Source organism: Columba livia, chromosome 1 (assembly GCF_036013475.1).
Source record: "Columba livia isolate bColLiv1 breed racing homer chromosome 1, bColLiv1.pat.W.v2, whole genome shotgun sequence".
In the NCBI taxonomy this organism is placed as follows: domain Eukaryota; kingdom Metazoa; phylum Chordata; class Aves; order Columbiformes; family Columbidae; genus Columba; species Columba livia.
The window spans coordinates 110,266,416-110,510,208 of NC_088602.1; the positions used below are offsets into that span (position 1 = coordinate 110,266,416).

Genomic DNA, 243,793 nt, shown 5'->3' on the forward strand with positions numbered 1-243,793 from the left:
ATGCCATTTATGCCTTGTGAGCTAGATAACTCCATAGCAGCACAGATTAGCCTGCTCCTTTGTCATCTTTCATACTGTAAAAAATAATATCCTTCAAAAATAACAAATGCAGTTCCTTGATTTGCAATACTGTCAGAGATTCGTTGTGAATCTCAGTAAACAAACAGGCCTTCATCCACATGTAGGACAACAGATATCTGCAAACAACAAGTCACAAGGGGTAAAAAAAATACAAAGAAGAAATTATGGCATTTCGTACAATGTAGCTAATAAACAGAAGTCAAAAGTTTGGGCTTAAAAACTTGCATTTCTATGCCATTATCTGAAATCAAATGACTGTTGCTTGTATATGCCTCTGTTTTCAGATTATGAGTCTGCCTTTTGGGCTGTCATGGTAGAAGACATTGAACCAATTACTTATCTGTGCAAACCATGAAAGACAATGAATTCCCAGTATTTAGAATACTGTGGTGAACAGGACTCCAGTCTAGGAACCAGGGATCCATGGGGCAAATGGTTAGAGGCAGCAAATCACTAGAGCTCCATCAGCTGCAATAATCTGCAAGTGTCCATCTCCTAGAGACAGTTCCTGCCTCTTTCTTTGATCTGGGACAAGGGATGCCACATCTCAAGGCTCATTTCAGTCCTTTCCTTCTTTATTGCCAAGAGGGCAAACAGCATTCCAGGTACATCAAATACAGCATCACCAGCCAGTCAAAAGAGGTGATTGTCCCACTGTATTTAGCGTTGGTGTGGTCTCACCTTGAACATTATGTGAAGTTCTGGGCACCACCATTTAGGAAGGATGTGAAGGTGCTTGAATGCATTTAGAGGAGGGCAACAAAGCTGGTGAAAGGGCTGGAAGGAATGTCCTGTGAGGAGCAGCTGAGGACTTTGGGCTTCTCTACTTTGGAGAAAAGGAGGCTGAGGGGCAACCTCATGGTTCTCTACAGCTTCCTGAGGAGGGGAAGTGGAGAGGGAGGTGCTGAGTTCTTCTCCCTGGGATCCAGTGACGGGTCACATGGGAATGTTTCCAAGCTGCACCAGGCGAGGTTTAGACTGGGAATTAGGAAGCATTTATTTACCAAGAGGGTGGTCAGACACTGGAATAGGCTTCCTAGAGAGGTGGTTGATGCCCCAAGCCTGTCAGTGTTTAAGAAGTATTTGGAAAATGCCTTAATAACACTCTTTAACTTTTGTTCAGCCCTGAATTGCTCAGGCACTTGGACTAGACTATCATTGTAGGTGCACTCCAACTGAAATAGGCTATGCTATCCTACCCTACTCTACCCTACCCTATCCTATCCTATCCTATCCTATCCTATCCTATCCTATCCTATCCTATCCTATTCTGTTGACAGGTGAATTATCTGAGTCAGGGTCTTTTACCAAACAGTTGGCAGCATCATTCACAGTAAGGTTCCCCTGTTATGTGTAAAGATACTTGATAAAAGAGAGCAGAGCTGATGTTAATTGTCTTTAGTATGCTTTTTACTGTGGTGCAAGTAAGTCAGTAATCCTAGCTTTTATTTCCTGTCATATTTTACTCAGTGTTTGAAGACTGCATTATTGCTACACTACACAGTTTTGCAAAGTTCCTACAGTTTGAAGTTTTGAATTTATTTTCATCTTAAAGATTTTAGAATACCATAAAAATACTTTACACAACTATCATTCTCACTTATTTCAAGGTTATATAAACTTAGTGCCACTTTATCACCCACCAGAGTTATCCACACATTGTTCATGCTAACAGGACAGTGGACAAGACTGGCATCATCAGAAAAGGTTGGGAGATTGACTGCACTTATTCACTGAAAATGGAGTTCAGCTTTAAACTACACTCCTGCTTCAAGTTTCTGAATCTAAATATCACCAATGACTGTAAAATGCCTGAGTATGATAGTTTGTAGAGCAGAGCCCACAGCCAATCTTTCTTCCTGGAGAAGTCATGGGAAGGGCTCCCCACAGTGCTTTTACCATCAAGCTGCTGGCAAAGACCTTGGAGATATTTCTCTGTTTTTCTGCTACAGAGCTAGATACTCTTGTCAAGACAAGTGAACTCTCTGGTGTCCCATGAATTTGGGGGCCCTCCTCTGTAGATCTCAACAACTTGAAACAAATATTCTTCTGGTCATATTGACTGACTAGACTAAATGCTCACAATTTCTCATGAGGAAGACCTGACTTCACGGTCTTTTACAAATGTGTTTCCTAAAAGACAGGAATTCTTACCAAGTTTCAATTGATTAAAGTTTTGCACTTTTCAAAAGGTTTCAAAAAAGTCTAGTGACAAAGGTGAGATCCGGGAAAGGTGGGAGCTGGAACACAGAGATGAAATAGCCTCAGCGAGGTCTCACAAGGAGACACAGTAATAGTTGCAAAGGTTCTGGATGTGCAGCCCTCTGGTCTGATCTCTTGATATTGCTTTCATCTTTCTTGACCCAATGTCATTTGCAAAGAGCCTTATAAGTTTCTTCTCTTCTAAAACCAAAAACTGTCATATCCTGCACAAATCAATTGAAATTAAGATAGGAAAACAAGGCAAAGCCTTACTGATCCCCAGTGTCCATTCTTTTTCATAATAGCACTACTGCCCGATGCCCAACGAGGTTTTTGTCAGTTATCCCTGGTTAGTTTTAAAAATGGTGTGTAAAACTATTGTAAGTATTTGTCTGAGTAGCATTGCCCCAACAAATAATGCTGTCTGGGCAAGTAATGTCAACTGCATGTTTTTATTGGCAGTTGAGATCTTTTATCAGTGGCAAATAAGAATCTCGTAAACCTTTTCTTTCCTTATCTTTCTCTATTTCTGCACATAATTATGCATGCATAAAATGTTTAGTAATTTTCTATATTTCTACACAGGTAGTGTATAGGATACCTGCACTACTCTTTTCCCCCACTTTTCATGACCAGAAAGGGTTATACACAGTTCCATGTGATAAGTTTATTCTATAGCCCACTTTCCCTTGTTGGCACCCCTTTTTGTCATATTAATTCATCTCTGATTTTGTATTTGTTACCTGATAACTTGCATCAAAACCAGTACTTTTAAAAGCCTGTGAGATGCCGGAGATATTATATGGAATCTTCCACAATTTTATCCAAAAAACTAAGAAAATGTAAATTATTACATGATTTACATCACTTTATACCTTTTGAAGTCCTCTTTTAGGAAGGTGTTAATTCCTTTAGCCACTATGTTGTTAATAGACCCAGCTATCTGTGATTTCTGCCTGATCAAAATGTGGACACAGAAGCAATATACTATCAGACTTAGCTGTGTAAATACAAGTCACAGGCTGTCATCCAGCCAGTACAAATACCGAAGGATCATTGAAATGATCATTGAAAATATTACAAAGAAGCACAAGTAGGCACTACAATTGCTCCCCTATGTTAAAATGCAGGTTTAAAATATTCTTCTTATTCAATAGATACTTCCCATGCCTTTTTTATGAACTTAATTCTTGTGTCAGTGACAAATATTTCTGAATAGAAAATTAAATAGGTTTTGCTTTCATTCGTCAACATCAAATTCTGCCACATCATGAATATCAGCAAGTGAATGACTGTCCTTGTCCCCACTGCATTTGACACACACCATTCTGCAGTGCTTCCCCACACACACATATCTTTTATATTTCTTTTCCTTTCTTCTTTCCATGCCAACTCTGAGCTGCTTTTAGCAGTGCTTTTAATGGCTCCTTTGAAGCCTGACACTTCTATTATAAGAGCTAAATTGGGAGCCATTTAACACCCCCTATTTCATTTTCACTATAAAAAATCGAGTGTTAAATGCAGAGAAGAGTCAGTGAAAGCTGCATCCAGACCCACAGGGGACTGATTTTACTGATGGCAGCTCTGTGAGGTGTCAGTTCAGTGCCTCATCTCCCTCCCAACCCAGCTGGGTATGCAGGAGGCGGCTCTGGCCACATCCATTGCCTTCCTGCACCTTCTGCTGCCCTAGCTGCTCTACTGTGTTTTGTCTGCATTAATAGTAAAACTAAACCTTTTTCATCCCAGGTGGCCTAGCACATGGCTTGTCACTCCTTCCCTGTCTCAGATCACTTCTCACAGCACCCTTCTGTCTGCAGCAAGATCTCCTCCTCCAAGCTGGAGTCAAACCTGAGGAGAGACTGCTGCGGTCCAGTACTGCACGGAAAACAGCTCTTCAATTGACAGGCTTTCTGTGTTCAGTTTAAATATTTGATGCTCAGTGTTTCCCAGTAAGCCCTCACTTTAGGGGGTGAAACTAATGACTACAGTGATAATCCTGCAAGTGCTTTATCCAGAGAACAATAATGGAATATGTAAATGGAAAATAAAAGCAATGCAAAATATAAATTGAGTGGTCACTAATTTCACCAAAAAGTGCTATAAGACTGAGCTTTTGTTATTACAGCAAGCAAGAGGAAAATCCTCATTGAAGAGTCATAAAGGTTTTTAAAACACCAATAAGTAGCTGGATATCTCTCAGTAGGAGCAAGATCTTCTGAAGCCTAGCTCAAAAGGAGGTCTGTCTATCAAAGATTTAAGATTGCCAGATAGCAGCATAGATGACAAGGATCATTTCCTAAAGAAAATCAACCTTATGTTCCTGAACTTCCAAGTGATAAAGATTCCACTAGAACAGTAATGTGAAATAACTTCCAAGTATCAGTATAAAAGACTCTGCTGTTTATTTTCCCATCCTTTGCCAGGCTTAGACAGGGTCATTATGCTGTTATAAACACTTCTGTGTAGGAAGCAGCCTTGAACACAACCTTTAAGGGAAAAAAATAACAGAAGGAGGTAGAGGCAATCATAGCTTAGATTCAGTTTGGTTTTAGCTGGATACTCTTCTCAAAGTATGATTCTTGCTAACCAAGGGAAAAACATCACAGGACAATCAGAACAAGAAAGGTTGTGAGCCTGTATAGGCTACAGAAGCAAGACAGACTCAATCATACCATGTCTTTCTAAATCATGTTTGGTTAATATACAAATTGCTGCCGTTGAAAGATGCATTTAGGCAAAAACGCCTCATGAGAATATTCTCTAGAGAGTACAGCAACCTGCTTGATTAAGTTCCAGACTGGAAAAAGTAATGGATTTTATATTGCAAAAACCACCAGCAAGTGCAGCTAAAATGCAGCATGCGTCATGTATACATACCTCAAAACATATGGAATCACAGAAGAAAAAAAAAAAAATACATGTTCCCCAGCAGAATAAAAATAAGTTACACATGGCGTGACCTCCAGCTTCTTTTAAAAGGGAGAACTACTATTGCACTTTTTCTGAGTTTCTGCTGATGTCAGAGCAACTTTTATGAGATCTGGGTTTTCCAGCGGCGAGACCATTGCCAACTCCTGTCGAATGAAGGTCATCTCTTTGCTAGGGAGGCAGCACATGTGATCTGTTCTGCCCTCGTGGCTGTGGGTCTGGGAGTCAGCACTTGAAATCCTTCCCAAAGATGTCTTAAGCTGTTGTAGGAAAATAGGAAATTAGGATTTTAGGCCTATATCAGGCCCCCCACCTATGGGGGGTTCTTTCCCTGTTACAAACCCTGCTGTTACCAACCCTACGAATGACGCAATGCAATTAACCTGTTTTTGGTGTGGTAATTTAGGACACATGCAACGTGAATGCCCGTTGCGACCCCAATATCAACCAGGAGCTACTCTACCTGCACCTGCTGCCACTGCTGATAGTCAACTTGGTGGTATTACTGACGCCCCTTCTGCTCCGCCGCCTCCATATCGTCGTAGCTACTCTCAGTAAGCATTGCATAATGACCTTAGAAATTTCCTCTACAGGCCATGTCTTAGCTGATGTTAATGGAAAATCAGTCTCTTTCTTAGTAGATACTGGGGCTACACTCTCGCTTCTCAACTTTGATGTGCCACAAATATCGCAGGAAATGATTGCTATCAAGGGTGTTACAGGCTCTGTGCTTAACCATGCTCTCTCTAAACCACTCCCTGTTACTTTAGGCGATAAAGTTACATGGGCTCGCTTTATTGTTGCACCGGGGGCACCGACTTCTTTGCTGGGACGAGATCTCTTACAAGAGTTTGGTACTCAATTGACCTATGGTAAAGGTAAAGCTAAATTGATTTTTATTGGAAGTGTTTTCACTCTAGATCATACTCCGAAGAAAGAAGTGGCCATTCCGTGGGAATTGCGGAATGTCCCCTCTGGACTATGGAGTCGTACAACTAAAGATATTGGTCTTTTGAAGTCTGCGCTGCCGGTTGTCATTAAAACTAAAGGTGGTCCCCCTCCTGCTATTAAGCAATATCCAATACCAGCTGTTGCATTACCGAGTTTGCGAAAACAAATTCAAACCTTTCTCGATGAAGGGATTCTAAAACCTGTTATGAGTCCATTTAATACCCCAATTCTTCCAGTTAGTAAAAATCGACTAGATGAGGATGGAGATCCTGAGTACCGTTTTGTACAAGATTTACGGGCTATCAACAATTATGTTGAAGCTCCGCACCCAGTTGTACCAGATCCAAGTTTAATTTTAACTGAGATTCCATCTTGGGGTCACTGGTACACTGTTTTAGATCTGACAGGAGCTTTCTTTAGCATACCTGTAGCAGAAGAAAGCCAACCTTTTTTTGCCTTCACTTGGGAAGGTCGCCAATTGACTTGGACTCGGCTCCCTCAAGGCTTTACTGCTTCCCCTACCTTGTTTTCACAAATTCTCAAATATGATCTCCAAGATATTGAATTGCCAAACAAATCTGTACTGATTCAATATGTTGATGATTTGCTTGTTGCTAGCCAAACTCGGGAGGCCTGTGCAATTGATACAGAGCACCTTTGCATTCGAGTATATCATAAGGGTCATCGTGCCTCATTAGCTAAGTTACAATTCTGTGAACCAGAGGTAAAATATTTGGGCTTTGTTTTAGCAGGAGGAGTTCGAAAGATTGATCCCAACAGAATCAACGCTATTCTTCAAATTATACCACCTGTTACTAAAAAACAAATGAGAGCTTTCCTTGGCCAAGCTGGGTTCTGTCGACCATGGATTTTAGGGTTTAGCGAACTAGCTAGACCACTTATTGAAACTACAAAGGACAAAGCTCCAGAGCCAATTGTCCGGAACCCAGAATTGTCCAATGCCTTTGCATCTTTGAAGCAAGCCTAAGTCACAGCCCCAGCTTTAGGCCTGCCAAATTACTCTAAACCTTTCACTTTGTATGCTACCGAGAAGGGTGGAATAGCAAAGGGGGTCCTAGTACAACCTCATGGACCCTATGAAAGACCTGTGGGTTATTATTCAGTTGCTCTTGACCCAGTTATCAAAGGGTCGCCACATTGCCTTAGATCAGTAGCAGCAGCTGCGGAATTAGTGGAAAAAGTTCGCCCACTTGTTCTGGGTCACAAATTGATTGTTGCCATACCTCATGAAGTTGAACTTTTACTAACCCGATATGCTACCAAGTCTCTCTCACCGCAGCGCACACATCGATACGAAGCCATCCTGTTACTGACTGATAATATCTCTTTAAAACGGTCAAAACCCTTAAACCCATCTACCCTTCTACCTGAGGTGCACCTTTCCAATGACCCACACGACTGTGTGCACTTTGTCACCACTTATTCTAAAACCAGAGAAGATTTGCAAGATGTTCCTCTCGCCCACCCTGACCTTAACCTGTTCACAGACGGATCAAGTTATTATCTGCATGGTAAGCGTTTTACTGGTTTTGTTGTTGCCACTGAAAATCACGTACTTTTTGCTGAACCTCTCTCTCCAGCACTTGGAGCACAAGCCGCAGAACTAATTGCCTTGACTCGTGCTGCAACTTTTGCTAAAGGTCTCCGAGTTAATATCTATACAGACTCTAAGTACGCTTTTGGCATTTGTCATTCTGTTGGCGCACTTTGGAAGGAACGCAGTTTTTTGACCTCCGCCGGTCGTACTATTGCTCATGGACAATTAATTCATGATTTGCTGCTCGCTATCCAGGAACCACGAGAAATTGCTGTTATTTACATTCCTGCTCATACTAAACGCCTTGATTCTTTCGCTCATGGCAACGCCTTGGCCGACTCCGCGGCGAGAGCGGCAGCAGTCCACGATGCATCTCCTGCTACGACTGTGGTTGCTACCCTTCTTCCTTTTCCTGTTGGTCCTGCCCTTTATGATGAACTGGATGAAGAAGAGCTCAACAAATGGAAACGCTGGGAAGCAACGCAACAGGACGGCATCTGGAAACTAGGTGATAAACCCTTATTGCCTATGAGGTATGTCCTTCCTCTAACTCGCTGGATTCACGATCGTAGTCATGGGGGGCCTGAAGCTGTAGCTTCTAAAATCCAACAGTTGTGGGCAGCACCTGGAGTTTACAGTGCTGCAAAACGCCTGACTGACTCTTGTACTCTTTGCAAGAAATATGGGGTCACAAAGGTCACAACAGTTCCTGGCAAGCGGCCGCCTGCTTACTTTCCTTTCCAGAAAATGCAAATTGATTTCGCAGAACTCCCCCCTTCTATGGGATATAAGTACATTCTTGTTATTGTTGATCAACTTTCGCACTGGGTGGAAGCCTTTCCTACTCGCAAGAACGATTCGAAAATTGTGGTTAAGACCCTGCTTCGTGATATCATTCCGAGGTACGGTATCCCTGAAATTATTGATTCTGATAGGGGACCGCACTTTACTGCTGCTGTTCTAATGCAAGTTTATGTTGCTCTTGATATACAGGCTGCCTTTCACATGCCCTACCATCCACAATCTTCTGGACAGGTAGAGCGGATGAATCGCACTATTAAAGATCGTTTGGCAAAAGTCACTGCAGACACAGGTCTCAAATGGCCTGAAGCATTACCGCTTGTTTTATGGGATCTTCGTACAACTCCTCATGCTAGTACTAAACTCAGCCCTGCTGAAGTTTTGTTTGGGCGAGTTTTGGCAGTACCGTTTACCTTTATGTCTGCCAAAACTGCCCTCCTGGAAGGGGACGAGGCAGTAACGCAGTACTTGCTCTATCTGCAAAACAGTTTTGCTTGGATCAGAAATCAAGGGGTGACACCAGAAATTCAAGAATTGCGTAACCTATCTCAGACTGTTTTACAGAATCGAATGGCTTTAGACATCCTGTTAGCTTCGCAAGGAGGTGTCTGTACCATGCTAAACTCCAGTTGCTGTATGTATATCGATCAGAGTAAGCAATTGATAACTGAAGTGGATAAAATCTGGAAAGTTAGTCATGTTACGCAGCAAATTCAACGAGATGACGCTAACTGGGGTGTCGCAGACCTGTGGCAATGGATGACTTCCTGGTTTCCTGATCTCGGAACGTTAGTGAAGAAGATTTTGATGATTGTCATTGTCATTGTAATTGTCTTTGTGATCATTTCTGTTTTGATTCAATGTATGTCAATGTTTTGTAATTGTTGCTGTAATCTCTTGAATCAACAGAAGCTTTATTATCGTTATCAGTAAATTGGGAAATTTTAAAGAGAAAATGGGGGACTGTTGTAGGAAAATAGGAAATTAGGATTTTAGGCCTACATCAGTGTTATAAGCTGTGCTGCTAAGGCTGAAAGTCTTAGCTTGTCCCCTGTATAGTCCTTACCCAGAACCACGAGCGTGGTTACCTTATGCTTGCTTTGTACCCTTAGTTAAGACATTGATAAATGCTATTCTTAGGGTTGCTGATTTCTATGCTAGACTGGTGAACTATGGATAACAAATGAAACAGGTGGAACTTCAAAAGAAGCTAGCCCTGCGACCCTGTCGTTCGGTACCTGCCAAGAAAGAAGAAGTGGAACCCGCAGACCACTGGAACGGAAGGAACCTGAGGATATCGACAGTGATAGATATCGACAGTGATAGACAGTGATAGATTTTGTTTAGTTGCATAATACCTGTTAGAACCCTATATAACAACTAGTTATACTGCTGTATGATTGTCACTCTCTGAGGAGGTGACCCAACGCTGCTGTTCCTGTGAATCTTCTACAATAAATACTGCTCAGAGTAACCCACAAGAGTTCGAGTCTCTATCCAGCGCCTACCGACGACCTTTTTTTCATAAGCTTTCTTCCTTTTCTGAAACAATGGAGAAAAGCTCACATATATTTTTTCTACACGTATGTCTTACATTCCACATTCTCTAGTAGTTTCTCCTGGTGGCAATGCCAGGATTTAAATCCAGAAAGAGGAAGCAGTGCTGTAGTAGTGACGTTACCAAGGGTGAAGCGTTGCTGCTCAGTGAAAGCGGCCAGTTCTAATATCTGATGTTGGTATCCTAGACTAAAGAACTTGCAGAGAGATTTAGAAGAGGCTGCTCACATGTCTCCAGTACATTTCCAAAACACAAAGTCTTCTTACTTCTGTACTGGAAATGGCGAGGTGAGAAGGAGGAATAAAGACCTAAAACACCTCACCTCTCACTTCTGCTGGAGGAGGAAAGAGGTTTTTTTATGCTCTCACAGCTTTGTCTCTGCACATCTTTTAAGGCTTTTGAAAGCTGTGTGTCTCAGCGCTACACACAGTGCAGGGAAGGCCTCTTGATTTGACTTAATGGTGTAAGATGAGAATGAGTTGAATTCTTACTAGAAAGCTGCTTGCATCGCAGCAAACAGCAATATGAAGACCATGTTCTTGAAATCTCACAAGTTTGCTGGGACTCTGAGATCAAAATGCTCTTCAAGCCTACAGGAAAGCCACTAGTGAAGTCATGTTAGTGAAAGCACCTTCTTGTTGCTTTAGTACCATTAATATTGCCAGATACTTACTCTTACCACTTAATATAGCATTCTGAAAAAGTCTTTGATGCTCTAGCTTGAGCAATAATTTTACTCTTTCTTTTTAGAAGTATAATACTTATTTTTTAAGAAACTTGCCAAGAGTATTTTCATGGAATAATGAATGCCTCATGAAAGGTATAAGCTCAATAATGTTATCTCAGGTTTAAAACTTTGATCAGAGAAATGGAGTATGTTCAATGCTGCACAGAGAAGAGAAAGGGAAGGTATGGGACGTCTTCTTCCATATTGTATGAACCCATGGAGGGGAAGGTAATTACCTTTGGCATGAAGAGGGCAAGAAGGACTCCTGTAAGAACCTTGGGAGCTGTGCTAGGGAAAATCCAGGAGGCTACATGAATATCGCACTCAGAGGCACACCGCAGCGACTGGTGTAAATTCCCCCTACCTGCTCTGTACTTCTCTGAATCAATGGGGTGGGTGATGTACCACAGTTGGGTGCTGCTATCTCCTACGGTCAACTATTCAGAGTTCTTCCAAGGGATGCTCACAGATTTACTCAAAAAGGCTGACCGATCTCTCCCTGGCAGCAGGGCCTTGGGAAAAAGCATAGCAATACTCAGAAGTCCTCTACAGTAGCCCAGGATTCAACTAATCCCATGCCTTGCCTGCCTTCTGGCAACTTTCATAGATCTCTTCAGTTCCTCTCATGCTTTTGACTACTGTCAGTCATGATCACTAATACTCTAAATGCATTCCTACAACTCTATCTGTATTCAAGGTCTAAAATAAAATAACAAATTCACTGGTTTACATTTTGGCAGGTAATACTGGCTGTGTTAAGCTCTGACAGGACTTGTCCTTCACTTTTCAGATTTATTATTTCACTCTTAATTGCTTAGCTCACTAAAAGCTTAGGCTCAGATGTAGAGAACACACTAACAAACACTATTTTAACTTGTGTATCTGGGTACTCATAGAGGATTTGATATGAATAACTGTCTTCAGAAACTGGCTCTGTAGCCTATGTGTAAAGTTGCTGGCTGGCTGTCCTGTGCCTTCCACATTTTGCAAAACACTATAGAAAGAGAAGTGGTCTTTCCAGTAAACAATGGGCACTACTTTCTTTCCAACCGATTAACCGTCTTATTTTGAGTCTCTCATGTAAACTTAATATGAAAATACTAAGCAAACATAGAATAAGGAAGTCAATATATAAATGTGTGAGATTTTAAAATTTATTTTTAATAATATACTGCATGTGTCATTACTCCTGAGCTATAGATTATGGGAAAACCAGGCTGGTTTTCTTTGCTTGGTTGACTGTTTTTATACATATTTGCAGTTACTGCTTGGAGTCACTTATGTCTGATTAGGACTGTCAAGTAACCATGGCACCCAAATACATTCAGATAATAGGATGTGCATGGCTTTGTAAATAAAGATATCAAGATGTCAGAGAAGAGATCATAACCCTTAGAACCATAATATTGCCCCCGCTCAATGCTTTGATTTTTATTTTGCCTCTACACTGTTATTAAATTCGTATGAACTTGAATGATATTTCAGTTTGATGAAAACTTAAATTATAAATGAATCCATGCAGCTGGAGAGAAATCACCTCATACAAGTGTTATGTTCGAGGTATCAAAATAAGGGAATTTGAACCCCCTCTTAAACGAGACAAAATTATCGAGAGATGTTTTGCAGTATTTGTAATATACGCTAATGTGAGAGACTCTCTGTGATTCAGGCCTTCCTATGGTGTTTAAACTGGCTGTATTCTCCTTCCTTGGATTTAATGCAACTGTTTTTGGGTCCTGTGGAAAGAAAACCCCACACATGCACGCATACTTACATATCAGACTGATAGATTAACCTAAATGAGCTTTCTATTTAAAAATGAGAATTTATCAGTCTCTTTTCCACTGCTGGCTAATTCTTGGTTCCCATCTCGTAGCCTTCTGTGTTCTCAGCACGGGCTTGGCTCCTGCCTGCTCTGCAGAGGAGCAGATTATGCACTGGGCAGCAAGCTGCTCATGGTGAGGCAGCAAAGCCTGCAGCAGTGTGAAGAAACTCACTGATTTTTTTACATATATACAAGAGAGCAGAGGAACGGCATGAAGGCACAGGATGAGAGCTGGAGTTTCAGTGCAGTCCTGATTACAATGCGTACAGTCCATTGGTCACAAATGTTGTATTGTGCATCATGTACACTATCTGTAACAGTGGAAGTGGGCAGCTTTGCTGCCCTCCAGTCTCACAGTCCCTGTGTCCAAAAGAGACTCACCATCAGCTGCTACCTGGGCTGGAGTCCTTGGTTACTGCTCTTGCCACAGTTCCCTCTCCCTACCCTGTCCACCATCTCATCCTTTGAAAAGAAAGTATTTTCACCTTCACTTAAACCCCTGCAATACCTTTGAACTTGTCTCACTGCTAAAGCCATTGTGCTTAATGGTATTTCTCTCCCTTGTGCTCAGATGGTTCTTGCTGCCTCTTGAAACACCTGGTCATGCAATATAGGGCTTCAACTGCAGGAGCAAGCATGTTAGGAGTGGAGAATCATGACTGTCTCCAGAGGCCCTGGCATCACTCGACCCCCTGACATTGCTGCAACCCTGGTACTGTTTGTGGCAAATGCACTTCGCCCCACCCCGAAAGCAACAGGAACTTTTAGGCTGATGGACCACCATGGTCATGCACATGCCCCTTGGGCAATAGACAGGGCCATTGGCCAACGCAATGCTTTGGCTGAGAGAAGTTTCTGGACCACTTCCATAAATGAACACAGCTCAGATTCAACTAGGCTACAAATGGAGCCCACCAGAAAGCCCCATTAAGTTGGTCTTCCTTGGAGTAGCAGGTATGCAGTTGAAGACTCCCCTTTTTCAACTGGCCATCTGAAGAAAATTCCCCACGGACTGAGACACCTTACCAACCTGGTAAGTGAATTCCTGGGTACTCTTGAGAATCCTCAGTTTATAAGAGCGGGAAGATGCACGTTTTGAATCATCACTCTAGAGTTTTGGGATCTGATCCCTTGAGTTTGAATCAGCTATGCAGTAACTGAACTCCTGACCAGTATCCAAACCTGTGTGTTGTAGGACAGCTGAAAAATTTTTAATAAACCCCATTTCTGGTTGGTTTTCTGCTAAACAGTTCTGGTTAGAATAAAGGCTGTTTGGAGCTTATTGCCTGCCTAAATTGACTTTTGGGGCACCTCTGTGTCACTGTTAAAATGCTGAAGGGACCTGTTCCCACCAGCCTCAGCCTGAACTCCCAGGGAAAACATTGAGCACAGACGCAGCAGAAACTCGCTGAAGCTGGTAACACACATTTCTGAGCTGGTGTACAAAGCTCTCCAGCTGCTTAGGGAGAGGCTGGTTTACATCTGACAAGTGCCAGAAAAGGTCATGTTTTGTGTCTGGTGCACTCTGCATATTTCTGCACCTCTTAGACAGCAGCAAGCCAACGTGAGTCTCAATTATGAGTCTCTTGAAAAGAGATTTGAATGCTTTTCTTATCTAATAACAGCAGAGATAGAAAGTGGTGTCATGGGAAAAGCATATGCAGAGAGACTGCCATTTTCCAATTTTTCTTTCTCTGCTGAAAAACAATGCCAGAAATCACTGACATTTATGCTTCAGAGTCTGGTAAAATGTGCAAAAATAAAGTACTTATGCAAGTAGAAGTGTATAGATAATAGATAGAAAGATAGATAGATAGACAGGTAAACAGACGGATGTAAGCATATGTGCATGTATAATAATGAACAGCATGTATGCAACAGCCCAGATGTTACTCTTGGTTTGTGTAAAACTGTGAGCTGATATGAGAACAGCAGAGGTTTTTTTTCAGGGTTGAGGGGCAAGCAGATTCCCCGGGTGATAAATATGAGACAGGATAAGCAGGATTACTCAGAGGTGCTGAGCACCCCCAGCTGCAGTAACAACAAAGCATGCTAAGATACATCAGCCTCCATTCTGGGCCTGAAGACCTCCACGCACTGCTCTGTCCTGGCAGAGGCACCGGCAGTGCTGCTCACAGGTGGTGCCATGTGCAGGAGAAAAGGGAGCTCCCTCTTGCCTTCTGTCTCTGCTGGGAGCACAGGGAAGGACTGACACGGGAAGAGGTGTGGTGACTTCCTATGAGTTTGGGGAAGGATGCACACGTGGTACCTGGCCATCAGGAACACCTCCAACAGCACATGCAGGCACGATGGGAACAACGCTGCATGTTGGTGTTGGTGACTGAGCAGCGCAGCCTCATCTGAGAGCTGTGTCCCTCCATTGCTGCTGCTCCCTCTCCTCAGCGAGCCTCCCCTGGAGCAGCTGGCAGGAGCCAAGGCTTCTCCTGCCCTTCAGAGGCACTGTGAGAGGAGCACAGCCTTGGGCTTGTGCTTAGTGAGGGTTGTACAAGGCAACAGTCTAATACCACATCTGGTGCATCCATAGCATGGTGTATCCAGCTCTGCCCATGCAGATAAGTCTCCTAAAGAGAAAGAAAACCATGTGCTGTCTTACAATAATTCAGTTTTAGTTTCCAATCAACTGCAGCAAGTTATTATTTTTTTTTAAACAACTGAAGTGTGTAGATGATACGGAACTGCATTCACTTGAGTAAACTCAAACTCTCCAGCAGCAAAACTCCAGGTAATACTGTCATAGGCCTTGTCACTGTGTGCAGAGATGCAACATTATGGCTAAGAGTGGTGCAAGTAAATATGGCAAAGAAAATAAATGATGTTATTTCTATCCCTTTTAAAATATGGAAATTAACCAGCTGTGCAAAGCTATCTTGCACAGGCTACATTTTACCCTCAGCTGCTCCTTTCTGAATCTTAAAGGTCTGTCTTCTCTTAGAAAGGTTTGTTTATTTAGAAAGGTTTCTTTTTATGGATATTGTCAAGGTTTTGATTGCGGGGTGACAATAAACTGTGGCAGATGTATTGTTAGCTCCTTCTCCTCCCCTTCTCCTCTTTTAGCCACTCCTTCTCCCCCCTTCCACTAAGGACAGGCAATTAGGAGGGCAAGTAGGACCGAGAGAAGAGAGTTGGAAAAATTAAAAATGTTTTACTAATGCTACTAATAAAAATAGAGAAAATAATACAAAATATAAAAAACCAATCTCGAAAGTCCCAGCAACTGCTCCAGCAGATGTAGGGCCAGCACCTGAAGTCCTGCACTGCACTCTGCAGCCAACTGGAACTGGATTCAGTCTGTCACTAGGTCTCAGTTCACAGGTACAACTCGCAAGGTCCTCTCCTAATGTCGGCCATAAGAAAAAGGGGCAAGATCCTTGTGATCTGCCACTTTCATATGAAGTATCACGTGAATGGGATTAAATACTTAGTTGGTCACTTTCAGTTCACTACTTCTCGTTGCCCCTCTCGCGGGATGTACATCTATCCTTATCATCCAGCGACCTTGCATACCATTGCTATGTCTACCAAAATGCGTATCTAGCTTTTCAAAAAAACCTGCAGTTTGTAAGAAGACTTTAGTTGACAGGGAAATTCACTAAAAGAGAAACTTGTTTTTAACAAAACCAGGACAGATATGTAAGTCAGGTATAAAACCTATATGAATGTGTACACCATGAAAAGAGAAAGCAGTAAGTTAAATTGGGCAGTTACTTCAGAAATCCTAAAGATCTTCTCTCAGGAAGAAGAAAGGAAGCCTATGGGTGAGAGCATGCTGCATTTCAAAAAGCTGAAATAGCACATGAACACCCAGAAGATGCTTTCCCTGTACCAGACCCCACGGCACAGAGGACAAAAGCCATCACAGAATGCACAGTACCAGGAGGGCAGGGGGATCCCCTTTACTCCTGCGCTCCCTGTGCTGCTGCTCTGGAGCTGATGGGAAGGGATGGCCACTCTTCTGCCACCTGGAACATGGTCCTGTATGACCCCATGGCAGAAGGGCCGGCAGGGCCCATGCTGTGCCTGAATGCAGACTCCACATAGGGCATTTATTCTTTCTACCTTATTTGCAGCCAGATTTCCTAACCTCAGCATCCCCATGGAGGCATACATAAGCCCTTTACCTCAGCCCATGAGTGGCTTGGTCCTTGGTTATTAAGCGTTCCAGCTCCTGCAATAGGGAATTACTACTCTTCCCTGCAAGCGGATGCATAGAAGGGTAGGGGGAACTGCAGGCCCCCTGGAGTGGAGCATGGACTTTAATCTGGCCTCTGTAGACCAAAGCCCAGGGCTTTTGCTGGTAGGCCAGCTTTCCATGCAGTAAAACCTGCATGTACTCACTCCTGACACTGTAACCCAAGCTCTAAGGATAGCCATGCCAGATCAGATGGGTAGTCACTCCATCCTGGCACCCTATATTTGTCAGCATCAGTGTCTGAGACAGTGAACAGAAACTGTTCTTGCCTGCCTCAAAATATTCAGGCTTGGATCTACAGAAATTTAAGAGAGAATAAATTTAATTTCCTAGAGTTTATGCCTCATATCATTATCTGTTGTAAAAAGAGAAAGTGGTTTATATTGCTATGTGGAAGTCTGCATGTTCTTCGTGAGAGAATATAGTACCTGATGCAGCACAACAAAGGGCGGTCTTTCCTCTGGAAACCCATACTGAGCTCACAAAGAAATAAACAAATTTTCTGTGAGGAAAGCCAGCTTGCTTAGCCACTCTTCATCTTCAAGCAGCTTGCAGCTTTCAGCACATTCTCTCTCCATCAGAAACTTTAGCACTATTTTTCTTAGTTTCTAGACTTTCTAAGGGCTTTTTTCTTTGACAGTCAACAAGATTTGTAAAGGAGCACTCTCTTTACCAGCTTGTCATTTTTACAAATCTCTCTGAAATTAAATGCCTTCACACAGACTTTGTTGATACAGCAAAGAGCAGTATTGAAAACATCCATGAAATTCACTTGGCACAAGGAGTTTCCTGGTGGATATTGCAAGATTACTGCTCAGTTTTGCATTTAAAATATTTCCATTAAAGCAACTTAGTAATTTTTGCCAATGATGCTGGTATCCCATATGTGCAAATCCCAACTGCCTAATTTAGATCAAAGAAGTTAAAAACTATCACTGGCTGTCATGCCTTCAAGAGATTTTCCCAGTTCTTCAAACATGTTGGAGCCCATGGTCGGAGTGCTGAGCAATGGGGCACCCAACAGTTCATCATAGCAAAGTTTTCAGTCTCACACTGAAGAATAAGCAGGTCTGAACTCAGTAGCATCACAATTGTTATAAATTATGAATAGTGCTTGTCCACAACCAAGGCATCTCTGATTTGTGCTGACAGAGCACTGAACATCATTTTACTACTGGTGTACTTGCAAGTGAGGCCCCAGTCATGTACCAGGTTTGTGGGATGAGGAGCTAAAACCAGGAGGTTCTACTTCACTGCTTGAAAACTTCATCACCTGCAAAAAATGTTTTCTCTTTTGTGGTAGTAAACATGCGTATTATGTGCAGTATCTACATACAGTGTTTTTAGATATGATATTGGTAGAGCTCTATCCAGTCTTCTTTGTTTTATTTATTGAAACTTCAGTCTTTTTGCTGTTGTTGTTTTTCCTATATACAATCAGGTTGCACAGCAGATCTGACAGGACAGTTCAGATTTGTCTCAGCATGGATTTGGGAAAATTGCTGCTTTTCAATAAAGCGGCAACGTTAGGTATGATGTAATGGTCTGGAACTGCTCCCTTCTTCTCACAGGTACCAGCTCACCAGGGCAGGGTAAATCACTTCCTTGTAATGTCAGCCTTATACTTTTAAGCTGATACGTTTGATCACCCTCAGTGTTTGAAGATTATCATAATTAGCAATTATAGTACAACTTACATAAGTCTGACTCAGAGCTATTAAAAAAATAGACTGCAGGCAAACCTGGTTTTCTGCTGGGCTCCTTGTTCTACGCTGCCTTCTGCCTCCTGAGATACAGACATGGCCAGCAAAGATGCAGCTGGTGCCATTCTTCCCTGTCCTCTGTGACAGCCTGCAACGTAGGTGCCAGCACTTCGCTTCAGCATCACCAAGTGTCCCTTGAGTGAGAGCCAAGTAATAGAGGTGCTTATTATTTTTGTTTCAGTGTCTAGACACTTTAAGTCCTTTACATGCAATAACCTAAAATTATTTGCCGCCCCTCCAGAACTCCTGGAGTACCAGCTTTACCTAGGGCCCTTCAGATCTAAATTCTAGCAACATCCTGACTTATACCAATCAAATATTTTCTCTAACTCAATAATATTTTCACTCCATTATCCTCCAGCACTGCACAGCAAACTATATTGGGAATTGTCTATCACATTCTCCCACAGCTTCTGGCAGTGTGCTATGAGATTTCTGATGTGTTCTGGAAGGAAAACCTATCATAAGTAATAGCACAATATCTCTCTAGCCTCAAAGAAGATATAGATGCCTACCCCAAAGAGGTAGGTCTCTAGATAGTGAGTTTGCAACTCATTTTCATGTTGCAGAACTCTGTACATTTTCTGGAGGAGAAATACAATGCTTTAGAAATTTTATTCAACAAATTTTAACTAAACCATATTTAATCTAATGTTTTAATATAGAATAAAATCCTTTAAATATTATTTGCCTACAGTTTTGGTTATTGGTTCAAAGAAAACTGTTGAGATTATTTTTTGGTACCAAGTAAGCTAGGAAGAGCATCAGTTTCAGGCATATATCTCTTTTTAACAAGTGAAACATTTTTGTAGTTTATTTTCATTTTTATTAGAATTGAAAACTCCAGTTCGTATCAGTAGCTGGATGTAAAAAGCATCAGGATAGGCACAAACAGCTCTGGTAGTTACTACTCTTTTCTTTTTATCTGAGATAGGTAGAAGGCTGCTGCACAAATCAGATTTGCAATACTTACAGTTTTTGTGTGACCTGTTTTTCCTCATCTGATACATTGCAAACAAAACTGTAGTCCTGAAGGAACAGGTTTTGTATCTGGTCAGTCTCTTTGCTGATGTCAAGAAAATATTGACAAAACTGTCAGTTTTATCACTGAATATACCTCTATTTCTCCTTTTACTTCTCTTGAGGACCAATTCACTATTCAACCTAAAAAATGGCCTAGGTTATTAATGTATGAAGGCCATTTTTGCTGGCATGGTAGAGTTGTATTTGAAGCATCATCGCAGTTCCAGACTGAAATTTGTTCGGGAGGCTCTAGGGGAGCAGCTATCCCTCTGGTAAACTGGGCTGTGTTTTCAGAGGAGTGCAAGCTAGGTCTCCTATTCGCTTGTCCAGACAGGTTTGTAAGAATGATGCTTGCATTTATGAACATGGCTGAAAACCCCTAACATATTAATATTATTCTTTGAGAGCCATCCAATTTATCTGCGAGGACATTCACATTTACACTTGCCCATCATTACAGAGAAGTGACGTACAGGTGGCTTTTGCTAGTCAAGACAACATTTTCACAGCATGGTTCAAAGCAATTTTCATTTTGGCTACCAAAGCAATTTCCACATTCCTGGAGGGTGTTTTATTTGTTCCAGGAGGACAGCAAAGCTACTTTGTGCTTGCACAGAGCAAACATTCGAAGGCACCTGCCACCACTGTGCTCCACTTGTGAGAGTCTGGAGGCCCAGGCCTCAGTCCTGCATGAGGCCATCAAACACGTGGTGAATACTCCCTGTGCAAGGTCCTTGATAAGCAGGGGCCAGACTAGCACATCTGCTAATGGGCGTCTTCCAAACTGAAGTTTCACACATGCAGGCAAAACAATACTTAAAAAAATACCTGTAGAAGAAGAAGGAAAGTAGGATTTCTCCCTTGCACTGTTCTAATTTATCTCCCATGTCATAAATACGAAATGACCCGAAGCTTTGACACAAATCTATGGATGTCTTCTCCATATGGTCATTACATTAAGAAACACTGCTTTCAGGATTTTCAGTCCCTATTGGTTTAGTATAACAACAATAGAAGACGAGGAGTTTCTAGGTGAGAGAGATGAAAACAAAAGCTTCATCAATGACTGCCTTCCCTGAGTCACTGACTTGTAGGGCAGGTCCTTTCTTTCAAAGCTTCATTACATGTGTTTTGGGCCTCCTTTTCTCCCAAGGTCTGGAAGACATCTGTTCAAATATTTTATTATTATTATTATTTTTAATAGGAGAAGAAACCATTTTTCGACTCAGCACTTGCCCATCAGTCATTGCTACTATATGAGAAACTTTTTTCTTCATTTCACAGTTGTTTAGATTTACATTTCGCAGTTTAGTCCCAGGCCACAGATCCACTGTCAAAGTCCAATGCACAAAAGAGCAACAGTCAACTGGAGTAGTGCTGGTAAAACTAGAAGTAGAACTGATGGACTTAGAATAACTATACAAAATACAAGACAGCCAACACAACATTGGTTTGCAGAAAAATTTCCTACGCTGCCAGACTGCCTCTGGTACCAGTCCATAAAGCACCCACCTTTGCTGTGTTTGGTTTTGTGAGTGCATGGAATTCAGCTGTCTCTGTGTTCTGGTCTGGGGAAAAATACTGTGTGCAGGTGAAGCAGCCACTATCTCAAGCTGAGAAGTAGCTGCAGCAACAAAAAAATGAAGCAGTGATCAGAGTGAATGAGACTGGAAGACTTGCAAGAATGTAATCAGAGAACTTAGAAATGCAAGCATCTAGAATGGCCACTGTGCTGCTGGAAGTGATAACAAGTAGGAAATGGAATCCTGTTTCATTTGAGATAACTGTGTGATTTCACTTAGTGCTTCCTTGTAGGAAACAGAGTTTCCGGTACTGTCATGGTGAAGGTATTCAAATCAGAGTGCCCTGACATTCTCCTCTTTCACCTTTTTGAAGTGTGCTGAGCAAAGCAAGGATGGAAAGGTTCCACTCCTCCAGACAGACAACCGCAGTCTGTCCTCAGAAAGGAGGGTGCACCTGTCCTAAATAGTCGGGTATTACAAATTGACTTAGCATTTTATTTGCTTCAGAGGCTTATTTGTGTGTCTCTTCTGATGATTCATAAGCAGTAACCTAATGCAAAAGACATGAATGCGTCATTAGCAGAAGACTGCATAATTCAGATCTAGAAAACTCTACCAAAGAAACAGATGCTTTGGTAAGAAGGTATACAGCTCCCTGAATTTTGGTAGTGGGAGCACTTCAAAAAGGCACTCTGGAAACCAATTTCCTTCTGGTAGAGTAGATTGTAACCTAGCCATAAGATTTTCACCCAAGAGATAGCATCTGATCCAGCTAGAAGATGACCACATTTTTCCTTTATTTACAAGCTCAGGTGCACTTGAAAAGGGAAGGTAAGAGGACCTGGACCACAACATTGGGTACTACCATGTGTGGAAAAGAAACCTGACCGCCATTCAAACAGCAGTGGTGAAGTTGGGAATCTTGAGTCACCAGCACACAGAAGACCATTTGGCCTGATATTCTTAATTCTGTTTGCAAAACTCAAAATTGTGTCAGTCTGCAATACTTCATAGAGTGATGGGGAGATGAGGACTCGGAATGGATTTTCTGAGAAATGGTACATGACTGACTAGCAATAGCCAGAGTACAAGGCTTCACTTCAGCCAGCTTTTTTTTGAAATGCCCAGGTATGCTGACAAACCAGAAAATCGCACAGTACAATGCTACAGTCCTGATGCAAACCTTGCTTGTTTCTTCTGCACTGATGGGCCAGTATATGACTAGGTACAACCTGGATGTTGAGCTTTGAAAGTCAGACTCATAAAATAAAGTGGGGATGATCAAGCCTAAATGGAAGGGCCAAAAAACCCAACCAAACAAACTTGTTCGTACTCCCAGCTAACTCACTGCTGTCTTTCTCTGCTCCAGCTTGCTTGGAAGAGTTTTGATTACATGACTTTCCAACTCCACATTTCTACTGATAAATTACATACAGCCCAGAAAATAGATGTTGCAAGGTCCTCCTTTCCCCAGTAGTATGAGCTGTAAGGCAAGAATCCTTGCACACTGTCAGAGCCACTAGCACAGTGCTATGTCAAAGCAATGAGAGCATGTGAAGATGATGCAAATTGCACTATATTTATGCAATCCAGTTAAAAACAACAGCAGCCAACCTTGAAAAAAATTCTCTTTCCCTTGCCCTTCTTCTAGAGAAGAGCCTACAGGGTCCCAAGGATTCTGATTCTTATAGGGCCCTTAGAGCTAGAATTGGTCCTTTGTTTATGTTAATCCCTATGTTAATTCCTTCTATTTTTTTTTTTCATCCCACTTACTTTTCAAAATAGATGCTAGAAGGTGCATTCTTGCAGCAAAGTTGCTGATAAGTGTATTGACATCTTAAAGCCTCTCTTTCTTTTGTAACTGAAAGAGTTCTCAAAATCCTAACACCTTAATTAACTGTATTTATTAGCCCTCTACAGCAGCCATCCTTATTGCAGTGTTAGCAGGAACTATTTAATTCCTTTGAAAAAGTTTTCCGGTGTTAATATTCCTTTGTGACATCGATGCAAAATTCAACCTTTTAAAGGATTTTTGAAGAAACGGAACTCTATTTCTTAAATTATTTAAAAAATTCCATACAAGATACAGACAAATATTATAGTATGTATTACAATACAATCAAACTGCAAAGTCATCTGGAAAGTTCTTTAAGTAGAGCATGTCACAAAACAATAAAGTGCTTTTAAATTGTCTGCAACTCCCTACTTCTCCCGTCATCTAAGCAATACATACAAGATGTTCCTTGTTCCGACACCATGAGAAATGATCATTGAAAGTTTTTCTTTTCATTCATACAAAAAAGTAAACCACCCCAACATATAGTAAAACACGTGAAGATCACCTGAAATGCCATCTCTTTCATGCCACCTACTGTAGTTTCTCAGCTCTGTGAAGCAGTAACTCACTTTGGTAGAGCACAGAAGCACATGAGAAGACACCACATCATGTGGTGCACAGCATCAGCTCTTCTTAGCCTCTCTGACTCATCCAAAATGCTGTTCAAGGAGAGAAACTACTTCTGAGTTACAAAGGTTCTTTGTTTTTATCACAGAGAGGAAAGCTTCTATCTTCTCTACCAATTTGTCCCAGCTCTGTTTTGATCCGTGAGTAGATTAAAATAAGTAAATCTGCCTGGTCTAAAAGTTGGCAAACCTTTGGATCCATAACTTCATGTTATTTTTTTGGTTTCTTTTAGTCTTAAACAAACCAGTTATTATATCTGGAGTCGCAAATGAGATCATTTTGGACCTTAATTTTCCCTGTGTTTAACAGCAATAGGACCAAACTATTTCATAGGACTTCTTTTATGATAAATATACAAAAAGACAGTGAAGTGCTCAAATACTACAAGGATAGTACTGGAGACAAACAGTTACAAATAGATGTTACAGAAAGAACAAGCTCATTTTGGTCACTGGAACTGGCTTCCCAGAGAAGTGGTCGTGGCCCCAAGCCCATCAGAGTTCAAGGCACATCTGAACAGTGCTCTTAGTCATATGGTTTAGTTTTAGGTAGTCCTGTGAGGAGCAGGACTTAATGACCCTTATGCATCCCTTCCAACTCAAGGTGTTCTGTGATTCTTCTCTGTGAATCTCTACAAACATGGGGTGGCTTTTCCACTTGTTGTTGGGTTTTCCAACGACTAACAAAACCAACATTGTATTTTCAATTGCAGTGCATACTTCCAAAGGTAATTCTAAAAAGGAAACATATTCCTGTGTTTCAATGTTCCATATCTGCAAACATTATGATCCATTGAGCCAGACTTCTGTAAGATGGCATCTATGTGACTGAAGGACTTCAGATATATTTCCAGAGTGATATGGTTAGTGTAAGGTAAATGTCATTGAAAACGGACGGAGCACAAAATCTCCTTGTCTCCCTTGTTTTTCCAATGTGCAGTTTAAAGCAGACAAAACCAAGATACAGTTCCTTCCTTGAGTACCTCACCTTTTATTTGTCATCTAATACTTCTCAAGGTTTCAAGCAAATGCACATGCCCAAAGGAATAAAAATAATCAAATACTCTTCCTCTGATGCTTTTGCAATTTATCCACAGTTTGGAAATTTGCTGAACTAGATGGATGCTCTCTCTGAAGACTCCCAGAACAGAGTAGCTGTACTGGTTGCCCATATTCCCCCTCCATATACCAGCACAGGACAGCCATCATAGGAATACTGGAGTATACTTTCAGTATGGGCTAAAAATGACTTAATACCTACTCCAAATTCTAACACACTTCCAATGTGATGGGTAGGAAGAAGCATCATGTCAATGACAATGTCCAATAGAACAGCAATATCTGGAATTGCATATATGTCAACACATATTTGTTCAGGATCATATTTAAAGCTTGCAATGGACTAGCATGAATGACCATTGCTTTTCTGTGGTTTCCCATCAAATTTCAGACTGGACTGTGAATCCATATTTATACATAATTTTTGCGGAACAAAGCACACCAAATGAAAAATACTGCTTTCCTTTAAAATGCACTACAAAATGTTTTTGTGAGTCATCAGTGTCAGCTGCAAGTTTAAATTCTGAATATAAAAAATATAAGAAAAAGGGAAATGTGGTAAATGCTACTTGTGTACAGGAAAATGCAGGAAGGGCTTGGAGATTATAGTAATTCAGATGCCAGTAGGTTAAGCATCAATCTGTAAGCGTTAGTCGTACCAGATTAATGAAGCATCTGTGGTGTTTGCCCAGATTCGCTTTTCCTTTCAGCAATTTATCAATTCTAGCATTCTTGAACATAAAAGATTAGCAAATCCTGTTTACATGCCTTTTTCACACTACTGTTGTCATCTATATTTATTTAAATGATGTTCCTCATTTTTGACATTTTCTCTGGGGCTTGAAGAGCAGGTGTTCAGATATAACTCCAAGTTGTCAAAAATGAAACTGGCAATGATTTTAACAGATACAGCACCGAGGAAATAAAAGAAAGTTGTAATTTTGAATAATTAAACACCACACATGATTTGTTAGACTACATCATCGTTACCCAAATGATATCTTAATTCGGATTTCGTCATAAACACAGAATGGGATGGTGGTCACGGTGGGAATGACACTAGAGATTTGGATGTAACTTCTTGTGTCCGAAGCATTTATTTGCAAATCTAAGAAAATCACATTGGCTCTGAACCAAAATCTATCGAGATCGCTTTTGTTTCCCCTTCTAGGCCCCAAATTAGTGGAATGCTTGCTTTAGAGAGACCACTTAGATCAGGGGTGTCAGACTCATTTTCATTAGGGGCCACATCAGCCTCACGGTTGCCTTCAAAGGGCTGAATGTAATTTTAGGACTGTGCAAATGTAACTGCTCCTACATTTATGCAGCTGATGTGGCCCCCCGTGAAAATGAGTTTGACAGCCCTGACTTAGATAGCCTGCTCTGGGAAGGATACATCATTATGCAGACCCACCATTGTGTAGCGTACTCCACCTTGCACTCTTTACTGTCTGGGTAAAACTGATATGTGGAATGAATTTGTATCACTTACCATCTCATCAAGCAGCAACACTACCTTGTTGTGTGGTTACTTCACAGTACCCACATATGTAAGGGAACAACATGAGTAGATGTAACCCGTTATTTGTAGTTTGGCATGTAACAGAAAGTACATATTCAACTATGTGTTCCTTCTGGCAAATTCCAATAGGCCAAGTCTTTTGCTCCTCAGTCAAGTAAGTTTTGTAGATATATTTATTTTGGAAGCAAGTTTTGATCAAGACTAAAGGAAAGAGGCACAGTGACTTAATGTTTTTGAAAAATTTAAAAAAAAAATCCTTGAATACTTTCAAGGAAATCACTGTTTCTTGCCAGCTGAATCACCATCAAGTGTTGGCATATCTCAAAGACTAATCAAGATGAATGAAACACATAATTTACCATCCTTCTAACAGGATATTTTTAACAGGAAGCAAAACCTCCAAAAATATTTTTGTGAAAAACCCCAAGTGACAGTAAAATAGTGAATACTTTCTACTGCTGATCAAAGAGAAGGAAAGATAAACAGAAATTATGGACATTATTTCATATTCAAGTTTACCTGTATTTCAACCAACTCCAATACAGTACTAATGCAGCACAAGTGATACCAAGAAAATTAAAATATAACAGAGGGGGTATTAACAGATCAAGATACCCTGAAGGAAGAATGTTGCAGCCCTTTTGGTTGAGCTACTGCTACACTTTGGACTATGAAGACTACAGTGACTAGCAACTGATAAATAGATTGTGGGGTTTTGTTGGTTCTTGTTTGTTTGTTCTGTTTTTTCTCCACCAAAAGGGATTTGTATTTAGGTTTCACTATTAACTCCAGTAATAGCATCAGAATTAATTGCCTACCGCAGTCTAAAATGTGCTATTAGCTGCAATCATACAGCAACAATTGAGCACTCTTCAGCTCTTAGCCCAGGGCTCCTTTCAGTGTTTAGGAAAACAGAAGTGACTTAGAGCATGCCAAGTAGGTGGGTTGATGCACAAGTCTTGTGAATGAAGTAAACTAGGAGCTGAGATACCTACAGGTAAAAAATCTGGCCAAGCTGCTGAGCCTTTGCTCATACTACTTGGGAATTTCAGCACTTCTGCTCAGAAGTAGCAAAGTCATTGTGCAGATCTACCAGGAAACTACCTAAATCAGTCTCGGCCAAGACCAGCATGTGGAACTTTACCCACCTTCTCTACAAAGAGGGAAAACTCACAGCACTGCCACGCTTCCAGTGAGGTGGATTTTTGGCATTTTTCATGTTGGGTCTATGCGTACTACTGTGGGCATTTACTATAAAAGTGGCAAAAGCAAGAGTAGTGAGGTCCAAATTGAAAAGTGAAACTGAAATGACTGACAAAACTGAAAATGGGAGGTTACGCTTCTCACCAGCTGCAGGAAACACCAAGTCAGGAGCGGCTGGTGCTGAAGTGTGTCCAAGAAATAGGCATACTGAAAAGTATTGTTAATTTAAATCAACAGCTTCTAATCATTTACCTCTGATAACACATATGTAATGGAAATGAAGCAAGCGCCATAATATCAAGGCAATAATTCGTCCATGAGGCATCTTCCAGGGAATAAGAAGTCATGCATTTCAGACTCTGACTTAAAATGTCTGCTTTAAGCTCAGAAAAGAGCACTCAGGCTGCTCTTCCTGGCTAGTTAGAACCAATTGGTTCTTCCTAAACTAATACACAAAGAGTAAATACAGACATCTTTGTGTTTCAGACACAATACCCTATGGAACAACTACAAGATAGAGAACAGTGAATTCTTACAGCCATTTGTGATGTTTTGCAGAACAGCGTTCTTGGTCAGCTTTCAAATTTCTTCTATTATTCCAGCTGAATGTCCACTTTCACAATAAAGCCATAGAAAGAATTAACACTGGCCTTTACTAACAGAACAGCATTTGCACCCTTATACCGCCAGTTCAACTACACAGAAAGTACAAGGATCCCCAAGACAACACAGTGACTTAAAATGCTCTACCAAACCCCATACAGTCAAAAACTGCCATATAAACTAACATCTGGAAGCAGGGACACATGTTTGAAAGAACTTGGATGAAGACATTAGAGACAAATGACTTATGGTAGGGAATCACTGATGAAATAAAAAGGCAATTAAAAACCCTGGTCCTGGCCCTGCTGCCCCTGCACCCCATTTTTATTTTTTTTTTTTTTTTACAAAGTGTCTGAAATATATTATGCCTTTCTGTGCCTATTTTTTTCTAAAGAAGGGGTAGTAATACTGGATATGTTAAAAATTATAATCAAGATTTTTTTTTTCCAAATCAGCCTACTCCACTGTGTTTTTACCTTAACATACTTGAGTTTTGCATTTCATTAAAAAACTTCAATATGACTGTGTCCTTATGCCAAAATTCCGGCTTTCACTATTAAAAAAAGTCCACTCCCTGTGTGAAATAAACTTTTCATTCTCTTTCAACGCTCCTTTGAGCATTCAAATACAGTAATATTAAACCATTGTAAGTAACATCAGTGCCAATGTGGATGGTGTCACTGGAACAGCACCTGTTCCTACAGGTTAGAGCTACCCCACAGTAAGAGGCTGGAACAGAGAAGAGATGATGAACAAAGCACTATCTGTGAAGTCTTTAATGTTTTACTTTACAAAGTGAAAAACTGAACCTAAAAAAAGGTTGCTTGCTAGGAAAAGAGTAAGTGCTCTTCTGGAACACAAATTACTAATTTTTAGGATTACAGTCATTGCCATCACTTAATTGTCTGTGAAAGCCAAGATTAACTGCTAATCTACAATGAGGGCAAGGAAAAATAAATATTGTATCTTGATAATTAATGTAATCAAATCCTAGTTCATGAATTGTCTAAGTTCTGAAATGCCCCAGCTTTATAAACAATTTTATATATTGTGAAAACAAAACAAAACATGAGAACACTGTTTTGTCTATTCTCTCAGTTGTGGGTATCATGCCAAATCATGTTACTGCTGTTCACTCTGTAACTTCAGTGTGTGTTTGACACAAAACCTTCCGAAATGGACTGTCTGATATCTGCCTAGGCAACCAGAACTTGAGACTAACAATCACGACGGGGAAAATACTCTTTGGTCACGATGTTTTTATGACTATAGAAATAATGAAGTTCTCATAAGACGGAAAATACAAAGTAGATACTGTCAATCTCCATTTAAGAAAAAGTGCGGATAATTTGCCTTTTTTTCTTGTTTGTATTTTATCATTTAATGTGTTATGTTTAAATAACAGTTTTACCTATATATATATATACATAGATATTTGTATTGTGTGGATTTGAATAATTTGTGCCATGGTAGTGTTTACATGTCAGTATCATGTGCTACCTTATTAAGTTAAGCACTCTGCCTAAGAATTCATGCTTATCTATTTTACATTTGTCCGACAAGTATCATGACAACTTCTATTATATGACAGGCTATGGCTCATTACCACACTGACCCCTCCTTCATATTAAGTACCAAAAAACTAACAAGAGAACCAAAAGCTCAGGAGATGTAGCTATTTTTAAAAGACTAAACATTCACAACTACATATTTCCTCATATTTATTTTGTAACAGTATTTTTCTAAAACATATTAAAATAGAAAAGATGTTCATCTGTTTCATCATACAAAGAACATACCAACATAGTAATAAAATACTGAAAATATATGAAAGCACCAAAACATTAAAATATTCATATTGGCAAAGATTCTAAGAATATATTTCTTGCAATTTTATAGTAAAGTGCTATTCAATCACTCAAATTAAGGAATTGGCATTTTAATAGCATGGTTATTATTATCTTCAGGTTACAAGTTACTTCGTTACCTTTCTCAACAAGACAACAACCCACTTGGTTGGAAGCAAAGCATTTGCATGCACATGAAAACAACAAACAACAGCTTCACAGTAAGCAGTGAACAACTGAAGTTGCCAACTCATTAAGAAATCAAAATACCAAGAAGCAAACTGAACAGAAATTGGATCAGTGAAAAATTAAGAAATTGTAGATTTGGTAAAACATTGTATAAATTAAGAAGGGGGAGAAGACTGTGCACCAAACAGTTCTTTAGACTTGCCTTTTACATGGTCATTTTTTAGTAATCATATTGCTGCTTTATTAGTTCATCAGTTGAGTAATGAATTCTTTTTAAACCGCCCTTGTCTTGTTCCTAGAAATGATAGTACCTCTACAAAACACTGATGAGATACTGTAAGGAAAAACACAGAAGCAGAATATGACCTTTGTTTTTCCTCAATAATCTCTTATCATCTATTGAAGTCAGCAGACAAAACTAACTGATCTGTTACAAAGCCAATTTGTAGCAAAAATTAATTCTCATAAAGAAAGTATTTCAGATTTTTAGACCTCATCAAGAGTTAACATTTTAAATGTATGAAAGATACAACCAGTCTCTTTTTAAGTGTTTATCATTTTAATATACATATTTACAGCAATGAGTACAAAGAATTCTGTTTAGCATAAATTCTCACTGGCTTCATACACCATTTCCACAACAGTTTCTGAGAAATGGCAGATGCAACACATTTATGTTGCCTTCAACATCATTTAATCTTCCTGACTTGACTTTTTTCATAAATTCATCTGTAATTTAAGCATATTGCACATCTCAGAATAAGTTCTTACACTGACTATTCATTAACCTTTTTATGAACCAATAATAGGTCATCAACAGTCAACTCACACTCCTTCTGCAATTTGGCATAGAGTTGCTTTCAAAAAAAAAAATAAAGAACAAGAATAGTGTCTCATCATTATTATTTCATTAGTATCTTTGGAATCAAACAAGGGTTATATTCCTGGTCAATATAGCTGTGTATGTGTTATTTAAAATAACATTTCATTCAGAAAAAGCACAGAAATAAGGAATTTAACCAATTAAAGCAATGAGCCAGAATGACTAAAATAATGACTAACAACAAATATCTTCCTTAACATGTGCATGTACATAGACTGTATAAAAAAATTGGCTATACTACATAATTTCTGTAAATTTTCCTGAATGAACAGGTTAACCTTTAGACTACACTAAGCTGACTGCTTGCACCTTCTATGAGAGTAATTCAGGATGTAAGAATGAACATGATGAAAAGAAATGAAATATTGTATTTAAAGTAGATGAATAGAGGCAAAAAACCTAGACAGCTTTAAATTATATTGTATTTGGTTTCTTTCTTCTAGTTCAGTAGTATTTATTGAGTTGCACAGGGAAAACAGCTCTAACATCTTCCTCATGCCCTGTTTCAAGTTCCAACTTTCAGTAATTTCCTTTGCTGGTCATTCTTTTCCTCTTCCTTTGTTGGTCATTCTCTCTTTCTTTTTTCCCCCCAACAAGTTGTATCGTTTACTGCTGCGGACTCACAAACCTCATTTTGGCAGTTCTAGAATCTGAGAAGAGCACGGCAATCCCTTCCATGCCAACCAGCCACACAACAGGCAGCACGTCCAGCGCGCAGGAGTTCTTTTTAGCTTCTCTGGGTATACGTCAGGTAGAAGCAGAAGGCAACCACAGTAACTGACAGTAACGATAAAACAACTGACAACTGCTGGAACCAGAGGCAGCGATCGATCTGCTCTTGAAGTCTTTTATTAATTTGCAGTAAATGAGTTAGCTGAAAACAGAAACAGTTTCATTAAATTAGAATTACTGCACCTGAAAGTACTTGTTAACTCAGAGCTATTTAGCCAACGAGCACAGTAAAGACTTCTCTTAATGATCTCTCAGTGATATTTTTTCGATCACTACACACACTTCAGGAATCTCTTCCACTAAAGGAGCTTCACATCTTAAGAATTATGGATAGCTCCTGTTGCCTGTATCAAGCAGGTGACATCTTTACATTAGGAAGCACAAGATACTGCTGAGGCTGATATCCCAGATCTGTAATATACACAAGAGGAATGGGCAAACAGCACTGAAATTAGTATTTTATGCAGCCATTACGATTTGACAAAATAATTGAATCACTGTCACTGACTTAGTTACTTTCAACTGCTAAGCTTTTCAAGTACTGTAATTTACAAAGTACCAAAGAGGTTTAGTACAAATTCTTTTTATTTCTATCATATTTTACAATTTTGTTCAATATTCAGCACAGGGTAATACACTATTACCTGTATATGTAAATCTTCATTGGTTTTTGCTGGAGTATTAAATGCATTCTCTTTTAAAGTCAGAGAAGAAGGCTTACTACTTTCTACAACATGACACCTGAGCCTGTAAAAGGGGAAAAAAATGCACCAAAAATCATAAATTCAGTGTAACGTTGTGTAATTAACAGTAAACAGTCCATCTAACAGCTATTATATGCGCTTTATCATCTGTTCTAGTTGATTAATTTTCTAAATTACTATTGCAAAGATAGTCTGAAAAGGCATCCTCAGTGCAACGATTACATTTTGACAGCTTTTCATATAGAAAGCAAAGTCAAAATTACCTGCATGTTTAGCTAAAATATATCTTCATCATTTTAAATTCATAGCACAGGATGCACTGGATTATTCAGTCAAATACTTAAAACGAGAGACGCAACACTGTATTGAACAGCAAACAAAATCTAAAGGTTTCCTTTCCATTTTAACCCTTAGCAACAACATTTTTTCATGTACTCCACCTCTTCCACAGTTGAAAAAGCAGGAATAGAATTTCAAAGCATGACTGAAGGTAATGGAATCCTATGCAATTTATAAAATACCATAGAAGCTTCTCTGGTAACGTGCAAGTCAATTAGCATGGGAATGAATATATTTGTTAAAGAAATGTTTCAATTGAGGCCGAGCAATTTTCTGTTTTAAAAGACAAAGCAAAAAAAGGGACAAATACGTGTAATAAAATTTAAGTAGAATCCTCAGATGATGTACTGGTGCATATACTACAAACAATAATTACATTCTTCACTCCTTTCAATCTAGGTTTACTAAAAAGTAAAGGTCAGTTTTGTTTTCATCAGTAATGTATGCACATGGCAGACTTTATAGGTGATAAACTTAATGTAATCAAATAATCTCTCCCTATTGCTTCAGAGTCTATCCGAAAAAAAATTGCAACATTTATGCAAGGAAGCTTAAGGTCACTCATAAGATGTAGATTTTGCTTAACAGGAAAGAAAGGGATAAGCATTTGAAGCAAAGATGGAGCAAGACTTAGGCATCAAGTCTCAAAAATACTTTTTCCATGTCAATTTTGGCCATGGGGAGGTAAAGGCAGCTGAAAAAAAAGACCCCAAAACCCAGGAACAATCTAAAGTAAAAATAGAGTCAAATTATTTTCTTTTAAAAGGTGAAACAGCATCTTGATATCACAAGACTGAGACTTCTGAATGAAAGAGAACTACAATGAATTTTTCCTAGAAACGTACAGTGATACAACCAGACGTGAACAGATGAGGGAGGAGAGCAACAAGTATATTTAAGAGAGTATATGGGGAAACATATCTTCCCAATGCTATTTTATTCACTATTGAATATTGAAAACACACATATGAACAGGCAATAGGTTTACAAAAATTTTCTAAAAAATGATGACTTTTCCGTAGCAGAAAGGGAATATTTTTTGTCTAGAAAAGAGTTTTGCATTTGATATATCTTCTTCCCTTGCTGCTATTTTTTTTTTTGAGAGAGCTCAAGTGGCACATTCCTATTAAAAAAAATCTACTAGCCACGTGTATTGTCACATTCATTCACATTTTTTCTACTCAACTCTTAACCAGCACAATAACAACAAAAAGAAGAGCACATACAGAATACCATGACATTTTATGCATTAAAACCACCTCTGATCAGTTAAAACACAGCAGAAGCCTCACCAATATCCATACAACTGGGTTTGGAGAATCCTTCACTGATTATGATATGCAAGTGCTAAAAATCTGCTTGATGATAACGGCTAAAAAAAATCCCATGTTAACAAAAAACTGTATGCTCACCTATGTTCCATCACTTTGGTCCTAGGGACTTCTTTCCAAAACTGAGTCAGTTCTGGTACACCTGCTCCAGAAGGCTGGTCCATTTCTGCTGCCATTATAAGGAAACGATCCTGCAGAGAAGCTGCAAAACCTGCCAAAGCGTATAGAAGCATTTTTGAACAAAAGTGTTTTAAAATGAGAGCTTGTTTATTGCAGGACATAGGACATTGACTACAAATAAAACTAATGAAATAATTATCTAAAGCTCAATAATTTTGATTACAGTCTTTCCAGTGTTCTACAGTTTCATTTTAAAAGAACTAGTTTCATCTGAACGATTCAGGACAACTCAGAATGTTGAAAAGAACGTATTCTCCAGCACATTCACCTGTCCTTGCAACAATTTAGGAAACTGTCTTATCACAGATTAACTGCCACTGTAGTAAATCAGTACAAGCAGTTTCAAATGCTGTCTGACATCCATGCTTTTTTACAAATAGTAACACTCTCATACAACAGTCAAGTAGTCATGCATGAGTCAGTCTTACAGCCCAGCAAGCGCATACAAAAGTTATTATCTAGGACAGTCAGCCTGTAAAACTTTTCCAGACTTCTTAAAAATTCTATTCAAGATTTCACTTACCACCATGAAGAGAGACTATTATATCCAATGACATGCCAGGTTCACAGCTGCTGTTACTGGGTTTAACTCTGTATTTTTCAGGAGCAGTTGTTCTCACCTATAAACAAACAACAACAAGCACGCATATAGCAAATCCATTCACAAACTATGATTGTTTCATAACCATCCTCATTCATTAATAACTAAAATTCCCAAAAGCTTAAATATAAAGACATGATAATACACACAATCTTTAAAAATACTTTATTTTGTAGGAGTAATCAGACTCCGGTATTTTACTTTTTCCTCTCTTTCAACTATTTCTTTCTTTTCTACTATATGCTATTCTTTTCTCTTATATACGTACTTGAAAAGAGCCAAGAACATCAAACTAACTATCTGTTAAAATTCTTAATACAAAAGTATAGAAACTTCAGTTTTTTGCGTGTACTGAGAACACCAAAGATGTGGTAGAAATTCAAATCAACACACAAGTCAATTCAGTATTTCTGAAGAAAACATAACTGCATTCATTCCTTTGATGGGGACATTTGCAGATGGAGCTGCAGCATTTTAGAGCATTACAAACTTGTTCCCAGCCAAGATTTAAAAACGAGGAAAATTCCAAAAAGATCACTTTGCAATGTTCAAACCGTTCTTTTTTGGAAAATATTAGACTCTCACTAAACTAACCCTCACCATAGCTTTTTTTCAGTCAGTGCTCCAAAGATTGGTATTACTAATTATCCCCTTTGGGGTGGTACATAATAGGTATAAATTCAGCCAGAAGATTTCTTTGATCTGCTTGAAACATCACAACATAATTAAAAAAATTTAGACTGAAAAGTGTGTTTATTAGTATTTTTCCTCCTTACTTAAGACAAAAAAAGTTACACATTTAGTAAAGTAAACCAGGCCACACATAAAATACTTACCTTAAAAGCCACTATGTTTTTAGTGACATTTGTGAGAACTATCAAACATTTTTTCTCTCCAGTTTCTTTGGATCCAAAATATAGTTCTTCTGCTGGGCTAATAAGAAATTTAACAAGAATTAATTTCCTCATATTATCTTTACAACATATCATAGAAAAAAAAAACTGACTACACCTAGAAGAAAACAAAATACTTTCAAGCCTGCAGCTACAGTCACTATAAACAATTTCTCATCAAAAAAGCTGGGAAAACAAAATGCAGAAACTTTGTAGTGAAGCTCAGGGCTGACTCATGACCACAAGTGGATCTCGCTAATTCAACTGTTAGTGCCCTAGACTTCTTCCATCTGGAAGAGCGTGATCATCTGCAACAGCAGGAATAGCAAATATGTATATACAGTCCCTTCACCCACTGCATCTTGGAGCAGTATGTTATGGGAAAAGCATAACTCATTTTAATTTATGGTAATATTAAAGAGTATAAGGTGTCACAGACGGAGAGTAATTTCCATCTTGTACATCTATCCTTGTAATGTGTGTAGTACCCACAGAAGAGGAGCAGGCAGATATCTGCAAGTGGCAATCGTTTCAACCACCACAGCCAAATTCACTTGTACTTATGAGTCAGACTTCACATACTTCTGGGGACACATGCACAAATAAAGTTATTGCTTGTTTTTAATATTATTTTGCAATTAGGAGAGTCATGCATGAAATCTTTTAAACCATATCTAACTAACACAACTCATGAACACTACTAGGCCAAAAGCAGGACATGCTCCTATACTATCAGTTGAAAGGAAACTCAAGTAGCAAGGGAAAAACTGCTACATCAGGAGTACACAAAGAACTGCCATACTACACAGTATCACAGAATCACATATTGCTTTAACAGAAAGCCTTTTTCAAAAAAACCCTGTTACTTCTTTTCCCATTCTCCCCTTTTAAGAATGCAGATTTCATGTTAGTTGGATCTCATTTCATTATACCAATCCTCCTTTCTCCTCTCACTTAAACCAGTGTACTAGCTGAGAAGAAAAATCCTTGGTGCTGTAAGGCAAGTCTAGAAGAGTCATCGAGTGGTGACAGTGGGGTGGGGGCATGCCTGTGTTTTGCAATGCATTAGGCAGCTCACACGACAATCATTTTTTCCTGCTTTCTGGTGGGGAAGAGGGACGTGTACTGAGGCAGAAAGCAAGAAACTGATGGGTTTAAAAAAAAAGATTAGAGTAACTGCATCCCCTTCTCCCTGGTTTTCTTTCATTCCCAAATTCTCCACTTAAGTAACCAACAACAGCAGCGAATGGAAGGATTGTAGTGACAAAATATTTTGGTTATCTTAATGCTGTACTATTGCCCCTGGGTGTTGCAGTAATTGCAAGATGAACCACAAATGAGACAGGAAGGCATTAACTAGCATTAAAACAAGCCACAAAAACAGCTCAAGGAAAGGACAGTTCCATCAGAATCTGATCTTTCCTGTTCCACCACCATGTCTATTTACAAAACAAGAAATGGGGCTTCGGGTTCACTGCTGTATGACTGTTGTCTGCCAAATCAACCAGTCCCATGGTGCATAGTGCTGGAAGTGGGTGGTGGGTAGTTGTTGGGAGGGTGGGGTGTTTTAGTTTAAATGAACACCTACGCTTTTTAATTTTAATCTTTACTCTGATGCATGGTGGGCAACTGTTTCAGCTTCCACTAGAAATCCTCATCTGAAAATACACAACACAAGCTAGTCTTCTGCCTGAAAGTTCAAGTAAACTGCTCCTTTTTGTCTGACCAAACCAATTTCATTTATTGAGGAGGAAGGTCAATAAAGACCAGGCTTTCACAGCAAGGTATGCAAGGCAAATGCAATAGTGGTCTACACCAGCGAGACAGATATCTAGGTGAGTATGACTACAAATGCAAGAAACAGAGAGGCACAAGCAGAATCACAGAATAGCTTAGGTTGGAAGGGACCTTCAAAGGTCATCTAGTCCAACCACCTGCACTGAGCAGGGACATCTTCAACTAGATCAGGTTCCTCAGGGCCCTGTCCAGCCTGGCCTGGAACGTCTCCAGGGATGGGGCATCTACCACCTCTCTGGGCAACCTGGGCCAGTGTTTCACCACCCTCATTGTGAAAAATTTCTTTCTCCTGTCTGGCCTAAATCTCCCCTCTTCTAGTTTAAAACCATTACCCCTTGTCCTGTTGCAAGGGGTACCCCAGCTTGGGTCATACACCAGAGCCAACAAGTACTCATCAGTGCACGGGTCCAAGGAGGCACAGTGAGAGGCACAGAAATGCTGCTGGTTCTTGGCGATTTCATGATGTCAGAGCTGCTGCGCTCCAGCCTCCCAATCAGGCTACAGGCTGTTCCTTCATGGGGCAATGCTGCCACCAGCAAGGATAAATGGTAATTATACTGGCAGAGCTTATAGTTTCTCAGAGAGGCTGCTGCAAATAGTTATACATGGGACTATATATTATCAATTCTAAAACTTCAGTATCCTAAGAAATATTCCAGGGAAATAAAAACTAGTTCTAGGTTCTGCAGAGTTAGAATATTATTAAAATGCAACAACTGTGCATACTCTCAAGAGTTTACTAAAAAAAAAAAGATAAAAAATAAAACAAACACCAAACAGCAAGGACGATGGAAACATCAGTGTTTTATTTTTGCATGACAACAAGACTACAAGTATTAGCACCTCTATGCTTGATTAAGTTTACTCTTTCATGTAATTTGCATGAACTCCAACACCTCTATTCCAATGGTAGAATTTGGAATGTTTTATTAGAAAAAAGGTTGAGGAGGCAGGGGGGCTGGGTGGTGGTTTTCTTTGCTTGGGTTATTTGTTGTTTTGGTTTTGTTTCTCTGGGGTGTTTTGTTGTGTTTTAAGTGGATAGAAGAACACAGCAGATTTTGTTTAAAGTTTTTCTGTCGCTGTGACATTCTTTTAAAAATTAATCACAATTCTGCAATCTATGCCTTTGTCCTGCCATATGAGAAGCTAAGTCTAAACAGAGGAGGGTTTTTGCACAAAGTACTATAAAGATAATTTTCATTTCAAAACTGGACACAAAAATATTTTTGATGCTAATGAGTATGTCATTATCTAAATTCATTGCAAAACTAATCCAGGATAGAACTTACAAAATTATCTAAGGAATTACCTATAAATTAGATATTTTCTTCATTCATCTAATAGCAAACTGAAAGTGAAAATAAAAGTTAGCATCTAAATCAATTTCTAAACAAGCACCTTAACCTGAAAGGCAGTGAAAACAAAAAGCGATATTGGCTAATTAATTTTTTTTTTCCTATTTTAATGATAAAAAGCAGATTAACTGCAGGATGTAAGCATCTTGGATGACAAAAAAATCTTCTGAGCACATATGCCATTTATACAGAGCACTTCCCACACAAAATAAATTGGACCCATTCGGTAAAGTTTAACTGGTACAAACTACTAGTGTAGACATTTCCATCACCTTAAAGGAATTCAAGCAAGATTTAACAGCAAAAGTTGTCTTAGTAAACACATTGTTTTTTTCTTAAGCCAATGCAATCAGTGTCAAAACACTGCTCTCATTATACAGAGGCACAGGTTTAATTAAATCGAATGACGGTTTCTCAATACAGATGAAACCATAAATGCTTCTACAAGTCTATGAAATGCACACCTACTACATGGTACAAAAAACATGCCAATGAAGACACCAGGGATTCCCTAAAGAAAAATTCCGAACTTTGTAAAAATAATTCTTAAAAGGATGTTTGTAATTGTTTTCCTCTAATAGTCTGCAAAAAAAAAAAAAAATAATGTATTTTGCAAACCAACTAGTTCAGTACTCAAATGTCCAAGGCACATTGTAAAAAAAAAAAAAAAATAAATATATATATATATATACATATATATATAAAATTGTTACCTGATATGTAATAAAGGTCCTTTAAAAGTGGTTAATGCTTTCTTTGCATTTTTTGGTTTGCTCTCTGTTTTTTCAGTTTCCTCTGATTTGGAAATTTGTTCTACAGAATTCATCTGAGTAAAAAGGACAGTTATAATGATTAACTAGAAACCTGGGTTACACAAGTTACAGACTTATGCAGGTATTCTGAAGAATACGAGGAGGCTTATTTCAACAATTTATATCTTGCAGACCAGGCTTAATATGTATTCATTCCCTGAAGCTGCTTGAATTTCACTGAATAAAATTATTTGTTATAGAAGTTACATAATGTATTAAACATGCGTGAAACAAAACTTGTGCTTTTTTCCATGTATTTTACCTGATTTTTGAACACTCCAGACAGATTAAGTTATTGTTCTTGCAATATCTAAGATTATAAAGCACTGATGCTATTCTGCCACTGCAAAACTTTTCAATTAAAACAGATATCCCAATACAATCACTGAACACTGAATAGTAAACACAATAACAATCCCACACTTTATTGTATTGCAGAGTTGCTAAACAGATCTCCACTGCTTTTAGATGGAACTCTGAAGTACTGGAGAACTTGAAAGAAACAATGCTGATTGAACTGGTGCATCCAAAGCTGCAGATATCTTAGGTTCTGAGGGTCTTCCTCTATTACTTTAAGAAAATAGATGTCAACAGGCCGGGACATATTATAAAAAATGTAAAAGCTCTGGAATTAAGTGCAAAATGGGCCAGGAAGGGGAAATACAGAAGACTGAAATAATAAGTGATATCACGACTCAAGATCAGCTAGCTGAACAGTTTCTTTAGCCTTGTCTTTATTCTACTTTATTCTCTCTATGGAGAGAAGACATAAAGAGAATTAAGTTTATGTAAGTTTGAAGTACGGGAATGAGAGGAACACAAGACTTTTGAGAAAACCCGTTTTACAAAAAGAAACCACACAGCAACTTTATTTCCTTTTTTTAATAATTACAATTATAGTAAAAGGTTAGTGTGTAAATAGACTGTGCTAGTTACGTGTTGGGCTTTATACTACATAAGCCTAATTAAAATTACCAGAGAAAATATTACCATTGCACGTACTAAAGGTGGAAGCATCCACAGAAAAGGCACTTACTGAGTTTACCACTCAAGGCTCCCTCTACTTTGTGGAAAGAAACAGGCCCTTCTATAGGACAAGAAGAAGCATACATACAGAAAATAAATCAGATGAAATTTTAGTGATGACAAGAGCCTGCATATAAAGACTGGTAGTGTAGTAAATAATGAAGAAAACAATATCTTACACATCACTTGAAATCTGTTAGTTTGAAAGCTGGTCTTAATACTCTTTTTTTTTTTTTAGTAAGACACAGTCAAGTAAAAAAAAAAAAAAAAAAAAAAACAACTTAGAAACAGGAAATGCCAACCATCCTGAGAAAATAAGGGAGTATTTCTGAAAATCATTTTTGGAAAAGAACTTAACATTGAAGAAGCAAACAATGGTGTACTTGCTGTGGAAAGAGCAAGTATTATTCTTAAATATGTGACCAAAAGAATAGTGAGTTGAAGCAAAACAGTCTACTTCTTACAGAAATAGAACCAACAATGAGATATGGTCTGAAGTTTTAAAAGTGTGTTAAAGGTAAGGCCTTATATGTGCCTTAAGATGATTTGATACATGATGACCACAAATGTCAATCTTAGTTCATTGAAAGGACTGAGTAACAGCTTGATTACACTTGATTATAAGAGAAAATACCAAAAAACATTATTCTAAGAGTGAAAACACCAAAAAACACAAAAAACCCCCACTAAAACAAACAACAAAAAACACACCAAAAAAAACACACACACCAAAAAAAAAAACCCACACCCAAAAAACCCTCACAAACAAAACAAAACACCTTAAATAGGAAGCTGAAGTCAGCTAAGCAAATGAAAAACAAGCACTGACACTATAAAGGACCAAAGCCAACTCATGCACTGAACAGGAATTCTCTACTTTTCCATATCTGAGAATCAAAGTTTGGGAGCTGTGCTACAACCAAAAGAAGCTTCCAAGTCTAATGGTCAAGAAGTCACCAAGGTTACATAAAGCTTCCTTTTGACCTTAAGGTCACTGAAATGATTTTCTTTTGAATAGCTGGCCAAGTTGCAAAGAACAGCTGGACTACTTAAAGTAAGCTGTGTTTCAAATTACTCTGACAAAAACTTAGAACAGTAAATGAAACTGGAAGCACAATAAAGTATTCTGATTTTTCTACTAATTTCAAGAGTGATACTCCCACTGACTATCATTGCATATTCCCAAATATCACCTCATATGGACTTGTGTAAAACAGTAACTATATTTCTGGATAAACATCACTGCAGAAAGATTATATTGTAGAACAAGATCAATAGATTAGGGATACTATTTCTCCTGAGACTAAATGAACACTTTTATATGTTGAGATTTTATCAATAATTTAAGAAAACACATTCACATTCAGTAAAGTATAAATATTTAACTTAGTATTTTCTCATGTACATAATGACTCAAGCATCTGAGAAAACGAGATGTATTTTCAGATGTACACCACTAGATACCCCAAGATGAAAAATAAACCAACTAAAACAAACCAGAAACATTTTAAATTATACTGTACAATTCACTATATTCCAGAGATACATTAAATATTTGGCACACATGTAACTCATTCAGAAGCATAACCTGGTCTTCACAGACTGAGATGCAAGATTGAAACTGAAAGTATAATTTTCCTTTTTACTGGGTTCTTTTGTCAAACTGGAGGGTGGAAAAAAACCAAAAGCCAAACATGAAACAAAAGTTATATGCTTCCTGTCCCACTTTGTAACATTTAACTAGTCTTGCCTCAGCCTTCAGAGTTAAGATACCTTTTTCTGATTAAGGCTGTGTTCTTCATTCAGCTCCCCAGTCTCCTTGGTCTCTGCATCTATCTCTTCTTTACTTTCATGCTCATCTTCACTAGTAATGGGCCCATTTTCACATAGAGGAGTTTGAAAATCATCATCAACCAGTGGAGGATAACTGTACTTGAAAGAATCCTAAAACATAAGGAGATTTTTAAAGGACCGGTTATTTAGGAGGATGAGGAGTGCCTTCTCAAGTATTTTTAATGGAAATACTACCAATTTTTTGTTGTTGTTTCACATGACTTCAATGTTTCATTTATTCATTTTAAATTGGACTCCTGTGTACAAAGCTCACACTACCATTATTTTATATTTTATCATCGTTAATAAACAAATAAATACAGTCACCCAATGAAGCCGCTAAATTGTAACAACTGGTGCTATTTATAGTCACAGCAGAACTAGAATATCTGGTGTATCGAGGATCAGCATTCAGAGTCTCAATACTGAAGATTTTTTCTTAGTTCTACAAAATGTGGTTTAAAAACTCCGACAGCTATTTCTAAAGAATGCTCCAGAAGTGACAAAAAACTTCAGTTGTTCTTTGTATTTTATTTTCATAATAGCCATGGTTTGAAAACAAACAAACAAACAAACCCCAAACCAAACCAAAAAAAACACACAAAAAAACAACCACCAACAAAAAACAAGCGAACAAAACCCAAACCAAACACACACAGACAAACAAACCCCACACCATGAATCACAGAGTGTTAGGGATTGGAAGGGACCTCAAAAGATCATCTAGTCCAATCCTCCTGCTGGAGCAGGAACGCCTAAGTGAGGTCGCACAGGAAGGTGTCCAGGTGGGTTTTGAATGTCTCAGGGAACAACCCCAAACATTCCCTCAAGTTTAACCTTGTGTGTGGACCTTTAGCAACCCAGACCTCGCTCTCTGAAATGCCAAGTCAATTTAAAAACCAATATTCAAGACACCTGAGTAATATAGAAGCAGCATACTGAAGTTCTCAATGCTTCTGCAGTAAAGGTAGCTTTTCCATTGGAAGACAAATAAAAACAAAACAAAAACAACCCCAAACCACATAGTTTTTGCTATTTAGAAATTCTCTTAATATTCTCAGAATAGTTTTATGACACTAATGTTAGAAACAGTGTTTAAACAGGGATCTCTGTTCCTACTGCATTTTCAAACAGTTTTAAATCCCAGTGAAACTGAATTAGTCTGCCAGCTTTTCCAGAAGAGGAGGAAAATAACCCAGCTTTGCCTCCTGTGAAACAAACTCGGGCCATGCCCACAGTTCCCAAACTATGGTACCAGTAGGGAGTTAAATAAAGGTGTCTCAAGAGAGCTCTACCCATAAGCAAGTATGTTTTCTCAAGACAAAGAATAATTTTGAAGGAAAAACATCCTTTTTCTACAAGTTCTGTGGTGAAGATTATGCAAACAGATTCACTAGTTTTGTGAAAAATGAAATGTACAAGATGCTTGTGCTGTTTTGCTGTTTAGACTGTTCTAAAGTAGGATCCAGGTTCTATTAAAGTGATACCGAATTGCAGCACACTCTTTGGAGCCCTAACATGATCTTAAAAAAAAAGAATCTTCTAAAGCCACATCTTGAAATGCAGCCCTAGAGACAACAAAGGAAAAATAATTTAAATATGATGGTCTCTGTTGAATCATAGCTTTGGAGCAGGACGAAAACACTCAGGGGGCCACGAAACCCATTTTCTGTTCACAGAACGTGTTTCATAAAACAACATAATCTCTAATTCATCAGGTGGAAGAAAAAAAAAAAAAGAGTAGAAGAAAGAATGACACTTAAAATGGATTATTTTTTTTTAGAGGTCTAAAGTCTAAGTGGTTTCCAAAGACTTGAAAGAGGATGAACGATTCAGAAGAAAATACTTCTGTACTGAAGACTTCCAGATATCAAACTCTTATGAAGTTAACCTACATATTAATCAGATCTACAAATTATAATTGCAGAACAATTTCAAGAAATTTCACATCCATGAAGTCTGAACTTCCAACCCCACATATGTAATTTATATAAGTGTGTCTCAAACTATCACAAAAGGACCATGAATTGTTAATATACTTACAGTTCCACCCATGTGAGGTGGCAGATACTCTCCATTGATGTATTCCTGTACATCACTCTTGTTTGTGAACTTTAACATGCTTATTGCTTCTGGGCCGAGCCAACCCTTCACAATTTTAAATGCAGCTTTAAAAAAAAAAGTCTACGTAAGTTGTCAGCAAGGGGTTTTTTTGCAGTGTGTTGGTAGCCCTTATAGAACACAAGTTAGCTACATCCCATAAGATATGGCAGGGCCTACTCTGAAAGTATCTTTATAATGGGGATAAACAGTGCAAGAATATTACTTACAGAGAAAACATTTTATAGACATATTTTTCTATAGATGAATCTAGACAGACCAGAGACTTTCTTTAAAAGAGTATCTTTGATTTAACAATGACAACTATGCTGTCTTGGAGTTTCATTTGGGAAGCACTAAGGGGGCAAAATAAAATTTATTTTCAAATAAAAGAAAAAAGTGAAAAGCTATGAGATACGTATACACTCTTCCTAGTTGAAATGTTTTGCAGCTTTAAAGGACACCTGTATAGATCTACAAAGTATTTTCAAACACCAGAGTTATTTCAGTTATGGTAAAACATGAATATACAGAAAAAGTCAGCATAAAAATACATATTCATATGTGAAAAACACAAGAATACCATGTTTCGCCTGTACATTATAATTGAAGATAATTATTGAAGTATAAACATCAAAACATACATAACAATATCAGTGTTCAGTTCATCTACCTTAAGTTGTATATTCTAGCTTTTGTCTGGTACAAATGTCCATTATTTCTTGATTATAGTATTCCTAAGTCATTAGCAGATCTAGCTTTGAAAAGATTAGTTGGAAACATTCAAGGAATAGACTATTTATCACGGTACAAAATACAATGCTAGAAGAAAAACAAAAAACAAACTTACGCAACCTACAAATCAACAGATTTAAAGATACATGTTTAACACGTTCCATCACTCAGCTGTGTCTATGCAGAGCAAAAAAATGATTCCTATTTATGCTACTAATTTTAAAGAGTTATCACAACCTAAAAAAAACAAAACAAACAAAACAACCAAGCAACTCACCATTCATTATCCATGGCATTTCAAAGATCACTATCTTTGCTGAAAGGACAAAAAGAACGGGAAAAAAATCTGAATACCAAGTGTTGTGTATTTCTCTGTTTAAGAGGTGGCACAGTAATAATGGCCATGTAAACAATGAATACTCAGTTTTAAAAACCACCATGTTTACTTCCCTGTAGGAGCAATTTTGTATGGTTGTTTTTAACATGTATAAACCTATTTCTCTTACTATATAAAAACATGAGCTGTTTGCTTGGAAAACAGTTAATAAAATTCTAAGTTACAGACTGTTTATATACTTCTCTGGGAAGCTACTTTTCTGACACACTGTTACTAAGAAGTAATCTCCTCAAATAAAGCAAAGAAAAGTAAAATCTCAAACTGACCTAGAAAAGTAACTATTAATGGTAATGAAAGTTCAACAGGTATATTCAGCACCTCTTCTTCCCAAAGAAAAAAATAGCAAGTCTTTGTAAATCTACATTTTTTCCAACCTTTGTTTTAGCAGAGAAGTCTGAGAAGTTAGCATTTAGACTCAGAAATGTCCCTAAATTCTTCTCTCAAATGTCAAAATAACCCAAAACCATAACATTGCACTTTGCCTTTAGTTTGATATTTGATCAAAGTTATGAATTTTTGAACAGCAAGCTGAAATCTAATATTCAGAGTTTAAGCAGTCGCTATACAGAATTTCATTATTCACAGACACGTTAACTAAAAATTTATAACTCATTTAAGATTTACTAGCAAAAACTATTCAGTGATTTCCTGCCCATAAAAAAAAAAAAACAGCAGGCAAGCATACAGGTTTTTCCAAGTGTGTAAACAAATATGCCTTATTCCTGTTCAGAGTAAACCATTGCTCCCTAAAATTTTCTACAGCCATGCACTTTGTCCCCTGAAGACTCCTAAACTGTCACATAAGTTTGCAAAGCTTCTTCCCAAGTAACAATGAGCAAAGGGAAAAAAGGCCAATTCAGTTCTATTAGATGCTTATATAAATTTTTAATCTGTAAAAACATGTCTTAGATTATTATTTCATGAAAACCTAGTTGATTTTTGATGAATGTAGAGTTTATCTACAATACAGATTTGTGCTGACTTATGAGCACAAAAATATTCTGAATTTGTAATGTCCACACAGTTACCACATAAAGCACATGCAAAAAGAGTTGATCTTCCCCATCATCTGTAATATTACAAAATGCTCTTATTACACAAGTCTACAGTACTTTAGATTTAATATACAATACTTACTGAGGAAGTTTGGGTAATAATCTGTAAAACAGTTGACAATAAACCGAACAAAATCCAAGTCCTAAAATAAGAGCACAGAGCAAACACACTGTTAATCTAAACATTAAAAATATAGGCTTAGTCAAGCTAAGGCATTTATTGAATAGTACAAGATACTTATATTGTAATCATCTATATTCAAATTTTACACATACTACAAACATCCAAAGTCAATGCAATGCTTTTCACTTCCTTAAATTGCTGCAGGATTGTGTTCAAACTTAGCTCTAAGAAAGGTCTAAGAAAGAGGACAACAGATGTTATCAATGCAATAATTTAGGTATCTAAACCTCCGCAGAGTATCAACAGGATTTAAGCTCTACAGGAAAGATACAGAAAGAATAAATCTTTATCAATAGAGATGCTTGACAAGTTATTTTAAAGCTTTACAAGGGGGAGCACTCGACATACTTAAATTTGCCTTCAATAACTTCTCTTGCATATTGTTCAATATATTACAGCACTCAGAATCTTCCAGAGGAGATTAAAAAAAAAAAAAAAAAAAGGTTTTATTTAAAGAGAAATTTTGTTTTAGTATTAGCTTGAATATTAGCTTGTGACATGAAAAGAAATTCTGGGCAGAGGTAGGACTCCAAAGAGCTGGGGCCCCCAACGTAAGATGGACATGGACCTGTTGGACTGAGTCCACAGAAGGGCCACGAAGATGATCAGAATGCTGGGACACCTCTCCTGTGAGGACAGTCTGAGAGATGTGGGGCTGTTAAGCCTGGAGGAGAGCAGGCTCTGGGGAAACCTTATAGTAGCCTTCCAATACCTAAAGGGGATTTATAGGAAAGCTGGAGGGGGACTTTTTACAAGGGTATGTAGTGACAGGACAGGGGGTAATGTCTTTCAACTGAAAGAGGGTAGATTTAGGTTAGATATACGGAAGACATTCTTCACCATGAGGGCTATGAGGCACTGGAGCACATTGCCCAGCGAAGCTGTGGATGCATCATCCACAAAGTCAGGTTGGATGGGGCTTTGAGCAATCTGGTCTAGTGGAAGGTGTACCTGCCCATAGCAAGGGAGCTGGAGCTAGGTGATCTTTATGGTCTCTTCCAACACAAATTATGTGATTCTATCATTCTTGTACACCACTTATTTTCAGAGTGATTCCATCCAGTGAGCAGGCTCACAGAAACAGTACAGCCAAGTCTCTATTTCAAAATCCAGGTATGACAGAACTGACTACACAGTAAAGGGTAAAGTGGGCATTATATGAAACCGGTATTGATAACAGAATAAGAGATACCTAACCAAAGTACCTTATTGTGGTAAGGTGGGAAGTCTGCCATGAGTACTCATACTTTCCCAAGTCCTTCTAACAGAAGTGACCACTACTACTACTTTCAGAAATAGTACAAAATATATTGCTGATGGAGTACCCAAAGCCTGTCATAAAATAAAAACGCTACATGGAACAGGCTCCTAGCTTGATGTAAACACACTGTTACAAGATTTGTAGATAAAGAGAAAAAACCCAACACCCTGTATAAGAATGCACACAACCTGAAAGCTTTATTAGTAGCTTCAGCAACTAGAAACTAACTGAAACTTGGTATCTTCAGAGGCAGAAGATAGCCTTCAGTAGGAACATTATCTCACCTAGCTGTTGCTTGTACCAAATACAGTATCATTCATTTAAGAGCATAAAAACAGTGACAGATTTCCAAGTAATGATCAGAATCTCCTGTTCATTAACAAGGATGCTGCTTTTTATTCCACTGCCTATGCAAAAGCAGTACCATAAGATATTAGGAGGATGAATCCATTATTTTAATTAGATCTAGAACTAGAAGTACAGGCCATTCAATAACTACATGTATTCCAGTTACCTGAAGTGGTGCAACAAGGTATAAGCCATCAGTGGCATGGATGCATACCAGTGATAAAAGCAACATAGGAGATGTCCATAGTAATGGAACAAACAAGTGAAGCATGCTCTGGAAAAGAACTCCAAGTTCTTTTAGGATAAACTGTACTCACAATAAAAGATGGCTCAGCCTATTGCCTTCTGGATTCTTAAAACTAAATTCTACTACTGTCATTAATGATGACTGACAAACCCAGCTGGTGAGCAACTACTATATATATATATATTCACTGTGACTCAGTTGCCAAACTAAAAGCAAGTTTTCAGTGTGCTGTACAAGACTTAAAATGTAACAAAGATTTCAGAAAGCATGCATGCCACAAGAAGACATATCACTGATAGGAGCAATTGTTAAGTTCTCTAAGTGTCAAGGGCTGGATAGAGACTCCCCTTTTCCTGGGGACTTGGTTTAAATAATTCAGAAAGCAATTGGAAAAACATAATCAAAATACTTACTATATGACTGATTCCTGTTTCAGACATGTCAAATACCACTGTTAGGGGCTTTCCATGATCTCTCTTGGCATAATGTTCTAACCAAAACGCTACCAGTTTCTTTTTGTCAAGTTGCTGTTTAGGATCTTTTGTATGATGTTTCACTCTGAACCAAACTTGTGAGAAGAAAGAAAAACACAAAAATGAAATGACAGATCCAAATTAATGGAAAACATTATGCAAATAACTACAGAGGATGCACTATAATGTATCACTCCTGAGTTTGTATTCTACAGTTCTACTGATTTTGCAGCCACTGAACACCCAGTAAAACAACTGCATACCTTTCCACACATCCCCTTTCCTTGCTCACATTTCTATATATTGGAACTTTTTAAAAATTGAAAATACAAAGAATTACAGAAGAGTAAAGTGGAAAAATACTTCTAATGTACTTAAAGACCACATATCTACATCATTATTTCATAACTTCAAATTAAATCATGTGGACCTCAAATATGATATTATGTTCTGCATATATTCTAAGTATTGTTGTAGTTGTGAAATGTATGTTTCTTTTGCTTAATTTTATGTAGCATTGTAGTGGACATGTTTGAAAAACTATTTATGCATACATTATGAATTATATAAAAAACAACAGACCTTTCCAAAATAAAATAAATCCAGAAGATAAGTAATGAAAGTCCAATACAGACCCTTCTGGAATAAGAAATGAGTCATGCAGACACAAGTTTTTCCATGAAAAGTAGCATATTCCAAAGTACCAGAATTTATATAAAAGTCTAAAACCAAATTATCAATTATACAATGGAGTGACAAGAGAAGTACTCAGGGCAGCAATGTGAAGAGCAGTCTTCATGTTTGGTACCTCTACAATACCAAAATTAGAGAAGCCCTGAAAATAATTGCAGATATATTCCAATATTTTTCTCTCTGAAACTTGGAAAGTCTTACTAAAAAAGCCCCAATTTCTTCTCCATGTCTTTTATTCCCAAATGCAAATAAAAATATTTTATGGTTCATGTAAAGAAACACTATTCTTTTTAAACATAGCATATTAGCTAGATGCTGTAAGTTCAGAATTTCAAAAATATAGCCCTATTCAAACACAGAACTCTTGTGAAAGTAACCAGTAATTCTTGAAGAAGTTCTTTATACTTTAAAATGCCTGTTTGGCATAACAGAATGAGAATGGCGCACATGGCCCAAGAAATACATTTCTCAAATGTTGACTAAGCAGGAACTCTTAACTACAAAACAATCTGAATTTGTGTAAAACTCAGATATTCTGACCCAATTAACATTCACAGAAGAAACACTTCAAGTATGGAAAAAGAGGCATTAGTTACATTTCAGTGACCACAAAATCAGAAATCAATATTAAGCTGACTTACGCATCCTTGTCATGAAACGATTGCGTAATTTTCTCATTTCAAGCACTGATACAAGAAAATAAGTTTTTTTCCTACTTTCCCCCCACCATAATTTCACCAAATGGAACCACCCAGTATACTCATGTTGATCTTTCGAAATGCTTATAGCATTTTGAAATGCTATAGGTATCACTACCACTCATCCTTGAATACTTACCATGGAGGCTAAAAGAGAATCATGAAGCATAACAAAGCAGCAATTTTTTTTATACAGCACTAATATCTGACAAGAATAAGAAAAGAGACAGTTTGACAAAACACATCCATAGTATAAAAGCTGCATTTTCCTGGTCATGGTGTTTTTTTTTTTTGTTTTTTTTTTTTTTTTTTTGTGGGGAGGTTGTTTTTATTGTTGGTGGTTTTGATTTTTTTAACTAGTATATTAGAGTTTAAAAACCAGCTGTTTCTGTAAGAGATTGGACTGCTAGTGTATTTCTGGAAGCACAAACCAGACCTTGCAAACCAAGGAAAAACAGAATTTTGGATTTAACTGTTTTTTTTTCTCCCCTGAGGTTGGAGATAGTTGCTTGGAAAGCCTCATGAGTGATTCGTTTTAAAAGCCTCTTTTGCCTCACAGGATTTAAGCTTAATCAAAAGTAAGTATGCAAGATGTTACAACAGATTCATTTATAGAAAAATAATACTGCCCATCTATTATATGCTATTAAAAAAACCTCAGGAGTATTTCAGGCAATATTTGGCACTTCTTGATAAATCTTATTGTTTAAACTCTAAGTTAATCACACAACTTGAGAGTTCATTGTCCAACAATTCTCAGCTGTCCACGCTGCCACTGAACATTCCGACGACATTAGAAAAAAATGGAAATACAAGAAAACCATTGCAGACCTCCTGTGAACCACTGCAAGTATGCAAGAATGTGGGCTGCTAGAAGAGCAATGAAAATGCATTGTAATAACGAACATTTCTACTAGTCATATACACACTACGGTAGATACAGAAACAATCCACACCAATAGGAAAGTTAAAAACTGCATTATAGTTAGGATAAAGGTTTATTATTTTGAAAACTGCTAATAAAGTTTCCTTATACCACTTCTGTGATCCAAAGAGATACTCACAGTTATCAACCTCTCGTCATTTTTAGTAAAACAGTTGCCAATATGTACCTACTTATATTTTTAAAATGTTTGTTTTTAAAAATAGATGCTAAAATGCTGGAAACAAAACAATGATCAATGACTGAAAATATTATATTCTGCGTAACTTACATAATTTGTAGCCCTCTTTATCATACCCATGCAGAAAGAGAGCGCCAATTTCAAACAGCCATTTTGGAAGGACAGATTCTGTCAAGTCTGCAAAGCAAAATGAAAGATTATTTCAGTAATCATATTAATAACACATTGTGACTTAACAGAAGCTGCTAAAAATAGGGAAGTCTAGCAACAAAATACAAAAATGTCTTTATAAACCACTTTCCAAGGCCCTTCCTAAACTAATGCAAACACTGAGCTCATCTGAAAGCTTTACTATCTTCTTCCTCTCATGTTGTATGGTAGGGTCTGCTTAGGAAGAGATAATATTTTTTAAAAATTGCTATAAGAAAAAAAACACTGCAAATGTTGTTGTTTTTTTTTTTCTCAAATCTGCAACTCCTCTTGCTCTATCCTTTAATTCAGGTTGTGACATTCTGTAGATAAATATAATCTTCAAAACATTATGACAACACATCTATTCTGGGGTGTAAGATCAGCACTACTATGATGAAAACCAGAGCCCTGGTTTTGTAGGGTTTTCATTGTTGTTTGTTTAAGGACTCAATTCTAGCAAATGCACAAAGACAAAAGAAGATACAGTTGCCCTCCTCTTAAACAACCTTTCAAAAGACTTATGGGATCACAACAAAACAGCAAGACAGGTCAACATGAAAAGCAACAGTTCTATTTTTTAATTTTCTTTGTTAATCTGAGCAGAAAAGTCCTGGCTCACCTCTCTGTGGTATGTACAAAACCTTTAAAAGGTGCTTAATGAAACTACATACAGAAATCAGTGATAGTTCAATATGAAAACAACATATACCATTGAAATCATTATATAACATAGCTTACCATTAACGGTATATTCTTTCCTCCACTGAAAGCTTTCATCGATCATCTTTAATGTATCATCTATAACATCGTGACGCCAAATCAGATAGTTTTCAACCCATTTATCATCTTGCTGAAGTCTTTCCACATCTCTAGAATCGTATTTATCTGATTTATCTAGCAAATAAATAAATTCTTGTAAGAATATAGCATTTGCTATGAAAACATGAACAGATTTGCCAAGTATCACTATAAGCATCTACTAGGTACATAAGGTTTCTTTCAGTCTGAAGCAGACAAAGCATAGCATCAGAAATTGAAAACATCTACCTACTGTGACAATATTTAGGAACACTACAAGATAAGGGGCCCAGAAAATATTTTTCTAGTGAAAGTTATTCAAAGGAAAAACATTACAAAACAAGATGTGTACCGAGCAGATGTAATTTTTCTAAAAACATGTTTCTAGACTTAATGTAAATTAGTATATAGTCTAAGAATCTGTATATTGATGAATATATAATATTAAGCATCACTAGTTCAAGCTTGAGTTCTCAAACTTACAGGCATCAATCATCAGCACATCAGATCACAACATGTCAGAGAACAGATGTCAAAATGGCTATTTTTGGCCAGCCACAATACATCATTTTAAATAAAACAATTTTGTTTAATGCAAAGATCACACACTCCGCATTTATAAATTGTTACCTTACTGAGCACAAACTAGATGCAATTCTAGAGTTGTACAAAATCATCAAGTCTCAAGCTCTTGTTTCAGAATGGCAACAGGACAATAGATTAACAAGCTTTAGGAAGTACTTCAGATAAAACAAGAGTTGCTGCTGCTCCTTTTTTTTCTAAACCTTGACTTTTTTTTTGGTTGGTTAGATTTTTGTTGTTGTTTTTATTGTTATTATTTAAACAGGAAAGTTGCTTAAGTAGACCTATTGTTATTGTAGTTATGCTTAAACAAAGGCTTCGTTTTTAGATCAATGCTTGTCTTTGTCTGCGTCACTGGAATGTAAATCAAGTAAGAGCCTTCTAAAAGCAACAGACACTGACACACATCTCTTTGCTAACTACCAAAAAACATCAAACTCTTCAACTTTCCACTTAAATTAATTTGTGATTAGTATGAAAAAAAAAAAAAAGACTGGCTGTTGAAAAAATAGATGAGAATTTGAGAATTTCCATATACTGCAAAGGCTATTCCTTTGTCAGCAGCAATAAACTCTAAGTAACTACTTTCGGGGCCATGACAATTAAAATAAGTATTTAGAACTGTGATTGGAAGGTTTAGGGATGCATATTTCAATCAGACATCTTAACTCCAAGGAAGATGTTAAGAAAAATACACCATTAAATTCTGCTAATATTTTTAATTTTACTGGCCTACATTCAAAGACATGACTTACTTTACCTGTTCTTTAAGTTATACCTTGTTTCCTGTGACAAACTAGCCAATATAACTGTAAGATTATATCCATTTTAAATGCACCCATTCAATATTATAGTTGCACTTCTCCAATGCATCTCTTCACATCCAACAGCTTCTCACATAACATTATCTAGTCAGTTCCTTCTTCATTAGGTTTCAGATTTCTCCTTCCCATAATCCCATCCTACTCCCTTATGCTGTTCCTTAGCCAAACCATAGCCAAATCCCACTTTTGTCAGTCTAAGTCCCCTAATTGCTCCCCTCTGCCCACAAACCTCCAATCCACTAAAGACACTCTCAATTTTCAGCTCCTTCTCTCTTCATTGCCGTACTTGCACCAGACAGCTTATTTCCTATACTCTGACTAAACCCAGTAAAGCACTCAGCACATGACTGAAATGCTGTTTAACTTCTCCGTGGCTCTAGGTCAACCACAGAGGGAACAAGTTGTGAAGATCTGGGGTATTAAATTTTGTGAAGTCTCAACTGCTCATTTGAAATTTGATTATTACCCCAATGATTTATGATTTAGACACACTTGCCTGAGAAACACTAACAGTACCTAGTTTCACGTTAGCATCATAGAAGTATAACATTAGAGAGGATTTATGCAGGCCACTTCACTACTGACTCCTGCGCACAGCAAGGCTAACTGACTTCCCAGTTCAAACAGGTTGCTCAGTACCTTTTTCAGTCAAGTTTTCTACCCTCAAAATGGTAGAAAGGTTTCACAGCCTCTTTTCATATAACATAAGTTCCAACCCAAATCCCTTTCAAAGGTACTGCCATGTACAGTAACTAAGCTGGCACATCCACAATCAGCTAAAACAAGAAAAATACTGGCTTCTCTTAGCCAAGGCACACTGGCTATTCTATGCTATGGATTATTTCATAGAATAGTTTGGGTTGAAAGGGACCTTTTAAAGGTCATCTAGTCCAACCCCCTGCAATGAACAGAGACATCTTCAACTAGATCAGGTTGCTCAGAGCCCCATCCAGCCTGGCCTGGAATGTCTCCAGGGATGGGGCATCTACCACCTCTCTGGGCAACCTGGGTAAGTCCTCTTCTAGCATAAAACCATTACCCCTTGTCATGGTTTTAACAGTCCCTGATAAAAAGTCTGTTCCCATTTTTCTTAAGGGCTCTTTTTAAGTACGGTATATCAGCTATTCAAGCCATATATAGCTACTCGTAGCCACAGCAAACTAGGACTTTGCAAGAGCAAAGATTAACAACAGCATTACATATCTCTAGTCCCTTGCTCCAACTTGGTTTAATAATCTCTACCATGCACCAGCTTCCAGCTGAGAACAACTGCAGTGAATCAATCAGCCAAGTATTTGTCCAAGATCAGTCCCTTGTATATCCTATTTGTATAAGCGGTTTGAGTACTGTAAATTAAAGAGAGAAAAAAAAAAAAACACAACAAAAAACCCAGTAGGTAAAAACTAAGAGGATAACGTTTCACACTACTTTCTGAGGGTCTCTTTGCTTTTATTATCTATTTGAGAGCAGAACCATCAGAATGATTACAAGAGGCTCTATTCTGTCAAATATAAAAACATTAACTTGTCATTATGTGGAACACACATTTATGGGCCACTAGCAAGCTTCTCCAAACTCTGACCTTAGATATTATTTTAAAAAATGGAAATTTAACTTTACAAATATTTTGAAAAAATTAAAGTGAAAAAGGAATGGAGAAAACGTTTTATCTAAACTTTCAACATAAAAATGAAAAGCCAGCTGAATTCAGATCAGATAGTTAAAAAAAAAAAATCCTCTCTTTAGCAACTAATTCTCAGCAAGATAACACATGTAATCTGAATTTACATAGATACTACAACAGATGGTGACAGACTTTTTAGCAGGGGCTGTTATGACAGGACAAGGGGTGATGGTTTTAAACTAAAGGAGGGGAGATTCAGGCCAGACATGAGGAAGAAATCCTTTACAAGGAGGGTGGTGAAACACTGGCCCAGGTTGCCCAGAGAGGTGGTAGATGCCCCATCCCCGGAATCCATTTCCCATAATTCCGTAGACATCTGGAAACTTGTTTTTTTAAGTGTGCTGTAAAATAACGTGAATGTTTCTAATTTTAAATCACTCACAGAACACTTGCCTGCAGTTACTGGATTATTAGAAATTTCTGAAGTCAAAACATTATTAGTTGAAAGAAAATAGACCTTTGGAGTTCTCAACACATAATTGAAACACATCCTATACAAGTCAAAAGGAAACAGAAATTTAGGAGCACCCCAACAGAAATTCAGGTGAAACTATAAAGTGAAGTATTTTACCTCAGACAATCTCCAAGCTTAGTCACTTAGGATACCTGTAAACATACTTTGATGCTTTTCTCACTACAAAATTATGTGCTTGTTTCTTCATACCTGCAGAACTGCCACAGAGATGCTGAGATACCTTCTATTTAGGGAGATGGACATCTCTATAAGTCCATAACAGAATTTCATAAGGTGTTTGGAACACACCCCGCTTGCCCCAAAAGTAACACGTGAAACAGCACTCACAGATACTTCTGTTCAAAAAGAGCTAGTGAAAGCCACGTATGTAACTCCAGTGTCAGACTTTCATGAAACATTTCCTGGTTAAGACAACTGTCAAGCTTGGAAACTTGGTTCCCTGCTAACTCAAGAGATTCAAACCTTAGTGCATCCCTGAATAGTTCTACAGCCAGTGGAAGAGGCAAAACTGGGATGATGCAAGACTTTTATGTTGAACTAGTTGAACTAGTCTAGAACCTAATCAAGACTCACAGATCCAGAACAGCAAGAGAAAACATAACCTGCTTAGCAAATTTTACATTTGTCAGAGAACATTAAAATTAAATTCTAAGTTATAGACAAAGGAGTAACACTGACAACAGCAAGGAGAAGATGCCAAAATTATCAAGGCGTAATGGTTTCAAACTGAAGGAGGGGAGATTCAGGCTAGACATGAGGAAGGAATCTTTTACAATGAGGGTGGTGAAACACTGGCCCAGGTTGCCCAGAGAGGTGGTAGATGCCCCATCCCTGGAGACATTCCAGGCCAGGCTGGATGGGGCTCTGAGCAACCTGACCTAGCTGAATAGGTCCCTGCTCGTTGTAGGGGAGGTGGACTAGATGACCTTTGAAGTTCCCTTCCAACCCAAACTATTCTATGATTCTCTCTTAATTCCCTCAGCAAAAAGGCCTTCAGGAATTTGAATGAGCAAGAAGATTGACCAGGTCTCAGACAGAACTTTAAAAGTTTCAAAGTTCATAATTTTATTTAATCTTAGTTTAAAAATAGCTACCTAAAGTTACTTCCATTTCCTCATTGAACTTTTGCAGTCATGGGAGAAGACAGAAAAAGTTCTGTTTGAACTGCAGCTTCTTCCTGTCACTTGCCTTCCTTCTTCTTGCTTCAGAATGTGGTCATAGAAAGAACTCCTCACTGACCTGTTAGTAGTTGTCTTTATCAAGCTGAGAAACTTATAGTGAAACACTGACTTAATTACTGTCTTTCAAAATGTAGGACCCTGTATAACACAAGATAACAGCTCTAAACAGAACTCCAGAATCACGCAAAACTAAAGGAACACAAATTTCACTGCAGAACTTTCACTGGAAGAACTCACAAAACTCTTTGATACACAAATTGTAAAGTCTTTTCACATTTTTTCAGTGACATCCACATTACCAGGAGACCAATGCTGCACTGCTCTGTTTTCTTCTGGCATTCATGGTTTAGGAAAAATAATAGAAATTGGAGAACATTCAACTAAAATGTAGAAGACAACAGGACTGGAAAACAGGCAGCACAGCTAACACTAAAAGAATACAGAGAAGTTCAGAATCTACAACCTGTAAGAATGACTCCTTCCTTCAGGAAGAGCTCTTATCTAGAAAAAGACATGTTACAGAACAAGTCGTACACAAAACTAAGTAGGGATAGCAACTACATGCCTTTAAATAGAGAGAAAACAAAACAAAACCAACCAACCAAACAAAACCACACCACCAAAAACAAACACTTCATTGTACAAAAAAAAAAATCGGAAAACACAACTTAAAGTATGTCAAGTATTCCATTACACAAAGCCTCTCAATTTAACTACTGCCTTGAGCTATTTCAGCCAAGAAGTCTTTGGTCAGAAACAGTCATAATTATTCCTCTGACCTTGTCTAGAAAGGGGAAACTCATTTTAACTGCCTGCTGATGCCTAATATGTTAAGCTAAGGACTACAGCTGCTTAGGTATGTGCCTTCAATTGTTGGATGAGGAAATCTGCAAGACTGAAAACAATTTAAGAAGGTCAATAGCCATACAGGGACAAGGATGAAGAAAACAAAACTATTTCTGCCCAATAAGGAGTTATTTCGACAAAATCAAGCAGCAACAAATAAAATATCCACCTCCAGAAGGTAAACTTTTTGGCAAAACTGAGCACTCTCAACGACAATAAAAACTATTTTCAATAAAAGGCTCAAGCATCAATATCACATAGCTTTCTATAAAAACATAGCTTTTTATCCTATCCATGTTTCCTGTCTTATGCTTCCACCATTTCTCAGCCTAAAGCCAAGAATCGGGAGAAAATAGATTTTTTCAGAGCTTAAACAGACATAAGCAGGTATTCAAAACATTAGCTTAAAAGTTTTCTACAATAGTCAAATCACTATGGTTTTTTTGAGATACTCTATATACCTAAAATTGTATTTGCAACTGGTCAATATGATTAACAAAACACATTTTGCTACTGGCTTAAATTTCATCATGACTTTCTTTAATCTTTTAAACTAGAGTGTGAAACCTTTCTTGTAAAGTCTTTTTCTGAAAATTAAGTTTTGGGTAAAGGAGAAAGAGTGTGCGAATGTAGAGGGGTAGGGAATACAGGCAACAAGAAATGCTAAATATGTAAAAGAAAGTATGGAAAAGATTTGTTGAATGGAAAAAATCTACCAAGGTATGATTATAAATAATTTCTACAGTAACTTAAAAATGGAGAGTAATAGCCAAGACAAAGCTAATTTTGGAAATCCTCTAAGGAATGGAAATGAGCTGAGAAAAGAGACAAGACTGTTTTCTAGAAAGCATTGTTAGTACCAGTCAGTACTAGAAAATAGCCTTTTGTTTTCATTGTTCCTGTCACCACCCAAATAATTTACATCACCAACTCTCACAAAGAACCCAAATAGACAAAACAGAAATTAGGCCTCAAACTGCAAAGACAAAAAGTGCTGTCCTCCTACCACATTAGACACCATTCATTAGACTAGCGGACTACCAAGCACTTTTAAAAGGCCTGGTTCCCATACTGAAATGCAAGGGCTTTAATTACGAGGCATATACATTCCTCACAAAAGCTTAAGTTCTCTCTCAAATATATACAGAAAATTTACTGAAAAGAAACAAAACCACCACCACAAGACCTCAGTTGACATTAAACACTGCTTTGCAGATAAGATCTCACAGTGGTCCAGCTTTCCTTCAAGAACCTCTCAATGGCCACCTTTGCTCAACTTCAGCAAGAAAGTTCTCATGCAAACTTTGGGGAAATGAGCCAGCCTCTGACATGTTCCAAACTGTATCTGACTATTGAAACTATTATTTGATTTTTCATATAATTCAGAAAACAGATTTCTGGTCATTTCAATCACTACACAAAACTCTTCCCCATCATACCTTGAAAAAAATGTCAAGAATGTAGCACATTATTTGGTTGTAACTTTTGTGTGAAATATTCCAACATCTATTAGTTGTCCCAGTTCATACTATTTTTTATGAATCAGCTATATATTAATATATTTGTGTATTTTCTACTTTAATCTATAAAACTGTATCTGCCAATACATCATTTTAACCAAAAATCAGAATTCCAAAGGCCCTTTAATTTTTCATTGTACAACAAAGCAAAAATCACTGTAAGACCATCATAGCATTTGTGAGCATTAACTGCTATTGCTTTGGGGTGAAAGCATGTAACTGAGTTCCATAACATGGAAGAATCTCTTCATAACACAAAACAGAGTTTCAAGAATAATCAGGATCACTGTTTTCCTCAGAGGGAAAATAAAATAGTGGCAGCTGCATCCCCCAGAAACAAAACTGCCTGAAAATGTTACTCAAATTTTACCACTTGCAGCTCATCTCTAAATGCAATTAGGTTAATTCTGTAGAGGCCCACAATTCTATGGCCACACTAAACTTCACAGAAATTATCAGTTTCTGAGTGTGTCTTCACGGTACCCTTAGTTTTGACAGCACACTAAAATTGATGGATATGAAGCAATCATTTGTACCTTTACAACACAGAAAGTCACATACACCTCCATACCTCTTTTTAATTAAGAGAAACATAGAAGAATACATTTTAGAACATATAAAGACTGAAGGTCCACAATAAAAATAAAACCCTGTGTTTTTCACACTTGAAGTGGGCATGACAACATTAATTTGCTTGTGGCATTCCTAAATTTGAGGGAGGTACTTAAAAACGTAAACTCAAAAAAAAATCCTAATCCTATTTTCCCAAAAGGGCTAAGAGCCCTAAACCATGACCCAAAAATGGGCTTACTGAGCAAATGGGTTCAAAATACTGCAAACAGGATTACAGCTTGCCTTGTAACAGTATTCAGTTATTTTAATGGCTGTAACAACCAACAGGTTTCATTACAACTAGATAAACCTGTGCAATTCCAAGACCATAAGGAATAGTTCAAGGTAATACACCCTTTAAGCAGAAACTGTCCCAAACCAATTCTAGGCTTTTCGAAGTAGTTTTTTTATGACTGTGACTCCGGGATAACAGAATAAAGAGCAAGATGAATCACCTATTATAGCAAAATATACAAAAAACATTAACAGGCAAAATAATTTATAATTTAAGATCCTCCACTCTACTGAGCCTGAGCTTTAAGACTGCCAAAGGCATCTTTATTCACACAGGAATATCAAAGCAATATAAGCTCTCTCTTTTTCAAGACACTATTCCAATAATTTTGTGATCTTGCCAGAAATACATTTGCCTTGGTTAGAAATGACCTGTAACTTCCTGTATGCAAGTTAGCAGGGCAACCATATGAAACAAAGTTGCACCACCCTCAAGACCCTCCAGGTTTTCAATAAAAGTGCTGTAGCAAATGACAAGTCATAGAAGTGTGCAGCCCTTAAGTAGAAGCTATAACTAGGTAACCTCAGTAATTCTGATCAGGAACATCAAAGCAATGCATATGTTTTAAGGATTAAGATTTATATTAAAGGAGATGCATGCGTCTTCTACTACCGGACTCTTAGTGTATTTGCGTTAAAAATTGGATAAAAGCATGTTTTTAATAGAAGGCCTTCAGATAGTCATAATAAAACGCCCTGCTTACTGCAATTATTAGCAGACTCTAACTACTATATATTCTACCATAAACAACGCGAATAAACCTTGAAATTAAAGTAAAGCCCTCTAGGCTTTCCCTGGTATTCCCTTCCCTCTTGGCATCTCCAGCACCACCTGATCTTCATTTAAAAGTTTAAAAGCACCTGTACTTAAGAACTGAGTTGGACTCGAAGCAATTAAGGACAGCAAGAATTTAAACTGCAAGTTACTCTAGAAAAACAACTCTTTCCTTGACAAACTGGTTAAGGTCTGAATTATTATTTTTTTTTCTTTCTATGTTTTATGTCTGAAAAGCACCAAGCCCAGCAGTGACCCACACACCACAGCCAACCAAACACCACCAGGAGTCAAAAGGACCCAAACCTTTGTCCCAACACGTTTCATTACCCAAGAGAGGGACCCAGAAGAAAGCACCAAGAGCCAACACAGAAAAGCTCCTGCTTTGCACATCATCCCCACCCGGCAGCTTCAGCCATTTGAAGGAAGAAAAGGCAAGATCACCCACTGGCGCGGGAAAGCGGTGATACATGAAGCCCACGGGTGAAAAACGACACCGGGCAAGCCCCAGAGACCACATCCACAGAGCCGGGCCCCACCACCCGCTCACCTGGCAGGTACTCCGCCTCGAAACGCCGTCTCGTCTCGCTTATCAGCGCGGCCTTGTCCTGACGCTGCTGAAGGGAAACGAGAAACGGGAGAGGCGTGAAAGGAAGGGAAAGGCCGGGGCCCGACATAGCCCCAGCCCCTCCACTGTACGGCGGGGCCCACCACCCTCACCACCCGACCCCCAAGCCGCTACCGAGAGGCGGTTGGGGAAAGAGTGCCCAGCGAGCAGACAGGCAGCCAGGATGAAGGAGGACAGACGAGCAGAGACTCACCTCAGCCATGGTCCAGCGGAACCGCCCGCAACAACCGCACAGGGGGGAGAGAGAAGCGGGGATGGAGCCGTCGCGTGACCCCGGCAGGGGGCGGGGCGCAGGGCGAGGGGGCGGGGCCTGCCGGCAGCCCGCCGGCCCCAGTGGGAGCGGAGGCGCCGGCGCCGCCAACCACCCAGAAGCCCCGCCCCTCCTCACCCCTCCGGTCACGCCCCCCTCCCGGGGCTTCGTCCGTGACTCCGCCCCTGTGCCGGCGACGTTCGGGCTCCGTCCCTCGCTTCCCCTCCCGTCATGCTCCCTGCGGCGGGAGTTTCGGAGCTTCTTTCCCTCCCCCGCCTGTCCCGAAGCCTGAGTGAGGCGGCCTCGAGAGCCGGGTAAGGCCTTGCCTGTGCGGAGCTTACGGTCGCTGTTCCTTTCCGGGCTGGCCGTCTCCGCAGCAGCTTGCACGGGCCTGTGCCGCCCCTGCAGGGCCGGATGGGGAGGGCGTTAATGGCTGTCAACGGCTTTCATGGCGGGAAGCCGGGCCGGGGCCCGCTGCCGCCTTAGAGCTTCGGGGGCCGCGGCCGCCATGGAAGCCGCACGGCGTGGGGAAGGAGGCGGTGAGGTCCGGCCGAGCTGGCGGGTTTGCGTGGGTGCGGTGCTGCGGAGCCTCAGCTGCCCGGGCCTCCTCAGCCGGCCGGAGGAGGTTGCCAATCCGGGTGACTGAACCAGGCAAGGGGCCATCGTCTCGTACCCGAAAGTTGAGTGGAACTTGGTGAGGCGGTTGTGGTTCACTCTGGGTCCCCAGGGTCCTGTTTGGGGGAGGGAGGGAGTCTTCTTGGGGGCAAAATGATTTGACTCTTTTTCAGAGAGCTTTCTCCTTTAAGGCGCTTTATACTTTTAACCGAGAATGAATTATATTTATTAATGAAGCCTGCACCTCATTCATGTTTATACATACATAAAGGGTGAGTGTCACAAGGATGGAGCCAGGCTCTTCTCAGTGACAACCAATGATAGGACAAGAGGCAATGGGTATAAAATGGAACACAGGAGGTTCCATTTAAATTTGAGAAGAAACTTCTTCACAGTGGGGATGACAGAGCCCTGGAACAGGCTGCCCAGGGAGGTTGTGGAGTCTCCTACTCTGGAGACACTGAAAACCCACCTGGACACCTTCCTGTGTAACCTCATCTAGGTGTTCCTGCTCTGGCAGGGGGATTGGACTAGGCTATCATTCGAGGTCCCTTCCAATCCCTAACATTCTGTGACCTGAGTGAAGGTTCTTAAATTTGAGAATTCAAAGCACTGTTGCTTTCCAGTCCACTCAGTGTATTTGTGGAGCTAACACCTGCAATTCAGTCACATGAACAGTGTATGTGTGATTTGGTTTCTTTCAGTTTACATTATGCCGTGCGGCTGTTGATGATCAGGGAACTTATGCTTTTTTATATGAACTCTAAAATATGTTTCTGAAATGCTTCTGTTGCTTAAATCTCTCAGTACAATGTTGTTTAACTTCATGTTAATCTGTGAGATTAAAGCACATACTGGTCTCTTATTCTCAAATTAGTCTATGTCAATACCTTGCAATTTGTAGTTTTTCTTATTCTTAGCAATCAGTTCAGCTAGTCCCAAAATAATTTTTTTGTTGTTCACTTTTGTAGGTGGAAAGTGTCCACATAGGTTAAAATACCTGCAGAGAATTAATCCTTGCAAAAATGGAGACGCATACAGTTTTCTTGTAGAGGAATATACATAAAGATAAATAAAGATGCTTCTAGGTGAGCAAGAACAATTCTTGTCCTACAATGGTGAAGTCCTTATATTTCAGCTGTCAAAAACAAAACATGTGGAGGGAGCAGCTGATAAAACAATAAACTTATGTGTCAGAAGAATGGCGTTCAACAGACACACTAAGTTGTTTGCTCAAAAGTCTTCTGGAGTATTCAGCATTTGTGCCAGTCACTTCAAAACTGAAATAGTTTGTTGTAGCTGCATAACGGATTCCAGAACAGGGATTATACTTCCCTGCATTTTGATGAAAAAGAAAAAACGGAACAATATTGTCAAATATCTTTTATTGTTGCTTCACAGCTCAAATCAATTTGAGCAGTCCTTTCATTTTAAATTGGATTATGAGCTGAAAGAAGACATCAGGCTGTTTACTGGCCCTTCAGTCTTGTGGAGGCATGCCAACAAGCTGTTCTACATCTCTTCCACTACCTGCACAGTTTTAAGTGCTCCTGTTCAGCTTTCTTCTGTTGTGTGGACAGGTGAAATTGAAAATGAAGGCACTGTCGTCTTAGGGATAAGAACTGCTTGCCTGCCAGAGAGTGAAGATGAGGATAAGTTTTCCACTTCAGACAGAGCCATCTGGGGTAGTGAGTTCTTTGGATATGCAGTTGAAAAACAAAAAATTCTCAGTGGCACCTGCTTTATGCCTCATGCCTACAGCAGAGTGGTATCTTCTGTCTATGTGTGCAAGAATGAGATATTGAAAAAACAGCTCCGAATATCACTTGTTGCCGTAACTAACAAGAATCAGCTTATTTGGTTCCAAGATGGTCTCCCTAAAGGTGTTTGTGACCTTCCTTATGAGAAACCATGTTCAGTAATAACAGCTGTAACCAGTAGCAATGATTTGCTGTTTGTTGTGTCGTTTGCCTCCGGAAATACATGTGTTATACAGAGGAGAGACAGCTTACAGGTATTTGTGGCTTTAAACAGCTCTCTTTTATTACTCTTTTTTTGTATATGTTGTCTAATTGGAACCTCCTGCAACTTGAAAAGCTACATGTTCTAAGTTCTGTAGTGGTTTTCTTTGCTATTGTTGCTTCTGTCAGAATAACCTACCTAAAGTATGAGATTGTTTTGTTTTTGTTACCTGTTTATATATCTGAAAATAAACCCTGGATCCTGTTATTTAATAATACCTTTTATGAATTTTACACAAAGCTTCTGTTGCTAATTTAAAGCTTTCATGGTATGAGAACTTGGAAGTTGTAAGATAGTTAGGCGTGTGCCTACATAATTTATGTTGAAGTGAAATTGATATCATTACTGATATCATTGCAAAACATAAACTTCTCAATGGGATTTAAAAGCCTTTGAGTCTTACTTTCTAGTAACGAAAAGTATCATTTTAATGGAAATGACAAGAGGCATTGCTTTTGGTTCCTAAATTCAGGAGAGACAAAGTTAACTGCTAGAGTTTTGTAACATTCTGTCAAGAATACTTACATAATACAGGAAATGAAAGTTTGTCTTATTTAGTCATCAACATTATTGTACAGTTTGTCTTTACCTCTCAAACATATTTAAGTGTGCAATACAACAAAGATATTTCCAAATATCAAAGGTATCATGTCCTTAACTGATCTGCAAGTATTACTGGTTCTAAATAAATATTAAAGCGTTTACATTCATCTGTTTGAGTACACTTAAAAGTTGTCATCTTCTCTGCCACCTGTCTTCTGGAAAGGCGTCTTTAAAGAGAAATGGTAATTTTCCCCAGATTTATATAGTTTCTGAATGGTGGAGTGAGAGCTTGAAACTTTTTTAAATAGTGTATTCCTGCACCTGAATAGGCTGCCTCTTTACCGAAAGCTAGCTTCACGGAAGTGAAATCTCAAAACCAAGATTTACTCAAATATATATGTATATTTAAACCTCTTCTACTGTAGGTGGCTTCCAAATGGCAAAAAGTGAAGTCTGTTTTGGTGGATGATTTTATTGGCTCTGGAAGTGAGCAACTGCTCCTGCTTTTTAAGGATGACTCCAATACAGATGTGTTAAGTGCATTCAAAATAACAGATCTTGGAGGGGTTGACTATGCAGTAAGTTCAGTTTGTCTTTTCTTAGCTACTCAGTCTGTGCTTACTAAATTAAGAAACCCTCAAGAAATCATTAAATTATTGGTGCAAAGTGAAATTAGATGTGTTCTGTAAAATGCCCTGAAGTTTGAATACAACATTCCCTACTGTAGTCATAAGTTATCTGAAGAGATTATTCTGCTTACTTGATAGCATTGACATTCTTTTGGGAAATTAAAATAATGCAGTTGAAAATGCTTCGCATATGTAACAGATTTACTACAATGCTTACCTTTTGGCTAAGAACTCTTAATTAAGGACATAGTAGTTGTTAATTATCTTCTCATTATTGGGTCTTTCCATTAGGTACTATCAATGTCTAATTGCTTTCAGAAGATTTTTCTTTTAAAATGCTTACTGTGATTCTTCTGATTTCCTTTGTTTTCCCACAGATTTTTAAAATGCTACCTAATAGCTTGCACCTTACTTTCAGCCTGTTAATTAATTCAGGGTTTTGTTTTGGTCTGAATTTTTTTTAGAGTGGTATTAATTACAAACATGGTGTTCCTGCTGCAGAAGGATTGCAAGAGAATGGTTTACTTACTGTTCAAGCCCTTGAAACGAGATTACAGGTTTGTACCCAATAGTTCTGCCTCTGTATTTCCTCCAAATTACTTTTCTGTATCATTACATTATCTATAGGATGAGGTTAATGATACTGGTTTTATTGGAGAAGTGGTTCAGGGAGAAGACAATATTATTAAGTATCCATTCTTGAATCAGTGGAAGTCTGTGCTTCCGTTCTCTCAGTTGTTAGAATGCATTTGGGTAATTGGAAGGGTCTAATTCAATTTTCATTAAAATTTTGAGATAATGAGGAAGCCATTCCATCAAAGCTTCATAAGTCATTTTACTCATAGATATTTAAATACCCATTTAATAAAATTAGAATGTAGACTTCTAGTGCTCCACATTATATATTTTGAGATAGTATAATGCTAGGTTCCTAGTGAGTGATGATGAGTGGCAGTTAATCTTGAAAATAAAGGAGAGTGTTATGGTCTGTTTCATTTTCCATGGAGTTCAGTTAAGTTGGCTTTTACTTTTGCCCAAATTAGTGAACATGAACATTTCACCACCTGTTGATGTTTCTCCTCCTGTTACTAGCAGTTCTGTTACCATAATTTTGCAGAGTAGGTAAAGCTAAAATGTTTTCTTTTGATTAGCATTATTTATAAAACAAGCTGGGGGGGAACTTGTTGGAGTCCAAGTAATCAGTGGGAATATATAATTGCCTTTTTTTCTACCTTTTATCCTGTTAGTAAACTCCCAGCATACTACTTTCGGGGATGTTTGTTTGCAGTATTGAGTGTAGGCCCATACTAAATGGGTATCTCCTTCTATGACAAGGTGACCCACTTAGTGGATGAGCAAAAGGCTGTGAGTGTTGTGTACTTAGACTTCAGTAAGGCCTTTGACATCCTATCCCACAGCACTCTCCTGAAGAAGCTGGCAGTTCACGATCTGGATAGGTGTACTCTGCAGTGGATAAAGAACTGGCTGGAGGGCTGGGCCCAAAGAGCTGTGGTGAACGGAGCCAAATCCAGTTGGTGGCCAGTCACGAGTGGTGTTCCCCAGGGCTCAGTATTGGGGCCAGTTCTGTCTAATCTCTTTATCAATTATCTGGATGAGGGGATTGAGTGCACCCTTAGTAAGTTGGGTGGGAGTGTTTATCTGCTGAAGGATAGGAAGGCAATACAGAGGGATGTGGACCAGATGAATCGTTGGGCTGAAACCACTTGTATGAGGTTTAACAAGGCCAAGTGCCAGGTCCTGCACTTGGGTCACAACAACCCCAGGCAGTGTTACAGACTCGGGGAAGAGTGGCTGGAAAGCTGCCTGGCAGAGAGGGATCTGGGGGTGTTGATTGACAGCCGGCTGAACATGAGCCAGCAGTGTGCCCAGGTGGCCAAAAAGGCCAACAGCATCCTGGCTTGTGTCAGAAATAGTGTGACCAGCAGGACTAGGGATGTGATTGTCCCCCTGTACTCAGCACTGGTGAGGCTGCACCTTGAATCCTGTGCTCAGTTTTGGGCCACTCACTACAAGAAAGACATTGAGGTGCTGGAGAGAGTTGAGAGAAGGGCGATGAAGCTGGTGAGGGGTCTGGAGCATCTGCTCCTCATCCTCCTGATGAGGAGCAGATGAGGAAACTGGGGCTGTTTAGCCTGGAGAAAAGGAGGCTGTGGCCTTATCACTCTCTGCAACTACCTGAAAGGAGTTTGTAGCATGGAGGGTGTTGGTCTTTTCTCCCAAGTAGCAAGTGATAGGACAAGAGGAAATGGCCTCAGGTTGCACCAGGGGAGGTTTAGATTGGATATTAGGAAAAATTTCTTCACAGAAAGGGTTGTTGGTCATTGGAACAGGCTGCCCAGGGAACTGGTTGAGTCACCATTCCTGTAGGTGTTTCAAAGATGGCATATAGATGAGGTTCTTAGGGAGATGGTTTAGTGCCAGAGTTCAGTTATAATTGGACTCAATGATCCTGAGGGTCTCTTCCAATCAAAATGATTCTATGATTCTACAATTGACCAAATATGAAGTTTTTTGTTTGTTGGGGTGGGTTTTTTTTGTAATTGTGTTGTTGCTTGGTTAAAATGAGATTTAGGAGATAGCATGAATCTAAAGTTGGCTCAATGATATGAGGCTGTTGTTAATTTGCTAAGACTGCTTTACGTATAAGATAGGAAGTAATTATTCCCTTCATTTCAGAATTAGTAAAAACTTAACTAGTGTATTATGGCAGCCTTTAAAAGGCAGCCAATTAACTGGCAAAAGTTTAGTACTAAAATAAAAGACTATGACTCATTAGGAAAAGACTGAAAAAAAGAAAAAACTTTTCTGATTCTAATTACAAAAGAAATGTCTGAAGAGATATTATACATCTTCCAAAAGATAAAAACTGTGGTTTGGAGGAAACTGGACAATAGTTTTTCTTCCTTCCTGGAAGGAAAAAAAAAAAGTAGAAATTTGATTCATTCAGGGACCCCTTGAGGTCTCTTCCAAACTTAGATTTTTACAGTTCTTCAGTTTGCCTATTGGCTTTTATATGCAGAAGTGCAAGCTTCCTTCCAAATGCTTTTTCTTCTTTTTCTGGATTATTTGGAGTAGTCATATATTTTAAAACTGTTTTTCTTGCACATTTTACTGGTTCTGCTGGAAACAAGCTGGCTGGATATTTCATGTGTCATCTGCTGAAAAAGGTCTTCTTACAGACCCAGAATCCTTCATAAGACCTGTTTTTTAATTTATTAATTTATTTTAAGATCTTTTAGATCTCTTATTTTCAAAGCCACATGCCAGCACAAGCATTTTAAGCAAGTTGAAAATCTTCCTATGTTTTAATGCTGGAAAATCTTTGAAATTGTTATACTGATGAATTTGGAAGTAGGTGCAGATAGCTCTTTTTAACTTTACTGTTGCATCATTGTTGAGATCTCCATTATTCTACATTTGCCTGAACAGTGAAGTACTCTTGCTGGTTTTTGTCATCTGATGTATAATCAAATTTCAAGGGTGATTGTTTTGATGTAGTAGTGCATGGATCCTGCGTAGGTTAGGAATTTCCAGAGGTTAGTTAGCCTTGAAGTGGTCCCTCTTGGTATTTATATAATGCGGGAAACAATTATTTTGTAAATATAATAGGCCCAGGCAGGATCTCTCAGCAAAGCATATTTTAATAACGATTTTGCAAGACCAAGTGTTCTACCTAAAGGTAGGCACACCTAATAGGGCAAAAAGCCCCTCCTTATATCTCCCCAAAATCCTGGCTGCAGTTTCCCTCCCCTGTTCCCCATTGGTTGGGTACTTCACGGTTTACAGACTACCCCGATGCACATAATACCCTTCCCCTTATTAATCTATTTAAGATATGAATTCCTGGTACTCTGGCTACACTTCCCCCTAAGTTAACTTATCAATACAGGTATTGGTATGTATACAGGTGTCAGTACATATTCTGGGAAGAGACTGTGTATTACATTAAGAATTCATAGTCCAATGTCTCTTGGTCCTTCCCCCATGCTGGGGTCAGGTGCCAGGTCTTCAGTTATGTAAAAACAACAGTTCTTCATTAAATGTTCTTTACAATAAAAACTCAGGTCTTCTAGAAATTTGCCATCAAATCCTCTTTTGACAATCTCTGTGGGATCTTGTGTTTTAGGGCAAAATGAAATAGCAGGTGCAGCCCTTTTTCATACCTTTGTTGCTTACCTGTTATTCCTATACATCCAGCTGTTTTCTAGCAAAGTGACAGCTTTAGCAGGGCTGAATTATGGGCCACTGCACATAAGTAGGCTGCATTTAAGTTATATGCTGTAATACGTATAAGTTGCATTTTGCAGGTAGTGAAATTGAAAAATGTATCAGTCTGCATTTTTGGACTGTTCTATGTTTATATTCTGTACAATGCTTTGGGCCTGAATGCAGACTTTTCTCTGAAGATTTTTTTTTCTTTAGTGCTTGTTTTAGTATTTCCAGAAGAAGACCTCCCTTGGCACAGTACTGCAGTTACATGACAACAGCTGAGGTTACACATTTACTTACAGTTTTAGTTGGCTGTTATGACAAAAATACTATGAGTCCAAACTGTCTTTTTGTGTCCACTGGCCTCTTCTGCCTCCCCATTTAACAGTTTTGTAAGGATTATAATGCCAAATTCTTTTACCTACAATTAACTTGTTTCCTTTGACTTGATGTGCCTGGTTTGGGGCAGGTATTTTTTTAATCCTTCCTGCTGATTTGTTGAAATGCTGCAACATCTAATTGTTTTATTCTCATTGTGATTATGCTAATTTGGTGGTGGGTATAAGGCTATTTAAGAAAGGCTTTGTATATATGACTTTTATAACTATTTTGGTTTAAGATTTTTTTTTTTCTGTCTGTTGCTGTAGATTGGCCCATTTTCTTTTTGATGTTTTTTCATAAGGGATTTTAGTCCCTCGAAAAACATAGGACCGATTATTTATCATAAGAGCAGCTTCAGCCTACAGATCTCTGAATTATGTTTTCCTCTGGCTTTTTTGTCTACTTTTTCCATTTTATCTTTGCTTTTCCTAATATTTTTTAGTCTTATCGATTGAGAATCTTCCTCTCCATTTTTTTTTGCCTTTGTAAAAGTGCCGCAGTTCTTGGCTCAGCAGTTTCAGAACTATATGTATGGGTATTAATGTATTTATTTATGAATACTGCAACTTTAATTGCAATGTGCCAAGGCACTTGGCTGTTCTACTTACTTCTAAGCCTCTGCCTTAATTTGCTTTGCTTTTGACAGTGATTCATCTGTTCATGCTGGATTTACTCACAGCTCTATTGTATTTGGCTCTGGACTGCCTTGTTTTTATGCTGATGTTTAATTTCTGTTTTAAGGGGATCTAGTTTTATTTTCTTAGTTTCATGGTGCAAAGATTGTGACTTCTGCTGATGCTTGTTGCACAGCAAATTTTGGCACATGGCAGAAAGGATGTGCATGTCACTTGTTCCAGAGAGCTGACAGGGAGGCTCTACCCAGTCTTGGGTTTGCCATTTGGTACATTTCAGGTCTCTTTCTTGTGTTGCTCTTTTGAGGAAAAAGGGCTTGTAAAAGCCTGATCCCTGAGAACACATAGATCAGTGAGTCTTTGGCCATTTTGGCTGCTTCTCAGTCTGTGCTTCCCATTTGCTTTCTGTTTCTCAGTTGTTTATTCAGGAGTTGCTCACCAGTGGGAATATATAATAGTCTCATATTCTGATGACCTTGATTAGGAAGGTAGTGTAGAACCATCTTTGTTCTTAACTCTTTTTTTTATTCTCCTGACCCAAGTTTGGCACCAGATTATTGCTTGGAATCTGGTACTTATGATGCATGGTTTGATAGGTGGCAAAGAAAATTTTCTACAGAACTTATCATCATGAGCGCTGCTTGCTCAAAAAGCCTTTTGCCATTGCAGCTTGAGCATATGGCATCACTTTGCTTACATTAAGTGCTTATTATTCAGGCTTCCCTATTGGCTACGATTGATCCTGATCTGTTCTTTGGGTTTGTTTTTGTTTTTTTGTGTTTTTTTTTTTTGGTGGGGAGGGACGTTTGTTTCGTATTCCAGTGGTGAATTTTGTTCTCTCCTTGGCAGCATTGGACTTCTTTGGAACTTGCTTTCCAGAGAACAGCTTTTGAGGAGCTTTCTTAAAGCTGGTGCTGGCATGCTCCTTTTTTTTTTTTTTTAACTGAGATGTAGCATGTGTGTATGTCTGTTTGTAAAACTGTCAACTCTTCAATATATTTATGTGACCTATAATTAATACAAATATTGAGAAAAAATCAAAACTGATAGAAAAATGAAGTAGGAACAATAATGAAAGTGCTGAATATCTACATAATTTGATAAAATTTACCTTAGATGTTTATCTTAAAATCTAGGTTAAATATTGGGAGGCCAGGATTCTTACATTCATATTTTAGCAGCAAAGTATCTTGACTTAAACATTTTTTTTTTTTTTTTAGAAGCATTACCTGAGGAATACCAGCATCTTTACTTGTGATACTTGCATAAAAATGGAAACCTAAGCCAGTGTCTTGGTATCTTCAGTATCAGTTCTTATTTGCAGTAGACCTGAGCATAGTCTAATGATCATTTTTATCTTTTACAGGCTGGTTGGAAGTGCGTTAGAGAGCTACAGCAGCACTTACGACTTAAAAAGAGGGTTATTCTCAAATCTTGCCAAGCATTAATAGATCTTGTTGAAGGAAGAACCCATATTCTACCACCTGCAGAAAAGGTAAAATGCAGAAGAGAATAGAGATCACTGCTGAATTCTGCTGAGCCATTTGTAGAGGTTGCTTCCCTCAACCACTTGTTACTTTCACCATCAGGGTTTGCCACTATCAAAACTCATTTATCTGCTTTTTAAGTCTGATTCGTTACCTTAACCTGCCAATGTACATAGCTGAGACTAAATTTAGTTTTCTACTTGAAACTGAGTTGCACAATAGCTCCTGTCAACTGAGTTCTATGGAGGAGTAACCTCTAACAAAGATTTAGTAACAAACAGTAGGGGACTGTAATTGGCACAGTTGCCTAGATATTGAATATCTGTCTGTGATCTAACATGTTACAAAAAATGAGCTGTCATAGATCTGTGTAAGAAAAAATGATTTTATAATGGGGCAGAGTGAACTGTGGGCTGAAAAGGTGATGGAGGTTGGGAAAACGTTATCCTAATATGTTGCTCAAAATAAGCCTCCTAATTTACTTGGAGTTGATGTCCTTTTAAATTAATGTGGTTCCTTTCAAATCAACCAGGTTTAGACGACAAAATTTTGAGCAATTAATGCAGTAATATAAAACAAATTCTAGTACCTTAAATCTTCTTTGGACAATTAATTGCATGACAGTTCAAGATGTATACATGTGTTGTTTACCAGAAGAGAATGAGTTGTGTTTTTCCTGATATCGTATGTTTTAAGAAAATGCAATTCTATCTTATGAATCTATTACAGAGAATAAACTAATTTATATACATTTCATTTTATGTATCTTAAAAAAAAACTTCCAGCAATAATTTGTGGTAGAACATGAAGTAATGTAGTATAAAAAGAACTAATAACTCCATTTAATTTATCTAAAAACCATTTTTCTGTAAGGAAGGTCTTGTCTCTCTCTGGGATGATGTAGAAAATCCTCATTCTCTTAGTAAAGAAGCATCATTGGCATCCAATGTTCCAGAGCACTTCGTAGAGAAATTGTGGCAGCGTGTGGTGGGTGACAGCTTGGTAGTTGGAGTAAAACTAGTCAAATCATTTTACTTGTAAGTATATACATTTATCTAATAATTTCATTGGGTAGTTTTATAGAAACTGAATTTGCAGGTTAAGTTCTGTAGTAGCAAGAGCAGAGTTTTGAGCTTTCAACTGTCTAATTTTGAACATCTCTATATAAAGTGTTTCAAGTGTGTGTCTTGTCAGTCTTGTTGCTGCTGCTTGTCTCTCTCTAGCACTGTACAAAAAAACTACATTGTACAGCCAAAAATCAGTGGTGTCAGTATAACCACATCACTACTGGAGGTTTTTTACAATGGAGTTTTCTTTGACAAAGATTATGGTTCTTATTTTGTTTATAGTCTGTGTTGACATAGCTATTCTGACATCAGCATGTGGTGTAGATGAGGCTCTGTCTTAGGTATACAGTTTCTAATGCCTTACTCTTAATGTCTTGCCATTCCTAAAGAGTGATTTGCTTAAAGAAGTGTAGAAGAAAACATTTAAAATTCCCTGATCAGCTTAATGATTATTCAGCTTTTGAATTGAACTATAATATGGTCAGATATCCAGTCAAATAAGGTACTTACTAACCTTATGTATTGTGTAAATTATGTGGAACAATCAGCAATACAGTGCTTAAATCTTCAACATTATTTGCTTATTCTTATTGTCTTTAAAATGATTTGTTTATTCTGTTCGTTTGAATTGCTTAGTTTTAGTTGTAAGCACCACATATGTCATTTTGCCCTTACAGGGAGGGAGCTGCTTTGGAACACAGTTTAAAAATACAGGATTACATGGAACATAAATTCACCATGTGCATTGTGTAATGTAAACTTCAGTGGTGTCAGAAGTTACCTTTTGACCTATAGTCCCACAAGCAGTGTAGCAGAGACTGTGTTAGGGTAAGCTTAGACTACTGATGCCACTGAAAATCACTCAAGTGGCTGTGAGGGACCTGACCTGTTGTGCCCTTTGGCCGTTCTGTTGGAGCTGTGGATATACTATTTGTCAACTGCCAGATTGCTATAACTTTACAAGAAGGTTGACCTCATCTTCCTGACAGCCTCTGTTAAGAGCTACTGAGGCAAGAGATGTTTTTTGCCTTTTCTGTAATTATCCTTTTAACTTTGATGGTGATGACTTTATTTTTTAAATTAAATACCTAATTCCTGTATAGCTTCAGAAATTCTCAGAAGATTTGGAACAATTTTTTTAAAAAAACAAGCAGCAATATTGCATTCTCCCTCATTTTTACAGTAGAAAAAAAGATCTGTGAAAATGAAGTAATTTGTTAAATGTTAGCTGGTAGACTAATAGCAGAACCTAGGGCTTCTGTGCTCCAGTTCAGTACTATATACAATGACCTGTGCTTTGGGGGTAAAGGGCTTGCTTGCTCTTCACCCTCAACGCTGTAAGTCTTTATGATTATTTTTGTGCTTCCTACTAATGCAAGATTGCAGTGATAGTTTGGAATGCATTGTGAAGTGGTGATGCTTCCCTATAAAGAAAATTAGACATTCGTAAAACTTTCAGATATAGTGGCATCTTGAGACTGAATTGATTGACAGAATAAAATATTCCTTAAGAGAGGATCTGAAATACTAATACTAGGATTTCATTGAAAGAACTCTGTGTTGAATAAGTAAAGTACTTCATACATTTCAGGAAATTACTGCGTTTAAGGTAATAGTATTTTAAACCTTTTATTTTACTCTCGACATTCAATTTTGTTTGAATATATATAAAACAACATAGAACATCAGAAAGAGGACAGAATTGATAATTTCTGGATTGTTTTATTAAAATAAAGTCTTTAAAAGTAAATTATAAATGATATTGGAATCTGTGGTCTTCTAAATGTCTTTACACATCTGCAAAGTTTTGGTTATTTGTCAGAAGGCAAAATACAAACTGAGAGTACAGTCATCTTGTATGAATTTTCACAGGTCACTGAGTGATGTCAGCCTATCTTTAGTGCTAAATCAAGACTTCTCTTCGATTTCTCCAATTCTTGAGTGTCGGAATAAAATCATTAAGCTGAACAAAGCCTTCTCAGCATTGTCTGTCTCCTCATGTCAAATTGAGCCCCCTCCAAAAAAGATGAAATTGGACTTGCATAGCAAGAATGATCTGAAAAAAGAGTGCCCTAAGAGATGTTCAAGGGTTCAGCTGGATGGAGCAAAGACAGTCATTGCTGTTACCAGCCTTTCACCATTGTTGGCATTTCATCGTGTGTGTTGCACAGTTCTTCTACATGCGAAGAAACAAGAACATCAGAATGGTCATTTACAGGAGCGCAAAGAGATCACTGTACTCTGTGGGAAAGTTTGCTTAAGTCTGGAAGATATTTCAAATGGAAAATATTCAGTAAAGATGCTAAGGGATAATAGTTATTGTACAGGTAAATGGACTGATACAATTTAGATTAATAGACATATGGTTGATTCTCACATTTATTCTAGGTGATGCTGAGCTAAGTTTTCAAAGTGTAATCATACCTGTCTTTTTGAACATGAACTGCTTAGATCTATTGTGAAATAAAGATGGAACGTTTTTTAAAATGGAAAAAAATGTTAAGTTGTAGGTAAGGTTTTGTTAATTTTGAAGATAAGACTGAATACAGTATGCTGAATCCTACAATTTTTCTATAATATATTTACTGTTAATTAGATAATTTTTTTTTCTGACATAGTATTGCCTTTTAAATAATACCAAAGTAATTGAAGCGTCTATTAAGGTCATTTATTTTCCTTTCTTTTAATATTCTTGATTGAATTGATTTTCAAGTAGGCTTCTGCATATGTAGCAAAATGTCCCATTGATTAGTTTTAATCTATTTCTTCCTTTACTGCTAGTATCATTGGCTAAAGCCACCATGTCATCTTGCTATCACAGGAGACTAATAGTCTTCTTTTGGCAAGGTGATGTTTAGTGCTTTTGTTCTATAAGTGGGGCTCTGTTAATCAGCTATTTTGCTTGATACAAGTAGATATAAGAATTTTTTAGTTTTTACTTTTTTACTTTTTACCATATCTTCTTACAGGTTCCATGGAAGATATACTTTCTGTCCTTGTAGTATCCAACAGATTCTGCTTTCAGATTGTGTCTTCTGACTGCACATTGACTCCAGTAAATTCATGGTTACTGGGAGAAATGGAGTGCACACCATTTAAGGAATGCCATGACAATATATTCTGTCATAAAGCAGGAAATGTGTATGGTACAGTTTTTAACTGGACCCTGAAAAATCCATTTGAAGGAGTTCTGACATTATTTTGCAGGTAAATTTGCTCAATAATTGTGGAGTATATACATCTTGCTTACACATTTTTTTAATCTTTATGCTATTTCTTACTGGTACCATAAACGAGAGCAAAAATCACAACCACTATGATTCCAATACAATGATATGATAACCCCCAGCAATGGCAGAATTATTTTCAAATTAGAACTATGGCAGAAACTGAACTACATTGTTTAATTTTGTCTGTGCTAGAACATTGAGTTACAAATAAGTCTAGTCTCCATTAATATCTGCTTGGTACTATTTCTGTTATTCATTTCACTGCATTGTAATTTTATATTCATTTTTTCTACATTATTCCTAGTATAATATAGATTTTTTTTTTTTTTTTTTTCTTCAACATGTGTTAATTTAAAAAAAAAACGTATGTCCTTAAGGGGATGTTAGAAAAAAAGAGAGTGGGGGAAGAAAAAGTTGACTTGTTTAGGAAACCAATCAGAAAATTTTAAGCCTCAACACTTTCAGTTCCTTTTGAAAAGATTACTTCAGGCTATTCAATTTTTGGTCCAATTTTGCATTAATTGTGAGCTACATGTTTATGGTTGTATGATTGTTTATGATTGTATTTTCTGTATCTTTTTTCCCATCTTTGTATTGATATTTATCCAACTAGGATAGTTCTGTGACAGGTGGGAACTGCAGACCATTCTTTTTCTCAGCCTTTCATAATCAAAATAAGCTGTATGTGTTATAAGTAGTGGAATTTAAGGTAATTAAATTGAAAGAGAAGCACTTTAAGGAACATACCTTTCTGATCTGTGTGAGAAAATTAGCTACTTAAAGCTGCTTATGGGGTTTTTTGGATTGGCTTTTCTATGGTTTTGGTGTGAGGTTTTATTTTCCCTGAGTTGTTTGTTGGTTTTTTTTAAATCAGAAGACATCTTCTGAGGAGTTTATCTGGCAAAACACTAGAAATAAGATTTTAGACAAACTCTACATTCCTCTTGAGATGAAGATTGTGTCAGTGTGTCATATGTGCTACACTGGTGTCCAGGGGAGTAGGTTCCCTGATGATGACCAGCACTATTTTATCTTGATTTCTTAACAGTTTTGAATGTCTGGTTTTGTTGTTTTTTTTTGTTGATGTTGTTTGGTTGGTTGGTTGGTTATTGTTGTTTTTGGTTGGTTGGTTTTTTGTTGTTGTTTTGTTTGTTTATTTGTTTGTTTGTTTCTAGTGGAACTATGCCCCACCGGTGACCATTTAAAAAAGACAAGCTCTGGGGCACCTAATAGCCTGCTGTACATGCCTATTAATAGTGATGATGAATATAAGTGAATTTTTTTCAGCTCCTAAATGTAGACCTGAAAACACATTTCCATTGTGCTATTAAATCAAGACAATTAAATTAAACAGTATTCCCTGAAAACAAAACAAGCAGTTTCAGAACAAGTACAGTGTATTGCTTCTTAAAGAAGCAAGTGATGCACATGTAACCCTATTCACAGACATAGATTTTAACATAGAATATTTATATTGCTGAAGCTTGTGTAGTGTTAGTTCTTTGGAAGTACAGTGGCTGGTGTGCACATAATTAGAAAGCCCTTTCTTACTCTTCTATATACAGTATGTATAATAGTTAAAACCATAATCAGCATAATTTTTGCTTTGTTTTATTTTCCACTACAGAATTTTGAAGATAAAATGTAGCTTAAACAATAATAATCTTATTTTACAGAAATCTGACCGTCTTGTTCCAGTGCCTTCATAGCCTTACTAGAGTTCTCCCACCAAGCTGTGATGTAAAACTTCTGCGATCTGGAAGCAAAGGTGTGCTCACTGAACAGTTAGCACTGGCTTTGGAAAAAGAAATGCTCACCTTGAGGAGTTCTTTCTTCTCAGAAGAAAGTAAAGCTGAAAACAGTTTCACATGGAGGAATGAGCCTGGCAAGAAAATCAGTGATGCCCCTGTGGCTTCTCTACTGGACAGTGAGGAGGGAGTTCAGCAATTCAGAAAGAAGCTTCAGAAAGAACGGGAAGAGTGTGTGCTAAGTATGAATCAAATAATGAATGGTACCATTTACCAGCAAGTTGCTTTGAAAATAGCAGAAGCTCAGCTCAGTTCAGATATGATTGTGTGGAGACTGAGCAAGTCCTAGGGACTATTAACTAAATGTATGTTGAATAAATTTTTATTAAAATTATACTAGTAAATAATATTTATATTTTCATGGGTACTTATATTACTTTTTATTCTATAGCTCGGTTATTTCTGCAGATAAATACTGGTAGTTTGGTTGATGACTTGTAGCTGGTTTGGCAAGAAATTGATATTAAAGATATCTGAGTCATAGGTTTGTTATATTTTAAGTTATTTTTTTGTAAGTCCTCTTCCAAATTCATCATTATTGAATTACAAATGAACTATATCAGAAATAGTCCTATTAAACTTGAAAGGTGACTGTTTACACAGATAGAACTTCAGCTTTTTTGTGGAAATCTTAAGACAGCTATAGAAAGGATCTAAGTTAAGCAACCAATTTTAATTCATAACTTGAGTATAGCATTAGACAAATTCAAAGAAGAGATAGCTTATCTTCAAGATATATCAAGCCTTTTAAATAACTTCTAATGATACCACTTGAGAAAGGAAACTCTGATTGTACCTTGTAGCCTTATCTTCTAGAGCCCGCCCTTGGATCTGAGAGATTTTGGAGTATTTATTGGAGCTGGAGAACCAGATCAAGCCTCTTAGAAAATTTCAAGAACTCACATAAATTCTCTCTATAATAAAATGCCTTCAGGTCTGAGAGATCTGTTCCTACCCAGAATCTAGTGGCAGAGCTGATCTCATTGCTAAATCCTAGAGGAAACTGTCCTTCCTTGGATGTTAGCCTGGATTCAATGTCAGATTTGTTTGCTTGTTCCCTGCGTTCCCATAAGTGATTGTCTGCTGATACAAACTGCTCAGTGGTTTTGGCCTATCTCAAGTATTTTAAATGATGGGCAATTCTTTGCTTCTTATTCTTCCCTTCTCTGGTTTGAACAAGATACCACCTATGCATCCAAGAAGACAAGTGCCTGTGATCTTGCAGGTGCTACTTGCAGAGGCAGTAACTTTTTAATCATTTTTTCTACCAGTTTTGTGAATGGCAGAAAGCTTAGAAAATCCCAAATTGCAATATTTTGCTTCCTTTTGTCTCAGCTTTATGTAAGCAAAACATTCCTAGTGTTTCAATGTTGTCAAAATTTTGCTTTTCAGTTTTCCTGTAAACAAATTTTTAATAGTTAACATCTGCAGCGTGTACTCTGACAATAAAAGTTCAACAGGAAGAATGGAAAATATTTCTTGACTCAACACTGACATTTCAGAATAATTCTATATCTTTTTTTTTTTTTTCATCAGAAAGTTCAACTTCAGTATGTAAGTCCTCCAGAAGCATTAGTGGTGATGTTTTCAGTCCAAGGCATCTTCTCATAATGGCAACAGGACTAAACCAATGCACGTCTAAAGGCAAAACACTATCTAGAAAAACAGTAAATGAGAAAACCCTCTGCTTTAGAAGTTCAACCCAGTTTAGTGACCTAGTCTCACTTTTGAGATACTCAGAGTATCAAATGTCTGCTTTTTGGCTATGTAGAAGGAAATTTGGCATTAGGATGTCAAGAGTGCCTTATGAAATTGTCGTGGGTATTTGCAACTCAATATTTACTGGATGAGAAAGAATTGTTAAAAAAACCTTTATTTGTTAAGCTGCAGTTCTGTTCAGCCCATGGTCAAAGCTTAAGACCTCATTGTCAGGGTTGGGCAAGCTGTTATCACAGGAATTTCCAGAAGAAACTTCCTGATTATAATAAACACTTAAATGAAGCAAAAAATCTCAAAGTGCAATCCTGTGGCTTGCAGCGAAGGGCAAAACCTTGATAAACCAGCTGAGCAGAAACTTTCAGAGCAACAAAGCCACTATTCAGTTCAGGGCACTTGAAGGATTTTATGCAAAGCAGTGTAAGCAGTCCAGCAGTTGATTTTTATTAGCACTACTGTAGCAGCTTGATATCATCATGTAACTAACCATCATGTGTCTGTCTGTCTTTAAAGATAAACTTCCGCTTGTGTTCTCGTCCCTTTGTAGAACTATTAGAGTGGGACAAATGAAAAGAAGCTCCTGAGAATAAGTGAAAAGATACTACTGAGAACAGGAGTTGCCAGTTTCTAATTCCATAGAGTTGTTACTTGTTGCTTATAAGAAGCAAGCAATGAAATCACGGAAGTGTGAAAGTGAAGTTAATAGTATAGAATAATAACACATCCAACATGTTCCTACTAAGGTGTTTTTCCAGAGGCATGAATGCTTAGCTGGTGTATCATCAGGTGATCTCATTAAAAACTTTCCTAACAGCTCTAAGATTCCTGGGATAAGTTCTCGAACTGATGAGTAATGCATAATGACATGGCACAACCTTCAGTGGTTGTGATGCAATTGGTAGGTCTCTTGCATATGCATGGGACATACTTTAATGTGCCAAAATCTAAAGGTCTGCTGGAAGTACTTGAAAGCTTTCTGCTGATATGGGTTTTTTCTGCCCAGGAATCACGGAAAAATGGAGTGAGTTTGAGCAAAGGTTGAGACTTTCTGGAATCTTATCATGTGGCAGCAAGAGGAATTTTGCTTGGACGTATGTGCTTTCCTAAACTTGCCTTTCAAATGTATAAGCAACTAGAGGTGTTAACCTTCAGTTTATTTGGTCTGTCGTGATGATTAATCCCAGCACATGCTGGTGTTCAAATGGAGAGTCCAAATTGCACAGACTAGGAAAACTGGTTAGGTTGGTTCTCTGTGTTTCTGTTGTGAGCGGTTTGAGTCCCATTTTCTGGAATTTCAAGTGAGTCTCATAAGTAAGTTCTTGCATAGAGTTCTGCAAGTACTTTTTTTGGGCAAATCATTTGAGAAATGAAATTGATTAGTGGCAGCAGCAGTGCTAGTTACTGGGGATTGGTATTACCAGGAAATAACTCCTAAAATAGTTGGATGCTTGATTCCGTATATTCCTTTTTCCATGATAGCAGGTCAAGTTGCGAGACATACAGATCACAATGAACAGAAGGCTTTTTGTTAATAAAGCTGTTGATAATAGCAGATAACTATTCACACAACACGTTCACTTACTTGCATGCTCATAATAACCCCGAGGAGCAATAGTTGGGAGGCCAATCCCAACTCCTGAAACTTCTGGCTCCTAGATAGGTTGTTTAGAAAGTCCCTTGAAGAACCCTTTGATTTATCAGGTGTGTCTATGTAATTGTGTAGTTTGTGTATAATAACTGCTAACATGATCCAAGTTATGCAACCAGTGATTGATACTGCTGTAGGTAATGAGTTTGTGCACAATCAGCAGGCTCTTGGTGTCCTGTATTTATCAGTTCTGGTGGGCTTAATACCACAACGGGTCTCCTGGGAGACTTTCACATGCTGCTTCTCAGCATGTAATCTTCTTCTCAGCTTGTAATCTTCAGCTTCTCAGCCTGCTGATTGCTGATAACCATTCCCCCATACAGAGCCACAGAACCCATTCACACAAACTCACATAGAAGGTGTGCCAAGATAGTAAAACTATGTCCAGAGACAGCTTGTCTTGACCTGAAAGGGTCAAGAAAACATAGTCTTGATTTCTGAAAAACAGCAGATGTCAGTGGTTTAGGGCAATTATCTTTAAGAATGGTTCCAGTTCTCTCGGCAGGGCAGTGATCAGTGTGTGGATGTGCACCTTGCAATGGCTGTTGCCACATGTTTCAAAAGGGGAGTCTGGCAAAGGAAGGATGAGCTGTCAGGCCTAAATGCACTCTTGTGTCTGTCTTAGCACTTTTAAAGTCAGCATGATTTAAGGCCATAAGAGGGATTGTGTGTCAAAGAACTCTGGTTTTCCAGCCAAGTTGGTATAATAAATAAAATTACTTATTATAGTGATTTTCTCTGTCATTCTCAGTCAGGAGAAACGTGTCTGCTCTAGAGCAGTCTCTGTTTGATAGTAATATTTTCTTTTTAAGTTAGTGTGTGTGTATGTATATATTTTAGATCAACCAGCAGGCTGCTGCATTGTTTATGGTAACGAGAGTGAGGCTTCAGCTAATTTTTGTTTTCCCACAGCTTTTGACAATCTGGGAACTGTGACAGTCTTATGACTGCTCTCTTCTGAATCATGCTGACTCTGCTAAGATAAAATAATAGTGCCAGCATGTTTATCCATGACTGGGTTATTCATTAGAGACTATTAACAAAGATTATAGGGTCAGCAATCTAAATAGCGGTAGATTTTTTGCCTCCTTTCTCTGCTTCCCTGGGTGAGATGAAGTTCTAAACAACTGGAAGGTAAGTGTTGATGCAAGGATTAGGTGAATAGGTGTAATGATGTGAAAATTTTGTTGTTGTTTTTAGTTTCTTTTGTGTTTTGTTTTGTTTTTCTCCAGTACTTTCTTCTCTGAACTCTAGGCATGTCACTGGCTCGAAACAATGTGATCATCTTGATCAGTGTGTAGTCAGAGTTTCCAGCCAAGAGAAAAGCTGTACCAAATCCTCCCAGGGGAAAGGCAAAAGAGTGAGGAGGTTTATTACTGCTCTTTAGTCACATTAATTGTTGCTTTAAACAGGTGATACTACTTTGGTCTTTTCTGTGACCTCAGGTTTCTGATATGTGGCAATCTTACCCCTTCAATGCATCAAGAAACTCATAATTCATAGGTGCAAGTCAGCAGCTGCATGTTTATAAACCACTTGGTTACAGCAAAGACTGCCACAGCATCAGGTCTGTACCAGTCCAGTTCCTGCCTGAAGTCCTACATTCACAAAACCCTGTTGCTTAACTGGTATTTAGGTCAGATCCACAGGTCATTAAAGCAGTCTCAGGTTAACTAATCCTCCTTATTGTCTAAATGGAGAGGTGGTGAATCATTTTCCCGGCTGTGATCCTTACCTGCGCAGAGAGGTATAAAGGTGAGTGCTTTGTAATAAGCCCTTCCAAACAGCGTGTGCTGCCTCTGTGCCTGCCCCCTTGCCTCTCCACACAGCCCCAGTTTTATTTTGAAGTGAACATGTGATGTCTTCTTTTGTGATCCTGCCTTTGAAATGTTCTGGAGTGTGAGGGGAAAAGCAGAAGCTGCCAAAAACTTCCAAAATTCATGGTTGGTGAGAGTCTGTTTCAGTACAGTCTGTCCTATTCCCTCCACACAGGCTCTACCAACCTTGTATTTGGAGACCCTTCACGCTTCCCTTCCGCCTCCTGCCCCACTGAAGACCAAAAAGACAATCACTTTTGAAATGCAAAAAATAACTTTGTCTCACTTTATCATGTAGGAAACAGGTATATATTATCTTCTAAGAGATTTAACTGCTAAATCAGATAATCTGGATATAAAAGTCAGATTCCTGGTGCAAAGGGCACCTTGATGAAGCTTTCAAGTGCGTGAGGCACTCAAGCAAGCAATTATGCAACACAGAAAAAACATTTCCTCTCCGTACCCCTCACCCCTGCCCCAGCTGAGCACTCCATGCCTGTTTATGATTTGCTGTTGGATTTTTGTTTTGTGGGTTTTTTTTAAGATTTCTGCAATTAAGGCTCGTTCTTAATTCAACTCTACTTATTGGCAGTGGGGTTTTAATGCTGCCTACATTTTAAACCTTTAATTTTGCCTCTTCTCAACCTCATTTAACGAAAATTCAGCACTCATTGAATGTCTTAGTATACTACTACAATTTTTAATCTATATTTGGATGTGAAGTTTTAAAATATAAGGTTTTTAGAAATCCAGAGAGGTGTGAATCTCTTGAGGTTTTTGGCAAGGATATCTCCTTTGTTTTTTTTCCGCAAAAATAGTATGAGATTTCTTAATGGTTGAATCATCCAGGTGTCTCCAAATGTAGATAACAGGTATCACCTCAAATCAGTTGCACAAGAGACTTACATCAGAGAAATCAGAGAGAATCATGTAACATTGTAGGTGTGTATATTTTTCAACACAACTGTAAGAAGAAATGACACAAGACAGACCAGTTCAGCACTCTTCCCTGTTTGTCAGCTTTTTCTTGTTGCTATTTGTCAGCACAGTCTAAAATAGCCACTGGGAGCATCTCTTGGATTTGAAGGTCCCATAAACTTTCTTGGAACGTGCAGCATGGGTATGGATTAACAGATTACGAAGTCTTGCCCACGCAGGGCCATCAGTGTAGTGGTCATGTTGTATGCAAGAGTGGTATGTCTTTCACTGTCCCATCCAAAGGCTGTCTGTGAATTAATGACAGGAGGATTAATACAACCACCATCCTATGAATAACAATAATTGCCTCCTCAGCAGGAACAGAGCTGAAATTACAGGTTCCAGCAGGGGATAATCACCAATCACCTAATGCTGATTTCTTTCACTGGGGTTGTTTTTCCCTAATGATGTCCCTTACTTTCTCAAAGTACATGATTTACGTTTAGTTACTCAAACACAGCATTTTAGGGGTGATTATTTAACTAAAATCATCAAATTTATAATTTCAGTATTCTCCATGTGGTTACGAGTCACTGAAGCATTTTTTACCTGCCACTTGGTCAAAGGAGTGCCTGTGTAAATGCAGAAATGATATCTTAGTGTTTTCATCTCACTGCAAAATTAAATGAACTATTCCAATGCAAACTATCTCAGTAGTGCACACCACCTTCTCAATAAACTTGGGATTTTTTTTTTTTGTCTATAGTGCAGTTTTTAGTAAGCTTATGGAAACACCATAGCAGCTTTAATCTTTTCAAAGTAGCTTACTTTCAAAAATGTGCTTTGAATGCATATAATATTGCTTGATGACTGATACATTTCACCCAGGGTCTGTAAAAAAAAAATGATACTTTATTACTGGGGTGTTTTACTTCAGAAATAAATTGCTAATTTAAAAACTTTTCATTTTTTTTAGAATTGGACAATTCAATGGAATTGGCAGAAATAAAGATGATGAATAAATGATCCTTGCTCATTACATTTTACCCAAACATACTGCCTTCTGAACTTATAACTAGATAATCCACTGAAATAACATAAACTGAATAATATTGTCTGGGAAAAAAAATACTGAAAAGCCTTGGGGAAAGAATAAATTTCTACTCTATTTTCCCACCAAAGATATAGGAATTTGTGCAAATTTTCTTGATAAACTGATATGTTGTATAGCAATAAGAGCATGAAGAACAGAGGAGTCCTGTCATTTTTGAAGTGGAGTCCTTGTATGCTATGTACTCTTTCTTATTGGCTATTGAAAATTCTTGGTGTGAATTGCATTCTTTAAAAATCCACATTAACCTTTTCTAAATTAGTAGCATGTCTGAACAGTAGCATATTAATAGTATCGGTGATCCAGGATCTCAATGTTTTAAGTGACTGCAGGTATCCTGAGGTTATAGTAATGATTATTTTAACACCATCTGAAATGCATTATCTTTTTAAAAGTTACTGGAATTCATGGCATATTAGACTGTTCATACACAGGTAAATGGGTTTCACAGCCCCAGATTCACAGATAGTCTACCCTTTTGCCTGGGCTTTTATCAGAATTTGGTGTAATTTTTTAGTAGGTACAACTTGGCTGAATTTCTGAAGGTAAAGGCTGAGAAGTAATAGATTATAAATGTAGCAATAGATTTAGACTTGCATTTTTTTTGCAGCTAGTTGCTCTTTATTTGAGTCTCTGTTTTTCCTTATTTTTTATCTACACTGGCAATAGATGTGATGCTTCAGTTTTCTTTGAAGTGGTTTGCAATAAAGGTGGCCAATAATGTTGCCCATATCCAACAAGATAACAACACAGCTTGTTGGAGTTATTGATAATGATATTTCAGGTTGTAAATCTTAATGGCAAACTGCACATTTTTGAGGACTGAATGAACAAATACTAAAAGATGTGCTTTGAATACCAAAGGTGTGCTGGGAAAGAAAAACAGATTTCACTTGTGAACTTTAAGAAATCATTGAAGTTGCATATAATTTCAGGTCAAGGAAACACCATTCCTTTTTCAAGTTACAATAGAAATACTCTATGGAATTTTTTTTCCTTTTAGGTTCACCTTCTTTTAATACCATAGACAAGGAATAAAGATATGCTTAGGAGTTCATGTTTCCAACTTTTATCATTAAGTTTTAGAGACACAAAGAGTAACTCAAAAACTAAATAGTACTTAATGGTACTCTACTAAACATCTCCAGAAGGAACTATCAAATTATTTTGAGTGAGACAACCAAACCGTAAGGAGTTTTCTAGCTATTGCCCTCCTGCTCAAAAATCCTGCAGCTTTCCTGTGACAGCTACTACTAAGTGAAGAAATTATATTGGAATAATTAATTAATGTTAAGCTATTTATCTTATGAGTTTGAAAGATGCAGAACACAAGCATTAGGCCACCAGCGAGCTATCTGTAGGGTGTTCCATGCTGATCTGTGAGACTGCAATTCAGGTATCAGCTTGCCTGTTTTGAGGCATTCTCTGTATGCTTCTGTGGTATTGTCTAGATAGTGATGTTAGTACAGAACCTGTTATCTAGCTTAAGAAGCTTCTACAAGATAGCTGATCCTGATAAAAAGCATCAAAGACATCTGTGCTGAACAACATTGTTACCTTATGTAACCTTATGTAACCTTACCTTGGTGAAAAAAACAAGTATAAATTCCTTAGCTGTTTTCTTATATATTTAAATGGAGTGTATCATTTGCGTTATCAGTTTACAAGTATTATCTTTATTACAGGTGATGATCATTGATTGATCTCACCTTTGTGCTGGAATCTGTTATCAATCTATTCTTAATCAGTTTGTATTTTATCTGAGTAAACTGTGCTGAGCTTCTCCATTTGTAACATACTGCAGTTGAAAAAACATTTGGAAAATTGTGTTTTCTGAAGAAAAAAAGCAGAGTTTGATTTATATATTGTCTTAAAAACAAGACTATATCACTGAGGAAAAAATAGTGAAGTTCCTTTGATACCTGAAAATTGAAATATTATTTCCAAAAGAAAAAGTTATTTCAGTGTATTATTTGAAGTTGGCAAAGTATGCCCCTTCAAATACTCTTGGAAGAAATAGACCTTCCTGTGACATTTTCTTGATTTTTAGCCTTCAGCATGTCTACTGATTAATAATCAATGTGAGACTGAGACGCTGCTTGCTCAAAGTGTGCCTGTCTGCAGTTGGCCTTTGTAGATATATAAAATAGGAGATGGTGCCGTAGCTGAGGTTGTTTGTCTCTATGCACAGTGGATGTCTGTCTATAGTGGAGGTGGTCAGTGCTGGGCCAGGCTGGAGGAGTGCAGCCCCCAGGATCCACAGCTGTGGGGACAGTGCTCGCTCAGGATCGAGTGTGTGTCACTACTTCCCAGCACGGTTTTGACCAGCACCTGTGGTCCCAGGTAAGGGGGTGTGAGGGTCAATCCCAGGAGCAGTTCAGGTGCAGTTCTGCTGGTCTGGGTGGAAGAGGGCTTACTGGTGCGGAAGGGAGAGGGAGCAGACGTGGACTTGGTTTGGTTAGAGTTGATGTGTCCTATATTGTTAGAGGCGGTTTGGTCTTGTGTGGCATGACACCAAACACAAAAAGCACTTTCAGTAACTGGCAGACCTCAGGGTGACCTGTTGCTGTGGTTCCTGTTTGCTTTGCCCAGTAAGCGCTTTGCAAGCTGCCAGAGGAGCAGGCAGGATGGGTCAGAAAAAAATAATAAAAAATAAATTACAAGTGCAATGCTGGCCAGCTGAGATCTCTGCCCCAAGCGAGCGGTGTTTCAGGAGCGTCTCTCTGCCAGGCGTGAGCTGGAGGGTGCCACAGGGACAGGACTGATGACAGCTGAGCGCTCAGTCACTTCTCTGCACCGTTCCAACCCTGACCTAAAAGGTCAAGGAGAGAAAATTCATTACGGAGTGATAGCAGCAGAAATTGGGGCAGAGGGTTCTGCCTGGGGCTTGTTGAACTGGAGCTTTGTTAACCTAAGTCTTTTCGTGTCCTACCTTCCCTGGGAGAGGCTCCCTGTGATTTTGGACTCGGTGGCACTGGGGATGCTCTGCATCCCCTCAGCAGCTGCCATGGGCTGTGCTGGCCTCAAGTGCCCCAATGTCCCCATCCTGCAGGGAGGTGGCTCTTGCTGCAGCTGCAGCGTCACAGACAGCGATAACGCGCTGGGGGACGTGGTGGCAGGAATAGTGCTCCCGCATGTATAAATAGCTCTGTGTACTGCTAAAGTGACAGTGGCACAGTACTATACTGCTGGTTTATTTATATCTCTGGAAGCGCCGTGAGCTTGCTAACAGAGCATCAGGTTTGTGCTGTGAGTTATTTTGATTCTTTCTCCTCTTGACACAATCCGATTCATAAAAATCCTTGTTTTTCTACATCAGTCTCCGTTTCTTGCCTGCAGTGATAGCTACCAAAAAAGTTTGCCAAATTAACTATCAGATCCTAGTTTAGGAGTACTTTACTGGCAGCCCAGAGTGAAAGCTATGTATTCATCTATTTGCAGACACAGAACTGGGATGCACGTGCCTGGGCAGCCCTGGCATGGTCACATTTTTCAGCTGCCGCAGGACTGGGAATGCCCCAGCTCAGAGACTTTGTGATTCAAACCTGAAGCAAAATTTCATCTTATGAAGTGGGAGGTTAGATATCACTTTGCAATGCTGAAAAATAAACATCTCCATTTCCAGTTTGAATACAAAGTGCCACCACATGACTTTCTGTTCCCAGCACTAACTGATTGATCCATTTTTAAATACTCTCCTGGCAGTGTGTCAACACAGGCGGCAGACCAAAGAGCAAACATGGTGGGAAGGGGCTATTTCTGACGTTGTGGCGGGAGATGATTGGCAGTGTGTGTGCGATGATTAGGATGCAGGCGAGGAATCATTTGCGGTGAGTAGGTTAACCCATTAGTCTCACGCACCTGTCTCACCTTTAGATGGGCCTCATGTTGCAGTTCTTGCTTTTTGCCGGAGAAACAGAACGGTGTGAGGGAGGCAAAGCAGTAGGTAGCAAATCACTGCATTCTGCAGCTAACTCAACAATTCAGTGTTCATGGCTCTGACTGAATGTTTATGAGCCTTCGGGAAAGGGGTGCAACATTGAAGGGGGCAGAGGAAATAAATGGCTCAATAAAAGGCCTATGAACTGGACTCTTTCTGAGAAACGGCCTCCCCCTCAGGTATATAACATGCTCCTTTATAGCATGTGCATTATGGAAATAATATTTCTGATGGAAACCAACAGAGAGGCTGCTCTCTTATAGCATACTAATAAAGTCTAGTATTGTTCAGGTGAATAAATATGCTGCAACTTACTTCACTTATACCCAGTAGTTCATTTATTTGCTTCAGTTTTTTTTGCAAATATTAGGAAAAGGGACATCTCAGCAATCATATGTCTACAGATTACTGTATGGGGAAAAAACTGCTGTGAGCTATGTACTTTTATGTCTTTGCTAGTACTTTGCTGCTCAGCAAAAAATCAAGAGGATTCCATATTAGAGATGAAGGAGGGACTCAGTGCATTTGTGTGTAGGAAAAATGTTTATTTCCCTCATAGTATTTTATTTGCCCAATTTTTTTCTCTACTGTTTCACAATACTATTGTAAAATGTGCTTGTTTTTTTGTGGTAAGAACTGCCAGACCTACATTTAAAACACAAAAACTTCCCAGCCTCCAGCATGTGCCTGGGTAGTAAATGTCTAGAGGTCATTCTAGAAACAAAGTTAAGAAGACAGTTCATAATCAGTCTTTCTTCTTTCCAAAGAGCAGACAAAACATAGTTTTTCTTTCCAAAAGATTTTTTTTTCCTCCTTGATTTTTGTCCTTTAAATGACAAACAAAACATTGACCTCTTTCTAAATGGTCTTTTTTAATCCTTTATTGGAGCCGGAGGGCAGCGGCATTAACAGGAGGTTTGAAATACGTGTTCTCTTCAGCTGAGAGCAAAGCGGTGCCCAGGGCACCTCTTAACACAATGAACTCGTATGTCCATGCACCACGAGGACTCAGCAACACTCACAGCTCTGTCAGTAGGAAGCAGTGGTTTGTACAACAGAAGGTGGGGGGGGAAACTTGCTGCCTGGTTGCTTCCTAACTAGTGAGATCCGTTTCACTCTGGTCTTGCTGGGTCTGGTGGGACAACTTTCAGGCAGCCCTCTGAGCCCAGTGAGGAGTGACCCAGACAGGTGTGTGCACCCACCTGGAAGGAAGAAGATCGGCACAGGAGCAGCAGCCCAGACTGATGTGGCCTCTGCAGCTGCTGTCTGCATGTGACCGCCCTGGTGCACCCCGGGGTGCCCAAAGTCACCCCTGACAAGTCCTTTGTTTGCTTTTCCCTCTTACATGAGCCAAGGGCCAAGCTAAGTGAGGTATCTGGATCCCATCTAACCAACGTAGGCTGATGTCTGGGACACAGCCACAAGTCCAATAGTTGGCATTCTCTCACAAACAAGCTTAGCCAGAGTGTAGCCTTAACACTGCTCATCATCAAGCATCTTACAGTAATCTTAAAGTATTTTAATGACCTTTTTTGTATATTTATTCTGGGATTTTCGTGCATCTGTATCTAGCATCCATCCACATTCCCATTTTTGTCACTGAACTGTTTCTTATATTTCATTAGTCTGCGTAAAATGCCATACTCCATTTCGTTTGATGTCCGAAATTGAACTCTTCCAACACAGCCAAATGCCACCTACTGATTACATAAGGAATTGCACTTAACCGTCTCCACTGCTGTGTTGTGTGCAACAAACTCACTGCTAGAATAATTTTTAAAGACAGCTAATTTATCTTTGTGATTAGAGAAGCCTGTTATAAAATCCATGCTTACTGTGAGTAAATCAATTTGTTATCTCCTAATTAGAGCACTATACAGTTGAGAAGAATCATTTCATTGTGATGAGATGCATTTTCCCAAAGAAAATGTTTCCCACTCCCTTTTAACTATAATTTATATGCATAATTTATATATTGAGCATTTCCCAAGATACCTCTTGATTGATGCATTGCTGTAGAGACGATGGAGAGCCGTCTGGGTAGTGTGGGATGTCTGGTTTACCTCCTTCACAGAACTTTCTGTTCTGCCTTACTTATCATGACCTGATGCTCGTCCTGACCCAGCCTGGAATACAAATTTCACATGTGTACAGAGTGACTGCTGCAATGTCAGCAAATCCAGTGCCTCTCCAGGTATGAGACACCATCCCTGGTCCTGGCTTGGCATGAGAAGTGTTTTTGAGAACTCTATCTGATGGCATCTGACTCTTCGCTTGCTCAGTGTCTCTCAATGCACCACAGTTCCTGATGCAACTTCCTATTACTCTGCACTTGTTTCTCTTGTGTTGATCCACAAGAAGGTTTTAAGAAAGGGAATTGTTCATCCATCTTTGTATGGTATTAAGCTTTGAATGTTAAAGATTGTAAAGAAAACTAACAGCTTCTGAAAATAAACTGGTACTCAGAATGTGATAGAAGCCACAGAAGAAAACAGTGCCTGGCCTGAAAGGTGTGAACTCCTAAAATAAACAGCACAAAATTTAACAGACAAATACGTTAAATTTTCAAACTGATTTTTATATTTACATAATTATATTCACATAGAAAGGAGAGAAAAAAATAATTTCTACATTATTCTGGCCAAACTCCTCTGTGCAACTTCTCTGACATCTATGGAATTACAGGAGGAGAAGTTTTGGCCTTTCATCTTAATAGTGAGGATGTGCTAGAGCAGAAAAAAAGAATAATATCTGGGTAGTGCACTGTATATCTATTTGTCTGGTTTTTGGCAACTTTTTGTCATCTTTATTTTGTTTTTAGAGAAAATATCTTTTGCTATTTGACATGGTCATACACAACATTTTTGTCTCTAAACTGGAGAGACATGGATTCAACAGATGGACCCCTCAGTGGATAAGTAATCGGCTGGATGGTCACACTCAGAGAGTTGTAGTCAATGACTCAATGTCTGGGTGGAGACCAATTCTAAGTAGTGTTCCTCAGGCATCAGTATTGGAACTGGCACTGTTTAACATGTTTGTCAGGGACATGGACAGTGGGACTGACTGCACCCTCAGCAAGTTTGATGACAACACCAAGCTGAGTGGTGCAGTCAACATGTTGGAGGGAAGGGAAGGCATCCACAGAGACCTTGACAGGCTTGAGAGGTGGGTCTATGCAAACCTCATGAAGTTTAACAAGGCAAACTGCAAGGCCCTGCTTATAGGTCAGGGCAATCCCAAGCACAAATACAGGGTGGGCAGAGAATGGATTGAGAGCAGCCTTGAGGAGAAAGACTTGGGGGTGTTGGTTGATAAGAAGCTCAACATGACCCGGCAATAAGCGCTTGCAGCCCAGAAAGCCAACGATGTCCTGGGCTGTATCAAAAGAAACGTGACCAGCATGTCTAGGGAGGTGATTCTCCCTCTCTACTCTGCCCTTGTGAGACCTCACCTGCAGTAATGCATTCAGCTGTGGGGCCCCCAAACCATTCTATGATCTATATAGAAGACTGAAAGATTGTTGTGATTAAAGTTTCTGAATTGTTGGTTTACTTTCAAAAGGTGCAGTAAAAAAACCCAAGGGAAAAAGAAGATCTTTTTTATAGGAACCAATAGTCATTTGTAAGGGAGCCGATCTCACTCAACAGACTTTGAAGCTGATAATTACCCAGAAACAGGAAGGTTCATCATTTGGTAATGAGCTGCCTACAAACCCATCTGATGAATAAAGGCTGTCAAAATCTCTTGGCATGGTACATCCACCTGCAGGGCTTACTACAGATGGCAATGACAGTGTCTGACCATCTGATTCACTCAAGAGATGCCAATGAAAAAGTGGTGTGTGCTCCAGATAATGTTTTCTAATTCTTCAAATGCTGCAGGAACAAATGGTAGAATTTCTATATCCTCAACAGTGAATTTCAGGGTAGGGAGGGAAACCCATTTCCAGTCCAGTGTTAAAAGCAAAGCACAGCGTAAAACAACTAAATTACATATGCATTATTTAACACCATTACTGAAAAGGATGCAGTGGTGGGGAAAAAACTACTAGAAGAGCCTGAGACATAATCCCAGAACATTTATAATATCCATCTTCCCTGTGGCACAGACCAGCACACATGCAGCTAGTCGTTATTTGTTGCAAATTCGTACAATTCAAAGCTTTTTTTCACTCCCTTTTAAAAGGTCTACCCAGTATTCTTTACTCAAAGGAAAACTGTGAATGATAGTTACGGAAGGCTGGAGCTCCATTCATCTAATAATATAGAGCTGAGCTCTACGATGAAAATTGTCATTTCTTTAAGGCTGTGTTGCCGTGCTGTAGGAACTGCAGATGCTAAATCTTTATGGAGTTTATAGCGTGCTATGCATGCGCATAAAAGCCAACTGGATAGAAATATATGTTGATAAAGAGACATACCTTTCCTCTCTCCAAACCAAAACATGTTCGGGGCTTCATTCAACCACTGTACTCATGGTGAAGAGCCTCACGAGCCCTTAGCTCAAGATGAGCTGTTGAGAGCTAAGCCCAGGCAAGATGTAAAAATGAACATAATTTATCCACCATGTCCACATGCAGAAGCAGCTGGTGTGCAGCCGACCACATGGGTTTGCAGGAACAAACACAGCTGTGTGATTCCCAGAGCCAGTTTCTCTCCATGGGAAGGGATCAGTGAGGGACTTTCTTGGTGACCAGCCCAGAGCTCTCTGATCAGTCACAGTGACCAAAGCTCATGGGCTGCACCATTTAGAGGGGACAGGGAGGTTGCTCTGCAGAGGCTCCTATTGTGAAGGCTCAGCATAGCTCATGATGTATAAAATACCTGTGAGTACCCTCACATTTCTGTCAATACGAGGTGCTTCTCCTCATCAGCTGCCAAAGAGCAGGTAGCACAAGCAGACGTGTATCACGTGCTGCCATTACCACAGATAGTGTTGCCTGGATCATTTGGGCAAAGCAGGAGCCAGGTAAACAGCTGCACCAGCCACCTCTGTGCGTGCATTATACCTCATCTCAGGCAAGGAGTCTGCCAGGATCCTGGGACAGCCCAGAAGATGGGAATATTTATAACAGAAACATGTAGATTGATAGGAATAAAGTGCTAAGAGAAGTGAATCTGTGTGATTGAGCACCAGAAGAACTAGCAGAACAAAGGGTTAAATGCATAGATACTGCCTCCTGCACCCCAAGACACCTTTTCCAGCAGTAAAATGGAGGCAAGGGTTGTCACACTAACCCGAGAAGACCTATGAGAAGACTGCAGCCAATATTCCAGCAAACCCTGCATCCTAACAACAGGAGGGGGGGGCCAACTTAGCAGCATATCACGTGTAACATCGAACATGTTATTTTCTCACTAGCTCAGGAGGAAGATAATGTCTTTTTCAAACACATAAAAACAAGCAATGAGCAGCAACCTGGCCTAAGAATTAGAGACCTGAAGTCAACATGATGCTCAGACCAGAGATAGCTCCATAACAGCTGCTGATTCCTAATGGTTATAAGAGATCTGTCCAAAATGTCATTTTGTGTGGCCCCCAGGAGGAATCTCAGTGACAAATGCTGGACTTGATAGCTAGTGTCCCTTGTCCTTGGTGTCATGCACAAGTGATCCAACTAAAATCTGAGCACAGGCATCTTGGTGCTTGTGAGTATGCAATATGAGAGAATGAGTGAACAAATCTCAGGGAATGGCTGTGAACAGGTAAAACTGACTTTCTGGGAGATGTTTGTAAAGAAACATCACCTCCTTCTCCATCAGGTCTTGCACTGAGTTTTGTAATACTAATTTCTGTTCAAGTAGACACATCTGGCCAGGTTTAATAATTCTAGTTGCCCTTGAGGGTACGTTGTGCTTGTGACGCCTTGCCCAGTTGTAAAGACCATGTGTCAGCAGACCCTTGGCTGGCCTTATGTGTGGTGAGCTTGGGTTGGGCAGGTTGAGTCCAGGCTGTACACCAAGCTGAAGCAGTGTAGCTGTTTCCCAAGGAAGGCTTGGAAACAGCATAGTCATATTCATACCTAATAAACCTGGCTCTACATGAGCTGCCTCTGATGGAGGCAGCCTGGGCATCATTGGTGTCTAGGGATGGTTGATGTGGAAGAAGATAAAATGCCCTCCTGTAAGTTTTTCCAGTGGGCTGTTCAACTGATGAATGGAGGTACCTGGCCTGTGAAAGGCAGGGACAGTGTCTGGTGTTCCACATCCATGGGATTTCCTGGAGAATGCTATCAGCAACTTGTTGACCTGCTGTATCCCATAATGCTCTTTAAATATTGATTAATACCTTACAGAGTCATTTGTTGTGTTTCGTAAGCACAAACCAAGAATAGATTGACTTTTTTTTTTTTTTTTGGTAGATTCATTTCAAGGTAATTGAGATTAATACTGTAGTGAGTAGAAAAAGGATTTCCCATTCCCCCAGTGCCAGCACATACAAGACACATATGACTGCTGCAGTGACACCATCTGTCTTGAATGTAATTTAATTTGTGGACTTCCATACATGCATCAATAAACAATGTGCTGACTGTATTAGTTGGCTGAACTCACAAACCTTCACTTTAATTGTATTTTAAGATATTTTTTGACATTTGAGATAGTTTAATTATGAAGGTTAGGAGCAGATGTACAGGCAGCATTAAAATGAATTTTGTAGTCAAAAATTTTCATTTTCTTAGTATGTGCCCGTCTTGAATGACATCAATTGCATTTTCTAAGGCTTTACAAATTAAACATACTGATTAGAAATTAAAATTAGTACATATTAGTATGCCAGAGCACGTGAAAACCAATGTACGATTTTTTTCTGTGTGTGCCCTTTATCTCCCTAGCAAAAGCACACACTGTTATCTCTTGCCTTGTACATGGCAGTAACACTAGGAAGGAACTGCGTCTTCCCCTTCCCCCCGCTCCACTGAACTCAAAATTACTGTGTTTACTTGCAAAACACGAAGACTGTGAGCTACACAAACCCTGGTATATTACCTGGTCTCTGCAACACTGAACCAGAGCCCTGCTGGAGGAGCTATAAGGCATTTTGAGTGCCAACCTGCTATCTGACTGCACAGGATGGAGGTGTACCTCACACCTATGGAAGCATTATGCCAGTATTAATTTCCACATGAATGCCCTTTGCAAGGAGCAGTGGTTATTTGCAGCTGCTTTTCCTCATAAACAACCACCCCTCAGACACCAGAGACAGTTGGTCACTGTAGTTTGATAAAACAGCTCTGCAGAGGACATTCCCCCAGATGTCTGTCTGCCTCTGTGCTCAGCAGAGGTGAGGCCACACAACCCTAAGCAGGGACATTTCCAGGAGCACACCTCCGGGGCCAATTTTGGATCATGGTTAGAGAAAATCCTCTGTAAGGTCTGTGACCAGCCTCTGGTATGCAACAGAAAAGCTCACAAAACAAAAGGCTGGTGAGGGGAAGAGGGAAAGAGAGGAGAGAGATGATTAATCTCCTGTGGCTGCAACCACCAGGCAGCCAAATGTGCCAGACCAGACTCCCATGGGGATGCCACCTGAAGGTCACCCTGGGGCCTTTTGTGATCTCCAGAAGGCTGAGCAATTTATTCTAATGACACAAGGAATAAGAGGTTTCCTCTTCTTCTGAAAAAGAACAGGTATTTTTGTGGAAGAGAATTTCCAAATGCAGAAATAATAAGGTCTAAACCAAGTGTTGATCCAAACTTTTTTTTTTTTAAAATCACAAGATACTTCTATCTCCTCCAGAGAAGAAGAAAAATGGGAAGGAAAATTAGACTCTACTAGTATGGGATTTGTACAGGAGAAGCTGAGAAGCGGTACAGCTTAACAGAGATCCATTTGGCAGGAATAGTGTTATAAAGCTCCACCTGGTCATGAGTTGCTCCAGGAAACCAGGCAGCTGTCTTTCCAGGTAGACTTGCAGTTCCTGTTTCTTTAGCATTGATTTGAAATGCATGTTCTGGTTATTTATTTTTAATGTTTTCCCCTCAAGGTGTCACTGCAGGGTAGACTTAAGGCTATTTACCAGCGCCAACTGTGTATTTTCATTCCTAAAAGTGTTTGCCTTTCTTTGAAATGCAACCTTAACTGCAAACACCTTAGGTAAATAATGCATGATTTGAAGGTAAGACAACATCTCCATATAATGTCTGCCTCCCTTAAATTACTCTTCTTCACTTTTTCATCTTTTCACCATCTTTGTTTGGTTTCCTGTGCAAGTCTTGAATCCCAGGGGCTGTCAGCACTGCCTGACTCTCTACCTCAGGTGGTCAAAGACTTAGGGAGAATGACACAGGCTTATTTAAAGCACCTGCTTCTTTGTTGAAGAGGAGTTGAGATGGACTGCTTTTTTTTTTTTTTTAAACTCTCAAAGTGCTTCAATTAGTAGGAACCTTCAGTAGTCTGTGAGAGGAAAAATTCCACTGGCAGTAGGAGAAATAGAGCCTTATACTCCTAAGCCTTCTCTGCTTTACAGTAATCTCAGTTGCCTTTTCAAGCACCTGTGACACTGCCATGTGAGGGTAATATATACGCTAGTTTCCCAGTCAGCGGTTGTTAAAAGTATGTGTAACACCTGATATCTGCCTATCCTTCCATCAGGGAGATGAAGGTTTTTTTTTTTTTTTGGTATGTGTTTGTTTGTTTGTTTGTTTTTCCCTGAGATCCTGGTTTTCATATAAAAACATGTATATGTATATGTATATGTATATGTATTTTAAACATGTACCTTACCATCACATTTGGTTGCAGTTAGCCAGTGAGCTCAAAACTGATGGCTCATAAGCATTATTTTCTTAGGACACCAAACTGCTGGATGAAATATATGCAGTAGATGAGCTAGGGAAGTCTCTTCTACTGTGGCCCAGATCCTGCAAGATCACTCATCTGTTTGCTTATGTGCAGGTTGCAGAGATGAGGGAGAAGATGTAACTCCTCTATAAAGGAGTTAGTACTCTCTGCAGGTGTGGAAGTGAATGGGGAGTCTACTAGCACTTGGGTTGGTATATGCTCAGCTCTCTGGTTATTCTGTGTCTTATAAGTAAGGCACCCAGCTGCTAGTGACAAGTGTCCTCAGCACAAGTGATGCTTGCAGAAAATGTTCACCTCAGTGTCAGCAAATACTGTGATGGAGCTGGTAAGCCATAGAAATGGGCCCATCTTCTTAGCCTGGAGTGCTTCATCCACATCAAGTTCAAATGTGTCTTGGTGGGAGATGGTAGTTCTCACTGGTGGTCCTCATTCCACTTCTGTCTTCTAGATCTTTTGACTCCAGGCTTTCTTGGATTTTTGCCATGTCCCATCTGCTTAGCCAAGTACTTGGTCAAACACCTCTGGAGAGTAAAGTAAGCACACAACGAGAGTCAGTAAGAGAAATCTGGCTTCTACCTCTCCTCTTGCCTGAGGTGCATCTTGTCTCGTGCCCTTCACCTCTTTCTTGTGACAGTTTCCTGCTGTTAACAACAACGTATTAACATTGCTACTTATGATGTCAGTATCAAAACACAAGAGTTACCTCTCAGAAAACTGATTGGGTCAACAGTGAGTAGTATGAGGAGAATCTGAATTAGAGCACGTCTGGCTGACATGTAGAGAGATATCCAATTAGGGGCCATTAAATGGAGCGTCTCTACTTGTGATGCAGTTGTGATGATGTTTTAAGCCAGCTTCTGCAATCTAATTATGTTCACTAACTATATTAAGAGGGTGTTGTAGAGGTGATAATTCAATCGCTCAAAAGTTAGAAAATACCAGCATTTATGTTATCTCTGATCCACAGTGCATATTACACAACAGTCTCCAATTACTTTCTTTCAAATACATTTTTTAAAACCACCTCAGAACTGAAATCTAAACATAAGAGCAGGACTTGGGTGTTTAGTGTGGGCCAAAATCTTCCTTGTGGCTGCTATGCTAGCTGATAGGGTGTACATGGTTAGGGAGAATTTGCTCATGCCCCCTGGTTCACACCCCTGTCAGCTTTCAGATACTTCCAGCCACCTCTTTCCACATCCTCTTCTGCTTCTCTCTAAAATACCACTGCTCTTTTCCATCAGGACTGTGGTACACGGAGCCCAACAGACTCAACAGATATCAGCTGCTACAAGCAGATTTCTATCTTAGTTGACCTTATTTGGGATTTCTCCCACGTTTATGCATGCAGGCACCCTCTATGGCAGGTGGACCTCATAGCTATCATTTAACATGGGGCATTTGTGAGATTTGGTTACTGCCTAGTAAAAGGATAGAAATGAAGTGTGGAAATCCCATGATGTGCAAAGGTGGGGACCTGGGCTTGCCCAGAATGACAAGTCTAGAACGGTACCTACCACCAGACCGAGAAGAAGTCAATGTGCAAATCATTCAGAGGAAAAATCATCACAGATTACTACCCCTAAACCCACTGAGGTTATGTCTACATTGCAGCCACAGATGTAATTTCTGTATGTGCTGGCATATCCAAGCAGGCTTAACCTCACTAATTTGATAATAATAGCAAGTTCAAGCAATTCAATAACAGTACAAGCTCAATCACAGTAACAACAACACTGTAGATATAACAGCACAAACTTCATATCCATGCCATTTCCCAGGCAGCCAGGGTCTCAGATAATCTGGACAGTTTGAAGATATCAGGGCATAGGTTTCAGTGCACTCTTATTATCATACCTGTCAACTAAATTAAAGTTAGCTCATATGTGCACTGCAGCACATACCTCGGATTTTATCACAGGTGTAAGAAATAGGATGATTTAATACTGGCATGTACCATTTACCTGTCTCTGACTGTGATTATGACAAATCAAAAGTGAGCACCCTTAGTCAATTAGATAAGTTGTGATTTAATTTCTTCAGACACAGCTAAGTGCCAGATTTCAGTAAGATATAACTATGTGAAAAATTTGAGGAATCTGTGCCGCTATCAAGAACTGACTGCTATGAAATAACTCTCTCTGAATTAAAAAAAAAATCTTTTGGAAACTGGAAAAACTTCATAACCCGTGAAAATTCAATATTTCTCTGGAGGAAAAACTGTGTTGTATTTTTAAATAAAGTCCCTCAGAGCAGCCCAGACTTAGACAACAGGGATACAAAGTTAGGATGCTTTTTCGTTTCAGAAAATAAAGGCAGACCGCTGAGTTACCCAGACCTCTTCAGCTCTTCAGCATTCATTAAGCTGCAAATGTTGAGGTTCAGAGAATACAGCAGTCACCTTGTAGTCTAGGATGTATAATTGCTCTATCCAATTTTATTTGCCCTGCTTAATGTAGTATGTCAATTCATGACATATTGATTCAACTTACGGAAGTAATATTTTTTTCCAGTTCATTTTAATTATAGTTCAGGCTGAACATGCTTGGGGAAGATGTCTATAAATTATGTCAGCTTTCAGTAAGTCTACAATCAAAAATACAATTTAAATCAAAAGTGCTAACTAATTTTGTTTAATTATTGATTTAAGCCTACTCTGCTTCTGGAAAATGTAATTACCAAAGTTGAATTTGGCCAGATCCACAGAGGATTATAAGGATTCAAGTGATAAGGGAAAGAATTCAGTCTCCTAGATCAATGATGGCAATGTACTCTTTGATAGTGGCTCCAAAGAAGTCTAACAGCTATTCAAAGTGTCTGTTTGTCCTTCTAACCATTCCCCAGAGGACAGCAACTGTCAGTGAGTTTCTGGGTTCTTTCCAACATGGTTTCTCATCAAAATACTAACCAGAGTGATGCTGTTTGAATGAAAAGGAGGTCAGATCAGATATCAAGCTGAAATGAATGTCTGCGTATGAATGCCTTATGCACAAATTATACCTTCCTGACTGCATATTTATCAGCCCCAGAGGCTGTTCTACTTTTCCTGTACAGTCCAATATCAACTAAGGCAGAAGGGCAGGATGAGTCTTCTCAGGAGTCTCTCAGGGGAGAGTCACTCGTGGAAGCAACTCCACCAGCCTCCAACTTGTGAAGGACAAAGTCTCAGGCCCTGTTAGGAGACGAGGTCATAAGTGCGGGGTAGCAGTTTAAATTATGATTATTCAAATGATTCCTGTACACCTGGGAATCAACTGGATCCCTGGGAGGTGGGTTTTGAGCAAGTTGCTCCCATCCATTTGGTTTCCTATGGGAAGATTTTACCAGACCAGCAGGTTAAAAAAATTAAATCAAAAGTTTTTAATGTAGCATTTTTGATTAACAAAACATGAATTCAATTGTCTTTGATTAATGCCATAGTACTCTTGAAGGTTAGATTATTAGTCTTAAAAGATTTCAGTGCTGATCAAATAAAAACCTTTTGCTGATACATTCCTGAAGGATAATATTAGATTTGTACGAGGATTTGAAAGATTATGTGAGGGATTGTGAAACAATTTCAGGATAACCTCACATTTGTGTTCTTGAATGATGGCAGCCTCAGTGCAGAAATCGCAGCAGGATGCTTTCCTTTCATTAAGAATGTTCAGCTTGCTTTCTCTCAGGAAAACAGGAATCTCTGATGGGCTTCTCTTTCCCAAATAATTCAGGTATGCTCACAGTCCTCCCTCTGATAGACCTGTATGTTTTCCACTTGCTTACTCTGCTGAGAAAATAATGGGTTGATAAGTAAGTTGGGGCCAGCAAGGAACCCAGCTGCACTTGTTCTCCTCTGTCTGCTCAGCTTGCCCAAACTTCGCCAATCTCAGCAATCTTTTTTGGCAAGGCAGTGAGAAGATCAGGGATCTTTGGATAAGGTTTTGAAGGCTGGTGAGGAGAATTGGACTGGGAGTGAATGTCAGGCTGCAGAGATAATTTGCTGCTAAAGGAAGGCTTGCCTTTATTCAGGATTCACTTACAAACCCCATGTACCTTGCAAAGTCAGGAAGCTGGGATCTGTAAAGCCTTGCCTCAGGTAGTACCTACAGGAAACAGATAATAGAATCATAGAATAGTTTGGGTTGGAAGGGACCTTCAAAAGTCATCTAGTCCAACCCCCTGCAATGAGCAGGGACATGTGCAACTAGATCAGATTGCTTAGAGCCCCATCCAGCCTGGCCTGGAATGTCTCCAGGGATGGGGCATCTACCACCTCTCTGGGCAACCTGGGCCAGTGTTTCACCACCCTCATTGTAAAAAATTTCTTCCTTATGTCTGGCCTATCTCCCCTGCACTAGTTTATAACCATTACCCCTTATCTTATCATAACAGCCCCTACTAAAAAGTCTGTCCCCAGATTCCTGTGAGGAGCTGAGATAAAGTTGATACATTTCTGCCATGACTTCCCTGCAAACAAAAGCAGACACGTGCTATTGCCCAGCTTGGTCAGTGGCAGGAGAAGATGTCCCTGTTCACCAGGCAGCTGGGGTTATTTGCCTCTGAGCTCTTGGCCAAGAGGAAACAGCTTGCAGCCCATGTGGCACTTCAACGCAAGCAGTAAGCATCACATTAATGTTTGTAGGGACCCAATGACCTGTCACTGTGGGTTTGGCAGCGCTGCCTGAACTGCCCCGGCATCTGTGAGCTGTGCAGCCAAGTCAGCTGGGAACACTTACGGACATCTTGCCCCTGGGGCCTCCATGTGCTTCAGGAAGGGGAGCAGGGGGGGATGGTCCATGGCCAAGCCATCTCCACACCCACCTTGCGAAGGAAAGCCAAAACTGAAACAGGAAACAGCTCCCATGAGCTCAGACCTGACCTGGCCCAGGAAAACTTGGAGCAAAGAGGGAGGATGCTGGTGTTACCTTACATGTGCCCATGGACCGGGTCAGGGCGGGGAGCAGGGAGAGACCAGGCAGGTCCTGTGTAGCTGTGGGTTGGCAACCCCCTCCCCTGAAACACAGCAGAGACTAAAAGCCACTCCTGGCACTCCAGAGACTCAGTCTCTACAAGGCTGCCTCAGGGCTGTAACTTTGTAAAAATGCATGCTTCTGCCTTTTTTTTTCTTTTTTATTCATTGCTGCCATTCTTTCCTTAAAATAGGGACTCAACATCTTGCACCAACGCAAAGCTGCTCCAGAAAGCTGTTATGTTCCACCACAGCCAGGAGAAGGATAGCTGCAGGGAAGGACCCTGTTGCCTTGTTCCCCAAAAAGGTGCTGAGGAAACCTCAGTCATTTCACAAGTGTGGTGATGCTGTCAGGTTTCACTTTCCCCCCAGGGGGAAGCTCATACACCCACTGAGTAAAGGCCCACGACCTGCCCTACGCTGACACCAGTATGTGCAGTACGTACCAGAAAAAGCAGGGGCCTGAAACACTGGAAAAGTGCAGAAAATTGTGAATGTGGAGAATCACAGAATCATCAAATCATAGAATAATTTTGGTTGGAGAAGACTCTTAAGACCATCTAGTTCAACCATAACCTAACTCTGTCACTAAACCACGTGCCTAAGAACCTCTTCTATATGTATTTTAAACACCTCTAAAGATGGTGAAGAGACCAACACCCTCCATGTTACAACCTCCATTCAGATAGTCCTGCTAGAGGATACTGGAACTGATGTGACAAACACATACATATGCATAGCTTGAGCCAGAGGACATATCCTAGATCTACACCCCACTGTGTGAGAATTATTTTTCTGGATATTGGTAGTCTTCTGACAGTCTCTGTTGAAAATTATACAGGAACAATGGTGAACAGATGCATTGTCTGGGAGGATTTGAGTGTCCTTTTTTAATCTTCTGGCACTGAGGTACACAGATAACGTTAACATGATGGAACAACCTTCTGGACTTGCCATTCCACTAGGACACTCTTAGAAAAATGTCTGACAGGCATCTTTTCCAGTTTTTCTTTTTCCTGTTTAGTCAACTTCTACAGTCCTTTAAAATTTCTCCACTAGAGAGATGCAAGGTACAATCCATCGTGTTCCCAGGGGTTTTGGGCTCTGGAGAAAAGACCAGAGGTCTGCTCAGAAACTGCTCTTTGAGAGAAAAAAATCAAGGAGGCAGTTACAAATCAATGACCGGAAAAAGCTTCAGAAAAGGAAGTCATTTGACCATGATATTTAAGGCTGAGATTTCCAAAAGCACTTAATGATTTTGAGTGCCTCACTCTTTGGGTATTCCACCAGAGAAGAATTTGGAGGCCTTACTCTCAGAGAATAAGTGCTTGGCATTTCCTGAAATTATGTCTCCCTTAACATATTTCAAGTGGTGCATGAAGAAAGGGAGCTATTGAAAAATCACAAGGCCAAGATGTTCTTTAGTGACTTAAAATGGTCAGACAAAATATATTTCCATGCTGAGACACCGTTCTTCAAGGATTTTGAGCATTTTTTTCTTTCTCTGAAAGAGAGATTAAATAACAGTATATCTGAAATCTTACATTGCACTTGAGTTGTGCCATGAAAGATAGAATTCATATTTGATATTAATGGAGCAGGTGAAACGTGAAATGATATTTCTTTAATCTTTAATGAAATTTCTGGTTTTAGCATTTAGCTTGTCTGTTCAATGACACAGAAGAGCTAATAATATCACTGTTTTTGAAGGATTCATTCACTCCAGGCAGTCTGATTTTCTGAATCTGTAGGAGACTGTTTTGGTGCTCCAATGGTGCATGAAAATAATAATAATGAAAAAAATCCCATGTCCTTGAAGCCCAGTGAGCAGAATTGGAAAGGTATAATTAAAAAAGAAAAAAAAGATCTCCCAATAAGCCTCTACCCTGGAACAAGCACACAGTAGTTTACAAGATAACAGTTGTCTGGGAATTAGCAGGAGGGATGGGGTCTCAGGACGTCTTCAACTGAGCATGGTCTATAGCTCTGAAAAAGATCTGTACATTCAACACTGAAAACTTGAACGATGTTTTCTGTGGCAAACTGTTACTTTGCTGAATGACTTTGTTAATTTAAAATGTAATAATTGCTTTTTTAAAACCCCATGAAATGGGAAAAGTCACCAATGAAGGTGCAAATTTTGTGGGGAGAAAATGAACTTTTCTCATGAGGTTGTATACATGAGAAAATACTGTGTACGACAAAAGTTTTCTCTATTTGCCTGTTGATGCTTCCCTCTTAACTTCTCTCCAGATCCTATCTGTTTATCCTTCACCAGATGGCTGTCCCAGGGCACAGGGTCAGGAGGAGCCTCTTGACTGAAGAGTGAGACAGAATATAAGCAAGAGGAGGTCCTGAGGCCGGGGCCCAGGGGAAGCTCCTATGGCTACATGACCTGAGTGCTCACCATGGGCAGCAACCAGGCAACAGGGTAAAGACAAACACACAAACACACAACTTCTTACAGTTACCCAAATTCCATCCCACAGACCCCTTCCAGCCTCCAGACTCACAGATACATACCCTGTGTCCCCTCTCCACCCCAGCCTCTTTGGGGCCAAAATAGTGTGTGCAATCTCTTAAGGTAACTTCCACCTTGATATTCTCTTTTTTCAACCTGACCTTAACACAAAGCAACATTGGAATAGCATCCAATAGATACAGCTATACTTCCAAAAATCAGAGATGCTCTCCAGTACCCATTAAAGCTAGCTGATAATGGAGCTAATATAAACCTTGGCCATTCTCCCAGCTCACTGTCCTAATAATAGAAATGCCCTTCTGAGTGAGTAGCTGATACTGGGGGATCTGCCAGGTGATTTCCATTAAAAAGAGCAAATACCCTTGGTGGAGTCCTGTTTGTCTTCCTCAGGGCACTACCAGGATGAGCAAGAATAGGTCCTTTCTCCACTCATTTTCAGTTGTCCCTTTGTCTTTAGCACTTTCCTGAAGTGTCTGCTCTTTTTGAGGTCTCTGCAAAATCTGCTTCTCTTTGCTTTCCAGTTGCACTTTTTTTTCACACGTAACTCTGCAAAGTCACCCTCTCACCCTTGCACCAAGTCATAGGGAACCTCCTACATGGCCAAGCTGGGAGCAGCAATGTATATGGTTTGGTGTTGGCAAGTGGGTTTTTCCTCCATCTTATTTTACAGAGGACCTGGTTGACTTATTCCATCCAGCCTGAAGGGAGACTATGTAGTGAAGCCAGGAGGGCAGTTTATATACGCACCAGGTTGCAGTGCTGAGAGACGAGATGTGCAGGAGGCAGTCACAAAAGCCTGATGTGTAACCACACTGCCATTTAACCACAGCTTGAAAACACCAGTGTGAACATTAAGGCTTGGGCAATCTTGAAATGACAATTTGACCAAGATATGATGACAAAATTAAGCCACTTGTAAAGTAGCCTCAGCATGCACAGCCCCGAAGACCAACGTGGCATACAATTTAATCTAGATGCCTCCTGGCCTGTCGCTGCAAGGCAGGATCCCATGTGCCCTGTGGGAGGTTGAGGTTGCTTTCCCAGGCATCAATGCTGTGAGGACCCTCCCTAGCTGTAGGTGGGGCTTTTGAAGCCCTTCTACATTGCCGTGGCTCTTTCATCATCACCAGGAATAGGTTGAAGAGCTCTCCCCAGACCTCTTAGTTCATGTTTCCCTTCTGATTTATTAAGATCAGCTCAGATTTTAACTTGCAGAATATATGTACCTCAGTAGTACTCACACACATTTTCTACAAGACTCTTCAGAAGTGACCCAGGAACCTTATCAGAGAGCACCCGGCAGAGTGCCTGCGTAGCAAAATTCACCACAGGTACATCCAAGTGCTGCATTTGCAGGATGTCTAAGCCATGCCTCAGCTATTTCAGATGACACATATATATTTAATCCATGGCAGCATGTTAGCAGATCAGACTTAGATTAATCAGGCTGAAGATAACTTTTGGACATTTTCCATTACTAGGTCAGAGAAAAATAAGGTAGATATCGTTCTGTGCTACAACACCAGCAAGCACTGGGTATCAGGTGAAATTTTCAGGGACATCAGCCAAAGAAACACTGTAATAAGATTAAAGGAAGCAAATTGAAATGGATGTGTGTGTATCTGCATGTGTGCTCACAAATGCAATCCAAGCTTTTCAGTTTGCAAAAACCATTAATTTCCAGTGAAATTGTCTCTGCTGTTATAGAAGCAAATATACAGAAAGCTACAGCTAGAATAGCAATGCAGCTGTTCAAAACGAAGGAAAACTTCCCACATGTCAGGAATGGGCCTCACCTTTTGAGACTTGGTGATGCCTGGAATAAGTCAGCAAATGCCTGGGAATTAGTTCCTTTAAAAATAGCATAGGTCGCATTTAGGATGTCTAATGTAAAATGTGGCTGTGGGTATTAATAGGTTACTTCTTTCGTGCAAATTAAAAACTGAGCTAATGTTAATAAATCAAAGGCAACATTAAAATTCTTGTTAGCCTCTACCAGTGTCCCTTTGAAAAGGCCTCTGAAGGACTATTATACACACAGATTCTGATGAGAGGAAATTTTGATTGCAATTCCAGATGATGTTTAGCAAATTCTTAATTTTTTGCTCACTTACCGCATTTGCAACACCAGAAGGGTCAGTGATGAAACCTCTCATTACGGTAATTCAGGGAAACAGTCTCTGAGCTCCAAAGTGACAGACAAATGTGCCATAACAGCAGACGGCTGAGATGAAAGCTGAGATCTTGCCCATATTGAAGCTTTCACCGTCCACTTGTAATGGCCCAGATTACATCCAAGGTCAGCATAAAAGTTTCTCTTTGTATTTGAGATAAGAAAAAAAATCAAGGAAAGGGTGCTTTTTTTTTTTTCTTTGCTCTTTTCATGGGTTAGTAGAAGATTCTGATATTCTTCCAAGCAGAGAACATGCTTTCATGCTATTACAATTAATGTAATACACATGGAAGAGGAACCAAATTTTCCTGCAGCAGGCAGCTCTTTCAGCTCTTATTTTTTAAGCTAATGGGTCAGTAGCAGCCCTCCTCTTCACCTTTCCTCTGAAGAGCATCTTCAGCAACCCCTGTTAGGAGCTGCACTGATGATGTCCCACATCTCTCCCAGAGGACAGAGCTCATTAGCTTATTACAGGAAAAATGCGCTCACTCTCCTTTTCTAAAGGTTAATTAGCTCATCATAGACTGTGCTGTTCTTGCTGTTCTCCCAAAAAAGCAGCCATGCACATCTCCTCTTCACACTCCAAGCAATGGCTAAGGGGACATCTTTAATCACACAGTGGCACGCTTCTTCATTTCCAGACTCTCCTGCCTCTCCATAACATCTCTGCCTGACAACGCAGAGAGAGGAGGAGGTAGTGTGTCCAGTGTGAAATAAATGACAAGTGCTCTCATTTTCTCACTGGAAATCCCTCCTAAAGACTCTCTCCAGTTCCATATGTAATATTATGATTTCTTCCTGTTTGGAACACATGCCTTATTGAGTTTTTTTGCAGTAGGGTCTTCATTTTTATTAACAGGATTGAACCCAGTAGATGAGACTGAAGATATTCTGTAAATACGTATTTTAGACTTGACTCTTTGAAAAGAGTTCTCCTCCTTCATGTTAATCTGATCTGGGGTGAACTGTATTCTTGGCCCCAACATTGCCCTTCTCTGTGGCCATTACTGAGCCACTTCCCATCCCTGGGGGTTCCTTTTCCTCATTCTCCTTGGCTGGCCCTGCTCAGTGGCCCTGTGCTGAGAGCAATGGGCTCTCACCTCAGGCCAAACTTGCAGAGCAGCCCAAGATGTTGTCTGTGTTGGCTGGCTCATTCCCACATCTCCCCACTGTCAATGCTCTTGAGCTCCCTCTCTCCTTGCATCAGCACTGGTGCTCCTCAGATCCCTCACTGCAATTTTCTGGCACCTGGGTCATGAAAAACAGGCAATGCCCAGGCTGCTGTGGGGACACATCCTCACACAAGTGTCTTCAGCACTGCTGTGGATACCAATAATACACCGGGTTTACTTTATACTACTTGTATTGGCATAACTCTTTTCTCTTTTTGGAGTAAAGGGAAAACAAGGAAGATGTTTTCGGAGTGCTAGAGCATTTCTCAAACTATTTCTGCAGCCACAGCTGCAAAACAGTTGAACATCTTGGGGGTGGGATAGACTGAATGTACCAGTAAAGAGGTCTCTGAGCAGCACTGGAACTGGGTTCAGCACATGCAGCACAGTCATCTTCAGGATGCTCTACAAGCCTAACGTGTGAGCCCAAGAGGGCCTTCTGGAGAGTGCCACTGGTCTGGGCACTCGGGGGGCCAGAAGAGACACTCTTGCACATGCGGACCTTCTCTCACACCAAGCACTTGTGGTACATTGTCTCTTCTCAACTCTTATATCCCTGCTTGGAAGCCATGGAGTGCTGTGTAATGACCATAAAAGCTGATTTCCAAAGGCACATCTGGATTGCAGTGCTCTGGGGACCTCATTAAGCAGGCAAAGAGTGCTTGGAGCTGAGAGAAGGGAATTCTCTGGGACCCGGGGGATAAAGATGTGATTTCTAGGTATGCCCAGCCATAAGCCTGATCCTACTGCTTTGATATCAAGGGTAACATGCTGCATCACCTTAGGGAAAATGGATTCATGCCAGAGCAAAGGGAAGGTGGAAATATATGAATCCTTCAACCCACCTGTGTAAATGTATTTTCACTAAGCGCTTCTAAGGAATATATTCCCCCTGTGCACCCTCAGAGATCTTGTCATTTTTCTAGGGCAGTGGAAAGATGAGCAGTGCATCCCGCTGCCATCTCCATGACGTGCCACATGCCGTTGCGAGCCCCAGCAATAGCAACCCCCTCTGCTGAATGTGAGATTGAGGTCTTAAGCTGAAAAAGCTGGTTTTGAATCAGTTATAGAGCTGTTCAAATGACTAGAGAGCATTTTATATAATTTGTCCCAGTAAAATCACAGTTTTTAGCACAAGTGAAATGCTGTAAGGATCCCCAGAATTCATTGCCTTTTTATTAATATTGCCTCATAGGGCTTCTCTGTAGCAAATATATTAATTTAGCATGTTTGTTTCATGGGAACTTAAAGAACTAAGTGCATGCATTTCAGAAAGTCGGTTTTCCTAATTATTATCTGAGATGCTTATTTTATCTCAACTTTCTATTCCTCCTTAGAGGATATTGAAGAGAGCTAATCCACTCTGAATATTTTCCCTCCCAGATTATTTCTGCTACTTAGCATAGGAAACTTATCCTTCATTAGGGACTGATCTAGAAGCTATTGAACTCAATGAAACACTTTTTTTTTTTTTCCTTATGATTTCAGTGAGCACTGCATTGGAATGAGAAACAAATTGATTAGATAAGTTTGTCTGGAACTAGTGAAACTGCTCTTCTTCTGCAGCTTAGCCTTAAATGTGGTGACATTTCACATTTTCCATGCAAAAGTAGGAAAGGATCTTCAAATGGCATAAATATCTCCTTTTTCTCTTCCTGTCAAACCAGACAAGATTAATTTTTAAAGTAAAATCTGTAGGAGGCATTTATGGAGAAAGTATGACTTTGCTCAGATTATTCTCCAGGCAGGAGTTCCTCTAGGCAGCCTTGGTTTTGGTTTTCTAGTTTTCCAAGACATTGTAAGACATGAACTTCTAAGTCAAAAATCTTCAGAATAAATTACTTTGAAAGTCTGGCAGAAACTTATTTTGCATGGACACTATATTATAGATAATGAAAATGAATATTTTCATTAAAATTATTTTCATACTACATTGTGTAATGCAAATCTCATGCTACAGCTTTTGTTTCTTTGTTCCTTGTGATGTTCTAATTTTAAAGGAATAAGGATTAGAAAAGCGTGCATATAATCTTTTTGCCTACATATCAAATGTATTTGTTTCTGTATTTAGAAATATATTTCTAAATATAGAAATGACAATATTGTACTGGGTAAGATCTTTTGAATAAGTTTGTGAAATGTGACTTCCAGGTGATTCAGAAGCCCATTACTGAGCCCAAGACATCAGTTCAGCCCAGTGAGAGCCCTTTCCAGGAAATGCCCATGCCTGCTGTCTCGAAGATAAATTCTAGATTCCCCCACAATGTTTTCAGTAACTTTTGCTATGTGAGGCTGTAAGTTTTGGCTGGTCCCTCACCTTTGGTCAGCAGCTCCTGTATCACCAATGTCAGTGACAAGCTTGCAGAAAGATGAAGGGCTGCAGCAGTTCAGTCTGCAGTAGAAGAACATTATTTTTCCATCAGCTCTTTCCTGTTGCCTTCAGCATCTTGTGCTGGGGAAGGAGGGAAGCAGGGTGAAAAAGTTTCAATGCCTATGGATGAATGGGTTTGGCCCTTACTCCTCACCTCTGTAGGATAAGAAAAGATCAGACCCCAGAGGCATCATGTATCTTGGAGTTATCCTCCAGCAGATATGAATTGCCATCATCTCATAACAGAGACTCCAAAAGCCTCTATTGCTACACCACCTGTGACCTATGATTCAGTACATAACAAGTGATGGCTCTGCAGCTTGAAAAATGTAGAGAAAAAAGAAAGAGGAAAGAGGAACAAAAGGAGATCTTTCATCTCATATTGCACTTTTTTTTCACTTTCCTCCTTTTGCAATAGGAGCATCTGTTTTATTGATTAGACTTTATCATATCACATAGCAGCACCTATCTGGTGAGAGATGGTTAAGCTTTCTCCTCAAGTACTGAGCCACTTAGGTCCAGCCTGTAACAACAGAAGGCCAACAAGCTGACCAAGAGTCGAATCCTTCAAAGACATGCTTAAAGCTTTTTAAGTTTTCTTGATATGTTAGAAGTCATTATGATTGTTTTGTAGTTAAATGCAAGTAGTTTTAATGCCCTAGGGATTCATTTTATCTTACCAGCTAAAATTGTAACCTGCAGGTTTTCCGATATGCCTGGAAGGTCTTCAGAGTTAATGCCAGGTCTCTTTCCTTCCATTCTTGTGTGTCTCCTGCTTCATGAAGGCTATTTGTTTGGGACTTATTTTCTAAGCCTTGAAATAAAACTGCTCCACTATTTAATTCTGCTGCTTCTCTGAGTAAGAGGTTGCCCGTATTTGAGTCTTGTTTCTCTGATAACATCTACAGAGTATTTGTTCAGAAAAGTCATGTTCTCTGCCAAGTCCTGCTACCCTTGTTATTTGACTTTTTATCTGCAGGCAGTTTCTCAGCCAGTGTACATTCTGCTGGTACCAGCCATGTCCTCTGAGGAAAGGTTCTTTGATACCCATCTGGTATCAAATCATCTCTGTGTGAGACAGTTCACAGCCACTGACCAAGCATGCCAAGAACTCTTCTGTATCATGTGGCCATTCTTAATTCACACACTTGGTGGGCCTTGTCCTTTTGCGTCCATCATTTATGTCCAAAGTTTGATCAGATAATTACAAGATTCACAACTAATTGTCATGTAGATATAAATTGTCTGTCTTCAAAAAGAGAGAGACCTGCAATGATTTTCTGCGCAGATTATTCCCATGACTGGGCCTAGAGTTTATATACAAGGCAACAGCAGAGAACCTTGCATGCTTTCAGCAAACAGCAAATCTGATCAGCAGAGTATCTTTCAGCAGCTCTTTAGTCAATGCTAATAGCCAAGCACTGCAAAGCATGCATCCCTCAAAAAGGCATGTACAAACACCCATGAGCTGAGAATAGTTTTGCGTTCCTTTTACAGTGGTCTGCACTCATATGGGAGAGCTTTGAGAAATAGGTTCTGACCCTCATTAACAACATATTTGTGCTCTGAGGATTAACATTAATCCTGGAATTACACCTTTGTTTAAAACAGAGTTTCTGGAATGAAGGGCGGGTAAAAGTGAGATCTGAATGTTTATGTATCGATGAAGGCTTCTAACTTCGAACACATCTTACAGCTGCATATCCTCACCCTGTGGAAACTCATGCGGCTAGGATTGCACTGAGGTTATCCTCAACTACATTACCCATTAATCAAATACTGTTCCACTGTAAAAAGGAATGAAAGCAAATCTTACCCTATAAAAATTACAATACTATGATAGCTATAATCTGAGTCAAAAGCTTATTTTGCAAAGCAAAAGAGTTTAGATAGTTGCTTTGAGTTATCACTTTAACATCTGATTTTGCTTTCTGGGATTCTCATTCGCATCTGGATCCCCAGCCTCAAAAGATGAAGATGACTGTTGCCACTTCTGTCACAGGTGTAAGTGACAGGACAGTCTACAGAGCCGAGGAGGGTATGGGGAAACAAAAAGCACAGCTGGCTTTTTACCATTAATTTATGTAACAGTTTGGGAATCAGACTTGTCAATATCTCCAGATGTCCTCCCCAGTCCTGAGAGAGGAATAAAACCTGGTAGTTACAGGCAGCCACGTGAGGAGGGATGGGGATATGTGCGCGCACACACACACACACACACGCACACGCACATGCAGACAGACACACACAGACACACACACATACACACATACACACAGAGACACACAAATACAGGCTTGCCCAGGCTGTTGTGACAACCTTGAAGCACTGCCCCCACGCTTAGCAGAAGACCTTGTTATGCCTTAAACGTCTGGTTTTTGTTACTTTGGGAGGAAGAGATAGATGACACCTCATCTTATCTTTCCCGAAGTTTTATGGCCATGGAGGCAGACACCTTGGAAGATAAGGACAATTAACAATGTTGCTGTAAAAGGTCTCATGGCCTAATTGGGATGATAGAGATGAACCATCTGTTGGACAACCAGCTACCAGAAGAAACCACAAACCGCATGTAAATGAACTGGGTTATAAAACAACCTCACGTATGATACAGGTTGGTGGCGTGTAAATCTTCAACACGTCCCCCCCTCCAGAGGTCGTCACAGGACTGATGTACCTGTGGAGTGGTGAAATCTTACTCTCCCTCTCTGTCTCTCTCTCTCTCTCCCTTTTTCTTTCTAATATATTAGTTTTCCTCTTCTTTCTGTCTCCTCCTTTTTCTTAAACATATAAAGTAATACCATTGTAAGTTCTGCTGCTAAAATCTTGTTAAGTTTTATGTTACAGTTACTAATTGTTGCCAATCCATTGCTTTTAGAAGGGTTTTTGCTGTCAATGTATTGATAAGTTTTGTGGTACTATAACATACTTTCGCCAAGTCACTGTTTGCTGTAATATGTATACCACCATGTGCTTTTAGTAAATTCATAATTGGACCCCTGGAGTGGTTGTCTGTCATTCACTTCGCATTGCCGCGCAGAATTACCTGGAGTTAACTCACACCTGATCTCATCTGTTGAGTCAGGGCACATGACATGTTCAGAGTTAGCTCGTCCCTCATCCCATCTGTTGGGACGAAACAGCTGTGGTGCCTGTATCCACAACATTTCGGCAAAAGCTGGTCCAGGAGTCAAAGAGGAGAGGGGGAAAGGCTGCAGCTACAGTGTGTCTGTGTACCACATACCACTAGGGGAGAGGGAAAAAGACATCTACGCTGTGCAGCTATGGGGTGTATCTTTTGGGTTCTCAAGGGAAGGGCAGTGAACTGGATGCTGTTTAATTTGCTTTGAATTATCAGTCTTTGTGATGTCCACATGAGGCAACAGATGTAGGCCAAGCCAGCATGTCCTTCAGCTCATCAAAGTGGAGAAGCTGTGAGAAAGTGAGGAGAAAGTTTAGGATACCCCCAAGCCGGGCACAGCACATGTAAAGGTGAGGTTGTCATGCACAGATGCCGTGAGCGAGGAGCAGCATCCCTCCTCCCCCAGGCCTGGCTCTGGGCTGGCCAGGGCCATGTAGACAGTGTAATCCATCTGGGTTTGGTTCAGCCCAGATGGGTTTTTGGAACATGCCATATCCAAGCCACATTGCTGACACCGTCCTTGACATAGTCCCAGGGGCTGCAACATCCCCTTGGCTGCAGAACCAATAGCAAAATTTCACATGCTAGGCCAGGTCAGCAGAAGGTTGTTTTCCATGCTCTTTCTGCTGACAGAGTGGTAGAAAGGCTGGGCTCTGGTGCAAACAACTCTGCTGCAAATGAAGGAAAGAGTGAAGAAATATTAGTACCACATTTAGCTTTATTGAAATTGAACAAATACCTTTTTTTTTTTTTTTATTAAACTCTTTTACAGCAAGTGTAAAATTTTAATGTTTGATTCATCTTATGTTACAGGTTGTCTTCTTCTGTGTAAGCAAAAATACCATCTTTTTTTTTTTTTTCTTTTTAATTTTTCTACTTTAAAACATGTAACAGGGATTTGAATAACGCAGATCCGGCACCAAAAGGTAACAGGTTCTGAAAATCACAGTACAGTTTTAAAATTCTTAGGTTACTTAATGATATTTAAAATGATAGCCACTTTGAGTAAAGATATAAATTAGAGGTCTGTAAACAAGTTGTGTTTACCTATAGAGCTATTGATTGCAGCTACAATGAGAGCGGTAATAGAAACTCAATGCTAAACCGAGCTACACCTTTGAGGAAACAAGTTCTTACTAAGTAGTGTGATACAGGGTAGCACAATAGGTAAAATACAGTTTGGCACCTCAAGTTGCATGTAAAATCAGCAGAAATAAAATGAAGTAAGTGCACTGTCTTCCAACAAAAATAAACCGGGCAGTTTCACTGGTTTTGGAGTGTCAACTATCAAATAAACAACACAACACACAAGTTCAACTCCAAAATTACAATTCTAGTAAAGCAAGATAATATTAAAATGCACACCCACAAGGATATAGTAAAGTATAAACCCTTTTTCTTTCTTTTTTTCTTTCTTTTTTTTTTTTTTATTTTTTTAATTTTTTTTTTTCCTCTCCCCTGTCAGTAGAAATAATTTACAACCCACAAAAGGACTCCTTGGTGAAACCACTAACTACAGACATGGTCATGGAATGTAGCTCAGTAGACTTGTTTCAAATAGAAAGGCAACATTATCCTGAAAAAGTTTGGTCCTCTTATAACTCACTGTACTGTAGCCACCACAGTCTCTTGGTAGATGTTTTAGGAGAATTGCAGGGTTTTTTATTCTCTTTTGTTTTGAAATATAATATCTTGGTGATAAAGTTGGATACAATTTGGCCCCATTTACAGATGTCTGATTGATGCTGAATCTGGAAAAAACACACTGAGAGTACATAGGGGAAACCCTTATTGACTGATCTTACAGCATATTTTTTCATGCAATCACTTTTCCTTCTATATTTCTTGTCCTTTTTTGTTCATTTTTTCTTCAGTGTCCTTGGAGGGGGAAAGAAACCCTTAGTCCAAATGACAGAAAGACCTTTCACTGTTTATTTACATGTGGATCACTTTGGCTAAGAAGTCCTGGTGAATCAGAGTTGCCTATTTCTTGTGAATGTCCTCATGCCGTATAATTTTGTATGTGATCCAGTAAAAGATGTTGAAAATGAGGAAGGCGAGTGGGAATGCAGCACGGGATATTGTATCAATCCTTTTTGCACGGTCAACAAACTTCTTTTTGATGGAATCTGAATCCTTTGGTGGTGCTGGAGGTGGGTTGGGTGCAGTAGCCTTAACTGCTGAGCCATCTTTGACTTGCAGACAGTGACCCATGCCATAGCCACTGAAATTGAATCGACTGTCACGAGCAACTTCATCTTCCTGGGGGATAAAGAAGACCAACAAGTCATACAATCACCTGTCTCTCAAGCACCCCATATACTTCAGTAGTTAAGGTGCATTCCCTCCAAAGCACCTAAAGCAAATTAGCTGTTCAAGCTATGATACAAAGTCCAGGTTTCAAAGGCAAGCAAGCAATTAAAAACTACATAAAAAAGCATGGAAATTAGGTGATTGACAGTGTTTATGAATCAGAGCTTTAATTTCTCTAGCTATAACTAAATCAGTTGCTCTGCGCAGCAGAATGTATCCCAACCCCATAGAGAAAAGATCTGACTCCACAGGTTTCTCCTTGGGCTTGCTGTGGGGAGGAAACATGGTCATGTTGGTGGCAGAGAGTCTGCTCTAGCCAGTGTGAACTGAAAGACCCAGAGATCCAGGGGTCCAAGCTCATGGCAATGTGTACCCATGGCTCAATATAACTGCAGCCTTGCACCTCCATTGCAGATCTACAAAACAAGGATAGATCACGGTCCCTTCTTGCTCACAGGAGCACTTTGACAATCAATGCGTCAAAGTGCACTGGACACTTGGATTTAGTGGTAACTGTGAGTTAGATGCAATAGCACAAGCTAATATAAACCATCTTGCAGAAATCCATTCTCTCTCTTGTCTGAGTGGGTAAAACTTGCTTTTGTAGAAGCGAGTAACTTTACCATCATGATAACTATGTGATGAAAAGTTTGTGACTGTGCTGGTAAATTCTCACTGCCATTTCTTCTGTCTGATAGCACAATAATACACAAGTTAACAGTTACTGGCAGCCCTCCATGAAGAATTCAAAATCAACAAACAAGAAGCTCTACTATTTTTCATTTCAGCAGAGATCAATTGTAGGTCCAGCAGCTTGCCCTAGTTAAAGATCTTCTTGACTGACAAGTACTTCATTGTTGACTTAAAATCAGCCCTTATTGGGCTCCCAAGAAGCTCACTTACTCACAAGGGACATTCCGTCATATCTCACCCACAGCCTTCTGATCTTAACAGAGAATCGGAGGCTGCATGAAAAAACACTACAGCAGCAAGGTATTGAATAAGGTATACATTTGCTGAACTTGGGAACTGGAAGGGAGGATAATTTACACATATTCAGGATGTAAATCAGTGCTCCTTCACAGAAACACCTCTTTCAATAATTGCATTTTTCCCTCTCCCCTGCTGCAGCATTGGAATTGAATATATCACCAAACTTGTTCTCCTTACCTTGGAGCTGACATGCAAACATGAATAACCAGTACTGAGATCCAAGGCTGCTAAATGAGAAATAGTCACTCTGGCTATGTGTGACATTGAATGCTTATGGAAGGAGGATAGACAATAAACAGTGCATTGAAACATTTGTCAGTTCAGCTTGAGAACTATTCCGCAATGTACCTGTGAGCAGGTGGATAATTGCAATATTGCAGGTCTGTTTGAGCTCTTTTTCTGGGGTTTGTATCTGTTTCATATCAAAAGCTCACCATCATTAAGAAAAAGAAGCACAATCCTCTCCTTTTTCAATTTTATTTATGTACAGTTTTCAGTTCCTTTGTGAACACTCTGAAATTTGTCTTGTCCTAGTGATTATAAATATGTAAAGTATTTTAAAGATGAACCCACCGAGACCTAAGTTTTGGATAGTCTTATAGGCAAGGCTTCTCTTGCATGACTGAACACCACAAACTCCCCCAACAGTAAAAGAAGCTGCCTTCCTTGCAGCATTTGTCTTTTTACCGAGTCTGAAGGATGAAATGCATGCCCAGGCCACGAGAGGTGATTAAAAAGAGTAACAGATTTTCAGCAGCTGTGTTGCCATATGTACTTCATTCATTTTTAAAAAATTTAATTTCTGTTACTCATGAGGGGTTTATGGGAGGAAAGAAAATGTACTGAGCTCAATGCAGGACTTGGAGAGTCCCGACTTCCACTGTGCCCAGCTGGGAGGCAGCTTTGTCTTATGGGGCTGAGCAATGCATCTTCAATGCCACAGCCCCACTTTTGAGCTTACATTGTTGTCACTCACGTGGGAAGCCATCTGACGTAAGAGACAGGGGTAGTTAAATCATTCTTTCAGGTCTTCAACAGCCAGCCTTCAGCTGTAAGAAGCCACATGTTTCCCAAGAGGATTTAGAGCCTTTCTTTTCCCCCCACAGACAGTTGACTGTGCCACTTCTTTCTCACAAAACTCAGAGGGAAGTGTGCCCAGTTTGCATGCTATTTTTTTATGTGGGTCTGCAGTAGATGCTGATTTACGCTGGATACAAGAAGTACAGCATTCACCTGAGGTATGAGGAGCACATGCTCAGTTTCCTTCTCTGCTCGTGCAGATCTGAATCTCCTTCTCCCAGACAAATCTCTGGGTCAGTTTGTTACACGTTCTCAAATGGGGACCTGTTTGCTGTTTGCAAAACGGTGTGTGCTTATGTAGCTTTTTTTTTTAAACTTTATCAGAAAAACTTTTTTTCAAAGACAAAATAATTAATTAAGAGAACAGCATTGTGTTTCTACCCTTCCACTTGTTTCTATGTTTCATATTACACTCTTACACAAACTTAGCACTAGAGACACCTAAACTGCAACTGCTGTGATCATCTAAGTGTCGCTGGGCGCAAGGGAAGCCACAGTCCTTACAGCCCCACCTATAGCCCTGGAGGTGCTTCATAACCACCATGTGATTTTCAGCAGGAGCTGAACAGGCTTTGTATTAATAGTCTGGCACCTGCCTCTCCTCTGAGCACTGCCAGCATCTGCAGTCTCACAGGCAAGGCCTGACTCTACCAGAGCTCTCCAACCTGACCAGGTAACAACTGAAAGACCTCAAAGTGGTGAAGTCTTTGCCTTTACTGATGAATTTGGCCAGTAGTGTTGAAAATTAACAATGAAACACGGCAGAGATCAAGACTCACATGCTTGTGTTAGGAGGGTACTATTCCCATAAGACAGCAGAGTCAGGCATGTGTCCTATTGGCCTCACAGTACCACAGTAGGTTTGGGATTGGAAGGGACTTCAAAAGATCATCTAGTCCAATCCCCCTGCTGGCGCAGGAACGCCTAGGTGAGGTCGCACAGGAACATGTCCAGGTGGGTTTTGAATGTCTCCAGTGAAGGAGACTCCACAACCTCCCTGGGCAGCCTGTTCCAGTGCTCTGTCACCCTCACTGAGAAGAAGTTTCTTCTCAAATTTAAGTGGAACCTCTTGTCTTCCAGCTTGATCCCATTACCCCTTGTCCTATCATTGTTTGCCACCGAGAAGAACCTGGCTCCATCCTCGTGGCACTCACTCTTTATATATTTATAAACATTAACAAGGTCACCCCTCAGTCTCCTCTTCTCCAAACTAAAGAGACCCAGCTCCCTCAGCCTTTCTTCATAAGGGAGGTTCTCCACTCCCTTAATCATCTTTGTTGCCCTGAGCCCTTAAGTCAGTTTCACCCAAAATGAAACAGGGGGAACAGAAAAACTTCCTTCCTGATGCTGAACGAAAGGGAACAGGAAGGTCAACCCAAGTGCTGGAACTTCATTGTCCATACCGTTTGTGGTTTAGCTAACTCTGGTGTGGACCATGCCAACAAGCTTTCTCCCAGATGAACCTGCTGCACTGGGGACCAACACTGCACACTGCTGTCATGAGTCATGTAGTGGTAACTGTCCTCAGAAACAGCAAAATCTCCAATGTGCCTAACTTTAGCCATACGGATGTAGTTAGAAAAAAAGTCTCTAAAACACCATAATCTTATGTCAAAGCTATGATTTGACATTTCAGTTTATGTTCAAACATTCTGTAACATACGAAGGATTTTGGAGAATAGCCACAGAGAAAGAAAACCAAATTTATATCCTTTAACAAAGACGACTTTTTTTTTTTTTCATATTTCAAAATGAAAGATGAAGAACTGACCTCAACTGCCTTCCCTTAGCATAATGGAGATGTCTTTTCTTAACTTAGAGTATTGGTGAGCTACTGAGCAACCTACCTACATACAGTGCCTTCTGGTGGGGTTGCAGAATGCCTCTTCATTCTCAAGGTCGTATTCAGTTCGTACCCCCTGACATATGCTACCATGAAGATTCATCCAAAGACAGGCTTCTACCTGTGCTGTTCACCAGCTTGTTCACTGGTAAAACAGTCCAAATTACTTTGCAAACATCACTGTCATTATTTTAATCAGATTACACATAAAACTGATTCATTGTAAACCAGACAGGATCTCATTTGCTTGAATCCCAGGCTATTTATGTTTTTACAGATTTTAAAACCAAAATCAAAGAGCAGCTGGAAGCCACTAGACATCAACTGGAGTGGCAGGATCCACTGCTACTGAAGTAATTGACTTTATCCTTCTAAAGGGATGTGAAGTTAGTCTTGCATAATACATAGTCATAACTCAATCTGTCGTTGATAAAGACATAGGGAAAAGGGTCACAAGCTAGGATAAGAAACAGAAAAGAAATAAATAACAAGATGAAAATGTTCTTTTGCTGGTTTCCTCTCAGATGTTTGTACTCCTGAGTATTTTAGAAAAAGTGTGCTTTGAAAACTAATTACATTTCCTGAGATTTGGTCAAGTGCCGTATACAGATGCTTTTTCAACAACATACGTTTATGTGTACTATCTTATGGTGTCTTGATGAACATGTTTAAGTATTGGCTTTAAATAATTTTCATCAAACAAGAATTACACTTCTTTCTCATTTTTTAATTTCCCTTCATAAATTTAACCATTTTCTGTGCTTTACAAAGTAATGGCTTTAGATTCTCATGACTGCTTTATAGTAGATAACGTACATCAGAGGGGTGATATTTTTGACATGGTTTTCTTGTTTCATCTTCCATCTTCATAAAACTTTTATTTCTCCTCCATCAGATATAGGATGTAATTCATACTAACAGCTTCACCATGAAGCAATCAGGAATGGGAAAAACACTTAAGAAAATCTAGTCCATTCACCACCTTTGCATGCACTGTTTTCTGTACAATGCATTCTGAAATGCTTTGTTGTGACCACTTTTAAATGCTTATTGTCAGCATTGATTCAGTTTTAACAATGAGGAAAACGAGAGAGAAGCTGACTTCAAACAGTGTATCTAATTTAATCTCTGATGTGATTTATTAATTTAATTTTGCTACTCTTTTCCCAACATATGGTGGGCAAACGATTTAAAAGACTATCTGGTTTAATTAAATTTCAAGGACATAGGAGATTAATATTAGGTATAGGGTAGAGAACATCAAAGAAATTTTCCTTTTGGCATTCATAAGCACAAAGTTATTATAGAAACTCAATAAGTTCAGACTTGAATACAAAATGGAATCAATAGGAATTAGACACCAAAATAGCTCTGAAGACTTCATTCCTAAATCATCATTATGATTTTGAGACACTTCCCATCTTTCAATACTTTACATAATTCACAGTGTGGTTTTGCAAAGACAGTCATGCTCACATGGTTTTAGTTCTCAGGAATCGATGATTATGTGGATGAAGGTAGGTCACCTGAGAAACATGCTTGGACTTTGAAATTCTCTTTGGTTCCCCACAGAAGGCTCTTACAAAACTAAATTGTTAGGAGATGAGAAGGAAGGTCCTTTCATAGATTAACTGTTTAAAAGACAGTAATGGAGTTTAGAAGTAAAAGATCTGTTTCTGAAGGATTTGCTGGAGAGGATCCCAAATATCTGTTCAAGAATGAATAACGATGAGGAGATTTATAAATGAGCTGGTACAAAGGTTCCCAAGGGAAGGTACACCAGTGAAATAGGTTATTCAAAGTGGACATATCTAAGCCAGGCTTTCCAGAAGGATTTCTAAATGCTAAGGACTAAGTAACAAAATGGTAGCAAATGAAATACAGGGTTATCATGCGCAAGGTAACACACATTGCTAAAGATAACCCTAATTACATGTAGACAGTAAAAGGGGCTCAAAAATGGTTCTTTCCCAGGTGGGAGTTCGGGTTATTATCACATAGATGATTTTGGCAACATTAGTCCTCTGCTGAGCTGCCATCAGGCAATGAGCAACCGGAACACATGAGGACCTCTTCTGGTCACCCCAACTCAGTAAAGTGACAGCAGAATTAGGTAGAGAACAAAGGAGAGCAGCAAGGATGATAAATGACTTCTTCTGTCTGAGAAGAAATAAAGTAGGTGAGATCTCTTAAGCTTAGAAATGCTACATTTGGGGGTGGATATCACAGAGGTCATAAAATCATGGTGAATGTTAATAAATGTAAGAAAAAGGAGTAGGTTATGGAGTTTTTGTGTGTATATATATATATATATTTTTTTTCAAGGCAAGAAATAAGATGGAACACAATGCCATTATGAGGGCGAAAAGAAGAACTTTTTTAAAAAAATGAAGTTATCTTTCATTCAGCTGTGTAAATCATTGTGTGAGAACACTCAGAGGATGAAAATATCACAATGGCACAGATTCATAGGTCTGTGTGCAGGTATTAAAAGTGCAACCTAGTGCACCCTTGGTTGATTATTTTCAGAAGACAGAAATGTCCTTCTATGTTTGTATTGGAGCTTTTAAATACAATTTGTCTCAATATCCATACTAGACCACTGCTGGGAAAAAGGACCCCAAAACAGAAACCATTCCTTTTCACTGAATATGGCATGTCCTGTGGGAATTCAGGTCTTCCACCTCTTGATAATATGCCAGGAGCTGGAACTAATGTTGAAATGTCTTGCACTTCCACTAGTTTTCAATACTTTGAGTGTCATTTTTTTCTCTTCACATGGTCCTGCCTTGAGGTTAAATCCTGCTGATGCATAAAGAGATGACTCTTACATAGTGAACCTATGTGTTCTAGTTTCATAGACAGGGCAAAAAAGAAGCTGGAGCAAGTTCTGGTGGCATTTGGTAATATAGTGGTCACTAACAGACTCCTTTGATTTGTTCCAGCCTGAAGAGCCCTGAATCTCAGCTCACCTATGCCAGATGCTGTTCCCACTCCTCCTTAATCCAGGCTTCAGAGGAGCAGAAAGTGATGTAAATTGTCATTTTCTCACCTCAATCCTGTGAAAGCATTGATCAAACACATCCCAGAATTTTGCCTAAGTATTGTTTTTCTTAAATATTCACCAAAGTGTTTAATCAAAAACATAAGCGGCCTCTTTCCATGACGAGAACAATCAGCCATTGGAATGTTCTCTCCAAGGAAGTGGTGCATTCCCCAACATTGGACAATTTTAAGATTCAGCTGGACAGGGTGCTGGGCCAGCTTGTTTAGACTGTGCTTTTACCAAGAAAGGTTGGACCAGATGATCCTTGTGGTCCCTTCCAACCTGGTATTCTATGATTCTATATGCTGCTCCATCAGGACCAAACATTCTGTGTGTGATAGCTGCATTCACCCCTTTTCTACCTCTCTTAACATCTATTTTCCTGCTCAATGAGTTTTGGGTTTGATTTTTTTTTTTTTTTCTCCCATTTGGGCACTCATGCTTTATGAAATCTAAGTAAATCAGACTTTATGTCATAAATATTACCAACATTTTAATTAATGGAAGAGAAGTTGTTCATTTTTGTCTTTGGTAAGGGTGTCAAATGGACAAACACAGGTTTGTTTTAGAAATCTGTGTTTAGTAATACTTCCTATCTCCTATAAACAGCAGAAGAATCTCTGAAGCATGAGTGATTTACTTACTCATTCTGTAAGAACAGTAAGTGAACTGTTGTTAATATAATAATGAAATGGTAGTTAATGTGAGTTCACCCTCTTCAAGTAGGAATTGAATATTATCCAACCGAAAGAGTAACATAATTTAAACATGTTGTGGAGCAAAAATATTTTCCTGGCTTGAAATATCTTTAAGTGGAATATTAATTTTTCAAGCACTACTTTAATAATAAAGTCAGTAAGGATGATCATTTTGTTACCAAAAAAGAAAAAAGAAATCTTTTCTCTTTAGTAAAACAAGTCTTCTTTCTTTCAATTATGGAAACACAGTTAATGTAAATTTCTTATTCAACTTCATGTTTTATATGTAATATAATTAATATTTTAATTTTGAGGGAGGGAGAACCAGATGCACTTTTGTTTTCCAAAGCATCATAAGTATTATGGTAGATTTATAGCTCTTGAATAACAGCAGATCTATTCCTGACAGTGTCTTGATTTCCATTTGTTTTAAATGAATGTAATGCCTTAAAATATCCAGACACAGTGATCTGTGAATGTCCTATAGACATCATTTGCCTGGACATTTAATCCTCTCAGGACAGTGAAGTCTGGAGACTTGACTGCTCTTGGATAACTCTTTTTCCCCGATGAAAGCGGAGGTAGGACAGTTTATCAGTGGGAATGGCACATTAATCTGTTTTGCTTCAGACAAATACATGTTAATGACCTAGATTTGAAGGATAATCTGCTCTGACCAGAAATCTGTTGGATACAGGACAACTAATTTCTGCTCATGCTGTCCGCATGCAAGACTGAGCAAACTGCAAAGCCAGCCTTTAAATATGTGACTATTTCAGCTAGAACGTGGAATAACAGCTAATGGACACATCAAAGCAAAATAACATAAAGCAAGACTATATTTCCTAAAATTTTAGAACTTCAAAAACCTGAAACACTGAGGCAAACATACCTAAAATTCACATTTCCTGCTTTCTCTTGCTCTCTGCAGAACACCTGCCCCAGGAGACGTGAGATGTGGCACAAGTGGACCCTCCCACCTGCCCTGTGTTGGCAGCTTCCAAGCGCCAGCCTCAGGCTCCAGAGCTCTCCTGCCCCGAAACCTGCTGCAGGGACAACGCTGCCCGGCACATCCTGTCCTGGGACGGGGGCACACGTTGTCCCCAGATGTGTGACAGGCCTGGGGAATTTGCCACTGCAGCACATGGGGCACAGGAGCTCACAGCCCTCTGCTACAGAGGGGGATATCCAAGAGCCTGCTGCCCCAGGATTTTTCCCAACAGGTTCTCAGCTGCTTTCCTCCAAGCAGATGTAAATATATTTTGGGAGGATGGTTTTCATTGCACCTTTGGGAAATTTCTCACTGGTCTCTGCCTCAGCTGTAATCATCTTAGATCACTTTATTAGAGTACTCCTGTGCCTTGATCTTGGCATCTCAGAATACCTCATTTGTTAAACAGTCAAAATTAAAAAAAAAAAAAAAAAGAAACAGAGAAACATGTGTATGTGCATTTAGGGCCTTTAGGGCCCATAAGCAGCAATCATCGAAAAGGAAAAGGGAAGGGGAAGGAAGAGATTTTTTTCCTCTCTGTTGGTGGATTCTCTCCTTCAAGACATTTCCTACAACAAACACCCAGAACAACCCCCGACAAATGCAGAAGGAGATTACCAGAGATTTTCCAGACAGACTTCATGTATTTAATTTATGCAAATATGACACAAAACAAATTAAATATTGCAAAATATATTAATAATTTAAATTCTGTAGCTAAAAATATTCAAGAATATCTAAATAGTCTTAGTGTTCACACGCAAATTTTGTAAGTATTATGTGGGTTGTGTTTTTTCTGGTTTTGTTTGCTTGTTTGTTTTTGTTGTTGTTTTGAGGTTTTGTTTGTTTGTTTTCCTGAGAAAAGCCAACTGATAAATAAACACCTTTATTTTCCAGTTATCAGTTCTTAATACCAGACTTCCAGTAAATAATGTTTTAGTGTTGGTTTTCTTTTCTTATCTTCTACAAAACAAATTATCCTTTCTGACTTTGCATATTATTTAGTTCTTATTGTTAGCCAAGATCCCACTCTGGATTTCTCTAGCTGTTTTTACATAGCTCTGAAGTGTGATTGGGTTAAACAAAGTATATGCCAGCTATCTGTACTTCAGACTTGTTTCTAAAATTAAATTGTTGCATCTTAGAAACATCTTGACTACTTGAATGTATTAGAAATTTACTACACAAATAGACATCTTATTTTCATTTTGATTTGCTTCTGTGATGGTTGCTCTATAAAACTGATATTATTTATTCAAAGCAAAATACACATCCATCATGAGGTAAAAACAATGGCACTCAATGCTATAGTAACTTGATAGTGCAATCATTACACAGAATTGTTTTTTTTTCCTCATCTGATAAGTAATAAATCCACAAATCCTAAAAGGTCATTGGAAGTAAGCATACAACAACAATGAAATAAGATTTCATTTACAATGGGTTTGATTGTTTTTCTTTTATTGTATTACACATACACACATAAATACACATACTCACATAGTATGTATGCACCCACGCATGTAGATACATGTACCTACAGGCATCTACTTAAAATAGTCATCTAATACCTTTTGTATTCCCTGAAGGCCTTTCTTAGTGGGAAGTCCATGTAGTGAGAATTCTTCTATTTTAGCTTAAGGTTAGGAGCTCTCTCTAGAGCATTTATCAAACTGCAAACTCCATTTTGAATAACTTCTCAAAATGCTAACTTTTTTGCTAGCTTTTCCCCTTCAGATGGGATTGGGGTTCTGAGGAATAGGGATACAGAACACATGGACAGGAGTCATTAAACATTCCAAATCCTCTCTGCCTATGAACAGGCTCTTTGGTGGGGTGCTGGCAACTCTCCACGAGGACCATCTGTCCAGGCCTGCTAAGCAACAGATCACCTGGTGATAGATTTTTATTGCTTGGCAAAACTGACTAAAGGCTAACCTGAAACAATAGATTTAATAGTATATAAGAAAAAATTAGTACTGAAAGGTGCAGGCAGATGAAATCTGGAAGCATGGCTGTAACAGTGGAAGAGGTATTCTTGGAGGAGGATCTAAAACTCTCATCTGAACTCAAGTTTTACTCAAGAATATCAAGGAAATAGGAGAAGAAATGTCCAATTAAGTTTTCTAGAGGAAGGAGCACAGAATAACACCAAAATAAGGGTTGCTCTGCCAGCAGCCTTCCTAAAATGTGCATGTTGTGTGTTTCATCTTTTATGTGTCCCAGATTTATTCTAAATAGGTGTTTTCAGTGCCAGAGCTCTGGAGAAGCCTGTCCTTGAGTAGGTCGGGACTCACTTTGAGGATCTACAACCACCTGACCTTGAGGCACTACTTTTGTGAGGAGATAACACCTAGGGAAGGATCGTGTTCAGAAAATATGTTAATAAGCCAGAGAATGAAGCAGTACAGGAGCCCCCTGAGACAAAGGGAGACCCAGCAGCACAGGTTTCTACTTCACTGGACATCCAACAGCTTCATGAGTACCAAGCAGGAGCACCCTACCAGGATCAGACAAGATGATAGGTTTGGGAGCAGCCTAAATACTGCACAGTAGGATATCACACACACTGTGCATTTATAATGACTAGGCATTACATGATCTGTTTAGTCCTCTGAGCTGGAAACATGACTGGGGTCTTAAAACCACTAGTGTGAAAAACGTGCAAATCGGTTAAAGAAATGGGATTCAATAGTCACTCTTGGTCCTTTTGCTTCCCTTTCTCCTTCCTTCTGCACCTGTCTCTTCTTAACACCTTTTCTACTTTTTTCTACCAAGCATTTTGCCTCACTAACTCCCAGTTCTGCTCTTGTCTACCTCCTCTTCGATACTTTCATCCTCACCAATTTCCAAATATGTGACCTCCACCTTCTGCTTGTAAAATTCAGTTCCTTCCTCAACCTCTGTCTGGTCTTTCCCCTTTCTGCCCTTTGTGGCTAAATTCTCTTCCTCCAAAGAAAAGACAAATCATAAAAGTTGAGCTTCGCCTTGCCAAGGCCACCTCTGAACTGAAAGGTGCTGCTCTACCTTTTAAGAATAGCCAGGAAATAGTCAATTTTTTAAAAACTAAAATCTTCCACTTTTGGCTATCCACAGAGCTTCTAATTGCTCAAAGAGTTTCCAGTACCACAAAGTATTTTGAAATGTATGACTTCTCATTTGCACCACTGTTCATGACATACAGCATTCTCTCCTCTTGTCATGGAAAGCTGAAAATTGCCAAGTGCATTGGCCCATGGAGCAGTCTGTGCCTTTGTTCTGACTGCCCAGAATGTGCAACATGAAACATTTTGTAGCGTTGGAAAATCAACATGAGTGGTGCAAAAACAGCAAATGGGATTCTGTTTTTATTCTAAATTTAAAGCTCAGCAAAAACAGTTGTTGTTTGTGCATAGTACATGCTGGTTCAGTCTACTGAAAACTGACTTAGTAGTATATGCAAATAGTAATAGATTAAAGAATTGGCATGGTCTGGAATACTCCAATGACATGTCCAATCACAGCAGTACCATCTGCTTTTCCTTATATGTGCTAAATTTATAACACTGTGCTAATTGCTATATTAGTTTACACACCACCTTCAGGAAATTATACTTAACAGATAAGCAATATTTGGGCTTTGTAACTTATCTTCAGCAAACAGTTAGTAAATGTCTCTCCAATTACTCTCAGCTCTCTTCTTAGAGAAAGGAGTTTAGAAATCAATAACATTGATTATGTACTCTTTTTATCCCTGAAGGAATGGAAGTGACTTGCAATTCAAATGTTATTTTTCAAAGTTTTTGCTCATGTAGGAATTTTGACAGGTCAAGATGTAATCAGACTTTCACCTGGAGCTTGGACACCAGTAAAACACAAGAACCCTGGTATTGTACAGCTAAATTAAAATGAACCCCTTCTGTATGGAGTGGAAATTTTACCATATCACTAACTATTGCTTATCTTCAGATGGTATTCGATTTGACTTTATAGACAATATCACCTTATTGATTGACACCATAAACAAACTCACAAAACACGTGGATGTGTCCTCCCTGTAATTTGGAAAGAAAACAAAAGTAATGGAAGAAAACCTCTGGAGTCTGTACAACATTGGCAATATCCCCTTCCTCATGCTTGCTCACTGAAACTCTGAAGCACAGGAAGACAGAAGACCAGGCACAAAAGGCTCCTTTTAATGGCCATCTGGGGTTTCTAGGAGCCTCTTGCCCTGTCAGCTTCATGGCTGGGTGATTTCCTGGTGATCCTGGCACTTACTTGTAGTGTCTCTGCATGACGGTGCACTGAATGATTTCTCCCCACAGGATGAAAGGCTGAGTTATCCCTTCTTTGGGTCTGAAGGGAGCAGGTATTTCAAAGTGTGAGACTATTGAACCATCACCTGAGGGAACGGCTGTCTAGACTATATTTTAAACATGTTTGACGCATTTTTACAGATGGTTTCAGCTCGCCAGTCTTGGAATGGCTCCTAAAATAAACGTCAGTATAAAGAATAAGACAATTTGCTTTAGATGATTAAAAGAATCTGGCTCATAAATCCAAGGTGTGACAATTTCAATCATGTCTTTATTTCAATTTACAGGAAAGAAATAAACTAGGCTTCACTATTGTTCATACTGCTGCTGCTATATATTTGACATGATAATCTACAGTCTTAGTCAGTAAATTGACTCACTGGACTGCCCTTGATCATATGCTCCATTTTCCACTCAGCAGGGCCCTCTCGAACAGCTATATATAACCCGGGAGAAGAAAAAAAAAAAAAAAGGAAAAAAGAGAGACAGTTCTTTCTTAGATCATTGTAAGAAAATGTTGCCTTCAGTTTTTCTGTTGCTTCGAAGGTTATAAATTATGTGAACTTTTTGCCATCACACAAAATATATGGTTGCAGTTTGTCTGACCTGTCAACTCCTCACACAGAATTACAATACTCCCCACTTGTCACATATTCATTTCACATATGTGTTCTCTTTCAGGGTCTGAAATGAAATAGTCACTGTATTCCTATGTGCTAGTTTTCAAATCTTGCCTTGTGTGCTTCTTCCTTCTCAAACCACAGTTGTCACGTTAGCAATCCACGTTAGTACTTATAGCAAACTTAAAATCCCCTGATCATAATTAAAATTCTGCATGCTTTTCTATTAAATAAAGAAAACAATTGTGCATCTTAATCTGTAGCTCTGCTTTTCTGCCATCATTTTTTAAAAGTCCGATTACTGAGCTAATTGTTCAGGCAGGGCGTTTTTAGACTGCATCATGCATTTATGGGTTTTATATCACTGTCAAGATAAGTATTAGATTAATCCTGAATCCTCATCTATGTGTTGAAAACGGTTTCCTCATTCCAGACTGAAGATAAAATTAGGAATAACCTCTAAAAGGGGCTAGAAGGTGAAGGGCAATTCTCAGTGCTAAGAAAGGATGAGAGCACAGGCTCAGAAATCAAACAGCTCCATAGGAGATTGGCACAAGTTACAAGATACAAAATTGTATAGCTGTGTTTCAGCAGTGTACCTGCAGCTGTAACCTGTGCTGCTGCAGACAGGAAGGGAACCAGAGCCTAAGGATGGAAAGAGTCTATTGCCATTGCTGTCCAGAAAGGTAAATAATTGTTCAGAGACTTTTTACTGATCTTTGTTCCAGGCGTACTTGCAAGTCAAGGAGAATTACAGGGTGTAAATCAGAAATACTCAACTACAGGTCAGCACATCCACAAAGAGATATAATTCAGCTCACGGTCTCCCTGAGGAATGATGCCTCACAAATCTCTCTTAAACTCACTCTTGATATATTGGGCACATTACAGAAGAAACTGTTTAAGAGCACTGATTAATATTTTCAGCAACTGTAAATCTCCCAGCATACTGCCTGGTTCCGGCTATGCCAGCTGACTTTTAAGGGCTCTTCTGGTCCTGTTCCTTGCCATACTATGATTCTGTGTTTGTAGTCTGAAGAACAGAATATAAATCAATAACTGGCCTGGTCAAACAGCTTTCTCTAGGTTGTAATGCTTTAAACAGGCAAAGAGGCTAAAGTCTAAGCCTGTTCGTTTCAAAGCTTCAAAAGCTGCTGACAGAGAAGATCTCCAGGATCGTATGAATTTGGTACCAATTCCTAAGACATCTTCACTTTAATATGGAAGGCACGAGGGGAGGGCTTGTGGGAAAGGAAAGGTCAAAACTCCCATCTAACCATGGCATGTTGATCACCCTTTGGTCAACCCTGTACCCCTGGGGTACATCTCTTTGGAAGTGCAGGCATCTGCCTTGCATAAAGGCAGCCTGAAGCTCACACAAGAGATAAGATGTGGTACACCCTCCAAAATACCTTTCTATCTCCCTCTAATGAACAAGACCTCACTTCAGGAGAGCTAGGTTCTTGTTTCATAGCTGAAGGAGGTAAATATTTGACAGACCCATGAGAGTCAGTCTAGGCAGCAAGGAATGTATAGCAGTGACAGGGCCTTATAAGAATGTTTGCTCCCAAAACTTACTACTTTTTTACATGTATAGCTGCCTGGACACTATTTAAATTGACTTTTTTTTCTATGAACTGTAACCAGGGCTTATTTTTGGAGCAGGGTTTATATTTCGAGCATCCTCAAAAATCCTGAAAAATCACGCTAGGGCTTATTTTCATGGTAAGTCTTATTTTTGGGGAAACACGGCAACAGTACAACAGAAGCATACAGCACCAGAGCATCTTAGAAGGAACTGTTATGTATTTGGAGATAAACGTCCTTTGTGCAAACTTGAAGAAAAAAAGAGTATCTACAGCTATGGAGCAAGACATTTTCTGTCCCTGCAAAAAGCTATCATCTCTGGATATTTTGTTAGTCTTTCCTCACATGTCTCTTTCATCCCTATGAAAAAGTACAGTTTATATCTCCTACTGCATGAACATCCAACACATGTAACAATAAGGGCAGAATAATAAAAGACACACCCGTTAACAGAAAATACAGAACTGACTCCACCAAAGTTAATGACAGACAAATCTAAGACATCTCCAAATTAAAAACAAAATGGCAGTTCTCAAAAGCATTTAAAAAAAGAACTGCAACAGCCAGTTAATCAATTGCTTTTATGTAGGAGATCATGTTGACGTGAAAAGTGAAGATTAGGAACAGCAACACTGACTTAGTCCTTCATTATACTATTTTTTTTTTAATTTTAGGTGCAAATAATCTTCCTTTCTTCCATTGTTTTTGTTTCGTTGCTTGCATGAACTGAGGACTCCCAACCACCACCTGAGAAATCTGAAATGGCAGGATGAAGTTGGCTTATGTTAAGTCTTCAAATATGCTAATTTTTTCCCTGCTTTTGTACATGCAATTGTCCAAACAGAAATACCTTGGATTAGGAAAGAAAAGTAGCATGACTAGTTCTCGTCCTTTCTCCTTCAACCCTGCTCTCCTTGCAGGCATGGTCACTAAATGCAGTATCACTTTGTTCGTTACAAATACCTATGGAACACTGCAGCTATGCATTATGATTTGCAAAACCACACATTATCCTCTCTGTTTTCATCTAATACATAGCTTTGCTTATTTCTGTTTCTTGATTAACCTCACACAGGATCCCCACCTGCTTCCACCACCCTTTTCCCTCCCCAATGTACTCTCCTGGCAGCTCCAGTGGCCATATGTACTCTTAGGCCCACAAGTGCTGAAAAGCTAATATGAACAACTCACAGAAAGTTTAAGAAAAGCATTTTAATAGTTCATAAATCATCACATTGACCTGACTGCTCTAACCATAAAGAGTAAAGGTTACTCATCACAAAAATATCACTTCTGGCTTAGAAAGTCCTTGAGCTGCAAAGTCCTGGAGTCCAGGAGGATACATTGAGGACATCTATATGTCACAGAGAGCTTCCTGTGCTAGGCAAAGCCCTGGCCTAGCACAGGACTACCTTCTTGGTTTTTTTCATGTCTAGATGGAGCCTTCCACAGCAAAGAGAGGCAGCGGGTTGCCGAACAGCTGCCCCGTTTGGATAATGACCAGAAGCGTTCCTACCAAGTCCCTTTGTCTTCTGACTACAAGGCATCATGTTAAACTTTAGCAGGTGACAAGTTCATTTTGCCTAAGATGTAAAACCGAAAAAAAGAATCTAAATCCTATACTATACCTTTCTGTAGGAATTACTAAAACAATTGTTTACAACCATTTTTTAAACTCTATAATAAACGTCTATTATTTCCATTCTCTCCTCTTTCATAAAACTAATAGGAATCCAGTTTCTAGGGGAGCTCCGTTCAGAAATCTGGCTATTGCTAGGTAGAAAGGTTAAGCTGAAAACAAATGTTACATGAAGAACACATTGACTAGGCTGAAAAGCCAAAACCAAGATTTGCAAACTGGATAAGGAGAGCAACTAAGCTCATGCTTGGTAGGGAAAGGTTAAAAAGTAATTTAAAAGCTATATACAACAATAATTTTGAAGTTAACAGATAAATCAAGAAACAACTAATCCTCTTTAGCTTTCCTAGGGAAATAATTACTGGAAATATTGGTGAAGCTACCTGGAGTGAGAAGCATGATACTCAAACATAAGAGGCTCAGAGACAGAACTAGAATTACTAAATCCAGAAAAGATGAAGCCCAGGCATGACAGGACATGTCAGTATCTGAGAGCCTGGGGGAAACTGGCAATTACTAGGTAGACAGGTACAAAAGAAATACAGTGACCTATGTGGGAAACACAGTGAAAAGCTAACGTAAAGAGAATAATATCTAAAATATGTTATGTCTTCTCTGTTTTTTTCATGTGAGACACACACACACATACATGCACAAATATATGAGAGACTTATCTGATGAAAGATTAGATGACATTATGGCCTAATAAGGAAACTGCAGTTGAATATCTACCTAATTTACCACTGGTCCTCTGTAAAGGATGGTGCAAGGACTTTCAAAACTTGCAAGAAAGGTGCCTTCTGCAAGAGACGCTGGAAGATTATAGGAAATACCTATATAGTCTGTTGGAAGGCCTGGAAAATTACTGAGAGCACAAAGTGATTTTAAGAAGACTTGAGTATTCGCTTATTGCTGTAAATATCTGCAAACACAAAAATATCCCTCAAGTTTCACATGGGAATTCCCGTACATTGGCTGGGTCACCAACCATTCAAAGCTAGGACAGAGTACTTATGCAGAATAAGCACTCATGCTGCACATGCAATGAAACACCTGGCATCAGACAAACACATCTTAATTCATCCAAGTATGTAATGGTGAAAAAAAGAGTGTTAGGACATTGAAATACTTCTTTAAGACGGAAGATACCAAAGACTGTAAAAGAGCATCCTGTGATGCACAAGTTCATTTTATTTCACCAGCCTGTAGTGGTATCACAGTCAACCAGACTTATTGTAACTTGCCTTGTCTGCCATGGTTAGCACAGGAAAAAGCCTACAAGACCAAAATTCTGCAGATAGGGCAAATGAGGAGATTTAGTGTCTGGTTCTACACTCTGATTTGCAAAACCTGAAGACCATGAATGTGGTAAAACTTTTTTTTTTTTTTTTTTTTTTCCAGAAATATCTGTTGCCCAGCTCTTTCCTGTCAACTCAACAACAGAGACAGACCATATTAGAAAAGTGACCCCTCCATGGCAGTGAAAGGGAAAGCTAGCATAAGTTAACAGCTAACAGATAAATTAATTTCTCAGAAAGTTTATGCTAGTATCAGGGCAGCTCCTTGCAGGTACCTGCAAGACTTTACAACCTGAAGAGGAAAAGCACAACTTGCTTTTCTAAAATGGCATGCAAGATCTCACATTTGTGCAATTCAGATAATGAACAGGGCTTGTGATCTCAGTTCTTAATTAGTTATTCTTTTGACAGTTGAAGATTACAGAAGGCAATTCTCTACCAGAAGCAGGTTCAGGAAAGCTTAACAGAAAAATGAATGAGTCACTTCCAGATGACTAGCAGAAAGAGTTATCTCAGAAAACTGCATGGAAAACCACTCGAAGAGAATGAGGTGAAGCATGAAAACAAAGGCATCATGTCTTCTATTGGTCTTGTCATGATATCATACAGATATTAAAACCTTGGCACACTGGTAAAATAACTTGTGATTATGCAAGCAGATTATATATGTTTGTGTACCAATGCATACACAGTATCAGTGTGAGAAATTACATACACAAGTTAGAAGATAAATGATTCAAAGGGTTACGCTATCACTCAAAGAGAAGTTACAGGCCTGATGCAGAAATTCACCCATAGGATTCTGAAATTCTCACTAATACACATGTTTAGACAAACACAGCAGCATTTTCTGATCTTTCCAATCTGCTAATTCAAGAGCCAAAAACACTCTGTCACACTCAGTATGCCAGATACATTCAACCAGTCACTGGAAAACAGCTTTCCAATAAGAAGTCCTTCTTGACATTGATCCTACTGTAGTAAAGAAGGATTGTGTGGGAATAGCCAGGGCTGTGCCAGCTCTGAGATGCCATAGAGAGTCCTGTCACAGGAGCAGAAGTGGGTAAATTTTTAGGGACCTGTGGCTGGGCTTGGCAATGAGTTTTCAAATGCTCACAACTTGAAATGGGACTTTGTGAGGACTCTGGAAATACTCAGCAAGAAGCACTCAGAACATGTGGAGTTTCAAGGTGTGTTTATTCCTTCCAGTGTAACTTTGCCTAAACCCCCTCCTCATGTTGTAGCAAAGAGAATCTCCTTCCCCATCTAACCATCTGCTCTCAGTTGGCCAGCTGCTTATTTTGTGTGACATAAATTAGTATTACTACCAAACAAACAAGCAAACAAATAAAGTAAATAGCACCTTGCTCTAGCAGTGGATCAAGTGAAATAAACATATCTGATCATTAAATCACACTGAATCTGTCAGAATCAGTCTCTGACTGATGAGTTCACCATAAGCAATGGCTGTTAATTAGAACAGGAATGACTAAAGAATATAGCTTTCCCCCTGGAAAAAAAGAAAAAAAAATAGAGAATCAAAGGGCTTCAGCAATTATTTTTTAAAAGTACTATAAAAACTGGATTTTACTGGAACCCATGAAGTTTTTGAGACCTTGAGACAGCATGAGGTTTCAACAGTCTAGTTAATACAATTTGGTTTTGCACAATGTCATTTGGACAACATCATTACAGAATGCTTCACAATTAATTACATTCAAATAGCAGCTTCTATCCCCTGTGGAGAATGGGATTAATTGGGTCAGATGTAAATATGCATTTCATGGATCATACTGAACACTTGCCCATCTCACCAATTTACCACGTAATTTGATACAACTGGTGTACTATGCTCTGGAGATGCACAGGGCGAGCACAGTTGCAAATCAGGGTAGAAATACACAGATACAGCAGTGCTGGTATTCTCAGCCTGCATTATGTTGGCTCTAACTGCACGACCCTTTCATTCTCTTATAGAAATACTAATTTATATTTATTCATGCTGAAATACCCTGCTGTTGGAAATGAAGCCTGGGACACAACTCATAACTGATATGAAGTGTCATGACAGACCCCTGGCAATGTGGAATGTGGAAACTCTTCTCCTTCCAGGTGTTTTCACCCTCCCCATTGGAAAGAGGACCTGACCATTACTGCAGTGAGAAACCCTGAAGCCAGGGCCTTATTGGGTCCTAACTCCAGCCAGGTTAAGAGTAAAGATAAGCTAAAGATAAAGAATAAATAACAAAGATAAAGATAAAGAACAAAGGACCCAGCTTTGGGGCAAAGTTGTTTCCCTGCCCCCTTGTGCAGCCTAAGCCTAAATCTTGAGACTGGAATGGCTTTTCACTCTCTTTCTGGAGTCTTGGGTAGGGGCTAGTTTAGGTTAAACATGCTCCTCCTGAAGTCCCCTTTCTTCGTTTTTTTATCATGAAATACCTATTTGAAATTTTTTTTTTCACTATTTTTTTTCTTCCATGAAATGAGGTGGGCCAGAACACGTCCAGTGAAAGAATCACCATTTCCTAAAATAATCTGGGAAACAAAAGCTTGTGCCTGTGGCAGACGGTTCTTGAAAAGCTGCTTCTTGTTTCTTTAAAGCATCAAAAATAAGAATACCGTTTCCTGTCTCTTTCTAGTTTCCTCTGCCCTATTTTCAGTTTGCACTCTCCCCTAGGTGTAATAAAAAATGAGACATTTGCACCCAGTTGGAGAGCACCTTTCACGAGCTGGAAAACTGCAGAGTTCATTTCTGGCGTGTTTCCTGCTGTTCATGAGTAACTACCAGGACAAACTCACTTGAGTGAAGTGCAGACTTCAGTCCCCAAGGCTTGTCAGTTCAGAGCTGGTCCTTTCAGCCACTGCATGCTGGGTAGGTACAAGAGAGGACTCAGTTTCTAAAGCAAAGTAACACTACTGAGCAAACAAAAAACCCTGGCTTTTCCAGTCCTACTGTCTGGTGCAGCAGACAGTCATTTTGTCATCTCACTTCTTAAACTTTGTAATATTAATGTTCTGTAGCCCTTTCAAACTTAGTTTTATGATGCTTATATCCTGTTGGTGTTTTATTTAACATTAAGGAGTAATTTGCTAAACTATTTGCAAGCTGGCCAGAATGAGTCATTATATTCTGTTACGTCCTACTTGATGCTTTCGTGTCATGCCTGGTCCCTACAGTTTGATTATCTGTCCCCTGCTCCCACAGAGTACTCTGTGGTGTGCTGCTCTAATAATTTCAGCAGATACAAAGATTCACCATTCTGCAGCCTTACCAGCTCCCCATTAGTTCTCCAACTCTCTGGTTTCCACTACCTCTGGGCTAGGCATTTTTTCCCTGTCCTCAGTTTTTGTAGTGGCTTGTTTATGGGTTTTTTGTGTTTGTTTGGTTTGGGTTTTTTGCTTTCCAGAATTTGTAAATTTTTTTCTCCTGATTTTGTTCTCCTGGCTCTGCTTCTGCTCTCATACCTGGATTCCATTACTTCAGCTTGTGAACTTGTACACGTGTACTCTACCATCTAATTGATACCTAGATATTTGTGACTTGATGTTTGGAGGTACTTTTCAGAAATGGGTACTACATGTTACATAAACTAGTCTGCCTTGGATTACAAAATGTTTAATGAACCCAAATTTTTATTTAGCTTTCAGAGTTCTGTCCCTTGAAATGTAACTATCTTTTTTCTTTTCTGTTTCGTGGTTCGGGGTGAAAAATCTACCCCATATGGTCCATCATCTTACTGTGTCTGAACCTGTAAAACACATTAAACACAGCTTGCTTTGAGGTTTTTTACTTCCACTCCTCCAGCAAGGGAAGGAAAAGCTTCCATTTCACTTTTCACAACATTTGTAAACAGTGCCTTATAAAAAACAGTTTCTCTCTGCGTTTCTTTGTCTGCGTTTGCTTTTCACTGGAAAATCTGCATTTCCAGTAAGCTTGTTCTGTCTGCCTGGACAGACTGCTCTTACTAGATACTTGATCCATTGCTTGGGTACCAACCCCATGGTTGAAAAGCTTCTTTTCCTACAGGTTACTCTTTCTCTGGGGACTCCTGGCTGTCTTTAGACTTGTACCTAGAGCTAGACTAAGGATTTATGTAAAGATGTTTTTCCTGTTTGAAATTATGCATCTGTTTCAATGTTTGCACTCACTGTAGTAAGTCCATTTAATAAACAATAAAGATACTTTGGCTGATGTTAGCTTTGGCCATTGCTAGCCTTTTCATGCACACAACAAAAAGGATAGACAAGGACATTCAGACAAAATCACAAGGTGACATGGCAACATGTTGAAATGTATTGTGTTTATTATTTAACTGGTTCTATGCCGTTTTATGCAGGACTATAGCTTCAAGCTAAATGATCATTTTGGTGTATTTATCTTCTACTGGATTTTTTGTATGCAGTTACATTAAAGTGCTAATGCAATTGCCCTGGAGAAATAGAAGTAACCACAGTATCTTGAGGGTGTTTATTTACAGCAGATAGCTCTTTTTAATCCATTAAGCAAGCAAGATGTGTGTGAGAGAGGAAGCCATTCAGACTTGCCTTCCTATTTTTCACAATGAAACTCGTGCGCTTGAGCTCACTCGGTGAGTATTAAAAATAGCTCAGCAAAAAGGGCTTTCCTTGAGCATTTCCATTATTCACATGATGCGGCACCTTATGTAATGCAAACCGTGCACGTCATCCCGCCGAGTGCAGTGTCCACAGAGGCTGTGGGCAAATATTTCCACTGAGGACAGTAGTAGCAAGTGTTTTAAAGGAAAAGTCAGGCTGAAGGCACTCATTTTTTTTTCAATGGGCAAGTTCAGAAAATTGTCTGGGGGGTCTGATGGAGGAATTTCAGTATGATTAAAATGGCACATATGGTCTTTGAAAATTGCTGTTACTCAATGCATACTTCTTCTCCTTTTTAAAGATGGAAATGTTGTGTTATCTCAACAGTCACAGTGATTTTGTTTGGGCACTTGGGGTACCCGCTTCACCACTGGCAGCTCCATCCAGAGAACAGCAGTTCTCTGAACCACTAGACTGGGTGCTGCCGTCTTTGCTTAGTGGAGTTCTCCTTTGCTGCTGTAATCACTTAGTCTCAGACCCAGGTCTTTCATTTGAAAACACCATTTGTGCCTCCCTTTGCTAATCTGCATGCATGTGAACCCCCTTGGCTGCAGCACTGTTATTTGTATTGCTCTGTGTTCCCTGCACATGGGATTAAAGTCTGTCACAGCCTCCAGCTGCACAATTTTTCATTCAAGCTCTAAAGTATTGTTTTTAACACTAACGGTCCCAAACTGAAGCCCTATTCTTGGTCACAGTGGTAACCATCACATATATAATTTAGGAAGTCATCTCTGATATGATGGTATGAATACTAGTGTACAGTGACTCATTTTGACTACCAATCGTATAACATAATAATTACTGTTTTCAAAAAGGGATGATTGAACCTGTGTAAACAGAGTTCTGCTTCGCTGGAAACCCATCATTTTGAAAAATAAGCAAATCTTTTTTTATTATTACAGATCACATGTAAAAAAAAAAAAATCTCATTCAGGTGATCTGGCACTATGTAAATTTGTATTTTGATATAGTGAAACTGTACTACATCCTCAGTACTCTCAGACTAATGTCATCTGCAGCCTGGTGTCTATGCAAAAACTAGTATCATGATATATAAGAAATACGCTACTATTTCCCTCAGCAACAAAGTATTGCTACTCTTGAGTGTATTTCACTGTGATCAGGAAGTCTACACACATCTTCAGGACAAGTGTTGAATGCTTTCTCCAACAGAAACTGCATGGGGAAGGCAGATGAGTTGAAGCACTGATTACCTGAGCATATGGGGGTTAATTCTGTATAGAATGGCAACAGACCCTTACAGTGCAATGTGTTCTAATGCAATGACAAGTCAATGATTTAGCTGTAAACACAATTTCTGGACCACCAGCAATACAACCCAGACTTTCCTAGAGAAACATTTACCAGTCTGACCTTTGGCTTAAGAGATCTGATGGTTTCTTAAGATGTCTTGTGCTTTCATGCAATGCTCTGAGGGGCTGCAGCACTAAGAAGAACAAGACTCAGCAGAAGTAATAATGAAAGCAGTGACAGAGATACAGGCTTATAAAATGAAGAATAGTATCTTATTGTTTTGTAGACCTAGATATTAAATCCAGGAATCCTGGTCAGGCATGATTTGATGCCTACTTTTATTCCAAATGCCTATTTTTTCTCTGCACTGAATGATGCAGTATAGATATTAAATCACCCTTCTTTTATGCTGTCTCATCTTGATTGTGTCCCAGTCACTTGCCTGTGACTTTTAGATTCACATTCATCATAAACCCTTGATTGAGTGAGCATGTTAAAACTCCCTGCTTGTGAGGCTTCTTGCGGCACCACAGGTTACATTGCTATCTTTCCCTCTGCACATAAACATGCTTCTTTTGAGCAGAAAAGTGCTGAGCTGCAGGTAGCATTACTTCAGAAACCTTTGTTTTGATGTGTCTCTTCCATTCACCTCTCAAGAGCATGTCACTTCTGTGGTGGCAGTTCTCTAGGGGAAATCAACTTCAGTGCAGCTCCAGCTCTTAGGGCTTTACAGCAAAGGTATTGCAGTAACAGGGCCCTTCTGTGTGCTGCCCTGGTTGTATATGTAATACACAATATTCACAACTAGAAGACAAGTTTCTGCAAGCTTTCCTTAGAGAGAAGAAAACTGGGCCTTACATGAACCTTAGCTGGACCACTAGCACTTGGTGACTGCTAAGACATGCAACCCTGAGTACTTACCTGGACTGATTTTGTAGTTGTATGACATCAGCTTCCCAGTGGCAGAATAGCAGTATGGGTCACATCTTCTAGAGAGACCCAGATGTTTTTCTTTTTATGTTCAGTTTTGTATACGAGTAAGTATGATCATTTCTACAGTTAGAAATTATCCAGAAATGAAGGGTGTCTTCTACTGTTTGATATTGTAGTTGTGAAAGTGAATAATTTCTTGCATTGCAAACCCTCTATCCTAATTTTGCTGTGTAACTTTGCTTTGATTTTGAAAGATAATCATTCCCTTTATGGTTTACAAAATCCACTGAAGTCATCTGCATCTTATAATCACATAACTTTACAGACCTTGGTCTAAGTCAGAGGCCAATTACAGCTCAAAAACTGCTCAGGCAATGTTTTTGTTCTGGGAAATCAGGTCCTGAAAGACTTAAATCCTGGTTCCATTTTATTAAAATGAATACATTTCATTTCTCAGCCACCAGTACCAAGTAGTGAGCTGCACACTAAGCTCATTTCATTCTCCATCACTGATTTTATTACCTCCACAACTCACCCATAATCTGGATCTATCAGCTGTTAGCATATTGCTTCAGATCTGCTACACGTTACGCTGTGTAAAAGATTTCAGCCCCATGGCTCTTCTCCAAGCAAATAAAAAGAAATCAATGAATAATTTTTTCTCATTCATAGATATTCATACTCCACTAAGCAGGGCTCAGGACATCACAAGGAGGAACACTGCAGGTTGACGGTTCAGGAATAAATATCATACCAACACAGATGCATTGCATTATACATATCAAGTACTGTTGGAATGTACTCATCTGAATGTTTATGTTATGTGGGATTTTCCGTCTCAAGGCGTCTTCTATGCTCCTGTCCCCACTACTCACCCTATATTAATACAGGACCAGGCTACAATATATACATGCACTTTCCTTGGGGGTTTTGGAGTGGCGGTGGTATGAGCCAACCATGGAAAAAAAGAAGGAATAAGGATGGGCCACAAGAATGTACAACATGAAACTGCTGTTCATGCTGGGGACAGTATTGCGTATTTTGTGCAGACATTTAGCAAAGAGAATGCAAGAGACTACTAGTGATGCCATCAAATTCATTCATTTTGCTGATTTATGACATCACTGCACACACTGAAACTCTCTCTTGCTTTCTCTTTCTCACTAGAGTTTTACCCTCGAACTTGAATTGCCGATCTGATTCACTGTCCCGCAAGGTGATGACTCTTTGCTCCGCAAGCCATTCATGCGCCGCACGGACTCGACGCTCTGATTCCCAACAGTCATAGTCTGTGCCTGTCCCCAGAGTGTCAGCATAGACAGCAGCAGCAAGAATGAGAACAACACAGTGGTAACACAATGACACACGTACACAACACGCAAAGAGAAGAATGGCTCAGTTAGAGAAGACTATCATGCAAAACAACATGAATCACTTTCAAGGCAAAATAAACTGAGAAAATCATGAGACAGAGAAGAAAGAGATGCAGAAAACACCTCCTAAAGAGATGGCCTTAGCAACTTTATTCACTATTTTAAAATTTGTGCAGTCAGATTCATATGAAAAGAGAAAGCAAACCTTTGCAAATGAAGAGGCGTCTGTCTCCAGTAGATTTCCTTGTATTCAGTTAGGACATTACCCATTTTGCAAAGAATCCATGTATCAACTGACTTAGGATAAACACAGGTCTTCTGGTGATTTGGTTTTGAATAACTTTCTTTTAATAGTTACCAGAATAACTATTCCCACAGAAGATGAATAACCACTACCGTAGAACAAAACCTCATAATTTTAGAGCTATGCCACTGGATACTGCTACTTAACACTGGTGGCTACTTACCTACTTATTCATCACTAAAGAAGACATCATATCTGAAACTGGAATTACAGACCCCATCATACAGCAGCTTCTGCTGCTGCCATGCTCTTTTTGAAAGGAAAGGGTTCTAGTGGCAGTGCATCTAGCATGTGTGGCTGCAGAGGGGCAAGCATTCTGCTCACTCCTGTAACCTAATCTTAATGGGAATCTCAATTCACCTGACAATAATATTGAAACAGAGAACAGCACTGGATTGCTTCCCAGAGAAACCATCAAAAATTATTAGCTACAAAACATTTGTTAGACAGACCTGTCAAAACACAAATGCCTTGTGCCATTGTTGTCATCCCTCTTGTAAAGGAAACTATTATTTGTGGCTTGAAGCACTCATGCAACTCAAGCAAATATTTACTTCACCTAGCAAATGCGTATGAAGAGCATGAACCTAACTGTTCCTACTGATACTGAAAACCAGTGAAATAGATACACCAACAATGAAACATCCTATGGCTGTGAAAGTGATAACTAGACTAAAATTCAATTTAATATATATTGTTGTCTCTCCATTTACCAACTTAAAAATCAGGGAATATTAGAAATAATAAAATAAATATTTTTCTTTAGAAATATTTATTATTTGTTATTTATGAAAAAATTGTATTTGTTATAAAAATATTTCTAAACTGACATCTAGGTTAAAAACAAGACTCTCTTCTACATTTCAGTTACTGGTATAAAATGACATGATAATGATACTCACGAAGAGTACCTTTGCTAAAAACTTGAAGTTAGTATCAGTGAAAATCTGTGAAATAGTAGAAGGTAGAGAGGAAATTGTCTTCATGTTTTTCTTTTTTAAAGTGGCCATGTTTCCTGGATTCAGCTGGGAAAGACACCAGTCACTGGTGGTTTAGAAGTAAGAGCAGAACTGCTGGTCACTCTGCAGTGGGCTCTGCGTAGGAATCTCACTTTTTAGCATGACTAGCTCTGGTAGAACTAGAAAAGACAGGTCTCAAGCATGTGCTGATGTACACCTGGATGTTGTCAAGTAAACAATATTGGCATTTGATCTACACCATTGCTTCCAACTGTTCTTTATGTGCTGGTGAGTGCCACATAATAGTGTAATATTTAGGGACTAGAAGAAAATCTAATTTCACAAGTAAAAGTACAACTGCCTTAGAAACTGTAAGAAGAGCATAAAATCATTGGAATCTGTGACCAATCTATCAACATTTATCAATAGCATCATGAACTGCAAATAAACCCAGCAGCCAGTTTTCAGCTCTTTATCAAGGAGTAAAAAACTCAAAAGGAAACTTTAGAATAAGACTCTCCTGCAAGGGCAAGAAGAGCTGAGGTCAGAAATCAAGCTGCACACCAGTGTGCTGTCAAGGCAGACCAGTAACCCCAAGTAAAGAGCAGCTGTACCTTGTTTTGTCTTCTTTGCCTTCTTCGGAGCCTCAGAAACTCCTTGTGCTGCCGTGAAACAAAGTTGACTGCTGCATATTCCAGTAATGCCGCAAAGACAAAGAGAAGGCACACGGCCATCCAGATGTCGATAGCTTTTACGTAGGAGACCTAGAAAGAAATAGGACACAGCATGTTTTATTTTAAACTTCTTCATAAGCTGAAGATATTGTCGTGAAAAATAAAAATATTTATTCACAGTATGAGTTCCAGTTGTTCAGTGAGGTAGAGTTTTTCTTGGTTTTGTGTTTTGGTTTGTTAGTTTACTGGCTTATGACAGATAAATAATCCATCTATTAATGGAAATGTGTGTTCACAAAAAACACACAAAACATGAGCTACTGCCTTTAGGATAAATAATCAGGTTTAGTTTAAAAAATACAAGTGCTTTTACAATCACAGTCACAGCTTATCAGAAAGAATATGAATACAGGACATGACACAATGCTTATTGAAAAGCAACTCTAGAAATTTTATACTTATCACTTTTTTTCATCTTTTATGAATCAATTACAATATTGATTAATCAGCTATGTTTGGTATGCATAACCTCAAAGTAAACTCAGGGTACTATACTGCATTGATTGTTACGACTTTACTAATATATGTATTCTTAAATATTCGATCCCAGTTACTTGACCTTTATCCAAAAACTCTACAAGAAAAATAAATCTTTATAAATATTATTTACTACAAATACCCAAATACTGGATTCCTCTCTTCTAGTAAAAGCCTATTCTGATTTGAACTCACTGGTCCGCAATAAATTCACATGTGTTACAGCACTAAAATATCACAAGGTTTTCATCATATTACCCACTCAGTGGGCCAAACCGTAGCCAATTAATGAGCTACACACTAAGTATATCAAAGGTACATTGTCCTCTATAGCTTTGTTTGGTCTCTGCCTTTCTTTCTAGTCCTGCACTTATACATATCAAGTACTTATGATTAGGCCTAATCTTATGATTAGGCAACAGCAGGTTGTCTCTTTTGTCTTTTGTTTACCAGGTGTTTCATCCAGGATGGAACTAAAAACATCTGACTTCCATTGTGTACAATATACATGTAAGCTATTTGCCTAAACTAATTTGATATAAATAAATCAAGGAATGAAAACCAGGCATTTCTAGGATGCAATTCATCTGAACTGTTTTAGATGTCTTCTTTGAGATTAAATAAATATCACCCTAGTAGTGCTTCTTCATCTTCATGTCTGTAAAGAGGAGTTTAGAACCACTATCTCAGCATAGACTCATGTAGTTTTACTCAGTTGTCTAAATAAAGGAATCATGTACTGTCACATTAGGCACCTAGCCTCCTTTTGCAAATCCAGCAGAGCACAAATCTCCAGTATCATACTAACCAGTCCTCTGGAGATGTCTGAGATACCTAAGGTCAGCCCAAATGACACCATCGTACAACTGAATCAAGATGAGCAAAATCGATTGTATCTAAACCCTGAAAAATTATAATCAAAAGTGTTTAAAATCTGAATACCTTGTAGGCCAAACATTTCAATGCAGTCAAAACATGCAGTGCTCTGAAAAGAGACCACAAAGGATGTATTGTGCATCTAATATTCTAATGTTTAGGAGAACAAATCTGCAACTCGGAAAATTCCACTCCTACCCTTTGCACACACTATTCAAAATGATCTTGCTCTTATGGTCACGGCTATCATTTCACGACGCAGGGAAGCACACCTATTTCAGTAGCTTTTGTTCCTATTTACCATCTGCTTGAATAACATTTATTTTCAGACTCTGTAAAACAACTTTTGTTAATGTCAAACAGAATATACTGCAATATGTGCTCCAGCAAGCAGTATGAGCAGAGGAAGTGGCATTTAAAGCCTGGCAGAAGGGATTCAGAGCTCCATCCTGCAGATCCTGAACTCTGAGCAGAAAGTTTTAGAGAAGTCAAGTACTGTTACTCAGCTTGCATCATGGCACTAGCTGAGGCTATAGTGCAGCTCTACGTTGCAATGCCCACCATACGACATGCATAGGCTGAGATGGAAGAGGAGGATTCAACAGGCTAAGGTGGCACTATAAATTTGTGCCTTTCAATTAGATACATAGCAGGTATGCACTTCCCTCACCCACACAAAAATATTTTACAAGTTACATCTTTACTGAGGAGCTGTGAAACCCAGTGAAAACTTGACAATGTCCCAGACACTCTGTGCCACAGGCTGAGGCGCAGTAGGAATCAAGTCACTGTAATTTCTGTAAAATGCAGCTGACTTTAGATTGTTTGCTACCTTCCTTGAAGGGGCAACTTGTTTTCCTTTACAAATGCCCTTAGGAGACGTATTAGACATGCATAAACAGCTGGGCCATGCTGCCAGAAACAGCACAATGCAGGGAGCTGAAGCCACAAGAATCAGCATTTCTGACTGTGCAAATCCTGTCCTAGTGGGCTTAAAGCAGGGAGGGCAAAATAATGAAGGAAGCCCTGAGTTAGCCTTCCTGCCACTTACACAGTGCTACCATAAATGGCATCCACACAATTTCTGAGCCTGCTGGATTATTTTAACTGTAGCCTGCTGGGCTGGAATCAGAGGATCACAATATACTTGGCAAGTACATAGCTTGTTTTATTGTTAAGCCATTGCCACACCATGGCATAGCTCTAAGTGAGAAAACAGAAAGCAATTGGTTCCAATAATACATTAAAACCAGTGATAAACAGAAAAATCATGCAATGAGTGAAAGCTGACCTTTTTGTTTTCAAATCACTTTCTGTAATTCTATCTGTGTATTCTCAGTATGTACAGAATTATGCTGCTAAAAGCCTAAAGGCCCATGCAATTTTATCAAGTGAGACTTCTTTTCTAGCCACCTCTAGTCATGGAAAATGATGTCAATCTATTACACGAAACCTAGAAGGGCCTCACCTGGTACACGTTTCCAAAGAAGTCCTTAGGTGCGTGCCCAGATTTTAGACCAGCACTTTGGCACCTAAAGCATGCACAGTGCAAAGATTCATGAATTTTACAGTCTCTGTCTGCTTTAGCTGACTTTAACCTCTGCTTTCCTTCAACTAGGAAATGGTCATGTCTACTAGATTGTAGAATGATCTGAAGTGAACCTCTCTCAACTACCCTTGCTGAAGCTGTTGCATTTTGTACGAAATCCCTTAAAAATATATTGGCTTGGGGACTGGGAACAGTCTCCATTTCCTAGATACAAATCTTAAGCAGTGGAATATGAAGTAGTTCTCTGTTTCCGTGCCCCAAACACATGTAGGGATTGAGAGGGCCCTATCACAGACTATTTCCTGGTGCTTGAACAATTTCTTCAGTAAGGTGAGCACAGAAAGGATGTGAATTTGATCTGCACATTCCAGGTGTGTGCTATAACAACTTGCCTACCAGACGCTGTAGCTTCTTAGTGTGGTGTCTCACATGTGAATGAAATGCCTTTTCCTAAGAGCTCCTCAGGCATTTTCCACTTATCTCCACAGGAAACTCTCCACTCAGTAGGCTATAGTGTACACCTTGTTCCTAGGTGCTTATTTCTTCTTTGCACTGTACAAGGACCATTTCACATCTAATTTTCAGTTAAAAATATTGCTGAGTGACATGCTTGTAGGAGCTGGGGTCCTCAAAACTGGGGACTTTGCGATATCATAGGAAGCCCATTGCTTTGGGAGGTTCTTCCACCAAACTCAAAAACAGTGTTGCCAGCTATGGGGTTTTTTTCCCAAGTCATAGTATTGTATGAAAATGTGTATGTTTGCTCAACTAAAAGGCTCACATCACAATACTGTACTTTCAGCTTTGTTAACTACCATATCCATGTTCCATGCCCCGTGCTCCTTAGTCACTAATGTGTACATGTAGGACAGTACAGACCCTGATTCTTTTGAAGAAGGTTTCATCTCTCTCATCTAACTTAGAATATGTTATGTACATGTGGGGTTTTTTAAAAATTAGTGGTAAGAAAAAAGCATTTTTAGGACAAAATGCATCTAAGTGGAAGGCAGATGTCTATACCACAGCCTCTACCTTAAAAATGCCAATCTCTCATTTTTGGTCAAGACTGGAGTTTTGGTTGGCTACTTCAGGTATATATATCTGCTTGATATGGGCCTGTGTTGGTTAGATAAAGCCTGTAAATCATCCCTATTAGCTAGTGTCTTGATTTAACCCTAAACAAAACAAAGCAGAATAGAGCAAGTTACCACATGAGCCTATATCATAGGGACTGTTACCTTAGCGTTTGCCGCCTTTCCTATAATTTCATTTTCAGGACAGGATGCGAGGTGTGCAGTAACACTACAAGTTCCGAATAAACATTACCAAGCTACCAAGTATAAAATGAAAAAGTAGTAGTGACTGGTGTTTTTTCAAAGGTAGACCTTGTAAAACTTTATCTGAAAAGCCTGTAACTCTGACAGTAAACCGTCTCCCTTTGCTTTGCAGTACTCTTAGAAGTGAATGTTTGCAAACTCTGCCTTGTTCAGCATGGTCATGTTCAGTACATTAAGATTTATTTACCCTTTTCTTTCTTTAAATAGCTGCTCCACTTTTTATTGCATGTTGCAGAGCTTCCTCTCTGATGTTTTGGGGCGGGGGGGGGCGATATTTAATGCTCCCACCAATAAAACCATAAATTATATAAATTATACAGATGCTCTGCAAATGTTTTAGGGCCAGCTAATGAGGGGAATTTTTCAGAGTGAGAGCTGGCTGCAGCAAAAGCAAATTATGACAAGGCTGAGCACAGTAAATGTGACAAAGCAACTCCTTTCCCTTCATAATTTTGCCACTTGGTTATTTGGACATCTAATAAAAGTCCAGTTTATGCTCTATACAGCACTCTGTAGCATCAATGATCCCAGTGAAGTTCCTGGAAATGAAAGTCCAAGGAGGATTATGCTGCTCATGAAGGCCTTCCAAAAATTACACCTTCAATTTTTCCAGCTGTTTTTGTTTTAGTACTGCAACTCTCTCACAACTTTTGGGTGCCTTTTGACATATCACCATGTCTCACCACCAGAATGAAGCATGCTTTTGTGGAGAGAAGCCAGGGGAAACATGGTCATGGGTCCTGCAGCTGAGCAGCTGTCATTTGTTGACATCTGTGAATCAACCCAAGTGTGAGCTCTATTTCTGCTACAGCACCAGCCTCATGAGACTCCAGACAACTCTATGACTCTGTTGAACAGGTGTAGAATGAAAATAAAGACATATCCATTCTCTTTCAGAGTTCTGCATTTTTAAAATGAGTTCAATATGCAGTGCAAGGTACTCAGCTTGTGTTAAAAAAACCCCACATATTCACTTATTTTGGTTGAGAGGATCTCATAAAAAAATATATTTGACTTGTGACATGAAGCTCCAAAAGTTTGCTTTTGTATAATATGACATTCTAGGCAAGATTTATTTTTAATAGTAAAATTTTGAGCTACTGAGAGATGTTAAAATTTAAAATTAATTTCTCCTATGCAGTAAATTAATCTTTTGGGGGAAAAGGTTTCAGAGAACTTTTCAGATTGGAAATGTAGAAATAGAACAAAGTAGCATTTAAAATCAAAACTGAAATAAAAGTTATGTAAAACTGCCTTCCAGTACAAGACATTGGTGTTGCATTACATTTCACACACAAAATTATATTATCATAAAACTTACTAGATTTTTTTTTTTTTAAATCTTGAATTCATAAAGAAATTGATAGCTCTTTTCTGCATATCACCTTTATATAGCTGAAGGTGAAAGCATCAGTCCTGGTTTCATCACAATTTCCAGGCAGAAAAGTTTCTGAGTGAAGAACATACTGTCAGCTGCTGTTACAAGGAAAACCTTTTCATTTTGTTTCACTCTTACTCTGGATCTTTCTTTTCATCCAAGTGTTTCACCTCATGAAATGTCATCATTCTAAAACAAATTCCTATCATAAAATGTAATTTACTTTCCCAGTCCTAAACCCTCAGTCATTTTATACTTTGCTGTTGTTGCAACACTTTTCAGTTAATTATCCTTCTCACTATGCAATTTTAAATGGTCAGGTCAACAAGACTTTTTTTGGCATAAACCAGAGAGTGTTTTAGATTCCACCAAGTTTAAAACTAATGAGATTGATTGTCTGGTGAGGAAATCTTCATGAAGTGTTCAGGAGAGGGCAAGTAGAGCAACCATGCACCACAGCTTGTTTGTTGGACAAATGCAAAAACATCAATATTTGGTAAATGTAAAACACACTTTTCCCAGTTATTTTAATAAAACAACTCTATTTTTCTAAATGCCTTTTTTTTTTTTCCCCAGAAACATTTACTTCCTCTTCCATTAGAATCATAGAATCATTTAGAGTCCAACCATAGAATCAACGAGTCCAACCATAACCAAACTCTGACACTAAGCCAAGTCCCTAAGAACCTTATCTATACATCTTTTAAACACCTCCAGGGATGATGACTCATTTTTGAATGAAATATGGGCGATTTTCAAAACAAAACAAGAAAGAAATCTTTAGTTTAAAAATGGTGAAACAAAATTTCTCACCCTCCTTCCTTTACTCAGATTCCATCTGAAAGTATCTACCTAACTCAGCAGGAACACACAAGTTATTCCAGTCACCCAAAACTGCCTTCTTCAGTGAATAAACTATTCATCCAAAATTTTTTGCTCTATTTCAATCACTGGTTCTGCCAAGTCATGAGATGCTAAACCTCCCACCCATTGCTAATGCAGAACTAAATGCTGACTACATTCAAGCCAGGAAAAGTATGGAAACCATTTACAGTTTGTTTTCCTTCAAAGCTGAAGGAAAATTTTCTTCGCGCCTTTGAAGATGACTGGGGAGTTAAGGTATTGACAAAAATCTACAGAGAGAGGCCCTTGGAGCAAGCTACTCCTCACCTTCAGAGTAGGACTGCCTCCAAGAAACAGCAGGTATTACCCAACACTTTGCAAACCATTTGAAACCATTACATTCAAAAAACGTAATACAGTCCCACAAATACAGAAACAGTTATCAGACTGGTGAAACTAATACTGCTTATTTTTCCTTCCCAAGGGTATATGAAGTATTCACATCTTCATTATGTGTCATTTTGTGCAATCACATGGTGTAACTGCCTTGTATTTCCCATTCCTGTCAATTCATTCTTTCTGTACAGGAAATTTAGGCAGGATGTATCGTTTCCACTTCAAAAGCCCTTGACTTCCTTGAAAATACTGTGACTATTTTACAAACACAAAGAAAAAAAATCTGAGTAGTAGCTTTAGGCAGTTTTCCTAACCAAGCACATTACAGCTGAGAAAACAAAGGCTTGTGCTTTTGACAGAAGATGGTGTTGGTTGTCAGCTTGGGAGCAAACTGGGTGATTTTATCATGCATTGATAATGCAGGGATGGGGTGACCTCTGCTACTGGGAGTGAAGTAACACCAATTGAAATTGTAATCAGGGTCAAAAGGCCACTTTTACAAACAGGTAGTCAACTGTCTGTTGTATCACTTTTCTCTAAGATGACATTAAAGTGGAAGTGCTTCTTATATCTAGTCCGGGAGTTTAATTCTAGCTCAGGCCACTACAGAAATGCTTAACAAGATGGTACAGAAGAGAAATGATGGCTCTGATGACCCTCCCCCCAAGAACTGTGTTGAGTTCACGCCATGTAAACAAAGGCAGAGTGGAACTAGGAATGAGCAGATCTGCACCAGGGTGTACAAAGTTTGGGCACACGGAAGGACCAAATGATAAAGGCACTAGCTATTTCTGTCTGATTGTTTCTTTTCAGTCTCCTGCAGAAACACATTTTGGGGAAAATCAAAACTATGGAAGTGAGAGAGGGTAAAAAATGCAAATTCCTCTGTTCATCACTAATTAGGACTTTGATTTCCACCACTGCTGACTTTTCTCATTGCCCTGATCCTGAAAAACACACCCGGTGAGAACAAGCCAGACAATAACACCAATCCCACCAGCTCAGCCATATCCCCAACACTATATGGAAATAGAAAATGTTGGTTCTTGTCACTCTCCAATCTGGTTGCCACTTTCTGACCTCTCTCTTGATAAAAAGAGTCTGGCTTAATCAGCCAACAGAAGTGTGCTCTGCTGTAATGTTAGAATCATAGAATAAGAGAGTCATTTAGGTTGCAAGAGACTCTCAGGATCATCAAGTCCAACCATAACCTAACCCAACTCTAGCTCTAAACCATATCCCTAAGAATCTCGTCTAAATGCCTGTTAAACACCTCCAGGGCTGGTGACCTCACCACCTCCCTGGGCAGCCTGTTGCAACACCAATCAACCCTTTCCATGAAGAATTTTTTCCTAATATCCAATCTAAATGTCCCCTGGTGCAACTTGTGGCCATTTCCCCAGACTAAGAGGCAGCGAACCCCAACCCAATATCACAGCTAGAGCTGGTATGGTTTTGTCAGATCTCAGACAAGGCAGTAAGACCCACAGCCTGTGTTTGAGCTGTCTCAGAAAGAGATCTGCATCACCAAGCATCAGCTTATTGCTGCTAATATTCTGTACATCTCTCGTCTTTTCCTCGGTCCCACTTGCTGTTTCATCTTCAAGAAACTGCTCTTGAACAAGAGCTCACAACCATTTGACTAAACCTTTCTCTTTTTTCCTTCAAAAGCAACCAGATTTATGATAAAGCTTTCTACAATAAAAGGGAAAACAATCGTCGTGTCCCCACAAAAGCTAGGACTCTCTGTGCACATAGAATCCCCACAGGTTACTACAGTGTCTCAGTGCCCCACCAATTAATTCTTTGAATTTGGCTTGTGAATAAAGAAAGGCAGAAAAGCAAGCTCATGTGTATGGACCAAATAAAGTAATCAACAAATTTGAGGAGCCATGGTGATCTGTTTATGAAGGCAACAAATAAGGACTGATTTCTCAGCTACAAGGAAGCAGCTTCTTATTGTTAAGTACTTGAAAGACATTTATGACACAGAAACACTCCCATATCCAGCTGAGATGAGTGCAAATTGAGAATTATATGTGGATGCATTAAGACGTGGGCAAACACACATACTGGCAGCCTTTGTAGCCAGACGATAATGTCAGTCTCTGGTCTCATTTACAGTAGAAGTTTATGGCTCTTTCTTTCTAGTGAAATCAACAGGTAATATTTCTTTAATGTCATTAAATGCCCACTTGACTACTCAGACTCTAAGTGGTAAGTTCTTCAGTGGATGAGCGCTTGGATAAAAACAATCACCAAGAACAAAACCTGAGGAAGATTAAAGAGGAGCTGCAAAAATATGATTGCATGACTGCTAGCAAGAACTGCTGGCAGGATTTTGAAACAATGTTGTTAAATTCATAAACAGAGCAAAATGCTGATTCTTACCAAAGAAACACTAATATTTAAGATTTAGTTGAAATAAGAAGCCAATGTGGCACGTATCTGAGTACAGCCAGAGTGCCTATTCTAAAATGTCAACCTTTCTGCTGTGATTACAGTTTTCTGAGATGTTTGTTTGGGTTTTTTGTTTGTTTTTATTTTTGTTTGTTTGTTTTTGTTTTCAAACAGAGCATTAACTCAGGTTCAGAAAATCCTTTCCATTTCCTCTGTAGATCCAAAATGCCTCAGGTGAAAAGTAATCTTCATTCAGCTAAGCCACAGCCATGCCAGCTGTAGTTATTTCCTCTGTCACCCAGTTAGGAAGAATTGCACCAAATTGCAATATTCTTTGACCTTTGAAGAGTTAACTGACTCAGTGCACAATTGTTATCAAATAACAACTCATCATTTTATTTTTGTAGCAATAGGAAAAATATCTTCTTTTTGTGTAGAGCAGGTAAGAATCACAGAACTGGTAGATGGTAGTGCAACTACTGTGATCAATACCAGGAACCTTTGCACCAATACACACATCTTAAGATTAATTTGTCCATTGGATATCATGAAAATTGTGTTAAAGATCAGGTGACTGCAGAACATCCTACAACATCCTCTGTGTGTTGTATTTCCTATTGTAGTCACAACTAAGTGAACCGTTAAAAGGGATCCAATTCACTGAACCAAACAACAAAAACCTAAAATTAGAAAAAGAATGCCTAGAGCAATATGCCTTTATTTTTCTTTCACTCTTGGTCTCTGCTGTTTGTGAATAGAGGACTGATTATCTAATTCTTCTCTAAGATCATACTCCTAAAGTCTGGATTTCTTAGGACTTCCAGCAATGTAATTGGGTAGGAAAAGTACATTTTTTTTATTTTTATGACTGCCATTCTCTCTAAATTAGAGATAGGTAAATTAAATTAATCCTTTGGTCAGATAAAATTGCCTTACCAATACGAAATACAACATCAGACTAAACCAACAGAGAATGGGATGGTTCATTACATCACTCAGTATCTCCATGTGCTTTTTTATTTACTATTACTTAGTTAGTTACTTAGTATTCCTGAGCCAGTTATCATTCTTAATGATTCTTCTGGCTCTGTATTCTGAATTGTTACTTTCATCTGATTAAATTGGAATGGAAAAAAAATGCTTTATTTGTGGATAATTTAAGCAATACGTAACTAACAATAATGGTGCAACAAATAGAACTGTATATGCAGTCCGTCAAATTATTGTCTTTCTATCTTTGGTTAAAAAAAAAAAAAAAAAAGAGATTTTTAAATGAAAAACAAAAATATCCCTAAAAAAAAAAAATCCCAATGCTTACATCAAAGAAAACATAGGCTCAGGAGGGATAACATGGTCCAGTTCCAATTGTAAGTGTGAGTGAGTCATATTTCATGTACGGTAAAGCACTTCAGGAAATGCAGACTTGAAAGAGGATGTACAATGGGAATAATAGAATATGGCAAAGGTGAAAATGTACGTAGAAAGAAATGGATGATCTGAATATTAATAAGCAGAAAGAAAGAAAGAAAATGTGATAAAAAAGACAGGTTAACAGAAAGAAAACGGAATTAAAATAAAGGGAAATGAACAGCAGTATTTAGCAAGACTCACATTAGGATTTTTTTTTAATTTAACTAGATCAACTCTGAAGGGATAAGAGCTGCCACATTAATGTAAATATGCCTATCACACATTGAAATCAGCTCCAGCCCTTAGGCTCAGGATCTGGAATCCACGCTGCATTTCGTGACACACAGGTTGCATGCCCAGACCATGGTCTTGCAGAATGTCATCTCCTTCGGGAGGGTGGAGAAAGCCAAGTGCTTCTTCCTTTCCCATGGACTCCTCCAACCCAGGACCTACCTGACCCACTCTGTAGGTTCCACTAGCCAGCTCCAGACTGGGCAACCTGCAACCCCTCTTTGGAAGAGAAAGGCTGGGACTGAGAGCTCGTATTGCACCAGGTTTTGTGGTAGAAGCAGACCCACACAGCAGGTTTGAAGCTACTGGCAAGTACCTCCTTTCTTGTTTTTCTTGTTCATATTCTTTGAAATTTAATGATCCTTTTGTTCTCTTTTCTAAACTCAGGTAGTACTCCCTAATGTATTTGTCCTTTCCTGATGGAGTTTTCTGATGAATTAACATTTGTTAACTGAATTACATTTTTATTTACTTGTGGAAGACCAGTCATGGAACAAAACAGCAGGAAAAACTAGCACAGGAATATGTCATTGTAAGCTCCCTTTTGTGTCCATGTGGAACCGGCAGGAACACCTGAGAGGACTCACCAGGCTACTCTAGCACAGAAGAGACAGTGTTACCTTTCATGCTCATTTTCTGCTGCAGATTCTGATTATTTGTAATAGCTTACTGATGGTCTGCTTCTAACATTGTAACTCAGAATGCAATTCTCCCCTTAGCAATTCAAGACACAATATAATCTGTTGATTTATAGCAAAAAAAATGGGCCTTCAACTTCTGAGACTTTGCTTCCAAGCAGAGTCTTGTACTAAGGTTTTGTTTGCAGCTATCATGTTTTTCATAGAATTTCATTTTCACCTGAGCTGTAAATCTAAGTACTTTCTGAATCATACTGTAATGTTAAATTGTCTCCAGGACTCTCATCCTAAGAGCTTTGTTCAAAACTGTGCCATCACACATCAAGGCTGAGCAAAATAATTTTCAGGCACAACAGTTAGGAATCTAGTGCAAATATATAAAAAAGCAGTAGCTAAGAACATCAGAGCTTCTCACTGAAGGATGTTTGTGAAAAGCCTTCTAGCTGCGCATTCTTGTTTTCAGGACACATCTATACTCCCCAGCTTAGCTTTGAGCCAAAGTATTGGAATTTCATAACAGGAAAGTCCTTAAGGTTATTTGATTGCTTAGCCTGAAGCTCAGTGTTTACTCCCATAAACTGCCTTTTGTTACTCATCCATTTTGTAATGCCAGAGTGTGTGCATTTGTTCTGTACTGTCTGCAATTGTAGCTAGAGCATCCAGAGATTCTCTAAGGAACAGAAAATCAGAGCTGCACATCACCAATCACAACAGTGCCCATAAGACTCTCAGTACCAGTGACTGAGGCGGCCTAGAGTACAGATGGACAACTATATGCAGGATCACGCAAGCAGCTCTCAGAAAGGCTGCTTTTGGCCCTGGAGGTTCGAAGCACTGCAGCACAAGTGAGTGGAATGGTTTCTATGTCAGTCTGACGTCACACGTTCAAGACTTGTCGAAGTCTGTTGCTCCGTAGGAAACAAAAGCTTGCTGGCTGCTTGCAGGATGACTTCATGATGCTGACAGATGCATGTTCACCTCACAGAAAGGCTGGAGGAATCCTGGAGGTAACTAGCTATTCCATATCTACTGAGCATATCACCACTGCTCAGTGAATATTCACAGTGAAGAATGATCATCTGTGCAGGAAGTAGGGAATAAATCACTTTTGATTCTCTTATTTCTATTTGCAGTGTTATACAGGTTCTTGCATACGATTTATTGGGTTATACACTCCCTGCAAGCATGGCATTATAATTGATGGTATAGATCCCTTCACTTTTTTGTTTGTTTGGGGGTTTTGTGGGTTTTGTTGTTGTTTTTATTTGTTTGTTTGTTTGTTTTTGTATGCGTGTTTGTAGTCACATGCTGTATCTGTAACAGATGTAGAGTGTGCAGAACCACCTACGAGGAGGGAAGACTATTGCATCCTTGAGGAACTACTAATCCTGCTCAAATGGAGAAGGTTCAAAAGGTTCAATGATATGGGATCTGGAGAAACTGTACTGAGGAGAGGCCAGACATGCCTCAGAATAATTTCCTAAGACCCAGAGGGGACCAAACTGAGTTTTCTGCTACTCAAAGTCATTGGGATGGCTGGTATTGAGGACGAAGTAGGTAGGAGGAAAGCTGTGTATGAACCTTTGCATTTCTGCCCAGTCTTGCCTTGTTGCTTTGAGTTTATTTAAAAAAAAAAAAAAAAAATAATAATTCAACTTTTCTTCTTCTATTCATGTTCTGATGAAACACGGGTAATTTTTAAGTTTAAAAAAACCTTTTATCTCTTTCAGTATCTCATTGTGAGAAGAAGATACAGGCACATTCACCTCAAAACTCTGGCTGATACGGGGTCTTGACACAGGCACCATTTTGCAAAATGAAGAGACTCTGTCTTTCAGCCGACTGCCCAGCCTTTCATGTGCCAGACACAGAGCCAGTGGGCGTTTCCTCTGAAACTCCTCTCTGTACTCCCAGGGCTTCAGATCAAGAAGCAAAAGCCAGCTTGCTCACCAAGAGCATAATTTACAGCTGCCCTGCAATGCCCCCGACAAGGAGCAGCCATGTAGAGCACAGGTCTCTCGCAGGGAGTGTTCCTCTTGCAAAGTCACAGGCCTGGATGCCCCAGAGCCTATTTTCTCCTTTCCATCTGATGGTGGGACCACCTGACAGGGGCACTGCTTGAGCCCAAGCTCTCTGGGTGGGGCACAGCACATGTCAAAGGCAGGAGAAAAAGGGAAGAGTTTTTCTGACTTTTGGGCAATTCTAACCTGCTCAAGGGTGTCATGTAACTTAAAAGAAACTTCAAAACTGAGCCAGCCCACGCAAGAGAAGACAACAGCCTATATGTAAGTAACAACCTATATAACATTTCCCCTGTCAGTTCCGTTAGTAGCTAGAGAAGAACAAAGCTTTGACGTGAGTCATGTTAACACCCTCTCTCTCTCTCTTTTTTTTCCCTAACTCTGAACATTATAAGGAAGCTCAGAATTTTAAATCATGAAGATTAAGGTCAAATTATAACTCTTTCAGGAGATTTTGATGAACTGCCTAAACCAATAATTCTGCTTGCACAATTGGGAATGAACGTGTGTCTTCCTTGAATAATTTTGTAGACATTTGCCTTACTGGTAATTCTAAGGTAGGAATAGCTCACCTTTGGTTTTCTTTCAGCTCTACATAGTCTTGCAACATCAGTCTGTTCCTTCTACTGGTTTCAACAGAGGAATGAACACCTACATCCCTTATATCCATGTGGTTTTTACAAGCTCCATTTCCATATGACTCAGCAGAATTAGCACATAATACACAGTTTTGACTCCTATTAGAACAAAAGAAGAGTCTCGTAGTTCTGTACAGAAGCCCAGATTGTGCTGCCCTGTTGCCCAGAATTCGTGTTCAGCATTAATAACTGAATCTTTTGAAAAGTCTCTACACCTTAAAAACACTGACCCTACTAGCAAGTAGGGTAGAGTAGAATGACGCATGGTTAGAAATACAAAGAGACACATTTCATATTATATTTAAGAGCTATCTTTATGTCTGGTAAGTTATTAATAGATGTCAGAAATTTCAGTAACACTTACTCTATCATTATTATTTAGAGCTGTGGGGAAGAACTTGCCTGGCTGGTGAACCCTGTTAAATGTTTCCCACATGAACTGCCATTTAATCACTTGTCATTATGTTGGAGATGAAAAGGAAAACAAACAAGAAAACATCAGACAACTATTCTGCATGGAACTGTACATGTTAGCAGAGAGCAGATCACATCTAATGAGACTCAAAAGTACAAAAAGGTCTCAGCATTTCTCTGCCTCTTTCCCCTGAAAGATCTTGATGATGCACCTTAAAGAAGCTCAGCCACCTGCTTCTCAAAAAGTACGTGCAATGTGGGGAAATATTATTACCTCCATTTTACAAATAAGGAAATTAAGGTGTGCAGAGCTACAGGACTAGCCAGTGGCAGAGCTGTGAACAAAATTGTAATCTTTTGGCTACCACATCAGTGTTTTAGAGTCCAGACCATTCTTCCCACCTGGCTGTGAGGTGGATCCACATTACCCGCTGTTCCACAGTAATGTCTAAATTCTCAGGAACTTTCCTGGGAAGACTGTGCATCACTATCACTCTGCAAGTTGGATTTTGTAAAAGATGCATGTTTGTATCACCGTCAGACACATCAGAAGGAGAACGGGAGACATGGAAAACAATGTGCAATTATAGAATTACAGTACCCACTCCTTCTTGACTGTTGCTGTCAACTTGTGTTTGGACGTTATAAGAAGCAGTGAAGAGAAATTAAAAAAAATGTTTTCGTTTATATTCATAGTTAAGTGAGATTTTTTTTTCTTTTTATTTCCCCTTAGCATATACAGCTGCAAGAGAGATTTTGCTTGAGTTGTCAATACTATGTTTATTTTGTAAACACATTTGTCAAGTTTGTAACACGTACTTTGCCTAAAGGGTACCTTGAACCTAACGTTATTCCAGCAGCCATGACTTTGATTGATTACACATCAGGAAGCTTAAGTGCAGAAAACTCCCACACAAAATCACTTTAAAGTATGGAAATTAAAATTTAAAGGCTGCTTCTTTAACATGCTTCTTGTGTGTCAGAGCAGCCACAGCCCCAGTCTGAAATGTGGGGGCAGCAGGGAGGAAAGAGGGCACAGTCATTCAGCCATACTCCCACAGGACATGTCACAGGCACAAATATTACACAAAGTGGTCTTAAAGTAGGAGGAGAGCAAAGGAAAAGAGCCTCCTTAGCCTCATATATCTAACAAACCCAAATCTGTTTAACATCTGTAGCTGCCAACTAACTGCAGAAGAACCACAAGCAGGACCTGCTCCTCCAGCAGACATGCTCACTATATCCCTTTCAAGCACATCCCATCAAAGTCCATTGTTGCCATCCAGTTGATACCAATATGCTTTTACCAGAAGAAGGGGTGCACAGAGCATCCTCAGCCAAAAGCTACTTATCCTTAGGTAATATTTTCAGCGTGTTTGACAGCAGCTTTTCCTGCACAGGATGGTCTCCACAGAGGAACTGCTGAGATCCTGTGGAGCCCTTTGCATTCTTATCTGAGGGCTGTTGTTTTTAGAGTGCTTCTCAATGTATCTTCAGGAAGAGTGCAAGTCGTTGTTCCTGTTGGCACTCTTGTTGCAGTGCAGCAGGTGCATTGGCACTGATTTTCCACTGCTACAAAAAAAACCTCACAGTCCCATTCCTGAGGAAAATGTCCCCCTTTTACAGGGCAGGTGAGTTCTCATGACTGCAATAGGTCTAATGGCCTGTGAAGTCATTTGCTATATTGTACTATGCTCTTACTTTCAACTCAACTCAGACAGTGTTCCCCTCTTGGCCTTTCTTAACAACCCAGTTCTCCTAAGTATTTACTCTTTTCCACCCAGTGGCTGTACAAAGGAATAATGATTATCTGAGGAGAGGAAGGAGTGTTTAATTCATCTTTCCTCTCTGTTCATAGTTACATAAAAGATACTTTGATCATAGATACATAAAAGATTTAGGTGCATAAGTCCAAACACTTTGCCCTTGTTCAGCTGCTGCTTAACTCCAGAGATAACTTAAGTTCAGTAGGTCCTTCATTGTTTAACTTCAATGTTTTCTGGGCAGCTGAGTTCTGCTCATGCCCAGAATAACTTTTTCTATGTGCAGGGAGGTATCTAGCTCCAACCTGTCTCCAAACATTCAGGAGCTACAATGACAACATATAGGGACTGTGCACAGGAGTCTATTCAGAGTCTACCAGGCACACACTGACAGCCTTGGGTGCCTAAAAAAAATGCCTTGGTAGCTGCAGGATTATTAACACAAAAACAGGCCAGCGTTTTCATTGAAAGATTTGTGATACCAGCACTCACCAAGGAAGAGGGAAAAACACCTCACATGCTTTCTCAAGCCTGAGAGGATATCAGTGCATCTCTTCTACCTTCCACAAAACCTGTATCGGACCACAGCAGGGCTAGGAAGAAAAGTGGCTTTAAAGCTCAAATGGGAGCTGTTATGCTGCACAGAAAGGAGAGCAAGATTCATGAATCTTGTAGAAAGCAAGAGGAGAAATGGAGTTATGCCTTAGATGCCCCTGGTATATTGTCAGTCACTGGCTAGAATGAAGCAGCTTCTTATCTTGTTGTTAAGTTATTCACTCTCTGTCCAATTTGAAATAATGGGACTGCTGCTGTCAGAGGAAGAGTCCTCAGCTATGTGAATGATAGGGGAAGGATTCAGCTCACCATCTGAACAGATAGGCAGCTCCAGGGTAGAATTCAACCCATCTACTTCAGATGTTGCTTGGCCATAGGGGTGAATTGTCTCTCTGGAAGGATCAATTTCCATCCACTGGAGAGGGAACTAAGATAAAGAATACCTGCTATCCAAATGATCAGAAAACCAAGGTCAGATAACCGAATGGAGAAGGAAGGGAAAGCTAGAAATATAGGGGAGAAGAATCCAAATAAATTAACTTGAGATTCAATTAAGAAACTACAGAAATGTAGGGTACCTTGACTTATTCTGCCCTCCTTTTTCGCTGTGAGTAGTCTCCTAATTGGAAGAGCAGTTCCTGTATTTTATACCGGTTTGTCTCTTTATCTTCAAGGCTTAACAGAGACAAACATGATTAAAACACAGTTTGGAATAGCCTTTCAACACTGCTGTTTGTTTGAAATATTATTGTTTAATAACCAATTTCCCTGTTGTAATTATGCAAAGTTTAGGCTTTGGGGTTTTTTAATCGGTGTTTTTCTGTGGCTTGGATGTGATTCCTGCAGAAGCCTTAAAATAACCAAACAACTAGGACAGCCTAATCTAATAATTTTTGCATGCATATGATGTTCAAGGGGATTATTAAAGTTATTTTCTCACTAAAATGTTATCAGCTTAGAAAGCTGACCTGTTCCAGGCCAATGACTTTTCATTGCAAAAATGTTTAATACAGTTGTATGCACCAGACTGCAGTTGCACATACTAATGTCATTTATTCCATTGATTTTGCCTTTTGAAATGAACCTTGCTGCTCTCTAATTTTGGTTTAAAAATCCTAACAACCAAGATAATGTTGTTCAAATGGCAAATGTTTGCTGAAACTGAAAGCTGGAGTATTTGTCTAGACTAAAAAGGTCAGATATGCTTTGGTTTGACAGGACTTGTTATTAACTTAGAACGTTAGACCTTAAGAATTTTCTCCAACTTTAATAGCATTGTATTTCAAGCCCCCAGCACAACTAATTTAAATGGTTCCAGGGTTAGAACCTAATCAGTTTTGCACACCAAGATGGAAGTCAGTCTCATAGCACTAATTTCCCTGCAATGTAAAACACTGATAACAAAGAAAGGCAAAAAAATAAAATGAAATAGCATGAATGCACATAGCATTACTCAGGCTTTTTTGTTCTGCTGGAGTAGTCTAAATTTCAAAGCCACCTCCCACACATACAGTTATATATAACGTTTTGAAACACAATACTTCCTCAGATGTTGCATTCATTGTCATATAGTTTATTCCTAGATCCAGAGTATTTGGCTATAGAAAGCAAAACTACATAAGTATTTTTCTGCTCTAATGATTCATTCTGGATGCTGAAAGAGAGACCTGATGCACAATAAAACAGGAGAACAAGCAAAGGGAAAGAGATAAAGATAGGGGCAGACAAATGTCAAATATTATTCAGTTTCTTGGGCCATGATATGCACAACATGTCATGACTCTGTAGTCGTATGAGCCTCATATTTCTCATTTGAACGATAATTCTTCTTGGTGTAATTGTAGCCAATATAGCCATATTGCAAACAACATCATATCCATTATCCTTTCAGTGAATTATCATAGATCTTTTTTGAAGTTCATAACCCACACGAGCAATGCTTTTTTTCAATCAGCTAGAGAGACCATAGCACCAAACCACAACAAGCCTTTCTTAGAGATTCTAAGGAGGCAGAGGTTTAATGTGCTGTTCATATACCTTTGTTACTTAACCTTGATTATTGCAGAAATAACGTTTACTGCAGAAAAGTTCAAATAAAGCATTATCTTCTAAAGTTCAGTTGCATCTGAAGGTTGGCCCATTTTTTTAAGAGTGTTATGCAAAGCCTCTTGTTAAACAAGGACACTTGCAGACACGGTAGGGCAAATGAAGATATTGTCAGGTCCCTGGGGGCTCCAACAAGGCTTGGTTGCCCTGATGAGTCTCACTTGAGCACCCAACAAAGCTCCCCCTGTCTGTGGGCCCAGGAGTATCCTAGTCTGGGTTGTGTCATACATAGGCAGTGTCCAGCCAGGTCTCCTTCATGGACTTCGGACCTGTGTTATAGTTAGTCCTACCACCAGCTTGGCCTTGAACCACTCTGACTGGCTGCCTGAGCTTCCTGGATCAACCCTGGTTGGATCTGGGATTTCTTTTCCTTGCCTCCAGTCTTGTCTTTCCTCCTAGTTGCACCCTAGCCCTCGCTTATCACCTCATCTCAACTGGTAGTATCAGTGGATCATATCACTGTCACCACTGCAGTCCTTCTTGGATCCTGGGGGGAGAAACCCTGGCCCGATCTGTGCTGTGTATGCCTTTGGCCCCTAGTTTGCTTTCCCTCATGGAGCAACTTGGCTTATGCTGCTCTCCGACAGATATCATTGGGCCATCACTGCTACTGTCACAGTCATTTATGGCTTAATTCATTTTTTGTGGGTCTTTCTCACTGCTACAGGTTTGGACTCTGAAGACATTTCAATATGCGAAGAATAAAATTTAAAGGTCTTACCTGCTATACTACATTAATAATTGACCTTGGTTTGGAAAGTTTGCTTTATCAGTGAGGCCAGCAGATGTAATTTGATACTGTCTCTTACAGTATTCTTCTTGACAAATTGTCCAGCATATGGCTAGACAAGTCTGTAATATTTTGGGTGCTCAATTGACTGAGGAGTCGGGCTCAAAGAGTTACCGTAAACAGGGTTACATCAGGCTGACAGCCAGTTACCTGTGGGGTTCCCCAGTGCTCAGTTTTAGGGCCAGAGCCCTAAAATGTTTTTATACATTACACACTACAGAGTAGTTTTGCAGTTTTGGGAATTTCATCCCAGTCTGCCATGCCATTTTGTCAAATCCTCTCTTCAAATTATAATCCATTGGCTACACGGATTAATGTACTAGGATGCTCAAAACAAGGACATCCAAATCATCATATGCTATAATTCATTTGGCTTGGTGGGTTTTGAGATAGACTGTATTGAAGTCAGAATGAAATTCAAGAAAAGAAAAAAAATGGTGATTAGGATGATATGATTTTGATCCCCTAATATGAAACAAACAAGGAGTGGTGTCAAACATACCATGTGAAATCTTTGTTTTTATTGGACAGCTCAACAGTATCACAAAAGCAGAATGTCAGCAATTTGCTAAGAATATGAACATCATCTTTCTAAAAGTAGTTGTCTGTCTTGAATCTAGGGTAGAATATAAGAAGTCCCAAAATAGGGATATTTTTAATCCTTGTTTCTGTTTTCCAGTGACCTTATGGTCACAGAAACTTCTCCTGCCAGGTAAAAACTCTCTTTTCTACTTTTTTACTGAGTTCCTGCACAGCAGAGATTTTTCCCTTAGCTCCTGCGAGCCTGTGTCACGATTTAACCCCAAGTAGCCATCAAAACCATGACAGCTGCTTGCTCACACACCCAGCCCTTCAAGTAGGCAAGAGAATCAAAAAGGGAGAAACTCATAGACTGAGAGAAAAACGGTTTAATAAAATAACAAAGTAATACTAATATACTACTACTAACAGTAATATATATAAAATGAAAATAAAATATGAAATAAAAGATACTCAATGCAATTCCTCATGAACTCATGCGTCTGTACCAATCAGCCAGTCCAAGGAAGAGAGCATCCTGGTCCCAAACAGCCAGTCTCCAGGAGAGAACACAAAGGGCAAAAAGGCCCAGAGGCCAACTACAAAACAGCAGAACAGCAAAAGCCAAACTAAAGGAACTCAGGAACTCCAGAAGGTAAATCAGCTGGAATGGAGCAGAACTGGAACAGGTCTCCCCAGCTAGAAAACCTGACTCTCATTAAATACAAAGCATGATACTAATGACATGGAATATTCTCATTGAACAGTCTGGATGTCAGTCAAGGACTGCCCCATCCATGCCACCCTTCCCAGATGCCTCACACCTGCAGGCAGAATGCCCAGAAAAACCTTGGTCTCCCAGACAACAGCTAAGATAACAGTAAGTCCTTATATTTTCTTCATTGCAATTCAAAAGTATTGAAAAGTTACTTGAAGAAAAGCAGTAATCGTGCCCCAGGTTGCTATTGTATTGTTCTCAAACAAGTTTAAACAATGACTGTGGTAGATTAAAAAAAAAAAAAAAAAAAAAAATTCTGCCTGCATGAGGATAATTAACTCAATTTCAGTCAAACCAGCACAGCCTGACACAAAATACGTGTGTGAAAAGATGCCCTAACTGCAACTTTTAAGAATCTAATGTAGCTTCTTTACCTGACCTTACATTTTCTGGCAAACAGCTCACTGAAGTTCACTTTTGATCAATGTCACTGTCATTTCTAGGCTTATCTTCATTCACAAATAAGGACAGAACCTCCTTTCTCCATTTCTACCCTTAGGTAATGGCACGATACCCATGATTTGTGGGTACTGACTGTTTCATACAAGACCACAGTTAACTACATTGAGAAACGCAAAATAGTATGCACATCAGCTCTTTAGTCCTGCTAAGACAAGTGAAAAAACATAATTCTACTTTGGCATCTGGGGAAGCCTGATGCTATGGTAACCTGCCACATGAAGCATCCCTAGGAAGCCCCCTTATCTGCAGCAGATGGGAATCAACCAAAGTCTCCAGCAACACACTGTATCCACATAAACATTAATTGAAACCTTGAGTCGGTGCCCAGCTGCGCTGTAGGACTTCAGCTCCACAGTTCACATGCTCCAAAATGAAACGTGTGGCTAAATTTGGACAAAAGAGGAATACTCGGCACTTGACAGGACAGACTCTAACAGAGCCAGCAAAGTGACTTTGACAAGTGGAAGTCACTACAGTTTTCCCTACATTATTATTTCACCTGCTTTTAGTAAGTAATGGCATTCCGAGAATTTTAATTCACAGTTGCATATGTGTATGTGACTTCAAACCATTATATTTTCCTTGTAAAACATGTAATTTCTCTGCCAAAAGGAGATATGAAGACTTTGAATTCCTTCTAATTTATATTTGGCCAGCAGCAGTACATACTAAAACCCTTAATCACATCTTGTGTTTTACCAGGACCAGAGATGAGGAGATGGCTGTTTAACCTTTCTCAGCACCCAGCTGGTTCCTTCCCATTCGAAGGAGCTAATACACTGCTTTTATGGATAATGACATCCACGGCTCTTTACTACTGAAATCCACAGGGATGTGGACACAGAAGCCATCCAGCACCAAGAACAAAGGAACTGCACATGTGCATCTGGACAGTCTGGCCTTTCCCAAACTTGTCTGAGCACAGTAAAATTCCTGTGTTCATCCTTGAAGGTCTTCCGCTCCCTTCCAAAACCGAAGTCCAATGCTTACCTCTGTTGAACCAGAAGCACAGGTCAGCCCCACAGACTGGGGTACTGGCACCCAGGTTCTGCTGTCTGGGCATATAGAGCGGTCAAGGAGCATGGTCTGAGCAGGAGCACACCCTGACTCCCCGGCTTAGATCAAAACCAAGCAGGAGAGCAAACAGGTTTCACTTCACACAAGCAGCTACTGAGTGTGAACACACACTTCATCCTTTTTGCTGCCGCTCAGACGTGAGGACCAGGTGCTTATAAGCACATGATCCTCTAAACCCTTCAACCCCTGGAGGTGCAGCAGGCAAAGGCAGTGTGTTAAACTGCCTGTAAAATCCCTTCTAGCCCAGGTCTGCATGGCACAGCGAGCACAAAAAATTACAAAATGTCACAATTTCACACTGGCAAGTTTCAAGAACCTGCATTTTCCCTTGAGGCTTATGATTATAAAATACTTGAAATATATTTGTCTTGTGTTTATCCTCTCCATTTTCACATCAAGGAAACCTGTCAGCAATTTGCTATGGGGATAGGTGGAAGGAACGGGGGAACGTGCTGGAAATACTAGAAAATCACCTGCCATCTTCATCAGCTTGATGCACAATAGCATATCAAGCCAAGCGCAGCTCAGCAGGGCTTACTCTCATGCAAAGACAGAGCTTTAGTGTAAGCACCTAAAGGTACATGTATACAGAGATAGTGGTGGCTGTACAACCTCAGCTTCCAGCTTTTCCCTTTTAGGCAATGTCAAACTAGTCAAGCAAACCCTAGAGCAGTTTTGTCACTTGGGAATGGATAAGCTGTCTTCTGTGTACCTCAGATCTGATCCTCAGGTTTGCTTTCTTGGGGAAACTGTAGCAGAGAGCTTCTGGTTTAAATTTGCTGTGTTTATATCACTCAGATTTTGGTGGGATTCTTCCAAATAAACTAGTTTCATTTTATGACAGGGAAAAAAAAAAAAAAAAAGTCCATGAAGTAGTGTTAAAAAGTTTTATTAATTCGTAGCACTCATGTTAAAGTACCTTTGAAATAACAAAGTTCATAGAGAAAATAAAAGCATTCTTTTGTTTTCTTTAACTGAAGGGTAATTACATTAAGATTCACAGTAGGCCTTCTATTCCTTTAGAGTTTTTACATGAATGCATACTGAAATAAAAGATCAATGGTGGTGTCATTGGTACATAATGTGCAAATGTCTTTGTGAGAAGTTTAATTGTATTTTGTGCTTTTTTGCATGACCCATGTATTCAATGTGGGTGAGTTGTGGGAAGAGAATGAGTATGACAACTCCATAATCTCCATATAAAAATAAGAGTAACAGGCCAATACTTGTTACTCATACCTTGAGAAGGGCAAGAACAGCTTATTTACTCTTTGAATGTCTGATTCATTGGTTTTTCTTCTCTGAAAAATGTCTCGCTGAAGTCCTTGCTTGAAAGATATTTTTACCCTGCTCTGATTCTGAATTTAAAACAACATAAAAACCTGCATATGACAATGTGATATAATTTTTCTTGATGTGTTTACTCACTGCCTGTCTCTGCCATGACTTTCATGTATCTTGCAGATAGCCAAACCCTGGTAGGGTGTATGTACAAGGATCACAGAATGTTAAAGAAATTCCAGAAGACTAAAATTGGTCACGCAGTCACGTATGACATCTTTTACCCATTTTAGATAAACATCACAATAACAAACAAGTTTCCAGTTCTCTGTCATTAACTTTGCTCTGGCAGAAGACAGGCTGCCAGCTCTATCATTTTGTGGCATCCACGTTTGTTGTGCATACTTCCCAAAAAATGGGACCTGGTTTATCACAATTTAATGACTTGACTAACATGACACAACTGACTGACCAGCAATGTTCAACATTAACTGACAAGAGCTATCTCTCTGTCAGCTATTTGATCATAATTAGCTGACATGATACTGGATGTTAAGTTCCTTGGAAGAGTTAGTCATGCAGAGGATCGTGTTAGCTAATTTGCTTTTTGGCTTCCACATTCAAAGGAAAACTGATGTCTAATCAAGAAAAAACTACAAAGTCTTTCTCTCATTTCTCTTGTGCAGTTTCTCTTGTAAGTTTCAAACTGACACATTCGAGGCCAGCCTAATCAGCACACTATTGACTATATGAAAATGTACAACATGTTTGAATGTAAATGAAGGCAAAGAAGTTCACTGCAACTTTTAAAGTCCCAGTTCTGGAAAAGAACACCTGTAACAAGTTTTCCCATATTATTATTTTTCATTTTTTAGCCTGATTTCTAAGGAAAGAAACAATGTATTGCTGTACATGTCCCTCCTCCAGTTCCATGTAAATGCCTCTCTGTCACTTCTGAGAAACTTGAGAAACCAAGCAATTTCAATTGAGTTTGAGAAGAGGGCATAAATTCAAAGACGTACAATCCCCAAAGCTATTGAATCACCCAAGTTTTGTATTGTAGGAAAAAAATCCTAGAATCATAGAACAGACCAGGTTGGATGGGTCCTCCAAAGATCAACTGGTCCAATCTTTCATGGGTAAGGGGGCCTAGATGAAATTATCTACCCCCTTGTCCAACCACACCCTGAAAATCTCCAGTGATGGGGACTCTACCACATCCCTGAGGAGATTGTTCCAGTCAGTGATTGTTCTCACTGTAAAAACTTCTTTCTCACATTGAGATGAAACATCTCCCAGTGCAACTTTAACCTGTTGTCCTTTGCTTTCACCATGCGGCTTCTTGTGAACAGACAAGGGAGTAATTTCCTGGTCTTCCATCACCTTCCAACTAAAATTTGTGGTTTTGTTTCTAAAGCATTGCCAGATGCAATGAACAGTCCCTCAGAAAAACCCGAGGATCAGATCTGAGGTACACAGAAGACAGCTTATCCATTCCCAAGTGACAAAACTGCTCTAGGGTTTGCTTGACTAGTTTGACATTGCCTAAAAGGGAAAAGCTGGAAGCTGAGGTTGTACAGCCACCACTATCTCTGTATACATGTACCTTTAGGTGCTTACACTAAAGCTCTGTCTTGTCATGAGAGTAAGCCCTGCTGAGCTGCACATGGCTTGATGTGCTATTGTGCATCAAGCTGATGAAGATGGCAGGCGATTTTCTAGTATTCCCAGCACATTCCCCCGTTCCTTCCACCTATCCCCATAGCAAATTGCTGACAGGTTTCCTTGATGTGAAAATGGAGAGGATAAACACAAGACAAATATATTTCAAGTATTTTACAATCATAAGCCTCAAGGGAAAATGCAGGTTCTTGAAACTTGCCAGTGTGAAATTGTGACATTTTGTAATTTTTTGTGCTCGCTGTGCCATGCAGACCTGGGCTAGAAGGGATTTTACAGGCAGTTTAACACACTGCCTTTGCCTGCTGCACCTCCAGGGGTTGAAGGTATCTCCCATCACTTATCTCTATAATCCCTTTCTCTCCAAGGGACTTCACATATTAGAGCCTGCAATATGAAAACATAAGGAGAAGAGCAAATGAGAAAGCCCCCATGTTTAAGTGCATGTTGTGACTTTCCCAGGGAAACCTCCTCATCTCTATTTCCTAGCTTGGAAAATGGAAAAGTACAGAGTTTGCTGACTTGAGCAGAACAACGTGGCCCACAGCATGCAGAGCTGGGTAGGACTGTCCCATCCATAAGAATTTTTTTTCAACAGAGCAAGCGCAGGAGATTTTATATGGCAGACACAGTGAGCCCGTTGTCAAGAGGTGCCCTCACTCAGCTACATGCCACATACGTATGAGGTTTGACATTGGCTCTATTGATTAAGGACACCCTTGTAAGCTGGTTGGTTCTGCACCTGAGCCATGTACTACAATCTCAGACTAGTTGGGAGTAGACCCTGAATCTGAAAACACTTGGTCCAAAAATTCTGGTATACCTCAACCCTGGAAGTATTTGTACCTACGTAGTTTCCAGGGTAGCTCCCATTGAAGAGATGCCCTTAATTAGTAGCAAGAACTTGAACAACATTTTACCCTGACCCCTGAACAACAACCAGCAGGAAAATAAGTTAGTTGTGATAGAGATACACTGTAAGAATTCCTCAGTGCCCAGCTTACAGACTGCTAGGTTCAGAGCCATTCCTTAGGAAGCATCTGTTCTCCACTGCCTACCCTGTGCCAAAGCACCTCTACTGAGCCTTTCTTCTCTCCCAATCAACTAATTAATTCTCACTTTGGGCAGCAAATTGAATCAATCTGGAATCCATCTTGCCTGGCCCATCTGATCCCTGCACTTGTAACTGCCTCTGCTTCCTTTTCCTCTGCTCCCCTCAGCCAGACCTCTTCCCCAGTCTCTCCAGCCCATTTGCTGATTCCCTGCTGTGCACAGGTTCTGTTCAGGAGCTGAAGATTCCAGCAGAAAAGCTCCTGGCTTTCCAAGGAGCAATGGAGAGTGAGCAGGGATTCTTTCAAATGGCATTTACACACTGTCTCCTTCCAGCCCCTCAGCTGAGAGCACACATTTGCCATTCTCATTTGGCTTCTCCTCCTATTATACAGTAACCTGCAGCAGATGTTTGATGTTTCACCCAGTGCTAACTAGAGATGCATATTGTTTTAATTTCCATTAGTGAATCCCTGACATTTTCAAAGTCTTTTTTCATGTATTTTAATACTCAGCTGATATTCGACACAATTAAAATCTCCATCTCACAGAGGCTGTTCAAAATGTGTACTGAAACATGTATTTTCTCTTTCTGAGACAAAGCAATTAGCTAACCACGCAGCTTACTAAAGGGTGCCTTGGCTGCACATTTTTTTAATATAAAACCTACATAAGATAATGATGGCAGAGCTTTGGTCAGAGCCACTCCAGAATAGTATTCCAGGACCATCCAGCAGGAATCCAGTCAATGTTGAGGAAGGACATGGCTGTTTGACTGAGTTTCCTAGCACTGTTCTTAGCAACTGAGACTTGAAATCTACTGAAATTCAGCAGAATGCAAATAAATAACGGCAGAGGAATTGCTGCAGCTGTGATGGGTTATAGACTCAAAAGAAACTTGATTTGGGGAGTCGTCTTCTGTCTTATTAGAGCAGATGATGTTGCCGAGAAAAGCAGGTTGTTTTGGGGGTGAGAGACCCTTTATGATCCTAACGCTGACAAGAAACATCACAACCCAACAAACCAGAAGAAGTAAAATAAAGGAGCCTGTTGAGCCTTTCTCCATTTCCCTGAGATGAATCTCTGTTCCCACCTCTAAGGGCAAGGGTGGTCCGGAGAAGCTTCTAAGGTGAAACCATAGGGTGTCCAGAAAGGAGCTGGAAAGCACCTTCAGTGAGGCAAAAGAGACGTCTAGATGCAGTTGCACCTTTTCTCTGACTCTTCCTCTTCCCTCGATTCCCATCACAGCAAGGATGGGGAAAGGGAGCAAGGATGGGGAAAGGGAGAAAAGTTATGTGGCTGGACAGTGGATGACATGGCAAAGACAAGTCAAGGAGAGCTTCAAAAGGCTCTTTAAGACTGGCTGCTGTGTATGTGCCAGACTGGTGTATGTATTTACACATGTGAGTCAGAATAAGCTGCCTTTTACTTTCAACTGGAAATGTATAATCAATTCCAAAGGATAACAGTTCTCTCTGTCTTTTCCTGTCTGCCTTCATACCAGAAATTGTGTTTTGCCTGTCTTCAAAGTGCTTAGCGTGGTAGTCTGCAGCACATGCATTTTAGTAAAAATTGACTTTATTCCAGTCAGGCATGCATAAAATTAATTTTCCTCCATTTAATAATAATAATAATAATTTTTTTTCAATATACTTCAAAACATTAACAGTTACTTCCTTGATACAGAGAGGTGGGTTAAATTTCATTACTGACATTCTTTTCTAATAGAAACACCAATTCTACCTCCCCCAATATTTGCTTCGATTTATATCCCAAGGAAATAATATATGTTCAGAAAAGAATTTTCTCACCAAAAGCTGTGTGTTTGCCCTGAATAAGGAAATCATCATAAAAGGCTCCAGAGAAAGTCCCTTGCAATGGAAAGAGTTAAAAAATGCTCAGTTATATGAGTTTCTGAATACTCTCCTCCAATAATGTATCAGCACAGTAGCTACCATGGCTCAGTGCTCCTGTAGCCATTTGTAAGGCTGTCACTGCCACTGCCCACCCCACTAAGCACTTTCCCCGATTTCAGACACACATGCAACCTTCGGGCTCTTTCTTCCAGAAAACGAAGTTGGATTAGTTGTATGAAGCAAAATATGAACTTCAGGGTATGGATTTATTTTGGCTCTTAGTGTGTAATAAAGGCATGAAGTATTACTAAAAGCATTATTTGTAGTCAGGAAGGAATACTCAGGTGTCCTTACAGGGCTTTCCTAAACTTAAGTCATTAATGTATAGGCAAATCAGCAGCAGACATTCAGTTTGAGTTTCTCATTTCTTTGAGGGAGAGCAAAGGGCAACTCACTTTTACTTTTCAGTTTTTATTAGGGCTTGTGCACTTATAAAACATTAATATGTGCTGCTGTCCTAATGGTTCTGAGGAGGCACAAATCTGTCTGACAAATAGAAAGAGAAGAGTGATGCTATTCATAATGCTTATGTAAGCTCCTGCCTCTCTCAGGTGTTTTCTTTCTCTGTCCTTGCAATTTGCTTCCATCAGTCTCAGCCATGGGAATTTAGGAGTTAATGTGGCTTATTTTCACAACTTTTAAAAGTCACAATCAAAAGCAGTAGGACTTCTGCCCTGAGGGCAGGAAGGGGGACCGGCATTCAGCAAAATAACTGTTCTTTTTCTCAAGAAGGTGAAGTCACCAATTATTCTTGTCCCTTCACACAGGGCTTCCTTTTCTTAGTAGGTTTTAATTACTGTAATCTAAACTTCAGTTTCTTTTGTCATCCTAGCTACCTGCAGTAGATAAGTTGCCTCCTAAAGTACTTAATGTGAGTGGGCAGGACTGACTCCTTATAAAGGCTAAAAATATTTGCTTTCTTAATGCCATGTTAGGTTCCATCCATAAGAGGATTAATTAAACCATGGCTGTGAATACATAGATATCATGGTCACCAACCACAGAGCCCTATGCACACACATACAGTGAAATGAATTAATGCCTACAGAGAACTGTGCCGCCCATTCTACCAGCAAGCTTCTTCATCCAGGCCCTGTTTGTCTGGCTCTGAAGTGGATGCAAGGGACATCATCCTAGTTTTGGGTCCTTTCGGGCAGGATTGAGTCCTAGCACATAGGAAACAGCAAGGAGTGCTCCAGAACTCTTCTCCTGTCTCTACACAGACCCAGAGGATGACAAGAGATGTCTGTCAGGGACTCCCCAAGTATAGCTTACAGGAGGTTGCATCTCACTGGGCAGGATTAACCCACACTTCACCAAGGAATATCACAGACAAATTTACAAATCAGTTGTTGCAGAACTGAGGGTGCCACCAGCTATTCCCTGGGGGAGACAGGGTGTCTTTGCAACCTTACAATATCACAACATGCTTATAGCAACAATACCTTTTTGGTTTGTTTTTTTTTAAGATTATCATGCAATAGCAGGCTAGCCAGGGTAGAAGAGAGAGCAGAGTTGGGTCACCAAATATATGTCAGATTGTGACTGTGTTATTCCACTTGAATAGTTTTGTGATGTAGAAGCTAATATGGGTCTAAGGTATATCCAGAGCTGGTCAGCCGTTTTTCTAGTGAAGTTCAGGGCTTCTCACACCAGGGCAAACCAAGACCACCAGGTCCTAATGGTATCAATGATAATGGTCTCAGTAATTTGAGATTCTCTTCCCTTAAAAGGATGAAATGACAAAAAGAAAAGTGGGTTACAAATTGCCTGTAGGACAAAACTTTAAGGGATAAGTTGACCTTGCATTGGCTTCATTGAAATTATGCTACAATTAATTTGATGTCACGTGTCTATTGAACTTCTTGCCTTGCTACAGAAGGAAGCATGGGCAGAGGTAGTAGGCTGTTAGCACCTGAATTTTCTGTGATTTGTTATTATAGGAGTAGGTGCCACTCATTTGTTGGCTGATACTTAGATTTTCAGGTAAACCCAGGCGGTTCAGCATCCAATTCGTAAGGGCACTGAGGCTGAGAAGTATCCTGTCCTTTCTTCCTATGTCCTTCCATTTCCTGGGCAAAGCCAGCCATACAAGATCTTCAGAAAACAATTTGAAATATGTCTAAGCTGTTCAGAAATGGGGTGCAGAGAGAAGCAAAAAGGCTTAGACACCTAACTGTCTGCACTTGCTGTGGACACAACTGCTGTACTTAGGAGCTAAGGACCGAAATCTGCTGCTTCTGTCAGCACGTCCTCACAGAAAAAATCTACCAACTGCCAGCAGCTGAGTAGTCTCCAATCTTGCCCACAGTGAGCACTGGTGTTGCCACTGCTATTGATGGGCTCTGCAGTTATCCAGACTGACAGCCAAGTAGGATACTGCACTTTTTAATATTACTGGCTGGTGGTGGGTGAAGGTTGAGACCTATGGGTGCACAGCAAATATTCAGCAGGTACAAAGTCACGTTTGACAGGATTCAGAGAAAAATAGGTACCAGCTGAGTGCCTTACCTCCTGCCTACTGCCTACTAGTCTAGAAGATAGGAACAGCGCCAAGAAATCAGAGGGAAGAGAAAAGGAGGACAAGGAAAGAGAGAGCTTTTTCTCTACTACACAAATAACAATAGACTTTTAATTAAACACATTTCAAGAAGAAGCTTCCCGCTTTTAGCTCTAGGCAGAGCAAGAAGTTAACTCCAAATCTTTCGTGTCCCTGAAGCATTGTTGGCACTCAGACATGACCATGTCTTGCCCTTCTTGGAAAATGCCTACTGCACATACTGGGCTGGTGAGACATACTGTCTCCAAAAGCTGCCTTACAAGGCTTCAGAGTGAGCTTGGGTTCCTCAGTTCTCATCAGGTCAGGGGGTGAGACTGGTGGTGAAACCGCATAGAGAGCTTAGACATTTCAAGGGTTAAGCTGCCAGTAATGATGTGTGGAGGCACTAGGCAGCACAATGCTTCCAATGCTTGTCTCATGGGACACTGAGGTTTTTTGGGGGCCTATAAGTGAATTGTCTGCTTGATGCTGACCACATGACATTGCCACAAGAACTGACAGGATAGGTAGGACAGGATAGGGGGACACTCGCTGCACATAATCTACCTGATTCACTCATATAACTTGCTCCATGATAGTCCACAGAGTTCACATATACCTCAGAGGGCTGTAAAGCAAGTCTGGCTTAAGGACAGCACTTGGGAGTTTAAGGCGTGTTGCCACTGTCTGTTCCTGTGCTGTCTTTGAGCCTGTCCAAGAAAGCTGGTGTCAAGCTGGTGCAGCTGAGCTTGCCTGCAGCAGCATTGCTGGCACACTGGAGACAGCTAAGCAAATTTATTTTCTATTAGTTGGTTTTGACTGGGAATTAATTTTCTGTTAGCCAAAGACAAACTAGAGAAAATAAAAGTTAAATTCTTGTAAAGCAATTTAGCCCCATGGATTTCAGCTCTAGATCACATTTTATGACAAATAAGAAGGAGAGGAAACTCTGAAAAGTGTCCTTATCATTTTTTGTCAGTGCCTATGCTGTAGTTTTCTGTGTAAGCATTATGAATGTTTATAGACCTCAGCTACCTGGATGAATCTATGAGGCCACGCAAAGTTTTATCATCTAAGATAACAGGACAATGTCAAACTGTTTAGGCACAGAATGTGAAAAAAGGGAATGCAAGAAGAGGCTGGTAATCTCAGCAAAAAACAGATAAGAGAAAAACCATCTCCAGGACCATTACACAAAGAATAACAATTTTTAGTTTTATAAAGTAAGTATGAGTTCTATCTTGCCTGCTCACATAAAAAAGGCAATACCCAGGTATTAGTCATTAAAATGCTATATAAAGAGGTAAAATCATCTTTCCATTCCCATTCACAGCTGACACACCCATAGACCAACTAGCCCTATCATCCTTGTGTAATTGCTTTTCCATGATAATATCTAAAACTTCGTGGGATTTACTGCTTTCCAGAACAGATTTACAGAAGTGTGAGCCATGCATGCCTAACAGTCTGAAAATAGAAATTTTGCCATGGAAGGACTTGGAGTTTGATTTTTTTTCTATTATTTTAAAACAAGATGGTGATGTATCTCTATTTTTCTTAAGACACCATGGAAGGAGCATCTCACAAACTAAAATAGTCAGTAAAACAGGAACTTGCACACTAGCTGCAGATACATATGATGGCATGGGGGTCATTTCTTCTAATTGCAACATCTTTACAGCTCTACATCTGACCTGTTATTTTTACAAGAAGGGGAGAAGAACAGACAACTCTGGAGCATAATTCAGCTCATCTGTTTGAGCCATTTATATTTCTTCAGTGGAATTAAGGATAAATTTACCCCTACTGAGAGTTAAAAATCAGACATGGTTTTAATCAGAACCAGAGATCTCAATTTCCCAGTTTTGTGGTTCAATCTCCAACTTATCCTGGGATCATAAAACATCATCCTGTTCCTAGATAACTTTCCTGAATTTGACAAATCAGCACTTTCAAATTAAAAAATGGGATTGTACTAAAAAAATTCCCTAACAGGGTCAAAATCCATATTCTTCAACAGAAAATTTGGGCACTTAGCTACATGGATATGAGTCCAGAGCATCACTTGGACCTCTGTGCACTGCTGGAGAGTAGAGTAGTTGACATCAACACCTTCCTTGCTGCTTCTCCAAGACCAAGAAATGCCAGATAAGCTCAATGATGCTTAACTGAGACAAATGTGAACAACACACTGGAAGGAGCAGATCTCAAGAAACACATGCTCCAGTGTATTCTCACATACTCATGTGCCTCAGAGAGCACTAATGGGGATGTCTCCCATACATTGCATCTTAAACACATTTCCTGGGCCTGCCAACACATCAGGAAAACCCTGCAAAGAGAGGCCTTTTCCAAAGCGATCACACTTCTGTACCTGGTCACAGCTGGAAGCCTTGTTAAAACAACCTTTCTCACAGTATCCTGGCAACTTTTGATGGAGTGTGCTTGTGTGGGAGGAAAGAGAGATAGAAGGGGGAAGGATGTGTAGCTGTTTGGAAACATTTTTATAAATAAATATTCACTTCAAGTTCATTTCTACAGGTGACATAATCTGTACAAGGACAGATTCCTTTGTCCGTTTTTTTCTAGTGAAGCTTTGGCTTTGTATTAAATCACCAATTTGCACATTTTCGGCCAAGTTCATAGTGTCAAAAATGACAGTTAAAGGCAAAAATGATGTAAGATAATTGCTTTCCTCCAATTTCATTCTAACACTCAAATTTACTGCTATATCTGGCTGTTATTACTGGGCATTAGTAGCAATGGCAAAATACTTAATAGCTTTTTGTGATGTAGTGGTAAGCAGAAGTGTTGAACATATACAATATACTTGATAAAATTCTCAGAGGAGGGTAATGTTCTCTGCAGCTGGCAAAGCATGTACTTATTTGTTAGATGAAATGGAATTTCACTTCTGGTTTAATCTTGTCACTGGATTCTTGACTTTAATCCATTTTTGAGAGATTAAATTACAAAATATTCTGCTTTTGTCACCAAAATAATGGATAAACAATGACATCTGAAAATTTAAATTGCATATGAAAAACACAGTGCAATGTACATACCACTGCTAGTTTTAGATCTAAACTGTTGCACTGAAAGTTATCTAGTAGAATAAAAGAAGACCAAACATTTACACAAGATGGACATGAGTTCCCATTGTAGTCTCACAGAAATGTTTTCCTTCATCAGTAAAACTTCCTGTTCTTTTAGGATCCTAGGTTGTAGAAAAGACCAAGAGACAACAACATAGGGAGAGGATAAATCACGTGAACGATGTTGAAATGTTAACATCAATTTCCCTCTACTGGAGCACTGGAACTAGTAAAAGCACACACAACAGCATATATGTGTCAGCTTTTCAATTTGGAACAAAATATTATTCAATAAGGAAGGGCCACCGCATATTCACGGGGGCATGGTTTAGCTCTTTGTTTTTCTGGGATCTCTGTGGGTTTTTCTTTCATCTCAGACTACATGTTCTGTGATACTCTCCATTGGAAGGAGTCAGTAATGTATAATAGGAGGCAGTAAAATGTGTAAAATATCAGGGAAGGACACAGAATAAAAGACAGTATGACACAAATTATTCCCAACTTTCCTGGAGCACTTGCAATAGTGTATCCAAATGGAAATACTTCAATATTTTCTTGGATGTTATGATTTTGAATCACATCAAGAAATAATCCCTAATTTTTTTCTTCAAAATAAGATACTTCTCTACAGAATGTTGATGCAATTCAGAAAAAAAAAAATCTTCCATCACGACATATATGTACTCAAACAAGGTCTCCAGCAGGTAAATCAGCCAGAGGATGTGTCTGTTTAAACGAACTGAGGATTTAGCCTCCCTTCTGAAAAGCAGATCTCAGTTGCATGGTGTGCAATTGCTCCACGCATATAAGAGATCCACAAATCTGACAATACTAATGAGTTTATCCAGGAAAGCTCAGCTTTTGATTTTCTGTAAGGTTTTAAAATCTCCCCACGTAGCCTGCTGGGCACCATAAAGCAAAGGACTCAATTAAATCCTTTATATTAGATTCTGAGACACACTTGTAACCTTGTTCATGCACTGAACTCTAAATGTGTTTACACAAAAAAAATAGCGAAGTCTGACCCCAGTGAATAAAAAGCTCTGACAATATATACTATACTCAAGCACTGGTCTTCAGCATAGAGGGAGCAATGCCTCCTGAGTCTGGCATGTGCCTTGCATTTGCGTGTCCTTCCTTCAAACGTACAGAATCACAATGACATCCACAAAGGCCTGAGAATCCACTATGGGAATAAATGCAACCCAGCGCTTTCGCAAAGTAAGGAGCATTACATAAATGCTCTATGCACGGCAAACCTATGCAGAAAAGGAAAAATACCACTGGAATATGACTGAAAATGATGTAAGCAAACCAGTACTGGCTCCAGTCAATATGCAATATGACCATTTCATACGCAGGAGGATTTGGTAAGATTAGTTGATGACAATCCATTCTTGAAATGCTTAAATAATTCTTATCTAGAAATGTTTTCATTGAAGAAATTACTAACTAATATAAGCTCTTTTCTCTGATTTCTTCCTAGAATGCACAAAACCGTGTACCAGTTTATGCTGAGAATTGATTTTTTAATCCACTGTGATGTTAGATATCTACTATTTCAATTATTTGTACTTTGTATCTATCCAATTTTCTTTTCTAATTTACAGCTCCAAGAGTCAAACTGAGTCTTTGTGATCACGCAGTTCTATGCCTGTAAAACTGGTACTGGAGACTGACTTATCCCTGTGAGCAGCCCCACTGGCTCTATACAGGGCCTTAGAGTGATCCCCTGTAACCTACTTGTCTTAAAGATTAACAGATGTGGAACAGACTGTAATGAAAAAAAGTTTGGATACCACCTCATCCACAAGTCATTTGTGCTAATCCATGTCAGAAAAAAAAAAAAAAAAAGGAATGAGGAGGAAAATAATTAGTTTATTTTCCTAAATACTACAGCTTTGATCTTAATCACACACAAATAGTAGATGTAGGTAAGAAGATTCTGATATAGCCACTTGTCTGGAAGAAAAATGATAGAGCTTAATATTTTGAATCTTTCTGTATTATGATGCATTTTACTGTTTTTCACATTGTGCCTTTGGGATTAGATTTGCCACACACTACTTGAGACATCTGATTTTCAGACTGGCCACCCTGGCTTCCCTTGTTGGCTCTTGCAACAAGCAGTTCATCTGACCTACCTTGTGTGCCTGTCTGAGCATCAGAAGAATTTGGCAGCGGATGTGTCTCTTTCTCTCTGTTGTCTAGAAAGGCAGTCTAAAACAACTTTTGGCCATCTCAGTTTTGACAGGTGGATCTCACTAAAGGTTTGCTAGTCCAATATTTACTTTCTGATTTTAAATTGGTTGTGAAATACAGATGCATATAATAAAAAAAAAAAAAATAATAATTAGTCTAAGTGGAAAGAATTGCTCTGGCTTTATTCAGGAAACTTTAGAGATTATTTTCTTCTCTCTCTTCCCCCTGAGAAAAAGCCGGTAGGCTGTTTTTTCTTTTGTTCTCTGTATTTTTTATCTTCCATGGACAGAAAAGGAACTCTACAATTTTGCATTTCCTTAAATCCAAAAGTAATTCTATATTTTTAAGTTTTAAATATTTTTGACATGGTCTCTATTGACTTTAATAGATGCTGGAAATGATTGCATATCTGGCTTTGCTTATGAAGAGCTTTTTCTCCATCCAGGCCAATGCTGGCACTAGAACTCAGTTGTCTCACAATTAATGAAACTCACTAACTTCTCTTTCCTATGTTTCATCCTAATCCACATTTTTCCTATTTGATGCTGCACAGACTTCTTACCAATTCTTACTTCTCCTCACCCATGCACCCAAACCCTTAACTTGTCTGACTGGGGACCTCAAACGCTCTCACGCAGTCATGCCTCTCCCAGCTACCCTAGACTCCATTGCTATTTAACTGGCTAAGTGGATATAAACTGCTATTTTTGACAATAATCATTGATACTTCTTACAGGTTACTACTCAATTTAATATGATTTTTCCATTTTAAATTTCAATTTAGTTCTCAGCATACCTTCTTATTCCAGGAATGGCAAGAAAAGTCGCAGAAACTTTCTGAGTCCTCCTTCTTGTCCTTATTTACACTCTGATATGCCTTTAGCTTTAGCTTTCTCTCTAAGTTTCCTCCTGATGACCATTAACCATTTACAATCAGCTGGCTTTACAGAAACCAGTAACTTTGTCCTAACATGGCATAAGCACAGATTGTCACGAATATTTTCTTGTTTACTAAGTATGTTACAACCATGCAAGAGTTAGAGATTTTAATGACTGCAATTCCATAGTCATCAAACAGGATAAATTTGGGTTTTAAATACCCTTTACAGCATGACAGGAGAAGCAGAAATAGGCACTACTATTGAAAAACAAAACCAAGGCCAAAACCAAACAAACAAATCCAAAAATAAAAAGGAAAAACTTAAAGACCAACTAAAACAAGAAGAAAATGAGCACCAATGAACAGAAAAATAAAGTTCTGGAAAAATTAAAAATATCAGAAGAAACAATGTTAGGACTATAACAATGATAGAATAAGGTATATAATAAAACATAACTAGGATTACTAGGCACTTCCAAACCAAATGTTTGTGAAAAAAGCCCAACACTAAGTCACAGTGCTGGAGCCAAGGAGGGAGCCGCATCTGTCAGCAAGGTGGCTGTACCATTCACCATGGGGGGTACTGAAAGGGACTGAGGATGAACATCAGCTGAGCAAAGCTGTGGGAAAAATATGAATATAACTACTGAGTCTATAAACAGAACAGAGGAGAATGAGGATGTGGAGGAAGAAATCTATATCAAGAACTTCCATGGTAGCGTAATTGTGTTTACTATATTTAAGAACATGATATCAGCACAGTGAGGAAGATTTAAGATTGAAGGCTGAAGAAGACACTGTATGAGTGAGAGACAAAAGAAGCTCAGTCTATTTACTTTACCAAAAAAGAGATCTTCAGGTTGCTTGATTTCATCATAAGATTTCTTGAATGAGAAAAGACAATGGTTCTCAAAAGCATTTGTAGTTCAGAAGAGAAAAGCACCACAAGGAACATCAGCTGGAGAATAAAGTCAGAGAATCCCCAGAGTTTCAGTGTATGGGCTTGATATGATGACTGTAGTAAGGTTTTAATTAGAATAATTTTTCTCTGAACTCTTAATGTTATTTAAAGTGGCAAAAATGTCTACCAGTATCTCAATAAATGTTAGATCTGAGTGGGATGCATTTTTCCCTTCCCTGGGGATTTTTGACATTTCAGAAATGTCTTCTAAACTAGAATAAAAAACAAAATATAAAAAGTCATAAATCACAAATTCAATTTTGTAAAATCATGCCAATTGAACAATTTCCATCATTCCCATTTTAACTTCAATTTTTTCTGATATTTTTAGATTTATTAACTTTTGATTTCCAATAACAAGGCTATTTAAAAAATAAAAAAAAATGTCTTGGAGAAATCAGACAGTGGTGGTTGGAAGTCAAACAATGGTTTGGGATTTTTTTCCAATAAATGAGAACATTATTCTAAAGTACCCTTTTTTACAAAAAGCAGTTCCTCAGAGAAAATGCCTGACCCCATCGAAAATGTGTATCACTGCTGGAGTACAGATCTAATACAAGGAGCAGTTAGGAAGAACTACAGATTTTATTTTAGCCGAAAATAGCAAATTTGGGTTTAGCTGAAAATGTTATAGCTCAAAATTCATTTTCATTCTCTCATCAGGGTGATTTTCATTTGCCTTTCAAAACAGCATTTCAAAAGAGTATGGAACTATATATAAAAAAAAATGTTATGAGGACAACAGCTAGCACTGGCAAGGACTTATTTTAATAGTCGGTTTCACAGATGGCAGACAGAGGAGCTGGGTAAGACGCTTTTAAACTCTGCTGTGGTTAACAGCTGTTATTTAGGCTGCCTGTCCTTAACTAAGAGGGAAGTACATCTGGAGGAAGTCAGCCTAATCATGGAAATCATGAATGAAACTGGCCAGATGACCTTGCCATGAAGTGCAGTTCCCAAGTTCGGGCAATCCACAGTCTTTTAATTAGATATGCCTTTCAATTTGGAATAAGCTTTTACTGAAACCTCATTAATGTAAGAAGCTAATTGACTCTCACAGCTGCACTCACTGAGAGAGTTTTACCTTTAAACAATTCACCATAAAATCTTTTGCCAAGCTACAAGTCTTGCCTGGAAGCATGTGTAGTGCACTCTCTTTGGACTTCTTGCAAAACATCTGTCTCCTGTTACAGTCAATGTAGAAAAAGATAAGAAGTCACTTCTATACACAGTGGTGTGATTGGTGCATAGCACTTCCAGTCTGAGCAAAGCAGTGCTTATCCCCATTCTAACAGACCACTGGGAAATTTTAAAATAAAATAAAATAAAATAAAAAGTAAAATAAAATAAAATAAAATAAAATAAAATAAAATAAAATAAAATAAAATAAAATAAAATAAAATAAAATAAAATAAAATAATAAAATTCTCATTTCCTATTTACCAAAAAGACAATGCCACCCAGTCAAAATCAATATTAGACAGATGACAAATGAAGTAACTTCCAAGACAATATTTAACTAATTAAGAGAATAATTATATATTGCTGTTCCCCTGACTAGATGGGACAGAGAAAACTAGACATAAAAAAATCATATTGCTTCCTAGAGCAGTATTTTAACCATTTTGAGCTACATAAAAGCAAGCTTATTTTTCTTTTCACATCCAGGGATAGATTTATGCATAACTGAGTTGTTCTTCACTGTTACTTTTGTGACATAACCCTGTCACCCTTGACTTTGGGGAGTCCTGGTAAAAGTAACAGCAACATTAAAGCCTGAGCATCTGAGTGCTTTAATTCAAGTCTTTCCCAATGACAGGATTTTGTTTGTACTCTGAGTAGATTCTATTTCTGCTAGAAGGCTCAGGAGACAGCAAAATGCAGCCAACAAACTCATAAAATAGATCCTGTCAGACAACTACAGGTTCCTTAAAAAAGCAAACAAATAATTTGATTGAATGAGAAAAAGGAACAGAACACACTCTCTAACTCTGAGGATTTTTATTATGATCTTCACATTTAGGCTGCTTCACTTTCTTAATTTTTTATTTTTCTTTGTCAGTTCCATGCAAATTTAAACAGTTTTTAAGTCAGTTTTGATGAGCAGAGTATCCTCAAGCATGGAGTGGTGCAGTCCAGGCAAGTGGCACTCTTATTGCTGTCTGTGACCATCTATACGGTTCCCTGGAAAATTAAAAGGTTTTTTTTAAGTTGGTCATACCCTATAAAGTAGAGTTGTCCATCACATTTTAGTTCAAATCTATCAATAAATTGTTTCGATTGCCATTATGCACACAAAGGAAAATGCCCTTCTGCAAAAGAGCATTTCATTTCTCAGAACAGCTTCTAATAGATGTAGTTTCTCTTGTATGTGACAGATATTGATATGTTCTCATTATAATAGTGTCATTACCGATAATTATTTGTATTACAACCTGTGCCATCTTTTCTACGAACACATGCACTGAGGAACATTTGCTGTGTATTTTTTGTAACTTATATTTTCTGTTGAGATTTAGTCACTTACGTTTCCCTCCAGACATACTGAGAGTTTAGGCTCAATTCTCCAGAGCCCTAACCTTTGGTAGAATAAGGAAAGACAACACGCTATGTCTGTTTCTTACAGGCAGGGAGGCCTATCACCAGATACAAGCTACTGGGGATCAAAGACCTTTGCTCTCATGCTCCTTTCTCTTTGAAGCAAGATATCTCAATTAGATCCATGCTTCTAGGAAGAAGAAATAAGGAGGAAAAGAGACTACTTCATCAGAGTTTTAAACTTTACTACTAAGGATCTATGAATAATGCTGCATTCTAGGTCCATGACTATATTTCCATGACTTAAAAAAAAAAAAAAAAAGATATTTTATTCTTATCGGTATCTAGTTTGGAATGAATTAATTTCCAAAGCTGCTGTTACTACAACAAAGAATAGTGTGCCCCACTACTAGCAAGTTAAAGTCATTGGTTTGTCTTATTACAGACATTATATTTAAAAACAAGACGCTGAGTCATTTAGTTCCTCCTTTTGCAGAAGCTTGTTTGACGTATTCATGAAGAAAAGTCAATTGCCTCTCTCAGTTTTCTTGAGCGGGGAAGAGAGAAAGGAAGAGGAAGGGCTTAATACATCTAGATGTCACTATCAATGTTTTTTGTTATTTTTTTCCAGAGAAATGTCTCTTAAAGGAAAAAAAAAAAAAAAGACCTGTTATTCAAGCAATGAAGTTCATATGGTTGCACTATAACTCAAAGAGAACTTTGGGGGAGTGAGACGTCAGTGGCCCGACTGCCTTAGCAGCCACGTGCATGGATGTTCAGACTGGAAGGCAGTAACCTTAACGTACACTGCAAATGAAAATTGTTTTCCCAGACTCCAGGGGGTCCCATCAACATTATTTCAAATGAAATATTAACAGAAGATATTCATAAGTAATACTCCTAGATGATCTAATAGAGTCAAGGCTTGCAATTATTTGAAATGAATGAGCCACAACAGCCTACATCGTTGCTTCAGAAGAGGTTTGCAGTACTTATGTGTGTGAAAGAACGTCACAGAGCATTCCTCAGAGAGCTGCTAAAAGCTGCCAGAAGGTCCTGGAGGGTGTGGTAATGAAGTCAGAGAGCCCCAGTACCGTGCCAGGGTTATGAAACAACTGGCAGGCTGGTGTGCACAATAACTTCAACTCTTCCCTGATGCTTGAAATAGGCTCCGCTGAATGTCAGCCCTCCCAGTTGACTACGTTATAAAACCTGCTGAGGAAGTGCCAGGAGTACTCAAGCTATATCTCAGGGGTATTCAGACACATCTGACTGTATATTTTTACCTCTCACGCATAACGGCAACTACTGTTTTTGTAGTACAGTAAATATCACTGTTTTCACTATACAGAAAAGCAAATTTTAAAGTTGAGATGAGTATAGTGGAAAAAGTGACTGATTTACACAATAGGTTTGTTTTGGTTTGGTTTTCGGACTTTCATAGAGTAGAACTTGGGATAGAGACAGATGTCTTAGTCTTTATCTAGTCACTATCTTGCCAATCAGCTTTGTACAAAAGGAAGGACAGCAAGAATTCCGCTATGTAACCATTTTAAGACCCAAAGATTGACCAGGACACCTCATATCTGTGGCCAAGCTAAACAGAATAATGTGGCAATTTCTAGCGACAGATTTAGGTGCTCTGATTAATATCCTTATCCTTCTTCCTTCTTCTCTTTTCACAAGAAACATGGATCCTGCTGTTTTTTTCCTTCTTACCTATACAGCAGACCCAAATCTTTAGTTTTGCAGAAGTAGAAATGGTTGTGATATGGAAGAAAAAAATTCTTCCTCAAATGGATGCATGATGACAGCATATGTAACTGTGGCAAAGCTCATCCCATGTGGCTTTAATCGAGATACTGCTTGCAGTGAATTTGCAATTACAAAGGTTAGCTGCATAAATATCTACCCAGGTCTCAAAGGAGCAAGATTTGCAAGGACACCAATTGATGTAAGTGGAAGCACCAGAGAAGCTTCTGGGCACTACACACTCTTTTCATCAGGGCCAAGTATGTATTTTCAAGCTGGTGCTAATGTGGCCACAGTGCTATTGATACTTGGAGTGGTTAGAAAGTTCTCTCTGACACATCACGTATCATCTGATAAATGCCTCACATCTTCCACCACAGTTCAAACACTCTCTTGCCATCAAGCACAAACACATTGATATCTTACCTCAAGACCATTCATGAGAAAACATAAGTAGAGGGGGAAGAAGGAAGAATAAAGAAATGGAATGTGAAAAAGCTGTAGAGCAGAATCAGAAAACACCTTTTTTGAACTACAACTTATGAGGAGATGTTTATAAACAACTCAACAGGAATTTATTTTATAGTATTTTGTAGGACTGCTTATTTTATGCACAGAACTCTATGTTTAGTCACAATCAGTTTGTATTCGGTAATTGCTTCAATAAGTCACAGCAAGCAAACACATGCTCATTTATGACCCTTGTTCTATTTCAGAACTTATTTTGTCGAAAAATAAACTCAGCCTAGGTGATTTCCTTTGTTAGTAGTGTAGAAGAGATTTCTGTATCCAGATTCAAAAACTACATGGGATATAAAAATAGATATTGAAAACATTATCTGAATACAAGATTTAGTTATACCTAGCTTTGCCAAGGTCAAAAAAAAAAAAAAAAGTTGTATGTCATGTTATGAGACCATGCTATATGTTTAAACTATAACAGGGAGGGGAAAAGTTATATAAGAACATTAGAAATGAATGAAACAAGTGAATGCTAAAATATTTTGATGTAGGCACATGACTGAATACTAGATCCTCGTGGTTACCTGACAGCACAGCCTGACTTCCCAAGAGTTTGGACTGCATGCCCACTTTTGTTACAGTCAAGAAAACTAACAATCACTAGGATGCTTCTTTTTAAATCCGTTCAAGGTCCCTGAAGAAGTTTTTTTGAAGTAGAAATTTGTTCACAGTTGCTCTGTCAGAATACGTAAATATGTGACATAGGGCAGATATATTAAATGTCAAGGTAATGTTTTAGGACTATCGGGTCTCCAATAGGAATTTGTAAACATCTAATAAAAATAGAATTGTCATCAATTATTTAAGCAGCATGTGAAGTGTTCAGAAATCCATATAAGCCAAGTGTCAATTAACATGTCTCATCATCGCTGAATTATTCTTTTATTTTCTCTTCAGATCCTGAGACTGGAGTAAAAGTAATTTTGTCAAAAAACTCCTTCTATTCCAAGTTACTTTATTATTATTTCTTTACCATAAGGCTCACCAAAATGTGCTATCTCTGTGTTTTGCTACATGAAAGAGTAAACTATCACCTTATGTGCTCTACAACCTATGAAACAAATGAACACAGAATAATATTGTATCATCTCTGATCACAGCATCTCTTCCTTTTGCTTTGTTGTTATTCCCGCTCACTTCTTCCTTTTTCTAAAAAACTTTTGTTATGACATTTTTTAACCTTAATTTAAAGTAAAAATTGTGCTGTATTCTTGGAGCTTCTCTACTTGATAACTTTTGGCATTCAAACAAGGATATATTACTTTCTCAGAGTGGTCTGCTAGAAGCCCAAGAATCTTGAAAAGTTTCCAAAAATGCTGGGGATAGTCAACAGCACATAAAACCAGCCATTTACTGCCAAAGGGGATAGACATCATTGGCTTTGGTTTTGCAAGTCTCTGCACCTATTAGAGTATAATGCTTTTATTGCGTTTGCTAATGCATTTAGTGATCCAAAGCAAAATGAAGTGAATGGAAGGTCTCCCGGACATTTTCAGTGAGCTTTGAATGAGACTTTTTTTCCTGCACAGAATGCTCCCTGGGGAAGGAACATGCATTCATTAAGCATTGAGCATTAAAATAACGCAATATGAATGCTATGCAACTGTAAAATACAGTTCCTATCACTTACTTGACTTAAAGTATCCTCAAATGTTTTGCTTCACGGCATTAAAAGCAATTCATTTTCTAGGACTGTTGTTGCTAAGGTTTGATTTATATAAGTGTTTTAAGAAGAAAGCAATCTGAAAAATACCCAATTACTAGCACAGCAGAGAACTGATTATTCTTTCAAATGCCTCTTCTGAAAATGCTTTCAAACTTTTTATTCTGTTGATTCAACAAAAGGGAAGTTTTTTCAAAAATAAATAGAATCGTAAGAGAATAGTCATTCAATACTCTGAAGAAAATAACCATTTTCTAACACTTCTTAAAAATTCTATGCTATTGTACATTTATATCCTCCTCTGTACTCCCCCAGCTTACACACAGCTGAGACCAAGGAATATGTAAAGGCATATTCTTTTTCTCTGTTGCCCTTAGTCCATGTTTTGATGAATACATGCTACTGTTTTTGTGTTGTTGGTCTGATACTTCCAAAAGGCGCTGAATCTAAGCACATGTTGAGTATTGCATGGATATACTGTAAGTTACATCAGATTCCTGGTTTGTGTGGCCTAGAGTTTCTTTGCACAGGTGAATTCTGTCAGATCCGAGGTGCATGGAAAGTCCTAGGCTTAAGCACCAGACTTGCATAGGAAGCTCAGGGTTTCCTGAGAGTTTCATCGTGGATGTGTGGTCATACTGATCACCCAGCTGGAAACCAGGATTTCTGCTCAGCTGGCTGATCAACAAGCCCTATTGATGTAGCTGGGTGTACAAAAGTTAATCTAGCCAGAGTTTCTAAGGCGAAAACAATGACATAACCAAAGGAATCCGGACATCAAGTACCAGATGAGGGTAAGACTTACACACATGAATGTGTGGGAGGGGGAACAGATCAGAGGAACCCTGCTGTTTTGCATCACTACTCCTGGGCATCCCAGCTATGGATTAGCCAAACTGGAGGGAGGGAATTCAATCCCAGCTTTCTGGGTGAGTTCCTTACCACCCCCAAGCACAGTCAGTGGGGGTAACTCTGGTCACAGGACCCCTCACTAGCCTCCTCTATCAAACATGAAATAATTTCATCACTGCAAGAGGTTGGCACCATGGTAAATATTTTTCTGCAGATACACCCTATACAGAAAATCATTATTTCATGTCCATGAAAGAATAAAATATTCCATGAGGTATTCCTCAGCTAATGCTAAAACCATAGAGGAAGAGAATATTGCTGCTTTCTGAAACAGGCACTGCAGGTTTCTTTCCCTACCTAGAATAGTAGCTTTGTTGGGATGTAAACCATGTCATGGCTTATTCTTACCTTTTATAACAAATAAATGGACTTTGTAGAAGAATAAGGGAAAAAAAAAAAAAAAGTTTTACTTATTTCTTTATTACTATGTTGCTGATGCTGGAATTTGACCTTATATTCTTAGCCAGAATTTCAAAATACTTCAAAGATAATCCACAGACATGCTAAAAAATTTACCTAAGAGATATAACTATATTTCATTTAGAAGATGTTCTCTAGATTTTTCTTTTATGTGCAATAAACGAGAGACTCAGCTGGAATTAGTTTCATTCTTTCATTTCCTTTTCTTTACATTTCTTTTCATCAGTATCAATCAAATGTTAAATTTTCTACGACTGAGTATCTAATATCTACGTTGCCATGGCCTGGAATTATGAAATCTGTGTATCAAAATAAATATTAGTTATTAATATGGAAAAAAGCAGTTTTAAGGATACAGAACGTTGTCATGTAATCTTATATGAGGATCGAGAACGATATGTATGTATTTGCTTTTGAACAGTACCACTTTCATCATCTAGATAGTAACTTGGAAACTGACAAAAAAACTAACCAAGAATCTTCTAATCACAATTCTTCTTTGCCTTTTTAGGTAAAGGAATTATTCCCCTTAATGCTGGTGAGTTTTGTTGCTTTCTTGTTTTTTGTGGAAAAGTTCTACTAAAATAAGTAAGAATGAGAAGAAAGTTTTGGCATGAAACCATGGGTAAATTGTAGGTAAAGTTGCATAAACGTGTCTTAATAACAATAGGACACAAAGAAGGATGGGGGAAAAAAATATAGCACTTGTATTCAAATCTAGGCTGCTTTCACAAAGGAAAATTTCATCTGTTTTTCAGTACTCTTGCAAAAATAACCCTGCTGTCATGTCTTATTCTGTTAGATATTCATGCTTGGAGCAATTTTTAAATGGATGTTTTATTGACAGCCTAACTTCCTCTGTCTTGACAATATGTAGACACCACTTAGAAAAACATTACTTTTAAAGAGCCATTTTGTGACTTCTCATTTAACCGTGATTTGATTCAATTTTTTTTCATATTTTTATTTCCAAATGTATTTCAGATGGACCGATTTTATTAAGAAATACAATTTCGCTATTAAGTTACAGATGAAGTTTCAAAGTAGCTATGTGCTTGCAACAGCAAGAAAAGCCTCTTCTTTCTGTGAGGATTCAGGCACTGGCAATAGGAGACCTGTATGTCTACACATGGCTATACAGCTACTTGTGCACACAAAGTCTGTTTTGAAACACTTGGTTTTGGTCAGTCCTGTGTTTCTTTGGATGCTTGAGTCACGCGAAGTGGGAGTCACCTGACATTTTGGGCATGCTAACACTGCAGAGCTTCTTGTGTTGTACCATCTATGCACAGTCTTTGGTGACTCCAAACTTGCTATCTACAGAGCCTCTAATGCTCCTTGCCAAGATCATCTCTTTGTTGACTTTCTTTTCAGAGTGTTCACTTGGTAATATTTCCTGAATTGTCTAAACAAATGTTTAAGGAATTATCCATTTGAAAGTCTGAGTTAATATATGAAAGGTTTTCAATTTTCATGGAAAATTATACATATCTCCAAGTGAACAAGTGAGGTTGAACCAACTGTTGTAGTCACCAGATTTTTGAGTGATACTTTCTCGTTAACAATAGAAGAGTAACACAATCTGTGCAGCTTTTGAAGTTGCCCTATATATGTTCCATTTGAACAAATTACAGTATTTGGAATGAGACTATGATACCAAGGGTAAAGTAGAACAAAATACAAATGCTTTTTGGAATAGATCATGATCTGTACAAGCATTCAAAATTCATGCTTTCACTGCTGCTAGAGCAATTTTGTGATCCTGGTCCCCGCAATGCTGGACTGCTGTAAAGAGGACACTTCAGGGAGTATATCTCGTGACTCCTTAAACTATTGTAAACTGATCTACCTTTGAGCTGTCTTCCAGAAAATTGTACAAAGCCTGAGCATGCACACAAAATTTTGCTGGGAATGCTATCAGCAGAAGCATTCAGGCTGTGCCCATGCTGAAAAGAGCTGTCAGCCTGACTAAACAAAGAATCCAGTTTGTAATGTGTAAACCCATCTACAGCATCCAGCCAGGATTAAAAACACCACAAAATTAGAGTGAGAGGATATCTTTGTGCATAGGCAGGATGAAGGTCTGCAGATGACACTTAAATGATAACCTGGACAAATTCAGCTGTGAAACAAAGACGTCAGTAGTTCCTAACTGAAAAGATTATCCAGACAAACCCTCTAGGTGTATACATTTATATGTATGTATTTTATATATGCATACATTTATTTATGTACGTTTATATATGCATTGGACTAAGAGACATATTTAAAAACATCAAGATATTGGAGATTCTAATGGTCCAGAAAGGACCAAACAGAGTTTATCAAGTCTCCAGTCAGATAGAATGTCCAATTTTCGTGAAAGTGCTTTCAGAAATCCAGTCAGGTACTTAAATACTTCAGAAAAAATCTGGCTTCTACATGCTGAAGACTTAGTGTCAAACCTAGTAAAACCTCATTAAAAATCCATACCTTTGAACCCTTCAGCCATCCCACAAACCAGCAGAAACCTGCTTTAATCCGAATACAAGGGCATTGCAACAGTTTAACATCACACTACTACCACTTTCTCCTGTATTCTTATCAGATGCATGTTTACACAAATCTTTCAAAAACTTCACAATTAATACAAATATTTCTTTTTAACAACAAATAAGTGGTACAAAAATATTTCCTTACTTTTGGGAGGGAAGCTCTAGATCCTGAACTTTGCGTGGTCATTGTCAAAACTGTAGTGATACCCAGTGCAACTCTAGCTGGAGCAGCATCCATGTTGATCCAGAAAGAAACCCAGGACAAAATGACAATCAGCAGGCTAGGAATGTACATCTGGATTAAATAGTATCCCATTTGACGCTCCAAATGAAACTTGACTTCAATGCATGTAAACTTTCCTAGAACATGAAATTACTTTCATAAATGCTTTTTGTACATTTTTATCCTCTTTTCTAAACATAAGTCAGATGCATGGCTTGCTAACCTAACACTATAAGCAGTTCCTGATACATAAATAAGAGTCAGCCATTTGTTGCATGCTAACTTGGGGGATGCATGGGACTACTGAAGCAGAGTATGCCCAGTTCTTCAAATTAACCAAGAAAATGAATATTAGCACAACTAATATCACCTCTGGAAAATATAATGCAACATTTATTTTCTCAAAATTTAGTAAGATTTTACTTTAGTCAAATACACTATTTAGCTTTAAAAGGGTGTAGTATTTCAGTCTTTTAATGACATGAGATTAAGCAAACATGTAATTAAGCAGACAAATCATAAACACGCTTAGAGTCCTGTGGTAGATCCCACCCCTTCTCATTCTGGTCATGTCATTTGCCTGTGTCTGCAGATTACTTCTTATGGCAGAATCAACTCAAAACCTGGTTTGAATTTTGCCAAAAGTCTAACTCCATGAAACCTGCAACTATCTCTCATGGGAAGTGATTCTCCAAACAAAAAACAGCTGCTCTACAGCAGTAGAGGAGGACAGAAGTTTAGGATTGCCTGACAGTGGAACTAGTTGTGCAGCAGGGAATGCGGAGTCCTGAGTTGCAGCAGTTTGCACTCTGTGCTGCTCTCCAAATTACTGTGTATCCTGCCTGTGGTTTAGGTACTGTGAAGGCTCTCACTTGAGGCAGACTAATCAAAGTACAAAAATGTCTGCAGTTCCTGAGATGTTATGCTAATGGTTGGTCAAACGCATGAGGATGTACTTTTTCTTGCTCATCCTTTCAGGTGAAATTAGACTGTTCGCTCCTTTTGTGATGCATGCACATTTTTTTTCTGGTCTAGAAATCTGAATGGCAGGGGAGAGAGTTGGCACAAAGCAGGACATAAAGGCTGTTTGGCAAAGAGTGGAAGGGAGAAGAATCACGGAATCATAGAATAGTTTGGGTTGGAAGGGACCTCCAAAGGTCATCTAGTCCAACCCCCTGCAATGAGCAGGGACATATTCAACTAGATCAGGTTGCTCAGAGCCCTGTCCAGCCTGGCCTGGAATGTCTCCAGGGATGGGGCATCTACCACCTCTCTGGGCAACCTGGGCCGGTGTTTCACCATCTTCATTGTAAAAAAAGTATTCCTCATGTCTAGTCTGAATCTTCCCTCTTTTAGTTTAAAACCATTACCCCTTGGCCTATCGCAACAGGCACTACTAAAAAGTCTGTCCCCATCTTTCTTACAGGCCTCTTTTAAGTACTGAAAGCCTGCAACAATGTCTCTCTGGAGCCTTCTCTTCTCCAGGCTGAACAAACCCAACTCTCAGTCCTGAATAATATCTTCTGGCAGGACAGAAGCTTATATACATGTGGCCTGACCTGTGACCCTGAAGACAGACCCTGAGGCCTGGATAGTGACTGACCCTGACCAGTCTGCCTGTACAGTTAGGGACTCAAAGGTGTGGGGTGGCGACATGTGGCAGCAATGGCATTGGAGTAGCCCAATATGTCACATGCTCTCCAGATGGTGCAACATGGACAGAGCACCTTGCAGTGTGGGTAGGAGAAGGCTGAATAATACAGCTTTTATCCACATTTTAATTTCACAGCAAACCAGAAGGAGCATGCTACAGAGACTAGACCCAAGTACATACCTGTAGGCAAAGTTTTCTTTAGCTTGAATATTTCTTTTTATTTCCCCACACACACTTTTAACTTTGGATAATTAGAGATTCATTCTGTTCAACTACATGTAATGGGAGCTACTAATTTGCACTTTTATCTTTTTTGGGGAATCTTTGTGGGTATTCAAGGAAGCTACTGCTCATGCTCTTCCCCCTCTCTTACTTTCAGTGTTTGACTCTTCAAAATGGTTATCTGACCGTAATTAGAGAAGCACTTATTCAGAGTTTGAATTACATACAGGGAAACGGCTAAACTTTGTATCAGCCAAATTACAAATGAGCAAGCTCTGCCTATTGAAATTTATTCTCAATTATCTCCTTTAAGTGTGAGAAAAGATGACAGGTCGTAGTAGTCCCCCTTTCCATGTGTCTTGGACTATAGAATCACAAAGTTTTCCTTCCTTGGCAATTTGGGCCCCAAAATGAGAAGCTGTATGTTTAAAAAATAAAAACAATAATTTTGTTTTCCTAATAAATGAATGTGACTTATTTTTGGCAGTGGCAGAACCTCTGCCAAATATATTTGATGCAACCAGATTGGCTCTTAGACTGAAATGATGAAAAAGCTATTTTAGATGAGAGGGATTATATCTAATCCCAGCAAGCACCCAGCAAGCCCTTCTCTAAATGCTGTCCCTATTAAATAAACTCCAAGCAGCTAAATCCAAATTTTAACAGAGTTCTCTTTCTTATGTAAGGCTAAAGATAGAAAACAGAGCGTTTGAAACTTCAAAATAGTAAATATAGGAAAAAGGTTATAGTATTAAGCAAATATTTACTTTCCCAACATGTCATGCCTGTATACTATTCAGATCAACAATGAAAGCATTGTCTTTTCAAATACAGCATTTCATGAATTAGACCACACATCCAAGCTGGTGAAAATGTGATGTTTTTCCTCATTGGCACTTTGGTATGCTGGGGAATTAAATCAAGTTCAGAAAAATCAGTACTTTAAAAGCACTGAATCAATATTTAATAAAAGATTCAGTTTGTTAAAAACTTTCATTTTAAGGAAATAAAAGCAAGTAGATTTTTTAATCTGTTTTTAAAGATTTTAAATTCCTTAATGATTTTAAGGATATTAGAATAGGCATATCGGGGTATCTTTAATGAAATGAAAGGGAATTTGGAAACAAAATCTTTCAAACAAACAAAAATAAAAGGGAGGAAAATTTCTTTTTTTTTTTCAGATTTAAAAATAAGTGCAGCTGAATCAAATTTGAGTTTTAAAATATTTTTTAATTTATCCAGCTTTTTCATTTACAAATTGACAATAGACACCATTAGAGCAATTAATAGAATAAAAATGGAATAAAGCTCACCAGTGTTGTAATGTTTTGTGCAATAACCAAGTTCTTTATCTTCTTTCAGAATAAACTGTGGCAAGGTTAAACCCTCTGCAACTTGCACAGGTCCATCACTTAGCCACTCAAATATCAGATCATTCATAGTGTAGCCAACTACAATAAAGAAATCAGAATTTGTTAGATGGTAACTGACCAGAAAACATCAAAAGCCAATATTATTATGTCTGAGGAGTATGTCTTTTATCTCAATACATGTTATCTCAGTTATATTTTTAAACTGTCTCATTAACAACAACACTATTGCTGTTATTTGCTAGTTACTGTTACTGCACTATTATTCTATTAAGAGCAACAAATAATACCATTATGTTCTGAACTACTGCCCTGGTTTGCCACTAAAAATATTTTTGCTGGCCCATCAAAGATACTGTTTACAACTGAAATGGCATTCCTCTATGCATATGTATCAGCTTGCATTTTGCTTTTTTTTAATTATTCTTTGATGATGGAGTTGGTGGGCACCAATAAAATGAGAATTTCTAGACTACAGGATGCTGGGCCCCACAAAAAGGAAAACAGCAGCATTTGCAATATGTGAACCTCCCACAGACAGTTGTGGATGGGAACGAGAGAGGCTCAGACTCACTGAGGTCTATTTTTTTCCTGCAATAGCTACACCTTTATGGGTAAACTTAACTAGTTGTGACCACTGTGGCCACAAAGGCAGGTGTTGGCCAGCAGCTCACACCCATCCAGTTAAACTCATTCTCTCTTCCTTGTAAAAGAAAAACAAACAAACAAAAAACCCACACACAACAAGGTGGTCTGGTAGCTACTGACTATTGGGAATGGTCACTGGCATATGCCATTATCCCAGCCACTCTTTTGTCTGGTTGTTAACTGGCACAGAGCAAAATGGTGCAAATGTGTGTGCTGAAAGCTATGTGGTACGGATGGGGGTACCCAAGTGCATGGCTTGACTGTGTTCAGCTTACCAATATAATTGTGCCTATAGGACCTCTGCTTCATCGAGTGTGTTGCTTCCATTTTTCAAAAGGCCATAGCATGCCTTGATCAGACATAGCTAATCCCTGGCCGTGTACTAATTGCTCTTACTTTTCTGAGATCTAATTTCTCCCACACAACGTCACTGTGGCTGTCCATGGAAGTTAACTCAGCCATGATGGGTGAGGTGATGTGCCCTGGGAGAGGGAAAGGGAGTAGGAACAGCACAGAAACAAGGGACTTGCACGGTACGGTGATAGACAGTTAAAGCACTGTTCCTCTCTGATTTGCCCTTAAAAGATAGGAATGCTGAGTCTCACCACACAAATATGACAGTGTAGATATTATCTAATCACCAAATGTTATGGCAAAATTTTGTTCTTTGCTAGATAAAGCAATTGTTCACTCACAGCTCTCTAGCTGCATTGTACATGTCTGTACATCCATAGGAAAATTCTTCAAGTCCATGGGACAGGATAGGGTTAAAGTAAGCCTAAAATTGGAGGGGGAAAAAAAGAATCTATTAGAAATCTACAGATTTTATCCAAACCCCCATATTTCCAGTTTAAAGGATCAAGACGGAAATTTAACATCTCAGAAGTTGGACTCTCTCTACCCTCTGAGCTTTTAAGGACATAAGAGCTGTGAAAACAGAGCATATAAGCAAACCAGGCACTTGCTGGCTGTGTTCACTCAGCAGAACGAGGACAGGTAAGACAACATCAAGATAGCAAGAAAAGCTTCCCACTAATGTACCAGTGTATGTTTTATGTATAATACTGAACCCATATAATGCAAAAGCTGAAATGACTGATCATGGGACACACATTTTCAGGCTTTGTTTTGGAAAAGCAAAGGAAGGAAACAACAATCACATTGTGTGGTTTTTTTTTCAACAGAGAGTGCTTTTGTTGTGTATGAGGCCCATTTCCAACTCGTCATTCTTACTACTTATCCATTAAAAGAAAGAAAAAAATACATACAACAAAAGCTAGAACCACACAGCATTAAAAGATAAAGAATGCAGACAGAAGAAAGTAAGCCTAGAGGAACATCATTCAAACCGAATTTCTATTTTAATTTTTCAGTTGTTATTGTCCCAGTAAAGCAGAATTTTACTTGGATGGGAATATTCTTAAAGTTTATTTCTCCTTCTTTTTTTTTTTCTTTTTTTTTTTTTTTGTAGCTTAGCTTACTTTCCCACATTTGACTGAAATCTGTTTTAAAACTTCTCCTCTGCTTCATTTATTTTCTTTTTCGTGTGGGAAAAAGAAACCATTTTTAATAAACCAAGGTACTCGGATGACATGATTATAAACAACTAGCTGCTCTGAAAAAACAGACTTGTTAAGATTTTGAGTTAAATCAAATAAAAAGAGTACATTTTTATTTCAGATTACCTTAAGCACAAGAAGCACTTCAACACAAAGAAAGAAATCAACAAAGACCCCTACACCCATTTACCATCAAGGCTGAGGACTAATAATATATTGCCTGATTAAAAGGTATGCTGAAACATAGACAGAGTACAATGAGAAGAGTTTTTCTAGTTATACCAGTGAACCCATGGGCCAGCTGCTAATCTAAAAAGTATATTGTTGTCCCACAGACCAATGCCATCAGTATGGAGAAATATTTCACTAAGCTCTGTCTCCCATGTCTCCTGTTTTGTGCTTCTCACCACATACAGCTGATGCTGTATGCTTTCAGTCTACTTCTTCATGAGATGTGTATTTCAGGGGAAAGCCTGACTGGGACTTCTAGTCCTACTGTTCCGCCATCAAATCACTATGACAAGAAGATGAAATTGAGGTCACTGGGATCAGAATGGTCTCATCCTGATCAAAAGTCACATTCCACAACTCTGTTTTTGCCTACTCATGGGCTACATTGAAAAAGTCGTATTATTTTCCTCTTGACACAGGCTTCATTGTACAATATGATGGTATCAGGAAATTAGAGATCAGTTGTCTGTGGCAGTGAAGTACACTGAGATGAAGAAAAGCCCCCAGTAGTCTTCTCAACACCAGTGTAGTAAATAAACTTTCATTTAACCTTTAGGAGAAAATAGCATAAGCACTATAAAAAAATTAATAATCTATAGAAAAATGTATATCTAGTAGACATACAAATGCCATTAGAAAGCTACCGTTTGCTCATCTAAATATTTTAAGTGCCCTGCAAATGTCAACTCGTCTCATTTTCACTAGGTAATTTCCTGGATTAAAGACTGAGCTATTTAAATCACTAATCTCCAATGTTAACAAAAGACTGCTTCTGCCTTTTTTTTTTTTTTCTGAGATGTAGAGATATTAGAGTCTCTTTTCAGTCATCTTCTAAACATGGTTTAGATGTTTTAAGTTCATTTCAAACATGCCTTTACACAAATGGATCCTTTCTAAATATGTCATTTGTTTGTACTCACTGAAGTAGGCATAGCCTATCCAACCCTTAGATTTTACTGTGTGGACTGCATGCTGACTATGCTTCCTTCCACCTTCATCCCTTTCTACCTCCCCAAACCCTCAAATGATCTGGGGGTTTGACTACATACATGAACAGGACATTCTAATATCAAACTCATGAGAAAGTTAATACAGCTAGCTGCAGCTTTCAGGCCTCCCAGGGATAAATTGATCTATTTCCACTGATGCTAGTTATATGTATCAATTATCTTTTTTTCTGGAGGTGAGCTGAGAAAATGCTCATTATGTTGGTTCACACAAAGGTTGACGTCTCTTCTTTCTCTTCCCAACCAGTGGTGTCTTTCAGGAAGACTGTATTATTTCTGCTCATCCTGACAAATGGAAAATAATTTATTTTCACTGTATTGATGAGGCTAGCTCGAGAGATCCTGCCCTTATAGCATTACCTCTACTTATTCATCTCAGCAGAGCAGCCATTCACAGTTAACCTCTCTGACTCTGCAATCTCTTTTGCTGGGAGTGACGCAAGCATTGAAACCAATGCTTATTGCCTGATATTGTCCACAGATCCATTGATTTTCAACAAGATTACTGCATGTTAATTATTCAGCTGCTGGAGTCTGAAGTAACTCCAGTGAAGACCATGATGGTGGGTCAATTTATAGCAGTTGACTCTTTTTCAGTAAAAATATCACCCTGCAACTGTTTCCAAACCCAGGTGTTATGCCTCTATCTTTATATTTACATTAATAAGAAAACAGGATCAGAAACAGAAAGCATTAGGCAGATATAGTTACCAACATTGCCTATAATAATGCTGTCATTCACAGAAAATGTTTTGGAAAAATGAATGTCTCACACTTGGCAAATTCAAGAAAGGCCTCTGGATGTTTGGTGCAAAGTGCAAGTTTAACTGGAAATTACATTGATTAATATACTTTAATTGTTAATAAAATAGCAGAAACTGCTATAGCACAATTATTTTATTTTTCAAGCACCCACCACCAAGGCATTTGAGATGCATAAACAATAAATTTGGTGACATAGCACCATAAAACACTGATGGGAACAGTTTTATGAACAATCTCTAAAGCTGAAAGGAGAAGAAGCTGACAAAGGACTTGATTTTGTCTTCAGCTACCTGAGCACCCCTTCCCCAGGCAGTTAGCCAGGCTCAGGTGGCACAGTTTGCTCAGGGGGAGCTCTGCTGTTGGGCACCTTCTCTGTTCCAGCTGAGCAGGCAGGGGTCATGAGGGAGAAGGAGAGAGTCACATCTCCAGCATCCCAGCACTCCAGGCACAGCACAGGGCCAGCATTCCACCCAGGAGGAGAGGCAAAATTGCTCTCTTCTTTCCCTGCCTGCTCCCTCACCCATCCTGCTGTCAAGGAAGAACTGAGCCCTGGAAAAATGCAAATAAGAATATGAAGAGAACAAAATGCAGAATCAGACACAGAAAACAAAGAATCAGCTGGCACGATGACACAAATAATTTTAAATAAGAAATCAATAATATTACTGAACAATGTTGTGGGAGAGGCAGGGCTGTAATCCAAGTATACCAGGGCAGCATTGCCTATCTTTAAACTACGGACTCTCTTCCTGAGGATTCCCTCGCACACTAAGCCCTTCTGAGCAGCACCTGCTGATTCTTTAAATGCTGTCAAAGTGCAGCAGGCACTACTGGGATTTCTTTACTCAGCATTTCATTCAAACTCTCCTCTTTCATCCCCTGATTTCAACAGAATTTCCTAAAAAATCATTCAGACTTGGGCTGTGGGCCTGTCTCTCTTCCTACCCCATCTCAACCTCTTTCATTTCTGGTCACCCCCTTATAGCATCATTTAGAGCCTGTATTTCTCACTTTTGCAGGCAGGACAGTAAAAGTCCTGCAGGCTGTGGACTCCTTTGTCACAGAAGTCAAAATAAAACATTCTGTGGGAAAAAAATAAATAGCCTGACAACATTTAATTAATCAGAACCCCTCATGCTGTTGATCTTTAATACCTGAAGATGTTGTTTCAAACATCAGTGTTTTCTCCAGAAGGGACCAGATGTGTCCTCAGACAGGCCAGCGGCAGAGCTCAGCACAGGCACAACCACTGTCCAAACATAGCTGCTGTAGCCAGCCATCGTCCTCTGAGGAAAAGCCAGAGGAGGAGGGTGACACACACGTGCAGCCAAGGGAGCTCAGAAGTATTCACGTGCAGTGCAATCAAGTCCTGAAATCAGAAGTCAGGCTGAGACATTGTGCTTCCTATTAATCCTTTGCCATTTCTGCCCTTGTCCTGTCCTTTCTCTGGCCCTGGAGACACTTTCTTCAACTTCTCCTTTGTTTGCCCATCTACCTACATCTCTCCCAGTGACACCCAGAGCCCAGCCTCTTTGCATCCTGATGGTCTGTCCTCATATCTTTTCCCTTTCCCTTTGCTGTTGCCCAGTTCCTGCCAATCACAACCAGAGCTCTCTTTGGGGTATCAGACCTTGAAGCCAGTCAGCTCCTAGACACCACATCCCCAAAGCAGTACCATCAGTGAAGGGGGAAGTTCTTTAATAAAAAAAAAAAAAAAAAAAAAAAAAAAAAAAAAGAAAGAAAGAAAGAAAAAAAGAAAATTAATAGGAGTAAAATGTTTGTAAACAGGTTATTCTCAAGATGATCTCCAATCTCATCCTTTCTCTTAGGGGTTTTGAATGTTGATACTCATCACCATTGTGCTACTTCTCTGATAATCTCTCAATGCTAAAAAAGTGCTTCAGAATACTACACATACAGACTGCTTGTGAATAGTCTGCAACACAAAACTGAAGAACTGCTAGTATCATATTAAACCCTTAGGGAATTGGTTTTACACATTACATAATCCAATAATCTTTTTTATAAATTTAAGAGAACATGTAATTTTAACTGGGATTTGACGTGTTGTTTAATCTGCAACAACCATTAAACTGTATTCTAACCCACTTCTTTACAAGCACCTATCACGCTGTAGCCTGACGCATTGTGACTCCTCAAAACTTCCCTTGATGTCAGTGACAACTCTCACTGCAGAGAAGGACATCAACCCCACAAGAGAAGGATGCTGTGGATCACAATATGAGACATCATTTTCATTAATTATCCTGCAAGTGGGGCAGTTTGTGAGTGAACTATAGAACAGTCCTCACATGTTTTTTTTTTTTCTAATGAGAAATAGGTGATCCTTATTAAGTATACAAGTACTGATGGAAATTTAAATAGTCCTGGAGATAAGAGTACAAGTCCCTTCTGCCTCCAAAAAAAAAAAGCATTATTATCACCTCATAAGCATGAAAAGCAACAAATGCCTCACTATGAGTGGGAATGGTGTCAAAAATAACATTTTGTTTCTATTGTTATCCCTTCATTCTTTCAAGCTACACCCATCTGCAGCTCAGCTATTGGGACAGGAGACTTCACATTCTATGATTTTATTCTGCAAATACCAGAATATGAGTAGAACATGCATGGTCACTGCTAATGTTGGCTATGTGCCATTTCTATGAAAAATCGTATACATGTGCAAAGCCCACAGTGTTTGGTTTATTGAGAGAAGTGGGATTTTTTTTTCCAGTGTTTCCAATTCTAAATATGCTATCACATATTGCAAGATTTCTGAGACTTTTTCTTAAAGCTCCAACCTGACAATAAAGGTAAAGGTATTTTTAGCAGCACATTTTTCTTTGGAAGATTAAATTCCTGATCCTTACAGCTGCTGAAATAACATGTAAATATTACCTAAGCACAGGCAGACAAAGTTACCCATTAAACTGGCAGGGGAGATGGAGCTGCACAGCAACCACAACAGCATCACATGACACTAGAGGAAATACAATTTGGGCTAGTGACACTGAAACAGATAGGAGAATCTAAAATCTCCTTGTATTCTGCCCAGTCCCCTCTCTTTGAGTGATCTGTTTCTGAAAGAAGGGCACAGACACTGTTCATCTATCAGAAGGCCAAAAAAAAAGAAAAAAAATTCCCAATGACATTCTTTTTTAAAGGGCTATTCATTTTGTAGTCCATCCCATTATTTTTTCAGGGACCTGACTCATCGTTTTGAATGTTCATTCTGGTAATTTTCACAGTCTATAGGTTTTGTCCTGTTAAATGGAACGGTCAAACTGTCTGGTTTTTCCCTGATTTTTGAGAAGACCTGGAATTCTTCTCTAATATTCATCATATTCTGCAACTTAATTTCTGTCAGATGGGAATGGGCTGAAGTCAAACTTCGAGGAGATGTGGAGCCTTCTTTGCTATGACAAAATGCATGATGTAGGCTGGCGTTTCACATACTGCTGTTTATGAGCGTGTTCTCGCTCCCTCCAGTGCTTTGTTTTGCTTTGGTTCATGCACTGCTTAACAACACAGAAGCTGGCATGAAGCAGGGTGGTGGATTTCTCATTACAGACATCCCACCTCTCATTGTAATGCAATCATTGTCTGTGGAGACACAATGCCAGCACATGAGCTGCCAGCAAATGATTTTCCAATTATTGCTCAAACAAATCCGTGAAATTAAATTCAAGTATGATTTCATGTAACAGCTAAATTCTGTAACCACCTGTTTCCTTTCCATGAAGAACAGTATTTCATCTCTCCTTTCTTCTCTGTCATTTTCTATCTTAATTTTCCTGCAGTGTGTGTTTAGTATGGTGTTGCTTTCCTCCTGGCATGATGACATCTCTGTTGTAAGCCACATAGTACAATGCAATTGGCAAAAGACCTTCATCCCTGGCAGCATGTTCCAGGAAAACATACTCTTTTGTAAAATTTAGAAAGGACTCCTGCACCTATATCATTTTACACCTAACCTTTAATGGCTCCAGTGCAAGTTCAAAGGGTAAACGGAGTGACTGGTCACTAGCAATTGAGGATAGACATTGCCATAACCCATAAGGAGGGCAGGTACACAGACATGTGTCTTGGCTATGTGACTATCCCATTAGCATAGAAGTAACCACCTGCCAAGATTTTTTAATCCTATCAGCCAAGAACAACTTCGTGTATAAATTGGTCTCCAGCAGCATTTTCCCCTTTCTTACTTAGAACAAAGTCTTCCCTTTTTTTTTAGACACAGGAATACAGGGCTATAGAAGTGACATCTCAGGCCATCAAATCTGGTCATCTGCTATCACACATAGTCTCATTATCTAATCCCTTTCAAAAATGAACAAGATTCATTTAATGATATCTACTTCCATTCCCCTCCCCTACCCCTCTGCCCTCATTTCTGTTGGAATATTATCCTAGGAATTTAATGTGTAGATGGATGGAAACTTATAGCATCTGCTTTAGGCTTACCTATGGCCAGTTCAGAGCCATTTGTTGTCCTGACAGTATTATCCTTCAGTGTAGAGTAGCTCTGCTGTTGTGTTTGTATTTACCTCACCTTCACTGCTCTTGTGTGTCAGCTGGAGATGTGCACAGCATTAGAGGAAGAAGTGAGGCAGTACATGTTCATGTATAATGTCCACATACCTGCTTTGCTTTAAATGCCTTATTACATGAAAAAGCAACTATTTTTGTGTCATTAAAATTTAAATTATTCTTTCCTTAAGGGTTTTCACAATAGCTGTGCGAGTTGCATAACAAAGTACCTGCATTAGGCTTTATTATGTATTTTGTAGCTTTTATTATTTGTTATGCGAAACAAGTAATTTAGATAAAATAGTAAAATAAGAGCATTGAAAACCCAGGGCTAGATCTTCAAACTGGATTTGTAGAATGGGAGGGAATGAGAAAGACAAAAGTGCATGATAGGAAGGCATAATTAAAAGAGTGTTAGGAAAACATCCCAAAGGATGAGAAAAATCTAAGGCCATTTAATTAAAAGACCCCAAAAGGAAGGAGGATGGGGATGAGAGGAGGGGCAGAAGTAAGGTCAAGATGGAAAAATGATGGGTGAAGAGTGGGTCCTGAGGACACTGGGTTCAGCCATAAAGAGGATGGCTGCTTGTCCCACAAAAGACTGCCATTTTTTAGCCTTTGGAACAATTGTTATTATTGTAATGATGCCCATGGGAAGACAAATTTGTCAAATTTGCTGGATTCACATAGCAGGCAGACACAATTTGGGAAGTCACTGTGTCCCAGTGACATTGTGCAGTTTAATCAAGTCTAGTGATTCTAACACTATTTATACAATGTCTATAAGGCTTCTGCCTATAATATATAACAGCTGTCAAACCCAAAACCTCATTAGATATGTGCGCTATTTCAGTTAGCTTTTCTGTATTGATTCTTTTTTTTTTTTCTTTAATGTGGAAAAGTTACTTAAAGGTATATGAAGAAATTTTATGCTCTTGGAAAGTCAGGATGGTTAGCATGGCAAAGTGTGCAGTTTTGCTAATAGAATAACTAAATAATTTTCTATGGAAATGTTCCTGTGCTGACTGAGATTGAATTCCAAGTGAAAATCCTCACCTTGTCATGATCACTATTATTCTGGTAGGAGCTGAGATTATAAATATGATTGTGTGAGGTTGGACAGAAGAGTTCCTACGTAGTAAACAGCCATGTCAATCATGGTAACAGCCTCTTTGCCCCACTCCCCCCCACTAATCTGTCCTATGGAAGACAATGTTGCTAGTAAAGTCCAAATCCTCTTAAATCCCAACATTAAGTTGCAAAATAGAATTGGAGTCATCAAATTAAAGCGCAGGATGCACATGGAGCTGTAGAACATAAGACTTCTGACCACTCTGTCCGGATAGACTGTGCCGTGCCATGGATGAGTTACATGTAACTATGTCATCAGGTGTAAATGAAGCTTCAATGAAGCTGATAAGGTCTGTACCCCAAAATTGTTTTAGAAAACCCACACTTGACTTTCTGTAACATGGCAGTATATTCTACAGTAGACATTCTAAAGATCTTACATCTGAAGGATGGTGGACTTTTTCCCTATGAAAAGTCTATTGCAGAGGGGCTATCAGTGTTACCTATGTATTTCCTTGATCTTTTTTCCATGTTCTTCCCATAGAGCAAAGAACACAAGTACATGGAGGACTGAAAATTTTCACTCAGAAACCCTGAATTATGAAAGTGCTGTAGATTTGTTTCGGTAACTTATGCCTGATGGTAATCATAACTCGTGATGTGACCCAAATTGTGTGTGGAGCAGTGGGCATGCAGGGGGAAGTTGGCTCAGTGCTCTGTCATTCAGCAAGATGGCCACACCAGGAAGAATTGATTTTAGAAACTCCTGAGTAATGCAGCAGGCATGGGAAGTAGTATTGCAAATAAATGTGCTGTTTTGACAGACACTTCTCTTTGGTTGCTTAAGTAGGAAACGGCTTCTATATGTGCCAGCTCATCCTATCAGCTACTTGTTGCTGAAAGGAGGGGCTAGTAATCACCCCCAAAACAGCTGCACAAAGAGGGAGCAATCCAATATCTTGAATTATTTCTGTTTTGTGGTGCCCTAAACAGCACAGTACTGCTCTCTAGCAGGCACTCTCCCTACATCCCTAATCACATTCAACAATTAAATCTAGGTGAAGAGTTGAAACAATGAAGACCTAATTATGTACATAACTGTAAAATTTCTTGCACTGTGGAGATAAAGAGAGAAAAAGAAATATCTTTAAAGACTTGTGGAAATTCTTTCTTTGTTTCCTTGCACTTTGTATAGGAATACCAAAAATAGGGGGAGAAATTTATGAATTTGCACAAATCTCCTCCTTAGGATTTCAAGTGATTCTCTTGTCAAATTATGCAATACCTTCTAAAATCTTTGCATATTTTAAAAATATGAAGTAATCTGCCTTGTGACTATTTCTAGCTAGATGCACTGGCACTACATTTCAGAGCACAGCTCTACAACCTTATCAGGCCATTGGGAGCATTTTCTGGAGCAGCAGGCAAAAAGAAAAAAAAAGGTTACAACCCCTTTACCTTCCTGACCAATATATTCTAGGTTCAATGCCATGGATCAATATCACAGTTGAGTTATATCACCGCCTACTTCAAGCTCATATGGCTGAGATGCACTGAAAATATTAAAAGGAAGGGGGAGGCAATTAATACAGAAAAAACCCCACAAACCTTAAATAAAACTATTCCATTTTCTATTACTTTGCTAAAATAAGGTTTTTAGCAGATGCTAATTTTCTCAGCTGGCTGGCAGCCTGAAATGAGTTTGTGGGAATCAGATAGCACAAATGGAGGGATTGGAGAGAATGTGAAGCCTCCTGTGAGGTTATTTAATATTTTCCTGATGTCCCAGGTGTCTGCAGTGGGTCAGAGAAGATACAATCTTTGCCCCGGGAACATAAAATCAGTGCAGCAGTGTATGCAATGCAAAATCTGGTGTCATGCAGAATGTGACTGCCAGAAACAGGATTCTCAGTATCATCACACAGCACTGCCACTATTTCCGAGTGCATAGGCCCCTACAAAATCCAATCCATGCAGAGATCACTGAAGAGTTGGGAGTGGATGAGTCACAGGCATCTGGGGCATGACATTATGTGGGTTCTGATTTTAACTCTCATTATTTTTTCAGCAAACAAAAGATACACATCTTAAGCTAATTTTATTGAACACTGCTAGAACAAACCCCTCTTGTTGACTGCTCTCTGCAGAGGGCTTTAAAATAAAAGTTATAGCTATTTAACTGTTTTGAAGCTCAAAGAGTGCAACTGGGACCGATCCTGACTAAAATGTAGTTGCTTGCTGAATATAGGTTGGTGCAAAAGTAACTGCATTTTTTGCAGTGTTGAAATTTGCCGATTGATATTGCAATATATTCTTAAATAAATATGGTTATGTTATATATAATTTTAATGTGCTTCTCTCACTTTATGTTTTTTTGCTACTGATTTATTACTTGCTGTTTATTTTATATTTATTTTAGACAAAAAGCAAATTCAAGCAATTTTCTTATTCGAGTTCAAAATGGGTCAAAAAGCAGCAGAGACAACTCTCAACTTCAACAATGCACTTGGCCCCAGAACTGCTAACAAACGTGCAGTGCAGTGGTGGTTCCAGAAGTGTCTGAAAGGAGATGAGAGCCTTGAAAATAAGGAGCGTAGTGTCCAGCCATTGGAAGTTGACAACGACCAATTGAGAGCAACCATCAAAGCTGATCCTCATACAACTACACAAGAAGTTGCCAAAGAACTCAACGTCGACCATTCTATGGTCATTCAGCATTTGAAGCAAATTGGAAAGGTGAAAAAGCTCAAGTGTGTTTCATGAACTAACTGAAAATCAAGAAGATTGTTTTGAAGTGTCATCTTATTCTATGCAACAACAACAAACCATTTCTCCATCAGATTGTGATGTGCAATGAAAAGTGGATATTATATGACAATCGGCAATGAACAGCTCAGTGGTTGGACCAAAAAGAACCTCCAAAACACTTCCCAAAGATGAACTTGCACCAAAAATGGGTCACGGTCACTGTTTGGTGGTCTGCTGCCAGTGTGATCCACTACAGCTTTCTAAATCCCAGCAAAACCATTCCATCTGAGAAGTATGCTCAGCAAATCAACAAGATGCACCAAAAACTGCAATGTCTGCAGCTGGCACTGGTCAACAGAAAGGGCCCAATTCCTCTCCACAACAACCCCCAACCACACGTCACACAGCCAATGTTTCCAAAGTTGAATGATTTGGGCTATAACATTTTGCCCCATCTGCCATGTTCACCTGACTTCTCACCGAGTGCCACTTTTTCAAGCATTTCATCAGCTTTTTGCAGGGAAAACCCTTCAACAACCAGCAGGATACAGAAAATGCTTTCCTAGAGTTCATCGTGAATCCTGAAGCACGGATTTTCATGCTACAGGAATAAATAAACTTATTTCTCATTGGCAAAAATGTGTTGATTGTAATGGTTCCTATTATGATTAATAAAGATGTGTTTGAACATAATTCTAATGATTTAAAATTCATGGTCCAAAACTGAAATTAATTTGCACCAACTTAAAGCTTTGCTGTAACTGCTGACTTCTCAAAATATATGCACCTCTAAGAGCTGGTTTTTACATCTCTAGTGTAATAGATTATATTTACAGTGTTGAGTAGCGCTGGGTTCCCTCCACAGGGTTCTAGTTCTTTCTGCAGTACTCAAAAGTTTAGACCAGTTATTCGGATATAGAACCTCGGGCTCTACATAGTGTGCTAGCTGAGATGAAAACACATCCCAAAGTAGTCCTTTGAGCATGCAGTAAATATCTAAAAATAAGTTTGGACTCCTAAACTTACATGATTCATAGGTGGGTACATCAACCAACAACAACTCTGGCTTTCTTTTCTATAACAACTCCAAGAGAATTAAATATAGATCTAGGAGACTGCAAGCATGAGCATCCTAACTTATTACTCTAAGGTAAACTATGATGGAAATTTATGTCATGCTTATCACCACCAGTGAATGCAACATGTCTTATCCCTTACTGAGAGAAAGATGAAGAGCCTCTTGCCTGCCATAGGCTGACATAATTCCCAGAGCCAGAGGTAACACATGGGCCAGACCCTCACTGACCCTTCCATGGCTTAACTGAGCATCCATATCCTACACCAAGTGTCTTGTTTTAGTGAAATATGGACTGTGGGGCCAAGTTCCAGGTGGCCTTCTGCCTTCTTTTCAGAAAGGGCAGGGTTGGCATCTGAGAACATTTAACACCATAAGCCAGTTTTGCCTCCTGTGTAGCGTATTTCCGTGTTTTCTGTGCAGTGTATAGGGAGGAAGAATACCACTGTCATATAATACACACACCTTGCTTCTTACCCATTCATTACTGGAAGCAATTAAAAACTCATTTTATGCAGAGAGCCATTTATATTTATGTGAGATTAACTTGACCTTGTTTTTATTAAGCTTGGAAATATGACAGAGCATCTTACACCTCCACTTCTCAGACATGTCTGTGAAGTGCTTTAAACATTTACAGCACACTAAATCCTAAATATCTTGATGTCAGGTGCAGTAATGAAAATGGAAGCATTGTAACATTCTCAATGTACTGAAAACAATCACTAAAATATTCTTGTTTGTTCCTGCACAGCACAAGTAGAAGTGACTGGCAACACACAGATTCATCTAGCCCAGTATCTAGACAAGTTTTTCTAATTGCTTCTGACTTCAAGTTTCTGTACTCTGGAAAGTTTTCTTCTTCACATGCCATGTTAGCGGTGCCAGATACCCCTCTATTACTGCTGTGCGATACAAATGAGAAACAATGAGTTTTGTTTAGTACTCCATTGGAATGCTACCTACTGTGCTTCAGATTAGTTTGCATTTAGATGTGGGAATTTTACAAATGTGATATGACAGCTCAAAATATTACTCTTTTTGCATGGACGAATGTCAGGAAAATTATTCATCTGCATTCAGAACAGCACCTAACTGCACTATTGCCTCCGATAAGATGGTGTCTGATGTCATTCAAACAAATAGATGCATTCGTTTCTTTCCCAGGGTGAAACAAGAAATATTTGCTAGTGACAGCATATTTATCACTCTGCTAGTGCTAGTTTCATCCTGGTATCCTATTATTTTTCTTAAACTGTTCAGGTACGCCAATTTGAAATCTTACTCAATAAATATTTACTTTCCATCCAAATATTACTGGGATCTTCTCAAGGAACTTGAACAAGATTAAGTAAATGGATGAAGTGTTATTATTTATTCATTTAACATCCTAAGGAACACAGCTGTCCTGAACCTGGATCAATAATAATTCCTTAATGAAAATGCAGGTCATGAACAGAATGTCCATTCAGAAACAACTGCCTTCTAAAGTAATCTGCCTTACAGATAAGCAAATTCACTAAACAACCTTTTAAACAAATGCAGTCATGTTTACCTTCCACAATGTGAGAAAGGCAAAAGCTAAGAAGCATTCCCAGGAACAAATAAAACACAGCAATTACTTATAAAAAAATTAAGTACAATAATACAGTGTTATGTATCTTTGACTACTTATATTAAGCAATTAGTGGTGCACAGTAATCTGAATGTCAAATAAATACTGCAGATTATCTGCTACTATTTATGCCTGTCCAATGCAATTCTGATTCTCTGCATATGTCTCGTTTCATCAGGTCATACCAAATAATGTTTTGTCAGTGTTTATTAATTCAGCCTAAATCCAGTCACATGATACGCACATCAATGCACTTATTAAAAAAAATTGTCCATAATTCCAGTTCATTTAAAATGTGAATAGATAGCTTCAATTACCCAGCAACTTGCATGTCAAGTTTATTGTTTTTCAAGCACGTTTTTACTTAAGGTGTTGAACAGTCATTTAAAATACTATTTCTCTTTACTTTTAAATTGCAATCCAGAAACTACTAAGGACTTGGTTTCCTCTCTTTGTAAGAGGAGTGACTCAAACTGACTTTAAGGGGAATTATTGAGGCATACCATTAAAGTTTCAGACAGGCTCAAATTTCCAACAAGACTAAGAAGAACTGCTGTGGCACTTGCAGACTATTTTTTGAAAAGTAAAAGCTTAGTGAAAGAACATAAGCAAATTTTCCTTCTACCCTGCTAAAAGTAAGTCTCATTTCAGTTGTACACACAGGATAACAAAAAGGCAAATATGTACATTATTTTATGTATGCATAGTTACATCCAGAAAAACAGGGAGTGAGGGGGGAAGAGGGGGATTAATAGGGAAAAAAAAAAAAAAAAAAAGTTAACTGCTTTACCTGATACTGTACAACACTTTTCCAGTTTTAGAAATTCTCAGCAGCTTGTTGTCTGTCGTGACATCATGAAAGTTTGCTCCCTTCTCATTGGCAAAGAATAAATCTGGCTTCCAAATAGAGTCCAACATAGAGGGATCCAAATCCAAGGAATCATCTGGATATTCACTGTAAGCCAGACGTGAATCATTCCACTGCTGTCTCAAAAAAATGTTCACTCTGTAGTCCTACAGAAATGCCATGTAAAGAAGGTTACTAAGCCACTTACCCAAACTGAAAGCCCACTTTATCTTGCTTTATGCTCTTAGACTTACTACAGTACCAGTGTTACAGCAAACTTTTACGTTATTCTTTGAACGTAAGAGTTGTCATTTGAAAATAAAGCAGTCTAAATGCTGTATTGAACAAAACAACAAACAAAACCATTACATTTTCCAAATCAAAATTACTTCAGTGAAGAAATAATATTAACTGCAACCTCCAGTTTTAAATATAACCCTCTTTCAAATGCTGCAGATTAACTCAGAAGTACCTAGAAAGTCAAAAAGCTTTGCAGCTAAATATACACAGTTTCAACAAAGATTCTAAAAAACTACCAATTTAAATAAATTGCTTCTGATGTGTAAATCAATTATTTCTAATGTACTCATGAATAGTTGCTAATTCCAGTGAAGCCAGATTTGTACAGAAGAAAATAAATCAGCACTTCTTATTTACCGTATCTTTTTTCTGTCTACCGTATGCTTTTCTCTGTGTGTGCCTTCATTCACTCCTGACTCTCTGCATCCCATTAAAATTGTTCTAATTGCATTCTTCTGCTCAGTGGTCTGCTAGTCACAACTGGGAGAGGCAGCAATTACTTAGAGGTTCATTTAGAACCAACATTAACACTGTGCCAAGAACTGGCTATTAAAGGGGAGTGTGGAAAGAGCTTTTAGGGTCCAAACTCTCTGGAGGGAATGAAAGATGCTAATGCATACTCTCCTTATCCCGAATTTCCAAAGTCAGCAAATAAGAGCTTCATCTCACTCACCTTTCCCTGCTATTTACCTGACATATCTACCTGAAATTACAACATTTAACTTGCTTGTGAACACTCTCTTAGGAATATATCTATTCTTCATTTAAAAGGAAAATATTTAATAATATTTCTATCTGAAGGAATATGTTGTCAAATAATTCTGCCAACTGTACAAACTCCTCACATTTAGGATTTTCTTTATGGTAGCAGCAGTACGTTAAAATGGCAGCACTGTACTTTTGACTTGGAAAATGGATGAGCTGACGTGGGCTTAGTTAGGCTACTGAATTGCATAGTCTGAAGAACTTATCATCCTGAAATGTAAATAAATATTCCCGGTCTAGTTAGAGCTGCAGAAAGCAGCTTGCCCAATATGCAAACTCTGTGAATGAGCCCCTCCAAGCTTCAGCATTTCCCACCATTCATTCTTCATTCAGTAGTGATGAGGTTTGCTTCGGCCCTGACGTAATATTTCTGACATCCAAACCAATGCAGTGTCTGAACCCAATAGGATGAGGCTTTTCAGTATCACTAGGAACGTGATTTTTCTTGATTTGTTTATAATTTTCTTTTTGCTGTTGGGTAGATGTGAGACAAAACAGGAAAGTCTACTAATCAAAGCGAGACAGACCTGAGAGAGGTCTCAAGAATAGTATATTTGCTAAAGTTACTTGAAAAAGCCTGTATCTGTTTTTTACAAGCCACTGTACTTTTTCTGATGATGTTGTTTCAGACAATTAAAATAGCTACTTCCAGTTCAGAGCTTATAAAATATTGTCGCATCTTGTGAGGATACACTAACACTAAGCATACTTTCCATTGTTTCTTAGTCTTAGAAACTGAGAGTGTCTTGTAAGTTTATATGGGACAGTTTTAGTCATAACTCTAGGAAATCACTTGATTTTCATCATGCAGAAAAGAAGGCAGGACCTTTCATCAGCAACTGCTGATAGAATAAAATTGCTACTAGTTGTGTAACTGCCTTCAGTTTTTCTTTGAAATAAGATATATAATGAAGCCTATGGAAAGCAGAGGGATTTTTTCCTCCCATGACATAGCAATCATAAATAAGTCAAATCAGTAAATTGTTTAGAAATTTCTAAAAATAACACTGTTTTCATGAGCTTCAGTAGTTGATGATTTAGACAACAAAAACCAGTCTGAAAAATCCTTATTCACGAAAGAGCTTCCATACAATGATATATATTATACCAAAAGCATAAATAATGCCAATAGGATTACAATATCTTTTTCAATATGTACCTTCATAAATTTATCAGTCATCACACCAATGCACTTAGAAATGCTTTGTCTCTGCAAGTGTCATTGTTAGAAGCAATACAACACTGAAATCTTAGTTTATGTCTGATAGGCTTTATGTACATATATATATATAAATATTTTAACAAGAAATAAAAATAGAAATGTAAGGAGCATGTCACAAAGCCATCATCACTTTTTTCTGCTATGCTTACAGTACAAGCGTTTGAGAGTGATGTGTGTTTACACAGTCAGACGTAATCCTGCAGAGTTTTGAATTTATTTTTCCTGTGCTAACATTGTAACTAACTTCTGAAGAAAAAATCTCCTGAGAATGATATCACAACATGGAGCTCAAGCAGACTACAGTGTGCATTTTGCAAACTCCTGAGGGTAGAAGTGGGTGGACTCCTACATGGCCATGAGCACACCTGCTCCACAAATTCTTTCTGACAGCACCACTGCTCTGAACGAGGAGTGTGGACCTGAAGATTCAATCTCAGTTGAAACACTGATGCCAGCAATAGCTCAAGGCAAAACAGTTTTCCTCTGTTCTCAAGCCATAAGATCAGAGTAATACTAACATACTAAAGGAATATTCATCTGATTAGTTTTAGTAGATTTATCTCAAGATTTAGGGACTCAATCCACAGATATACTTATTTTGTGTTAGAGGAATCTAAATAGAAACAGTCTTTCAGCAAATTCATGGCCACCAGATTCATGGTCACCAGATTCACTGACCAGAGCTTCAGTTTCAGGCCCTGCTGTGGTAGCAGGATGCAAGAGAGCCCTGCTCCCTCTTCAGTGCTACCTTCTGTCTCTGAACTGATGCTTATCTCAGATCTTACCCTTCCTCCCATCTTCTTGTCCAACAGCATTGATTGCTCAGGTGTTGAGTCAGATGTCTGAGGCAAACAGCTGCAGATACACTTGGTCTTCCATGCATAGGAAGGGATTGCCAAAGACACTATTCTCCCTTTCTAAATTGTACTAACTAAAAAGTAGTGGTTTAATGACCTATTTCAAGGCCATGTGACAGAAAAACACTTGGCCACCTATGTATCAAAGTATATAAGGTGTTTCCGATGGCTTCAGCAGGAGTCTCTTATGCAGTTGAAAATATACATATCAATAAATCAGTATCCAACAAGCTAATTTGTGATTTTGGTTGGTGGGTCTTTTGGGGTTTTTTGTTTGTTTGTTTTGTGGGTTTTTTGGGGTTTGTTTTTGGTTTTCTACTGGGAAGATAGAATCATGCAGCCAATCACAGCCAAGCTTTATTGCTGCAAAAATTGTAAAAGGAATGGCAATTTTTTCTGCTAACATAAGTACTCAAAACACAACTGGAGTTTGATGCATTTATCCCAACAGAGAACCTGCTGCATAGTGTCAGTCATTGATTACAGGGCATAACGACAATGATAATGTTCTCACAGTTAGTCATTTCTGTAATTAACAATTATCTCGTCAATGTATAAACTGATCTTAGCTTCTCCTACATCAGATAACTAAAAAATCCTGGTCATTAGCAAAACTGAACATCTGAGTTCTCTGGGAATCTGCCCAACCTGATGTAGATTACTCATCTGTGATACTCAGCTGCAGTCATGCTGTACAGTGAATATTCTGCTGAATACTGCATGTGTGAATGCTTCCAAAAATAGACACAGAGCTTACTGGCATAACTGCTTTATTCAGTGAAGCTACTCAGGACCATCTTTTTCTCTTTGTTTGCAAGTTAGCACTTAAATGCAAATTAAGTGAATTAATGAAGAAAATGTCCAACAATTTCATCTTGACTCTAGCTTTTTTTTTTTTCCCCCACTGTTTGTTTTTTTTTTTTTTGGTATAATATATTTCATTCTAATATGGAAGAAAACCATTTATTTTGGAGAAAAAAAATAATAAATTGTGATACTGTCTCATACATATGTTATAGCACAGACTATTACATATGCATTTTGCTTTCCTAGCTCTTTGGGAATAAAACTCATGAAGACTCTATGGAATTCATTCATTTGGAGATAACCCACACAAAATCCTGCTTTATTTCTGAATGAATGTTTTTAGCTTTTAGAAGAATACACTGGATGTAAGAGTTGTGCTGACCTTTCACACAGGGATGAGTTTCATCCTGGTGTCTATCCTAATCAGAAAACAGAAGCAACTCCTGATAGTGTTACTGAGAACCTGGGTTACTGAATTTAGGAGGTCTGGGACTGTATTCCTGTTTGCCATGTTTATTTCTCATGCTGAAAGCTTCTCTAAACAAGATTTCCTCTCCCAAATTTCCAATGAGCTGTTGTAGATCAGTCAAGTTATATTCTGATAATGACCCTTCAGTTCATATACGTGCTTTCTCTGAACATTCCTATCCTCTGAGACAGGAATGTCTCTATTGAATTTACAATCCAGGTGTTTAAATGAATCTTTTAGTTCTATGTCAAAACCATCAAGAGCATTTTGTAGGGAAAAATTAATCCTAAGAGTCAAACAAAACTCATTATTTATCACAAGGGATGCCAACATTTTTATCACATGGTTATATCTGTTTCAGAAAGGCAAAGTAAATGGAACAGTACATTGTCTGCCTCTCAAAGCAGTTTTAAGACATCCTAAAACTAGATGCACTAGTCATTAAAGAAGTAACAGCACTAAGAAAATCAATATCAGACCATTGAATAATATCTAAGAGAAATCTTTTCACAATTTTGGCAGATATTATAAACAAAGCAAAATAAGAAAGCCAATAGTCTTTGTTTTCATCTACTTGTATATTTGGCTGGTTTCAGCAGAATGTGTTAATGAACATTAGAAAGGTGCACATTAACATATTTGATAGAAGGTAAAATGCAATGAGGGGATTTAATCAAAGCAATGAAGGAGTCTAATTAATGCAATCAGCATTAGGTCGTGCAAATATTTTCATTGAATGCCATCTTGTAAAGCCAGTGACATGCAGGATTATTGCTACTTATTGCTATGCTGATGCCTCTGCACACTAGAATTAACAGACGTGGCTGGGTAAAAAAAGCTACATTCATAGCTATCTCCCTGAAATCCTTTAAACAGAGGAAAACACATGTTTTCCAAAAAACTGAAAATTAAACCTGTTGATAATTATGTTACATCGATATACGGGGTTTTTTTCCTGACATTTTTAACTTGATTTTAGTTTTCTTTTAAGGTGTTTCTAAAATATTACAGGTACATACTCATACTCTCCTAACTTATCTGTTTATTTTATAGCTCTATACATTATAGCTTGTCATTTATAGAAGAGTTTTTCCCACACTATTTAAGAAAGCAACCTAGCCTAGTGTTAACTTGCCCTTTTCTCTGGAAAACATTAAATAACAGAGTGTTTTTTTAGATAACTATATTTGGGAGCAGAAGGATTGAGTTGCCACATTCCTCAGCAGCACTTTCTAAATTACGGCATAAATTAAACTGAAATAAACTGTAAATGAAGTATTTGAATATTAAATAAAATAATTAAGTTGGGCTAAATATCTGCTTTTCATAATGCAAGGCTTGCAAGGCAGTATCTATCCCATTAAAAAAATATATAGTTCTTTGGTATACCTTAAGTCCTCTTGTGGGTAGTAATTACGTTTCTATTTACTGAGAACTCAGTCCTACAGGATGCTAAGCACCTTTATTGCCTCTGGCTTCAGCAAATACAGAAAGACCTGGACGCTGTGCAGGGATCCCCAGAAAGCAGAGTTGTGAAACTGCATTGTAGTTGCTTTAGAAGTGTCTATAGCTGTCCATAGTGTCCTGAGGCAAAGAGAATAACTCTTGCAAAGTTTCAATGAAGCTGACAACATCCATTTTTAGTTTATTTTGTGGCCGTGGTGACTTGAAAAGTTCAAAGTCAAGCTGGAATTTGTCACTAGGCCCTTTCTAGAATGGGTTTAATCCACTTCTTATATTTGAGCACCTGATAGTTATTATGGGTTTATATTCTTATTATAAGAAAATCATCAAAAATCCAAAAATCTCTCTCTGGACTAACCCCAGCAGACAGGTGTACCTATGCTAAAATAAATAACCTATCTTTTTTGTTAATTGTTTGAAAAAGAAGATTTAAAATCTCAGCATCTTTTTAAATAGACTCAAAAAATATTTTTCTTAGCAACTATTAGGGGGGGAGGAAGAAAATGTACTTCTCAACTAAAAAAAGAAAAAGGTTGGACAAAAAAATTAATTTCATTTTTTTTTTAGCTTGACTTCATAATCCTAAATTTTGACAATTTTTAAAAGAAAAATCTCATCTTGAAAAGGAAAAATAAGCTATTGATTTATATACATATCTTACAATTAAAACTAATATTTTAATTTTGGCCTTGTTTTTTTGACTGATAAAATTCTTTTAATTCAGTCAAAATACACCTTTCAGTCAGCTGAGATCCCATAATTTCCCAGTATCAATTTAACCTTCAAAATACCTGAGTTGTATATTTTCGTCATTTCACTCAGGTTATGCATTCACTTCAGTTACTGATGTGGCTGCAAAAGTTAAACAAGACCATTCTGGTAGCTCTGTCAGCATAGTCTGCAGCAGCAGCAGATAATTCAGCATATGGTGTAAGACCCACTCAAAATATGGAGTACTTGGCAGGGATCCCACAGCTGAGCTCCAGCCATTCCTCTGCCTCATCAGTGCTAACAAACCCTGAGAAAGCTGTTTCGCACACACCTGTATTTGCTGCCATCACAGTCACTACAGACTGTGGTGCAGTCACTACATATGTACATTTAGACTTGGCAGTTGAGCTTAATAATTTATTTATATCTTTATATACTTATTTTATATTAATTTTATTTTAATTCTGCTGTCAGGTTTTTGATAGCTTAATAACTTGGCAAATGTCCCCAGGTCCTGAGCTTCTCTATTCTACATCATATCCCACTCCTTCACAAGATGGCTTCAATGACCAGTCCCACTCACCATTGTAGTTTCTGCTATTGAACCAAAGCTGTTGATAAATATGTTGCAGGTAACATTTACAGGAGGACCTGCAAGTTGAACAATAAATAGAAAAATTGACAGGTTGTGTTCATGATATATATTACGTATTGTTGTTCTCTTGCCAATGGCATCATAGAACTTACCATTGTGGTTTCTGTGACTGATCCAAAACTGTTGATAAAAATATTGCAAGTAACGTTTACTGGAGGACCTGTGGAATGCAATAAAAATGTTGCAATATACATTGAAACAAAAGTACAGATCCCTCAGCCTCCATACAATCTGGTACAGATGTGGCTGAAAACAAGTAGAAAGTGAGTTTTCCCAAACAGATCATGTAAATATCAATCAAAAGAAAAAAAAATCAACACTAATTTAATTAATCTAGTTTCATGGGAAGTTGTTATATAAATACACAAATCAACACCCTTCCACTTAAGGATTTATGAGAAGAGTTGAGTGAGAGCATGAGAACTTTTTCTTTATCCACAGTACCAGTGCAGTATGTGCTTTAGCGTTGCAACCACTCGTCTCTCCCCTCATTCTCAGACTTAAAATTAAAAGATTACCTCCCTATACTTATCCCACTCTGTATGCAAAGGCTTGCCACTGAAATCCCCATGCTTTTAACATTGACTCCACTCCAATTTTTTTAATTGAAAGATAATGTGCCCAGTGAAATCCAGTATACTATCAGCTTCCTGAGTGCTAGACCACCCACCTTGGAAGTAACAAATATGTTGGTTTGGGAAGAAAAAACACAACCGTCATATGTTTTGAGGCTGTTAAATTCCAATGAAATGTGTTGTTTAATTCAGTTTTTATAACAATTATTTTTTAAAAAACACTTCATTTTTACATTGTAAGAATGTTTTCACTTTCAAGGCCAAGCTAGAACAAGACAAATAATCTTCTATTCTCCCTCCATAGTATAATTTTTTTAGAGCTTTTTACTTGATGATACTTCTGTTAGCTGGGCAGCTTGACCAACCTATTTCTCTATGTATAAACAAACAGAATCATTGAATCATTGAAGTTGGAAGAAACCTCTGGAGATGGCCCAGTCCCCCTAGTCCATCTAGTCCCAGAGCAGGGTGTTCAGGACCATGCGCCATCAGGTTTTGAATATCTCCAAGGATGGACACTCCACAGCTTCTCCAGGCAACCTGTGCTGGTGCTCAATCACCCTCACAGTAGAAATTTTTTCCTGTATTTAAGCGGAGTGTCTTGTGTTTCAGTTTGTGCTCACTGGCTTTGTCCTGTAACTGGCCACCACTGAGAAGACTCTGGCTACATCTTCTTTACTTACCTCCCATCAGTTATGTGTATGCATGGATAAGAGTCCCACAAACCTTCTCCTCTCCAGTCTGAGCGGCCTCATCACTCTCAGCCTCTTTTTACATGACAGATCTTCCAGTCCTTTAATCACCTCTGTGACCCTTGCTGGGCCCATACCGTTAAGTCTATGCCTCTCTTGTACTGGGGAATCCACAGCTGGATCCAGCATTCCAGACGTGTTTCACCAGTGCTGAGCAATGCTCTGCCTAATACAACCCAGAAGGCTGTTGATCTTCTTTGCTGTGAGGGCACATTGCTGGGTCATGTTCAACTTGGCCTTTTCTGCAAAGCTGTATTCCAGCTGGCCATCTCCCAGATTGTTCCTCTCCAGTTTCAGGACTGCATTTCCCCTTGCTGAACAACAAGAGGCTCCTGTTGACCCATTTCTGAAGTCTATCCAGGTCCCTCTGTATGGCAGCACAACCCACTGGGGCATCAACTATTTCTCCCAGTCTTGTATCTTCCACAAACTTGTTGAGGGTGGACTCTGTCCCATCATCCAGGTAATAAATGAGGATGTTAAAACAGTACAGGCCCAGTATAAACCACTGCAGTACATGAGTAGTGACTGGCCTTCAGGTGGAATTTGTGCTGCTGGTCAAAACCCTTTGAGCATGGCAACTCAGCCAGTTTTCCATGTACCTCACTGTCTGTTTAACTAGCCTGTTCCAATAGTTTGTCTATGAGACTGTTGTGAGAGACAGTGCCAAAAGCAATATGAACAATATCCACTGCCCTTCTCTCATCCATGAAGCCAGACAAGTCACTATAGAAGGCTATTATCCTGATCAGGAATTATTTTCCCTTCATAAATCCATGCTGACTACACCCAGTCATCTTCCTGTCCTACATATCTGGAAATGGCTTCAAAGAATGTTTACTCTAGGCTTTGAGGTAAGGCTGACCAGCCTGTAGTTCCTCGATCCTCCTCCTTGTCCTTCTTGAAAACAGGAGCAACTTTTTTTTTTTTTTCTTTTTTTTCCTGTGATGAGGAACTTCCTGCAGTTGACATGGCCTTTCAAAGATAAATAAGATTTGCCTTACAATGCCATCAGCCAGCTCCCTCAAAACTTTTGGGTACTTCCTTTGTGGTCCCATGAGCCTAAATGCTCTATAGCCTGATTCTTCTCCACTGAGTTTTCCTTGATCTGGACTTTCCCACAGGTCTCAGGGACATGGGATTCCTGAAAACCAGTCTCATCAGCAAAGACAGATGTGAAGGAGTCACTGAGTGACTTGGCATTTTTCCATGCTTTTTGTCGACTTCTCTTTAACCTCATGGCATTGCCTTGCAAAAGTCACCATATGTGAGCACCACAGCTTTCAGTCCCTGAGTGTCACCAGAACGGAATAAACATGGTTACCTATGACAGGAGCTACACTACTGCACCACAGACTGCCATTCAGATATACACTAAGTGTGTACATGCTAGAGCACTGTATTTTGTAACAAAGCAGATATCTTCCTCCATTTCTCTACTCAATTGTATAATATCTTTTACTTGACTTCTGCTGATAGAAGTGGAATAGTATAAGAATTCATTAAACCTAAATACTGCCAGCAAAACCAGTCACATTCTCTTGATCCTCAGAGTTTTCTGGAAAGAGTTTTGTTGGCGAGATATCACCACTCAATTTTTTTCTGATCATTTACATTTTTTTATAAATATCAGAAGTGTAATGCAAGATTTTCAATCAAATGAGAACAGAAGATCTTATCAGAGGATCACAGAGGGCAGCATTTGATCATGCTAAATGTCCAACTTTCTCTTAAAGTCAATCTGCTAATGATGGGGTTTCTAAATATGCATAGGACACACAAGCCAAATGAAGTAGATAAGAAAAAGATAACTAACTGACCACTGAGATTTGGAATTATTTTATTCTTTTTTTATGGACATTTTTCTACAGCTGATATTATTCCAGTGTGGAGGGGGCATATATGTATTGTACATCTTAAGGAAAGGTGCACTTTAAAGAAGGCACACAACATCACTTTTTCCAATGAAACATTTCACATGCACCATCCTATATGATTTTTCTAATCAAATAGTTAATTTAAAATGAAAGCAGTAAACTTATATGAAGTATAGCCAAGGTTTGAGAACATAGTTTAAAACTCTTCAAAAGCAATGGAAAAAATTAATCTGAATTTACTGCCTAAATTCTAAAAAGAGCTGATATCACTTCTAAGAAATCAAGCAAAATATACTTTATAATGAAATTCTTTTTTCCCCTTCATTTTTCTTTTGTCACTTCTAGTGCAACAAGGTATAGTAACAGTCCAGATGTCTTTCAGGTGCATCCAAGATAATCAAAGCAGTTTTTGAGTGATAAGGAGAATGTCTGTTTCTTGAAAGGACTCAGGAAAAAAAAAAACTAAACCAAAACCAGGTAGCTAATGCTCAGATCCACCAGAAAGCAGATGCCTGGTATTCTGAAAAACAGCTGAGATACTGCTTCTGTTCCCTGCAGCCCCCCTCCACCTGCTTCCCCAGAGGGTCTGCTGCTGCTGCCCATCAATGGAACCCTCCAACACACTGCCTTCTTGAACAGCCCTGACATTATAATATGTCATACACCTCCTGTGATTTCACGGCTTTTAGCACTTATAAAACATCCTCACCACTCATCTGCTCACCTTACCCACAAGAAACTTGAATATACTGGATATTCCCCTGAATTTGCTGTGGCATAATTGTTCCTGTATCAAATGTGACTGTGACCTTGATGCTGTCTGGTTATGGAATGAATCTATTCTCTGTCAGCTGCAAGGAGGATGAATCCATCTCAACATGTGGAGAAGTCCCCAGGTTGAGTAGAGAGTGTTGAAAGCTGTACACTGAGCCCCATCCATCTGCTGACTGCAGCGTTTGCTGAATATTCTGCAGTATTGATAACACCCCAAAGGTTCCTTCATTTGACAGCTTCTTGAGAAAATTTACTTGTATTCTGGCCCTGGAGAGTGTTCTAGCTGCAACTAATAATATCTGTATTTTCACATCCATCACAACTCTGCCTTTTTGGTGTATGGTTTCCAGGCTGCAGCTGGTAGCCCTTTTTCCTTCATGTTAATTTCAGCCATATGGCTAAAATGCCCTTAGTGGGAATACTATAATGATACAAGAGGATTAAAATCATACCTGTGCACTTGCCAATTTTCTTTGGTATGTGTATTTATTCAGGGATACTGTAAGGCAAACTAAAATAGAGTGCGCGCATAGAAAACTGAGGCAAAGACGAGATATGTGGAAGCAAAAATGAGAGATAACGAAGCAGAACTGCCCCATGGAATGACAGTGAAAATATCGGCAAGATATTTACAGATCTGTGAAGAATCTTGTGTCTTTATGTGTAATATTTTTGGCCTACCTTCTGATTTTCGCCCATGTGTCAATGGAAGGACTCTCTTCCCACCATCTTGGATGGTTTATTTCATCCCATATACGGCAGAGAAAGGTGAACTAAAATGCCCTTCTCCCCTTACCACAGAGGACAAGATAAGCATCAGGACTATTTGAAAACACTAAAATCCATCCTGCTTGAGTGTAGGGATAGAACAAGGATCCAGGAACAGGACCAAGGGGCAAAGTGAAGAGGCAGTTGTCTCACCAGGAACTAAACATCCCTTCATCTGTGGAATGGGCATTTCGTGTATGAGCTTAAACAAGGGAGGGGATCAAAATGTGAGAGCAGGACAAACCCAGATGTTGACCTGAGCACTGGTAACAGATCCCAGGACAGCAGAGGAGGGTAACAGAGCTTGCTGGAGATGTTTTTTAATTGCCAGTTCTGGAGGCAGCTGGGCTTCTAGCAACCATTTCTTGTTCAAGCAAACTGAGTAGCCTCCAACATCCAGCACTGTCATCATAAGACTTAAAACAGAGATAACCCCTACAGTGGGCCTGCTTTTGCAGCTGCACTGCTAAAAGCACCTGAATTACAACCTCAAGAGCTTGCCAATGCATCTCTTTATGGCCCTGCAGGCACACTCCTGTAAGTCAGACAGCAAGGCTGAACTACTGCTGGGACACCTCAGCTGGCCATGGTCATTAGGCAGGAGCATGTTGTTCATCATCCTCGATTCCTCCTGGTTCAGAGTGAGGCAGGCAAAGTAAGGACTAGAGAAGTGTTATCAAAGGCAGTTCAGCCAGTCCTTTGGCCAGGGACCATGGATATTTGGCCAGGGAAAGGCAGTTTTGATGCACCAGAAAAGTTCCTCTGAGCCATGGGGATCCTCCCACTACTTCAAAGCAGTGCGACTTGCACGCTTGTTTTCAAGGATCTGTATAATGCATAGTCCAACCCCTGATGAGAAAACCCACATGATTTAACAAGTTTGCTTAAGGTTCTGGTAGGAAAGCAGGAGGTAGACCACAGGTAGTCTTTATTGTAAGTACCTAGGTAAGCCTTCTCCTCTCTTTCCTTCTCATTCTGCCTTTGGGCAAAACCAATGTTTTCCTCATTTTAAACATCATCATCTCATTAGAGTGGTAACAGCAAGGGAAAAGCAACAGTCACAGCAGGCAAAATTGATGACTCCAGGACAACATAGTTACCCTAAGGCTTACAAATGAAGGTGACATTTCTTGTTGGGGAGTGATGCCTTTCATTTGTGAGGTTGTCTTCCTATGGGATTTCCATGGAGTGAATCATCCTGAGTCCCTAAGTATAATCATGCCCAGTAAACAGATAATTCCTTCTTCTTTAGAATTATTCACCACAATCCAATATATGATGGAATTGTTATAATTTTATCATTCATTTATGACAATTCTATCCACTGAACAGATAAACAAAAAAATCCTCCAAACACCGAAAGAAAACCAGCAAGAGCAGAGATCTCAGGAACCTTTGAAATGCAGTAATTGTGTGGTACTTTACACTAATATAATTTGCTGGAAAAATGAAATAAAACAAAATTATTGTTCTGCTTCATCAAGCTAAAACCAACACCCTCTTAAAGTTCGTCTGTCATATAAAATAACTTAGCTTGCTGAGAATGCCATATCTCCTGGAAGGAATGTGACAACAATTTTGGGTTCTTACTGTTGCATCTGAGACTCAGAATCATATTCTGTGATATCAGTATAAATTTATGATCAACAGAATAAGGCTAAGAACCACAAAGACACTTACAGAGCCAGAGCAAGACCTACAGAGATGTTCAGATGTCTAGATCCTTTTTAGGACTCTCATTCCCACTGGTATCACTGAGCCCAAATACTACCAAGTATCTGAGGAATGTACCTGAGCAGTATCACTTCTGACAATGACATTTACAGACTGGAGGAGACACAACACGCCCTACCCAAAACAGAAGAGGTGAGAGATAGAGGCAACACTGAATGGAATCAGCAGAAAAACATTACAAATAGAGGAAAGTAAATTTTTTTCCCAATTTAAGCTGCGTATTTCCAGAAATACACATGTAGGCACACACAGAAATACAAATAAACAAAATGGCATCAAGATTTAAGCTGTTTCCCTTCACTTGGTTAACTTGAGGAAACATCTGAGAAAAAAATCCAGCCTTCTGAAATGACCTGGATATAAAAAGGGCACGTCCCATTCCAAAACTGAAAGCTCTTCTTCAGCAAAATACCTCTGAGGAATCAAAACACAAATACTCCAGTGATTGTCAGATCCAGGTGATTACAGAATGAGTCACAGAAAGAAAATATCTCTGGAGTAAGTACAGCTAAAGCCATCTATATATATATACATTGACACAGTGTGAGGTCAAACAGTGAGTAATCAATTTCTGAAGTGGTACGTGACTTTTCAGCTGTTGGACTGTTACTGAATGTAGCAGGAGCCATGCCAGTAAAATCCTATCAACATTTCATGGAGCAGAATCCCTGCTAATATGCACCTTTTTGGTGGCTTAATGCACTTGTGAAAATTTTTGGATTGGCATGCTTCACATTCAGTGAATACCTTTGTCCACAGACCCAGCTCTGGAAGGTAAGTCTCACATTACAAAACCTCTTCAGTTCCACATTTGGCATTGCCAGATAGTCCATATAATGTGTTCATTCTTCCCTGCCTTTTTCTGCTGAGGCTGATAACAGAAACATATATTACTGTCAGCTCTGGGGTGCAGTGGGATATTTCCACATAGGTTATCTAACAGACAGGACATAAGAACAATTTTCAGGAACTATTTTATTTCACTCCACAAACCAGGAGCTCAGAAATGAAAAGCCCTTTAAAACAGTTGACATCGTCCTGATTTGCACCGCTAACGTGAGCTAGTCTATGAAGAATATATAGCAATAGCAGTCACAATGGATTGTGCAAATGCACTGGAGCTGGCTTTCATGTAGGTAGAGGGCTGCTACCAAGGTAGTCATGGCAGGCTGGAATTCACTGGAGGCCATTAACCTCAGGTGTTATACCGTGTGCTGAGCTCTCTATCATCTCTGTGTGGCACAGAGCACTTCTGAGCAAATTACTTGAAAGCTAACTCAGATATTTCTACACAAACCTCAGTCACACTTGTGAGTGTAGCCAGTCCCAGAGCTAAAGCCTTCCATGTGCAAATGAGTCTGTGGAAATAAATTTAAGAAACAGTGAATCAGAAATCTTACATCTGGAAACTTCCCATTGGAACTACAATCCTACAGTGTAAAGTTACTTAGTACTCATGTAAAATTTGCAAATATTCAAATAAGTGCTTTGATTCTTCATGTGTCCATCAAAACTACATTTTTTTTTTTTTCTGAGCTCTCCACTCTTCTTTGAAATCTTTCCATTGCAAATCATGATAAGCACCTCACTGCAAAGCAACTCTTTCTGAAGTCTTCCTTCTTCCAATGAGATAGAGCACAGGGCAGTATTTGGGGAAATTGAAGTGTTTGCTTTTCTTATTCCATGAAAAGATCCAGGCACCTACTTCTTATCACAAAACAATGCTCACTGAAGTGAGCAAATGGGAAGATAGAGGCTCTCAGCATCACTGGGAGCAGGTAGCAGATGCTCTTCACACCTGATTCTGAGAAACTGCTTGGTTGTTTTGCATTAATGAAGACAGAGATCTTTGCTGCTGATTGGCATAACGTGTGCAGATGTCTGGGACATTCCTGAATGTGGTTAAACAAAAGATGATATTACAGGTCTAGCCATGAGATCTGCACTCCTGTGTAGAGTCAGTCAAACTCCTCCTGGGTAATCTTATTTTTAATAATTTTTACAAATTCAGTATAGCCAAGTCATCTAAGACACTGCATGGAACCACAAGATAGAAAATGTTCACTGAGAAGAGAAGGCAGGAGGGAACATCTACTTAATGAAAAAAGAAAAGTATTATTAATAATATTGAAATTAGGTCAACCCATCTAGGCTTCTATTTTCAGTCAGAATGAACTGCTTCATTCTGCTCAGCATATTCACCTCAAAACATTTAATAATAATAATAATTATAATTTTTTAAAAAGGTAATTTGTTCTTTTCTCTCTAAATATTTATTACTTTTTTCCTTCTCTGTGTTTCTGATCTTGTGTTACAGAAATTAATGGAAGCTCAGTTATAAGCATAAATAAGTGCAGTCTCAAATATGGGGCTTGGTCAATAGTTCTCACTGTGACCACACAGAGGCTTCAGAATTAGTTTTAATTCCTTTTTTTGTTTGTTTTTGTTTTTGTGTTTGTTGTTTGTTTGTTTGTTTTTGGTTTTGGTTTTGGTTTTGGTTTGGTTTGATTTGGTTTGGGGTTTTTTTTGTGGGTTTTTTTTTTTTTGGTTGGTTGGTTGGTTGGGGGTTTTTTGGTTTTGCTTTTTGGTTTTTTTTTTTGTTCCTCTGAGTTCAGACATTTGCTTTATTTCACAATTCTGCCAACTTTTCCTTTAATGTCTCCATAATGTCCTTTGTTTCACTGTCAGAAGGCGTATGCAGGACTTGAAGGATAAGAGCAGTTTGGGTGGCTAACATTACTGAGCAGACATTGATTTATGGCTGCTAGAGAATTATACACCAAATGATACATGGGACACAGATGAACAATGGGATTTAAACAAACGGAATGGCTCAGGTATAGGGACAAATGACAACAGAAACAGTCAGGACCTGGGATGGGTGGCAATCTGCAACTGGTCAAAGGCACAAAGACCCATATACTTATGACATCTATCACTAAGAAAAAGCACATTTTCCTTTTATTTTCATACCTTTCCCATATTTTACTTCCTTGTAGTTCAACTCATTTCCATATAATCTGCACTGAATATGGCTTTGAAATTAATTCCTGCCTCTTGACTCTCAGCCTCAATGCTGCTATCAGCTGATCTGTTGCATGTTTAGCTCAGTGTTTTATCCCTCCCCTTCACATATCCCTCCTGCCTTTGGGAACCTCCTATATTGTTTCCTACATCCTGAATACCAAAAAGGATCTGTCTTCTAATTGCAAAACATCCTTAAGGCACTTCTTGAGTGTCTTTTACCAGAATTTTTCTCAGTCACCAGTTCTTCCTCTATATAAAATGTCTGGAAGAATGGAAGAGGGAATGAGAATTCTTCACCAGCCTAGAAAATAAGCATTTTATAAACTGACTGGCTTGGCTTTTTGTCAATACCAAACCAGCTCTGATGCGGGATGCTCACTGTGTTGCTATGAGGAGCATTACATGGCTTTCATACAGGCTCAGAGCTCTGCTGACATAAAGCCTTTTGCAGAGTCAGGGCACCAGGTATTTTTCTGGTTTCTATTAACAATAGTCATGTTGAGTAGGAGTCTTCTACAAAGTAATCCAAATGAGACTATATCCGCACTGAGAAGCTTATTAGCCTGAATTGAATCTGTCCCTAATAATTTATAACTTCGTTAATCAAAGTTTATTTTATTAAAAAAAAAAATAAAATAAAAGAATAGTTAAAATCTGGTTTTAACAGGTTGTGTGTCCTTTACCTCACACAAAACACACCTTGGAAGTGTAACAAAACCAATATTCTCAGAGGCATGGAGCCCAAAAGGTGCAAAATTATTCTCAGGAGTACAGAGCCAAAGAGCTGCAAAATTCTCCAGATGCTTATTTTTATGATGGCTCCTATTACCAGACTGACCAAAGGCTTCTAACATCTTAGACTGCTCAAATGTCATGAGATATCACTGTCTGGAAAAGAAAATTGTTGCAGTCTGAAACTCTTGTATGGAGTGGCCACATCTTCATTTTAGTTTGTCATGGCAGAAGGTATGTGCATGCATTTATGCAGATGTAACAGACTACATTCACTTCTGAGAAAAACACACACACACACATAAAACAAAAACAAAAAACAAACAAAACAAAGAAAAAAAAACCAACACACAAAACTAAAAACCAGGAGTCTTAACATACATTCCTAGTTTGGCCCCATGCATGTAATTTGCATGCATGTCTTCAACAACTGCTTTAAATTGCAGTGTGAGTTTATAGTAAAACCTGGCCAAAGCGTTACTGTTGTTTAGTTATTATTTAGGACTAATTCTTTATTAAACATGGTAAACAGCACAAAAAGAAATAACCATCCTGGTAAGACAGCTTTATAGCCTAAGATGAAGACAGCACACATTGGGAATGTAGTCATTAGAGTCAGTCCAACATAATGAGAATCGATCTGATAAATTTTAAACCTATGTTTTCCCTGACTAACTATGCTTGTTTAAGGAAAGCATTTAGCCTCTTCTCAGCCATATTTCCCCAAGTGCAAAAGTGAGGGAGATAATCCATAGTCATATTTCTGGGATGGCAAAAGAATGTGTTTGTTCATGCCGTGTATCAATTGAGTAACAGTTACTATTTTTTAAGGGAAAGTATCCACAATTCAGCTATTCACAGATGTGCCCAGTTGCTTCCACGCAGTCTTGGGCTTTAGACACACAGAAACACACAGTTAAGAGTTACTAGCTTTTGGAGAAGAGCATTGCACCACTACTGTGCTTCTTTGAACAGCCCACTGTTTACTATAGCCAAAAAAATCTCAGCTCCATGACAGGTAGAAGGAATCGCAATGTCTGATGCTTTGGTCCAAAACATCCAGGCCCTTGAGGAGAAATGCTAGGGCCCTTAAACAGTCCATGAGTAGAGCATGTTGCAGAGATTAATCAAATGATTACTCTAAATCATTTGCAATGGACTCTTCGGGGTCCTCCTGAAACCCTACTTTTCATCAGGGTGGAGGTACTTCATTCAGGATCCACTCCTCAGAGCATTCTCCACCAAGTCAACGCATACAAACTTAGTTTGAAAAATCAGTCAAGAATCTCAGTCTTTCCTTCTAAAGCACAGCCAGTTTTGCAGCAAATAACAAAACATTGAGAGTTTCCAGAAAAAAGAAAAAAAAAAAAAGTCTTTTCTGGGATCTTCTATGATTGCCTCAGATTGAAGGTATGCAAATTTTCAACTCCTATGCTACAAGGTTATGGGCTCCTTGGAAAACAGGGTGAGATATCTATCAATGTCTCCTAAACAGAGGAGATGGGATTCATCCTAAAGGGCAGCTATGGTCAGTTTTAAAAATATTTGGTAGGTGTGGATAGCCTACTGAACCTAGCAAGTTGTGCAGCAAAGCACTTAGGATACAACATTTGGAGAAAGAGAAAGTGCACTCATGCACATTTGGGACAATTATCTAGAAGAGTGAGAGAAGTGTTTGCTCTCAGTTCTTGTTCTTACAATGTTTTCTGTAACAGTTATATCAGCTGCCCCTAAGCTGTAATGGCTACAAGTCACTTCTGTGAATCTCATCAAAATGGTCTAAGGTAAAGGTTCTCCCCCGGTCAGACAAGCAACTACATTGCAAGGTTGAAAAGCGGCGTTCACCTTGTATTTTTTCCCTGGCTTAGTGAAGTCTGAGCTCTTTGCTGCAAAATGGGCCACTCAGAACCATTTACAGTCCTTTGGCTCAGACACTGAACCCTTTAAGCTGAGGGGAAACCGGACCAAAAATCTTCTGTATATTGCAGAATAAAGCAGGTCACCCATAGACCCTACTTTGTGTTTGTGGTTTATTTTTATAAGTGGTCACAGATCCACCCTGAGAGGAACCCCTTTAGCTTTACACAGCAGGTGGATGGGAGATTTCCAGGGGAGATTGTTTGTTTGTGGACTTATGCTCCATCTAAGTCCTGGTTTAAAATATTCTTTCTCTTATGGGCTCATGAAGCCTTTCTGATTCCATTCTTCCCAGCTCCTGACATAAGGAGCATAGCTGAGGCATAAGGAGCAATCAGTGTGCCTTCATGCCCTTGCAATACTTGAGGATTGTTGGTAGTTGGCACAGTTCAGATAAGCCCGTAGGCTGCTCTAAGTTATCCCTCATAAGTGACTGAACACTTGGTGAACGGCACTTCTCTCTCATAAGCTTTCTAGAATCAGAGCCTTTATATTTCTGCACATTTTTGCTTTTGACCATGGACTTGGTGTTAATGACATTGGTGGGTCACTGTTCAAGGCAGACACTGTGTACCCTTAATCTTAAAGCTGTATCAGATCCCATTCATCCCCGTCTCCATCATTTGGGGGGGTTCTTCTCTACAGACTCTTAGAATCATTCATTTCTATAAAACATTGTGAAATGCCTATTTGGAAGCTGAACCATCTAATATACATTTTCTGATGACTTAATCAGAGATTTATATTCATATTTCCGGAGGGGAAAAAAAAATATAACAAGTCTGTGTAATAAAACTGCGCATTTCTGCTTTATGTATACATAATCCTAGTTACTATATCACTGCATGTAACAGATTTGCAGTTTATAAATTAGTATATTTATAGTAAATTAAGTGTACATGTTTTCATACATTCTATATACAAATTGAATATTTTCTAAAACAGCCAAAATACAAGATGCTTAATGTGAGTGACCCTAGGGCATTGATTTCAACTGTACAGAAAAATTAAATCTAAACATGATACTGGATGTGATGAAAACAATACCATTAAACTAGAACACAATCAGAACAACAGTGTTTCCTGTTTTGACATCAAAGGTCTTCAGCTCTACTTTGACATTTGTTTTTCATAAATTCCCTTAGTAGTTTATGCAGCAGCAGATGAATATTCCATAACAGCCAAATCCATTGATATATCTTAATTAAATCACTGGTTCTGAATAAAGGCAACAGACGAATATGATATGGATCACTGTGGCTAACCTTTTAAATCAAAAAGAAGTGCAGGGACAGATCCTCAGCTGGGATACTAAGTGGCACTGGTTGGCTTGTACTTACAGTGCTGCATGCTCACAGCACTTCTGACTGGCTTTGCAGGGATCTGCCTGCAGGAAGCTCAGAAAAAGATCCAGGGAACGAGCAAACAGCTAAGCAGCGTAGATAATCGGGGGGCCTGCTTGAGCTTGTTGTCTGGACCTATTTGTCTAGAAGCCCAGACATAACCTAGCTAACCATGAAACTCTCCCAGCTTATTCATATTCTGGAAAAGAACCTGAAATTAGAGAAAGAAGGGAAGAAGGACAAGTTCTATATCTCTCTTTACCAGTGATTTTAAAATAAACACAATTAAAAGGTTCCTTGCATAATTGCAGTGAAAATGTTTCTGCATGAAAATGTGCATACCTAGGGCAAGGGCTGAACTTCATTTCCTTAGCTACCTTTTTCTAGAGGTTGAAGAAAAGGAAAACAAAACCAAATGAACTCGATATCCTGCGGGTAAGGATCCTCGTGCAGCATCTAACTGCAGTGAGATGCATGTACACAGCTTTGTCTGAAAACAGCATAAAGTTGTAGATGTGTTTCAAGGTAGAAAATAAATCAGAAGCATACCTCCATGACAATGGATGCTTGCACATCTCAAGCAGCCTATACTTAGGGAGTACAATGACCTGACCACATCCAAAAACGTCCTTCCTCCTACAATGATTCTTCAGCCTGTGCCCTCCAATGGGAATGCACCAATAGCTGTCATGTCTGGATGGAATTTGAGTCTCTGTGGGACGCAGCCCTTTGAGGATCAAACTGTGTGGAAAACAACTCATGGCCAGTACCTGTTAAGAACTGTAGTCCAGCTTTGGTTGTTAATCACTGGAGAAGAAACCTTTGCAACTCTTCAGCCTAGCTTAAGTATATTTTCCAACTTTTATATGTATTTATAGGTCGTTTTTCCAACTGCTATTTGTTGTGAAGTTTCATGTCTACATAAGGTTTACTTCTGCAGACGGTGCCTCTACTTAGCACATACATGCAAGCTGCTTTTGTTTCTTAAGCCTGGTGCCATTAATTTCACCCTTGAATATCATTCAGTGGTTTCCATTCAAGCTTTTTTAAGCATTTCATTACTGGTCAATTCAGGGGCATAGTAAGTAAGCAATGGACCTGAACATATGGGAAAAACTGACCTTTGCTGCCAAGGAGCTAAAGTATTAAAGTACATAAGCCATTTCCTGTAACAGTTGTCAAGCTAATTTTTAGTAAATTACGTAACCCATGTGTTTATTGTTCGGATATAAACCCACTGACTCAGCATGAAAATGGCGACATACTGCTTTACAACTGTCTTTTACAACTACAGCCACTACATCCCCAAACTGCATCCCTCTAACAAGACTTCTCTGAGTCTAGAAGCAGCAGCATTTGAGCAAGCTAATTCACACTTCATTGCACCATCCAGTGATGAGAGTAACGTTAATGGGCACTGTTGCTGCACGGCTCTATGTAACTCCATAAAAATCAGAATATCCTTTAGCAAATAAGGACTTAATGGGTAAGAATGTATTTAAACCACAGAATTAAACTCAATACGAAAGAAAATCACTATCACCTTCATTGTAAATGTTTTCCATACCAGAAGATAACACAATTCTGGAGTTCTTGGTGACAAACTCCCCTTCTCCCCACTCAGTGCATGACGGCCAGAATATACCAAAAATATTTGGCATAAAAGACACAGTAGTGCCTATAAATCAATAGTTTTATCTATCTGATATAATCTAGCTTGTGTTTAGATTTGAAGTGGTTTTAGAAGATGGTGTGAAAAAGTGGAAATAATTTAGTAGCCTCTGAAGGTCAGCACCTGCTAGAAAATTTTAAATTCAAGTTGACTTTCCATTAGCACCACATCTCATGCTGTGATTAGATTGCATATTGATCCTTTGTATCATGGCATTGCACAGGGTGCTCTTGAGGGAGCCTGAGATGAATATGTACTAATCTAAGTTACCACTTCACCATCCCTGGTTTCTACCAGTGAGAAAGCACATTCTTGGCTAGCTTTATAACACAGGTGCCCTATTCTGCTATTTCTGGTTTTCTCAATGAACACAAAGAAGCAGGGGAGAAAGTACATCACTCTGATTTGTTGTTGTTGTTGTTTACTATAAAAATATAATATTAATATTAATCAGGTAAAATGTACATCATGCAGGTTTCATTTTTTATTATTTTACAGAAACCATGCTCAATTGATTTTACAATTGAAGAAGAAACAGCAAATCAACTCATAGGACCACAAGTGTATGTTTGCTGTCAACACAGAGACTATCAGGGACTTCAATTAGTATTAGATTGCAGTCTTCACATTTACATTTAAAAGTATTCTACTCTATGTCCTTACACAAATTATTAGCCAATTCAAATTCAATAGAAGATGAGTGTGAGACGAAAAAAAGTATGCATTAAGTATCTGACAGACAGTGATTAAAGGAGGGCAATTCTGAGAGCTGTCACTCTGCCACTTCTCTCTGGCTGTTCATCAGAGGGACAGTCCCTCTCAGTGCTTCGTCATTTTGTATCTGATCACTTGGTGTGTCAAGAAGAGCCAGAAATCTGCTCCTCTGCTTTCAGATGATTTCAAATGTTTGTGTAAGACAGAAATATATAAAAAAAGAAAGGATCCTAAAAAAAAAAAAAAAAAAAAAAAAAACCACCAAAACACCAAAACTGTTGTTGATGTCTAAAGTTTTTAATATTCACCTGCTGCTCTCCCACTATCTTCCTGAATTTTCTAATTCACAAAAGCAAGTTAGGGAGAAGCAGTAACTAATGATGAAATGTTTTATCTGCATAAAACACCTTGTTCCAGTAAGCAGAATTTCCCCTCTCTTTAGAATGCGTAGCCTTTATTCCACAAATTAAACAAAGAGCTGCTGTTTTCCAGTAATTCAGACTAGTCATAAAAGCATATATAATTATGGCATAATCAGTAGTATAAGATAAATGGGTTCTACTCTGTTGCCTTTCCATGAAATCAGACTTTTCTGACATTTTAAAATGCCTACGGTGGACTCAGAGAAAACAATCTAACTGGTCTAAAGCAGAAAAGCTAGACAACTGTATGAGTAATGGCATAACTATCTTGATCCATGACATCTTTTGTGAAACAGAGGAAATGAATATTAACCCCAGATTACATGCAAAGCCAGGCAGCAGGTCCCTAATTTAAACTACTGTTCCTGCAGACCTCTTTTGTGCTTAAAAATTCTTGCATCAAAATATATAAAGTGTTACAAATTGAGTAATCATTCCACATTTCAGACATCCATCTATTTATATGATTTAAAATATCAGTGTTGTACAACAGCCCAAATAGATCTCAAATAGACTAATGAATGTTAGAAACTGAAACAATTTGTACTATAGTCACAATAGACTCAGCATAAAAATATTTTTATATAACTTGACTCCATGGAAGATAAATTTATTTTGACCTCTTTGCAGCTGTACTTCTTATTCTTAATAGGAAAAGAAATATGCAATAGAAAACAATAAGAATTTTCAATTGTTTTTTTTAAGTGAACAAGACTTGGGTGCCTCAGTGTGCATCATGCTGACAAACAAAAATGGTTATCAGCTGGCAAGGTTTTGACAGGTGATGTAAAGTTCAAAACTGCATCACTTCACTCTCTAGTTCTGAACTCTGAGATACAAAACACTCTTCGAATGAACATAGCAAAGAACAAGAAAGCCTTCCAGACCCCTCACCAGAAGACTGAGAACTCCAGGAGAGCTTGGAGGTATGAAGTCATGAAAAAAACTCTGAAGATCTATTTGTCCATTCAAACTGCTGCAAAGTACCATCCTGCTCTGGAAAGTAACTTCATGAAACAAAAATAAAAATTAAGAAATGGCAGATTCTTTGCCATTAAGGGTTCATAGGTGAACCCAGCTTCACCTTGGGAACCAAGCAAACCATGTGACTTGGACAGGAGCAGTGTCTGTTAAACAGCTCAGCACGGACCATACTACATAGTGCACTCCACACCTGCTCTACCTGCCTGAACATCAGGGCAGCAAAGCTGTGAATATATCTCCTCCTGTGTTTTTCATTAAATGTTTTTAGACACATACTGGGGAAAAATAAAGAGCTGTCTTTAAGTTGTCCTGTGTACAGGGACTGCTACTATTCCTGGTTTTATCTAAGCTGTAAGAGATGAAGCAGAAGTCTTCTTTTAGTGCCTGAACCATATAAAGGGCAGGAATAAGTTCTTAATGGTTGCTACCTTACTCAGTTTATCAAAGTCTGCTTTCATTTATATTCTCTAAAAATTCTCTTATACTCAGGCAAATCCACAAAAGAAATGTGAGAACTTAATACAACATTACTTACTACAAGCTGATGTGGACTCCCATTCAGGAACTCGATAAGCACTTTGAAAACTGTTCTGAAATTAAAACTTAGGACTTCCCTGACTTGAGGTTTTTAACTTGTCAGTTTTCAAGCCTTGAATCTGAAAGCCGTACTAGGTTCTTCCTCACTCAGGCATTGGAAGCAGTCAAAAAAGGCACTTTGTTCTGAATCTTATAATTCGCACATGTGGAACAGAGAGCAGAAACTGATCTTTGATCTAAATTTAAACACTTTTCTCATTGGCATGCAAACTTCTTTCCTAGCAGGTCATTCACTGGCAAGGAAATTATTGTTTTTTCCAGTTGTTATCAGCTTTCACTGCACTGCTAACAAGGTTCAATACAAGAAAACATGCATTTCAGTGACCAAAGCCAAGAGATGAGTGTAAATGTACATTGGCATCAGATTTGCTATCAATTTTCAAAGTAAAATCATATTCTGAGCTTTAAATTGGCACAGAAGAGCCAGTTTTGGTGGAATTGCAGGGCTCTTTGGAAGTGTTAAATATTTGCAACCAAAACTTCTCTGCCAAGTCCCTTTATTCAAAGCCATAAGACATTCTCTGCTCACTGCCACAGGGATTTACAGGAGTACAGCAGGGAAACTTGTGAATAGTAATGCTTGTGAAAGAAGTCTCCAGTCCACAGCCTTCTTCGTGTTGGAATGGCACTCCTCAACTCAGTCCAAATTTTGGAAGAAAAGGGGGGAGGAGACGGGTCATGCAGGTGATAAACAGAATATGGATTTTATATTTTCTAGGTATCCCTAGAAACTGGTTCTTATCATTCAGTCAGCATTCAATGGCTAAAATTTGCTGTGTGCATACCTTTATTACTATATCCCTACTTTGGGGAAGAAGGTTTTACTTCAAGTTGAACAAAACACAGACCTTTTCTTCAGACACTACTATAAAGAAGACAATGGTTCAGTATGCAACTGTTAAAGATATTGTCTTCAGAGCTTGAAAATTTCAGGAACAAGACTTCTCAATAGTTTTTAGTGTGGAACCTGGAATCCTGTTTACTACATTGAACTAGTAAGGTCTTCATAAGCAGCCTCTGACAGCTAAACATTATTGTCATGTGAAAAGAAGGTTTTCAAGCTTTGGACCCTTATTACCTACACTACTCTTCCAGACCCCATGGATCAAGTTATATATGTGACACTATCACACTGGAAAACTAAGTTATTGAAAAGAGAATCAGAACCCAGAGGTAAACCCCTGAAATCTATAATTTGCCCCAAACATAATTGAATAATCAACCAGAAGACTTAAAAAACTTACCTTTAAAATTTGGTCTGATTCTAGCATCATACCCCGACGTCCTTCCCATCAATTTGTCCAAAAAATCTGAAGGAGACAGGGTCTGTGAGGGGGATTTTCCAGATCTTGAATCATGTTCTTTACAGAAAGTCGTCCTAAACAAATTATTAGCCACCATTAGCTAATATTTCGCTTGTATCATATTCAAGTCATGGAGAAATTATAGCACTAAATAAATTGTCTCAATTCAGTGAATGTAATAATAGAGCAATATAGTCTATTATTCAACTGAAAACTTTATTCCATAAATAAAAATTAACTTAAGGTAGTGTACATGGCCACAATTAGTTATTTAGAAAAATCCTCAGCTTTAAAAAAAAAAAAAATTCATTGCAGCCTTAAGGCTTTAGAAGATTCAATTTACTCTTTATCTTAACGTGTAGAGCAATCTCATAGGGACTTTGATACTTTACTTCATTTCACTGCTTTAACTACATGTATGCCATTAAAACTACATGTTAACACTAATTTAAGGTGGTCCTAAACTTCCAAACAACAGCTGGCAACACTCACCAAGCAAAGTGGAAAAATATTAGTTTTGTTAATGTCAGGAAGGATAGAGATGAAAAAAAAAAGTTTTTTACAGATGCTACTGAAAAAAGATTTAAATCACAATAATGAATTTCTGGATTCTTCCCCAGCATGACAACGGTGTTCCAGAGTCAGTCACATCTGATGTTCTGATTTTTTTACCAATGGACATTGAGTAATAAAATTCATTAGTATTACCACCAGCTGGTATTTATATGTAAGCTCTTGGAACACATCTCCGTTTTCAGGATTTAAGAGCAAACTTCTGGTACCATATCATGCATATGAAATGCTTTGCACATAGCATATTACATATTTCAAGCACATTAAATATTGCAGAGAAAGATAATTTAGGAGTTCCCCATGATTGTTCCCTAAGGAAAAAGAAACTACAATGAAATGGTCATATTTCGTGTTTAGGGACACAGATTTCATCATAAAGCATTATCTTGATTCTTCAACAACCAATTTCATGGTATCTGTTTCAACATGATCTTTGAGCTATATGAGTAATTGAGTAATTCTATGACTGTGTCTTCTTAACCACTCTCTGTTTAAATATTTGCCCAAAGGGAACCACTCAGTTTCAGGAGTGTTTCATGGAGGTTTTATACAAGTATAAACAAATCGGATACACATGTGAGCATCTGAAATGTGAAGCAAATATCAAATCCTTTATCACTTTACAAGAGCACTAGAATTGTTAAAAGGCAAGGTGATAGTAAATTCTCATTGTATGATTTCCCACGTTTTTTCAGGTTACATTTACAGAGGGTGGTTGTTTCTTTTTGCTTTTGTGAATGACACGGTACCATTACAAAATATCTTTAATTTTTAATACATAATATGCTACATTCCCCACTTAAATACTAAAACCACTCAGTAAAGATAAAAAGAAAAAATGGAAAATTAATTCACTGTGCTTATTTGGGATGTTTCCGTACAAATTACTTCTGTTTTCATTTAGAGCCCACTAGCTATGAGTTGTGTTGTGATCACAGACTCATGAATATGAACACTATTTCACTCTGTCACTGTATATACACCTCATTGCTCATGTAAAAACACTTTATATGTGTACACGTAGGTACACAGCAGCATACGGTATAATTATGAATCTGATTAAAATGATGTTTTGGTTGATAAGACTGACCTGTTTGTTTTGTATCACAAAAATAAATAGTTGAAGCAAAAGATCATAAAAAGCTAAAATAAAAAAACCCACAATAATCATACGTACTGGTACTTTAAGTAAGCCCAATACCAGTCTCATCCAGGGTTTCCCCAAAATCAGAGGACTGGTTCTCTAGTCAAAAATAACTACAACCTTGACAAAACTGATTCAATCATTTCCATAGCTTGAAGAGGAGGGAACCAAGGCAACTTCCGAAACAACCTCTGGTGGGAGCAGAGAATTTGTGTTTTGGAAGTAAAACTGAAGAAAATCTTTTTAGCTATATTGATACTCAGTGAAAAAGCATGTCTTTGAATTAGAGAAATGGAAAATAAATCACCCAAATTTGAGATTTTGTGTGTGTGTGTGTTTGTTACCAAGCAACGAGTCTCTGAGTGTAAAAGGGATAGCCTATATAGAATGAACATTAAATACTCTCAAATATAGCAAATAAACTAGGTTAATGTGACGTAGCACGCTTATAGTTATGATTTCCACAGCCTTCTGACAAAAATCATCACATAGAGTCGTATCACCTACCTGAAGTTGTTTGTCTCTAAGAAAAATGCAAACAAGGTTGTCAAAATTTTCACTATCTGCCGGTTCATTCCTTCTGCTTTCTGTGATGATTTGGAAAATATCCCAGAAATTATTCCAGAGAGATGCAGGGAAAAAGTAAGCTGGTGCTGCCTAGATTCCCAAATTCAGCAATAATTTAGTTTTCTTGACAATCAGGAAGAGAAGGTCTGGATCTCTACAAACTGGGGGTAAAAAAGAAGTGTCAGTCCTTGGAATCATGGTCAGGTCAAGCCTAGGCTCATCTCCAGCAGCCAGCACAAAAGAGACAAAGCATCAGACCTGGTCGTTCCCCCACCAGGCTTTTGGTGATGGAGAAAAAAAAAAAAAAAAAAAAGAAGAAAAGGAAAAGAAGAGGAAACCCAACTACCCGAGAAGCATCATGCAAAAGGGAATAGCGCTGAGAGCAGTCTGTTGCCAATATGTTTTATTCCCCTTTCGCTCTGAAAATTAGTATTTATGGACGGTGATGGGGCTACTGGGTCGGTTCTGCTTGTCCCCTCTTTGGGCAGGGAGGTGTCGGCGCTGCCGGGGAGGGAGGGAAGGAGGGAGAGAGGGAGGGATGGAGGAGGGAGGGCCGGAGCGGGCGGGGGCCGCGGGGAACCCCAGCGCCTGTGCAGGAATGAGGCGGGCGGGAGCGCACCGCGCTAGAAATTCAGCGCTCGGACAGCTCCGCGCGCTCCAGCGCGCATGCGCCTGGCGAGTGCGCGCGTCTGTGTCCGTGTGTGCGCGCCCGGGGGGTGTCCGCGGGCTGCGGGGGCGGTTGTGAGGGGCTTGTGTGTGGGTGGGTGTGGGTGTGAGTGTCTCCGTGGGGTGTGTTTGCGGGCATGCAGGAGCGTGTATCCGCGTGGAAGGCGTGCGGTGTGTTTCTGCGAGTGGGGATGTGTGTATT

At 38.9% G+C, this 243,793-nt stretch overlaps 3 protein-coding genes and 1 pseudogene across 14 annotated transcripts; 2 read left to right on the plus strand and 2 right to left on the minus strand.

The window, feature by feature from the left end:
* Window positions 1-29,708: 29,708 nt before the first annotated feature.
* MOSPD2 (motile sperm domain containing 2) lies at window positions 29,709-62,625 on the minus strand. Of its 2 annotated transcripts, none has more exons than XM_065072800.1 (15): window positions 62,442-62,625; window positions 62,171-62,234; window positions 52,768-52,923; window positions 51,928-52,014; window positions 49,263-49,417; window positions 46,892-46,952; window positions 45,635-45,673; window positions 44,566-44,690; window positions 42,463-42,633; window positions 39,565-39,677; window positions 35,643-35,739; window positions 34,729-34,825; window positions 34,107-34,236; window positions 32,296-32,398; window positions 29,709-31,793 (listed from the first exon to the last, which is right to left on the minus strand). In XM_065072800.1, exons 1-15 carry the CDS (start codon window positions 62,448-62,450, stop codon window positions 31,647-31,649), a joined length of 1,554 nt encoding a protein of 517 aa, XP_064928872.1. In that variant the 5' UTR covers window positions 62,451-62,625; the 3' UTR covers window positions 29,709-31,646. The 2 variants fall into 2 exon arrangements, with proteins under 2 accessions (XP_064928872.1, XP_064928863.1); XM_065072791.1 differs by having other exon boundaries at window positions 62,171-62,237; window positions 62,442-62,581.
* Window positions 62,626-62,655: 30 nt separating this feature from the next.
* On the plus strand, window positions 62,656-80,617 carry FANCB (FA complementation group B). 2 transcript variants are annotated; one of them, XM_005510776.3, is made up of 9 exons: window positions 62,656-62,812; window positions 64,085-65,127; window positions 66,104-66,256; window positions 66,772-66,864; window positions 72,917-73,045; window positions 73,911-74,074; window positions 75,977-76,431; window positions 77,074-77,311; window positions 79,011-80,617. In XM_005510776.3, exons 2-9 carry the CDS (start codon window positions 64,192-64,194, stop codon window positions 79,429-79,431), a joined length of 2,589 nt encoding a protein of 862 aa, XP_005510833.2. In that variant the 5' UTR covers window positions 62,656-62,812; window positions 64,085-64,191; the 3' UTR covers window positions 79,432-80,617. The 2 variants fall into 2 exon arrangements, with proteins under 2 accessions (XP_005510833.2, XP_021154496.2); XM_021298821.2 differs by lacking the exon at window positions 62,656-62,812 and adding an exon at window positions 63,055-63,192.
* A 35,600-nt stretch (window positions 80,618-116,217) lies between these two features.
* On the minus strand, window positions 116,218-243,565 carry GLRA2 (glycine receptor alpha 2). Of its 10 annotated transcripts, none has more exons than XM_021298823.2 (10): window positions 242,866-243,171; window positions 240,582-240,715; window positions 221,378-221,445; window positions 214,143-214,366; window positions 199,444-199,526; window positions 198,044-198,181; window positions 194,777-194,991; window positions 145,849-145,998; window positions 143,774-143,893; window positions 117,147-117,650 (listed from the first exon to the last, which is right to left on the minus strand). In XM_021298823.2, exons 1-10 carry the CDS (start codon window positions 242,931-242,933, stop codon window positions 117,372-117,374), a joined length of 1,479 nt encoding a protein of 492 aa, XP_021154498.1. In that variant the 5' UTR covers window positions 242,934-243,171; the 3' UTR covers window positions 117,147-117,371. The 10 variants fall into 10 exon arrangements, with proteins under 10 accessions (XP_064928902.1, XP_005510834.1, XP_021154498.1 ...); XM_021298824.2 differs by lacking the exon at window positions 221,378-221,445 and adding an exon at window positions 221,542-221,609 and having other exon boundaries at window positions 194,777-194,853; XM_021298822.2 differs by lacking the exon at window positions 221,378-221,445 and adding an exon at window positions 221,542-221,609.
* Window positions 210,330-211,334, plus strand: LOC135578277 (histone-lysine N-methyltransferase SETMAR-like; annotated as a pseudogene).
* Window positions 243,566-243,793: the final 228 nt, after the last annotated feature.

What these genes read in the sequence shown, in the direction of transcription:
- GLRA2 (XM_021298823.2), bottom strand. Translation starts at nt 242,933, where the DNA reads ATGAACCGGCAGATAGTGAAAATTTTGACAACCTTGTTTGCATTTTTC. An exon ending in AAAGTGTTGTACAGTATCAG is followed by an intron (nt 199,527 to 214,142) that starts GTAAAGCAGTTA and finishes CTCCAATTTTAG; the next exon opens with GCTTACTTTAACCCTATCCT. An exon ending in GGCAAAGAAGACAAAACAAG is followed by an intron (nt 143,894 to 145,848) that starts GTACAGCTGCTC and finishes CTCTGGGGACAG; the next exon opens with GCACAGACTATGACTGTTGG.
- FANCB (XM_005510776.3), top strand. Translation starts at nt 64,192, where the DNA reads ATGCTTCTAGGTGAGCAAGAACAATTCTTGTCCTACAATGGTGAAGTC. An exon ending in CTAGTCAAATCATTTTACTT is followed by an intron (nt 74,075 to 75,976) that starts GTAAGTATATAC and finishes GAATTTTCACAG; the next exon opens with GTCACTGAGTGATGTCAGCC. An exon ending in GTTCTGACATTATTTTGCAG is followed by an intron (nt 77,312 to 79,010) that starts GTAAATTTGCTC and finishes CTTATTTTACAG; the next exon opens with AAATCTGACCGTCTTGTTCC.
- MOSPD2 (XM_065072791.1), bottom strand. An exon ending in GAAAGAATATACCGTTAATG is followed by an intron (nt 52,015 to 52,767) that starts GTAAGCTATGTT and finishes TTTGCTTTGCAG; the next exon opens with ACTTGACAGAATCTGTCCTT. An exon ending in TAAAGAGGGCTACAAATTAT is followed by an intron (nt 49,418 to 51,927) that starts GTAAGTTACGCA and finishes TCTTCTCACAAG; the next exon opens with TTTGGTTCAGAGTGAAACAT.